The following is a 288358-nucleotide window of genomic DNA, read 5'->3' on the forward strand; positions in this document are numbered from 1 at the left end:
CATTTCCCTCAGTGTGAATCAGAATCCTTATAGCAGCCCACAAGGTCTTAGCGTGGGCTGCCCCACATCACACCTCTCTGACCACCTCCCCTCACGTTTTCCCCTCCACTCACTTCACACCCCAACCATGCTGGTCTCCTTCTTTAAGACCCTCAATGAGCCAGGTTCTCTCTGACTCGAGAGCCTGTTTTAGCTATTCTGTCTTCTTCTAGATATTCACAGGGCCAGCTCCCTCATCTCCTTCTCAGGAAGGCCAACCTACTTAAAATATAGTTGCCTCCCTTCAACACTCCATGCTCCTTATTCTGCCATTTATCACTTTTCTACGTGCTTAGTACCTTCTAATATATGATGTAATTTACACATTTGTATTCTTATTATTTATTATGTGTCCTCCTCCTCTAGAATATAAACTCCAACTGGATGCAGATCTTTGTTTTGTCCAACAGAGTAAATGAATTAGTAAGTAGCTACAGTCTCACTAGATAATTCTAAGACTGTCAAAACAATGATTAAAATAGAATTAAAGATTTGGGGGGGAATGCAGGAAAAAATAAAGAAAATGGATTAAATAACATTATTTTAAACTTAAAAAAATGCATTAAAAGTAAGTAAGGAAAATAATAGATACCTGAGTAGAAAAGACTTCTAAATACCTTAGTAGCAAAGACGAGAAATCAGAAGATGTCCAGAGAAGACTGTACTCTTGCACTTGCTAACCATAAGGATAACCAACATCGGGAATGGTTCACGGCATGGAATACTTTAGGAATCAGTTCAGTCAGTAGCTCAGTCATGTCCAACTCTTTGCGACGCCATGGACTGCAGTACGCCAGGCCTCCCTGTCCATCGCCAGCTCCTGGACTTTACTCAAACTCATGTCCATTGAGTCGCTGTTTCCTAATCCATAAAATGGGAAAAGCCACTTATCACTTTCTTATCTCAAGAAATTATTGTCAGGCTTGTAGGCAAATACTCGTAAATTTTAAAGTGCTTTATAAACATGAATTATTTTAACGTTCTGGTGTTGAAATACTTGCTTAGGCTGGCTTTTCTTGGCTCTTAATTGACAATTGGCAGTTACAACATAAAAATCCCTGAGTAGTTCTCATTTAGTAGAAGCAAAATTGATCCCTGCCTATCTTAGTTCTTCAGTGAAGACAACGAAAAGATGGTGAGTAATGGACGGGCCAGGTCTCTCGTGAAATAATTGCTTTCTGCTAGACTTCCAGCAGTACAGCCTTAAGGATGCAAAATGCCACAGCCGTCTTCTTAATTGGCAAAAGAAATACACAGAATGTTCCAAAGAATGAATATGTAGAAAGATCACATAAATGATGACAAAGCATTTCTAGAAAAGTCTTAAATGAAGAGGCTGCTTTTTCTATGTAAATTCCTAAATCATGTGATTTATTTTTATTAATAAAGACAGCAATTAACTGACCAGTAATTGGTATCCCAAAAATTCAGCAATGACCGGATAAGTAGCCAGAATCGAGCTGTAATGTTCTTCATTTATTTAAAGTCCTGCTTTCAGGCCTGCTTTAAATTTGCTTTATGAGACCGATAACATTAAAATAGTTTAAACGTGAAAGTTTTAGAACACATTAGAAGCTCTGTGTAGAAATCTGTAAATAGAGATAGATAAATATGTGAAGATCCTGCAAGCAACTCCTCTGCTATTTGTATTTCTTGACTCCAAAAAGATGCCTTCTTTGTTTTTTCAGTAATGCTGCTGCCCTCCAGCGGTCAGTATGGTACCTGCCATTTTATTAAATCATTCCCTGCTTTCAGATGGTTGTAATCGGTTCAAAATTTAGAGACTGATGCTGAAGCTGAAACTCTAATACTCTGGCCATGTGATGCGAAGAACCGACTCATTGGAAAAGACCCTGATGCTGGGAAAGATAGAAGGCAGGAGAAGAAAGTGATGACAGAGGACAAGATGGTTGGATGGTATCACCAACTCAATGGACATGAGTTTGAGCAAGCTCTGGGAGATAATGAAGGACAGGGAAGCCTGGCATGCTGCAGTCCATAGGGTGCAAAGAGTTGGACACAACTTGGTGACTGAACAGTAACAATAGTTGCCTTCAAAATGTGCTTGACTACCCAAAAGATAAGGAAATATATAATATATATATACACACACACACACAATAGTCATCAATTTTTAAAAATGCTGAAGCACAATAGAATCTATAGGACAAAATAAAATTACTCCCACATCACAGTTAGAAAGAAGCTTTGTAGATTAATGGAATCTCAAAATTTTGAAGAAAGATTAGGAGGTCAAAAATAGAGTTGAGAATTTTGTGAAAGCTATGGAGATTTCATATATAACAAAGTCAGTGTGAAGCCAATTATGCCATTGCCTGAGACTCTGAACCTAATAACAGCTTAACTGATTCACACTTATTGCTGCATCAATCCCTTGTAGCTCAGTTGGCAATGAATCTGCTGCAACGCAAGAGACCTGGGTTTGATTCCTGGGTCCAGAAGATCCCCTGGAGAAGGAAACGGCAACCCACTCCAGTATTCTTGCCTGGAGCATCCCATGGACAGAGGAGCCTGGTAGGATACAGTCCATGGGGTCACAAGAGTCAGACACGACTGAGCAACTAAACCAACCATGTTATTCCTGCACTGCCATGGAGCATCCCAGAGCATTCAGAGGCTGTGATCACACACACCACTTAACAATGCAAACTGGCAAGATTCTGTGCCTCCCTTGATTTAAATGGAGTGCTGGAGGAATGAGGCAGCACAGGCTCTGTGGAAGACTGGCAGGGAAGAGCACCAGCTTCTGTCTCACCTCTCTGTAGACCTGACAGACCCTAGACATGCCTGGGGAGGTAAGTCTTGAGCAGGCATTAATCATCTGTTGGAAAAAACCTATACATTTTTGGCCTCTGGGGTCGGATCAAGGCTCCAGTCCCCCCTGCCCTCCACTCTTAAGGAGAAGCAGTGTTAATTTCTGAGGATCTTCGTCGGGCCATGGTGTTGGGACAGAGGGAAGAACTCCCAGTGTTATGGTAAGGTGAGGGTACCACATCTCCTGGTGATGCTCTCCAGGGGGATTTGGTTCCTCAGATGTCCTGTCCTTTCTGACTTGTCTCATTAAAATGACTTTCCCATCAGCTTTAGAAAGAGGGTGAGGCCCTGCTTTCCACCCACTAGTCAACTCCCTCAACTGCCTCCTCTGACCACCCTCCCAAACTCTGCTTCCAGTCTGGTGAAAAGAAGGCCTGGCCTGGGGCAACACATTAGACCGCTTTACTCTGGGTCCTAGAGGGAGAAAAATCATCCCTTTCACCCCCTTATTTCTTTGTGTTTATCCTTCTCCTTTGCCATTAAAGTGAAAAGATCAGAAGGAACTCTTTTTAGTTAGGCCTTAAGCAAAAGACACATAGGAATGGTTTCAGCCCTTATGTAGCCCAGCATAACTCATCAGGCCTAGGAATTCCATATAGGATGCTGCCACCAAACTTATAAAGTGATAAACAGTACTCATGGGCTTGGCCTCATCCTAAGTGCAAAGATCTCCCATGGGAAATCTAGTAGAAGTAGCTGTAATCACAACAGGTAGCTGTTTAGGGATTTAGTGATCTTGAGTCCTGCCTAATATCAACTCAGAAATTAATATCATAACTTTTAGAACAGTGTGGAAAGGAGTAGAGGAAAAGCAAAGATTAAGGCAAAATGAAAATATCCCGTTTTCTACCACCACCTTAAGACATGGGCCTATCTATGTGGCTTCCCCAAATACAGTATTCTGGCCTGGAGAATTCCATGGACTGTATAGTCCATGGGGTTGCAGAGTTGGACATGACTGAGCGACTTTCATTTTCGCTTTCCCCAAATACATGGTAATTCTGGAGCATTTAAATTACATGTCTGAACATTTGGATATTTTGAACTGCTTTTTTTTTTAAACCACGTTTACAGTTAAGCTACCTAAAAAAAAGCAAGCTCTATCCCTCCTAAATGATTTGTTTTAAAACCCATCCCACCTTTAAAATATTCCTCCAGATAAGCCGGTGGTGAATATCTATATGATAGGTAAATATTCAGCTTTAGACTAGAAGAATCAGCATATTTCACCAACAAATTTTTTAGAAGATAAAGCAAATAATCTTATCTTACCCATGTTGAATGCGAATTCATTCAAGAATATCCGTCTCATGAGAGAGAGCCTGACATTCAACACTCACACATTCCATTTTCAAAGGTAAATGAAAATGCTGCAGTCTGAGAGTTAATTTCTACTTAGGAATAAATGGAGGAATGTGGAGGAAAATAACTCCCAATTGGAAGATACTAAATGGCAATAAATCCACTCATGGCACTATATGTATCGAGTGGATCATTAATAGCCAAGTAAAGGTGCAAGATCAATGTGGCATCGGGACCTTAACTGTGTTAATGATACATAGCAACACAGATCATCCTCCTTAGAGAATTCAAAAGTTTCCAGGACTGATCCTACGAAAGTTAACATTATATTTTTGGTGGAACACACAGTTCAGTGAAAAAAGCTTAGTCTCTGAATGTACGTAAACCTGAGTTTGAACCTCAGTTTTTCTAATCGCTGGTTATGTGATCTTGCTCAGGGCCTGGTATACAGGAGAAATTCAACAAATTATAGTTTCCTCTGAAACAAGCCTATATTAATTTATTATTGCTACCTCAACAAATTACCACAGGCTTCATGGTTTAGAGCAACACAAATTTGTTTTCCTATAATTCTGGAAGTCAGAAGTCCTAAAATTAAGGAATTGGCAAGGCTGTGTTTCTTCTGAAAGTTCTAAGGAAGAATTTGTTTCTTCGTCTGGACACTACCCAACTACTACTATGGCATACTGGACACCAACTATCAAATAGCAAAAAAAAACTCCTAAATTTCTCATAGTCAAATTGTCTCTGCATTTCACTGTAAACACAATTAACTGCCTCATTCTTTCAGAGTGGCACCTTTCAAACTTTTTGGTCTCAGAAGCTTTTATACTCTAAATAATTATTGAAGACTCTGAACAACTGTAGTTTATAGAGGCTGTATCTATAATATTTGTCATATTCAAAATTAAGAGTGGGATTACAAACAGTTCCCTGTATAGCTCAGTTAGGGATTCCCGGATATCTCAGTTTGTACAGAATCTGCCTGTGATGCAGGAGACCCTGGTTCGATTCCTGGGTTGGGAAGATCCACTGTAGAAGGGATAGGCTACCCACTCCAGTATTCTGGCCTAGAGAATTCCATGGACTATATAGTCCATGGGGTCACAAAGAGCTGGACACCACTGAGCAAGTTTCACTTTCACTTTACAAAGAGTTACAAAGGGTGACTAACACTTTCAACACTTTACAAACAATACACAAGAGAATACATAAGTACAAGCTCCAGTAGTTGTCAGAAAGATGATGTCATCACATATCATGGAGCCACTAGAAACTCAACTCATGGGAGAATAAGAGTGAAAAAGCAAGTAACATCTTATTGTTTAGTCACTAAGTCATGTCTGACTCTTTTGTGATACCATGGACTGTAGCCCGCCAGGCTCCTCTGTACATGGGATTTTGTGGGCAAGAATATTGGGGTGGGTTGTCATTTCCTTCTTCAACATCTTATTATTACTATGAAAAGAATTTGACCTTGCAGAACCCCTGAAAGAGTCTTAGGGATCCCCAGGCTACATTTTAAGAAATTCTTATATAGAATACATCACTTGAAAAATGCCAAGATTCAAGTCTTTTGAGAACAAAATGTAGATTTCAGGTGGTATAGTCCCTGTCACAGATGAAGTCCATTGTATTAAATTCAAAACAAGTGACTCAAAATGCTGACAAATCACAGACATTTTCTGATTGAGTTCAATGACAGCAAAGTAGAAAACAAATACAACTATTACATAGTCATACTAGTCTGCCACCTGTCAATGCCAACATTTATTAATGTAAATTAAAAGGAGTACAATTTAAAAATTAATTTTATTGCAAGTATAGCATAAATACAAAAATTTATACAAATCATTAGTGTAGAGCTCAGTAATATTATGAAATTTAAAATCTCATAGAACACAACATGCTGATCAAGAAACAACGTTAACAGCATCTTCAGAAGTCCCCAGATTCTACCCTTGACAAAGGTATTCACTATCTTGATTTCTAAACATCATAGATTATTTTCATCACATGAGGTTTTCATGGATGATACCAAGCTTCCTGGCTGGATGATTCAATGAAAATCATTCCTACCTTGGGAAAAGAACCATGAGGGCAACTAGATTCTGACCCTGGGGCCCAGGTATTAGGGTAGAAGGGCTCCTCCCTTCCCTCATCCCTCACTCTCTCCCTGGCATCTCAACCCATATATCTCTACTTCTGACTAAGAGACTCCTGATGGCTAGAGCTTCACTAGATGGATTTCCTATTTCTTGGCCTTTATGAAGGTAGGGTTTATAAAGGAGAAGAAGAGCTGAAGGGTCAAGGCCAAGCTCCAAAGTCTGACAACCTGGTCTTGACATTTCCAATAGTCCTCTGAGTGAAGGACAAAAGTTATCCAAGAACCTAGATGTCAGTTAAGAGAAGCTCTTGCCCCAGAGAAATGTACCTGGACTCTAGCATGGTGAGAGGATGCAACTGCATCTGGGGGATCTTACGACCTGTGAGTTATTCAACAGAAGCAGGAACAGCTGCAGAAATGCCAGTTCTCCATCTCATGAAGCAACTGCCACACTGACTGTACTGAGAACAGCATGGCAGCCAGTGTCACCTACCTATGGTAGAAAAGATCAAGCAAGAGAAACCTCTTCCACCTTCCTGCTCCCCTGCAGACTTGGGCTGTAGGCTGCATTCATTCCCTGAGGGGTTAGAATCAACTAGTGAGGAAGGGGGAAGAAGTTTTGAAATGCTGAATGGATTCTAATTCCTGAGGTAACCTGAAAACTCAGTTTTAAACTGGGAGAAAATTAAACGAATTAGCTCAAGTTGTCTACATGAGCCACAGCAAGGGACTCAGTATCAGCAATTACACTGAGTTCTAACAATGTTTTAAAACTTCCCTGTTGTGGCCATGATTGTCTTACACACTGCAGAGGCTATTAGCTATTTCATCCATACAGATGTAAAACACTCAGTAATATTTTCCCCTGGTTGAGTTGTGTATTCAATTTGGGGGATCCCCCGACACTGGCCCATTTATTAGTTGAAGTGATCATGTGAAACCACAGGCAGCTGAACCTTGGGAACACCTGCTGCAGTGTTTATAAATACATGGATAAAAACATGACACCACACTTGATAGACCCCAGTACCACACAGATATAATTATAGTCTACAGGCTTTCTCAAGGGGAGGTGGAGGTGAGGATAATGAAGTCAGCCTCATTCCCCTCCCTAATCTGATTCCCAACACAAGCCAAGCAGCAGTGTGGGGCTGAGAAATGAGCAGAGAAAACCACAGAAGAGCTAAAGTGTGGTTGGTACACTGCTGCAGGTCTGAGAAGTATCTGTTACTGGTTCATGACAAGATAAGTATAGAAATTGAAAGTAAGGATTTAAAATTTTTGGAAAAATTTGCTGATAACTGTACATCTATTGAAACTAATAATTTAAAATGTGTGTTTCTATTTTGTATGTCTTTATTTTCACTTTTCTATTGTTCTGCTGTGACTGCTAAGTCACTTCAGTCGTGTCCGACTCTGTGCGACCCCATAGATGGCAGCACACCAGGCTCCCCCATCCCTGGGATTCTCCAGGCAAGAACACTGGAGTGGGTTGCCATTTCCTTCTCCAACGCGTGAAAGTGAAGTCGCTCAGTCGTGTCCGACTCTTAGAGACCCCATAGACTGCAGCCTACCAGGCTCCTCTGTCCATGGGATTTTCTAGGCAAGAGTACCAGAGTGGGGTGCCATTGCCTCCTCTGTTCCATTGTTCTAGTATGTCAATATTGTATTTTATAAAAGTAATGGTCAGCAACAAATTGGAGGGTGCTAGGGGATCTGGTCCATCATATGATCCAAAGACAACCTGTGAAACACTGATCTGGATGGCAGAGCCCTCAGACCTACTGATTGAAACCTAATAGTTAATCTTTTTATGAAAAAGTACTGATTCCACAAAGATAGTATTTTTTTTAATTTCCCCCCAGTTTGGTTAACTTCAGTAAGTAAAACACAAACTCCAAATTTAATATCAAGATTTAGATTTGACAATTTAAGAGCTAAATAGTAAACTAATTAGCAATCACTACACACACACACACACATACTCATCAGATACAAGTCAATTTAGTATCATTTATTTGGCCTGGTTCAATTGGATTATAGGCTTCCACAAAGCAATACTATTTAGTCAAATACCAAAGGCATGCTTGGCACATGAGATGCTACATTCCAGAGACAATAAGAAAAATGCTATCAAAAGTCAAGAGACATGACACTAGTTTAGATAAATGAAAAACAATTTGAGAATATGGAATAGAAGACCACTTTTTTTAAAGTAATTTTCTCCTTTGGCTTTGTCCTATCTTTATAGTTCTACGCAAATTTAACATCCAATACAGATCTCATAGTGTTATTATTGACACTCACAGTTGAAAATGCTTGTTTACAAGCGCTTATCTTGCCAAACAGATAAACACCAAGGTGCTTTGTAATGGGTTTTTGTTTTGAGTTTATCCATTGATTTGTAAAGTTCAGAGTGAGCAGATTCCCTGTGTTAGACTTTTAAATTTGCAAGCAGTGGAGTTAAATCAATTCCAATTGTTGAAGTGGGACCAACATCCTTAGGTGAAAGAAAACATTATTTGATAACTCCTTTTATCTTCTCTAAACTGAGAAAAGCAACTGTCTCATTCAAATGCCAGTTTCCCAATGAGAAACACACACTTTCTGCTTTATCTCCAACATAAGACTGAAATAAAAAAGAGAATCCAGCAAGCAGGAGAATATTACATTGTATATGAACATCAGGTAGACATAAACAACAAAAACAGATCACAAATTGAATAACTACACCTTTAAATGGATCCAGAAGTTATTAAATGGACTCATTTCTTTAATCATAAAAACCAAGTCATTATATTTTCTCTCATATTGTAAGAATTAAAGATTTTTATTATCTTTTTCCTGATTATAAAAGTAATAATGTTCATTATAAAAATGCATAATAAGAAAGCAAAAAACATTCATAGTCTTATCACATCTAGAGATAAACATTATTAATGCTTGTATTTACTACTGCCCTTCCTTTCTATAGATATTCACACACAATTAATTTTCTATACAGCAGAGATAATAATATGAATATCATAACATATCAGTGTGTATCTTATTCTTGTGTTTGCTATTAAAATATATTTTCCAAACTTAACACAGTTATTTGGATACACAATTTCCAATGCCATAATATCCTATTGTATTGAAGTTATAATGCACATGGGTATTCTTCTATTGTTGAACACAATTTTTTATAGAGGTTAAGAAGTTTTAAAATCAGACTTTGTTCAATTCCTGACTGGCTCTGTCATTTATTAGCTATGTGGCTAGAGTCAAATTACTTAATCTCTCTAAACAGCAATTTTCTCAGTTATAAAAAATTAGGATAATAATACAAGCTACTGTATAGAGTTGCAACAGTAAATATGATGATGTATATAAAAGAGCTAAGCACAGTCCCTGACTTTTTTCAGCAAATGTTAATTATTTTGATGCTGAGGTGAACATCTTAGATCATACAGCTTTGGTCTAGTTTTTTTTTTCTTTTTAATTTAGTTTAGACATATGCCAAGAAGACTAGAAATAGAAAAGTACATTTTAAAGAGTACTTTTCAGCTTTGACTACAACCAAGAGAAGCTAATAGACAGTGACTAGACTGTGTCATAATATGCTACATTATTATAAGCAAACTAGTAAGACAATATAGAAAAGTTAATGGATCTAAATGCTAAAAGAACAAAAACATTTTGTGAATGCCTACTTCACTTGGAATTATTCATACATTCCTCAGATAAGTGTTAAAAATGAAAATGTGACTGGTACACTCAGTAAAAGATGTTAAAAAATAGATGGTAGATAGGAAGCATACACCAATTTGCACATATTTTCCAAAAAATAAAACCTTTAATGGGCTATAATCCTCACCTGCCTAAGCTCATCATCTGTCTTAACCTTCCTTTCTTTCCTTTCTCATTCCTCACCCCATAAACAACCTAGAGAAGCAGCTGCTGACTGCTGATCTTCTACAAAGATGCTGACTTCACCACAAAATACATTCATACACACAAAGTCTCTTTACTGCATAAGTCATGAAATATAAGAAAGGGGAAAAGGAATGAAATGGTAATAAAAAAAAAAGAACTATCAAAAATATCCAAACCCATTCACTCCCACAATCTCTAAAACACTTATAAGAAAGAGAAGTTAGTTACCCATAAATCAATTTATTACATTTGTCAAAAGAATACACATATGTTAAGTAATTTTTTTCTTCATTTACATTTTTAAAAGACCTTGGGAAATTGAGTTTATAAGAACAACTGTGGCAGCCAACCCCAAGATGACCATGGTATGGCCACATCAAACAAGGCTAACATGGGCACCCAACAAAATACCGTGGAAATGACTGAATGTGACTTCTGAGGCCAGGTCATCAAATATGCTGCAGCTTCCACCTTGCTCTCTCTTGGATCATTGACTCTGGTAGAAGCCAATCACCACACATTAAGTGAGACAATCCCCCCTGTGCAGAGGTACATGTTGTGAGGAGCTGAGGTCTCCTGCCACCAGTACGCATCGGCTCATCAGCCTTGGGAATGAGACACACTGATGAAGTGATAAATTGGTGGTACAACCAAAGCTGGTGTGCTTATAGCACTACCGTATTACACTATTCATTTAGTTCATATTGACCAATTAAATTTACATCATGATGTATAAAAAGAATTTAGGATAATAACTAAAAAATAAACTTTGAGATCAGGTAGTGAAAATTAAACTCTAGCAATCCCCAACAACATCCCAAAAGTGGTTATTCGAGTGGTCTGTAAATGAATGAAAAAGTCCTCAAATTCACTAGCCATCAGGGTAATTCAAATTAAAACACAAAGAGATAGAACTGTATACCCATTAGTAGAGGTTAGAATTAAAAATAATGATAACACCCAGTGTTAGTAAGGATATGAAGCAACTGTAACTAATACACTACTGAAGAGGGTACAGTCACATTGGTAAACTATTTGGTAGTATGTACTAAAGGTGAACTTGTGCATACCCTATAACCTAACTGTTCCACTCCTGGTAATAAAGCCAACAGAAAAGTACCCATATGTGCACAAAAAGACAAATAGAAAAGACTGTTAAAAATGCCAAAAGACTGTTAAAAATGTTAACAGTCAAGCACTAAGGACAATTCACATGTCCAATAGCAGTAGAATGGGTAAACTTGGGTGTATCCATACAAGGAAATACTATACATCAATAAAAAATAAATTACAGAGCTACACATCAACAAGAACGAACCTCGCATATACAACACAGTGAAAGACGCTAGTCTTTTAAAGCAAAAAAAAAAAAAAAAAAAAAGAACATCAATGTAATTCCAGTAATGTAAAGTTCAAAAGCAGGCAAAACTAATCCATGGTGATAAAAGTCAGAATAATGGTTTCCTTTGGTGAGGAGAAGGAGGAAGTGACTGGGAAGGGACAGAGGGTGGAGAGCTTTTGGGTACTAATAATAACCTGTTCCTTGACCTGTCTGGTAGTTACACAGACATATTCATTTGGTGGAAATTCATTAAGTTGTATATCTATTATCTGTGCACTTTTCTATATGCATCTTATTCTTACACAAAAAATATTCACTTAGAAAAAAATACCTTACATGGTAATATATCATCCTTACTTTCCTGATGTTCATGACTGAACATGAAGGGACATTAGACAGGACAGTGCTCTTGTTAGAAACTGAATATTGAAGTATTAAGAGGAAATGGGGCACATGTCTGTACTTCTCAAGGGAATAAAATATAAAATATATAAATTATATAGAGAGACAAAGTCAACAATGAGGCAAATGTGGTAAAAATGTCAACAACTGAGGAGTCTGAGTGAAGGGTATATGAAAGTTCTTCATGTTAATTTTATAATTTCTTTTTCCTTTTTGAGTTTTTTATTTTTATTTTTTATTTTTTATTAGTTGGAGGCTAATTACTTTACAATATTGTAGTGGTTTTTGTCATACATTGACATGAATCAGCCATGGATATACATGTATTCCCCATCCCGATCCCCCCTCCCACCTCCCTCTCCACCCGATCCCTCTGGGTCTTCCCAGTGCACCAGGTCCGAGCACTTGTCTCATGCATCCACCCTGGGCTAATTTTATAATTTTTCTATGACTTGAAATCATTTCAAAGTAAAAAGTTAAAAAAATTTCCAAATATATCCAACTAAGTTTCCATGGGTAAAGAGTGAATTTCTCTATGCCTCAGAAGGCTCTAATGTTACATGAAGTTATTAATTTCTACCTCTTAAAGCTATTAAAATGATTTGAGAAAATAATAGAAATAATAAGTAACAGTTACATAACTTGCCTTAGTGTGAGCCAGAATTTGAACCCACAGACTGACTCCAGAACCTACATTTCCATCTGGCACACGACTCAGTCAAGCAAACGACGCAGTAACTGACACACAGCAGATGTCATCAATGGTACCTACGACCGATGATGACAATGGTTCTTCTGTTAGTTTGCTAGGGCCACCAGACAAAGTAAAACAAAATGAGAGATTTTAAACAACAGAAATTGGAAATTCCCCTGCAGTCCAGGCTAGGACTCTGCACTCTTACTGCCAAGGGCCTGAGTTCAATTTCTGGTGAAGATCCCATAAGCCACATGGCAAGGCCAAAAAACAAACAAAAAACCCCACATAAATGTATTCCCCCCCATTTCTGGAAGCTAGAAGTCCAAAATCAAGGTGCTAGCAGGGCCAAGATCCCTCTGAAGCCTCCAGCTTCAGATCCTTCCTCGCCCAGCCCACCTCACAGTAGTCCGAGGCACTCCTTAGCTTGTGGCAGCATAACTCAATTCTCTGACTCCGTCTTCACCTGATCATCCCTCTGCATAGTGTCCATGTCTCTTTTCCACTTCTTATCATAAGGACACCAGTTATATTGGAGTAGGTCCCTATCTCATCTTAATTTGATTATATCTACAAAGATTCTCTTTCAAAACAAGGTCACATTAATAGGTACTGGGAGTTACGTCCTCAAAATATATTTTAGGGGGACATAGTTCAGCCTGTAATAACGCTTTAAAAATGCTTACTTTCTGCCATGTTCTTGCCAAAAAGAGTGAATTTAACTAGAAGAACTCCCTTGCTGATACCAGGGCACAGTAGAAATGATGCCTGGGCATGAGGGAAAGAAATCCTCTATGAGTCTGCCTTCTGCTTAAAAAAAGCAAAATGGAAATGCACCATTCTGTTCTCACTAACGCAGTCATTTCAAAGTTTATTCAGGTCCTTCTATATTAAAAGGTACAAAACAAGGGCAGATGGCCCAAGAGTGCCAGGAAAAAAACAGAGTTTGGGAGAAACTATGATAAAGGGACCAAATTACCACTCAGAGTAATAAATATAAAGCGATACATACATAAAAGAGCAGAGATCCTGGAAAATTGTTACATTTAGCTAAAGGTTTCTCTTCCTCTCTACAAAATACTTTTGGCCTTGGGAACCAGGTGTGTCTGTGTGTATTAGATTTGATAATGGGAGGCTTCCAAATAAAGAGTGTATCTCTATTTAGCACTGGAGGAGGGGTGGGAAAGAGGGAAGGGAGAATGGGGGTTAACTTGGAGGGTAGTGCCCATCTTTGACTGTCGTGGTGAAGCTTCCAAGGTGATTTTCTAGTTCTGATAACTCAAATATTCAGACAAGTCAGGCTGTGGAATGTTATGCCTAGAGATTACATGCTAGAGGAAGATCAGACATGTCCTGGTGATTAAGAGAGAGGGTTTCCCAAAGGGGAATTCACAGAGTGTAGGTATGAAGAAGAAAGCAGTTGCCAAGAAAAGTGAAACTGAGAGATCAAGGAAGGAGTTGTGTCCACAAAGGCAATCCTTCACAAAGGTTCAAGACTGGGAGCTTTACCCTGGGGGATGGCAATAATAACAAGCAGCAGACAGTTTAAGATTTTTCTCTATGTCCTAATTTCCCTTTCCTCCCAACACAATAGGTGAATCAGATCCATTTGCATAGCCTAGAGTGGCAAGGTGTGAAATTAAGGAAAGGAGTCATAAGGAGAAGTACAGTTAGTGCTCATCTATCCCTCTGCATCCAATCATATGAGGTCTATTTTCCAGAATATATAAGCATTGTTAGCACCAAAAAGAGTAGTGATCAGTCCTAAGGCTGAACAAAAGGAGATGGAAAGGACAGTAAGCCAAGAAAGGCAAGAGTTAAGAAGATTGTTTAGGAATTGGTGTAGGATAAAACAAAATTTTCAAAATATTCCAGGGAAAAGTGATTTGGGAAGATGGATAGGGAAAGGTAGTGTGATACTGCATAATCACTGTAAAGCTTGTCCCCAAAACTTCATCATTTACTATCTGTATCATATACTTGTATTTTTGTAACTTGTATTTTTAAAAATTATCAGAAACTTCAAGAAAACATGATTCTGTTGTCTTTTAACATCACTACTCATTAGGGTCTAAGTTATGTGAAGTCAGATGTTTAATTTATGGAAACCAATCAATTGCAAATGATTTTTGTCCTGAAGAGAAGCTACCCTGAAGGTTATGGTTTATTGCCATGTAGGGCATTAGCCAGACTTACATATAATTTAGCAATCTAACTTCATGATTCCTTACTTACCTTTTTACTTATACATATCAATCTCATATTCTTATTTAGCCTTTTTTTAACCTACTAACTAAATAAAAGTTTGATCCATGCTATCTACTTATATACAAATTATATTTTGAAATTATACATTAAATCTGCATACATTTGCAGAAAATCATACCAACAGATATATGCTTTCAATTCTGAGCCTGGCTGTTTATAGATAAAATAGACAGAAGAGGAAGAAGTAAGAACATGTCAGACATTTCAGGAAGTATATTCGTAGTTTGTAAGAGTAAACAATATTATATTTTATATCTGACTACAGTAAATAAAGCTTCATGAATGTATTTTGGCTGATGGGAATATGCAAACATAGCAATGATTTGCAAATTAAGCATGATAATTTTATGTTTATTAAAAAGGGGGTTATGGATTTGAAAGAAGTAAAAAAAATTCCTTTATGAAATTGTTCAGTATTATAAACTTTATGCCCTGGATGTATGCTATACTATTCCATTTACTATTGCTCTTACTTTTCAATTTTATAAATAAACTAAAATGTACTTGACAGGAAATATGCTTCAAGATTTTGTCTTTGACATCCATATATAAACATGCTGTAAGTTACTGTGGGGTGTGACCAATTCGTGCAGCTTGTTAGTTATGCTAACAAGGACAAGGCCTCAGCTATGGTCCCCAGATGATCGAACAAGTCTTGCAAATTCATGCTGGGTTATTAGTCACAAGAGGGATCTACTGATGAGTAAGAATCTGGATGAAGCAGCATAAATCCATCAGCCCCCAAGTAACTCCAGTTGTACACCCCAAATTTCAGTTTGACAGCATTCTTTACCATGATGTGGGGCTCAGAAACACATCAAACCTAGAGCCAACTTTAGCCAATGACTTTTTAACTAATGAAAGTCAAGAATAACATTAATCATCCTTAGTTTTAATAGTTAATTCTCCAAAATATTAATAGGGCTTCTCTTGTATAGAAAAATTGATTTTGCTTTAACTATCAGTTGTTATACTGGAGCTTTATCGGAGGTTGACTTATCCTCAGCTTACATTTAGCTCACTCTGACTTATTTGGCTTATTCAGGGAATGTGGATTCCCTTTCGCCAAACTAGTTCTAACAGTGATAAAAAAACCCCTATAGCTGTTCTTTCTTTGCCAGAGGCTTTTGGTGGTTTTTAAAAAAAGAATGGACTCCTCTCTCTATCTAAAGACTCAATTTTCCTTGGTTTCTGTACATAAAGAAGAAACTGATTTTTCTGTTCCTTGTGACAAAACCTGAGAGAGAAAGATGCGGGGCTGGGGGGGTGGGGGGCGGTGGTGGGGGGGTGGAGGGAGCCTTTTCATGATGTCATGAAATATTCTTACATCCTATCAAGTATTTTTATTGATTGATTTCCTACACCAGGTCCGACAGAATTTCATATCAAAAGTAGAAGTATTTGACACTTGGTTTTTTCCAAAGTCTATTCTCTAAAAAGTATGATCTAAAAGATCATATTTTACACAGATTCAAATAAAGAAGGCTTCTCTCAGAGCCTTCTCAGAAGCCAATTTTATTCCATTATTTAATTATGGAAGATATAATATGCTAATAAAATTACCTTATTTATTTGTAAAGTTTATAGTATATTAGATGGCAATAAGACTATGTATACAGAAAACTGGGAGGGAAGGAAGTATGGAAGGATGTGAAGGGTTTTGCAAATACCTGAGTAGCTGAGCTATTTCAAATCCTAAAAGATGATGCTGTGAAAGTGCTGCACTCAATATGCCAGAAAATTTGGAAAACAGCAGTGGCCACATGACTGGAAAAGGTTAGTTTTCATTCCAATCCCAAAGAAAGACAATGCCAAAGAATGCTCAAACTACCACACACTTGCACTCATCTCATATGCTAGTAAAATAATGCTCAAAATTCTCCAAGCCAGGCTCAGCAATACGTGAACCATGAACTTCCAGATGTTCAAGCTGGATTTAGAAAAGGCAGAGGAACCAGAGATCAAATTGCCAACATCCACTGGATCATTGAAAAAGCAAGAGTTCCAGAAAAACATCTATTTCTGCTTTATTGACTATGGGAAAGCCGTTGACTGTGTGGATCACAATAAACTGTGGAAAATTCTTAAAGAGGTGGGAATACCAGACCACCTGACGCCTCTTAAGAAACCTGTATGTAGGTCAGGAAGCAACAGTTAGAACTGGACATGGAACAACAGACTGGTTCCAAATAGGGAAAGAAGTACATCAAGGCTGTATATTGTCACCCTGCTTATTTAACTTATATGCAGAGTACATCATGAGAAAAGCTGGGCTGGAGGAAACACAAGCTGGAATCAAGATTGCCGGGAGAAATATCAATAACCTCAGATATGCAGATGACACCACCCTTATGGCAGAAAGTGAAGAAGAGCTAAAGAGCCTCTTGATGAAACTGAAAGAGCAGAGTGACAAAGTTGGATTAAAGCTCAACATTCAGAAAACTAAGATCACGGCATCCAGTCCCATCATTTCATGGCAAATAGATGGGGAAACAGTGGAAACAGTGGGAGACTTTATTTTTTTGGGCTCCAAAATCACTTCAGATGGTGACTGCAGCCATGAAATTAAAAGATGCTTACTCTTTGGAAGGAAAGTTATGGCCAGCATATAAAATATGCTAGACAGCATATTAAAAAGCAGAGATAACTTTGTCAACAAAGGTCCATCTAGTCAAGGCTATGGTTTTTCCAGTAGTCATGTATGGATGTGAGAGTTGGACTCTAAGGAAAGCTGAGTGAAGAAGAATTGATGGTTTTGAACTGTGGTGTTGGAAGACTCTTGAGAGTCCCTTGGCCTGCAAGGAGATCCAACCAGTCCATCCTAAAGGAGATCAGTCCTGGGTGTTCATTGGAAGGACTGATGTTGAAGCTGAAACTCCACTACTTTGGCCACCTGATGTGAAGAGCTGACTCATTTGAAAAGACTCTGCTGCTGGGAAAGATTGAGGGCAGGAGGAGAAGGGGACGATAGAGGATGATATAGTTGGATGGCATCACCAATTCAATGGACATGAGTTTGAGTAAACTCTGGGAGTTGGTGATGGACAGGGAGGCCTGGCATGCTGCAGTTCTTGGGGTTGCAAAGACACGACTGAGCGACTGAACTGAACTGGAGTAGCTTACTCCCACTTCTCCTTCAAGTCTTTCCTTAAATATCACCTTCTTAGTGAGGCCTGCCTTGATCACTGAAACATGTCATTTTTGATCATCTATAAAGAATTCTACATTTTTTTTCTTTTTTATAAGATTTAAGGCTGCATTTATGTCTTTATTATGTGCATTGCTTATTATCTGCAACCTCTTACTCCATGAAGGCAGGCATTTTTGTCTATTTGAGTCACTACTGTATCCCAAGATTTTAGAACATTGCATGACACAGAATAGGTGCTCAATAAATGTATATGGAATGAATGAAAAGCGTAGTCAGAGATGGTCTCTCCAAAAAGTTCACAAAGACGTGAGACTGGAGAGGGAGTGAGCCCTCAAAGTTGGTGCGTGCCTGGAATGCTGAAGCAGCAGCGATTCCTCTAAACTGCAGTGATTCCACTGCAGTTGCAATGGAACGGACAAGAACGAGAACAGTGGAAGAGGAAGGGAAGTTAAGAGACAAGATTGTGTGGTCTGTGGCTCATTATAAATACCTCTGCTTTCACTGAGAGTGAGAGAAGCCTTTGGAAAGGTTAGAGCAGAGATGAAAGACAACTGTACGTGCTTTTGAAAGATTTCTCCAGCTGGTCACGCTGTTGAGAATAGGCTACAGGGGGAAGGGCAGAAAAGGGGAAAACCAGTTACCAGGATGTTGCAATAGTCCAGGAAAGAGATGACAATTACTTGGCCAATTAGGTTGTTGTAAAAAGTGGCTAGATTCTGCACACATTTGAAGACAGAGCTGATGGGATTTACTGACAGACTGGATGGTAGGAGAGAAAGAGATTCACATTCTGGCAACTTCAAGGTGTTTGACCACAAAAAGTGGTTGGATACACACGCAGTGATAAAATGTAAAGATTACATGAGGCATTATTGGTGGGGGAGGGGAGGGTGGGAAAAAGTGCTGAAACCCAGTTCTTTTCTGCTAAATATTGATTCTGATGGTCAAAACAATTCAAATTTCTTGCCCTAATTTACTTTCCCAAGTTCCCCGGTAGTTTATACTGTGGACTTACCTTAAGGCTTCACAGAGACCCTCAGTGACTGTTACTTTTGGGGGCTTCCAACATTACTACCCTGGAGCCTTTCCAGAACCCCAGAAACTTTCTGGGATGTGCATGCATGCTAAGTTGCTTCAGTCCTGTCTGACTCTCTGCAAGCCTATGGGCTGTAACCCGCCCGGCTCCTCTGTCCATGGAATATTCCAGGCCAAAATACTGGGGTGGGTTGCCCATTTCCTACTCCAGGGAATCTTCTCACTCTTGACTCAGGTCTCAAATCCACATCTCTTGCTTCTCCTGAACTGGCAAGTGGATTCTTTACCTCTGTGCCCCCTGGGAAGTCCCATATATGCATGTATATAGTTGTTGTGTGTTTTAAATGAAGTTTGTGTTGGAGATATTCCCTCAAGAGATGGGGCTCCAATTTGAGAGTGACTTACCCACCGTCCTCCTGTAAGTGTGGGACAGTGACCTCAGAGGGTACAGCATGCGCATCACCTGTGTCTCGCTGTCCCATAGATCGTTAGCAGTCAGCTTCGGATCTCATTCCCCGTTGCCAAAAACTGTTAAAAAAAATAAAGAAAGAAGACAACTGAGGTAATACAACACCTTTATTTATCACTTCATGAAGCTGATGTTCTCTCCTTAGAGAACTGCAAAATGAGATGAAAGGCGGGAAGCTTTTCTAGGACAAAAAATCAAGAACTAGAAAGAGACAGAAAATATCTGGCTGGGGCCACACAGTCAAGCCAGTTTGAGGAAGCGAGAGGGAATGAGGACGCCTAGACGGCGTTTACTGGTCAAGCCAGGCATTGACAGAGACCTGAACGTTTCCATTTGCTCCTGTGGCACCGGCTGGACCGCCTCCATCCGGGGCCTAGAAAGTCACTCCGCTCCGTTGCTGTGTAACAAATTACTCCCAAACTGAGCGGCTTCAGACAACGTTCATTACCATTTGTGGGTTCACCTCTGGCGATGGCTGTCCTGGGTGCTAAGACACAGGGTCTCAAACGGAGGCCGCAGCTCCCTGAAGGTGCCACTGGAGAAGCCCCAACCCTGGCTCCCAGCCGCTCGGCCCTCCACAGGGCTGCTTGCTGCCCTGCAGCCTGCCTCGCCCCGCTTGCCATTCAAGGAAGAAGCCATACAGTCCAAGTTGAAAGCGGCCCCATCACTTCTGCCACGATGTCCGTCACCAGACCAACCCTGCTAGTGTGAGAGAGGACCCCACGAGGTGAGACCAGAAAGTGGGCATCTTCTGGGACTACGCGGGAGGCTGACCACGGCAAGCCAGTTTTATCAATTCCCGTCTCCTGGCACAACACTTTGTGTACAGTCAAGAGAATGGATAACGCGGGATTCGTTAAACAGTGCTTTGCTATTATGGTCATCCCTCAGATAAATGAGGCGAATTGTTTCCAGAAGGCCCACGCACCAAAATCTGCGCATGCTCAGTCCCATACGCCGCCGTCTCTGTACACACGTTTTCACATTGGCGGATTCAATCCACTGTGGGTGGAAATTTCGAATCTGCGGATACAAGTGGCAACAGGAGAACACCGCGGGCTAGCGAGTCCTTGTGGAAGTGGATCCACGCATATTAAACCGGGGTTGTTTAATGGTCAACTGTATTTTCTTGCATAAGAAAGGTGGGATAAAGAATTTTCTTCAAAGCTACTCACACACATTTTGCATTTAATGTTGACACTGTCTTGATCTTATTATGTGTCCCTGGAAAGTTTTTTGTTTTTTAATTTTCTTTTGTCTGAAAACTGTTTCTTTACCTTAATGCTCCTGGTGCTAATCTAGTATAAGACATATGTGTGTGCTCAGACGTGTCTGACTTTTTGTAGCCCGCCAGGCTCCTCTGTCCATGGGATTTTCCAGGCAAGAATACCGGAGTGGGTTGCCATTTTCAACTCCAGGGGATCTTCCGATTCAAGGCTGGAACCCACCTGTCCTGCATCTGCAGGCAGATTCTTTATCACTGAGCCACCTGTGAAGCCCAGTACAAGACCCGCAGGGTTTCCATTCTTATCCCTTTCTAGCACTGTGACCTTGAGCTTCTAAGGTCTTCATGTCCTGCATCTGAAAAATGGGGGTAAGAATAGAAGGCCCCTTAGTGTGTTACAAAGAAAATGAGATACAGGAGCACTTTTTTAACCTGAAAACATTATGCAAATATAGCTGATGATCTTTGACTTTGAGATTCCACGTTTGTTTTTGATGACCCAGAGAACAGCCTTTGCCGCTCCCTACTGGCAGCAATGTTCTCCTGGGAGCACTGTTCTAGAAATAAATCATCTGCTTTCATGACTCTTTGAGGCATGCTTTTCTTTTAACATGCTTAATATTTTGTGCAGACTGCATGAACCCATTACATAAATAATACATAGAAAATAATCTAAGCAGAAAGAAGGAAAGAAAGTGAAGTCACTCAGTCGTGTCCAACTCTTTGTGACCACATGGACTATAGCCTACCAGGCGCCTCTATCTGTAGGATTTTCCAGGCAAGAGTACTGGAGTGGATTAGCCATTTCCTTCTCCAGGGGAATCTTCCCAACCCGGGGATCGAACCCAGGTCTCCCACATTGCAGGCAGACACTCTACCGTCTGAGCCACCAAGGAAGCCCAATCTAAGCAGCCGATGGTTTAGTTATTCTGTGATTGCACTTTCTTGGACCTTTCCATTTCTCGGCCCTTGTTAAGCTTAAATGCCCTGAGTGCCCTCCTTGTGGGCTTCCCAGGTGGCTAGTGGTAAAGAACCTGCCTGCCAATGCAGAAGATCCAAGAGACCCTGGTTTGATCCCTGGTTTGGGAATATCCCCTAAGGAAGGGCATGGCAACCCACTCCAGTATTCTTGCTTGGAGAATCCCATGGACAGAGGACCTGGCAAGCTATAAACCATAGGGTCGCAAAGAATTGGACATGACTGAAGTGACTTAGCACCACACCCCCGCCCTCCTTTTATCCATCCATTACAGTCTCCTTGCCCTTAATGTATTAGCAAACATGAATCTTTAGTGGGGAGAAGCAAACCTATAAAGTGGTTCAGGGAATAAAGAATCTGCCCACAATTCGGGAGGCCTGGTTTCAACCCCTGTGTTGGGAAGATCACCTTGAGAAGAGAATGGCAACCCACTCCAGCAATCTCACACCTGGAGAATCCCATGGACAGAGGGGCCTGGCAGGCTACAGTCCATGGGGTTGCAAAGGGTTGCACACGACTGGGCAGCTAATGGCAAAAAAAAGTGGTAATAAATTTTATTGATGCTATGGTGAAGTAATTCTTCTGCTTGGGAGTTGTTTTGACATTCAGGTTCAGTAATAAAAAGATGCACTGTGGGGACTCTTCAGCCTGATATTTAATCTTAATCCTGAACTGGGTTCTTTGGGAGGAAATGAGACATATGACAGATGACAATTGTGTTTCATTTATAATTCAGCATATGGAGTCTTGTTCCTACTCGTGAAGGGTTGCACAATTTTTGCTCCAAGAAAAGCATCCAAGTATTTTATTATGCTCTTATTTTTCCTAGTGATCCAAAATATTTTTTCTTTTGCTATTGATTTTTATATGGAACTTTTCTAGATGTTAGATTGAAGATTTTAGTTTAACCTTGTAGACTGACCTTTTCTCTTCAAACATGAGATTTTGGTTTCAAGTCCTGAAAATATCATGTAATATTAAAGGTTGACTTTTCTGAATAAATTATGAGAAAGTACACCTGATAAATGAGTTAATCTACACAAAGTGTAGAGAATAGAGTGTATTACCAAACTTAGGTTCAGCATCTTTGCTATTCGAAAGCCCATACTCAAGACAAGTGTTGGTTGGAAAAGAAAGTGTTGCTTTATTCAGAAGGCCAGCAACCTGAAAAGAAGGTGAATTCATGTCCAGAAACCAACTCCAAAGATTTTGCTCAACCATGAGAGGTTTTAAAGGGAGAATAATTTGGGTAGGGAGTCAGAGAGAATTATCTTCCACTGTGTCCAGGCACATTACCATTATTAGTCACTTTATAGTATGCGTGTGTGTGTGTGCTAAGTCGCTTCAGTCATGCCCAACTTTCTGTGACCCTATGGACTGTAGCCCACCAGGCTCTGCTGTCCATGGGATTCTCCAGGCAAGAATGCTGCAGTAGGTTGCTGGGCCTTCCTCCGGCATTGGCAGGTGGGTTCTTTACCACTAGCGCCACCTGGGAAACCCCCTAGTTTGTACCTTCAATACATTAATTTGCTTCTTATAATATGAAACCTACAGAACAAATATTATGTCCATATTACGCTCAAGGCAACTAAGGTCCTCAAAGATGAGGTGATGTGGCTGTAGCACAAAGTTAGTAAAAATTTCATTTACTCTTCTTGCTATTAACATATGAGATACTTTGATCAAAGTCTAAACTTTAATACCATAGCAGTATTAGTTAGAACTAATGTTAACAAACATCTTTAAATGAAAAGAGTTGTGTCTTGGTCTGAAACCCACAGTCCATTCTATTTTAGTATATATGGCACTATTCCAATGGACTGCTGCAAAAATCAGTTTAATTTCATGTTTTCTCTTTCGATTAGTATTTTTCTTTTTTTTTTCATTTATTTTTATTAGTTGGAGGCTAATTACTTTACAGTATTGTAGTGGGTTTTGTCATACATTGACATGAATCAGCCATGGAGTTACATGTATTCCCCATCCCGATCCCCCCCTCCCACCTCCCCGATTAGTATTTTTCTAGTTGTACTTAACTATGATTTTACACTTTCATTCTATCATGAGCTTCTTGAGAACAGTGGTTAGTTGATATTCATGTTTGTATTTCTGACACTGTATTTCTGCCATTTAGGCAGATAGGGCTCAATAAATATTTATTAAATTGAGTATTTGAAATTCACATGCAGGAAAAATGCTTAGTGCTTAAGTACTGTTTATTTTCCTCTTATCACTAAATCTCTGCATTATTTTCTGCTTTTTGTTTCCTATAAAAACCTACAATGATTGGCCAAGGAAATTTTCTGTATTACTATAATGAACCTTGTCTTTTTAAATTCAAAGTTGGCAAACACACTCTGAAGACACTGTGTTAATGCATTTCTCTTAGAAATGTGAGTAATATTCAGAGAAAAGAGCTCACATATTCAGAGATTATACAAGACAGTCCTTAATTCTAGCCAATAGGTATTCACTTTGGGGAGTAAAGAAGAGACTGGAAGAATTAAAGGGGGAAGAGGAAAAACAGAAATAAATAGCATGTTGGTAAGAGAGGACGTTTATTTCCACAGCTGTGAGCCCCAGACTAACAATAATAAGATAGGCAGCACTATTATTTTGTAATATAATTATAATAAAGAACATTTTAAAAAAATTTAGACAGCAACGGGTATATTTTGTGGCAAAAATGTTACTTTGAAAAAGAGATGAATGTGTTCGGTTTTGTTTTCCCTTTTTTAATGGATTAAGAAAGACATCCCCAGTAATTCCCTGATGGTCCAGTGGTTAGGACTCTGGGCTTTCACTGCGGAGGGCGCAGTTTGATCCCTGGTGGTGGAACTAGATCCCTCAAGCCACAAGGTGCAGCCAAAATAAGAAATAAAGAAAGGTAGTCCCCCTCACTTCCTTACCCATTATCATTCCTCTCATCCAGGCTTGAGTCAAGTATTTGCTAAGTTTCAAGACACCACTTTTTTTTTTCCCCCTGACTGGACAAGTAATATCTGTATTTTTCATCTTAATAAAAAAATATATTAAATCCTGTAATTTACACTGTTTATCCCATGAGATACACTGTCCATCAACATAACAGTGACATCTTTCTTAGTCGTGTGGACAGTGACTGTGGCCATGAAATTAAAAGATGTCTGCTTCTTAGAAGAAAAGCTATGACACAGCTAGACAGCATATTAAAAAGCAGAGACATTACTTAACTGACTAGGTTGGTCTACTCAAAGTTATGGTTTTTCAAGTAGTCATGTCTGGATGCAAGAGTTGGACTATAAATAAAGGTGTGTGGAAGAATTGATACTTTTGAATTGTGATGTTGGAGAAGACTCTTGAGAGTCCCTTGAACTGCAAGGAGATCAAACCAGTCCATCTTACAGGAAATCAGTCCTCACTATTCAATGGAAGGATTGATGATGCTGAAACTCCATTTCTTTGGCCACCTGATGCAAAGAACTGAGTCATTTGAAAAGACCCTGATGCTGGGAAAGATTGAAGGCAGGAGAAGGGGACGATAGAGGATGAGATGGTTGGATGGCATCATCTACTCCATGGACATGAGTTTGAGTAAACTCCGGGAGTTGGTGATGGACAGGGAAGCCTGGAGTGCTGCAGTCCACGGGGTCGCAAAGAGTGGGGCACGACAGAGCGACTAAACTGAACTGAACTGACGTTTCTGTCAGAGCTTTCAACGTTTAACTACACTTCAGCCTCCAGGACAGGTTGCCCTGGGCAACAAGAGTTAGCTCCAGGGGCCTGGGACGGCCACATTTTGATGGCAAGGATAAAAAACTCCCAGAGTATGAGACTGCTGGCGGCGATCCCTTAAAGTTAAGGATTTAGAAAGCCAGCTGCAGCCAATCCCTCTTTCCCTTACAGCCCTGAGGCGCCAATTCTGAAATTGAACAGGGGCGGGTTGGATCACGTGACGGATCAGGTGATCGCAGGGCCCGCCCCGCTTCCTTCCGGGATAAATTCTGGCCGCACCGCCTCCTTGTGCACGTGTTGTCGCCGCTGTCGTCCCCCGCTAGTCCGCGGACCCCTGCCGCCTGCAGCCATGGCGCCCGGCCAGCTCGGTGAGCTCCTCGGCGCCCTGGCGGAGCCGCGCCGTCGGCCTCCGTGCCCCGCGGCGCCCTCACCCCGGCAATGGCGGCGGCCAGATGGGAGCTGTGGGGCCCTGGCTGGGTGAGGGGCGGCGCTGCGGTCGGCAAGGCCCGCGCCCGCGCGCTCGAGTGCGGCTCGCTGGCGGCGGACCCGACCCCGGGCCAAAGTCTGAGTAGTGGGGACCATGAGATTCGCGACTACCCTCTCCAAACCGCTCCGCCGCCCCTGGACCCCCTGGGATTTAAAGCACAGAATGTCTTGTACTGAGAGTGATGCGAAATGTCTTTTGTTCCAGCTTTATTTAGTGTCTCTGACAAGACTGGCCTTGTGGAGTTTGCCAGGAACTTAGCTTCTGTTGGTTTGAATCTGATCGCCTCTGGAGGGACTGCAAAAGCTCTCAGAGATGCTGGTTTGGCAGTCAGGTAAGGCACAGCTTGCTTTTTAAAAGTTAAGCCCAAGCCAAACATAATTTGGTGACGTTGACCAGAAAGTACTCTATTCCATTCACTGCATGACATAACGTTATTTACTCCTCCCAACAGTGCTGTGAGATTGTTAAGTTAAACCACCTCTTGCAGAAGATGAGGCTTGAACTTAAACTTATTTTCAAGTTTACAGAGTAAGGAGTTGGGACCTCCAAAGCCCTCATTTCAGAGCCCCTGCCCTCTCAGCCGAATGTTATAACACATTAAATTAGGTACATTGTTTGTTGTGCAAGAAAGGAGTTGTGATTTTCAGGATGCTCATGATTTTTTTTTTTTTTTTAAGAAATGATTTATTTTTGGCTGTGCTGGCTCTTTGTTGCTGCCAGCAAGCTTTTTCTAGTTGCAGTGAGTCGGGCTAATCTCTAGTTGGCAGGGGCTTCTCATCACCCTGCCTTCTCTTGGACCCCTAAGAGAAGCCCTGGGCTCTAGTGCTTACAGACTTCACTGAAAGCTGTGGCTCTGGGGCTTATTTGCCCCACATGATCTGTTTTGACTGGCTTTTATTTAGTGAAACTGTTCACATCATTAAAACTCAACTCTTAAGATTCAACCTCTCTTCCCCCAGTTTCTGTGGTAACCATGTACAACATGTTGATGTCTTTTCTTCCAGGGTTTTTATAAGCGTGGTCTTTATTTTATAGCTCATACAGAAGACAGATAGTTTTGTTTTGTCCCCACATGTTGTGGGTTTTCAAAAACTTGGCGGGCTTCGCTGGTGGTATAGTAGTGAAGAATCCCCCTGCCAGTGCAGGGGACGCAGGTTCAATCCCTGCTCCAGGAAGATTCCACAAGCCGTGCAGCCGCTGAGCTCCTCTGCCACAACTGCTGAAGCCTGGGTGTCCAAGAGCCCGTGGCTCTGCAACGTAAGCCATGGCAATGAGAAGCCTACCACAACTGGAGAAGAGCCTCCGCTTGCTGCAATTAGAGAAAGCCTGTAGGAAGCGAGGAGAACCAGCAAGCACAGCCAAAAATAAATGAATAAATTTTTAAGAAAAATAAATAAAAATTTGCTTGTAAATTCGGCCAGAGATAGTGTTCAGGTCAATTTGGGGATATGGATTGATACTTAAATGCTGTCTTTTATTTGACCCTGGGTCGTACTTTGTGAATATCTTTTCCAGCTTACATTTTTATGTTGTTTTTTTTCTTTTTTCAGTGTAAAGGTTTTTAACTTTTATGTAGATCAATCCAAAAGGCTAAATCCTTGCTATCCCTTTTAGTCTGTTCCTGAGATAAGGATATTAATAATTTTATTGTATATTGTCAAATTGCTTGTGAGTTGAATTTATTTCTTAATATTTCATTAGTATGGCTTATGATTCATTTTCTGAATTCTGAAAATCCAGGCTCTGAACAAATGTTGGAAGATGCTTTGAAATGGTATAAAATGTAAAATGAAACTCAGCAGAAACGGTAGCAATATTCTGTTTGTCTGTTTTCAGAGATGTCTCTGAGATAACTGGATTTCCTGAAATGCTAGGGGGGCGTGTAAAAACCTTGCATCCTGCAGTCCATGCTGGTAAGTGGTTGGATATCTTCAATTTAAAATGGTCAGTGGTTTTCAATAAACTCTGCAGTGGGTTGGCCAAAAAGTTTGTTGGGGTTTTTCCATATCATCTTGTGGTTAATAGAATAAGCAGGAATAAGGAAAAGGCAGATCATAGCTCAAAAAAAAAAAAAAAAAATACCTGTGAGGTTATGTTGGTTTTGTCACATCTGCTGCTAAAGTTCATAATACATTAGAATGTTTAAAATACAGTTTTGTTTGCTTTATTACCTGATGGATTCCTCTGGTTGCTGTTAGCCCTGGCCTGATAAATAATTTAGGGTTTATTTCCTGCTGGAGTTAATGAAAATACTTAGGTTTTAAAAGTGTGAAAAAACTCTTGCTGTGGTTCAAGCTTGGAATAAAGCGTCACAGTGTAACTGACTTTCAAAGGAATCTTTTTAAATGCTTTACTACTTATGGGAGTATATGCACGGATGAAACTAACAACAGGTGAAAATTCTTGTACATTTTGTTGCTCAAGAAAAAGGGAATCCGGAACTGATGCAGTTTTTAAGTATACTCACTAATCCTAATTTTGTACTGTCCGGTATTAATTAGGCAGTGCTAGGGGCTTTAACATGCTTGATCCAGTCATGTTAGAAAGAAGTGCCTTATTCTGGCTTGTTTTTTGAACCTAATACTTTAACTTTGTTGAATTAGGAATCTTGGCTCGTAGTATCCCAGAAGATAGTGCTGACATGGCCAAACTTGATTTTGATCTTATAAGGTAAAAAATTTCAAAGTTGAACTTTTACTACATTAAGGATCAAAGACAAAGAAGCCAAATCTGGTGTCTCTTTTTAAATATCAAGGTTAGCATTAGGCTTAGCTTCCTGTTTACTTACTGTAAACATTTATTGAGGACCTTATTTGTGACATTCTATGTGGGTAAGCATTTTGATTTTGCCTAATTTATATTACTGAAATACATAATTATGCTTAAACAGCCTTTGCTTTTTTAAAAAATTATGATCTAAATTGTGCATATAAGTAACTTAGTTATTTGCATAATGGTATTCATCATTTCTTTTTGTTGCATAGGTATAATAGCTTTATTCAGATATAATTCACATACCATATAATTCCTCAGTTTAAAATAGATAATTCAGTAGTTTTTAGTATATTTAGAGTTGCACAGCTACCACCACAGTTAATAGAATATATTCATCACTGCACTTCCCTCTGGCACTCTCCCTCCTGCCCGAAAACTGCCCATTAACGAATACTCTGCCCATTAACGTTCAATCTCCATATCCCCCAACAACCTAGGCAACCAACAGTCTATTTTCTGTCTCTCTGGATTTACAATGAACACTGCCCGTCAGTGGAATTGTATAATATATGGTCCTTTGTGACTAGCTTCTTAGCATGTTTTTAGAGTTCATCCATGTTATAGCATATATCATTGATTCATTTTTTTATTGCTGAAAAGTAATCTCTTATGTAGATACACTCTCGGTTGATGGATATTTGGATTGTTTCCACTTTTGGATATACTGACTAAAGAAACCGGATATTTGTGTACAAGTTTTTGTGTGGACATATATTTTCATTTCTCTTGGGCATATACCTGGGAATGTTAATTTCATGGTTATCTGGTAACTCTTTAACCTTTTCAGGAGCTGCCAGACTTATTTCCCAGGCCTCATCAATTTACATTCCCACTGGCAGTGTACAAAGGTTCTTCTTTCTCTGCATCTTCACCAACATTTGTTATCGATTTTTTTTTTACATTTTTAGTGGTTTACAGGTTTCTTGTGATTATGATTTGCATTTCCTAATGATGTTGAGCATCTTTTCATGTGCATACCTTCAGAGAAATGTATTCATTTGTATACCTTCAGAGAAATCTCTGTTCAGATGCTTTGCCCATTTTTTTAAAAATTGAAATATAATTGCTTTACAATATTGTGTCAGTTTCTGCTGTATTGAGTTATCTATCTTTTTATTATCAAGTTGTAAGAATCCATTTTATCCCATTCTGTAAATTGTTTTCATATTCTTAATGGTATCATTTGGCCATCATAAATGCTTTAAATTATGGTAATATCCAACTTATATGCTTGTGCTTTTGATGTTATTTCTAAGAAGACATTTTAAAATATAATGGAAAAAAATTTAAAAAATATATAATGAAGATTTATGCCTATATATGGTTTGTTTTTTTTTTTTTTAATTTTTAGAGCTTGATAGTACAGTGGCCAGCTAGCTAAGGTCACCCAGGCAGCAGCATTTTGTTATAAATTGGTGGGAATGATGTGTACTGAGAGCATTTGCTGACTGGCCCCTTCTGTTTCCCTGTGCTCTTGCAACCATGAGAGGTCCTAATGTTTCACTGTAACTTTTTAGAAATTTAAAATGTCAAACTCAGAGTTCTTATTTTAGATCATTAGAGGTTTTGGTCATGTTAGCAGCTACTGACGTGTAAATGGTGGAAGTTTCCGCTTTTTAATGATAGCTGAATTCCTCTTTGTTTTAGAGTTGTTGTTTGTAATCTGTATCCCTTTGTGAAGACAGTGGCTTCTCCGGGTGTAACTGTTGAAGAGGCGGTTGAACATATTGACATTGGTAAGTTAGGAAAACCATATTTGAAGACTGTTTACACTGTAAATGAAATGACTCTACCGTCTGAGCCACCAAGGGAGTCCCAGTGTTCACTGTTAAGGAGTAGAAGATAGTCTCTGGGATTGTTGTTGTTTAGTCACTAAGTCGTGTCCATCTCTTTTGTGACCCCATGGACTGTAGCCCACCAGTCTCCTTTGTCCATGGGATTCTCCAGGCAAGAATGCTGGAGCGGGTTTGCCATTTCCTCACCCAGGGGATCTTCCCGACCCTGGGGTGGAACCGCATCTCTTGCAACAGCAGATGGATTCTTTACCACTGCACCACCTGCGAAGCCCAAAGCAATGTGTGGGTGTGCTTGCATGCTCAGTCACGGCCGACTCTCTGAGACCCCAAGGACTATATCCCTGGGATTTCTCAAGCAAAAATACTAGAGTGAGTTGCTATTTCCTCCTCCAAGGGATCTTACTGACCCAGGGATCAAACCAGTGTCACTTGTGATTAATTCATTGATATTTTCAGAACTCTTGGTGTAGAGATTGATCTGGCTTATTTTTCAAATATGACTGAGCATGCACATATTATTTTTCTTTATTTTGGGACTTCCCAGGTGGCTCAGTGGTAAAGAATCCGTCTGCCAAGCAGGAGACACGGGTTCGATCCTTGTGTTGGACAGATCCCATGGAGATGGAAATGACAACCCACTCCATTATTCTTGCCTGGAAAATCCCATGAGCAGAGGAGCCGGGCAGGCTAAAGTCCTTGGGGATCACAAAGAATCAGAAATGACTGAGCATGTTTTCACATACACACAATATGTACAGTCACTTGATTTGAAAGAGTTTAAACTGACGAAAATGAAAATCATCTTTTGTTCTTCAAAGGAGGGGTGACTCTGCTGAGAGCAGCAGCCAAAAACCATGCTCGGGTGACGGTTGTATGTGAGCCAGAGGACTACGCAGCCGTAGCCTCAGAGATGCAGGACTCCGACAGCAAGGACACATCCTTGGAGACAAGACGCCTGTTAGCCTTGAAGGTGGGAGCACGCTTTTATCTGGTGCGGTGTTTGCAAAACCAGCAATACTCCGTTCTCACCACATCACATCACCTGCCAGGGCTCTGCTTGGAGCCGTATCCTTTTATTAGAAATGGAGAGACCAACATTCAGAGAGTTCTTCTGTCTAAAAATTGAAATCAAAGTGGAAAGGGAGTAATTCTTTGTGCTGTTTAGTATTAGTTGGTGTCTATCCTGCATGGATATGTGTGTGGGCTTGTGGGTGTAGTTGGATATGTAGCACTTGAAAACGATTTTTAACCTCGGATTTGGTTTTAACCTCACTTTGGGAAATACTGTGGGTATTTCACAAACCTTAACTCTTTTTTTTTTAGGCTTTCACTCATACAGCACAGTATGATGAAGCCATTTCAGATTACTTCAGGAAAGAGTACAGTAAAGGAGTGTCTCAGATGCCCCTGAGGTATGGGATGAACCCTCATCAGACTCCTGCCCAGCTGTATACCCTGAAGCCCAGGCTCCCTATCACAGGTAAAGGCTGAGGATTACGTGGCATGGTTTGCCATGTCTGGGTGTGTATGTGTTCTCTCTGTTGTGTCAGACGTGATTCACTTTTTAGAAAATGAATTGCATGATACCTCTTACTAGTTCAGTTTAGTTGCTCAGTCATGTCCGACTCTTTGCGACCCCATGGACTGCAGCACGCCAGGCCTCCCTATCACCAACTCCCAGAGTTTATTCAAACTCATGTCCATTGAGTCGGTGATGTCATCCAGCCATCTCATCCTCTGTCTCCCCTTCTCCTCCTGCCCCCAGTCCCTCCCAGCGTCAGGGCTTTTCCAATGAGTCAACTCTTCGCATGAGGTAGCCAAAGTATTAGTTTCAGCTTCAGCATCAGTCCTTCCAGTGAACACCCAGGACTGATCTCCTTTAGGATGGACTGGTTGGATCTCCTTGCAGTCCAAGGGACTCTTAAGAGTCTTCTCCAACACCATAGCTCAAAAGCATCAATTTTTTTGGTGCTCAACTTTCTTCACAGTCCAATTCTCACATCCATACATGACCACTAGAAAAACCATAGCCTTGACCAGATGGACCTTTGTTGGCAAAGTATGTCTGCTTTTTAATACGCTATCTAGGTTGGTCATAGCTTTCCTTCCAAGGAGTAAGCATCTTTTAATTTCATGGCTGCAGTCACCATCTGCAGTAATTTTAGAGCCCCCAAAAATAAAGTCTGACACTGTTTCCTTTTATAATTGCCTGAAATTTGAGTTGCCAGTGAGACTTGTAAACAAAAAATATTGCGATAATCCAGGGTTTTGAAGAGAAGTCAAGTTGAAGATACAGATTGGAGTACCTTTGTGTGGATATTGGTTTTGAAGATGTTGGAACAGGATGAGATGGTCTGGATTTCATAATAAGATGGTTAGGACCAAACCTTGAGGTGGCAGTAACGGAACCATCAGAGGAAACAGGGCTGCTGAGAGCAGTGGCTATTTGATTGGAGAATGTTACAGAAAAGTGATTTCCTTGGAATAATGGATCGACCTGGCAGCCCAGTTGAAATGGGCCAAAATAGTAATGAGAGGTTAGGAACTAAGAATGATATAATTCTTTGAAATTAGTCAGGGCTTAAGGATTTGTAGAGTAATAAAGAGAGTTTTACAGGTTTTTGGTTCTGTTTTGTTGTGCTTCATTGCTCAGTCGTGTCCGACTTTGCGACCCCGTGGACTGTAGCCCGCCAGGCTCCTCTGTCCATGGGGATTCCCCAGTATTCCACGAATACTGGAGTGGGTTGCCATGACCTCCTCCAGGGGATCTTCCTAACCCAGGGGTCGAACCCAGGTCTCCTGCATTGGCAGGCATGTTCTTTACCACTGAGCCACTAGGGAAACCTGATACTCTCTTGCATAATAGTTTTGCCACCCTAAGAATTCCTCCCCTTCAGCCTTCTAACTAACCACAGGCAGCCACGGATCTTTTCACTGTCTGTATACTTTTGCTGTTTCCAGATATCCTATAGTTGGAAACAAACAATATGTAGTCTTTTCAGACTGACTTCTTTCACTTAACAATCGGTATTTAAGGTTCCTCCATGTCTTTTGATAGCTCATTTCCTTTCATTGTGTGTGAATGTACATTTATTCATTCACTTATTGAAAGACATCAAAAATAGAAGGTTGCTGTTTGGCAGTTTATGAATAAAGCTGTTATAAAGATTTTTGTACACGCTTTTGTATAGACACAAGTCTTCAATTCATTTGGGTAAATACCTAATTTTTTGTTTTATAATTTTATTGCATGTTTAGTTTCCTTTCTGACTCCCCTCATAAGCTTCATGACGACAGTAATTTGGGAGGGACTGTTTTATTCACTGATAACATCCCAATTTCCTAGAACAGTACCTAACATTGTAGTAGGCCCTCAGTAGATACTTGGCAAAGTTTTGCTTGTGAAAGTATCTGCTATCAAAGATAACACAGAGGAAATGAAATCGTTAAGTTGTTTTTAATTGGTGGCCCATTATTGTGTGTGTGTATGCTAAACTTCTTGTAAATATTTATCCATAAGATTTTGGCTTTTAAAAATCCTTCCACTGTTAAGAAAATAGGCAGCAAAAAACTTGTAGACTCCTTTTTAACTGCATTTCAACTTGAACCCAAACCTGCTGAATCCAATTAAAAGAAGAGGACCCCCTCCCCTGTCCAACAAATGAGTTTTTTCCCTCCATCTCTCCCACCCACTAAACTCCTGCTTTAGTTTATAACATTATTTCTTAAACTGACACGACTTACAACTTTAAAATACTATGCTCACTCGTGTCCAACTCTGCAACCCCATGCACTGTAGCCCCCCAGGCTCCTCTGTCCATGGGATTCTCCATGCAAGGATACTGGAGTAGGTTGCCATTTCCTTCTCCAGTACTATATTATAAATACTCTAAATTGTACACTAAAGTCGCAACAATTATTTTATCTTAGCTCTGTACTGAAGTGGATCCCTGATGATTCTAATCTAGTTGTACTTTTTCCTGTTCTGAATTCTCTGCTGATTTATTTATGGGTTGGCTGGCTTTGGTCTTCATGGTGTGTGCTCATATTTATGTTCATGCATTTCTGCGTGTGTGTGTGTGTGTGTTTGGTAAGATGGGTTCAGACTCTGGTGCTTTATTCACTCATCTCACTGAGTTCTGTTTGCGTCTTCATAATACTGCTTTTGAAGCATTTTTGTGCAGTCTTTATATATGTAAATTTTTTTCTAGGAAATGTACACATCTGATCTTATTGACCTTGCTTGTTCATGTGTATTTTTATATGTAGTTCTGAATGGAGCCCCTGGATTTATAAACTTGTGTGATGCTTTGAACGCCTGGCAGCTGGTGAAGGAGCTCAAAGATGCTTTAGGCCTTCCAGCCGCTGCTTCTTTCAAACATGTTAGCCCAGCAGGTAAAGCATTGCACCCTGAGATTCTCTGGAACTGTTCAAAATGAACTTTTTTTAAAATTTTTTAGAAATTTGACAAGATCTAAAGCAAATGTAAACAGTCTGGGGAGTCCGAAACCACTTTTGATTAATAATGATATCAACATAGTAATGGGATAAAATCAGATAACAATAACATGCACATGTATTATTTACATAAAAATAATGTGTAATATTGTTATAAGATAGGAAGGTCAGGAAATAGTTTTATTTGTAGTGGAAGCCTGTTTTAGAAAATAAAAGTGATGTTGCCTAATGCAGAATGACTAAAATTTTTCCCCATGGTTGAAAATTCAACTGAGTGGACATGAAGAATTTGTTACTACACTTGTAACTTTCTGTGGTCATTGTCTGAGAGACCTTTTTGCTTCTGTGTCTCAGTCAACTTTACAACTTATTTATAACTCCCACTGACAATTCACCACATAATTAGTTCTCAGATATTGTTTGGATGTTCAAACAGTGGGAGCAGCAGAAAAGTAGTGTGTGATATCAGGCAGGACAGAGAAAGAGTTGGTAATGAAGTAAAGGAGCTCCATACACATGCCTGGTGCCAGCAGCCTCGGCGGCTGTATTTCAGAGGCCAGAGAGGAGACATACTCCCCTGCTTCACCCTCCTGCAGTTATATTTTGGCATTTAATTATCTGGCCAAGTAGATTTTTGTTTAATTTGGCCTAAGCACTAGAAAGGACCCTGCATAGACCAGATGTTTGGAAAAATGTTGTCCTAATGTAGGAATTGACAAGTGGTAACCTGAGATTTTTGATTTATTAATGGTCTCTATACCAGGTGCTGCCGTTGGAATTCCACTTAGTGAAGACGAAGCCAGCGTCTGTATGGTCAATGATCTGTACAAAACCCTCACACCTATAGCCACTGCATATGCAAGAGCAAGAGGTCAGAAGAATAATAGCATGTGGTTTGTTTCTTTTCTTTTTTTTAGAGGAAAAGTAATATTTTATCTTAAATATCCTTTTTGTTAAAAGATTTCAAATTATTTTAATTCATTTTTTATTAGTACTTCAGAATAACTGTATGAGAGCCTTAGAATAAATTTTTGTTTATAAAAATGTGTGTTTTAGTATTTTAATGTAATAAAGGGGGACACAATTGGAATTTGGTACATAAAATTTCAGATTAGGCTATTGATTTCGTATTGTATTTGTATTGCTAAAATTGTAGTTATTTAAGTACACTGAATTTGGTTAAAGTTAATATTTTACATAATTCACAAATGTCTAATTCATGAGTTTAATAGCTTGTGAATATTCTAATAACATTAATGGGAGATTATTGAGATACTTTATCATAGTTTGCCTTCTACAGCAAGGGTTAGCAAGCTATTACTCAACGGCCTAGTCCAGCCCACCACCCATCTTTGTCAATATAGTTCAATTGGAGTAGGGTAATATAGTATTGTCAGTGACTGTTCCAACCTCAGAGTTGAAACAGGGATCACAAAGCTTAAAAAATGTTTACTATTAGGCCCTTTGCTGAATGTTGCTCTAGAAGGTAAAATTAAAGATTATTTCTTACTGATTATTTCAATTAAAGAACTTACTAATCATTGTTTAAATCATAAGTTAGATTTTATGTGATCACTTTGGGGTTTTTTGAATGTTATTTTTTTCTGTATAAGGATAATCTGTGATAAATACTATGTTTTAATTTTTATTTACAGGGGCTGATAGGATGTCTTCCTTTGGTGACTTTGTTGCATTATCTGATGTTTGCGATGTCCCTACTGCCAAAATTATCTCCAGAGAGGTTAGTGGAATTCTGTATCTTGATCCATATATAACTGAGTAGAGCCAAATTTTACATAGTGTTTATTGAAACCATAATGTATAATATTTGTATTTGGCTATTGTGATATAAAGTTTTACATATTTAATTCTTTTAAATTTTCTAGTCATTATTTTAATGCCAAATTATTATTTCTGAAGCTGACTGTAAACCTTCATTAGGTGTGTAATGAAAGAGAGAGACTGTATAGTGGGGGAAATTATAACCTACTCTGAAAAAGTAACCCCCATCAGTTGAGTACCAAACAAGCATTCCAGAAAGGTGGGGGTTCGGGGGCAGTTGTTGGGGATTGGGGAGACAGAAGAAGAATGAAGTTAGCTCAGGTAGCTTGGAAGGAAATAAGTTAGCAATTAAGGCTAACAGGGTCTGTGGCTTGACCATATTTAGTTTCATCTCAGGGCTTCTTATCATCACCCCTACCATCCCCAGCTGCAGTGGAGCTGGCATGCTGCTTTATAGGTTATATAGCATGAGGCTTGGGGTGTGAGCTGTGATTTTTGTACCTTTTGTGTCTTTAGCTATACTGTGTTAATCTCTGATTTCCTCTGAACCCCTTCTCTTGCTGTTGAGGAGCCTGCCTTGCCTCGGATCATTTAGCCAGGTTCTAGCAGAGCCAGAACTGGAAGAACATGCTCTGTCTAATTAGTGCAAAACAACCCCTGAACAGAATGGTTAAAAAAGTCATGTGTCTTCCTAAGATACATGTATCACAGCAGATCATTCATATATTCTTCCTTAAAATTGAAACAGACAAACAAAACGACACTAATGAGATAAGATCAGCTGTAAAAAGTTGTCTTCTAGCACAGACTCATCTTTTCCAAGTGTAGTGTTTGTATTATCTAGTGGAGGTAGCAACCAGAAACTGCTGCTGCATTATTTATGACAGCAAAGTATGTCTAGAATGTTTAAGAGGTGTTCTCTGATTTTTTTTTAAATAGAAATTAATATCTAATGTTGATACGTGTATAGGTATCTGATGGTATTATTGCCCCGGGATATGAAAATGAAGCTTTGAAAATACTTTCCAAAAAGAAAAATGGGAATTACTGTGTTCTTCAGGTTAGTACAATTCATATTTGCAGTAGTAATTTGTTCTTTTATTTTTCCCCATATTTAATCTTTCCTTTATACTAATAACGCTTCTAATTTATCCTTCTTTACTATGATTTCTTTATCCTTAATCCTGCAGATTTTTTCTTCCTGTTAATTTTTTGAGTTTCAGATCAAGATAGCTTTCTTACCCTTTCTTTTAACTTTTTAAAAAGTAATTTATTTAAAATAGTTTCCTATTCAAAAGGTATTAAAGGTTATTTGAAATCTTTCCTTCTGCCACTCTGTTACCTTTTTTAAAGTAATATCTTCAATTTCTTGCTCATCTTTCCTGAAATACATAGTCTGTGCATATTCAGGAAATACTCGATTGATATTCAGCACAAGACAGTATCATGTTTCAGGGTGTCAGAATACCAGGGCTTCCTCAGTATTTTGTTTGGGAGTCTGGCTAAGTTTGCACCTAGACACATAATTACAACCATGAAAAAACTGTTTCCTCTGCCTGACCAGTGTCAAGTTTTTTTACATCAGTTATAGGTGGGCACATCTCAGTTTTAGAAATTTTATAATAGAAAAGAAAAGGACCACTTTAGAATTCATGAAAATGCAAATTAAGTAGAATTAATAGGAAGGCGTGCTTCTAAGTTACAGGTTATCGGTGCTTTCTGTACTGTATAAGTATAGAAAAATGTCTGGGGAAAGAGTAGTATTATGACACAGGTTATTCCCATGTGCCATCATTTCAGATCAAAATCTGGAAGAGATCAAGAGAGCCATGAATGACATACTCCTTTTCAAATGACAAAGACACATACTACAAATGCTATTCTCCATTGAACTTTTTAATCTTGGCTGAGTATTTGTAATACATTGTTAGAAAGAAAATTAGTGGTTAATTTTTGTGCCACTGCCTGTTTTGTAGTTTTGTAGCCAATCTGTTTTATCTACTGTTTTTTGGTTGTTTTTTTTTTTTTTTAAAAAAAAAACTATGTGGGTAGTGCTTTCAGTTACTGAAACCAGAAATTCTGTGTTGGAATCATTGATTATATTATGTTGGTGTAAGTTACAAAATCCTGTGAGGTTATAAAGCCTATAAAGTTTTGGAGTAAAATATTGGTGCCTGGCCATTCTATTACATCCATCCTGAAATGATCTTGTACCTGCTTAAGTCAGGGGGGGGAAAAAATGCATATAACTTTGCTTGTAATAATATACCTTGAACATAAATTAAGTGAAAGATTTTGAGAGATGTAGATTTTTTTACTCTTAACTTTTTAAATTTGTGTCTATTTAGATGGACCAGTCTTACAGTCCAGATGAAAATGAAGTTCGAACTCTCTTTGGTCTTCGTTTAAGCCAGAAGAGAAATAATAGTGTTGTTGACAGGTCACTGTTTAGCAACATTGTTACCAAGAATAAAGATGTAAGTCTGAAAAACACCTGAATACCAGTAATTCAGTAGACCTGTTTTTTAATATTTGTATGCTTATGTATTTATGAAGGCCCATATTTTAAACCTGATCGATACGCAAAGAGCTTGCCCTTCTTTGATTTGTCAGGTAAGTTTGAGAACTTAAAAAGTGAGCAAAAGACCAGCCATGTTAGAAACTTTTGTGCATCTGTGTATACGTGGTTGGTCATCTTCAGTTCTACGTAAATGGGATCGTGTCTTTTATCACTGGACTTTTTTCCATGCATTAAGCTACAACTATGTTTCTGTATCAGTAAGCATAGGTCCACATCTTCACCAGAAAGGCCACATGGCAGTCTGTGTACTGTGACGGATATCTAGGTTCTTTCCACATTCAGTGCTGTAGTCCATGTTTACATGTAGTAATGAATTTGCTTTTGTCCTGTTGTCATATTTTAGAAGGATATGTTCCTAGGATAATACTGGATTGGGTGTTTGTTTTTTAATTACATGTTTGATATCATTTAATATGCACAGCTCCCTCTGAGTGGAGCATAACCACTGTCATCTGTATTGTAAAGATCACAAAATTGTGAGATAGAGGACAATTAAGAGATTTGGTTACACAGTAAGGAGATAGTTGAGCTGGTACTTGTTTTTCTGAGATCTCCTGATTGGGCCTTCGGTTTTAAAGGATATTTTCTCCAGATCTGATGTTGGCTGTACTTTTTTTTTTTTCTCATTACTTTGGATGTGTAACTAACTTCATCATTATCTGGTCTTGTTTGCTGGTATGCCTGGCATTTTTGATTGAATACTCAACATGAGATACAGATGAACTAAAAATTCACATTTTTAAGGCAAGACAGGAAAAATTTAAACGTAAAACTTGCTCTCTGCCCTTTGATCTCCTGTCTCCCCTTGAGTGTGCACTGTGCATCTGTGCTGTGTACCAACCAGGCCTCCCCAGCGATAGAATTACCTGCTCAATCATAAAGACCACTTTTTCTTCTGGTGCCAACCATGTAATTCCTTAGAAGATAAGTTCTGTGAGGGGTCACAGTGACCCACCACCCTGCCTTGTATGGGCAGACAGCTTGGGTGAACTTTATGTATATTGCCAATACATCACGCCCCTTAAAGATAGGGATCGAACGGAGCAGACTGACCAGGCAGTGTGGGAAGATCTGGGCTGCACACAATGGACATTCATGGATTAAAACTTATGACCTTACTAATATTACTCTTAATATTTATTTCTGCCTGTTTTACAATATCATTCTGTCCTGAAAATGTGCGACTGAACATTCGATAAAAATAGTGATGACTTTGCAGTAAGTTGAAATGATTGACCAGATATATCTTCCTATAAAGTCAATGATTGTGACAGTATAACTGTAGATACGGGAAGAAGCAAAAAGAGGGAACCATCTCTTGTACCATAACAAGTAAGACATGTGGCCCAGAGGCTTTTGGTTACTATTAACGGGGACCAGTCCAGTAACAACACATCAGGTGGCCTATCAACAAAGTTCTTGCCTGAACGAAGTGAGCATTCCTAGCACCATGGGACAAATTAGTCAAGAAATGCCTCCCAGACCCTGGTTGAAAGGAAGACAGAGAGGGAGCGGATCATAAAATTAACAAGGTTACCTACCATCTACTTCTGTAAGCATCAAGTCTTTAGCCACTGTATTCACTGAAAGGAATTCAGGATGAGGTACTTTGTGCTCTAGAGAAACTTGACAGAACTGGCCCTCAGATAATTTAGATATTTTGAGGCGATTTTATGAAACCCAGTTTCTCGCATCTTCCCGTACTTAGAAGAGTACTGAGACCGTTAACTGAGGTGGGTCTCGAGGATAGCAGTGACCTTCGACTAAGCTGAGTGCTCGGTTGCATATACCGCTTCATATACATCAAGTACGTGCCTGCCACACTCTTAGCTCTTTGCAGCTGTTCTCCAGGCACTCTGAGAGGCTTTCTCCTGGGTTTGTAATCCTTAGGTTGACTCAGAATTTTCCATTTCTTTCGTAGATTGACAGTTGATCAGTTTTTTTGTCCATAATATAAAGAAACCATAAAGATACTTTGAGCATCTGGTTAGTGTTATTTTCCTTCCTTAGAGCTGAGCATAAGCTTAGCTCATTTACCTCTTAGTTACTGCCTTGCAGCTAGGAAAATGCCTGGAGGGGAAAGCAGAGTCACACTGTTGCTTCCTTTATCACTGAGGTCTTTGCCTCTTGCCTCTCAGTACTCTATATTTCGTGAGCTCTGTATTCAGTATTTGTTTGCCCTTAGAAAAGGATTAGTCTCTTAACAAGTCATTTTGTAACAGAAGTGGACAATGAGTTGGCTATTGTTCTCAGGTCTGAGTTCTGAGGCTTTAAGTAGAATGCTGAAAATAGGCTTTAAAATCTTCCCTGGGGTAGTTCTATTAATAAGCATATAGTGATAAGTCATGATCTTTGTTGATTTACTGGGTGTTTCATTTGTATTGTTGAAAGTTAATGGTGCCCTAAAATAAAAGAACATATAGGAATCATAAGTAAAGATATCTTGCAGGTTTTTGGAATCTTCTCCTTTGGTAAAGACCCTGAGGTCCTGGGGTAGCAGTGTTACTTGAAGCAGCTCACAGTAAAATGGGGCTCTGGATTTTTGTTTTGTTTTTTTTTTCACTTTTTTTTTTTTTAACCTGATTGGTTAACTTATTTTTAAAAATACTGAAAGGGCATTGAGCCGAATTCCATGGTACCCGTGCTGACAACCGTGCCTATTTATTGAGAATCTTAATTTTTGTAAGTTTTCCTTGTAGGTTTATAGGTATTGGACTGATTAATAATTTAGTGGAACTTGAGAGGTTTTATGCTTCTGGCTGTGCTATCTTGGATATTTTTACAAGTCTGTGATTTTAATCATTTATCTAAGTTCTTTCTACTTGTTCACATGTATTTTTAATAGAAATTTGGAAACCTAAGGATGAGAATGGTGGATTTATCTTCCTTTGTATTCTCCCTTCATGTGTTCATTTTTATGTGTATGTCCTTTTTCTTGAAATGTCTCTTCATGTCTTTTGCCCATTTTCTAATTAGATTTGTAACTGAGTTTTAAGAGGTTTTTACATATTTTGAATACTAGTTCTTTGCTGGATATGTAGTTTGCAGATATTTTCTTGCAGTCTGTAGCTTGTCTTTTTATCCTTAATACAGTACCTTTCAAAGAGCAGAAGTATTAATTTTGATGAAGTTTGATTTAGCAGTTTTTCAGTTAGCTGATTTATCAATTAGCTGTGCTTACATAGTCTGTCCACTTAGCATACCAGCATAAATCATTATTCTTCTTTTCAATTTTATTTGCTCTTTACAGTAAAAATAGTGACATTTTTAGTTATCATAGTTGTTTCATTCTATTTGAACCAGTATTTAGTTCATAATACATTTTTTAATACATTCTACTTAGAATATTCTAGGCAAACCAAAAATGATCATAATATGATTTTGCCTGAAGAGCCTTGGATATGTGTGCATCACAATTGATTATAGTGTCTGTACAAATTATTCTCAGTGTTTTTTCTGAACATAAAATTTAATAGCATCTCCAGTTATTTGATACTGTTTGTCAGTGTTGGAGTGGATATAGTTTTCATGTCTAGTGCAATATGTAAACAGGCTTAAGCCAGAATTGCTGTAAGAATGGTGTCAGTTTGAGTGTGTGATGCATTAGGCATCGCACAGTTTCATGACAAATACATTAAATATGATCCTTTCAGTAAAACATGATAGTGTCTCCTATGAACAGTTATAAAGACTATAAAGAACTAGAAAGACTATAAAGACAGCTGAGCACTGAAGAACTGATGCTTTTGAACTGTGGTGTTGGAGAAGACTCTTGAGAGTCCCTTGGACTGCAAGGAGATCCAACCAGTCCATCCTAAAGGAGATCAGTCCTAGGTGTTCACTGGAAGGACTGATGCTGAAGCTGAAACTCCAATACTTTGGCCACCTGATGCGAAGAACTGACTCATTTGATACACCCAGATGCTGGGAAAGATTGAAGGCGGGAGGAGAAGGGGACGATAGAGGATGAGATAGTTGGATGGCATCACCAACTCAATGGACATGAGTTTGAGTAATCTCCAGAAGTTAGTGATGGACAGGGAGGCCTGGCATGCTACAGGCCATGGGGTTGCAAAGAGTTGGACACGACTGAGAAACTGAACTGAATGAACAGTTAATTTCATTCCCTCATCTGAAGGATAGAACTGCATTATAGGCCTGTGATAATAAATGACACATAGGATGCTAGAAGTTAAACAGAGTTTAGGAGAAACACCCATTTACTCTTCTGTTTTTTCTAGTTGCCGGAATCTGCGATCAGGGACCTCATTGTGGCCACCATCGCTGTCAAGTACACCCAGTCTAACTCCGTGTGCTACGCCAAGAATGGGCAGGTGACTCAGCTGTCAGACTCGCCTTGGGGACACTGCAGTTTTACAAAGTGATATCAAAATCCATCTGCCTTGAGAACTAGACTGGCGTGAAAAGGGAGACTTTGCCAAGTTTTTCTCTTTGGGTTTGTTAGTATTTACTCGGTGATGACTACAAAGTATTGTTGGAATTAAGTATTAGAATTGGTCCTCTTGCTCCTTACCTGGAATGAGCCGGCACATTTGGATTAGCGAACTGTTAAGAGCTCCTGCGGAAGTAGTTTATTCGTTCCCCTCCTCCCTGTCAGTAGTATTTCCAGTGAAGAGGGAGTAGAAAGTACTAGCCCGTTATTTTGCAACTTGAAGGCTATTTTTATTTATATTTCTATAAGTCATTTTACTAAGAATCTGCAAGCTGGGGGTTAGCAGCATCTTTTAAAATCAACTTTATTGATATAAATTGTATAAATTTATATACAGTAAAATGCACCCTCTTTAAAAAAGTTTAACACTTCACACAGATTATATGGTTGTTTGACCACTACCACAGTCAAGATGTTGAACATCTCTTATAATCTGATGTTAAGCTAGAGAACTTCTTTCTTAGTGCACCAGCTCACAGGGTATAGAACCAAGCTGGCTCATCACCAGGACTCTGCTGGCTCTGGGGTGAAGCTGGATTTGCCATAATAACTTCAGCACTATTTCTTCTCATAGTGTCTTGAGCTCCTCTCTAGACATTTCTTAAATTATTTGGCCCATAAGTGGGAGGGGAGGGTGGATATTAATTGGAATTAATTAATATTAATAACCTGGAAAACCCTTTCAAATTCAGCATTTTAGTGATTGCCTACTGTTGCAAAAGAGCTAGACACGACTTAGTGACTAAAAACTGTTGAAAGATTGCTAACCTGTAGTAACAAAAATCTGGAAGATTGTGGCTACTGGTCTAATAAGTTCAGTAAGACCATACTTTACTGCTGATGTCCAGAAGTTCTAGAAACTTCTGTAATATTAATAGCCATGCCTCAAATGTCACTGAAGAGTAAAACATGAATAGTATTTATAAAATATGTTACCCTTACCTTTTAAAACTATTTGTACTTCGTTTGGCCTGATTTTTTTTTCCCCCCCCCACAAAATTGATAGATTTGAGGGGACTGGGCACAAAAAATCCATTGAGAAACATGTTGTTGAAGTATTCATTTTAATGCCCATGTTCTTCAGGTTATTGGCATCGGAGCAGGACAGCAGTCTCGTATACACTGCACACGCCTTGCAGGTGACAAGGCAAACTATTGGTGGCTTAGACATCACCCGCAAGTGCTTTCTATGAAGTTTAAAACTGGCGTGAAGAGAGCAGAAATCTCCAATGCCATCGATCAGTATGTTACTGGAACTATCGGCGAGGTAAAAGGGTTGTTATTGAGTGGGATTTACCCTTTCCTGTGTAACTGTCATCATCACTGCAAAGAGAAAAGGTATCAGGTTGGCCAAAAAGTTTGTTTGGGTTTTTCTGTAAGATGTTATGGAAAAATTTGAATGAACTTTTTGGCCATCATATTTTTCTTGAGGCTTTATTAGATTGTCTAAAATTACTAATCTCAACAACCTCTGTCTCATTTACCTTTCTTTGGCATTCTTTATCCCTTTCTGACACCGCAGATGATCTACCGTCTTAGATTATAGCCATTGGTTTAATTTTGTGTACTTGTACCCCCTGCTGGTTTTAAGTTTTGATGGCAGGGACTGTTCTTCACCCATCTTGGATGCATGTCACAACGCCAGGAATGTTGCTTGCTGTGTGATAGATGTGTATTCAACATTGCATACAGGTTACTTGATAGCAGGGAGCAAATGCCCCTCACATTCTCTAGAAACTCCATTAACAACTCAGTGTACTTGAGTTATTTTCATGTTCTTTAATGTTTTCTACCTTAAAGAAGATATGAAGGAGCATTAAAATTATAGGTATTAGGTAGCCTGCTAAAAAAGTAGGACTTAGCCCAGTTTCTGGAAATACAAATGCTTAATGGGTAATGGTTACAAAATAAAAATTAAGTTCTGGTCTTCTGTGGGGGCGAGTCAGCTCCACTAGGTTGTCCAGCCAGGGATAGGAATCCACAATGCAATCAACAAATGTTGGAGAACCTGCCTTGTAACCAGGAAGTGCTTCAAACAGTCTTTTTTAAAAATGATTTTAATACTTGATTTTTCTGCTTGATTAGTACACAGCAAATTGTGATCTAAGTCCTGGAAGAGGACTTACATATATGAATAAGAATAAAAGTAGATTGTAGAGTACTTTCCAACATTCTGATTTGTATCAGATAGTACTGAAAATGGTGTAATACTTGTCTTTCCCCTCTGCCCCTACTTACAGGGTGAAGATTTGATCAAGTGGAAGGCACTGTTTGAGGAGGTCCCTGAGTTGTTAACCGAGACAGAAAAAAAGGAATGGGTTGACAAACTTAAAGAAGTTTCCATCAGCTCTGATGCCTTCTTTCCTTTCCGAGACAATGTAGACAGAGCTAAAAGGGTAAGTATAAAGTTGGTGTGTGTTTGCATAGATTTGGTTATTATGTACCAACTATTTTAGAAATAGTGCTTCTGATTTTTTCACTTCTATGAGTTATATGTAAGTTGTGATGATATGATGTATCAGCATAATAGCTAGAGAATTATTTGTTCCATTTGGTGTATGGATAGCCCAAATTCCGTTATTTTGCCTCTTTGAAAATGAATCGGTCTGCAATGTGAATTGTTGTTAGCTTATTCTCTTTACTAGGGCTGGCAGTGGTAGTGGTTGATTCTGACATGTTTTGGCATGAGGTTGTATTTTGAAAGTCGGTCTCTGTCTTCCCCTCCCAGAGTGGTGTGGCCTACATCGCTGCCCCTTCCGGTTCTGCCGCTGACAAAGTTGTGATCGAGGCTTGCGATGAGCTGGGAATAATCCTTGCTCACACGAATCTCCGGCTCTTCCATCACTGACTTCATCAATACATTATTTTATACCTTGCCTATGTGTAGGTGAAGAATCATGTATGGAATTTTGAAAATAACCTTTTTTAAAAGTAAAGCATTAAATTTTCATAATCTTTGGTCTATACTGTCTTAGTTATAGGCACTGTCTTGATTTTTGTAACTTAATAGTAAATAGTGAAATTGGGTAGTGTGAGTCCTTCACAGTAGTCTTTTGGAAGGAATTCTTGGCTATGTCCAGGTCCTTGGCATTTCCATATAAATTTTCGAATCAGCTAGTCTGTTTTTACAGTAAAAACCTCTTGAGATTTTAATTGGCATTGCACTGAATTTGTAGATCAATTTTTGGAGAATTGACGTACCTCCTTCTTTCCCTTTGAAGGTTGATCCCCTCTGCTTCCCACCAGCTTTTGGTTGCTTTACAGGACCTTCAAATAGACCTTTTAAATATTTTTGTCCAGTGTTCATAATTATCTGCAGGTGGGTTAGTCCAAAAATTTACACCAATAAATATAATAATTTCTAATAATTGGTTTAGCTTAAATAGCTTCTATATTTCTAAGTCATTTCTAGCAAAGTATTTTTCCCCCCTAGGAATATGACCGTTTTATCTTAAGTTTTCAAAATTGTTAATTAGCATATAGTTGTAAGTAGTTTTCTGGTTTTTTAAAAGATCTTTATTATGGATGTTTTGGGATGAACACAAAATAGTAAAATTCTATGTATCTATAATATCTCATGACTGCTTGAGTTTTATCTACTTTTTCCCCACTTGCAATGCTTAAACACTGTTTTGAAGCAAAGTCTATATATATTTCATTTGTAAATATTTCAATCAGTTAATATAAAAATAAAGTAGAAAATAATTTTTAAAAGGGATATTCTCACACTTTAGAAAATACATGACTACTTCTATGACTGAGAGCACAAGAAGTATGACACCCCAGGGGCAGTGAACATGCTGCTGCTAAGGTCGTGGTTTCTAATGCCTCTATCTAAAAGGAGCCAGACTCCTTGAAGAAATAGTGTACTGCAGTCTGAGCAGAAAACCCATAACAAAACATCTGGATCCGTGAACAGTGTATTTGAGTTGGGGGAGCGTCTGGGGCCCAGGAAGAAAACATCAGCCCTCACTCGTGTGAACCGCCCACTGAGGGCAGCTTGTACTGTCCTGGTAGCTCTAGGGGCAGCTTCTTACTCAAGCCCAGCCTTTGTCCCCTCCTCCGAGCAGGTCTTCAGTGCTTCCATTCTTGGACACTCTTAAAGCTCATTTTTGCTACACACCGTGCTAGGCACAAATTTACTTTAAAAAATAAACGTCATAAACCATGCCTGTGTGGAAAGTGCATTAAACATCTGTAGCTTGAAGAATCTTTTCTTTTTTTTCAGCCATGCAGTGTAGCTCGCAAGATCTTAGTGCCCTGACCAGGAATTGAATGTGGGCTCCAGCAGTGAAAGCAAAATGTTCTCTTAACTGCTGGATCACCAGGGAATTCCCAAGAGTCATTTTTAAATACATGTATCACCATCAACAAGGTGAAAAAGAATTTTGCCAGCAGTTCCCCTGCCATTCCCCCTCCTCACATACCTGTTCTTGATTATGGTCCTTGCTTTCCTTCTAGGACACCACCTTTGGGCCGTTTATGATAGTCACTACCTTGTTTGATACTCACCAGTTTGGTGATCTTGGGGACATGTCTTGTGTTCGTTGCTCAGTCGTGTCCAACTCTTTGTGATCCCAAGGACTGTGAGCCAGCAGACTCTCTGTCCCTGGGGTTTTCCAGGCAAGAATACTGGAGTGGATTGCCATTTCCTCCTCCAGGAGATCTTACCAACCCAGGGGTCAACCCCATGTCTCCTATATTAGCAGGCAGATTCTTTACCAAGTCACCAGCCTCCTGGAATTTTGTTTTCTCATCTACAAAATGGAGATGGATTTGCTCTCAGAGAGGCTGAGTAGCTCCTAATTGTTAGCACACAATCCAGGGTTAGTTTCTTGGGTTCAGGTTCCAACTTTGTTAGTGACAACCTGTGTGATGTCAGGTGATTCACTTAGACTTTCTTCTTATGAAGTGATGTTGCAGTACACAGCTCTTCGGGTTGCCCTGAGGAGTAAATGGAACAGATGTCTAAGAGCACTTAGAACACCACCTGGGGTGTGATAAATACTAGTCATAAAACTACGTATTGCTTTCATAATGCTTTTGTGTGTATGGAGCATAAAAGGTAATGGAAGATGATATTAAAAATGATGGGAATTGGATTTTGCCTCAGTTTTTGAACTGGTAGCCAGAAAGTTTCTGAGTTCCTTCAATCTTTCATCTACTGTGTTTTCCCAAAGCCCACTTACAGATACCAAATTGGTTGGCTAGACCTGCACCAGAGTCCTAGCCCAGGCCACGACCCCTTATCTGGGTCAGAGATGTTCTTTCTCTGATGGGATTCATGCAGCGAGTAGCAGAAACTGATGCTGAGATTAAAACAGCACAAACTTTATTCAATGGCCAAAGAATGGAGAAGCAGGAACCTAGTTTGCAGATCAACTTCTCGATCCAGTTCGGGTGGAAACACCAAATATATAGAAGGTTCAAGGTAAAAGAGAGGGAATTGGAAAGAGGGGGAGGAATATTCGTGAGTTATCCAAGGACAGCACTCGTTTATGGAATTCTCCAGGCCCAGATACTGGAGTGGATAGCCATTCCATTCCCCAGGGGATCCTCCCAACCCAAGGATTGAACCCAGGTCTCCCGCATTGCAGGCAGATTCTTTACAAGCTGAGCCACCTGACCACCTGACCTGCCTCTTGACAAATCTGTATGCAGGTCAGGAAGCAAAGGTTAGAACTGGACACAGAACAACAGACTGGTTCCAAATAGGGAAAGGAGTATGTCAAGGCTGTATATTGTCACTCTGCCTATTTTACTTATAGGCAGAGTATATCATGAAAAACACTGGGCCGGATGAAGCACAAGCTGGAATCAAGATTGCCAGGGAAAGTATCAGTAACCTCAGATATGCAGATGACACCACCCTTATGACAGAAAGTGAAGAACTAAAGAGCCCCTTGATGAAAGTGAAAGAGGAGAGTGAAAAAGTTGGCTTAAAACTCAGCATTCAGAAAACTAAGATCATGGCATCTGGTCCCCTCACTTCATGACAAACAGGGGGAAACAGTGGCAGACTTTATTTTGGGGGGGGCTCCAAAATCACTGCAGATGGTGATTGCCGCCATGAAATTAAAAGGTGCTTACTCCTTGGAAGAAAAGTTATGACCAACTTAGCATATTAAAAAGCAGAGATATTACTTTGCCAATAAAGGTCCGTCTAGTCAAAGCTACGGTTTTTCCAGTAATCATGTATGGATGTGAGAGTTGGACTATAAAGAAAGCTGAGCCCGGAAGAACTGATGCGTTTGAACTGCAGTGTTGAAGAAGACTCTTGAGAGTCCCTTGGACTGCAGGGAGATCCAACCAGTCAATCCTAAAGGAGATCAGTCCTGGGTGTTCATTGGAAGGACTGATGTTGAAGCTGAAACTCCAGTACTTTGGCCACCTAATGCAAAGAACGACTCATTGGAAAAGACCCTGATGCTGGGAAAGATTAAAAGCAGGAGAAGGGGATGACAGAGGATGAGATGGTTGGATAGTATCACCAACTCAATGGACATGAGTTTGAGTAGACTCTGGGAGTTGGTGATGGACAGGGAGGCCTGGTGTGCTGCAGTCCATGGGGTGGCAAAGAGTTGGACATGACTGAGGGACAGAAATGAACTGATCCAAGGACAAGGCTTTGGTTTGGATCTGGAGACCAATGCAACACCCCTTCTCAATCCTATGGGTGCTGGTGGGTGTGTCAGCATTTGCTAATATATTACAATTTTGTTAGCATTTTGCGAGTCTCCAGGGCTAGTGGAAGTCAGATATGTCACCATCTTGGGCCTAGGTGACTCTAAACAGTTCTTGTATTTTCTCTTTACAACTTCCTTCTAAAACTTAGATAAGAGTAATTGGTCTCCATTTGAGGGAGGGGCAGGGATATGATTCTGGGGTGACAGCCTTGATAATATTAATAAGCAACAGGATATTAAGGAGGCTTTCTGTAACTAAAGTGCCATTTTTTCCATTGAAATAAAATGCACATATAAAATTTATCATTTTAAACTTTAAAATTGTGCAAATCAGTGATCTTTAGTATATTCATAAAGTTGTAGAGCCATCACCACTATTTAATTCTAGAACATTTCCATCACCCTGAAAAGAAGGCACATTCTGATTGCCAACTATTTTCTATTCTCTCTCTCTGGTAACCATTAGTATACTCTCTGTCTCTATTAGTTTGCCTATTCTGAACATTGTGTATAAATGGAACCATACATCATGTGGTCCTTTGTGCCTGACTTCTTTCATTTAGCATGTTTTTAAGGTTCATGACATAGTGTATATGAGTACTTCATTCCTTTTTATGATCCAGTAGTATTCCATTATTTGAATGTACCACATGTTTTTTCATTCATCAGTTGATGGACATTTGAGTTGTTTCCACTGTTTGGATGAAAAGCGGTGGTATGAACATTTGTGTACAAGTTTTTATGTGAGCACATGTTTTCAGTTCTCTTGGCTATATACATAGGAGTAGAAATGCTGAGTCATGTGATAACCCAAAGGTTAGCTTTTTTTTCTAATTAATTAATTTATTTTTTGCTGGGTCTTTGTTACTGTGTGAGGGCTTCCTCCAGTTAAGAGTGCACGAGCTTCTCATTGCGGTGGCTTCTCTTTGCAGCGCACAGGCTCTAGGGCATGAGGGTTCATTGGTTGGGGTGCATGGCTTTAGTTGCCCCACGGTATATGGAGTCCTTCCAGACCTGGGATCACACTCATGTCCCCTGCATTGGCAGGAAGATTCTTAACCACTGGGCCATCAGAAAAATCTGATGATTTAGCTTTTTAAGGAACCACTACTGTTTTCCACAGCAGCTGCACTGTCTTTACTTTTCTACGAGCAGTGTATGTAAGGGTTCCAATTTCTCCACCAAAGTGACATGATCAGCACTTGGCTCCACATATTACAGCTAATGCAGAATTATACAGTGCAGCAGGTTTCATTGTAAAGTCCTGTCCAGCAGTCTCCTGGCAGAGACAGTGTTTCTTTCTGGAACTAAATGATGGTTTCCGAGGTAATGTGATGCAAAGAGCTCCCTGGGCGCATCCTTGGCCTGTGGTGTGTTTTCCCTAAGGTCAGTCTGCTGGGATGGTCAGCATCTGCAGGATGGGTGTTTCCGACCCCAGCCCGTACAGGGTGCTGACAATCACCCTATGCTGGCCACCTCCAAACAACGTTAGTAACTTCAGGCCTTTGGAGGCTCCACACAAGAGCCATTTTAGGATAAATTTGGCTCCTAAGATTGCTAAAACTTTTAGTCTCTAAAGAGTAAGTAAAGAAGATTCAAGGAAATGTAAAACATGCTTTAATATCTCATACCTAACTTGACTGAGGAATGTTAAAAAATGAATTTCCCATTTGGGGCTTTCAATTGAAGCATCATTTCTCTTGCTATTTTATTACTTACAGTATTCTCTTCTCTTCCTCTGTAATTTATATAGATTTTTGTTTGCAATTTAAATTGTGTCTCTTTATTTTAATAAGGATATGAAATAGGATGATATGGCAATGATAATAATTTCCATCTCCAATATTACTGCCATATATACTCTTTAAAAATAACTTTCTTAGTCTGAAAAATCTAGGGCAAGGTCATTTTTGTGCTGTACCTGCTTTATCAGCCTATGTGGTTATCTTTAAATGTCCCCAAACATGAGAAGTCCCAGGAGTGATCTCTTTTTTTAATGGTTGAAACGTTATCTACTGAAAATCGGTTTTTTTAATTGGATCTTGCCACTTTTCCTACTGCAGTAATGGGAGTTTACTGAATGGGAAGCAATTTCAGCACTTAAATGTGCTGATGTGTTGTTTCTTAATCACCTTAATGAGTTTCATACAACTAGAAATGGAATAGAATTTTCAGTGGAAATATAGTTAAATGGAAAAGTCACTTCCTATACTTGTAATTTCCACTTGATCATTTCTTTATTCACCTCCACAGAATATCTGCCTTACAGGCTCATGTCATCAGTGTCAGTCACTCAGTCATATCTGAATCTTTGTGTCCCCGTGGACGTAGCCCACCAGGCTCCTTTGTCCATGCAGTTTCCAGGCAAGAATACTGAAGTGGGTTGCCATTTTCTTCAGGGGATCTTCCCAACCCAGGGTTTGAACCCGGGTCTCCTGCATTGCAGGCAAATTATTTTTTTGAGCCACCAAGGAATGTAGTGATAGTGTTATATGCATTAATTTGCATAATTCAGGTCATTAAACAACAAAAATACACAATAAGTTTTCTTACAAATCAAGTGCAGCAAGACAAAGTATAACTTCAGAACTGCAATTTTTCTTTTTTAAGTCTGATATATTTACAACTTTTATCTGATTTTGCTTGAATTGCCAGTTTCTTGCCTATATCCAGATCGGTATTTTCATTATGCCTTTTCAATATGGCCTACTTAAGACTGTTCTCAGGGGCAACAGTAACATAAGTCAGTAAAAACTGTAAAAGATCTTTGGGAATCCTTGTGTTTGAATGATTTTGCTGAAAAGCAGTAAACAAGAAAGTTATACCTTTTTGCATTGTGATACCAACACATAAAAGGCCACTGATTTTAATTTGTTCTGATTATCTAAATGTAGTTGCTGACTCACTATTGAAATAGCTTCATTTGTAAGTTTAGTATATTGCTTTTGAGAATCTAGCAGGCGTTTTGGGAAAGGTGGCACTTTTTTTAGTCTTAAATGTGGAACTTTCAGGTTTTATATTTTAATGTGAAAGTTGTTGACAGGCTCACTATGCATTTAATTAATATAGTCCAGTTGGATTTACTTAAATGCACATTGGGAAAAATAGCTTTAGGCCTGTAATCAGATAAGTAGTTTAAAGCCAAGTCAGTCTCAACTGACTTTAATTTTTGACCTGCCAAGTGGCATATCAGATCTTAGTTCCCCAACTGGGGCTTGAACCTGCACCCCCTGCAGTGGGAGTGTGTCGTCTTAACCACTGCACAGCTAGGGAAGTCCCTCCTTTTTTTTTTTTAAGTGATTTATTTATTTTTGTCTGCTTTCAGTCTTCCTAGTTGCAGAGAGTTGGGGGCTGCTCTCTAGTTGAGGTGCTTGGGCTTCTCACTGCAGTGGCTTCCCTTGTGGAGCACGGCCTTTAGGGTTCGTGGGCTTCAGCAGTTGCGGCCCAGTCTCCAGGACACAGGATCCATAGTTGTGACGTGAGGACCTCATTGCTCTGCAGCATGTGGGATCTTCCTGGACCAGGGATAGAACCCATGTACCCTGCATTGCAAGGCACATTCTTAGCCACTGGACTGGGGAAGCCTCTTCCTTATTTTTTTAAATGCAAAGACTTTTCAACAGGATGGAGCTGAGGTGCAGACTTTCACTAGTGTGGTACCTGAGCCTCTTCACCTTAAAGATGAAGGCAACAGGCACTTTCTCTTTAGTGAGTCTACGGTGGGGTTTCCCCTTACACTGTGCGCAGATTTGTACTGGGTCACATTTCTCTCTCCATAAGCACTGATGAGTCACGTATGCGGGACAGTCATTTAATATCACTGATCTGTTTTTCCTGAATTTTTCCTTTCACATGTACAGTGCAGCTATCTTGGTAACTACTGGCTTGACAAAGCTGTACATTTAGTGATGTTAACAGAAGTGTGGGGTCTGTATCCTGCTTAGGACTCATCTGAGCTGGAGTCTCTGTAAAATTAGACCATAAAACCTCTCTCAAATGAGATGCTAAATGGCTATAGTTTGTAAACTATACTATAAACCTATTCCAACATGAAGTTTTGGTTTTTTAAACGAATCCTGAGAAACTCTTTCTGTATTTAGTCTTAATATTCATTGCCAGGTGTTTCTTGAAATATTTTCTTTCATTGCACAATGGTGCATTAAGTATTTTCCATGTCTTGTATATTATGAATTACTAATCTTTTACTATTTACTAATTTATTTCCAATGCTGCTGTTTTACTATTCTAGATGCCAGATATAATCTCAAAGTTGTGTGGGTTCCTCAAAGTTAAACTGAAAAGAAATAGCCTTTCCAGACCAGGACAATGCAAACTTTGTTCATCTGGGCACTGCAGGGTCAGCTGGCAGGAATTAAGACAAGTTGGATTGAGGTTGTTACACCACAGTGCTTCCCTAAGACTAGACTCCTCTAGGCCATGTGATTTAAGTAGTTTGAACACCTCAGTCATCTTTTTCTTTCCCTTATATTCCCTCTTTGAATAGATGTTTATTTAATGAAGGACAGAAAGGAAGTGGGAAAGAGGAGAGAATTACAATGGTTAGAAAAGAACAGTGAAAAGGTTATTTCAATTATACTTCTGAAGAGCTAGCTAGCAAGTTAAATAAGTATTTGAATCCACCTCAACCTGGTAAAGTGGAAAATATTAAATTATCTCCAACACTGGAAGAAATAAAATGACAAGACGGAATCTGGGTTTAGGGAGTGACAGACTTAGCAAAGCTTGTATTTAAATCACCAAAATGTACTAGACTGATTCGCTACCTACTGTGCTAACGAGGCACCTTAAATCACCAAAATTTAGAGCCATGTACATAGGTTTTCAAATGTTTGCTGAGTAACAAAGAAAAAAAACATTCAGGAGGATTCTTTATCCTCCCCCTGAAGTTCTTTCTTTATTTTCTTTCTTTTAGGGTGCATCAGGTCTTAGTTGCAGCATGTAGGATCTTTTGTTTTGGCACACAGGCTTAGTTGCCCCATGGCATGTGGCCTCTTAGTTTCCCAACCAGGGATCAAACCTGTCTCCCCTGCATTGGAAGGCAGATTCTTAGTCACTAGGCCACCAGGGAAATCCGCCCCTCCTACCCACCCACCCCCAATTTCTTTATATAAAAAAGAAGACACAATATTCAAGTTATGGAATGTAAATCTTTTATTAAACGGTTGTCTTTCCACAGTAGTAAAGCTTTGGCACATACAGTATAAAAAATTATCACCAACCACAATTAGACCAAATTCCTCTTATCAACTGCATACTAAGTGTCTTCAATACAATTTTTTCCCCAATAAAAATATTGGGGAAAATTGATAAATAACAGGTAAGAAAAAGATATTTCTAGGCAATTACTGGAATCATTTGGAAAAAGTGACTACTGTGGCTGTTCTGAATACCACAGTAACCAGGACATGCTGCTCCTACAATGTTGCGGGCCAGACAGTTACGTGGAAGCAGAAGTGTTCAGGTAACTTTCCCACTTAAAATTTTGGTAAGATCATTTCAAGACATTTTGTATCTTGGTTGGTGCATGTGCTTCCCTATGGATCCCAATCCAAATCACAAGTTGAAATCACTTTATTTAAAATACTGAGCGGCATCGAATAGTTTGGAGAATAGAGAACCTACTGCTCCCATGTATGAGAAAAGTCTCAAAACACTCCCAGGGTGATGCTTGGAGAAGCTGTGAGTTGAGCTGAAGCTGGAGAAGTTACTCCAGAGCAAAGGGCTTAAGAAAGACACACACTAACATGGGGTCTGCTAACACCACTCCAGTTGGGATGGACCTTGGCAGAGATCCACGCTTGTTTCTCTGGGCTGGAAATATTACTCGCGGGAATCTTCTCTGTCAGCCTGTACGTCCAAAGGCATGAAGCACTCAATTGGGCAGTTGACATTCTGTGAAAATAGAAGAGAGAAGAAAAATCAACAGCAAATCCTATAAAGCCCACAGAAGAAAAAAGGGAAAGGGTGGCTTCTCTGACAGTTACTTACAGATGGGAGAATACTTCTAGCTTTAAGCACTTAGCTATACACTGGGCAACAGGAGATGCTCAAGAGAACCCACATTACGCTACAGGATACCATATTCTCCTCTTAAGGCATTTAAAACAATGTTTAAAAACGGTTCGTTCAGAAGAAAGGAGCCTATAGAAAGGGACACCCTCCTTTGTGCCTGACCGCCTTTTAAGGAGAAGCGTGCAGGGTGCCAGCGTACTCACAGTGTTTGCTCTCTGATGGTATCTCTGGGAATACTGGTTGTAGGAGTGCCCAGTGGAGCCTTCGTTACCCGGCTCAGCCCCTGGCCTGCGGCAGTTGTCACAGCGCCAGCCCTGAGAGAGCAGAGGCGTCAAGTTAGAAGAGGTTTAGGATAACACAAGAACATGCAGTTTAGTGCTTGTGTCAAAGAATTTCAGTGCTCAAACTGGCAGAATACACGCAGTTAATCATAAAGGAAGCATTGATGATGATTTCATGCATTTATAACTCAGAGAATACATTTTGGCCGGTTTCTCACATTGTACAGCTGCCTTTGTTTACGCTTTTCCTTTTTCCTGAAATGTCCTATAAACTCCCATGTGTGCTAGGTCACTTTCAGCCGTGTCCGACTCTTTGCAACCCTATGGACTACAGCCGCCAGGCTCCTCTGTCCATGGGATTCTCCAGGCAAGAATACTGGAGTGGATTGCCATTTCCTTCTCCAGGGGATCTTCCCAACCCAGAGATCGAATCCGTGTCTCTCATGTTTCCTGCATTGGTAGGCAGGTTCTTTACCACTAGTACCACCTGGGCACCATCTGGTAAGGCTCATTCCACTCCTGACTTTCTTAATAAGCTTTCCACACTAGATGATGGGAGAGGTTTTCTTAGAATCCTAGAGCTTTTAAAAAGGACATAAGATCACTTGAACAGACACCCTTATTTTACAGGGAACGGTAAAGAGACCCAGAGAAAGGACTTGCTGTGAGGAGCCTGAAAATCACAGGGACCTGCCACCCACCTGGGTGAATACCAGTCATGTTATGTCACTGGGAGGTCCTGGGACTTTCCAGTCAAGTGAGCTGCCTTTTGCCTAAATTAACCTGAGTTGGGCTTTTTTTCTTATAATCCGAAAACCTAAATAATACGATCACTTTCTTTTTTATATTGCCAATTGAGTATTTCAGACATATTTCTCCATTTAAAAGCATATTCCCAAAATACATTACTAAGACAATACAGGTAAATACCTATTATAGAATCAATGAATCTTGCTTTCATATAAATGATGTAATAGTACCCATTCCTGTCTCTAGTGTTTCAGTTAGCACTTGCTTTAGAACAGGTGTCACACATGAAAGATTTTATGTGCATAAATCAAGAGGCAGAGTCTAAAGTGAGACCAAAACTGACTGCACAACAAATTCACTTACCAGCACACATTTATACACTGAGCACATGACTAGAAATGACTGGGTTCTGTGATCTTTATATGTGTAAATGAAAGACCGAGACTTCCCCTCTCCCCAACTACAAGTGGTGAGATAAGATCAGAGTAGCTTCCAGAGGCTGCCCTCAGCCAGACTCCTGATGACCCTTCCCTGCTGCCAGTTTAATCTTCCTTAAAAAAAAAAAAAAAACCCATCTTCCATCACATTCCTTTTCTTCTTGGGTACCTGCAACTGGCTAATACCAAAGGCATCAACTGGTGAGTCCTACCCAGGAGTGTGAGCATGTTCTTGAGTTACCAGAAATTGAAAAAGCTGTTGGGAGGGTATGTTTTCATTGAAAGTAAAGGAATGTTATGTTCCATTGCTTTTATGTGAGTTTCAAAGGCATTTTATTTTGAGATTTTGAAGATTAGAGGAAAGAACAGGACTTTTTTGTTATACTGAAGTAAGACACAGATTAGAAATGGTTGAGAAGTACTGGCATAAATAATGGCCTTGCAAGGCCCTCCGTAAGTGGCCCCCACTTCTTTCCATTTAATATCTTACCACTGACAACAGGCAGAGGGTGATTTCCCCAGAGCCCACCTGCGCCAGCTCCTTGCCATCCCAGGAGGGGTGATCTCTCTGCTTCCCTGCTCCCTCGACCACAATTTGCCCATCCTAAACCCCAGCCAGTTCATAATTCTCTTTTCCACCAAACCTCGCCTGCTGACATCAGCCTACGTGGGAGCTGGATTTGTCAGACCCACTCAGAACCTGACTTACTCATCCCGACTTTCAGTGTATGCTAATTTAATGCCCCCAACTATATTGTTAAGATCCAGAACCATCTTTCACTCTTTTCATTTGTCCCATATTCCTGAGCACAGCACCAGACCTATGGTAGGCATCTATTTGGGACTAACGGAGGGTACAAAGAAGCGATATTTCTAAGATCTGGGTATTATTCAGAATATTTAACAGCAGTGTCATGGGCCACCTGCCCATCAGAATGGAGCAGGAGGCCTAGTGCTCCCCAAACATTTAACACTTCAGTTGCTGACGAACGGAGGCAGTCTGAGAGTAGTAGGTGTGAGGGAGAGGCTGAGGTTGCCGAGAAAGGGGAGAACTGGAAAGGGGTATGCAGTAGTCTTATGTGCCAGCAGGAAATGGGCACCCACAGGAAGTGTAACTCTCCATCATCAGCACAGAAGCTTCCCCCCTTATCTAAATAGCAAGGAGCCTGGACTATCTGGTCTTACCCGCTGGCCTCCAAAGCATGTGCAAGAGCAAATGGCACCAAGATATTCCTTCTGCCACTGTTCTCCCACGTGGTAAGTCTTCCCATCATCATAGCACGTGGCCTCATCTACGCAGACATACAAGTCAGAAGTGTTTACAAGACCGATAACAATAATACAGACTTGATCCCTCTATGAGGGTGGGTTCTGTTTTTTTCCTAAGTTTGTATCATCACAGCCCACAGCACACATCCCACGTGTTAACAGGAATCATCCATACAAGAGGTACTGCTGTACAGATCTTAGGGCAGTATTTCCAAAGACTAGATATAATGAACGAGAAAAAGTTCAATGCCAAGACAGATCATATTTTAAAAGCTGAATCCAAAGACTTGTAAAGCTTTCTTATAACATTTCACTGCAGATTATAGTCAAAATACTCAGGTCGGAGAAGTGCTAAAGTGCCCTACAATAACATTAAATCACGGCTCATTTTTGAAGCCTGTCTCTGCTTTCCCAAATCAAAAGATTAACAAACCCACTGTTCACTCCTCGAGATCTAAAGTCAATCATTTCCAGGGATGAGAGTTACAGCCTAGTAATGAAAAGCCAGAGTGTTCCAAAGGCACTAAAAATGATCTGTGGCAACGTACGAGGATCACACTTGAATTCTCCTTTTCCATTTCCAAGACACGTGCAGCTCATCATCTGGCCATTCTCTCCCTGGCGATCCCACTTCTCTCCAATCTTGTAGTTCACTCCATTGTCATGGCACCATTCTGGGGGGTGGGCAAAATCAGAAGCAAGGAGTTATTGACATTTCTGACTCACACGATGCTGAGTGTACTGGGACATGCCACCGAATTTTCAAAGCCCAGTATCTGGAAGGAGTAGTAAGGAAAGTTGAAGGTCACGATTCCTCTGACAAGCCACTTTTTTGGTTGGATTTTAAAATATTATCTTTGCAGCTTAACATTTCCTTGGACATTTTAAGAACCAATTTATTCAATCATAATCATTTCACAAGAATAGTCAATGACCTTCATTTGACATCTCCCTATTAAGATTTAAAATTGGGAAGGCTAAACTAGGATTTGAGTAGATTTTTAGGAAGAGATCATAGATGAAAAGTCACTTTCGGATTTGCAGAGATCCTGGGTACAAAGTTCAATTAAACAACAAAAAAAGATCAGCTGGCTTCTTGTAAATGTGAAAAGTGAAAGAATAAACCTAAATATCAAAATAAAAACAAAAATAATGATAAATCATGGTTGTCATTCCTACAAATAAAACTGGTTCCAAGGAATATCTAAAATTCAGTTATATATTCTTTAACTCCTATACACAAAAGATGACTTTTTTTTTAAAAAGATGACTTTTAATCTTCAAAGTTTATACTAAAAACAAACTTCAGAAGTTTGTATAACATACATGACTTCTATTTTATCAACAAGTCAGTCATTCCTAAAACTTTAAAAATGTTATTCAATAATTATGACATCTAGGAAAAAAATATGTAAGTTGAGCCAAAGAATCACATAAATCAACTTACAGCTCTGCTCTGACAACTGCGCCTAAGTACTTACATAGGTAATAAATACATAGTCTTAAAAACAATTCAATTTCAGAAATTAAAAACCACCTAATTGATACCAAATGTTAAAACTTTCAACTCTTAAACAGTAGTACGACACTTCTGCTGCTCTTTCCGTTTTCAAACAGTCAAGCATAGTAGTTCTGCATTGAAAAAATTAGTTGTTTTTATATTTCAGTTTAAATTAAACCATTTCAAATACACAAGTAAAATACTCTGAAGATCTTTAAAAACTCTATTATGTTGTATTTTCCCAAATACAATTTTTGTATGTGTATGTAGGAGGCTTGTTATAAGGCATAATGGTTAACACCTACAAAAATAAACCAATTTTCAATAATCACATCTCCTAAAAACAAAGACATAAATACTAATACTAAATCTCAAAGCATGATAAGCAATTCCTAGGATTACTTTAACTAAGACATAATTTAAAATATTAAAATCTCTTTATTAATTAAAAATCAAATATTTTTCAACTGAAGTTGATTCTTAACTATCTACAAATGTATCATCTTTACTCTCTAGATTATTTGGCAAGGTTCAAGCTATCCAGTGTGTGTATGTGTATGTATGATATCTGTGTACGGGAGATGTGAAAGAGTAAAGTGTGTGTATGTACTATGATATGTGTGTATTTGGTTCGTACTGAGAAAGTGTTTGGGAATATAAATGTTCATCTCCTACCATGCTCAACACTAAAGATTGAAAGAGATTTGAAGTTTCTTTGTGTCTCTGCTACCCTTCATTAGACTTGGCTCATCAAACCTGACTTTATTCATTTAACAAGAAAATTTTTAAAATCATATTACAATTGCAAATTAATGTTTAATAGTCATACTGAAATACAACCTTTGAGATGAAGCAATATTCAACAAGTAAAATTTCCCATCATTTTTATATGATGCAAAATGTTACTTTGAGTCAAGCAATCTCCCCTCATTTGCTTCATGTTTGGAAGAGCCTTGTCTGCCAAACATGCTTCCCGGCACACCGTGCGATTGCGTGGAACTGCAGGAGATGGACAAAGCAAGCTACTCACTAGATGAATCGCATCTGAAATGACCACTGCCAAAGCCTAAGCACTGGCACGAGAGTTTAAAGCCAGAATCAGACAACCGCTCCCACTCCTCTCCAATGGCATAATGGGAGACCGTGTAGGGGTCAAAGCACGAGTCCTCCGTGGGCTGACTTAGGCCTTGGTCAACTACATGAAGAAAAAGAAGGAAAAAAAAAACATTTATTATAATTTTGGACCATAAGAAGAAAACTGAATTATCGTATATAATGACTTATTCTAAACCCAAAATCCCATTAGCATTAAGAAGGATTCATCATCAGTGCATCAGCTGCTCTGACGAACAATGCTTAGATTTTGCTAGTGAACATTTGCCACAAGCCTCTTTCATTTTTGCCCTTGGTTCTAAAAAAAAAAACAACCATATCATTTCTGTTAAATATAGTTCATAGAACATGGAACAGATTGTGAGGCAATTAAGAACTTCATAGGGTGCAAAGGCTGGAAATTCCTCTCCATCAGTATCTGAGTGACCTTAAGCTAGTTATATAAAAATGTTTCTCTGCCTTTTTTCTCCCTCCTCTTTAATGTGGGGATAATAATAAAAATACTTCCTCTTGCTGAGGATCTTGTGAAGATCACATGCGATCATGAATTCCAGGTATTGGCCTATTGCCAACACTTAGAAAATGCTCACCAAATAGAGAGTAATTATTAGAGGGCCCCTTTGGCTTTTAATGCAAAAGTCATAGCAATTTTATATACCATTAAAATGTAATCACATAAATGCGATATTCACTTTCACTGCACGTTTTGCATAATAGTGCAAAAAGCCTAGATTTTGTACATTATTGTCATAATGGTCAGACTGTTTTACTTTATCAATAAACCCAACTGTTCCAAGTAAGAGGAAGCAGTGGAATATCAAATGACTTGGTAATCACTAATGGAAACTCTTCATGTTGTCTAAGATCTGGTCTTTTATGTTTTGTGAAAGCTGATTTTAAAATAATCTATGCAAATAAAGCATGCTTCAGTTCAGTCTCTAAAAATTAAATAAACTAACTTCTGTGACTTTGAATCCCACTGTGTACATTTCTTTTCACAGTGCAAAAATAAAAAACTCAAAAGCAATAATATTTGAAGTGCCTAATATTTTGAAAGGGATCAAACTGGAAGAAAATAGAGTTTTGTCAAAACTAAGACATGTGAAATGTCTCAGAGCTGGGAGAACCTGGCTAGAATGCAGAATATTATTGTTGGTAATGAGTCAGAAGGAAAAATGGAAGGAACTTAAACTGCTAAGAGAGTTTCAATAACCCTCCTAAAAATAACCAGGAATAAAGTTTTGGAGGTAGAATCTTTTTAAAAAATGATGAGGAAAAAGCACAAAGTCCTTTGTGCTCTTGAAAATTCCTTTCACGTGGCATTCTACTAGCAAAACCACATGAAGCAAAAGGTGTGCATTAAATGGATATATAATTCAATAAACATAAAATGATCCACCCCCTACCCCCCAAAAAAACTCAACTGCTAATTCATAGAAGTTTATATGTAAAAGAACACAGTCATCTATCAAATGAGAAAGAAGGCTGAGGTTAAGCATCTTGCCATAGGAATAAAACCTATCACTGGGTGGATAGAATTTAGCACTCCCTGTTAATAGGGAATAGAGAACTCACCAGTGGGAAGATTCATGGTTCTGATTAGTCTCTATTTCATGTTTCTGGTGAATCTTTAGCTGTCGCAGTTTGAAAAGCCAGCTGATACACTACTGGTTTAAAAGGACTTTCTAGGGAATTTCCCAGTGGTCCAGTAGTTAGGCACTTTCACTACCATGGCCTGGGTTCAATCCCTGGTCAGGGAACTAAGATCCTGCAGCCACAAGGCATGGCCAAAAAATTAAAACAAATATCCAGGTGCTACAAAGAAGAGTCAATGACCATTTAACCTCTATGGCAGTTTTGGGCCTCTAGAGTCATGAAATATGGGCTAGAATCTGCCTGCCAACACATGAGATGCAGGTTCAGTCCCTGAGTCAGAGCCCCTGGTGGAGATTTCCAAATGGCAGCCCACTCTAGTATTCTTGCATGGGAAATCCCATGGACAGAAGAGCTTGATGGACTACAGTCCATGGGGTCACAAAGAGTCGGACACGGCTGAGCGACTGAGCATATATACACAATCATGAAATAATGGAATGAGGGAGCTCTTTGGACAGAAATGGGCTATGTTGGTAGCGTTTTACATAAGGAGCAAAACTCAGCAGGCACTGATATCTGCAGATAAAGAATTTCCTTTACAGGTAATCACCAGGACCTGCCTGGTGGCTCAGATGGTAAAGAATCTGCCTGCAATATGGGAGACCTGGGTCCTAGGTTCAATCCCTGGGTTGGGAACATCCCCTGGAGAAGGGACTGGCAACCCACTCCAGTATGCGTGCCTGGAGAATTCCATGGACAGAGGAGCCAGGTGGACTACAGCCCACAGACTTGCAGAGAGTCAGACACGACTGAAGCAAGTGACACTTTCACTTTCCGTCCTTTCAGTACTTAAACATTACTCAGGAGCAGCAACCTAGTAAGATGAAGAGGGTCTGGGAACAGAGATCCGGAGACTTGTGTCCTATATCACACCAGGTACTCACAGCCGGAACTCAGAGTGTTGGGCTAAACAATATTTGAGGTCCCTTCCAGGCCTATCACCACATAATGTTTGAGACTCTCTTTCCTATTCTTACATATTTTACAAACATACTAGGATACTTTGAGGGAAAAATGATGGAATTTAAAGTTGCTCATTTTCCTCATGGAATTATTTCCCAAAGTCAAAAGACAAACACAGGAAAAGAACAGTTGCTTGAAGAAGCATCACTGGGCTGGTCCAGTGTGCCCGAATAACCCGGACATTCACATACCAGAATTGCCCACGGTAACAACCTCCTCGCGAACCTTCTGCCTCTGCTGGTCTTTTATTGCCTCCACTATGATGTTGTAAGTGGCCCCTCTGGTAAGGCCCGTCAGGGTGGCACTAGCAGAGGTTCCAGGAACTCGGAACTGCAATGATTAGCATATCCAAAGTGGGGAGAAAGTGTTACAGTGAGGAACTGACACAACTTTCCCCGATTCTTTTCTCAATAACCCCTACTGTGTAAATGAAGCAAAGGGAGACAAATAAAAGTGGAGAGGTCCCAACCAACCAAGGAAAGGAATGGAACTTAAGCGAGGGGTTGTTTCTATCTGCCAGATTTTCCTGCCCCAAAGTTACCAGGAACCCTCACTAATTCTAGAGACAGCCTCCTCTTCGTTCTACTTTAGTTGCAAGTCTGGGCAAGCCCAGTGGAAGCCTTGGCCATCCCCCCTCACATAAAAGGGGGATACTGTGCTATGTGGGAGACATTCACCCCACTCAAGTGGCGTCTGACTCCAACATGGGGTCCTTCAAACACTTTTGTCTGAGGGGCAAATCCTCAAACTCCTATTTCTAAGCTCATAAATCTTCGTGGTGTAGTCAGTTTTTAAAATTCTGCCACTTTCTAAAACTAAGAAAACACTAAAAACTTATATCAGCAAAACAAAGAAGAGAAATTTTAGTCAGCGAATCAATCACTTATAGGCACAGCTTCAGCCAAGGTGTTTCTCCTTTGACATGTGGTAGATAATGGGATTTGATTCTTCGAGGACAAACCAGAATGATAGCATTTGAGCCCTTCCTGAACAAAAGTCAATTCAGGCAGGATCTCTCTCTCTCTGTCTTCTAAGATCATTTCTTTGTGTATATTACTATGGAACTTCAAACGATTGAGGATAACAGAACTGATTTTATTCTCTCCACTGAACGAAAGCTAATGACACTCTCTGGTACATCTCTTAAAGTAGAGCCATCTTTAGATTAAAAAAAAAAAAGTCAGGGCTTAAAGGGATAAATGTATACGTACAGCCGATGCACTTTATTGTACAGCAGAAATGAACACAACAATATAAAGCAGTTAAACTCCAATCAAAAAAATACCAGGACTTAAGCACATCACCTTTCTAAGAGGTCCCAGAAGTAGGGTCACTGGACATCAGAGCTCTGGTATCACAGTAGCCTAGCTTACTTTTTCCCCAGGTGTCCCAGAAGTAAAGAGAAACATGAGTTACCTGTAAGGGTTCTTCATCAATGCCAACTGGATGACATGAAATGATATACTCAGAGCTCTCCTGGAATGGGGTCCATGAGATGGTTGTCTGAGAGAGAGCTTCTTGTCCTGTAGAAGCATTTGGATTGAGTCCCACAACATGAGGGTAGAGATGATGGTCTACGTCTCCCCTGGGGACATGACCAATTTGGATCTCCTCATTTACATTCGGCGGATACGGTCTTGGCCTATGCCTTACGGGGGTGGCCGTTGTGGGCGGTGTGGTTCGCCTAAAACCATGCTCCTCAAAGATCATTTGTTGCCCAAGACTGGGCTGCTGACCAGAAGTGCCGGGAAGCTGAATACCGTTTCCAGTGTCATACCCAGGGTTGGTGATGGAAGGGGTCTTTTGAACTGTGGAGGGAACATCCAAGATCTCTGGTCCATGAAGATTGGGGTGTGGAAGGGTTACCAGCTGGGGAAGCTCATCTAGCCAAGAGAGGTTAGAGCCAAAAAGCAAAGCGTGTTAAGCTCCCAGAAGTAGCCTCAGGAAGTCATTATCAATTCAGGCAACAACGACTATTTTACAATCTGATCAAAGCTCCTGAAAAATTAGCAGTTCTTAAATCACAAAACACTTTTTTTCCCCAAAAAAGAAATCTTTATGATTTTTCTCAAAGTTTTCTTTATAGTTTAGAAGGAAAAAAAGTGTTAGTATGAATTTATCATACACAAAAAGCTTTGAAACGCTAAGCCACATAAAAGCTGCCTCTACTCAAATTAAGCCTAATGGAACTGAAATATGCAGGCTTTTTTTCCCTCTTTCTCACTTGAGAATCATGTTATAATGACTAGAATCTAGACTAATTATATCAGCATCTGAAGTATGAGGATATCAGAGGTTTAGCGCAGTAGTTTTTCATTGCTTGAAATGCTAAGAATAGGTTAAAACACATAACATAAAATTCATTTAAAAATTCTATCAGCATAAATCAAACATTTTCTTCAAATTAAACTGAAATTGGATAAAAAGTAAGACATTATTTAGTTCAAGCTTCAGAAACCAAATAGTAAATAAAGACAAATGAGAAAGAGTTTTCTCTTCCCTCCCCACTTTTTATAAAAACACTTTTAACTCCAAAAGAATATACAGACGAACAGCAATGATCGAAACTTGGCTTTTACATTCTAATATCTGGCTTGAACTTTCTAAAGATGAATGAATAAAAGGTCTTTATATTGACTGGCTAGGAAAAAAATGAAACTGAACTCTGCAGTAGTCAGGTCATTCTCGCTATCAAAAAGCACAACATACATGCTAGGCTGTTAGAGGGAAAAAAGAGTTCCATGAGAAATACATCAAAACCTGGAGCATTTTTTCACTGCAAGATAAATTGTCTGTAATTAGTTTTGTCATGACGGGCTCCCCATTACCCAGAAGGTGCTCGTTACCTGTCTTTTTCCTCCCAATCAAAGGCTCACTCTTCTGATTGTTCTTGAGGGCAATGACTTGGATTGTGTACTCTGTTCCTGGTTCCAGACCTGATGGAAGGACAAATCATCATGGGCTCAGCTCATCAAATTGATCTCTGAAGCAAGCATCCTCTCTTCAGCTGGTTGCTGGCCTCTTGAAAGGCAATGGAGACTTTGCTTTGCTTCTGTGAACACTCAAATACTCTGTATACAATGGGCACTTAGCTAATTAATTATCTTCCTATCAAATCTGACACCTGAATAAGCACTTTAATTTCTCCGGGGTACTCTTTTAACTTGTTGTCACATCTGCTCTTTGAATTCAAGAAAACCTATCATCATTGTACAATGCCAGTGAAATACACATTTAGGATCAATCAATGCAGACCGTACATATGAATCACTTAGTGCCTAGGCCGGACCACTCTCAGTGTCAGGATCAATGAAAAGTCAGACTACAGAACAGTATTCTGCAGGAAAGAATGATCACTCTTTGTGTGGTCCTGGTAGGAAGTATCCAAACCAACGCCTTCCATATTTGATTCTGTTTTCCTTACTCCAAAGTTTCTAAAAAAGCAGTGTCTCCTGGTACCTGTGTGTTCTATAGGATATTTTAAGTCAAGATGATACCCCATATACACAGCTTTAATTTCTTGGACAAAAATGATACCAGAGACCTATGATCTCTTACTCCCCATCCCAAGCACACTCTCCAGCATGAGTGAGAATCAATTTGCCTCTATCCTAGCCTGAGAAACTGGATAATGAAGGCCATGAGAGGTGGCACTCTGGCAGATCTTCTAGCTTATCTTTCTTTAGGTTGCCGAGTAAGAGAACAGTATCAGCATTTGGTAGTTTGCTTTGAAGAGTGTCTTTTTCTAGGAAGAACTGATATGTGTTTGGCAAACATAGAGCAAATAAAAAGATTCCAGAATACCATTATGACAGTACTGAAGTTATTGCATTTTCATGAATTCATGACTTCTGAGCTGTATTGAGCTTAACAGCTCCTGTGTAGACAGTGCCCTCTGAAGTTATCAGAAATGGGCTTCTTGATCTGATGGTAGAGCACCAAAGACGCAGTTGCAGTCTGCTAAGCACTTCGTGTGTCCCAGAGAGTAAAAAGGAAAATGGTAGCATGGATGCAGCAATACCAGTAATAGTAGCTTCTGTGACACCGGGGCGGGGCCGAGGGACCACTTCTCGAGGAGGGGACCCAGGCTTCTCGTACTTGATGATGTAACCAGTAATCCTGGCACGGGGTGGCAGCCACGATATCAGCAGGGAGTTGGGTGTGGTGGCCAGGAAACGCAGGTTGGATGGTGCATCAATGGCTAAAAGAAAACAAAATTAGGTGTTTTTAAGAAAATGAATAACCATTTATTCATTTTCCTAGACTTTAAAACTGGACTTGAGAGAATCTAAGAATTCTATAAACTGTAGAAATGATTTACTGTGATCTTAATACAGAAGTATCAACCTCATTTTTGTTGCTCAAGTCCACATGACCGATCACACATACATACAAATGGGCCTTTCTTCAGTAGAAAGTATAGTTACCAGTGGAGGCATCGATGACCACAGGGGAGCTCCGGGCATTGTCGTTCAAGGTATACAAGTGGATCTTGTAGTCAGTACCAGGTTGTAAACCTGAAATTGGTAAAGAGATGATTTTTATCTGATGTCCATTTACTAGAAAAATTTTCAAACTCATCTGCGATTTTCATGATTCCTCCTATCATTGCCTATTTATACAAACCACTAAAGTGGTTCAAATTGAATAAATTAGAGCACAGTATGGGTGTTAACTGTCCATGAGAAATATGTCTCAAAAGAAAGGCACTGATGCACACAAAGACACTTTCTAAAATAAATTTTAAAGTACAAAAATGCTGTGTTAAAAGTGGCCATTTTGGTGATAAACAGGGGTGAGGACCTATTATCTGTGTTTTAATCTGATGGTCACTGGTTGGTAACTGGGATAAGCACTTTAAATCTCAAAAAGTTCTAAACTGACCCAGATATTAAACATTCTCTGACAACTTTGATCTCTATGAAATAGTACTGTTTGCTTTTTAAATTTAATTTTGCTTTATAATCTACATAAATGTTAAGAACTACACATTCTGAGTTTCTTTTGGATTTCAAGCATTATGTATAAATTTTTTTTTTTTTTTCATAAGAAAGGGTTCATTGGTGAAAGACCAAATTTGATGAATGGGATTTATGCCATTTCTCTGGCAAACATTAGCAAAACCAGGCATTTACAGGACAAAATTTTTGATCACAGGATGAAAACAGGTTGTAGACAACAGAGCTGGGTTATCATAAAACACTGAAGATAAATTTAATCCGTGTACATGGTAGAAAAACTAATAAGCTAATTTATGTTGTGAATTGCAGTTAACAAATGTGGTCAGAAGAGTGGGTTCTCAGACCTGTGATGGTGTAACTTCTGACATCTGGCCTGATGGTTCTCTGAATTGGAGTCTGGCCATTTGCTGGGATAGCATCAACTTGGAAGCCGGTGATCGTTTCAGTCTTGGTTCTCCAGCTAATGGTGATGGTGGTCTCGGTAGCATCTGTCACACGGGCCCTTCTTGGAGGGCTGACATCTGCATAGGGTTACAGCCATAGATTAGTATGAGTGCCTGGCTGGCTCATATAGTTAAGGTTTTGATATTAAATTATTTTTTATATACCAAATATATCCATTTTTATATATTACTAATAATGTGTAGATTTTCCCCTGTAGCAACCAGAGAGAAAAGCTGCCAGTAATCAGGAAAAAAGAAAATATTCACCTCGTGTACCTTTTTTTTTTTTCCCTTGAGAAATGAAAAGCTTTATAGATATGGCCAGTGTTTCCCAAGGCTGACTTTAGCTATCTACAAATACCTCAGTAAATGTTAAAATTATTGTTATCACAATATAAAATACACGTAGTAACGTAAGGAAGGTATATGTATTATATATGTGTATATAATATATACAATAATATATTGCTAGTATTTTGTCATTCTTATAAGGATTCATATTTTTTCTCAATAGGTATGATGCCATCCCTGTCTTGTAGATCAGAAAACTTTGACACGTTCTGTGATTTCTGAAAGAGAATAACTGTGGGTCATGGATATGGCAGAAAACTAGAATCTGGGCCACCATCGTCTAATACTTACTACACTGTTAAGATACAACAGAAGCCAGCATGCCCTCCCCAAACTTCGCTCTATGAAAACAAATGCTAACCAGAAGAACATAACCTAAGTGTAAGTCCTAGTTCACTGCACCAACACTATCACACCATGAAGTGATTCTGTGTATGTGCCAGTACACCACTTTCTGGAGAGGGCCACAGAAGTAACTCAAAAAGATAGGCAAGCTAATCAATTTCCAAACCAGGAATCATTCCATTGTTAGCTTAGTAATCTAGATAGCACTTGCCATTCTTTAATTTTTGTTTATAAAGAATGTTAATCAACACTAAAAAGTTCGATTACTCACTCTCCAGAGTTGTAACGACTCCCTGAGCCGGTCTGCTTGTCAAAGTGTCCTTAAGAGCATAGACACTCACTTCATATTTGGTGGCAACCTAGAAAGAAGGACGCGGTAAGCTTCAACAATGAGATGTTCTGAAGCCCAGGAATTTTCACTCCAGCATTCAAAAAAATGCAATGGTTAGAAAAGAAAAAGACAAAGCTAGTGAAAACCACAGAACTACATTCTTAGCTTAATTTCATTCCTAGATTGCAAATGATCAACAACATATTTAACTACACAAATTTAAAAATGTATTTAGGGTTAAGCCCAAGTAAGCCATAATTTAGCTATTTTCACTCAGCTGCTGACACAAAATGAGGAAAATGGTATTAGCCTGTTTTCTCTTTCATGATCTGAAAGGTACAAATCATGAATTTATCTGATCACAGAGAGGAAGAGAATAGTCTTATCTCTGAACCCTCTTTCTGTAGTTTCTCCTGAAATTGGCCTTATGTTAAGAAGTACACTACTTTCCTAGGTACCTGGCTAGCTCTTTGCATGTACCTCTAGAGGTTAAAAATGACTTCAGGAAGGTAGTATTAGGCTGTGTTGGTAAAAACTAGAGACTATTTCTTGCGAGGGTAACAACACTCAGAAAAGCCATAAATAAAATGGATTTATGCATTCAGCCTATGGCTATATAAATTGCTCCCCCCCCACCACACACACACACACACACACACACACACATTTAAAAATAAACAGAATACATTTAAAGAGCTATGCAACATCCAGTGCTCCCTCATAAAATCCTGTCCCTGAGAGTCATTTGGAAAAGCTTCATTCTACTTGACACAAAATTATGACAAAATTAATCTGACAGCAAAGAACACAGATTTCTTATTTTATTTCCACCGCTGTCAACTGTGTAAGAGATGATCTACTTCTTTACTCCAGTGAAAAACAGACATTTCTTACCATGAGTCCGGACACAACCACAGATGAGCTATCGGGAGCAAGGTTGATTTCCTTCATCGGTCCGGTCTTCTCCTTAGGGGTCACCCGCACTCGATATCCAGTGAGCTGAACATTGGGTGCCGTCCACTGGGCGGTCAGGCTGGTTGGTGTCACCTGAGTAAACTTCAGGTTGGTTGGTGCAGGAATGGCTGTTGGGATGGTTATCGGTTAGAGTTTATCTTATGTAAGTGAGGGAAGGGGGGAAATAAAGTGAATTCCAACCAGTACATAGGTTGTTCTTGTTTGGTTTGGTAGGTACCCTAGTCAAGCAAAGATTCAGTATAGAAAAGTACAAAAGGGGATGCAAGTTGAAGAAAATGCTTGCTGAAAAATAAAGCGCTTTTTAATCCAGCAATGCTCAGGATCACTGGAAACATCTGGGTAAACACCAACAGTCTAAGAGACTTTAGGTTTTAGTAGTTTTGGGGGGGTTTTTTTGCTTTCCTTTAACAAAACAAAAAAAAAAAAGTCATATTGGTTTATTGACCATTAGGATTGATTTTCCATTTCTAAGGGAAGACGAGCAGGAGCCCCTTTCTGACAAAAATTATCTTTGTACAGAAAACCATTTCACAGAGTATTCCATTCCAAAGATAGGATTATGTTTTTATTCTCTTTATTTGGACCCCATGGAAGACATCACTGCTAAATCTGAAGTATTCTCTGTGGTGCAGCATAGGAAGAAAATTGGCTCACAACAGAAGCAGAAAAGAGAAGCAAAGAGCAATAACACGGATTGTCACCTCCAGGTTTTATGCTGTCACAGGGGACATCTTTAGCATTCCACGCTGCTTCAGAGACAAAGCACAAGGAGACAAAGCACGGTGGAAAGCATCTGCCCTACCAGCTCTTTCCTATGCATCTGATTCTTAGGCCTTTAAGCAAAATTATACACTGAGCATGTGATCTCTAACCAGAGAAGAAGGGCTTACCCATGTGTTCTCAGAATCCTGCTACTATGAAATGGCTCAGTTTGGGTTCCTTTCTGAGAGTAAGCTCTAGGATGCCAGATTTCTTTCTTTTATACACAGTGAGCATAACCACAGGGAGTCAAGAAATAATCCACAATTTTCATGTTAACTTCAAATGTCTTGCTTTATGGCCTTGGTGGTAAGCCAAGCCACTCCAAAATTTCCTATTATTAGAATTTCTCTATGTCACCTACACTTCACTGCTTATTACTGTTCTCCTTTAAAGAGGGGCTTTCCTAATAGAGAGGCTGTGTTTCTGGGTACCCCCTTACATGGGAATCAATAGCCTGATAAAAGTGTAATGCACTCAGCAGGGCATAAAGCCACTGCTCCCACGAGCACCCAGTGGTGCGATGAACGATATACCTGTGGACTGGGTTCCAATCAGGGGCTGGCTCTCCATATCATCGTGCAAGGCAACCACACTGACTGTGTACTCAGAACCCGGCCTGAGGCCTTGCAGCTCTGCGGTCTCTTCTTCACCATCAGGTGCAGGGAATAGCTCATGGATTCCATCCTCAGGGCTCGAGTAGGTCACCCTGTACCTGGAAACTTGCCCCTGTGGGCTTTCCCAAGCAATTTTGATGGAATCGACATCCACATCAGTGAATGCCAGTCCTTTAGGGCGATCAATGTCTGTTAGGCAAATTAATGGTAAGAGGTTACGTGAAAAGCAAGTTGTGAAATAAGCATTTTGATAACATGCAAAGCAGTTCTGCAGATACCATTTTTTCTTCGATGAATTAAATTCCAATTAACCCACTATTAAATGGAAAATTACTTGACCCTTGCTTAAGGCTTTTTGGTTTAGAAAATATTTAATGTCGCATCACTTACTAAAAACATAGGTGTACGTGAGATGCGTAGATATCCTGCAAAATGTCCTCAAATGAGGATTTATTTATATACATTTTAGCATATTCTACCTAGATTTGTTTTGGCAATGTGATGTTAGTCTCACAGACCTGGATTTTTTTATACTTGGAAGTGGTAAAGTTGATTTTAAATGTTAGATTCAGATTGTTATAATCTTTAACTCCCCCCCACCCACCCACCCATTAAGTATTTACATTAAACGTTGGTCCAGCCACACAAATGCTCCAAACATAATAGCTTCATGTGGCACACTTCAATCAACTTTACCATCCAGCTATCGAAAAGGAGATGCAAGCACATTTTGTAGATTCGCTGTAGGCTAATAAGATTTTGCTGAGGCCATTTGAGCAAAAGCAATTCAAAGCATAGCACAACTAACTATGGTAGTTCCCCAACTTCTTTCCCTGTATGTTCATCACTGAGAAGGAAAAATGTTTGCAATGGGCTCAGCTCAAGATACAAACTAGGTATCCAGACACATAAGAACAAAGTTTGACTTTGAACATGGAAAACAGACACTGGTTACATACTGGTTACCGCTGTCTGAACCAGAGGCTGACTCTCTCCATTTTGATTCTGAGCATAGACACTGACCACATACTCCACTGTGGGCTGCAAGCCTTCAATTGTCATTTCTGTTTGATCTGCAAAGGGAGTGAAAAGCAAATGCAGCTTCTATGTCATTCGTTATGACAACCAAGGACTCTCAGCATTTGGTAATAAACGTGTGGTAGCCAGGAATTTTCATTTGCAGAATTATCATGAAAATATTAGAGGACTCACACATGGATTTCCTCTTAGACAAACCTATTCAGTGCTAATACAAATTACCATATTGGAGTGAAGTCCACCAAAAGCTAAACTCTAAAATTGAATATGATGGTGCCAACAATGAATGATGCTGTTTTTGAAAAAATGAAAACTAACTGGACTTTAAGATATCGCCTGAGGATCCTAATTTCACAATTATTTTATATGAAAACAGAAACAAGGGCTAAAAGAATATTTAAAAGTCAGCTAGGCCCATCTGTCTCTTCTTAATGTACATGATAAACAAAATCACAAAGATGAAATCTAGCAATTTAAGATGTGCACACCATCAAATACTACTACACATATAAAAACAGAAATGCGCTCCTAAAACTAGTGTATAGGGAGTTGGTAACAACCTTGAGACCCAAATTCATAAATAGGGAAACTTTTGACACTTGATATGAAACCGTATAGTACTCACAGCCAGCTGGTCATTTATTTACAAAAACATATTATGTGGTCCTACTTTGTTTATCCTGATGTATGTTGAGATGTTGGCTCTTCTTACCTGGACCTACAGTTTTTGTTTTCGATGGTCCTGGGCCATTTTTAGGAGCAGTGGTCACTCTGTAACCAGTAACAGGGGAACTTGAAGGCAGCCACCTGACACTAATGCTGTTGTCTTGGACATCAGTCACTTGCATCTGTGATGGTTTGTCAATTTCTACAAATAAAAACCAAGAGAAACCAATGAAGCCCCAGCTCCTAAGGACAAAACTAGACTAGTCTTTGTCTCCAGTTCTGGTACAGACAGAATGATCTCTTACTACTACTAATGATTCTCAGATGTTTATTTTGCAGATGCACGGAGAACTTTTGAGAGCTGGTATTTGGATCTTGATACCATTGCCTATTTTCAATATGACTGTTCCATTCACAAAGAAATTATATTTCCTATAGATGCTGGTCTCCTTGCCTTATCAGCTCATCCATTCATTCATTAACAAATATTTACTGAAAATCCTCTGTGCCTCTCTGTATTACAGGCACATGAAATACAGCAATCAACAAAACAGACAAAAATCCCTGCCCTTGGGGCGCTCCTTATATATCTGGTTCAAAACTCTGTAGCTGTTGCTTCATCTTTTTACAAAAGAAAATCGGTTCCACAATGAGGAAGATACTTTGGGAGAACACTGTAAAAAGTTTTTGAGTAAACGAGCCTGGGTCATCCGAGAAGAAGATAAATACCTGTCCGGTAATTGATGGAAACGGGTTTGCTGCTTGCCGGGCTGTCCCCACGGCCGGTGACAGCATAGACAGTGATGGTGTAGTCCACTCCAGGTTTAAGACCACTGATGGTAGCTGTAGACTTGCTCCCGGGCACGGTGAAGTCCTGGACAGGGCTACTTCCTCCTGTTTGAAACGGGGTTAGTTCAAAGTGTGAGGGACCGTCAGACACTTGGGGATTGCTGAGTTACTGAATTAACATATTGAGAGCAGCATGTAAGTTACACCTTTGCTTATTCACTTTTAAAGAGTGCTATTAACAGACCCTGAACAGAAAAGTATATTTATTTATGTATGTAGTAAGCCTTGAGTGTGTAAAAATTGAGAGAAAAATTGTAGTTAAAATGCTATTTTAACATTGCAAATTTAACATGTGGTAGGTGAAAATTAGAAGGGGAAAGAGGGTAAGTAAGTCCTCAATTCAAGACTGAACATATTGGGCTTCCCTGGTGGCTCAGTGGTAAAAGAATCTGCCTGCCAATGCAGGAGATGGGGGTTTGATCCCTGACCTGGAAAAATCCCACATGCCATGGACTACATGCCGTGTTCCACAACTACTGAGCCTGGGCTATAGGGCTTGTGCTCTTCAACAAGAGAAGCCGTCGCAATGAGAAGCCCGTGTACCCCGACTAGAAAAAGGCCTGTGCAGCAACAAAGACCCAGCACAGCCACAAACAAGTTATATATATATGTATGTATGTATATAAAAGATTTCATATACTGGGGTCCTTTTCCATCATCTTAATGGAATATATTCATGTTAAATAAAATCTTAAAAATACAGGAAAGTAAAAGGAAGAGAAATACAAATTACTTACCATTTCACCACTGATAATACAGCTGTGAATTTACAATCCTTCCTCAGCTCTACTGTTCCCCTCTAGTATTATACAAACAATGTTTTATCTTGATTTTGCCAACAGTTATATCACACATATTTCCTACACACTCTTTAAAAAAATCAAGGCTCTCTGAATGGACTTGCCAAAGTTTCTTTAATTATGCACCCAATACTGGGCCTTAAGGTTACCCCCACGGCAGAAGACTCAATCAGGGTGTGAAGAAGCCCTTCCCTAACGCACCTGTTTCTCCATAGGTGATCCTGTAGTATCTCACTGTGACAGCAGGAGCATCCCAGCTGATCAGCAGGCTAGTGGGGGTTGCAGCAATGACTTCCAGGTCCCTTGGCACATCAGAAACTAGAAACACAAGGGAAAGTTTTCACATCTGTAACTTTCAAAGGATGCCCTGATCCACCTTTTGTTCACTCTCTGGACCACTGCTTTTATGCTTCCTCCATATAATAATGTAAATGTTATACAAAATCAGCAAAATTAAAAGTTATGAACAATGCAAGGTTAGGGGTCAAGGAGACAATTCAAATCGTGGCAAGATGATTATTTCAAGTTTATTTAAGCGTTTTCCCCTCAATTTCTTATTTTGAAAAAATTTTGAAACAAAGTAAAAGTTATAAAAATAATATAATGAACACCCATATTTCCTGTCTAGGTATTTGCTAATTGGTGATATTTGCCATATTTCCTTGCCTCTGTCTATGTCTTTTTGTTAATCCATTTGAGACTGAAGTACACAAATGATCATACTTCTTCCCTAAGTACTTAAGCATCTATAGTCTAAGAACAATTTATAATGTTATATTAAAATGATTTTGTTTTTAAGAGAACTTTGAAACAGAACGTTTTCAACTTTTCGAATAAAACTTTAGTTCTTAAAAATGCACATACACCTAATTCAGGTGAGAAATTTCTTGGAATAAAGAAGTTATCTCATAACCATAATCTATATTTTTTGAGATATGATGACTCAGACGACACAGAGCTGTGTCACAGAAGCTATTGCCTGCATAGGAAAGTCCTCGGAGTTTCTTTGCAGATGGGAAAACAAGTTACCTGTTGATTGTTGGCCAACCAAGGGCTGACTTTCCTCTTTGCTATTAAGAGCAACAATGCTGACCACATATTCTGTGCCTGGGATCAGGTTGGTGAGGGTGATGGAATTCCGAGAGGGGGGCACTCGATCTTCCCGAGGTCTTCCACCCATGTGTTCAGGATGATGGCGGATCCTATAGCCAGTGATGCTGGCTCGCGGAGCAATCCAATGGACAGTGAAAGAGTTGGCAGTGATATCAGAAAAGTCGATGCCACTTGGGGAGTCGAGACCTGTTTTTCCCATCCGGGGGAGGAAGAGATAAAGGGGAAAAAAGGATAGCACCAACTTAGGAAGTGACAAAGAATGTAAGGAAAAGTAATATCCATCCAGCGTTTCAACCCTTTTCCACTAACACAATGAGTTGTCGTGAACCTCAGGTTCTGACACACAGGTTCTAAGGCACAGATATATTTGAAAATAATAAACTGACTCTCTTCAAGTTGTCCAACTCATTTTTTTTTCTTTTTGTTTTGGCCAAGTAATCCAGGTGATTCTGCGTCACATTTGAAGATAGGAGTTTAAGATATTCTGGGAACTGATATTTTTCAAATGCTTCAGTGTTCAAGTATTCTGTTTCTATCCTAAAAGTGTATTTCTCAAAGTAAGGCAAGACCTGCCCACTCTCAAGGTAGGTGTTTGGCTCTCAAAAAAGCTTTCTTCACTCAAGAGGGAATTGATATGTCAACAGGGTGCTAACAATGCCAAACAAAAGACTTTCTAAAACTAAGATAAGACTTCATCCTGGACAAATTACAATTCACCTAATTCCTTGTGAATTGAGAATTTAGTGCATTGAAGAAAAATTAACAAAATTTAGGGCTGATCTCAAATTCAAATCACTTAACTTCTCTGGGATTTCCAACAATTTTCATTTTAGTTATAACATTTACTTCAATAACATACTCGAAGCAAATTGAGATACCATCTGCCCTCTTAGCGCAGTAGGCAGCATGTCAGTCTAAAATTGAGATACCACAACTTCTTTTTGGAAGCAAGCGGACTATAAAAAATAAGTAAGTGGTTATATTAAAGTGTACTTTTTAAAAGGGAAAAATTAACAGTAACACTCATATTTAAGAAGGGCATAATATTATGGGACTCTATTCTACTCCCTTTATAAGGTAAATGGATATTCCATCAAGTAGGGGATAAAGAAATAAACTCATTGGCTTAGTAGGAGGGAAAATACTTAGATGACAGTGTTGGGTCAGCCATTAGACAGAGCTGCCTAATGAAAAGGAATTTCACTATCTCTCAATAATGGAAATTACAAAATATTATTCTTGGGAGATAGTTTTTAAAAGACAGACAACAAAGTTTCTGAAGTATTTTCAATCCTCCTTGGAGGCAAAGAGTACAATCTTAGTGACTGGAAGTCAGAGTAACAGTCGAATAAGGTGTTTTAATTTTTTTAAAAAATCAATCAATATTTTTTTTATTGAAGTATAGCTGATTTATAATGTGTTAATTTCTGCTATTCAGCAAAGTGATTCAGCTATACATATACATTCTGTTTTTTAATATTCTTTTCCATTATGGTTTATGATAGGGTATTGAATATAGTTCCCTGTGCTATAGAGTAGGACCTGATTGTTTATCCATCCATGTATAATAGGTTGAATCTGCTAATCCCAAAACGCTCAGTCCTTTCCTCCCCAACCCCTTTCCCTTTAGCAACAACAAATCTGTTCTCTATAAGTCTGTTTTTGTTTCATAAATATGTTCATTTGTGTCATATCTTAGATTCCATATATAAGTGTATGGTATGTGTCTTTCTCTTTCTGACTTACTTCACTTACTATGATAATCTCTAGTTGCATCCATGTTGCTGCAAATGGCATTATTATTTCATTCTTTTAAAGTGACCGAGTAGTATTCCATTGTACATATGTACCACATCTTTAGCCATTCATCTGTCATTCATCTGTCATTCATCTGTCATCTGTCAATGGTCATTTAGGCTATTTCCATATCTTGGCTATTATAAACAGTGCTGCTATGAACATAGGGTTGTGTGTATCCTTTTGAATTATAGTTTGGCTGTGTATATGCTCAGGAGTGGGATTACTGGATCATATGGTAACTTTATTTTCAGTTTTCTAAGGAATCTCCTCACTGTTTTCCACAGTGGCTGCACCCATTTACATCCCCATAAGGTGTCTTAATTTTTAAGACCAGTGGTCAAAGATAATGACCGCTCCCCCAAAAAATGGAGATGTATTTTTAGAAGCAGCACCACATTTCACTCTTCACAACTGGAAGAAAAAGCTACTCTGTAAGCACGTCGCCCACACGACTCACCGGTTTTCTGTCTTCCTCTCAGAGGTACACTCTCATGTTGCTCGTAAACGCTGGAGACGCTGACTAAATACTCGGTGCCAGGCAGGAGATCTGAAAAGACAAATGAGAATTATTTTTATAATGTGCTTGAAAGAATGAAAAACCAAAGCACCCTTGGTACTATTTCAACGAACAAAATATCCAAGAGTCCAGTTCTAGAGCCTATTTACACTGAAGTGAACGCTGCTACCTGGAGAGGGGGCTGTCGGCAGCGATGAGGAAGGGCCGCCCTACCCCGGAGCGTCCTCAAGCCCTTCCCTCAACTCCACTTCTGTGGGTGTGACTCAGCTGCATCCGAAATAAGCTGGAGCTTCTGCAGCACAGTAATATTTCTGCCATTCACTTAAGAGCACGTCTGTTGAAGGCACGTATTCATGACTATGGCACTGCAGATATCAGTTATACTCCTCACAGCAACACAAGGAGGTAGATTGCTACTTTTGAAAACTGGTTTATTGCCAAACAATAAACTGCCAATACTTAAAATGTCTCATTTGACAGATTTTGACAATCGTATAGACTTCTGAAGCCATCACCACATTCAAGACAATGAACATATTCATTACCTCCAAAAGTTTGGTTTACAATTATCCCCAACTCACAAATGAGAAAAATAAGGTAGAGAGAAGTTATCTTTTCTGATATATGTGCCCCAGATGACACAGCAGATGACACAAGTGAAGACCAATGGTCTTAACAATTAACCTTACTTGAAAAGAGTCATACTTATTATAGAGGATGAAGGGTTCTGCCATACTAAGGTAAGATCAAAAAATTTACGGGGCTTCCCAGGTGGCTCACTGGTAAAGAATCTGCCTGCAGTGCAGGAGATGGACAAGACATGGATTTGATCTCTGGGTCAGGAAGATCCCCTGGAGTAGGAAACAGCAACCCACTCCAGAATTTTTGCCTAGAAAATCCCATGGACAGAGAAGTCTGGAGGGCTACAGTCCATGGAGTTACAAAGCCAAACATAACTGAGAGCTCACACACACAGAATATTTGAGGTGAAAATACATTCCTGGGTCTCCTTTCATTCTGAGGTGCCAAAAAGATACAGAGTAAGGTTTCTAACCTTTGAATTCCTATTCACAAGACCCTTTTCCCACTACACCATCTCCCCTTCTGCAGGGGCCCCTGAAAGTTTTGAAAAATCACAAGACTAGGAAACAAGATGTTTGGACTTCCATTTCCTCCTTCCTGCTTGGCCAGGGGCAATGGACTTAGCCACTGGAGACCTCAGTTGCTTCAACTGTATAATCAGGATAATTAATGACTTCTCTGGGGGGAAATGGCTACCTTGTGATCTAGAATTGGATCTAGAATAAGACCTTAGAACATTTGAACATGTGACAGGTCTGTGGCTAATGTGGGGCAGACAGTGGTCCTGATGCAGAGCCTTTTGTAGTGGGTAATGCTGTAACTACTGATTCCAGAATGCTCCAGAACAGAATCATAGCCCCACTGAAAGGCAGACATAAGGATTTCTCACCCTCAGCCACAAAATGAGAAACCAGGACAGTGGTCATGCTGAGTTGCTTTTCTTTGTATTTCATTCTCTAAAAGATTCTCTGAAAGATGGAGGATGTCTTCAGACCATCATTAGGTAGTGAGTGTACCTAAATGTGAGCTAGTTTTCCCTTATGTAAAAACATTTGCTGTTCTTATATGTGTATTTTACTATTACAGCAAAAATAATGAGAAGCAATATTTATGTGAAACGCAACATGTAGCAGTCTCCTTTTATTTTCTTTAATAAAAACTATCAATTTCAAAAGGGTAGGAACTAGAAAGAAACAATTTCCATAAACTGTGGCTGTTTATTTTAGTGTCATTTATTTTCAAAAGTCCTCCTCCTTCAGAGAAATCCTGCTAACAGATTCTTTTTGAAGTACAAATTAAACTTCTGGCTCTTTCTTCAAAATAAAATCCTGATCTATCCTGAGTGACCAGTCACTGTTTCTAAGTTTCAAATACCAAATAGATTACCTGCTGACACTTAAATGAGGATAAGACAGATGCCGTGACACTAGTTTCAATCCTCATTTTTTTCTCTCGCTAAACACTGAGATTTAGTCATGTAACGTCTCTTGGCACATATTTGTTTTTAATGTGCTCATTTGGAAGCAGGACTTGTTTGAAGTCTTTGAACTTCACAGTTGGTGTTTTTCCACTCTGATTTTTAAAAAGTTGTAGATATCAAAGATATGTTAAAATAACAACAAATAAAACATCTTTCAAAATTACAGAGCTGTGCATTAGATTTGGAATCTAGGTTGTAGTTCTGTTGTATCTGTCTTAATCTCTGTTGCTCCTACCTGAAAACACAAAATTCTTTTCCGTATGTGCTAGCCTAGTATTTACTGAACAAATACACTTGAATGCTTACTTGTTAAGACCACCGCGTTGTCTGAAGGAGAAATCGACAGCTCGGCAACATCCTCCTCATTTTTCACGGGCGAGTAGCGCACCAGGAAGTTGGTCAGTTCAATGGATGAGGGAGGAGCCCAGGTGACACGCATCGTGTCGGGACCAACATTGGTAAATCGCAGGTCAGTGGGAGGAGGGACAGCTGGTTTCAAACAAGAAGGAAGACTCAGTTAATGTCACTTAAAAAATAAAGCTGAACAAGGACAGCTGGAAAGGTAAAACCAGTACTTCATGCATAAAGGAAACGAGTCATCATCATGCAAACAGTCTCATCTAATCTAAATCATAGTGAACTACTGTTAAAAATAAAACACTACACCCAGTACTGTTAGGCCCCTTTAACCTTTCTGCCGTCCGTATATTTTAAAGAAAAATTTTAATTCACTTTCAAATACATATAATCAAGGTACATGATTAATACCACAGGATGATTATTTGATCCCAGGCTGAAGAGGCTTAAGTTGCCACACAGCAAAGAGAAACAGCGATACTTTCCAAAGAAACACATGCATACAGACAAAAAGACAGGAAGGTCCTAAATGTCCCCCTGACAGGAGTGACTACAGCTACGCCACAGCTACAATTCCATCAGTGAATTCTACTTACAAGTGAGAAGGGTTCATGCAAATGGGTTCTCAGCATGTTTCTTACCATGCAGGGCAGAGAACCTTTATAATGTTGCATGCTGGTCCCCAGTCTGTGGTTAAAGAGGAGCTTCTTTAGCTTATCATGGCAATAAAACCTAGAATGCACCAAAGTCTCTTTTTCTCCTACCACAAAGAAACCCTCCTTCCACTCTACCCTAAATTTCAATCAGTCTTTAGACACTCACAAACAAGATGGTAGAGTTTATTAAAGAGCAGAAGGAAGAGTCTAAAGGTACATTTTGGAAGTACATTTCTTCTTATTAACTGGTGTTCTTGATACAATTTGGTATAAATGTTAGATTTTTTTTTTTTTTTAATTCCAGGTCTGCAAATTGAAGGAACTTTTGGCATTTTTTACTTGATAGATCAGACGTCTATATTTCTCTAGCTTTACACAAATTCATATTCATGGCTTCAATGAAAATGTACTTAAGACTACCGTATATGTCTTCATCCAATCAGTGAAGCATATGCCTTCTACTCCTTACCCCCTGATCTACCCTCTCTTAATCTTTGGCAAATTGCTGGTTTTTCCCTTGAAACATCCACATTTAACCAGAGTGACTGGGGACAGCATGCAACACCATCCATGTCTTAAACACAGAAGTTTTCAAAATTCACCCGTTTGTTGTGTCAGTGTAGTAGGGGCACTCTCTCCGCCATTAATGAGAGTGATAACGCTGATGTCATAGTCAATGCCGGGCTCCAGCCCTGTGACTGTGTAGTATCCTACTGAGGAGTCCACAAAATCTTCAAAAATAGGGATACCTTCTCCTGCCGCAACTACTGTGATGCGGTACCCAATAATGGTGGAAGAGTTTAGCGGGGTCCACCTCAGGCCGATGCTTGAATCAGTTATATCAACAAAGCTTAGGTCAGTGAGTTGGGGCACCTCTATTGAGTTACAAAGCAAAGGAGGGCAAAAGGAAAACAGAGGCAAAAAAGAGGAAAAAATAAAGCAGTGTACATCAGGTTACTAGTGGTAAAATTGATAGTGTTAAAGCAATGATGGTAATATGCAATCTGTTCCAAATTATCTGAAAAGACTTTTTAAGCACCATGAATAGTTTGCTTCCCTGGGAGAATAAAACAGGTTACAATATTCCTTTAGGGATTTTTGGTTTGTTTCTTTTTTGAAAATCCCCAAAACAGTAAAGTTTGAACCTCTCAGGTTCTAAAGATTACAGTCCTGTTTGGGATATCAAAACCATTCTTAGAACCTAGATATAATATCTATAGTAAGTAACAGCAAAGTTAAAAAATAATCTAAAACTTTTTAGTAGGAGAATAAAGCTTGCATGAAAAAAGTCAAAAAAATTGATTGATGAGTTTTTCTTTTTTTCCCATAGAAAAACTCATGACAACATCAGGACCATAATGCTAACACATTATGAATGTATGGTATAAAATGTGCCATTCAAAAGTACATTCAGGTGAAAGACAGGCCTGAGTCCAAGGCTACTGTTAATATTTTGTTCATTTCATAATCCAAGTTATTTAATTAGTATTAGTAAAAGCATTCTACCAAATCGTGCAAAGAACACAATCTGTCCAACGTTTTCATTCTGTCATGATTCAATTTTGGACAAACAACAGACCTATCCCATGGTAGATCTCTTTAATGTTGTCATTCAGTCCACAAGAAAGTACACCCTGAAAGTGTGGCCTTTCTTTTTCTTTTTTTTTTTTTCAATTAAAAAAAAGAGGGATTTGAAAGAGCAAGATGAAGAACTGAATGTGTGTGTCAACCAAGAACTATTTCAGTGCTCACATGTGGAGACTGTAAGATCAGGCAAAAATGTATGGATGGGATGCATTTACCATATTACTTTTCGCCTGTTGGTACTGAGTACAGACATATGACATTGTTTTAGTAATATTTCCACGTGAGCGGACAGTACAGAGTTAATGCCATGGCTCCACTCCACTGCATACCCATCGCGACAAAGAGCATCCCAGTGAAGCACAGACAGTCAAGCAGTGTTAACAGCAAGCATTTGTCCAAATAGTGGCTTTGACGTCATGGTTCTAGAGAGTGTGGTTGGGAGGTCAGAATTAAATCCCAAATATAGTTTGACACACTCAACCATCTGGGGATTAAGAGGTTAATCCCCACTCTTATTGGAACTACCACTCGGAAGGTAACAGCTGATTTTTCCATTACCTGGGATGATGGTATCAGAGATAGGGACACTTTCCTTGTCATCTTTGACAGTGTAAACACTGACATTGTACTCCAGGCCCGGACTCAGGTTTTCAAAGGTGCAGGAACTCTGATCAGCATGGACCACTTCCTCCAGAGAGTATCCCTGCTGGCCGTTTGTGGGGGTGGTGGTGATTCTGTAGCCAGTAATGTCTGCAGAAAATAGAAAGGAGAAAGTTACTGCCCAGAACCTTTGCCACCCAGAGCCAATTACTGGACTGATGCACCCTCGAAGGGGGATGGGGCAAGGACTCAACATTTACGTGCTGAAGACTCCACCTCCTGTCATTCAGTGCTTACAACAGCCCTTTGAGGGAGGTATTAATATCCTCAGTTTAAAGAGAATCTTGGAAAGGGAAAATGATTACCAAAGGCTCTTCTGTCCTAAATTCCATGTTCCTTCTACCATGCATACCCTGATTTTCCTTAGTGGATCATTTGCAGGACAGCTGAAGGATATTCTGTTATACCTGCTTAGCAGGGAACTGGCTCTCACCCTTAGGCATACTCCCCAAAATAGGTTCTCCTCATTTATTAAAATAAGGTCTGAAACCTATGGGATTTACAGGTGGGGAAGATCCCCTGGAGAAGGGGATGGCTACCCACTCCAGGATTCTTGCCTGGAGAATCTCATGGACAGAGGAGCCTGGCGGGCCACAGTTTATGAGGTTGCAGAGAGTCGGACATGACTGACTGACTAATATTATTCAACAATAAGGAAAGGAGAAAAAGTGAAAAACAAAAGTGACTCTAGGAAAATTTTATTGGGATTTCCCTGGTGGTCCAGTGGTTAAGACTCTGTGCTTTCAATGCAGGGGCCTTGGGTTTGATACCCAGTCAGGGAATTAAGATCCCATATGCTGCATGGCATGGCCAAATTTTAAAAAATGGTGTATTAACTGCTGAAGACTTCAGAGATCATAGAAGTAGGGCAGTGAGAGGGTTGAGGGGAGGAGAGAGACATTCAAATTAAAACAGCAATGACCAGAGAGACACAGGGACAGAGTAAAGTGAGAAAGTTATGTTTAAGTTAAACTTACTAAAAAGGGAGAAAATGATGGTATATTTTATACTCAGGAATAAGGTGACCACTAAAGTAGTATGTACAAGGAATTCCAACTGGATGGGAAATAAATGTTTGGGTCATTACATGTGCTAATGATCATTCAGATGGACAGACTAAACCATCCATTAAGACTAAATATGAATGATCTAGCTTCTGACAAGCATGAAACTTGCCAATCTAAAAGTTTCAACTTTAGAGTGATTCAACTGGAAATAGTGTAGTTTGGGCTTAAATGATGCTTCTACAGGTAATGAAAACTTCACCAAAAATCACTTTACTTCAGAAGGAATTAAAAAAGATATTTTGAGCTAGCTTTATTGTGACAGCACATATTGATCCAATTTAGAGATAATTGCCTCAACTGTGTATCCCAGCAAAGGTAAGAACTATTTTTAAAAAATAAGGGTACAAATCAGAATAGTGAAATAATAAGAAAATAAAGCCATCTAATAAGTACATATAGTCGTTATGGATGCCATCAACATTAGTTGGCATTTCTGTTTCTAATTTAGAATTTTCCCAATAACAAATATCCTGATATCTCAGTAGTAATTCCCCTAATATAACCAATGACAAATATTTTAGTTAACACTTCTCATAGACTTGACAAAGATCAGGAATATCTAAAATTTCTCTTGCCATCACCCCATTCCATAATGATACTTGAATATTGTCATAGATATCTCTACACACATTAGGATTGTATGGGACTTCCCTGATGGCTCAGCAGGTAAAGAAACAGCCTTAAATGCAGGAGACACAGGTTTAATCCCTGGGTCGGGAAGATCTCCTGCAGGAAATGGCAACCCCCTCCAGTATTCTTGCCTGGAAAATTCCATGAACAGAGGAACTTGGCAGGCTACAGTCCATGGGTATAAAACATGTGTGAACGAGTTTAGATAAAAGCTTTATGTAAAGCTTTAAAAAAACAATCACGGAATGCCATTTGGCCAAATTTCTCAGTATTGAGTATAAGTCAAACTAACAATTAAGATCAAATACATGATGCTGAATGTGAGAGTGAGTCTGAACACTTAAGTTACAATCCCAGTTCTGTAACATTTGTGATAATGGATATAAGTTAATTTTTTCTGAGTCTAAGTTTTTTCATTCTGTAAAAGGGAGGTCATTTCTCCCTTTCATTGCCCTTAGAATTCTGTCCTCTGATACATTGCGGGCTTACCAGGAGTGGTACTCCTCTCCCAGGACACGGTAAGCACTCCAGTGTCAGGGTTTGTCTCCAGGTGCAAGTTCGTTGGTGGAGACAGTGCTACACAGAAAAAAAAAATTTAATTAGAAGTTAAAGCTCGCATGGGGCTTCCCAGGTGGTGCTAGTAGTAAAAACCCTGCCTGCCAATGCAGTTGTTGTAAGAGATGTGGGTTCAACTCCTGGGTCGGGAAGACCCCCTGGAGGAAGGCATGGAAACCCACTCCAGTATTCTTGCCTGGAGAATCCCATGGACAGAGGAGCCTGGTAGGCTACAGTCCATGGGGTCACAAAAGGTTGGACATGACTGAAGTGACTTAGCATGCACGCACGCATGCATACAAAACTAGCATAAAGTGCTTGAGCTATAGAATGTTTCTCTCCCTTCCTCCCCACTCCCTCCCTCTCTCCCTTCCTTCAATTATCAGTAAAAATAAAGAAGTTGTACTGTAAAACCATGATGGGTAGCAATTCTGAGAGCATTTTTTTTTTTTACAATTTTAAATTTTGCAACACTGCTGAAATCTTTTTCTGTGTTATCAATTCACAGATAACTTTTGACATGGAAAGAACACTTCTGATGCCATGAATTATATGATATCAGTTGAACTTGCTACTCCAGACTTAGAAGAGCTAATAATATAAGTAGGAATGAAACCTTCCCCTTGTGTCATAAGTAAGTAAGTAACAAGCAATACCGCTATCAGTTACCTTTAAAAAGTGCAACAGTTTAAAATATGAAAAGAGGCAAAGAACTCTTACGTGTCACCACTTTCTTCACAATTGGCGCATCTCTCTCTTGCCCGTCTCTGAGGACAGAGATGGTGTAAACGTATTCCACACCTGGAGTCAGGCCGGACACAACGATGCTTCCTGTCTCTGAAGTCACTTCTCGTGGTGCTTCTCCTCCCTGGCTTGGTCGTACACCCAGCTAGGAGAAAGAACGCAAGATAAACACCAAGGACAAACATTTCCAGAGCTGGGTTACTGCTGAGAAGTTGTGGTTATGCTTCGCATAATGTGGACTCCTCAGGAACTGTACTCTGCTTTTAGTTAGGAATAAGTTGGGACCTTACTTCAGCTCTATTAAATAATTTCACTGGAAATTCCCCAGAAATGGGGGGAGGGTGCCAGTTAGGGGAAGTATCTTCCAAAACTAAGTTAAGGTAGTTTATAATGGAAGATTCCAGAGAAACATCATTACATCTTGTTTCGCTTGATAAATAACCTCCTGGTACAAACCAGAAGTACACAAAGGCTACATGTTCGTTCATTTCTTATTTTCTTTTTGTTGGAAGAAATCCTCGAGTTCTCTCTTTAATGAGTTACTAACATTCAACTTAAAGGTACCAGCTCCTGTAACACATTGTACTTCAAAAACACTCCTTTTGAAGAAGTATGTTCACAGCTTCAAATGCAAGATTGATATGTTACAAAAGAAGAATTAAGATTACTATGCCCAGAATTTTCAACCCTTTTAGTATTTTATTTTAAAAAAAACTAGGTAATATTGTGTCATCAGGGTCCAACTCTGGAGGCAGTCTTAGTAAGTTATAAGGCTTCCGAAAGTCCAAAATGACACTACTAAGAGAAATTTAAAAGATACACTAACAATCTTCAAAAAGGGATTCTCTGTATTTAAGTAGTGTAATTATCAGTATGCTACTGCATATTTCAAAAAAGAAGTGGTCTTTGGTATATATTTTAAAACAAACAATCATTAGGATTTAGTCTTGATTTTCAAGTATAATAAATATTTCTCTCTCCACACTCTAAGTGCCAAAGAAAGGAAATCTTTTAAACACATTCATTTGTATTCCTCACTTCCCTAATACCATTACTTTAAAAAAACAAGTATCCAGATCTACAGGGAAGAACTTAATCTTAACTTCTACTAAGAGATTCACCCAAGGGGCTTCAAACAAGTTGAGATGAAGCTGATTGGATGAAAATGTGATTTTTGAGCTATTCTGAGTTTAATTGGTCTCCCTAAATTGGTTTTTGTGAACTTGATACCCATTTAGAATAACACAACAAATGCGGTTTCCCTAGATAGAGCTTTAAATGTAATTCCCTGGGGGAAAGGATAGCAAAAACAAGATAACAACAACTAACAGCTTCATACTAATGTTTTCTTCTTTGCAAAGCACTTTTACAGCCTCAATCCATCTTTCCAGCAATTCAGGAAGGCAGAAGTATTATGATGCCCTGACAATGTGGCCAGAGAGGTATGAGCAGAAACAGGACAAACTCAAGTTACCCAATTCTTGAAACATCCTGTTTTAACCACATCCAGAAACACACCTCAGGGCTGTATCAGAAGAGATTAGGAACATCTGCAGTTTACCTTAAAACCAATCCTTGGGGCAGGCGTCCAAGTAATCACAATGGTGGTCTCCGTCACCTCTGTGCTGTAAGGTGGGATGGAGCCCAGAGGCTGCACTGTACAATGGAATCAAAAAAGCATGCGTTCAAACCTCAGAATCACAGAGAAGGCAGATAAATATTTTTTTATCTGGTACCTCAGTTCAGTCAACTAACGATCCAAAATGTAACATACATGAAACTTTGGAGTAGATCAGTGCCTTTCAACCTTTCATATACCACACAAATCATGTGAGACCTGGCTTAAATGCAGGTTCTGATTCTACAGGTGCACATGTGGCTGGGTAGTTTGCATTTCCATAACACCAATGCCGTAGGTCCATGAATCACATTTGAATAACAAGGAGTTGGATCACCACAGAGGACCCTTTCAACTCCTTGGATTCTGTAATCTGTGTATTTTCATCATGTTTGGGATTTGAGTTTGATGACATAGTTTGACTATCATCATAGTTTGACTATGACATAGTTTGATGATAGTTTGACTATCAAACAAAATCTGCCACTATGGATGCACTTAAAATTCTAAATAGTCTTTCTTTAAATATATAGTTATTAATTCAGGATAATCACACTACAGAAATTTAGCATTCTGCCACTGGAATTAGGAATTATAAGAAAACTTGATTTCAAATCTCTAGATCCTGACATCACTTTTATTTCTTAGTGAAAATAATACTTAAAAAAAAGAGAAAGAGTATGTATACACAAAGTTGAGACACATTTTCAACAGTCTTACAGACCTTATCATAAACTTAAACTCTTTAAAATATAATTGGCAGAACAACTAAATCTTGTAATAAGGGGAATAAGCATTTCGATAACTGGCTGCTATGGGAAAGGTGAAGTGTTAGAAGTTAAGGCATTTCTATCAGGTGGGTCAAATTCCAGGTTTTCAAACATGTGGCCTTGGCCACATGTTTGGTGACTTCATAATTTCTTCCTCTTTGCATCCCAACCAAATTTTTGTACCCACCAAGAAAAAACCTAGTAAATGCATTTTTATTCTAAATTATAAATGGCTGATTTGACAAAGACATCCTGCAGACTTAGACAAATGAATATTAAGAGTCTTTAAGACTACTCTGTTATTACTCAGCTCCAGTCATGGGAAGATTCAGGCCCAGAACTGCAATTGTCTTCCAATCTAGATTTTCGTGTGCAACTTTTTAAAAACTACTTTTAAAATCCCGTTGTCTAAAAAAACAAAATATGTGTGTGGGATCCTTTGTAATGACTGCTCTAATGGCTGGACTGAAGTTCTACTGGTTTAGAGGCATGTTTCATGAGAATGTTATTATTTTGATGATGTTTTCAGAAGAACTAGGATGGGTGACCCATGATGCCTTCCCAGAGTCGCTGAAATCATACACTATTTGGTTGCCACTGACTTTGCCAAAATGCCATGGCCATCCCTGCGTGACTATTTAATGACCACAAGAAACAATTCAGGGAGCAGTCAATTTCTTTCACTGGACATCTGGGAAAGCCACAATTTTTTTCTAAAAAACATTCTCAACTGTCTTGGGCTTTACGATTGGGTGTTTTCTATTGCTTGAGCCAGCCAGCTAAAAGGTTCCCAAGTTTAAGATGATGCTCTCTGCCTGGGAACACCATTATGGGAAACCCTCCAAACCACAAACCCACAAACTGATGGCAAACAAAGAATGTGACTGTAAGTATGAGCTATGGATTCTGGCAGGTCTTGTTAGGTGAAGGATAGCCTGGATGTTAAAAAAATAAAATGTGCCCTATTTATAAAGGAGTAGGCTGATTTTCTCCCAGAAACAGCTTTCTTACCCCCACCATATGCTCTTAAGAATTTAGTACAAGTTATAAAACCCAGAAAAGTTATTTCAGAATTTAGTTTGGTAACAGTAAAAAAAACGAAAGAGCAATTTCAAAAATATGCAAGTCCAGCTAATGTTCACAACTTCAGAACTCCCTGCTAACAGAAGCTTATTTAAATCTAAAGCGTGGGGGGCTTCCCAGGTGGTCCAGTGGTTAGAAGGCATGAATTCTACCGCTGGTCAGGGAACTAAGATCCTGCATGCTGCACAGTGTGGCCAGAGAAAAAAATGTTAAACCTAACTTTGAGCTGTTTTCACAATCATCTATTCAACAAATATTTTTTGAAAGCATACTATGTGCAAGGCATCACTTTTATCTAATAAAAGAAGTTTTATCAGTTAACTCAAATAAAATTTTATTTTTATAAATGTACTGTGTAGACAATAAAATAACACGTCCAGTATATCAAAGTCTCCAAAAGTACTTGAAATAGCCAATAATTGCCCCACCCACTCCACTTATTATTGTTACTATCATTAAAAATGCTTTTACTTAGAGAAATGCAAATCAAAACTATAATAAGATACCACCTCACACCAGTCAGAATGGCCATCATTATAAAGACTACAAATAAAAAACATTGGAGAGGGTGTGGAGGAAAGGGACCCCCTTCCTACACTGTTGGTGGGAATGTAAATTGGTGCAGTCACTACGGAGAACAGTATGGAGGTTTTTCAAAGGAACTCAAAATAGAGTTGCCATATGATCCAGCAATTCCACTCCTGGACATATACACTGACAAATTCCAATTCTAAAAGATACATGCATCCCTAGATTCATAGCAGCACTATTTACAACAGCCAAGACACAGAAGCAAACTAAATGTCCATCAACAGATGCATGAATGAAGATGTGGTACATACATTAAAATAGAATACTACTCAGCCATTAAAAAGAATGAATGCCATTTGTAGCAACAGGATGGACCTAGAGATTATCATACCAAGTGAAGTCAGAAAGAAGGACAAATACCATATGATATCACTTACATGTGGAATCTAAAATACAACACAAATGAACATATCTATAAAAAAAAGTCTCACAAATGCAGAGAACAGTCTTGGGGCTGCCAAAGGGAGGGGAGGTGGGGGAGGAAAGATTGGGAGTTTGGGATTAAAAGGTGCAAACTAGTATACATAGGATGGATATACAACAAGGTCCTACTGTGTAGCACAGGGAACTATACACAATATCCTGTGATAAATCATAATTGAAAAGAATATATACTCATATGTATAACTGAGTCATTTTGCTATTCAGCAGATATTAACATTGTAAATCAACTATTTTTCAATAAAATAAACAAGATGCTTATTCTTTTATAGGCATTTTATTCAACAAAAGAAACTATGTAAAATACGTTTCATGTTAAAAAGTAAAAAAGATAACACGTGGTCAGTAAAAGACTTAAATCTACTAAACTCTCCATTCTAATGCAGAGAATGTCATCTAGAACAAACAGACATTTACAAGAAATACAAAGATACTGATTTCATGTTAATAGATTTTAGAGTCTTAGTAACATGTAACATAAAATAGCAAAATTCAAAGGTCAGCTTATAGATAAAAAGTAGATTTACTTGTTTATAACTAGTAGTTACTTAGGAAAAAGTGTTTACTAGCCAAGCTTTATACATGCAATTTAAATGGAAATAAATTTTTAGTAAATTATGAATTCCTACAAGGAAAATTCTATAGACACTTTTTTTGTGAAATTTCACAGTAATTAATAAACTAACTTTAGTTTTTGAGTGCTTTTTAATGTCTATTTTTCAAGTTAGAGTAAGATTTGTGGAAAGCTTTTAGGAAATTGCAAGCTAGTTTGTAGTTGCAATATATGCTGAAAAAGTGATAATTTAGGTCCTTCTATAATTCAAAATGAGCTAAAAACAGCAATTAATGCTTATCTAGAAATTATGGGTCTCATATTTCTTTGTAATGTAAATGAGATGTCATTAATAGAAATCAATTTATGAATATGCATTTAATAGAAATCAATTTATGAATACAGTCCTCTATTGTGATACAGATACGAAAGAGATTTAAGGTCACTTCCTGTAAAGTGTTGTGCAAAAGGCAGACATGACCAAAAATTACTGTCAGTATTTTTCATTCTGTGGAATTTCGAGAGTGATTTAAGAAAAGTTTAAAAAAAAAGAAAAGCTATTCTGTTCTGCAGAAGTACTTTAATCCACTGCCATCAACACTCATCACTTCCTTAGCTTCTTGTCCTGTTGGTTTCTATTCAACTGGTAGATGTTTTTCTTCCATATTTAATTCTGTCCTTTGATGCCCAAAGTGTTAGGATGTAGACACAGTGGCTGATTTTTTTCTTGCCTTAGTAAATTCATTTAATTCAGTAGCATTCAATTTTCGAATAACTTGGGTGTCTTAAACCATGCTACTCAAAGTACAGGTCTGGGAGGAAATAAGGATCTTGGTAACATATGTAACCCACTGCTTCCTTCATCAAGAAAACTTTGCTTCAGAAAAGTATTAACTAAACTGAACAGTGTGCTCCCTGATCCATCCTGGCATAAGTTCATTAGTCCATGTAACAAACAACTCACAGAGCAGCAGTGGGTCCATGGATCACACTTCGAGTAGGACCACTTTAAATCTCTCTTTTTTTTTAATTAAAAATAATTATTTAAGACTTGTACAAAGCTTTTTAAGTTAACCTTGTTCTTCTTTGGCCACACTGCACAGCTTGTGGGATCTTAGTTCCCTGGCCAGGGAGCTGGGCAGGGAAAGCAAAGGGTCTTAACCACTGGACCGCCATGGAATTCCCTAAGTTAACTTCTTCAGAAATGGATGAAGGAGAGAGAATGTAAACACAGATGAGACATCACCAAGAAAAGACATTTCAATTTTGACTTACGAGTGGTGAAGACCCCGGTGACTCTGGGGCTCTGCTGATTGCCCTTCACGGCTACGAGGCTCACAGCGTACTCAGAGCCAGGCTGCAGGTTCCGCAGAGGGTACTGCGAGGCTGAGGGCCCCACGTTGTACTGCTTGGGCTGGCCTCCCCGGGTCAGGCCCACGGTCAGCCGGTACCCGACTATCCGGGCGCGAGGTGGAGTCCAGGTCACTATGACCGTGGTATCGGTTTCATTGATAAACTGGAGGTTGGTGGGAGCATCCAATTCTAGAAAAAGAGATGAAACAGGTCAAGAAATAGCTGCACTTCAGAATTATCATGCTGAAATCCTAAAGCTTGACTGAATTTTCTAAGTTCTTTCTTCTCAAGGTTGAAACAAAGATCAAAACCTTGGAAATACTGAGCCATGAAGCTCTTCTTCATGGAGAAGAAGAATGCTACGGAGAACTTAAAACTCTTTGTCAGTCATGAGAAATTACTCACTGTGTTTGCCTGACTCTGATCCTGTGGAAAGTTTAATTTTCCAGCATGATTTTCCCATTACCCTCAGAAATTACACTAACATTGCAGAGATGGTATTTAAAAACAAAAGCCGGTACTTGTGAAGTTATAGTTTGTTCTGCTCTGAGCCAAACAGGTGAAGAAAAGAGAAATAAACCCATTAAATTGAGGGTAAGAAGAAAGTTCCACGTGGAACCAGTGACATTTTCTGCATTTATTCAATGACTAATCCTTTGCTTGAATAGTAAAAGTAACTTTCACATGATTCAGATTAGACAAAAATGATAACATATACTCAGAACCTCAGATTCATGGCAAGACCCTGGTGAGTTTGCCCTAGCACAAAGAATCACATAAATTGTTGGTTTGCTTCTCGAGTGTGATAACTGGCAATTTCCCTACAATAATTTAAAACACTTTTCAGAGGGAGGAAATGTTTGAGAGGTAGTCAAGTATAATAACTGAAAGCATGGGCTTTGCAGTCAAAAAGACATAGGTCCATGTGGATCCCACGCCATCATTTCTCAGCTCTGTTACTTTAAAAGTTGCAGAATTTTTTATAAGCTTCAGTTTCTTCAAGTATCCTGTAGGGATAATAAGACCTTCCTTATTAACTCAAAATGAGGATTAAATATGAGGATAATGCTAATAAAGAACTGAGCATATAACCTGGTGCTTAACACACAATGAATGTTGTAGCAATTATGATTTATAAATAATTCTGCTATAAAAGGATTAAGAGACCACACTTGAAGTCTGACCTAGGTATATTTACTTACACAAATAGTACTCAAATTTTCAATCCATGTCTCCATTAGCAAGGAAAAATAGGCCAAGTTTTGCTCCTTTAGTGTCATGCCCCCATGTATTTGGGAAATGGATTACCAATTAGCCTCTATGGAGCTTGTCTGAGTTTGCATTCACGTCTGATGGGCTCTGTGTTGACTACACATTTCCTGTCCTCTGAGCATGTTCCTGTTTCTAATTGTGAACCTAGGAGTGAATGGCATGCGGCCCATTCACCACAAGTGGAAAGGGGGGGCGGAGAGTTTGGGGTGGAGATAAAGACCAAACCTACTGGTTGCCTGCTGTGCCGTTAGAGGCTTGCTCTCCCTCCCCTGGTGCACGGCGAAGACTTTGAAGTGATAAGTGACCCCAGGGGACAGCCCGGTGACTTCTGCAAAGGTGTTCCTGCTGACCGGCAGCCTCTGCCCATGCTCCCCGGGCAGGTTGACGGGGATCACATCCACGCGGTAACCGGTTACTGGACTCTCTGGGGGTGTCCACATGATGGTGATCTTCACATCTGTCACCTCCACAAACTGCAGGTCCCTGGGAGGGGGAACTTTATCTGACAGACAAGAGTCCAATGGTCATTCGCAATTCCTGCTGAGAATTATTTTTAAAAAAACCAGTTTGCCAGATGTGTATAAGGCAATTCATAGAGTCCCTCTCTTCAGAGCAAAGCTGTTTCCTCTTTAAATCTAAGAACACATTTTTGGGGTTATATTTTCATGGTTTAGTCATCTTGCTTACATTTGATATTTAAAACTATTACGTAAAATGTGAATGTAAGCAGATGAGTTTCCATCAAATGAAGTGTCGTATTGGGGAGATTTAAAATAAACATACTCCCCAAAACCCCTAAGCAAACTTGTGACAACAGAAAAAAATGTGGTTTTTACTTAATGAATCTTTTTTTTAAGACTTAAGAGCAACAGATGAACTACCCCTTAGGTTTCTTGGGGAAAATGTGAAGGCTTTATGCTGTCAATTTTTAATCAGGAAAGCCAACAGCCAGCTTTTATTAGTTACTTTACAGTGAGGACATTTCAGCTAAATTTCATAAGTTCAGGGATAGAATAATCTATAGGATGACTTGCATATAGGAACCATAGACAGAGAAAAAATAACCTTCCCAAAGAGACAATTATTCTTTGATCTTACATGTCTGGTTGTCCCTAGTAGGCTCATGGAATGAGCACAAGTCAAGGTTGGTTCTGTTCCTCTGGCAAAAGGGAGATCCAAGATGTGACTTTCTTAAGCCTTAAGAGGTAAGACAGCACAAGACGCATCTTCAGATTACCTGAACGTGGAACTCCAGTGGTTTCCTGCTGGATGAAGACAGGAGTACTTTCTTGATTTTCTTCCACAGCATAGATGGTGATGTTATACTGCACACCAGGTTGCAAGTCACTGAGAGTGACAGAGTTGGCAGTTTCAGGAAGATTGAGTTCTGTGCTACTACCCTCTACGGATGGGGAATAGACAATTCTGTATCCTGCAGATTCAGGAGAAAAATATAAAACACACTGATGAAACACAGGTTTCCAAAGGCCTAAAGCCCCCTTTCCTAACAGCCCTTAGCATCTTGGTGAATCACTCTTGAAGAGTGAGCAATTCTTTTGGACTCATTCAATAATGCTACTTCTTACAAGGACTATTCAGCCCAAAGACAAAATAAGAATAGTCATGCAAGGGTTTTTAATAATAAATATCATCCTAGAAGACCGAGATCCTTAACAAATGTCTACTAGAGAAGCCAGGAGGTGAAAATATTCATGTTAAATCGATTTCTTTTCTTTGAGCTTTAGATGATGGGAGCAATCAAGGAACCACTCTGAGCTGGAGTTGTCTAGCCTGTCTGTGTCTTTTAAGAACTTCAGAAACAGTTAAGTCACCTAATGAGCTAAATAAAGCATCTCAGCTGCCTCTAAGAATAAGTCTCAGAGTGAGGTTTTCAGAAGAATTAGCCCTCTTCTATCATGGGAATGCCTGGTTTAATAAATCCGTGAGGTTTGTGCCGGTGTGATTGTGCATGTGCACGTTTGTGTGAAATAGGTTAATTAAGACATATTTAAGAGGAAATTATTCATAAGAAGGTAAGGCATTAAGACTTAATACCACACACAGACACACATACATCTACTCTGGTCCAGTAATTACAATAGAGATATAAGTGATTTGCCTGCTCATAGATCAGAGTCCACTCCCTCACCTCCTAGGTCATCAAGATTAACATAGGAGCCAAGAAGAGGCAGCTAAGCTGACCTGTGATGGGTGCCCGGGGTCTGCTCCAGCGAACAACAATAGAAGTGTCATCAACTTGGTCCACGGTAGGGTCAGGAGGGGCATCAGGTGCTAACAAAGAAAGGAAGAAATGAGGAAAACAGGAAATACTGCTACAGGTCTGTTTCACAGGGCGAAAAACGTCTTTTCACACCACGCGTACCTGTTGTCTGTGAGGTAGACAGGATCAAATTCTGCTCTCCTTCCTCGGATATCTCATAAACATTCACAGTGTATTTTCGGCCAGGAAGCAGGTCAGGGATGTTCACGGAAGTGGCTGTGCTGGGAAGATCTTTGAAATAAAAGGGAATGGTTACTATCAGCGCATACCAATCCCTCTAATGACTCCATAACCTATGAGAAGGATAGTTTTAAAACTATATATTCATGGGGGTGGGGGGAATGAAGGAAGAAAACTATACAGAAATGTACTAATATATAGTCTGTAATTATCAATGCACTATGAGATAATTTTTTCCCCCTTTCCCAGATATTTTCTCTAAGGATATATAATTTTAAACCACCCCCAAATTTGTAAATGTTGTCCTCTGTAGTTGGAAGTCTAAGTAGTGGTTATGGGTGAGGGATGTTGGGGGATAGGGGAGGAGGGATATTCTTTTTCTTGATCTGGGTCCTGGTCACGTGGGTGTGTTCTTTTTATAAAAATTCACTGAGTTCTATGTTTATGATTTGTGTACTTTTCAGTGTGTATATTTCTCCACAATAAAGTTTTTAAAAGTCTGTTAAACATGAGAATCCGAAAAGCATGAATAAAGGTACTGTGTCTCTCCCAAAGCTAACAGTCCCCATGCTGGCAATTACTTCCAGGAAGAACACACTATTGTTGTGTGGAGCTGTGCCCAGGCTAACACAGAACACAGCTCCCACCAGGGACCAGGAAAGTGAGCATGGTTCAGGAAAAACCCAGGTCGGTTTTCAAAAGGGTCAGTTGTTTTCTGTCCTCACACTGGAGGGTCAACTAGTTCCAAACTTCCCAGGCCACCTGCGTGGATGCCCCCCCACTCCCACCGCCCAGTCCCACCCCCAGCAGAGTCTCCCAGCAGCCGGACATCAACACATCGAGCTCACCCAGGTACTGTGGTTCATCTCCCTCTTCACTCAGCTCATACTCCACCCGGAATCCAGACACAGTGTCTGAAGCCGAGACCCAGGAAACCACAAAGCTGCTGGCTGTGATTTCAGTCACCGACTCAGAGGTGGCCACAACAGGGGACAAGGGTGTGGTCTCTCCAATCACAGTGTTGCCTAGAGTCACAGAGAGGGCAAAGAGCCTTCAGCCATCGATAAAACTTACTACCATCATCTGTAAAATACCATTAAAAAAAAAAATGTAGCTGCCGGACTTCCCTATTAGTCCCAGTGGTTAAGAATCCACCTGCCAATGCAGGGGACATGGGCTTGATCTCTGTGACCAGGAACTAAGACCCCACATGTTACAGGGCAGCCAAGCCCAGGCACCACAACGACTGAAGCCCACGCACCCATGCTCCACAACAAGAGAAGCCACCACAATGAGCAGCCCACACGCTGCAACAGAGAGTAGCCCCAGTTCTCTGCAACTAGAGAAAGCCAGCGCAGCCATGAAGACCCAGCGCAACGAAACAAAATAAAAAGTGGGCATTCATATTCATCCATGGAAGAACATGAATCGAGAAGGAAAGCACTTCCTGTGGGGAGCCCAGCTCTGAGAAAGCCAGGCACAAATGGACGGGCCGCTGGGGTACATACTGGTCACTGCTGGGCTCGTGCTGGTGGTGGTAAAGTCGAAGCGCGTCACCTCTCTTTGGCCATAGTGCTGGACGCTGATAAGCTGGCCCTCGTATACCACACCTGGCCTCAGGCCTTTGATGGTGTAGGAGTTTAAGTGGCCAGGAATGGTAGCTTCCTTCCAGCGGTTTGGAGAATTTTTCTAAAAATTTAAGTGAAAAAAAAAAAAATCACACAAGAATTTACAAAGATGAATGCTGGGAGATGATGTGGAGCATTCTTCAAAGAAGAACGAGGAGCTCCGTTTGAGGGGGAAATCATGGAAAGTTGGGATCAGAATAGAAACCTGTAGCAGAATTTGTTAATGTTAATAATAATGATTATTAAAGCTAATATTTACTGATGGTTTACTATGTACTATGCTCCGTGCTGTTTTCCTTCCATTCTCTTATTTAAGCTTTATCTCTTCCCTCCTCCAAGTTAGTGGTATTATTGTCCTGATTTTACAGATGAAGAAACAGAGTTACATGACATGCCCAAGATTATACAATGGGAGGCCCTGGGCACCTTCCTTTTTGCCAGATTAATTATCCAGTTTAATAACAGCAACCCAAGGTGATAACCCAAGTTTTGCCTTTCCCAATTTTTAAATTTCCACAATGAATTGGGATATATTCCTCTCTGAAGTGGGAAAAGGCTTTATAGTCTATGTTTATTTAGTGGGATACAAACCAAGTTTCTTACAGAGCAAAGGCATAATATTCTTTCATGACTCAGTTCCCGGGACCATCACATACGAGGCTTAACACTGCTCCGGTTTTATGACTCATTCTTGGATATGAACTACTCCATCAAAGTGGTGAGCCAACTTTGGGCAAGACTGAGGAAGAATGTGATCTCAGTTTATTTAATCTTTGTCTCCAGTTTATGTTTTCACATCCTGTCCGAATTTATTAATATATCAAGGATCACAAAAATTATGGCAATAAAATGTGTAAAAAAGAAACATCCTTACTTCAAACAAGTTGAGATCTTTTTAAGTATAAATAGTCTACAAAGTCACTTCAGTCATGTCAGACTCTGTGTGACCCCACAGACGGTCAGCCCACGAGGCTCCCCCATCCCTGGGATTCTCCAGGCAAGAACACTGGAGTGGGTTGCCATTTCCTTCTCCAATAAATAGTCTACACTAATATAAATCAAAATACATTTTTAATACCCAGTGATTTTACAAAATTATCCAATCAACCAGTTCCTCAATAATTCAGATACTCAAGTGTCCCTTTATAATTTTTAAATAAATGAAAGTGATCCTAGTACTCTTTACATTTAAACACCTTGTGAAAAACAGTAAATTAGTCATTATAATTAGCTCAGATTTAATAGTAAGCCTTTCAGTCAATGTGAACTTTTTTGGTTTGTTGTTAGAAGAAAATACTCAAGAATAAACTCTCAGGTGACAAATATTAAAGAAAAACCCAAAAGTGTTAAAAAATCTTGAAGAAATAACCTCCACTCTTTGGAGACTTTCTAACTTATATACATTTTATGTGTGTACTAAGTCGCTTCGGTCTTGTCTGACTCCGTGTGACCCTATGAACTGTACCCCACCAGGCTCCTCTGTCCATGGTATTCTTCAGACAAGAATACTGGAGTGGGTTGTCATGCCCTCCTCCAGGGGATCTTCCCAGCCCAGGGATTGAACCCACACCTCTTAAGTCTCCATTATTGGCAGGTGGGTTCTTTACCACTAGCGTCACCTGGGAAGCCCTTATACACATTTTATACCTATGTGCAATTATTCCTTATTACTGTGGTCTCACAGATACTTCAGAGTTAAGTTTATAGTAAATAAAATCAGTGAAGAGAAATGAGAGAAAAGAAAGTGCTAGAGAGGAAATATATTCATCCCATTGACTGACATCATTAGACAAGAAGTTCTGCAAATGGCTGCTACATATACTGTGGACATTAACAAAAAAAGGTGAGAGAAGAAAAAGAATGATTTCAACAGCTTGAATTTTTCAAAAAGAATCTAATAGAATTGCATGAGCTGGTCAAATGTTTTATTTTGCTTTGCTTTTTTAGTTCCTTGAAACCAATAGCTGTGATTTACAATGGGCATTTTTCTCTTGTGTTTAAATAGTTTCTCAAATTAATGTCATACATTTTGGAGAGATGTAAGGGCAGACTTGAGAGGGTAAGAGAAACTACAACTTAATAGATCAATATCCTCCTTAGTGAGACTTAATAGATCAATATCCTCCTTAGTGAGGTTTCTTCAATTTCTAGATGATTAGTAGGCAGTCACAAAGTCATTCATTAAATACACTAACTATCCCTCATCTATACTTTTCTCTCATCATCTCTCCCTTCTATCCAAATAACTGCAAAGATTAGAAAGTAAGGTTTTATGAAATGATCATGGAAAGTCCCTGGAGGTCTAGTGGTTAAGACTTCACTGTCATGGCCCGGGTTCAATGCCTGGTTGAGGAACTACGATCCCTCAGGCCATGTGGGGTGGTCAAAAAAAAAGACAAAACAATCACTTAAAAAGTGAACCAAAAAAGAAAGATATTAACTTAGCTATTTTGTTTTACAAATCACGGAAAATGATACCAGTAATTTTCTTTCCCTTTGATGGAGTTGCAAGACTTTAAAACCTTTAGATTCTCTTCCCATGCTGGGTAAGAAAAATTTTAAGCATTATCATTTCTAAGTCCTCACAAACAAGATGTTTCTAACATGAGGAGCTAAGTTCTCCTAAATACCAAAAGAAAGCTAAGTCTATATGTCAATTAGATTGACCACATATTGTTTGGTCACTAAACAAATACAATGCCAAATGACTAGTTCATCAGATCTACTGGCTCCAAAACAGAAACACATTTTCAGAATCTGTTCATTTCTTTCTCCTTTTAAAAAAATATTCAATTATTTACTTTACTTTATTTTGCTGCACCTAGTCTTAGTTGCAGCACATGGCATCTTTTAGTTGCGGCACACAAACTCTTAGATATGACATGCAGTATCTAGTTCCCTGACCAGGGATTGAACAGGAGTCTCCTGAATTGGGAACAGGAAGTCTTAGTCACTGGACCACCAGGAAGTCCCCAGAATCTATCAATCAAGAGCCTCAATACCCAAGGTTTCTGAGCAGGATACTCACAGGTTTCCATCTGAGAATGTACTTGGAAATGTGAGATGATTCTGGTGCATTCCATTGGATGGGGTGAGAGTTGGGTTGACTTGGGGTCTCAGTGATGATTACTTGGACAGGACCACTTGCCTCTGAAAATGAAAATATGAGATTTGGTGATCTTGAGCATTGCCTTACTTCAACTTAAAATTTAGTGCACATGGATGGCCATCATTAAAGACAGTTTTGCTTATCAGTAAATAGGAGCACAATAAAAATTATCTGGAGTTAATTTTTTACATATTGACATTGGAAATCAATGAGACAAATTCTTTTTTTCTTAATTAATCACTGTCAAATAGCAATATTGTGTTAATTTCTACTGTACAGCAATGTGATTCAGTTATACACACCTACACACACACACATATTCTTTTTTATATTCCTTTCCATTATGGTTTATTACAGGATATTGAATATAGTTCCCTGTGCTAAACAGTAGGATCTTGTTGTTTATGCATTCTGTACATGATAGCTTGCATCTGCGAACCCTTAACTCCCACTCCATGCCTTCCCCACACCCTTCCTTTCGTCAGCTACAGATCTGTTCTCTATGAGACAAATCCCTTTTTAGCAGATAGATTCTTGTCTTTCACATGAAAAATGCAACTCAAACTTATTTATAAGCAAATAAAATAATTTTTAAATGCCACTTAGTTTGCTTTCTTCTCCATTTTCAAAGAATTGTGAGAAAACTGTGGAACTACTCTTAACACAAATAGTGTAATACAGAATACAAACTTCATTTTCTGATACTAGACTTCTTTGAAGGAAATTCTAGCTTGTGGAGCTTTTCATCAAGGACAAATCTACCATCAAGAAAGAAAAAACATTCCAAAGACCATATGACATGATGTAAAACAAACACATTTCTAAATGGGATAGAATCTTAGACAAACAGACAAAGGTAATAATTAAAGACTCAATTTTATTTCTCATCCTCTCAGTCTAAGATCCTATCAGTTTGGGAAAATGTTTTATTTTTATTCAAGAAGTTTGCTCTAAAATCATTCCATTGATTGGTCAAATTGCTGAGATCAAAATTACATTTTTTCAAAAGTAGTTATCAACAAAATGACATTTTGAAATATATACTAAATTTAATATTTCCACATCTTAATGTATAAAACTATTATCAACAAATTTAGGGTGTTGTTTTGGTTCTTCTGCCTTTTTTTTTTTTTTAAGGCCAAACAAGAGAAATGGAATCAATTTCTTAATGGGGTAGATTCTATTTAGGATAATTATTAAATAAATGGAAAATTTATGCCTGCAGAACAGAACACTGTCTTTTTTATGATGTCAATCAATGTTCAACTTATTAGAAATAAAAATAAATTTCCTTGTAATAACATTTCTAAGAATTTCTAACTGACATTCTGTTAAACAGAGCAAAATTTTGCATGTTAGCTGGAGCAGTTCAGCAGATTATTAACAGATTTAAGTTTTCCATAAGGTCATAGAAAAAAATATTGATTTTCAAACTTAATTATTATCCTCACTATTAAATTTTCTTTGAAAATAAAGTTTTCTCTAGCAGAACAAATATACAACTTGCATATCTGGATAGACTCAAAAGTTCTAGAATAATATACTCACTTCCATGTTGAGAATAATTCAAAGTTTGGCTAAAGACTAATAAGCATTCTTTAAATCTTAATTTCATCTAATACACATATTTGTAAGCTGTACAAAAACCAAAATAAATAAAATTCTCAATTTTTAATTCTAAAGTGTATATTTCATAGACCATGGCAGGGTGTTTGTTTTAATTAACTGGCAGAAGTCAATTCCACAACCCTCTTTAAACCACCCCTTCAACATTATATCTGTATGAATATAAATACATTTTAAAAAACAAACATTGAGGCAAAATTCTAGAGATGTGATTATTTAAAATACTCCCATATATATCAGTAAATATAGACTATCGCATTTTTATATTATAATAATTGGTATAAGGCTGTTTAAATATTGATCCTTAAAAGAAATCCTACCATATTTCCTTATGTAAAGAGATGCCTGATACGTATTTTAGTTTAACAACCATGATTTTGAGAGAAAAAAGTTCATGATGCCATGAATGTATACCACCAAGTCATTCCTAAAGCTAACCAAGGACTTCAGATGATTAAATGCCAACGTAGGTTCATTGATTGTAACAAACGTACCACTCTGGTGGGGATGTTGATATTAGGGGATGTTGTGCTGTGTAGGAACAGAGGAAACATGGGAAATCTCTGTACCTTCCTTTTGATCTTGCTGTGAACCTAAAACTGCTTAAAAATAGTCTTAAATTTTAAAAAAAGATCATGAAGATTATGCCTGATTCAAGTTGATGTATGGCAGAAACAATACTATAAAGCAATTATCCTCCAATTAAAAATAAATAAATCTTAAAAAAATTATGATGGTTACATGTTTATCAAGATTAAGTTTTAGAAAGATAACACAAGTGACCTTTACTGCCTACCTTTAAGCTTAATCATGCTGCTATGTCCACGAGGAGGAGGATAGTAAAGAAAAGGGGAGGAAGAAGAAACAGGCGACTCAGAGGTTTTTACTCAGTAATGGAGCAAAACAACATAAGGTTTCTTCTAAAATTTCAAGTGCTGGTTTGAAATCTTATGTTTTTAATGTTAGGACTGTACCATAGCTCACCTTGAAGGGAACTACCCTAAACAGTAATAAGATGTCTTGCATTTAGCACAATTTTGTTCAGAGAGTTAAAAAATTATCCATGATTTGTAAGGTCAACTAAATTCCAGCTATCACTCTACTCCACTTTTTCTACATATGAGTCGAAGATAAGAAATCTTAAAATTCTGACATCATTTACATTATTTAGACTTAGCATTTTGATAATCCTTTTGATATTGGTTAATCGGTAAAGCTTTGTAAAGTAACCTGAGCAATGACTCACACCATTGTGAAAACTTGACTCCCTCTCTTATTCAATATAATCATACTAACTATGAAACAGTTAAGAAGAGATATGACAAAATATCTACACTTTCAAAACCAGTTTGAAATAAGGCCCAAATGAATAATTTCCAGTAATGCTGACCCTGGAGAAGTTAAACATTTATGCATTTGCAACTCAGCCCTTTTTTTTCTTTATTTAGTTTGCTGAGATCTGTGCTTTCCTGGTTGTTTATTGACAAACCGAATCCCTCTTATCTTCTGTTAGTTTGAACAACTCTACTGAATCTTCTGTAGGGGGAACAAACAGGGCAAGGCTCAGAGACAACAGACTGGTGATCTGTTGTTCCGCCATCCTTCCCACACTCTGAAAGCCCCACAAGCCAGGCAGGAACCACTGAGCAAACCAAACACACAGATAAGACCCAGACTGTGTACTGAGGCCAGTCTCCTCTCCGCTGAAATCGCTCTTCTGTTATGAAGAGCAGAAACAAGGTCAACACATAAATCCAACACAGGAGCATTCCCTCCCATTTAGATTTCATCTCTGGCCGTGTCAACCTATAGGCTTCCAGCAAGCTGTTATGTGAACAGGCTTACTTTAAAAGAGAGAGCAAAAAAAGTTCTAATTCACCGAGAAGGAAATCACTTTCAAGATCACCACACCAGTAAGAACCATAAATAAACAGTAAGAGCATTTTTTAGAAATGTCTATCCTTTGGTTGTATCATTAAAAAAAAAAAAGCTTCAGTTATATACTTTCTGAACTTACAGTAATTCTGCAGAGCTTTAAAAATTATTGAACAAAAAAAATTATTTTAAGTGATTCCTACACACAAATCTACCATAAAATACAGGTTAAGAGCCAGGTCAATCTGTGCTGAGAACCTGTTAAGCTAAGTCATCTTCAGCAGCCCAGACAGCGTCTGAAGCCAGGAGAGAGAAGGGTCTCTTCTAAGTTTAGAAAGGGTATATATGAACAGATTTTAAGATCACAGATTATTAGTTCGTTGGTGCTGGAAGGAACTTTAAAGGTAATCAGCTAAAATCTCCCTGTTTTACAGATGAGGAAATAACGAATGAAGCTTGACTTCTATCTACTTAGCAGCATGTACAAACCTGGACCCATGTCTTGACAAACACTGCTTTTGGCCAAGTTGTTCCATATCTTCTTCTTTATGACAGTAAATCTCTTATCACATTAAAAGGGACTTAGTTAACTGAATCTTGATTTCTGTCATAGGCAGATTCCAATGTCCTGACGATCTCTCTTTCTATTTCTGAATACAGGCCACATCTTAACTTAGCAGAGAGCCAAGAGGCTTTGATCTCAGTAACTGCTCAAGTAACTGATGCCTAAAAATTAATTTTATTTTTTGGTCACACCACAAGGCATGTGGAACTTCTCTGACTAGCGATCAAACCCATGCCCCCTGCAGTGGAAGGGGAGAGTCTTAGTCACTGGGCTACCAGGGAAGCCCACTCAGTAGAAATTCAATTCAATTTTTTTAAAAAATGAATAACACCTCCAGCTAGGCACTATGTCCTGTGACCAGAAAAAAATCCAGCAATAAACATTTTCGACTATTTGAACAGCATGGGCAGAGAACTGACCAAGTTACTCAATTCTGGACCCAGGATATTTTGTTCCAGACTCCAATAGATCAAACACATGAACATTCTGACAAAGAGAGGGCCTGGATGAAACACTGAATGAATACATATCATGTGTTGTATTTCATGCAATTTTTCCGTTAAGAAACATAACATAAAATCCTGACCTTTACTCCCAGCATCGGTTACTCCATGGTTTCTATTTACAGGTACAGATGAGAAATGAAATTTAGCCAGTGTTTTAACCTAATGGAATGTTCTACAATGTTAAGAAACAAATTTACATGCAGGCATTTTTTCACAGCCTTCTACTCCTACTTGACTGGGGAGAAAGGAAAACCATTTAAGTAAAAAATATTCGATTAATGATTAGACAGTGAAATGAGAAAAGGGTGGGAAAAGGAGGAGATACCAATTTAGGCTTCAGAGTACTAATAAACACTGATGTAGCTGTGTATTTTATAACACAGTGTAATAAAGCCACTCACCTGGATAGGTCTGTAAGGGCTGGCAGGCCCATTCCCCAATGCCACGGCCATAGCAGTAACACTGGTACCTGACCCCCTGCAAATACTTCTCCCATGAGTCTCCAATTTGATAAAAGGTGCGGGTTTCTGAATCCTGACATTGATCTAAAATACACACAAGCAGAATATTAAGCAGTCTTGAAAACTTAAAGCGACAAATTTAAATTTGGTGTGCTAGAGCACAGATTCTCAGTTTTAATAAAAACTTGAAACTGTCCTTACAAATACAGCAGTCCAAAAATGTTTTGTTCATATCTTGTACCTTACTGGACAGTTAATGGTCAAAAAGTACCCACTGGGAGGAATAATTAGCTTTCTAAAAGAATAACATTTCTAAATAAAAATGATAAGATTTATTTTTCAGTATATATTGACAACCTGAATCTTAATTTGAGAAAAATAAATTAGATTTTATATTTTGCCCATCTTAATTCAAATAGTTTACCATTTGAAGAGCAAGGATAAAATATCACTTTATGGATATTTTGTGGATAAAATGTGGATGACTTAATTTTACATATAAATGAACTGAGCTAAATTTCAACTAGTGAATAACTTGCTGAGCAGCTTCTAAGAAAGCCTCTCAGACCTCTCACAGCTTTGGCAATCGCAGGTCAAAAAAACTCATCTGATCAGTTTGTTTTCTGGGTGAGCAACATGTCTCTGAGTAAAGGAATATTAATGGATTACCTTAAAGCTGGTAACACAGCTCTTTTAAGGCCCATCCCTCACTATTTGCTTAGATCTGTTAAAAGGGCAGCCAAGAAAAATAAGGAATTTGGGAGGGAGATATTTACTGGCATGATCATTTGTCCACATTATTGCACAGTCAGCAAAGCAAAGCTCTCTTTCAGACATGAATTATCTTTATGATTCAGAACCAAAAAACAAATTTGTTTCAATTAAGGTAAACCTTCATGTGTTAACCAAATTCAGCAAAAACCAATGACTACCACTCTCAAGTTTAGATATTGGTCCATGATTAGAGAAAAGACTTTGCCAAGCTCTCTGCAGGCCATGATCATAGTCTAGAGCCAGTTTCAATCAAGTAATATCAAAGAACTCTCCTTATCTGAAATTTGCTAGCTATACTCAGTGTTCAAATCCAGCTAGAGACACGAGGCTACTTACCAACAGGATCACACTTCCACCGACCCCGGCCCTGACCGAAGCAGGTACAATTCAGCATGTGTCCCTCTTCATGGCGTTTGTGGAATGTGTCATTCACATTGTAAGTGATGCCATCGACGATGCACTGATCTGTTTTGGAAACAGTGGGATGGGTGGAGAATTTTTAAGTTTCACTGATGAAATAAAAGAAGCTACACTTTTTGAAGCATGTAATTCCTTCCACTTAAGTAGCAACATCTTCCACTAAAATAACTTTTCTACTGGCATAGCATAAACATTTTTTTCCAAAGCTTAGTCAGTAAGCTTTTTTTCTTGCAAAAAAAAAAAATTCTCTCTTAAAACTTGTACAGATTAGAGATCCAAGTATATACAACAAATTTTAACTTTCGGAACAAGTTCTTGCTGGGTTCAAAATGACCTTTAGATCTCTGCTTGTTACAATAAATAGGAGGCAGATTAAACATTCTAATAGGATACCCAGCATGATGCGATGGTCTCATCTCTGGAATAGCAGGGCTAGGGAGATGCTCAGAATGTGTAAAAAGAATACCATAAGTAACATTTGGAAAGTTAACAACAACAACAAAAGCAGGCCAACTCTGTTGTTAACTTGCTGAGATCCTAAGAAATTACTTCCCTCTCTGGGTCTCAGTTCCTTCCTCCGTAAAATGAGGAGTTGGTCTGGATGCCTTCCGAGTGTCCTTTTCAGCTCTACAACATCATATGTAATTATCATTAGACCTGGATTGTGTCATCCATCGGGCACCATAAAAGGAGAACAAGTCCAGGCCAATGTCAACACAGAGGCTACATGGACTATTTATTAGCCCAGAGCTCTACCTAAGTCTTATTTTTCAAACCAAAGAAATAGAAACACTAAAATAGTTTTAATAGATCAACAACCGTTATATCATACACCAGGGTCCAAAGGGGGAAAACTAGAGTGAACAAAAGAAATAGGTCTCTATGTCTTTGTCTCCTTGAAGTAAATAAAGGAGATCTGCCAAGATCTGATTTTAGATGGTCTCTTTTCTTTACAAAAATTGCCCCGTCTTTTCTAGACAAGAATCCAACAGCATAACTACAAGCTAAAAGGATCAAGTGATATCAAGTGATCATGTTCTATTCTTTGAAGTCATCTTTTTGGCTCAGCCTAAGTACTTACATCCCGGGAATATTTCAGAATCTTAGAAATGCTCTGCCAGATTGTCTTAACTGGCTGTCTAACATGCAAAATCTATCCAACACAGCAGACTAATGGAGTGGCATTGCATACTTTTCCTGCTTTTGGTAAAGCACAACTTTTCACGAAGAAGTCTACTTCTCTGTATTCTCTGTCCTCTCAACTATTTTCATTAACAAGTGAGCATTACCTCGGAGCTGAGAGTAGGCGACACACGTCCATTCTCCACGACCATTTCCAACACATGTGCATCTCATCATGTGGCCCATATCATGCTGTTTGTCCCATTGGTCTCCAATGCGATACATGACCCCTTCATTGGTTGTACAGATTTCCTCGTGGGCTGTTTGGAAACAGAAGGGAAATGCATTACTACATAAATAGATCACAAGGGCTACAATGTATGCAATATTATCAGTCTGGTTTGGTGATCCTAAGAACTCTCTTAGAAGGAAATCTTCTGTGCCTCAAAAATTCACTGAGTTCTGACTACCAGAGAGAGAAAACATAGTCCAAAGATGAGGTTTGTTATGGGGAAAAATTACAGTATGGTTAAGCAATGTAAGCCACAATTATGCCTACCCATTCAAGGGGTTTGCAGTGTTCTAGAAGTCTGGATTTGACTACTGTCCCCTAACATTTGCTAGTTTCAGTTTATTCTAGATCAAAGGGAAACAATGTATATGGGTATAGAATTGTAAGTTAACATATGTATTCCTTCTAAATCCAAATTTTCTTTGCTGAAATGAGAGGAATAAAAGTAAGCATAGGTGTTAATAGTTTCCTTCTGATGTTTCATTGCCTCATATTCACACTTGACAGCAGCACATGGATTCTTAACTGTACTATCAGAAAATCAACTGTAGTCAGTCTAGTGGCTCTCGAAATTTGAAAACAAAAGGTATTGGTTCTCCTTTCTTCATTCACACAAACTAGAGCATGGCCTTTTAAATCAAGATCCCTATTGATTGGAAAATACAGAGTCTGGGTCATTTTGGTGTTTAATAAGTGATAGAGCTTATTCTAAAGCTGTATGTTAACAGTGCAGATCTGTGACTGCAGCAGTCACTTCAATGTTTTAAGGTACTCAGTTGTATGCTTTTTACAAAAGATACACCTGTTTAAAAAAAAAGTGTATTTCCAGACTTTTAAAAAGTACCTTTATTCTATTTACATGTTTTTGGACTTTATAACAGTGGGATTTAAAAATCATATAAGCAATTATATAATTCCTATACTTTTGAATAATTATGTAATTCTTATAAATCATATGAGTAATTATATAATTCTTAAATATTTGATTACATATAGATCATACAGTTTTCTGCTATCTAATAATTAAGTGTTAATGCGTGAAACATAAGTAAGCCAGACATGATTCTTCTGTCTTACTCCACATACGGCTGCCTACAAGGGCTTCCTCTTACCAGCCATGGGGCAGAATCCAAACTTCTGGTCAGCGTCATAGTTCTGCGTGGTTCCACACCATTTCATGTTGTCCCTCCTGCCCTCGGAAGTACAGTCCGTGTAGTTGTGGTTGTTGTACAGGAAAGGAAAGTGGCACAAGGCCCCGTTGGAATTTCCACCTCGAGTCTGAACCAAAACTGTCCAAAACAACACACAGGTCAGAAGAAAAAGATTACAGCTGAGCTTTCCAATGGACAGCGGGGAGATACTGTGACTAAACTAGCCAAGTTTCTGCAACTAATTCAGAGTGTGTCTCAGAATAAAAGATGTCTAACAGTATAGTTCTAAGCCTCCTTAGTGTATTCACTTTCAAGCAGATTTAAATCCACTTTTCGCTCTCATTTTTCCAGCCAAAAAGACTAAATGGTCGCTTTGAATAAATCATGGTTTTAGCCAAAACAAAAGCAAGAGCACGCAGGCCTGCCTCCTGTGTCATCTTCAGCCCTGTGGGAGAGCCTACTGATTTTCTCATACAAGCACTTTAATCACATAATGATCCCAATGTGTCAAAAATAAATGCACTGGAGGGCTTTTCCCTTGGTGTCATTTCCCAAGACGACTGGGAAACGTGGGAGGATCTTTGTGAAGCTAGTTCCAAGTCTCTTGGGTCCAGATGACACAAAGGTGGTATTTCTCACGTGGAGCCTTGAAAGGAACGCCCAGCTTGCCAGCCAATATAAACGGAGCCTGAGAAATGGGGTTTCCTCACTGTTGTGTTTTCCCTTGGGATACTCACCAGTATGGTCTGTACAGAAAGAATATTTCTGGTCTTGCTCATAATTGGAAGTTGTGCTGCACCAGAGGTGTCCGTCCTGCCGTCCTTCCGTCGTGCAGGAGTAGAAAGTCCTGCCGTTGTAGGTGAAGGGGAGGACACACGGCTCTCCGTTGGAGTTGCCGCCATAAGTCTGGGTTACAGCTACAAGCATAACCAAAAGGGTCTCAGTAAACACAGTCACCCTTGTCTCTCACTATTGTTCCTTATTTTTAGCTTAACTGAGACTGACCTTGTGTCATCAAAGGGGGGGAAAAAACTATGAGTAGGACCAGCTATAAGTATTAACCAGATGATAGTGTTATCAAAATACCTTACTCAGAAAGCCATATTTTTTTTGTGGGTAGAACAACACCTGAGTTCTTCTGACATCCATAGTTACCACCTCAGCCGCCATGCCTCAGTTTCCCATTTGCAAAGCTATCGGGTTGGCCAAAAAGTTCATGCAGGTTTTCCTCTAACGTGTTACTGAAAAACTCGAATGAACTTTTGGCCAACCCAATATATTACTACAGGTTAATTAAGGATGCTGCTCAAGTGATCCTGGAGGGGTATATATGGCTCTGTTGGTGCTGTAAGAATTCATACATGAGGCTGTACTAGGGGAAAGTCAAGTGCACCAATTATTATTGCCACAATTACTACCACTTTTATACCCTGCAAGAGTTGCATCAGGTTGTTGAAAGAAGTTTACATCACAAAGCTTCAGAACTTTGGGATTTACAGTACTAAATAGGGATGGATTAGTTTACTCAGAAAGTAACCTCCTGTAACATTTTAGACAGATAAAAATGCACAGCAGCTTAATACTCACTATAGCAAAGAAAACACATAGATTAAAAAGACTGAAAAAAAATATATCAAATGCCAACCATGGTTGTCATCATAGGCTGGTAAGGTTATACACTTTTCTTGTTTTATTGTTTTACATTTTTTGGGAAATGAATGTGTTGCCTTTCAAAGTCTAAATAATAAGAAAGTTGTCGGTCCTCTTTTTAAAAAAGATAACGCAGACCTGTCTCTTGGCAGCTGACTCCGTTGCCCAGGCATGTGCAAAGCATTTGCTTATTCCCTTGTGTCTTCAGCCACTGCATCCCCACAGAGTAAACCACACCGCTGTCTGTGACACAGTGACCATATGGAGGCGGCTGAGGATGAGGCTGGGGCTGGTAGATGGCCGTTCGGACGTCAGTGAAGGAGCCAGATCCTGAGGACATGAGAAAGAAAAGTCACAGAGCTGGTTAAGGGAAAGCTACTTCCTGGAATAATTTTCTGGGATCTTCAAGGTCTCATCCAGATGACTCTGCAATCTGTCTGCTTCCTGAGCTGGGACTGGAAAGAAATGCCCCCCACCCCCTCTTTGCATTAGCTTTGGCACTCAGCCTGAGAAATAATCCACAAGAGGCTACGCAGTGTTCTCTACCTTCCAGCTTACCTGGAGCTACCAAGCGTGTGTTTCCAAATCACCAACATTATTCTGCTACTCCACAGAGCAGGTACCTTGGATAACTGCTTACTCCATGTCAGCGAGCCAAAGCCCATGACTTTACAGCCCTCTACACCTAACCTCTGATCAGCTCACTTCATTCTTTCCATTTCATTCAGTTCAGACCACTTCATCCTTTGGTCTATGCCTCATCTGCACTGAGCTTCTCATTATTCCTTCCTGTACCCTCCGCTATCCCCAGGCTTTTCCCTTGGCCTGCAATGGTCTGTCTCACCATCTCTTAGCAGCGCCCACTAGCCCAATGTATCTGGGCATCTCTCTCCCGGATATTATTTTGAGAAGTCTCTGCAACAGACCTCTTGCCATCAATGTAACTCTCAGCTCCTCAGACCGTGCCCTGGGCAGCCATATTGGATTTTCTATTCACTACCCCTCCTCCTTCCACATTTCGTTTCTCCAAAGATTATTTGGGAATTCTGTTGTGGTTTTTTTCCTAAAATCAATCCTCTTAAGACAGCTTTCAGAGTAAGACAACAGAATATGCTGATCTTTTCTTTAAACAGAAATCTGTTCTCTTGGGGGTCAGGCCCAAGGAGAAGCAGAATTAGAACTGCAGCTAGAATGACTGGTTGGTAGACTGAATTCAGCATCTCTCTAAGACAATCCTCTTAAGAAAGGTTTCCTTTCAGAGTAACACTGTAACACAAATATTTCATAGACAACAGTCCCAAGGTCATACATATCAGGGGAACATGGCATCTGTTTTCATACATCCCACTTGGAAGAGTCACAATGCAAAGGAATATTAAGCTCTTGTAGAAGAAAGTTTTTACTGGTTTAACCCCATGTCTCTCAAACTTTTTTGAACAACAGAGCCATTTCAGTATTGTTAGTAATAATAATAAAAATAGATAGCAATCATTGAAGGCTTACCCCTGATTAACCTTAACTACGCTTTTCAATTTAAACTGCTTCAGTAGGCTGAAATTTGTAATTGTCTCTTTTTTAGGTTAGCAGCAATTTTACTGAAAGTAATCAAATAATCAAATAAAATAACTCAAAAAATGTTATCAAATTCAATCTTGTTCACCTTCCTAAGTGCTCATGGCAAGATGAAAACTCATTGAAAGGAGGAAAATCCAAGTAAGTAATTAATACTTTTTGCTAAATGACCTATTGATAAAAGACTAAACAATAATGCTAGGGCACGGTATAGTGAAAACGTGATAAAACAGAGCAAGAATAATAACAGAAGTACATATTCTTGACTGACCTCTTTCTTTCTTTAGATTCTTACAAAACAAGCTATAATATAAAGATCCTAGTCTTGTACTAGAAATAATTAAGGAGGAAGCATAAGATATGCAGAAATAATTGAAACATTAAAAAAAAAAACTTAGATATCGTGTCATTCCTTTCCATGTCCCCTGAATTCTTCAAATTTGAAAACCAACACATGAAGAAAATGACTGTGCAGTATTTTATGGAATGCAACAGAGTTTGCTGGAGCATGAAAACCACACATAAATGATTGTTTCCACAACCAAAAGAACAGAATGTCAGGGTAAGGAGATATACTCCATTCTAAAAAAGAAAAAATGTACTTTTCCCCCTTTTTCCAGCAGAAGAATCAAGGGATCATGGAACTCAGCAAGTTTCTCATTTCCATTAAAATGTACTTTATATATTCAACATACATACACAAGGGTATGTATATGAATATCCACATGTGTATCAATCTATAGATCTCGATGTATTTATTTATAGCTTTGTATATAAATCATGTAGGTTTCATGATATTAGTCATTTTTCTTGGCCACCAGTTTAACCTCTTGGGACTAAAATTGGATTTTGCCCCCAAGATCCATTGTAGTTTCGTGTTTATTTAAGTTTAAAAAACTTGAGACATTAAACCAAGTTTTAACTAACAGCCTGCAAAGGCTTCATAGCCACACCATCCTTGAAGGGCGGGCAGGGGAAAGATGGCTTTCGGAAATGCTCTGTGCAAGGTGCCCCCATCTGGTCCCGGCCCGCGCCTCACCTGCAGATGTCGTCTGCACCGAGGAATGCCTCTCACACTTCCACTCGCCGCGGCCATTGCCCGTGCAGATGCACTGGAGCAGGTTCCCCCGGTTGTCCTTCTTGCTCCAGGTATCCCCAATCCTATAGGATGTCCTCGTGTCCTGATCATTGCACCTGTCTGTGTCAGAAAGGAAGCGTTAAAACATGTAAATCAGTTTGAGCTTGGCAAGCGCTTGATGCCAACCTAAAATAAAAATAGAGCTGTTTCTAATAAGGACCTACTGTGTAGCACCGGGAACTCTACTCAGTACTCTGTAATAAGTCTGTAATGGTGGTGGTTTAGTGGCTTAGGTATGTCCAACTCTTGAAACCCCACGGACTGGAGCCTGCCAGGCTCCTCTTTCCATGGGAGTCTCCAGGCAAGAATAATGGAGTGGGTAGCCATACCCTTCTCCAGGAGATCTCCCCAACACAGGAGTCGAACCTGCATCTCCTGCATTGCAGGAAGATTCTTTCAACTGAGCTAAATGATCTAAATAAACTATCTAAAACTGATTCACTTTGCTGCACACCCAAAACTAACACAATAGTGTTAACTATACTGCAATAAAAAGTTAAAAAAAAAAAGGAGAGTTTGGTAAGCTGTTTTTGGATGATACTTTCATATCCAGCTGTGGTGCCATGGGTGGTAAACTTCTGAAAGATGTGATTGCATTTAAAACAGTGTGAAGGAAGCTATATGATGTAGTCTAATTCCACTCATCTGTTTGCCAGAATGCTCTTTTTCACTCATTAAATTTTCATTTAGTCATTCGGTTCATTAAATTTGATAAAAATCTTTCACTCATTACATTTTTTCACATTGTTTATTTGACCAAATTCATCTCCTGGCTTTCTAGTCTTCCCTCTGTATCCTTCTCTGGCTCTCCTGGCCTTGAGTCATGACTGTTTACAACCTGCGTTATCATAGGGGATTTTCTTTAGAAAACCAGAAACAATTGGGAGGCAAGTAGGTCTCAAAGGGTCTCAACCAACTGCCCCAAAGAAGCTATTAAAAGATAGCAGCATCTATTTTTTCATTTGCTATGCAAAACAATTCAAGGCATCACCAACTTCTCTGACTAAAATATTCCCTCCCTCGGTCCCACCCTACCCCCTACCAAACACAAACCTATTTAACATTACTGACAAAATGGCATCTTTTGAATTGCTCATGGTGTTAACTCTTTAATGGGAAAGTGAGATTATTAATATAAAATAATGTTTGTTTAGTCACTAAGTTACGTCTGACTCTTGTGACCCTATGGACTGTATAGCCCATGAGGCTCCTCTGTCCATGGGATTAGACACCAAGAAAATGAAATGATAATTTGTAACTAAATTACCATTAGTTTATGATTATCTGGCAAATAAATTGTTTCAATTATAATCCAGGTTTGCCCATATGCTACAATGTGATAGAGAGGATTTGATTTGTTTCTGAAACAGAACTACACTGGGTTAGATAAAAAATAATTAGTTAATGTTAAGTTCAGACAAATACAGGCACATATTGATCTCCCACCACAGCAGAAGTCTGAATAACGATATCATTGCTGGTGACACTTTTCCCCAAATCTCCAACCAAGTGTTGTCTTCCCCTGAACCTCCATTGTACTATTTCAGTATCTGTCTCAAAGTGTTTCTGTTCTTTGTAGAAGATGAATATATATAAGCCTTTCTCATCATCCTGACCTACTTACTAAGTTCTCTTTGACGAGTCGGCTAATGTCCAGTTCATTTTTGCATCCCTACACCATCTTGAATAAAGTAGGGACTTAACAAAATTTCATGGAAGAAATGACTTTTCTTTGAGAAGCTTTTCCCAACCTGTTATTAGAAAAGCTCTAAATAATAGATAAGAGTTTGAGTCAAACATCTAACTTGTCTTAAACTAAAACATTGCCGCTGAGGTCTTAGAAATCTGATAATCATAATAAAATTTTAAATGCAAAAGAACTGACAAGGTGCTCAAAAATATTTAAATTGCTATCACTGTTCAAGAGACATTATTTTTTGCTTGCAAGAATTCAAATTTGGATGGTGAACATGATGAGATGGTTAGATACTTTCAGCTAGATAAGACATGCTCAAAATATTTAGATTTGATTTTAAATGTATAACACCAATAGTTGATGGCTGTTTTGCTTACACAAACTTTATAGTTTGACATCTCAAAAAAGGAACATTGAATCCCTAAGGCAAAAAGTAAGGCCTCGGGGCAATCTTAGAAGGAGCTACAGAGAAATACCAGTGTTTCTTTCAGAAACTTTCAAAGTTTAGCTTCTTCACAGCACTAATAAACCTACAGAGACACTGTCCTTAACCACAGAATTGAGGTTAAACATAACAGGTTAAACATAATTTAACCTATGGGATAAGTAACTTTTATTTTCATCAATTTTACTAATGTATATGCCTTACTTAAATGTCAAGCATAGAAGGAAACCCAAAACTTTAGGGCTTTGCTCCTCTCCAAAGCATTCTCATGCCCAAAGATGCATGTGCCTGTTATTTTAAAGATTTCTTTGCTACTTAGAAAATATCTCAGTGATCACTTAGATGAAACATTTGCAACTTATCATCGGGTCCACAACACATTTAGCATTGAAATGAACGTTAAGGTTCTTTCTCAGTAGGTGATAACCTAAGACCTTATTGAACTAAGCTGTTTTGTTTTAATTTAGTCTTCTTTGAAGAAGTAGAATAAGTTGGTTACAAAATTTTTCTTGACATCCAAATGTTAGCATGTTGGTGGAACGGATGTTGTACATGATCTCATATGACAATTCTCTCTAGGAATCCAGAAAACAATGCCTGACCGCATCTGTAACATACAGATCTAAAACGTACTTCTGGACATGCAGATGGCAAAAAACACATGAAAAGATGCTCAATATCACTCATTATCAGAGAAATGCAAATCAAAACCACAATGAGGTACCATTACACGCCAGTCAGGATGGCTGCTATCCAAAAGTCTACAAGCAATAAATGCTGGAGAGGGTGTGGAGAAAAGGGAACCCTCTTACACTGTTGGTGGGGATGCAAATTGGTACAGCCACTATGGAAAACAGTGTGGAGATTTCTTAAAAAGCTGGAAATAGAACTGCCATATGACCCAGCAATCCCACTTCTGGGCATACACACTGAGGAAACCAGATCTGAAAGAGATACATGCACCCCAATGTTCATCGCAGCACTGTTTATAATAACCAGGACATGGAAGCAACCTAGACGCCCATCAGCAGACGAATGGATGAGGAAGCTGTGGTACATATACACCATGGAATATTACTCAGCCATTAAAAAGAATTCATCTGAATCAGTTCTAATGAGATGGATGAAACTGGAGCCCATTATACAGAGCGAAGTAAGCCAGAAAGATAAAGACCACTACAGTATACTAACACATATATATGGACTTTAGAAAGATGGTAACGATAACCCTATATGCAAAACAGAAAAAGAGACTCAGATGTATAGAACAGACTTGTGGACTCTGTGGGAGAAAGTGAGGGTGGGATGTTTCAAGAGAACAGCATCGAAACATGTATATTATCTAGGGTGAAACAGATCACCAGCCCAGGTTGGGTGCATGAGACAAGTGCTCGGGCCTGGTGCACTGGGAAGACCCAGAGGGATCGGGTGGAGAGGGAGGTGGGAGGGGGGACAGGGATGGGGAATACATGTAAATCCACGGCTAATTCATCTCAATGTATGACAAAAACCACTGCAATGATGTAATTAGCCTCCAACTAATAAAAATAAATGGAAAAATAAATAAATAAATAAAACGTACTTCTGGAGGTGCAAGTGATACGTCCACTGCCTTCTCCCAGGCAAGTACAGTCCACCATCATCCAGCCCTGATAAGGCTTTTCCCAGGTCTCCCCGACAACGTAGGAAGTGCCAGCAGCCTGATCAAAACATTTCTCAGCTGTAGGGAAATTTGAAGGAAAAACAGAAGAAAAAAAAGGGGGGGGGGTGTGGTTATTTCAAATTGTGCTGTTTCCCTGTAATTTACAGTATATTGTGTAAGCAAAAACCCAACCACATTTTTTTAAGTGGTACTCTGTTCAAAAAGAAAGGCACGCCCTGTAACTAAGCACAGAGCAAGTAACCAAAGTGAAAGGAAGCGCTAGCCAAGTTGGCAGGCAGAAATTCTGTTCTCCTAATAAGTACACGGGTTGTACATTTTCAGCTAGTACTGTTCTTCACACCAGTATTTTGAGCAAAAAGGATCTATGTGCCTGCTGTGGATCTATGAATCTCTTGCATATTGAGACTAAGTATGCAAAATTCCAATCTTAATTTAAAATGACCAATTAAGAATGCCTGCATAAAATGACAAGAAAGCTCTTTAAAATTTGGATTTCTATAAAAACAGAGGCAACACAAAGAAAATAAAAACCTCTGCATCAGAGAACAACAATCAGAATAAAATTTATAGCCAGAAACTCTTAGATTTGTATCTATAGATTTCAGCTGAAGATTGACACCAAAGGAAACAGCAATTTTTGACAGAAAATGACCAAGAGATGATAGAACACACACCATATGGTGTTTATATCCACTGCGTTCCAATAAAGAAAGATGTTAAAAGTCTCATTTTTTTTTCCTTTAAAAAGCTTACATCTTGACCAAGGAGAAATCTGAGAACAGATCTTTGAGGAAAGAAATGACTTCTTCCTAAATCTTTCAACTCTCTCTTAAGCTTTGAAAAAAAATTAAAAGACTTCTACTGATACATGTATGGTCAGTCATGTCCGACTCTTTGCCAGCCCATGGACTGTATGCAGCCTACCAGCGTTCTCTTCCCCAGAATTTTCCAGGCAAGGATAATGGATACTGTTCAAGTTGCCATTTCCTACTTCCAGATCCAGGAATCGAACCCAGACGTCTTGCATCTCCTACATCGTCATGCGCATTCTTTACCAGGGCGCCACCTGGGAATCCCTGAAACTTCTATACATGGTTGGGAATTTGAACTGATTCCTTGAAGAAGACTATGGATTACACAACATTTCATTATTTTAAATAAAATTCTCAGTCTCTTATCTTTTTTATTGGAAGGCAGGTATCTTGTCATGTCAATTTTGACTCAACCCAACATTTTGACTGTGTATCCCACCCCCATTTATCCCCAAGTCACACACCTATGGGCTTGCAGGTCCATTCTCCTTTCCCATTACCCAGACACACACACTCTAACATGTAACCACCAGTTTCGTGTGGTCTCCTCCAGGTATCACCAATCTTGTAGGACTGACCCCCTTCATGGCAGCGGTCTGTTCAAGATAAAAAGCAAATGTTACAGACAGTGGGACAGAAAATAGTTTTAAAACAGAAAAAGACTCATATTTCAACCCTTTCGGTTAGCCAGAGAGTAGCTTTCCCATCAGGGACAGGGGAAAAGTTAACAGGTCTGGTCATTTGGGGTCCTTCAGTTGAATGTCTGGTTTAAACACAATGGGAAACCACAGAGGAAATCTGAATAGCAAAGAAAGGAGTCATAAATCCTGGATCCCCAGAGAGATCACAGGAAATTGAGTTCTAAAGCAGAAAAGAAAGGCTGCCAGGCATGGCCTCCACACACACATAGTGGGTTGAGCCTGAGACTAGTTCAATGCAAAAGGCACACTAGACCTAGAATTCCAGCTTTCAGGATGTGGACAGTCCGTATTTCACCCTAGGATAGAAGTGTCTTTTTGAAGGAAAGCAAATAGATGTATACACAGCAAGTGTGGAAATCTGGTTAAACACAAGGGCACATACAAAGGTTAAACTGTCCACTATATAAACACTATGGAACACTGACTCTTAACATTTACCAATAATCTTGGATAAACTCTAACATTAAATATAGGACAGGCTGATTGGGCTTATTCACAAGAGACTGATTTGTCTTTTCCAGAAGGCTGTACATCATGCTTTTGGCGGGGGGGGGGGGGGGGGGGGCGCTTAATTCCCTGACCAGAGATTGAACCTTCACCCCCTGCAGTGGAAGCTCAGTCTTTACCACTAGATTGCCAGGGAAGTCTGATTTGTCTTTTGGACTGAGCCTTTAAGAGACTTATACAACAATGGATTAAAAAACACTAAATGCTGCATTAATAGAAGCTATTGGTAACCCAATGAATCATACTGGAAAGTTTGACTTAGCTAAACTAGAATTGCTGAAAGTCCAGATCCCTAAGTACCTTGGAAAATTCATCGCACATTATTCCTAGGAACAGAGAGCTCTGCTGCCTGGTTATAAACTACTGATTACAAAGAAACCAGACTGTTTCTGTGAGATCCAAGCCGTGAGTACATTGCTAACAAGACCAGCAGAGCACACAACGGCTAATTCGTTCTTCATGATCATCTTTCCAATCACTGTGGATCACCACATGAGCAGTCTGGCTTGAAGATGCCCAGATAACATAAAATGGGCAACTCCTCTAAGAATGGGATGGAGCCCAAGAGATTTGCTTGGTGAGGCTACATATGTATGCGTACACACACACACACACACACACACACACACACACACTCTCTCTCTCTCTCTCATAAATGCACACAGACTGAACACGGACTCCACCTGTGCTCAGAGCCACCTTTCAGAGGCACAGGAACCAGCTTTGTGGCCGTAGAAGGTGCCGGCTCACCTGGGATGAACCCCCACATTAGGAATGTCCAGTCACGGGTAACAGAAAATGACAGTGATGGGCATGGGGAGCTCACACTGTGTTATCCCAGGGTTACTGAACAGAAGGCCACTCTTACTTGCAATGGTGCAGCTTATTCTGCCTCGCCCAGCCCCGATGCAGGTGCAGTCCCAGATCATGGAGTCCTTCGGGCGCTCGTAAGTGTCGCCCACCCGGTAAGTGTTCCCCGTGTACTTGTCAAAGCACGTCTCTTCAGCTGCGGGAAGAAAGTCCATGTGAGCCTCATAGAGGGAAAAACTTTTCTATTCCACTCCTCTCATCCAAGGGAAAACCTCCTTTTCGATTCTGAGTAGCAAGGGACAAGTGGAAAGTGTTTAAAACCTGAAGTAGGAGATCTCAATTTCACCCTAGGGTCTAACAAAGCCTCAGTTTGCAACCTTTGACAGGTTCTCTAATTTTCTGGTGACGAATTTCCATCGGAAAGGATTCTCAGGCGCTTAGGGAAAAGCTATAAAGTACAACCTTAGGACCAGCTAGATTGTGAAGGAAGGACTTTAGAGTCCTCTCTCTGGCTCAGAAAATCAAACCAAGGTCCACTTAAAAATAAACAATCTGAAGAGCTCCCACCCCCACCCCAGCACTGGCCCTTGTTAATCCTACTATTTCCATTTTAGCCTCATCAGTGGTTCTCTGCAGGAGTTGACATAATTTACAAGAAATAGATCAAGGGTCATAAAGGAATGAGAACTTTGAAGTGGTCAGTGGTTTTATGTTGAACTGCAGCTGACAAATCGCTTGACAATGTACTGCCCGAAGTGCTTTCTGCCCCGTAATCTTAAAGTCTAAGATTTGGAATTACTTTCTAATAAATTAGAATTTTATAAGCAATTCTTTTTTTTCAAGGGAAAAAGAACACACATCCATCATATTTTTCATAAAATGTTTTGGGAAAGCAAAACAGAAAGAAGACCCTAGAAACTACTTTGGGATCTATTTGTTCTTTTGTTTTAAAGGTAAAAAGAACAATATAATTTGAAAAGCAAATATAAGCAGTTATTAAACATTTTTTAAAGATAATTCTATTAGGGAAATGGGATATGTAATTTTACTACTAATCCAAAGTTTAATCAACAAGCTCTACTTCTCTATCTATTAGATTCTAATAACTATAGTAATTAGAAGATTCTAAGAACTAGGCAGGCTCCCCATCACTTACGTTCAGGCTTGCTCTCACAATTAAAGCCCCGGCTCCCTCCATAACAGGTACAGACCAAGGCACTGCCCAGGTAGGTGCGCTCCCACTGTTGGTTTATCTGATAGTGCTTTCCATTGTCATAACAACCAGCTGTAAGAAATGAAGAAAAAAGTCATTAAATTTGATCCTTCCTTTTTCCAAAGTATGGAATTTTCTTGCACAACTAAATTGATGAGCCTAAGCAACAAATGAAGGGGAACAAAGTTAATCATCAGAGCATCAGAAGAATTAAAAGCAACTAGATATCTAAAGAGTTAACCACGCATTTGCACACGTAGATATTTAGGTATTCCTTTTGTTTTTCTTTTGACTTGGTTAAATGTTATACAATGATGTCATTTCCATCTGGCCAGGGGTCTGCACCAAAGGAATGGAAACATTTTGAAAAGCAGATAACTGGGAATTACATTTTAAAACGTGCAAGGAATTTTGGTGCTCTTTGGGGGTAATAAGTCAAGAAGGGCAATGCTAAGCAGTTTACATTAGCCAAGGAAAAGGGAGGGTGTGTCTTTGAGAAACTGGAAGAGGAATTCCAATCTCAGTTCTTGGAGAAGCATCCTGAGAAAGCATTCTGAAGCAATTACATCTCATTCAAAGTAGTAACAACATAATTATTCAGCTACTCTCCCCTCACCCCTATTTTGAAAGTATTTAACCAATTACTTAGTAACAAAGAAAATAAGCGTAAGGACCACACTAATCCCCAAAATAAACGTTTAAAGGGGTGCATCATTTTTCTCTTTAAAGACGAGTTTTGGTTAATTCAAAGGATGATCTGAGTCGGTAGCAGCCCTGAGGGACATCGCTGAGCTCCGCCTTCCAAAGCCTTATCTTACCTAAGCCCACAAAACCAGCCTGCTCAAAGCCAGTCTTCTATGCCCCCCTCTTATTTAAGAGTACACACACGCCACCCGCGCGCGTGCGCGCGCACAAAACTTCAGTCACAACTTTGGTTGGCTTTCCGGCCCCGTCCTAAGGCAGCCTGTTCCAGCCCACGGTGAGTACTCACGTTTGCTCTGACTGACAGTCAGCGGGGACTGGGGCTGAACGATCTGCTGCGCCTGTCTCCTGCTCTTCGAGGCTCCCGCGGAGGGTACCCCGGACAGGACGGCCAGCAGCAGCAGCAGCAGCCCGGGCCCCGGACCCCCGAGCATCTTGAGACGGTGAGGCAACTTGCCACTTAAGTTTGGTTCCCTTCGCAACCTGCGGGCGGAGTCCCCTTCCAGTACCTCCAAGAGAGTCAGAGCTGGAGGATGGGGCAGGGGAAGGGTAGAGGGACAGAGGGGAAGGAGAGGACGAAAGAAGTGGCCGCAGGTCCCCTCGCCCCGGCTCGCAACTAGGGCTCCCCCTCCTCCCCTTGCAAAGCGCAACCGGCGCGGGCGGCCGAGCCCGGAGAACCAGGGTTTATATGGGACTGTCCCTTCCCGCCCCCCCGCGAGGCCCCGGGCGCCGGGGAGGAGGGACCGGCCGGACCCCCTCCCACCCTCCTCCAGCCGCAGCCGCCGCCGACCGCGCGCCCATTGGCCCAGGCTCCGGGTGACGTCAGGGGAACTGTGGGTTCGCCCTGAACAAAAGAGATGCTGATCGCCCGCCAGGATTGGGACAAGAGAACTTTTTTCGGTTTCCTTTGCGGTCGTCAAACTTTCGGGGGGCAGAGGGGGAGGGATGGGAAGCGTCTGGAAAGGGGTAGACTGGGAGGAAAGGGAGGGGCTGGAGTCCCGTGTAGCCAAGGGATCGCAAGTCCATCCTCCCTCCCCCCCGCTTCCCTTTTTAAAATATTTTATTGGGGTGAGGCGGAGAGGGGGGGGAGTTCAGATTGCGTCACCGCCGGGGGTAGGGGGAAAATCTCCCCTCACTGGAGTGTACTCCGACGGGAAGGAAAAACCGTAAAGTAGCCACCACCTTGCAGCTGCAGGAATGTAGGCTTTGCCGTCCCGGGGAGCGGCTAGCTTTCCTGCGGTTCCCTCGGGTCTGTGCAATGACTGGGGACTCACTTTGACTTCACAGCTTCTTGTTCAAGTCTTCTGCCTTTCTAAACGCAGTACCTGCTGGTTCCGAGGACGTTTTAACTGGGGGTGGGGGGTGGAAAAGGAGGAAGGCGACGGAGGGCGGAAGGGAGAAAGGATCTCTTTAATGAGCTTCTACTAAGTACCAGGAATTCCGCGGGGCAGATCTAGAGGGAAACTCGGAGAACGAGGTTTCTTTGGAAAGGACAGAGCAGCCGTTTGCTTTTTTTTTTTTTCCCCCCAAATATGCAAGAAAGTCTTCTTGTCCTGGGGATGGGATGCCTGTTACCACTGAAAACTGGAAAGTTGGACCGACCTTGGAGAGAGAAAGATCGTAATGTCCTTGCCCATGTTCACCGTTACACAGAACAGAGATCGTTGAGTCATTAAAGGTTGAGAAAAGACCATTTCCAGTCTTTTCCTTCTTACAGTCGCTTCCTTGCTTTTATTTGGCGTTTTCGTTTGGTAGACATCGGTTTCATCATAGAGTTCCCCTCCCCCAGCCCCGCTGCCAGATTTTTTTTTTTTTCCCCCCAAGTGTTACTTACTCTAAGAAATGTGGAAAGTTCCCATTTAAGATTTCCCAGTCTTTCCCTCTAAAGGCATGGGTAGAAAGGGAATCTGAGAAGTCGCTAGCATTTAGCAACTCATCACATCAGTTCTTTTTACAGAGAAACACAAGGCACACTTGCTTTTTTAAAGATCTTCAAAAAGAGTCCTCAACTTTCTTCAGCAACTCCTGAAAGATCTAAACTCAAAAGTTTTGCCTCGCTCGTTATGTTAGTAGTGCAGACCTCCCATTGGCTTTGAAAATCTACGGAGGCTGCAAGCAGGTTTGTCTTTTTTCTGCACATACTTAGAGAAAAAGTTCTGCCTTTGGTAACTGCCATGGGTAATTCGAACTCTGGTCTATAAAATGCCCAACATCAAAGGCACAAAACCAACATTTGTTTTTGTTAACACAGGAACTTAAAGGGGGGAAAAAAAACCCCAGCAAATATCAGTTTCCTACAAGAAGTGTAAAATAACTTCCTAAGGCATCTTTGTGACCAATTTTGCAAGTTGAAAGAATGCCACAAATTTAGAGTCCTGTCTGGATTAGAGTTTTTTTGTTTGTTTGTTTGTTTTTTCAATTTCTCATCATCACTTGACAAAGCAGTCTTCTCTTTCACACATAAAAGAGCCCCTGTAAAATTCTTCATAAATTTCTGGGAAGCCAATGTTCCTTCCAAAGGGAAGGGTACCTGGAAATCAGGATGTAAACAAGATAAACTTGAAGCTAATGCTTTTTTAAAATATACAGATTCTGGGGGAAGGAAATCAGTGGTTAAAAAATATTTTGTCAACCAAAACCATAATAGCTTGACATATTTACTGTACTCAAAATACATAAGAATAATATACACATGAGAGCTTGGAGGAAATAGCCTAAGTGACTTACATTTCAGAAGAAACTGATATTTCAGTCTGTTGAAATATAATTTGCTTAAGGACATGGTATATTTGTAAAGTCTCCCAAGCAAAAATATACAATATTCTGACTGAATGTTATAGAAATGGTTGACAGTTTACCCTTTTACTTAAAAGTGGCTTTTTTTTTTTTTAACTTTGGAGACAGTACCATTTTCTTAGTTAAGACAGCAAGGCTTGCTGTAGTATTCTTTCATTATCAAAGTCCCTTGTAATTGTGTAAGTCTGCTATCTCTAGCTGGAGAGATAATTAAATCTCTCCATTGTAACCCTTTTCAAACTAGCGATGCCTGGTGTCCAAGGTTCTCTTGCACTCCCATAAGAATTCTGAAGTTTATTTTGACAAGGATTGGTTCTTCAGCAAACAGTGTCCTCCTATTTGTAGGATATATCTTTGGGTTTCTTTTTCTCATCTCGAATTGGAGAGGGAAATGTGACAAAAGAGATAGAAAGTAGATTGATAGGTGGCTGGCACTGGGGCTGGGAATGGGAATCAGCTGTAAATGGGCATAAGGAATCTTGAAGGGGTGATGGAAATGAATGTTTTAAAACTAGAATGCAGTGATGGCTGCACAACTTGGTGAAGTTACTGAAATTCACCACGTTGTAAACTTAAAATGGTAAATTTTATTATATGAGTTGATTGTTGTTGTTTAATTGCTAAGTCATGTCTCTTTCGTGACCCCATATACCGGCGCCTTCCGGACTCCTCTGTCCATAGGATTTCCCAGGCAAGAACACTGGAGTGGGTTGCCTTTTCCTTCCTCAGGGATTTTTCCTGACCCAGTGATCAAACCCTCATCTCCCACATTGGCAGGTGGACTCTTTACCACTGAGTCACCTGGGAAGCCCTGGTATATAAATTATACCCCAACAAAGTTGTTTTTTAAAATATCGATTAAAGCATAGGATATCTTTAATCATTTTTGCTTGTACCATCTTCTGATTTTGTTTCAAGGACATGCACTCAAGTGGCAACAGCATATACAGGGTAGCCTCATTTCTTCATTTTCCTAAGAGGAAATTTGCCATTAATAAAGTAGTAGATTCTTTCTTCTACACCAGCAACCTCTTACCAAACCTAGTACCTGTGTGAGGTCATGTGTGGTAGAGACAGAACATACATTCATTGACAACTGTGCCTGGCTTCTTCTTGGAAATAAGATTTTCTCAGAACTTAGGTCAAATTAAGTGTTCAGTAACAAAAAGGAACACAAATATTTCTGTGTTGGGGATATAATTTGGATGTTTTGTTATTGAAGAAGGCTAAGAGCTTCCCTAGTGTTTCAGATGGTAAAGCGTCTGTCTGCAATGCAGGAGACCTGGGTTCAATCCCTGGGTTGGGAAGATCCCCTGGAGAAGGAAATGGCAGCCCACTCCAGTATTCTTGCCTGGAAAATCCCATGGACCAAGGAGCCTGGTAGGCTACCATCCATGGGGTCGCAAAGACACGACTGAGCGACTTCACTTCACTTAATGAGGAACATGGGCAATTATGGAAATCTGAAGTGAATTGACTTCGTTTGAGTTGAACATTATGGTTAAGCACAAAAGGAATTGATCAGGGCCAGTCATTTAGAGAAGACTGAAATTAAAGCAATTTAAGGAATAGTTTTAAAAGGCAGTTTTCTCCTAAGTGAAAAATGATTTTTCTTTAACAGGAATACACACATGGCAGACAATACCCATCCTGGTCAAATCCCTTTCCTGTTGAAAAACAAAATCTTATCCCTGATAAGAAATAACTTCTTGACCCCAAGGGTTATATTTAAATGAAGATGGGCTGTTTTTCCTGGAAACCTTTGGCTTTTATCCTGTTCTTAATCTCTTTCAGTTCTGTTAGAGGGGAGGCCATTGATTAGGTGACCTTTGGAATTTTCTGCCTTAAGAGCCTGTAGCGTCTTTTACTGTTTCACAGTCTTCTCTGGGTAGGTTGACTGGAGATAAATTACAGTCCTTTTGTTTCTTATCTTGATTTTATTTTTTGGGCATAAGTCCTTCACATCTTCCCTTGAAAACAGTTGAGTTTGCAAAACTGCTACTCATTAAGCACAGGTGTGAGAAGGAAAAATAAACTGCCCCATGGGCAGTCCCATGGGTGGAATATCTGGACAGTTTGTCTAGAATTGACAGGGCCTTGAAACCGGGGGGGAAAAATACTTGATAAGGACATTAATTTATGCCTTGAAAGCTAGTCAGCTTTCCCTTACTCAGCATTTTGTTTGTATTTTAAGTTATTTTATTATTTAATCAGCACTTTTAAGCCTTAATCGGCTTCCTTTGTTGCTTAACAGAAGTGCCCTTTTCCTCACTCGAGTGATGTACCTCCCAGAAGGCTTTGCACAGTTGTCTTATTCATTCAGTAGCATGGAGCCAACTACCGGGTAGCTAGACCACTCACCCAGAACTCTATTGCAGAACATTTCAGCTTTCTAGGATGGGTAGCAGCTTCTTGGAAAATATTTATTTTTGTGTGCTGTTGCTCCTTTTTCCAGTTCTGCTTTATTTTATGTAGGTGGCTTTAAAGGTTTGTTTTGAAAGGCTGAAAAAAAAAGTTTTTTAAGATTTTTGATATTTAAATTATTTTTTATCTTTCTTACATTCACATACTTTAAGCATCTTTCACGCTAAGTCACTTCAGTTATCTCCAACTCTTTGCACCACTATGGACTATAGCCCACCAGGCTCCTCCGTCCATAGGTTTCTCCAGGCAAGAATACTGGAGTGGGTTGCCATGCTTTCCTCCAGGGGATCTTCCCGATCCAGGGATCAACCTGCACCTCTTATGTCTCCTGCATTGGCAGGCGGGTTCTTTACCCCTAGTGCCACCCGGGGAAGTCTCCTAAGCATCTTATATGAAGCTAACTTTATTTATTTATTCATTCATTTATTTATTTTTTGGCTCTAGTGGGTCTTTATTGCTCCACATGGGCTTTAGTTGCAGCGAGCGGAGGCTACTCTTCATGGTGGTGTCTGGGCTTCTCATTGAGTTGGCTTCTCTTGTTGTGGAGCACAGGCTCTAGCCGCACCAGCTTCAGTAGTTGCAGCCCATGAGCTCAGTAGTTGTGGCCCACGCCTTAGCTGCTTCATGGCATGTGGTATCTTCCCAGATCAGGGATCAAACCAGCATCCCTTGACTTGCAAGATGTGTTCTTAACCACTCTACCACCAGGGAAGCTTTGTGCAGCTAATTTTGAAAGTTGCCTCAGATGCCTAAAAACAACCATAAACATTATCTCTTGGATAAATTTTTGTACAAACAATAGACTTTTGTGATATAGGTGGTCAATAGACACTCTTTCTATGGATTAAATTAGTTATTAAAAATTAAGGACTTATTCACCTGAATTACAGCAATGGAAGTATAACTCTTCCTAAATTTGTGCTGAACCATTTTCTTGATAAATTTAATATATTCTCTTATTAGTTGTGAAAATTTTACTGAGATGAAATGGATATTTCAAATTATTCTATGTTTTCATAGTAATAGTAATGTTTCATAGTAAACATGAAAAACTAAGGCAAGCTTAAGCACATGGTGAACAAGTTCATAACAATATGAGTATTTGAAGAGAATTAAGGGAAGTTCATTTAAACTGCCAGACTTTATTAAACACTTTCTCTGAGCCAGACTCAGTACAAAATACTTTAATGCATTTTTTCACGTGTGGGTCATGACAAACTATGGAACATTCCTAAAGAAGTGGGAAAATTAGACAACCTTACCTGTCCCCAGAGAAACCTGTATGTGGATCAAGAAGCAACAGTAAGAACCTTACATGGAACAACTGACCGGTTCAAAATTGGGAAAGAGGTATGATACAAGTGTTTATTGTCATCCTGCTTATTTAACTTATGTGCAGTGTACATCATGCAAAATGCCAGACTGGATGAATTACAAGCTGGAATCAGCCCTAAAAGAAATCAACCCTGAATATGCATTGGAAGGATGAGGCTGAAACTGAAGCTCCAATACTTTGGCCACCTGATGCAAAGAGCTGACTCATTGGAAAAGACCCTGATGCTGGGAAAGATTAAAGGCAAAAGGATCTGAGGGCGCCAGACGAGATATTTAGATAGCATACTGACTCAATGGACATGAATTTGAGCAAACTCCAGGAGAGAGTGACAGACAGGGAAACCTGGCATGCTACAGTCCATGAGATCACAAGAAGTCAGAAATGACTTTGCAACTGAACAACAACAATGCATTTTTTCATTCAACCATCAACCACCCTCTGAGATAAGTACTCTTATCCTCTTATTCTTACAGATGAGGATACAAAACTTAAAAACATAACAAATGAAGCTTTCTGAATCACCAGCCTTGTAGAAATTGTGGTATCACTTAATGATCTCCTTCTGGAATAAAGATCTGGGCAAAGCAATTGACTAAAGGATTTTGTGGATGACTTTTTCAACATGAGACTAATGCATTCAGTAGGTGTCACACAGACATGCTAGCAATTTTCTCTGTTGTATCCAAGGCCATTCTTTTTTTATCTTTTTTAATACTTTCATTATGCTTTATGAAGACCAGATTTTTCCAAAGCCAGTACCTCATAACTCTTAATTAAGCAGTTAACAGTTCTTCTTTCATTGTTAATTCCTGAATACTAGCATATGTACTGTGCTTGCTCAGTTGTGTCCGACTCTTTGCGACCCCATGAACTGTAGCCTGCCAGGCTTCTCTGTCTATGGGGATTCTCCAGGCAAGAATAATGGAGTGGGGTGCCATGCCTTCCTCCAGGGGACCTTCTGGACCCAGGGATCAAACCCAGGTCTCTCTCCCACATTGCAGGCAGATTCTTTACCTTCGGAGCCACCAGAGAAGCTCACACTAGCATATAACACAGTCAAAATCCCCTTCCCCTTCAAGTGTGAGTATCACTGTAAGATTGTCTTGCCACCCTGCTGACTGCTGCAGACAGTCTCAGAGCCCATCATGGCTGCCAATGGGAGGGAAGATTTGCTTCCCTTACCAGTGTGATAAAAATGTCTTACCACGTTCAGTGGTATTATCTGATCTATGTTTATTTAAAAGTCCTTCCCATGAATATTCTTGAAGTCCTTTTGCAAAGCTTCAGCTTAACTGTCTATTAAAGACTGAAAAGTCAAGGTTAAAGATTTGATCATGTGTTGACAAAGAAGCTTAGTCAAGTTGCTGTGAAATAATCAGAATTATGGCTGATAGATTATACCAGGACACATCTATAATTCAGAAACTTAGATTTCTAGAAGATCTATAGTAGTAACATTTACCCATATAGTATAATCTTAGAAAACTTATCACTCCTTTAGCAATACTTCCCATGTAATTCAACATATCAAATAAAACTAATTAAATATTCCTCTTGAGATGTCTTATGGGCTCCCCTAATGAACTCCAAAGTTAGCTGGAGGTCAAAAGAAACTAAATTAAAATTTCATATTTGGGGAGTTTGTCAAAAAGTTTCAAAACACTTGGTCAAGTAAGATCATTGGTCACTGTCAGACAATACAAAGATAGTCTAAAGCTTAAATATTACGGCACAAGGTCTGGTACTCAATAAAAAATAAATGGCTGACTAAAGGATAAATGCAGCAAGATTAGTTAATGCCAATTTCTCTTTTGTTGCCAAAATAAGCACTGCTTCAAAAACTTACTCTTCTGGGAAGTTTCTGTGCAGCCAATTCTAGATAAATATGCTATAATTTAAAGGAAATTTAATATCCCAGATTGAGATAATGTCAATATATATATTTTCAGAAGAGGTTCCTCTGAACCTATAGTTAAGAGCATTTCAGGTTTCTTCCAAAACCTTCGGCCACTAAAGAAATATCTGCATTGTGGGAGGAGCAATTTGGGGGAATTTGGGCTTGATTATCTTAGCAGATTGCTAGTGAAGACATAGGTGATAACAGTATTAACCAAGGCCATTCTTTTGTGGACCAATTTCCTTCAAATGGATTTCCCAAGTGACTCAGTGATAAAGAATCAGTCTGCCAATGCAGGAGATGGAAGAGACACAGGTTCAATCCCTATATCTGGAAGATCCCCTAGAGGAGGAAATGGCAACCCACTCCAGTACCCTCGCCTGGAAAATTCCATGGACAGAGGAGCCTGGAGGGCTATTGTCCTTGGGATCGCAAAGAGTCGGATATGACTGATCAACTTAGCATGCAAAAAGCCTTCCTTCAAACAACTTGAATGTGTTTTGGCATTTTGATTAATACCTCTGACCCTTCCATAGACTGCAAGTTTGGTGGGGCAGAGTCTTTGTCTTGGCACTTATGAATGAAAAGAAAGAAGGGCAGATGAAAAACTTTCAAATTCACAGTTAGTGATTATTTATCCAGACAGTCACCTTAGTAAGTGCTCTGCATATGTTATTTTAGTTTATCCTCAAAGCAACTGCCAGAAGTAGATATCCAGAGCCCCAGTTTACTCTCAGGCACTCAGAAAAGTCCTTAGCTTCTTCAGTGAAAGAGGAACAAAGCTGGAACCTAACATCCTCTTTACACAAAATTCAAGTTTTTTCTAAGCCATTCAGGGCTTTCCCCAGACAGATTTTGCCCCAATTAAGTTATAAGAAATCTGGAAAAATTATCTGGGGGTTACTCTTTTTGTTCCCCCAGATCTTCATGCTCTGCTCTTCACTGCCTTGCTCTCTGTCCCACAGCTGACCCCTTGTACTGTATGGCAGACTCCTCTGCCTGCTGCAGGCCAAAAAGCTCAGGGTGCTTCCTCTGAAGCCAAGATTTAGGGCCACAGTCCTGGTGGCAGCTGCCTGTCTGTAGACCATGCGTGCTCAGTGGGAGCAACATTGCCCACAAAAGGGTGAAAATTCCCTTGTTGGTGGGCTAGCAGAGTAGGGAGTAAAAAGAAAAAATTAAGCCAACTCAACCCTATCTGATAAAATCTTATTCCTTCCTTGTTTATATCTCATCAGGTAGAATTTAAATTAGATTTGGTTTTTCTCATGGGCGTGGGGATAGTAACTAAACAGAAACAGGGAGGAACATAATTCTGGGTCGGTGGCTGTTGCCAAGCTGTTCTCTGAAGGTCCAGCTCTCCCTCGCTCGCTCCAATAATGGCAGCCCTCTTCCCTGGTGGTTCATTTGGTAAAGAATCCGCCTGCAATGCAGGAGACCCAGGTTCGTTTCCTGGGTCGGGAAGATCCCCTGGAGAAGAGAATGGCAACCCACTCCAGTATTCTTGCCTGGAGAATCCCATGGGCAGAGGAGCCTGGCGGGCTACAGTCCATGTGGTTACAAGAGTCGGACACGACTTAGCGACTAAACCACCATAGATACAGTAAAACTTCCTACCTTGCTGGTCCCTGGGAGTCTCAACATCCTTCCTTCTCCATCCCTCAGCTGTGCCAACACTCTTTTAACAGTGTCTTCACCAAAGGCTTTCCTTGGAAATCATTTGAATTGTTTCCAGTTGAACCGCTGACAGTCCAGATTCTAACAATCTTTAACTGTGACATGAACAGTTCACATAGGCTATGATTTTAGTTGTAAATTGTAGTGAAATAGATTTGGGACACATGAATTATTTTCCAGTCTTACCAACTGTCATTACTCGGTGATTTGTCCTTGTATTTCAATGTCTTGAATAGCTCTCTCTCTCTTTTTCTCATTCTCTTTGCTGAATATATGTCCTTGAACACTGTAAATTTCTCAGAGTAAAATACTCTGATGATAGGAGAAAATGACCTAGTGATAGAAACATGACAAAAAAAAGAAACCAGGATTTTATTTGTGAATATATAGCATGTGTCTTGGGTTTCTCAAGTGGCCTAATGGTAAAGAACCCACCTGTCAATGCAGGAGACCTAAGAGATGCGGGTTCAGTCACTTGGTTGGGAAGATCCCCTGGAGGATGGCCCAGCAACCCACTCCAGTATTCTTGCCTGGAGAATCTCACAGACAGAGGAACCTGGTGGGTTACTGTCCATGGGGCCACACAGAGTCTGACACGACTGAAGTGACTAAGCATGCACGCATGCAGTGTGTTTTAACTACTCTTGACTTCTTAACTCCCTTGGAAATCATTTGATTTGTCCACCAAGTATTTGGTTCATGAAAAGAACTTGGAATCAGGAGCCCAAAATATCTTTAAAAGTCCCTCATAAATCTACAATGTCATGTAGGTAAAAGTTAAAGATTTTGACCTGTTTTTTACATATGTAAAAATACAAGTTTTGTTTTTTATTCATTTTAGATACTGAAATATTTAGCTGAGAGTCTGTAAAGTCAAGGAAAGTTTGCTCATTATTTTGAAGTAAAATAATACAGATATTTATAGACCCAAATTATCAACCATTTCAGTTTAGAAGAACAACACAGAGTTAGTATAGAATTATCAAGTTCTGATTTTTTTAACCTCTCTGAAGAACTGAGCTTTTCAATTTAGGTACACAATATATCAAATTCAAAAGTATTTTCCTTTACTCATGAAAATCTTTGTCCTTTAATTGCTCTTTTTAAAATTTGGTTTTTAATTAAAGACTAGTGAAAATTGCTTAAAGTTACAGCTTAGAGAATTGATTTGAAAAGTTTAGCCAATTGTGATTCTAGTTGTTCCCAAATTATAATAGACAATTTAGAAAATGTAAAAACATGGATATGGATATATTGTTTTCTTTAAAATGTTCCCTTCCAGTTTTTTAAACAGCTTCATTGAGCTATAGTTGACATATAAGGAACTGTGCAAAGTATACAGTTTGATAAATGTTGATATATATATATATACACACACACACTCAAGAAATTATTACCACAGTTAAGATAGCAAACAAAATCCATCACCCCCCAAAGTTTCCTTGCACCCCATGGCAATCTCACCCTCCTGATTTACCTATTCCTAGGCAACCACTCATCTGTTTTCTGTCACTAAGGATTAATTTGCATTTTCTAGAATTTTATATAATTGGAACCACACAGCCTATTATCATTTGTACTGATTTTCAAGCACTATAATTACTTTGAGATTCACCCACAGTTACATGTATCAGTAGTTCAGTCTTTTTGTTACTGAGTGGTATTCCATTAGATATACCACAATATGTTTATCCATTCATCTGCTGATAAGCATTTGAGTAGTTTCTAGTAACTAGAAGCAAAAGTACAATAGAAATTATGTATGAGTCTTTGCTTGGACATCTACTTTCTTTTCTCTTAGGTAAATGTCTAGGAATGGAATAGTTGGATCATACCATAGGTGTATTTTTTAACATTTTGAGAAAATACAGAACAGTTTTCCTAACGAGTTGTACCATTTCCTTCCTACCTGCAGTGTATGAGGAGTCCGGTTTTGTAACATCCTGTCAACACTTAGTTTGATCATTTTTTAAAATTTTAGTCATAGTACCAGATGTGTAATGCCTTTTTCTGTGGTTTTCATTTGCATTTCCTTAAATGGACATTACTTGGCCAACAAAGGTCCATCTAGTCAAGGCTATGGTTTTTCCAGTGGTCATGTATGGTTGTGAGAGTTGGACTATAAAGAAAGCTGAGTGCCGAAGAATTGATGCTTTTGAACTGTGGTGTTGGCGAAGACTCTTGAGAGCCCCTTCGACTGCAAGGAGATCCAACCTGTCCATCCTGAAGGAGATCAGTCCTGGGTGTCCATTGGAAGGACTGACGCTGAAACTGAAACTCTAATAATTTGGCCACCTGGTGTGAAGAGTTGACTCATTGGAAAAGACCCTGATGCTGTGAGGGATTGGGGACAGGAGGAAAAGGGGATGACAGAGGATGAGATGGCTGGATGGCATCACCAACTTGACGGACACAGGTTTGGGTGGACTCTGGGAGTTGGTGATGGACAGGGAGCCCTGGCATGCTGTGATTCATGGGCTCGCAAAGAGTCAGACACGACTGAGCGACTGAACTGAACTGAATGATGAGTAATGTTGAGCATCTTTTCGTGTGTGTTTTGCCATTTGTGTATCTCCTCTTGTAAAGTGCTGTTTGAGTCTTTTGCTTGTTTTTAGTTGGGTATTTATTTTGTATTTTTTTTTAATGCTATATATTCTAGATGCAAGTTGTTTATTAGATAGTTGTTTTATATTTCTCACAGTGTGTAGCTTGTCTTTTTTTCCCTAATGATGTCTTTTGTTACACATGCATTTCTGCATGTGTGAGTACTCAGTCATGTCCCACTCTTTGAGACCTCATGGACTGTGGCCAGCTGGGATCTTCTGGCCATGGAATTTTCCAAGCAAGAATACTGGACAGGGTTGCTGATCCTCCATCGGATCTTCCTGCCACAGGGATCAAAATCGTGTCTCCTGCTTGGCAGGCGGATTCTTTACCACTGAGCCACCTGGGAAGCCCCTTTGAAATGCAGAGTTTTCTGTTTTGGTTAAGTACAGTTTATCAGATTTTTTTGTGTGTCTCTAAAAGATTACTGTCCCTTGTTGTCTGATATGCAGTGTCTTGAAGAGCATGGTTTTATATACTTTTTCTAGAGCCTTCTCCATCTTTGTTTCTCTGTCTCTGTTTATGTGTCTCTCCTTCCTCCCTCCCTCTCTTTGGTTGTTTCAAGTGAGATAAAAAGTTTACTCTCTAGTACTCTATTTTGGCTGCCCTAGTGGCTCAACAATAAAGAACCCATCTGCAGTGCAGAGACTTGCAGAAGATGGGAGTTTGACCCCTGGGTTGGGAAGATCCCCTGGATGAGAAAATGACAATCCCCTCTAGTATTCTTGCCTGGGTGAAAATCCCCATGGACAGAAGAGCCTCATGCAGTACAGTCCATGGAGTCACAAGAGTCAGACACAGCTGAGCAACTAAGCAACAACAACTCTCTATCTTACCTGGAAGTAAAAATTCCTTTCAGTTTTCAGAGGTTTTACATATACTGATCAACAACATGACAAATCCTATCCTTTGAGATCTTCAGTTCAGTTCAGTAGCTCAGTTGTGCCTGCCTCTTTGTGACCCCATGGACTGCAACAGGCCAGGCCTCCCTGTCCATCACCAACTCCCAGAAATTGTTCAAACTCATGTCCATGCACTCAGTGATGCCATTCAACCATCTCATCCTCTGTCGTCCCCTTCTCCTCCTGCCTTCAATTGTTCCCAGCATCAGGGTTTTTTCCAATGAGTCAGTTCTTCGCATGAGGTAGCCAAAGTATTGGAGCTTCAGCTTCAGCATCAGTCCTTCCAATGAATATTCAGGATTGATTTCCTTTAGCATGGGCTGGTTGGATCTCCAAGGGACTCTCAAGAGTCTCCTCCAACACCACCGTTCAAAGCATCAGTTCTTCGGCACTCAGTTTTCTTTATAGTCCAACTCTCACATCCATATATGACTACTGGAAAAACCATAGCTTTGACTAGATGGACCTTTGTTGGCAAAGTAACATCTGCTTTTTAATATGCTGTCTAGGTTGGTCATCGCTTTTCTTCCAAGGAGTAAGCGTCTTTTAATTTCATGGCTGTAGTCACCATCTGCAGTGATTTAGGAGCCCAAGAAAATGAAGTCTGCCCCTATTTCTATTGTTTCCCTCTCTATTTGCCATGAAGTGATGGGACTGGATGCCATGATCTTAGTTTTTTGAATGTTGATTTTTAAGCCAACATCTTACTTCAAATATAACTTGGAATTTTTAGACAGATTTGTGTCTCTTATTTTGTGCCCAATGGAAGTGTTACTTTTGAGAGCTTTTTTTATTACATAACTTTTAACTATTGTTTTAATATTTCCTTTTAGCTTACTATATCCTTTTCTACCAGTCTACTCTTTGAGAACAAATCTTATTTCTCTTGGAACATGATATCAAAGTATGAAGTTGAAGGAAAGTTTCAGCTTGAATCCACAGGGAGAAAAGATACCACAGGAGACAAATACTATAACCACACTGTCTCTAGGTATTAAATGGTTATTAAGCTAAATGGCAGGTAATTATGGGATCTATTATCATTTTATGTAAGTAGTGCATAAATAAGATGATATAAATGTGTTCTGTGTGAAGTTGTTACTAATGATGGTGCTCATCTCCACGTGCAAGTGAGAAAACCACCAGGAAGATGATGATTATTAGTGACAATTATAATAATTATAGGTCTCTGAGTGTTCTGGCCCAATCTGATATTTTTCTTCTCCTCATTTTGATTACACTTATACTCTTTTCCATGTGCTTAGTCGTTCAGTTGTGCCCGACTCTTTGCGATCCCATGGACTGTAGCCTGCCAGTCTCCTCTGTCCATAAGGATTTCCCAGGCAAGAATTCTGGAGTGGGTAGCCATTGCCTTCTCCATGGGAGCTTCCTGACCCAGAGACCGAATCTGGGTCTCCTGCACGGCAGGTGGATTCTTTATAATTTGAGCCACCTGGGAAGCTCAGAGTAGTTTTGCTCTCAACCCCATGGACCAAAGCTCAGCAGGCTCCTCTGTCCATGGAATTCTCCAGGCAAGAATACTGGAGTGGGTAGCCATTCCCTTCTCCAGGGGCTTTTCCTGATCCAGGGATCAAACCCATGTCTCCTGCACTGTACTTTCATATGATGATAGCCCACTGAAAGAAGTTTACACTGATTCTTTTCTGTCCAATAACGCTATATATTCTTTGATTTGGGGCACTGAATTTAGCCCTAGCAGAAGCCATTTTATTTCTATCCTATGGAGTTCTTGAAAATGTATGGTGGAGACTGCTGGTTGTCCACCCAGATCCATTGTCTTCTTCTACAATTAGTCCCATTGTGCACAACTAGATCACATTTTACAGCCCCTCTTGCTATTAGGCATCACAGTGGAAATAGTTCTCACCAGTGGAATGTGAGAAGTGATGTCTCCCTATTCTGGGTCTGGGATTTCATTCATTCAGCATGCCTGTTCCAAATTCTTTTATTCCTTCCCACCAGCTGAAATGCAGACATGGAAAGCACCCAGATTTTGCCAAGAAAATGATAAAAATGTCTTAATGAATCATAGTGAACAGAGTTTTTCCACTGACCTGGGCCTTTGACCTGGGACTATTGCAGGAGAAAGAAATACACTCCTTTATTCTTTAAGCCCCTAAACTATCGATCATCCTTGTAGCAGCAAAATAGTTGTGGCTCAAGGGCTTAGTTGCCCCGTAGCATGTGGGATCTTCCTGGCCTGAGATCGAACCCATGTCTTCTTCATTGGCAGGCAGATTCTTAATAGCTGGACACCAGGGAAGACTGTCAACTTGCTTTTGTTTCTAAGGAAGGTCTTCCCAGGTGGTGCTAGTGGTAAAGAAACCGCCTGCCATTGCAGGAGACTTAAGAGATGCAGGTTCAATCCCTGGGTTGGGAAGATCCTCTGGAGAAGGGCATGGTAACCCACTCCAGTATTCTTGCCTGGAGAATCCCATGGACAGGGGAGTCCGGTGGGCTATACAGTCCATGGGATTGCAAAGAGTCAGACATGACTGAAGCGACTTAACACACAGAGGAGTTAAAGCTTTACCTCTTTCAAGAATCGACATACTGTTTCTCCTCTCTGTTTAAGTAATCCAAAGATCTTTTCACTCTACTTCATGATGTCCCACATTTGGGATCCCTGGAGGTGGGAAGTGCAGCTCATAAATCCATTTCTTCCCTGCTTGAGTTCTAAATAGATGACTGATAGGGGCAAAGCTGAAGGAAGTGATTCAGCATGAGAGTAAGGTAAGCCTGATAACCGTGCCCTGAATTAGAGAGTCTCATCTGCCTATTGTAGGTCCCACTGGACTGGAATGACCCACACAGGACACATGACAGCCTGAGAAAGGCCAACTGCACGGAGGAGCAGAGAAGCAACAAAAATTTCAATGGCCAAGCTCCATCCCTAGAGGAGAGGAAAGGGTGCAGGCTTGTCTGGTTTTTCTTACATATTTACAAATTCAGTAAGTCACTTTTCTTCTCCAGAGGAGAGACAAAATGAGAAAAAGCTCAAAGAGAGTTACCAGGACTGTGCTTGTGGAAACTCATCAGGTACTGAGTAAAGATGTCCCCTTTTTATTTATTTATTTTTGGAATGTGGGATATAGTTACCCAGCCAGGGATTGAACTCAGGCCTCCTGCATTGGGATCTCAGAGTCTTGGCCACTGGACCACCAGGGAAGTCCCCAAGATGTCCCCTTTCTTAAACTATAATCATAATTGTTACTAGCTATGTTCTCTAGAAATAAACCTTTGAGATTTTTTTTTAAATCTTAGAGAATGCCAAGATATGGCATGTAAAATAATCTGATACAACTTTTCAAGCAGATTTGTCTATAATGAAACCTTTCTTGGTTCTACCTTTGCAGATGCTGTTTGCAAAGAATTGCATGCATGTTTAACATTTACCTTTGATATTAACTGTGTGAGTATTACTATTGCTTCCTTTAACATTTGAGCTTTAATATTTCCATTTGGAGGAATTAAAAAAACACAACCTCAAAGGAGCTTTAATTCATTGTCATAGTATGAGTTCATGTGAGTGTTTTAGAAGACCCTTCAGAAATGGCTTTGTGTGAATTTCAGTAATGAAATGCCCATTGAGATAAAGTTTAAGATCATGCCATTTGAAATTAAAATCTTACTTGTGGAAAGTGCCTCAATGGAAATATATATTGAGGTACAATGTAGTTTGATAGAATGAGTATTTTAGCAGAATTGTGATCAGATAAAGACCTATAATTAAATAATAACTAGCAAGATAAGAACAAAACAGCTACAATCTTAAGTACAATTTGACTTTTATGGCAATAGAGAGAAATTATAGAGAGGTAGATTTTATCTCAACATAAAGACAAAGTTCCTAATAGAGCTATTCAAGACTGAAACAGACTGCAGTAATCAAAGACTATATAATCCCTTGATTATGGTACTTGTAGCAGACTCATTCATGGCTGTATTGCACTGGGCTATATTGAACTTGATTTCCAAATTCTCTTTCAGTTCTAATATTCTATGAGAGGTACTGAAACATGCAAGCCCTTTCAAAGTTTTTTTTTTATTAGCTAATAAAATATACTAAGACTATTCAGCACACCTCTACTAATAATAATAGAAAAAAACCCAGAAACGTTTAAAATAAGGAAGGAGGGGGACATTTGAAATAATTTCTTTACAAATTAAGGTGTTGAGAACCATATCTATTTTCAAAAGTTATTTTAAAAGGATCCTTGTGTGTATGAAGGGTCTTAATCTATTAGTGTTCCTTAGCTAGTTCTGAAAATATTACTCCTTCAACAATAATGAACTAATGAAGGATCGTTTATTTCACAAATGATCTTTGTGAAATTACTTACCTGACTTTAAAATTTATAAGAGGAAACTCAGTAACAAAAGCGGCCCCCAAAATGTATTGTATTGACTTGGAAATGTGGTCCTAACGATTTGGAAGTGTGCATTCTAGTGAATCGGCCATAATTTATAATTAATCACAGTTTCTTATCTGGAAAGATGAAGCAACGCTGAGTTACAGTCCTTGAGGCGACAATGGTCAGGACACATGACTAAGTTCTTTATTCCATCTTAGAGTTAGCCTTCAGTAGAAGCATGACTGAAGTGACTTAGCAGCAGCGGCGGCAGCAGAAGCAGCTCATTTCCTATGATAATAAATGCCACACTCTCCATGACAACTAGGAGGAGCTGTTCAGTCTTTACTCTGTCTCAGCACCCTCTCTGTGGAATCAAAACATTGCACCTACTTACACTGAATTCACTTTTGTGTCTTTTGGGTTACATATATAAATGGTAAAGGAGAATACATGTTTTGTAATGAAAGCATTGATTTCTGGGGTCTTTTTTTTTTCCTTCTTTAAAAATTTGTTTTTTTTAATTGGAGCATAGTTGCTTTACAATGTTGTTTTAGTTTCTCCCCTACAGCAAAGTGAATCAGTTATATGTATACATATATTCCCTCTTTTTTGGATTTCCTTTCCATTTAGGTCACTGCAGAGCCTGAGCAGAGTTCCCTGTACTAGGCAGTAGGTTCTCGTTAGTTATCTATTTTATGCATTGTATCAATAGTACATATATGTCAATCCCAGTCTTCCAGTTCACCCCCCTCCCCTCCCCCTGGGTATCTATACCTTTGCTCCCTACATTTTGTCCCTCCTTCTGCTTTGCTAACATGATCATCTATACCATTTTTGTAGGTTCCATATTTATTTGGTAATATATGATATTATTCTTTCTGACTCATCTCACTCTGTATGATAATCTCCAAGTCCATCCATGTCTCTGCAAATGGCACCATTTTGTTCTTTTTTATGGCTGAGTGATAGATTGTTGGATTCTTTATGCCAGTGAAGATTCCTCTACCCATTTTTGTTCTCAAATGCTTTCATGAGCTGTTTTGAAAGGATGACTTGTTGAATTCTCCGGTCAATCATCAGCTCTCAGCATCCTGTTTCTGTGCATGGGAACTTCTACACTCCTCTATTGCTCTTTCATTTTAAAGAAAAAAAGGTTAAAAGTCTCAATCTGTGGTCTAAACTGTAAAACATTTTTTTCTCCCCAGTGGTCATAGCAAAACAAAGCCCTGTCTATCACTCTTCATAACTGAATCAAATAATATTTACATGTCAAAAGCCATCATTGTAAACCTTAATGTTGTATTGTTTATTTGTTAACAGAGTATGTACAAAAAATTGTATGGGAAATAGAGATATGCTTTCTGATTTAAAATTCAAAGTCACATTTGAGAACAGACACTAGGTAACAGTTAGAAACAAGACAATTAAACATAGGAGACATTTTCTCTAGTATAGGACTTAAGCAATGATCAACGTCTATCCGTTTTTTTCAGGTGTGCATTTGGGGGAGTAAAGAACAAAGGTGTGAGTAAAGTCTGTGAGCATTTGTTTCTGCAGTTTTCCTAAGATATCAAGGATGTAAGAACTCACCAACCAAACAATATTAAATGGAACATACCCATAATATTAGGCTGAACCAAATGAAATTATTTCTATAGAGCAAAAACAGGCAATATTGTCAATTTCATGTGGGTCAATCAATAAAAATTTGCATTCGTTTTTTTTTTAAGTATTCTTTTTATGCAGATCATTTTTTAAAGCCTCTATTTATTGAATTTGTTACAACATTGCTTTTGTTTTATGTTTTGGCTCTTGGGACCCAAGGCTTGTTAAGATCTTAGCTCTCTGACCAGTGATCCAACCAGCATTCCCTGCATTGGAAGGTGAAATCTTAACCAGGGGACTGCCAGGGAAGTCCCTCTAATAGAATTTTTTGACATCAAAAATAAGGAAGTCCCTGCATTAGTTTTCTATTGGTGGTGGTGGTGGTGGTTTAGTCGTGTCCGGCTCTTTGTGACCCTATGGACTGTAGCCCACCAGTCTCCTCTGTATATGGGATTTTCCAGGCAAGAATACTGGAGTGGACTGCCATTTCCTCCAGAGGATCCTCCAGAGGATCTTCGTGATCCAGGTATCAAATCTGCGTCTCCTGTGTTGGCAGACGTATTCTTTACCACTGAGCCACTTGGGGAACCCTAACTGCTCAGCGAGTAGCACTTATTGTTACTGCTGAAGGAATGGAAGATGGAAGAAAAAAGAAGTGAAAGGAAATTGAACTAGGCAAAATGATTTAGGGAACATTTGTAAAAGAGATAAAAGTTAACTTGTATTGAATTAAATAGAATTTTTATAATTGATAAAGAGGGAAAATCTATTCATTCTCAATTATTTCATATTTGCCAATATGAAGCTTTATTTTGAGAAGTGAGAAACTGATGATATCTGCTTTTTTGGACAGTGACTGAGATTAGAGACAAGCCATACATTCTGCCTTTTGGCAAATACCAGGTTTATGTAATTTTATTTTGTTCAAGGATAAGTGAACTGGTGTCTAGTCCATTCAGGCTGCTATAACAAAATACCACAGCCTGGATGACTTATAAACAAAAGAATTCTTTTCTCACAGTTCTGGAAGCTAGAAAGTCCCAGATCAGAGTGGCATCGTCATTGGGTTCTAATGAAGGCCCCCTTCTGGAATGCAGACTTACCTCCTTGAGGTGTCCTTACATGGTGGAAGGGGCTAGCAAGCCTTCTCAGTTTTCTTTTATAAGGACATTAATGACCTAATCACCTTTCAAAGGCCCCATACCATCACATTTGGCATTAGGATGTCAACATACAAGTTTTGGGGGAACATAAACATTCAGACCATAGCAATAGGCAAAGAAACCAAGCAAGGCACACTGGACCAATAGGCCACCAGGCTCCACTGGATAAGCAGGATGGTTTTTGCATTGGGCTCACTCCAGGGAACTTGGTAAACTGAGTTTGAATATTTAGCTTGACTAGGGAGGAACCTGGTGTATATTTTTTCATCATCATATGATTGGCTCAAGTGCCTTAGTCATGCCCTTCCAACATAAACCAAGCTAAGATGAGCAACCACAAATGATTTAAGGCTCAACCTTCAGTCGGAACAATGGGAAAGCATCACAGTCATTGAGTTGTTTTTTTTTATAAGTCTGGATTTATAACTGCCCAGTCAGTCCATTCTGTGGACAACTTTGCATTTATATACTTCCTATCCAAGAACTGACTAATCCAAGACTGCTTCTAGATGATCAAGCCACAGATCAGTTAACCAGCAGCCAGTTAACCAATCAATGGTCACCCTTTTTCCCCCCCTAGTATATGACCCCATAATGAAATAAAGCACCTCAGTTTTCCTCTGAAGAAGCATTCCTTCTCCACTTTCAGCCCCTAATCTTCAGGCATGGTTTCCCTCAAGGGTAGGATTTTGACTTGTGTCTGGGTAATGAGAGCATGTTCTAGCTTTTGCTATTGGTTTAAGGACTCACAATCCAAACTAGGCCAATCAAAATCTTTCCTAGGAATTTCTATAGAATTAACTAATAGTTGTTCTTCCTTTGTGCTTAGCCACTCAGTCATGTCCAATTCTTTGCAATCCCATGTGAAGCCCACCAGACTCCTCTGTCCATGGCGATTCTCCAGGCGAGAATACTGGAGTTGGCATGCTCTCCTCCAGGGGATCTTCCCAACTCAGGGATGGAACCCAGGTCTCCCGCATTGCAGGTGGATTCTTTACTGCCTGAGCCACTTGGGAAGCTCCTGATGCTTCCTTTAGGGAATTGCTAAAGTGGTGGATTATAGGCGTGAAGCTAATGGTGGATGATTTCCTCTGTAGAGGGTGATGCTGCCTCTGAATGAAAGCAACCCCAATAAAATGAACTCAGAAATGCATAGATTCAGCCCTGAAGATGTCATCTGAGCACTTAAAACCAGTCATGTAATAACATCATTCCTCTGAATGATGAATCCAATGCATCAGGAACAATCCTGCTTCTCCATTTTAAATTAATGAGCCCAATAAATTATTTGTATTTTTAAAGCACATTTAAAATTTCATTTCTGGCACTATCAACCAAAAGAGTTCTAACACAGATTTAATATTTCCATATTAACCATCCAGATTAATTAATTAATTTTAGTTCCAAATTATAGAATCCTGGTGGAGAGAATCTTTACCTTCTGGTCCAGTCAACTGTAGTGAGCATCAGACAGGCTTACAGTGCACAAACATGCCTGCTCTTGGGGTTCACCCTGGTGGGTGGATAAGGAGAGGTGGTGCTCACGAAGAGAGACAGAGATGCATGCCAAAAAGTCATTTGGTTTAATCTCTAAGGACATTTTGGAAAAGAGTAATTACAAAAGGGAATTTTCTCTAAAGACTATAAATTACAACAATTAAAAGGTTTATAACTTTTACAATCAGAATATTTATTAAAGAAAGAAACAAAATTGCTTTTTTGTTAAATTCAGTGGCTTCTAGGAGTTTTCAGTCTTCAAATATTAATTTAATAATGGAAATGTGTGAAACAAAAATGTTTGCTCCAAGCCATTTGAAATAAGGGGACTAGTGCTCATATGGTATGTGGAAAGCCAGACCAGTGTAGTCATCCTTCCTTTTTATGTCTCATAGTCTCACTCTTTAGCCAAATTCCTACAACCAGTTCTAAGATCTATTCTCAGTCTCTAACCACCCCATCTTTCTAAGGCACATTTGCTCCATGTACTCAACTAATCTATTGCTAAGTAGATGGTAGAGATTATTTAGAATAGCTTTCTTTTAGGATCATGTTTCCAAGAAGTCAGGAAGAATGAAATATACAAAAGGGAAGGAAACCTAATTTTATCAGAACTCCCTCAATGACTTAATCTTGCTGTACTTAAGTCTTAACTCAGACTATGTCTGGTGGGGTCTCCTGTTTATAGACTTTGTTCCTAAGTAGATCTTTTTCCTTAGGAGTGAGTGGTCAACCTAGCTCGATAATTATAGGATGGAAGAGACTTTGGAAGTTATCTGGTCCAAACCCATCATTTTACAGAATAAGGAACTCAGACTCAGAAAATGGAATCCAACAAGTAAAGCTAAGAGAGAAGAGCATTTCAGGAATGAAAACCAGCTTGAATAAAGGCAGTGATTTGAGAAAAAGGAGGCTCTCGGGGAAGCTTTCCTGGGAAGCTCAGGGATGGGCTTCCCAGGTGGCTCAGTGGGTAAAGAATCCACCTGCAACACCGAAGATGTAGGGGACTCGGGTTTGATCCCTGGGTCAGGAAGTTCCCCTGGAGGAGAGCATGGCAACCCACCCCAGTATTCTTGCCTGAGGAATCCCATGGACAGAGGACTGTCGTGGGTCACGACTGCAGTGGCTGAGCACACACACAAGCTCAGGGACATTTCGACAATGGCTTGATATGGCTTTGGATGCTTGAAAAATTGACTATAAATCTGAAAAGTAAATCACTCGGCCCAATTTATAAGAAGATTTGAATATTAATATCAAGTCTTTTTTGTTCAACTTTATAAATAGAGAAAAATCTGATAATGAACCCCTTGAAGCCATCTTCAACAGTGATCAACTCATGGCCCATCTGAATCCACTGATGCTTCCACTCCTGTCCTCCCTTCACAGGCCCCTAGGTTATTTTGAAGCAAATCAGGTCATAATATCAATTTATCTATATTGATTTCAGTACATATCTCTATAAAAAGTTTTTTTTTTTAACTGTTTGAATGTTTTTAACCTGAGGTGCAATGTGTTCGGACCTATGGTTTTTAAGAAGGTTATTCTGGCAATTACTGGTGGATGGGTTATGGAGGGACAAGGCGACATGAACAATATTTTCCATTGTCACTGTCACATATGCTACTTGAAAGTTCTTTCCTCTTCTCAAATTTAAAATAGCCGTGTGGTTTCTTGTGTTGATATTTAAGATAGAAATAATTTATACATTCTTGGCCAATGGAGCTGCTTCCCTTTTGGAGGTTTTGTCATCTTGTCATTTCAGTTTCACGTTCTGTAGTTCTTTTATTCATTGAGGTAGATGGTAATAATGTAAGTGTGAATTTTTGTTTCTGCTTATATATTAAATATTCATCTTTTAATTTATTATATTGCTTATAAAGACATTCTGAGTATTATCTTGATGTTTATGAAGGAAATCAACTTTCTTAGCTCTGAAAAATTACCTTCTCAGTTCCTCTTCTCCATGAGTAGCAACATAAATTACACACATTATTCAGGCGATATGAAAATAAATACAGTTCAAGTGGCCATTTATGAGTCATTTCTGTGAGTCCCAAGTCCTTTTTCATATAGACACAGCAGACCATGAAAGACTGAAATGTTTTCTGAATGAAAAAGCTTTCAAGATGATGCAGGACACAGAACGTTGCAAAAAGAAATCAAAATAAGCCCTGTCTGGCCATAGGATTCATATTGAATATTTACAGTGGGAAACACCCATTTCAGGGTACATTTTTCTTTATTCCCGTCATCTCCAAGTAGAACAACAACCTTAGGGAAGAGATAAGAGTGTTCATCTGGTCGAAAATGCTGTCTTCCATGCTGCTGAAAGATTTACAGAGTATAGTAGAGGTCTTCAGATCCTGAATCCATACATCTTCTGCTTTTAATTTATGCTTTGAAGATTTACACAAATTGGAAAGACCAAATAACTCACTTTCCAGTTAAAGCACTCACATTTCCATCTGGCATATTGCTATGAATAGCATGTCTGCATTACATAATAGTACATTTTTCATACCAAGGCTCGTCTGTGATCAATTTATAATCACAAATGTCACATGATGTATTGAAAAGAATTCGGAATTACACATGGCTGCTATATTTACCTCCTTATATTTCTTACCAGAAGTGTTTTCCTTCTGTTAGTTACCTCTGTAAGTTATGAGGAATCGTTCCAAAAATATCCACGTGAAGAGCCAGAAACTTCACGAAATGATAAAAACTCTTTGTTTAACCATCACAATAATAGAGCATCTTTTAAACTTTTCTTTATCTTTATGGATGTATTTTTTCTTTCTCCCTCTCTTTCTTTCCTTCCTTCCATCTTTTTCTTCTTTCTTTTTTCCAAGGAAGTTTTCTCTCATCGCATTTATTTATTTTGCATTTTGGCTTCGTGATGGCATAGTTGACAATATTTTAAGATATTTAAAGTGTGCATTGTGATGATTTGATATCTGCATACATTGTGAAAGGACTCCCCCCATCTGGTTATTCAACCCATTTGGGGATGTATTTTCAAATCTAAATGCAACGTTGATAGATGACAGATAATCAAGCATTTTTATAACCAAGTCTCTCTTAATGCTTGAAATTTTTGACAGACCAGCAGGAAGTGATATGAGCATGTGGGGAACTGTTAAAGTGGGTCAGGCTAATACATCATGCTACCACAAAGTCTATCTTTGACTGTGGCAGTCATGTATGTTTTCTACAAAAAGAATTCTAATCACCCTACAGAATTTCAGTCTTAAAAAGTCAGAGATGTGCCCAAAGCTTTCTCAAATGTCTTCTAACCAACACAGAAGAGAGTCAGGAATGCTGAAATCTCATTCCTGATCTTCCACAGTGTGTTGGGCTAACTTCAGCATGCTATTGATTTTCTTGCTTTGAGTGCTTCACTTTTTAAAATATTTCCAAATAAGAAAAGATTTTAATTATAAAACAGTTTTAAAAGAGCCCATACATAAGGCAGTAATTGCTTTTATTTTTATTTACCTACATTTTATTTACATAAGACTGTAGTTGCTCTTATTTTTATTTACCTAAGATTGCTAACAATCATTCAGCCACAGAAATTTTATTGATTCTCCATTCAATAAGTTGTTCTTGCTGCTAGGGATCTAGTAGTGAACCAGACTGGGTCTCTGCTCCGCTGGACATTGAGTGGGAGACTCAGACTTTGATGAAAGTAATTGTAAGTGCCACAAATATTTCAAAAGGCAGAGTAGAAGGCTCTGTGGCACTGAATGTTAGGGGGTGCTAGGCAAATGTGGGCGTTCAGGGAAGGCCTCCTAGAAGAATTGATGTAAACATAAAGGCTGAGCTAAGTGAAGAGTTGGTGCATTGTATTCCAGGCAGTGGAAACCTCACAAATAAAAGCCCTGAAGGGGAGGAGAAGCTAATGCATTTTGGGGATTGGAAGGGGATCTGCATGGCTGGAGTAGAACAGTGCTTCCTGGTATTTTTCACATCACTGGACACAATAGTCAGTGGGCCAGCCTGTGCCTCTGAGACCCCAATATCTTGGTATATGTACCATGAGTTTATGGAAGTGCTTTGAGTTTGGGCTCACCAGTTGGGAAGCTCAAGCGTGGCCTTCAAGAGAGAACTTGGCATGAAAGGATGCTGAGAAAGCAGACAAGGATCAGATTAGAGGGGATTGGGTGGTGAGTGAGAGGTAGGAAAGGAGGAGTTAGCACAGGCCACACACTTAAGATTGGCTAAGGTGACAGAGGCCTCACTGAGTGTATTTGATTATACTAAAGACAATGGAGAGTTACAGGAGAGAATGTTCCAGATGTTCAAACTGGTTTTAGAAAAGGCAGAGGAACCAGAGATCAAATTGCCAATATCCGCTGGATCATCGAAAAAGCAAGAGAGTTCCAGAAAAACATCTATTTCTGCTTTATTGACTACACCAAAGCCTTCGACTGTGTGGATCACAATAAACTGGAGATTCTGAAAGAGATGGGAATACCAGACCACCTGACCTGCCTCTTGAGAAATCTGTATGCAGGTCAGGAAGCAACAATTAGAACTGGGCATGGAACAACAGACTGGTTCCAAATAGGAAAAGGAGTACTGTCAAGGCTGTGTATTGTCACCCTGCTTATTTAACTTATATGCAGAGTACATCATGAGAAACGCTGGGCTGGAAGAAGCACAAGCTGGAATCAAGATTGCTGGGAGAAATATCAATAGCCTCAGATATGCAGATGACACCACCCTTATGGCAGAGAGTAAAGAGGAACTAAAGAGCCTCTTGATGAAAGTGAAAGAGGAGAGTGAAAAAGTTGGCCTAAAGCTCACCATTCAGAAAACTAAGATCATGGCATCTGGTCCCAACACTTAATGGGAAATAGATGGGGAGACAGTGGAAACAGTGTCAGACTTTATTTTTTTGGGCTCCAAAATCACTGCAGATGGTGACTGCAGCCACGAAATTAAAAGACGCTTACACCTTGGAAGGAAAGTTATGACCAATTTACACAACATATTAAAAAGCAGAGACATTACTTTGCCAACAAAGGTCCATCTAGTCAAGGCTATGGTTTTTCCAGTGGTCATGTATGGATGTGAGAGTTGGACTGTGAAGAAAGCTGAGCACCAAAAAATTGATGCTTTTGAACTATGGTATTGGAGAAGACTCTTGAGAGTCCCTTGGACTGCAAGGAGATCCAACCAATCCATCCTAAAGGAGATTAGTCCTGGGTGTTCATTGGAAGGACTGATGCTGAAGCTGAAACTCCAATACTTTGGCCACCTCATGAGAAGAGCTGTTCATTAGAAAAGACCCTGATGCTGGGAGGGATTGGGGGCAGGAGGAGAAGGGGATGACAGAGGATGAGATGGCTGGATGGCATCACCGACTTGATGGACATGAGTTTGAGTAAACTCCGGGAGTTTGTGATGGACAGGGAGGCCTGGCGTGCTGCAGTTCATGGGGTCACAAAGAGTCGGACACGACTGAGCGACTGAACTGAACTGAACTGAAGGACAATGGCGAGTTACAGGAGAGAAGTTCATCTAGAAAGGGGAGGGAATGATCCTAAGCTGTCTTCCTGGAATCTAGTTGTAGGTGTTACAGATCTGGAGCTCAGAGAAGAGTCTGACCCCAAACCCAGTTGTCCAGTTTGATGCTGATTCTAAGAAACCTTGATATTCTTCCAAAACATTCCTTTTTACCTACAGCAGCCAACTTGATTTCGGCCGCTTGTAGTGAAGAAACTCTAATAAAATCGTGTAAAAATAACAATGAAGATGACACTGATTTACACAAGATAGGCATTCAGTTTAATTTATTGAATAAAGAAACAGAACAAAATGTCCATTGTTTACTAATACTGCATCCATCTTAGGAGTGTGTTGAGTTGCCTGGCCTGCAAGGCCTTTGTGAGAGTTTATAGCATTGAAAGATTATATAGCATTTTCTTTTGGGAAAAAAGAAATGTAAAACATTCTCTTTAAAATAGACCATATTCATTATAATTAAAAGTTGTAAAAATTAAGGATTGGGTAGGGAAAAAGTCACAGTGTTAACACTATGCATGAATTTTATGAAAGAAATATCTACTATAACATATCAAGTCACATATGATAGACATACAGTTAAAAAACTAAAAAGCTATCAAACTTGCTGTCTCATTTTTACAGTCAGTAAAAGCCTTTATTTTTCTGAGTATGGAGGGAAGCTAACTTTTAAAGTTATTTAATATTTAAAATTTTGCCTCAAAAAATATAAATAAAATAAAATTTTGCCTCAGTAAGTATAGACAGAACACAAATTAGCTATACTGTTTCCTAAGAGTAAATTATTTCATTTTACTTAGCTTTTTCTTGTTTTATATGAGTTCCATTTTTTTTTTTTTGGATAAGGACTGAGAGATAAATTTCTTAACTTGTATTACTTCAGTAGATTAATTTTCCATTTCACTTTAAGATTAAGATGGCATCATTTCTATAAAAAAGTATCTTACTACACATATTTATGAAGAGGTTTTGCCAAAATTAATGAAGTGAAGTCATTCATTTTTTAATGCAGATATATCCCACATTTACTAATAGGTAGAGCCATTATTTTTAAGATGTTCATTCTTCTCAGTATGATCCACAGACTCAACACAATTTCATTCAAAACTCTAGTAGGCTATTACTTGTATATAAACAAACTAATTTTAGAGTCTAATGCAAGGCATTAGACTTTAAATGACAACAAAATATTGAAGAAGAACATAGAGTACAAATACTACTCAACTTCCAAACCGTGTTTGAAGCTGCAGTTATCAATAAAGTGTGGTTGTATTTAAATTTATTATTATTATCACCCTTCTGCATGACCTGCAGGATCTTGGTTTCCTGACTAATGATTGAACCTGTGCCCTCTGCAGTAGAATTCCAGAGTCTTCTGGACTTCTGGAAGTCCACTGAACAGCCATGGAAGTCCCAATAAAGTGTGTATGGTGGTGATGGACATCATGGAAACAGTCAGTGAACCAGCGGAAGGTAATGGGTAATCAGGAGACAGGAGTTGTATCCAAAGGGAATGGCATCTGAACTAGGTGTTGGGGAGGAGCTGTGGGAAGGGGCCTCTGAAGCCTGAAAGAGGGGACAGCAGGAAACCTGGCGTGGAGGTGAGGCCCACAAGGGCATTTGATTGATCAGTCAGTAAAGCACCAGGAGCTGAAATTGAAGGAGATGCCGTTCAATTTTGACAGTGATTTTCAGAGGTAGATTCAACAAGGTGCAAATATCCTAAAGAATTTACTGGACTTAAAAGAAAGAAAACCTACAAAAGCACATAAAAAATTATTAACAGGAGGGGCTGTCTAATTCACACATGCTTTCTCCTCATAAATTCAGTCATAAGTGTAACTTACTCCTCACCCCCATTTCTTGGTAAATTCTTCCTCTTCTGATGTATAATTATGTATGGATTCAGCCTAGACATACCAACCATGAAACAACTGGTTTCACAGTGAACTGAATTGTCTGTGTTTAGATTTCCTGTTGGTCTCTTAAGCCCTGTTGACTTCCCTTGTGATCAACAAATTAACACCATAATGAGTATCCCATTTCAGAGATATGACCCAGTGGCTCTCATCCTAGTGAAGAACATTTCTAGTAGAATTCCCACCCTCTGCTGTTGGACATAATGTTTTGGTTTTTTCTTTTTTTTTTTTTTTTTTTGCCCTGGAGCAATTGTCTCAGCTCTACTCAGTCTTGATAAGGGAGTCCTGAGGAAATTCTTTTATGATGACAGACATATTTGTACTCCTAAAATGTTAATAAGACAAACATGAAATGTTTTAAATTCTCTATGCTGTTGATTTCTAATTGATGTGCCTTTACTTCTGACATCTTCTTTAAGGAAGCATATTTAGTTTATCACATATCTTTTAATTTCCATTAACATTCCCTGAATGAGAAGTGCCACTCTTTCCAAACTTTCAGATGTGAGTTACTAAAGCTATTGCCATGAGACATTTTAAAATCAAATATATGTTGGAGAAGGAAATGGCAACCCACTCCAGTATTCTTGCCTGGAGAATTCCATGGACAGAGGAGCCTGGCGGGCTACAGTCTATGGGGTGGCAAGAGACGGACACAACTGAGCGACTAAGCACACATATATTCATTCATGTGTGAAGAAAATTAACTTACTACAAAAGTTAAAAATAGCAACAAAAAAACCCAAACAGAAAGTATAGCAATGTAGTTAACCAGCAAGCAGCCCTTTTATTTTGGAAACTTACATTCTATTCCTCAATCATACTTGCCACCTGTATGCTCCAGGTACCTGACAAGAACATCTCTGAAAGGGATAAGGCTGGGAGCAGCTACTAACTTCGCCTGCCAGCCCAGGATCTTCAGCTCAAGCTAATGATTTACAACTTTGAAATTTACATTTTATCCATTGTAGAAACAGATTAAGAAGCAGATGTTTTCGTGACTAAGATGTAAGAAAAACAGCTCATCCTTAAACAATATTGATCAGCTTCAATGCAAGAGTCCAAAATCTAACTGTAACTGGCCTGAGGAAAAGAGGGAATGTGTTGGCTCTTATAACTGCAGAGTTCGCAGGCATCAGGTACAGCCGGACACAGATGATTAACGTGTGTCATCAGGACACGGTCTCTTTCCAATACCCCGGCTCTGTCTTCTTCTCATTGGCTTGTTTTCAGGAAGGACTCCACCCCGCCCCCATGCCCATCCCAAATACAGTGATAAGATGTCTACCAGCGATTCCAGGTTTCTAATCTAATAATTTAGAAACTCTAGCAGAATGGATGCCTCTTTTTGGATTGATACGATTTTTCTGGGGCTTAGTAAATATCATTCATTCTTTATTTTCTGAGCCAATTGAGAAATAAGGCAAATAATAAGGAACCCAGATATCACTTTTATTACCAATGAAGGCTATCAGTTGCATTAGATGTCAGTTGGCATTAGAGTCAGTCGGATTTCCGAATATGAACCGTAGAACTGGGTTCACTGCCCTCGGTCCAGGCAGTGTGCACTGGGCTGGGCCTCCCAAAGGAGTCTGTAAGTAGGCTGGTCAGTGAGTGTACCCAATTTATTCTTTTCAAATTTATCAGTTGGGTAAAGTCACTTTTCCTCTGTGGGCTAGGATGAGGAGGGTGAAAGGCCAGGACTGTCATAGCTAGTGGAACAGCTTCCATCTGGAAGGAAATGTCAGGAATGTGGAAAAAGTTCCTACCTCATGTTCTATGGTTCCTAGGTCCCTTCACCAACTGAATTAACCATTAAACCCATGGGCAGCCACCAGTGTGGCTGTCTCCCTCCAGGGACAGTCCAGCTTTCTCTTTATAGGGCCATCCCCAATACTAGTCTCCCTTCCATTGAAAATCCCTTTGGGACCTTCAGTGGGCAAGGTAGTTTGAGGACCCAGAAAGCTATCAAGTGAATCAGAGAATCATTAATTCAGTTAACTATAAAGCCAATTTGTATCCAAGGCTCAATGTTCAATTATTCTCCTTCCCAACCCACATGGATATCTGCAGTCATCCAAAATAGTCTTTCAAAGATCAAACAAGATCATAAATATTTCCCACTAATAAAATGAATAGAAATTCTGCTAGTAAAATTCCAACCATTTAAAGATTTCCCAAATGTAAGTATAATATTCTTTCAATGATCACAATTCTAGAAAGAAGTTATAAAGCCCATAAACAAAACCCTCTCTTATTTTTAAAAATCAGCTCAGTTCAGTTCAGTTGTTCAGTCGTGTCCGACTCTGCGACCTCATGAACCGCAGCACACCAGGCCTCCCTGTCCATCACCAACTCCCGGAGTCCACCCAAACCCATGTCCATTGAGTCAGTGATGCCATCCAACCATCTCATCCTCTGTTGTCCCCTTCTCCTCCTGCCCTCAATCTTTCCCAGCATCAGGGTCTTTGCCAATGAGTCAGCTCTCTGCATCAGGTGGCAAAAGTATTGGAGTTTCAGCTTCAACATCAGCCCCTCCAATGAACACCCAGGACTGATCTCCTTTAGGATTGACTGGTTGGATCTCCTTGCAGTCCAAGGGACTCTCAAGAGTCTTCTCCAACACCAAAGTTCAAACGCATCAATTCTTCAGTGCTCAGCTTTCTTTATAGTCCAGCTCTCACATCCATACTTGACTACTAGAAAAACCATAACCTTGACTAGATGGACCTTTGTGGGCAAAGTAATGTCTCTGCTTTTTAATATGCTATAGGTTGGTCATAGCTTTTCTTCCAAGGAGCAAGCGTCTTTTAATTTCATGGCTGCAGTCACCATCCGCAGTGATTTTGGAGGCCAGAAAAATAAAGTCAGCCACTGTTTCCACTGTTTCCCCATCTATTGCCATGAAGTGATGGGACCAGATGCCATGATCTTAGTTTTCTGAATGTTGAGTTTTAAGCCAACTTTTTCACTCTCCTCTTTCATTTTCATCAAGAGCCTCTTTAGTTCCTCTTGGCTTTCTGCCATTAGAGTGGTATCATTGCACATCTGAGGTTGTTGATGTTTCTCCTGCCTATCTTGATTCCAGCTTATAACTCATCCACCCTGGCATTTCTCATAATGTACTAACATATAGGTTAAACAAACAGGGTGACAGCAGACAGCCCTGTTGTTACTCCTTTCTCAATCTTGAACCAATCAGTAGTTCCATACAGGGTTCCAACTGTAGCTTCTTGACCCGCATACAGGTTTCTCAGGAGACAGGTAAGATGGTCAGTTATCTAGTTCCCTGGCTAGGGATCAAACCTGGGGCCCCCTGCACTGGAGGCTTAATTGCTGGACCACCAAGGAAGTCCCAACAAAGCCCTCTTTTAAATGCAAATACTTAGATATTAAATCTAGGAACATTGAATTCTACAATAAATGTCACTGTCCTTGTGTACTAAAAGCCCAAGGTTCAAAATGTTTACACAGAATTAAAAGCTCAAAAGCCATTCTCACTGCTTTACTATGCAGCATATTAGTCTTGGAGTGTGGGGCTGCAGGTGCCTTGGGAGAGGTGAGGTTCTTTGAACATGTAGAGCATGCGTGATTTTTTTTCAGGAGAGTGTGGTTCTTTTAGGGCCTCAGAAGTTGTATTTTTAATATCAAATCTCTCATTTTCTAAAAAAATGCCAAAAGTCAATAGGATACACTTGATTTCCATAGCGCTGGCCTCACATCCATCTTTTATAGAAACAAGATGTCCAAGCCGCTAGAGCAGTCATTCCCAGTAAGACTGTGCACAGAGCTGAGTGTTTACTGCTGCCAGAGAGCATTACAGTGACTTGGGTTGTCTGCAGGAGGAGGAGTGGATGAAAATCTTAGTTTTAGCCTTGACAAATGTTGATTAGTCAATGCCACTTACCTGGAATCCATAGCCTGTTAAGAACCTTATAATGGGGAGGTTTTCCTTGAGTATCTGGGTGGTCCCAGTGATGGCTCAGCAGGTAAAGAATCTGCCGACAGTGGAGGAGATGCAGGAGACTCAGGTTCAATCCTTGGGTCAGGAAGATTCCCTGGAGAAGGAAATGGTAAGTCGCTCCAGTATCTTGACTGAAAAATCCCATGTACAGAAGAGCCTGGTGGGTTACAGTCCATAGGGTCACCAAGAGTCGGACACGACTGAGCACAAGATGGATTTGATTGAATATAATCCCAAGGGTTCTTAAAAATGGGAGCTGGAGGGTGAGAGTCAGAGGAGTGGGCAGTGACTGAAGCAGTGGAGGGTGTGACATGATTGCTAGAGGGAGACCTTACAAGCCAAGGAAGGTAGGCAGTCTATAGATGCTGGGATAGGCAAGGAAACAGATTCTGTCCAAGAGCCTTCAGAAGGAACATCTTGACTTTAGCCCAGTGGAGTCCATTTTGAACCTCTGAACTCCAGAACTGTAAGAGAACCAATTTGTGTTATTTTAAGCTACCTAGGTTATGGATATGTGTTATAACAGCTCTGGAAACTAATACAGTCCTCACCACCCACCTCTGCACTCTCCATTTCCCTTACCTGTTTAGTTTTCTCCATGTACTTATCACCATAAGACACCCTAAATGTTTTCCTTATTGACATGTTTACTTTCTCCTCTTCCCACTACAATGTTACTCCGTGACTCCAAGGAATATTTTTGTTTGCTATTGATCCCTGACATCTAGAACAGTATCTGCCATATCCTAGACCCTCAATACTTAGCTGTCAAAAGGAAGGAATTTTTTTTTTCATTAAAAAGAATATCACATCACATCATTACCTTTTAAAGAATAATAATTTATTTATTTATTTATTTTTGGCTGCACTGGGTCTTTGTTGATGTGAGGAGGCTTTTGCTGGTTGTAGCGAGCAGGGGCCACTCTAGTTGCGGTGGGTGGACTTTTTGTTTCAGTGGCTTCCCTTATTCCAGAGTATAGCTCTAGGCCACTTGGGCTCAGTAGTTGCTTGTACAGGCTTAGTTGTCCTGTGGAGTGTGGACTTTCATGGTCCAGGGAATGAAATGTGTCCCCTGCGTTGGCAGGTGGATTCTTAACCAATGGTCCTCTAGGGAAATCCATCTTAGTTGTTTTTACCAAGGCAGCCTTTAAAAAAAAAAATGGTAATAATGATATCTTCTTCCTTGTAACAAAGAATTTATTTTCCTAGTTTTCTAGCTCTTTCAAATGTAAGACAATTAGCAGTATTCTATTATTGATTTTTTTCAAGTTACTTTGGACGAATATTAGCGGCTTCATCTACAAACTCGACTCCTGCATTTTAATATGTTCTGAAATAGAGAAAATAGTCTTCACATTTTAGATTTTTAAAGAGACTCATGTTCCAAAAGCATTAGTAAATTCAGAAATTATGTTCTTACCTAATAAAGTAAGCAATCTTTAAATTCCTGGCAAAATATCAATTTCCTAAACTCATATAACTTCAAATCTAAGGGCCTAAAGTCTTTTAGTGAGAATTCCAAAATATGTTTCTCATAGATTCAGGGAAAGTAAATCAACTTAAAATAATTACCTTCTTCCCTCCTTCCCTACTATTACATTGTCTTTTTCACATTTCAAGTAGAGGAGAATGACAAAATGTACTATGTTCTGGTTTTTATGAAATCTACTGTGATGTATTTTATCGTTATGACCCTGTGTCCCACGTGGGATTAATGGTTTTCCACTTCCTGCCTGTGTAATTGAAGAATATTACTTTTTCTTCTCACGTTTGGAAAGGATATGGTAGTGCTACATGTGGTCATTCTGTTCCAATGTTTCTTGGTGTTGTCATCAACTCCGCATGTTACCCAGTGCTAGAGAAGCAGTTGTCTGCACAGCTTTTCCTTCTATTCATCTAAGAGTAATTATGAAGCGTCTATTTTATGAAAGTACTAGAGGACAAAGATCACAGTCTCTGATCACCTTTCAGTATAGTGAGTACCCTCCATCCTGCTTTCAAAGAATGAAGTGTCAGAGCTTTGTATGTAATCAACTCCAACAGGCAAGGAGAAAAATGTAGCAGAAAATTAAATGAAGCATCCTTTTTGGAGGGAATCTTTATTTTTCAGAGAATAATTTTTAACTTGTAAAACATTTTATTTAAGCCTTTTTTATAGGAGAAAAATACAATGATTCCATTTCAAGGTGGCATTTTGAGCTCATATGTTTGGATCCTCCCTCTCTCCAAATTCCCATGAAAATGCAGAGGAAACTGGATCATTGCTGAGGCCACATGTTCAAACTGAATGAAATTCTTGAGAGATGCTATGCAGATAGATTGGGTTGAATGATGGGTCAAACAACCAATGCTTGGTTGACTGATTAAGAAGTCAGATGTACAAGCAAGTGGATAAATCTCACAAGTACTTCATATCTCAGAGGCACACAAGTTAGATGAAAGGGAGGAGGGGGGCTTTGGGAGGTCTTTGAAGTATATATATCTGTGACAGTGGCCATAGCACACACAGAGCATGATTATCTGAGCTCACACTTGATAGAGATGACCATTCCTAGGCAAAAAGCCAGGGCTCCTCTGGCTGGCTCCTAATGAGGGTCATTATTGCCACTTAGAAAAGGGAAGCACTGCTTCAGCTGACTGGTAACCACACCAAGAAGAAAAGGAATTCTCCTTTCTCCTTCACTGAAGAGAGCTCTTGGGACTAATGGCTTTTGACTTGGAGTTTCTGTCCTAGGTCCTAGTCCACAAGCTAATGGGCCACCAATCTGAGAAAGACACGCACGTTTTTCTGAATTTTCCCATTTTCTCTCTTCTTTTCTCTTTCCCTCCCTTCTTTGTTTTCTTTCTTCTTCTAATGAATCATTTCAACAAGTACACTTGAAATTTCTGATGAAAGCCTTTTAACCCACAACAATGGATAATCCTCTTCCTGCTTTTGTAAGAAGGCTTGTAAACAGAGATAAATAACAGGTTAGATAGGGAAGTGTGTTCAGCTGTCCAAAGGAGGGAATGATTCTGAGAAAAGATGTTCTCATGAGACAATGATCATAAAAGATAAGGTCCAAAGGTCTAAAAGTTCATTCTTCACAATTGATTAAATATATTACAATGCCCCATTACCACAAAAAGTGGTAGCCATTAAAAATGATATTATTAGAAACTTTTACTGACACAGAAAGATTTTCACAGTATGCCGCTAGGTTTAGAGAGAGAAAGAAAGAAATCAGGTTAGCAAAACAATCAAGTCAAGGTACTGTGTTTATGTATTTGCCTAAGGAGCACAGGTGAACACTGTCAATGACAAGAAGATAAATACTGGGAAATTATGGACCAACAAAGTAATAGGCAAAAAGTTAATATACACTCTTAAATGTAACAATAAAATGATGCTATAAACTTCTTTATGGTGAGCTATGTTTTTAATTTTTTGAGAGCTTAACATAAATGGACCTGTTTTCTATATGAAATTATGAAAAGTAAATACTGTTTGTTGGAAAGCTTATTTCCAAAAAAGTGTCAACCAAGAAAATTTGATGGATGAATCCTTAAAACTTAACAAAGAGATAGGCAATTTCCATTTTATTGAAAATATTCTGTAATGCAGGAAAAGAGAGAAAAAGTATACTGATTCATTTTATGCAACCATCAGATCTCTGCATGTCAAAACCTAATGAAGAGCTAAAAAAAAATATCAACCACGAGCCAATTTTTACTTGTGAATATGATGCGAAACTTTACAAATCATGTCGACTGTAAGGATGCACAAGGTAAGAGTTGTGAGTTAAACTTTCTTTGGGGCAAAATGAGGACTGCAGCCTAGGAGATAGCACCTCAGATAGCTCTGAGAGACTGCTTCCGAGTGGCAGTGGGGGAAGGTCAGTACAAAAGATTTTGGTGAAAGGGGAGTTCAGTGCTATCAAGCACTAATTTTATAAAAGGTTTTCTGCTAGTCAAATGGAGCTGATGTCACCATGAAGGGATTTTTGCTGTTGTTCAGTTGCTAAGTTGTGTCAGACTCTTTGTGGCCCCATAAACTGCAGCATGCCAGGCTTCCCTGTCCATCACTATCTCCTGGAGTTTGCTCAAACTCATGTCAATTGAGCTGGTGATGCCATCCAACCATCTGATATTCTGTCACCCTTTTCTCCTCCTGCCCTCAATCTTTCCCAGCATCAGGGTCTTTTACAATGAGTCAGCTCTTCGCATAAGGTTGCCAAAGGATTGGAGCTTCAGCTTCAGCATCAGTCCTTCCAATGAATATTCAGAGTTGATTCCCTTTAGGATTGACTGGTTTGAACTCCTTGCTGTCCCAGAGACTCTCAAGAGTCTTCTCCAGCACAACAATGCGAAAGCATCAATTCTTCAGTGCTCAGTCTTCTTTATGATCCAACTCTCACATCCATAGCCTCCTACTGGAAAAACTATAGCTTCGACTATATGGACCTCTGTTGGCAAAGTGATGTCTCTGCTTTTTATTATTCTGTCTAGGTTTATCATAGCTTTTTTTTCCCCAAGGACCAAGTATCTTTTAATTTCATGGCTGCAGTCACTGTCTGCAGTCTAAGAAATAAAATCTGCCATTGTTTCCCCATCTATTTGCCATGAAGTGATGGGACTGGATGCCATGATCTTAGTTTTTTGAATGTTGAGTTTTAAGCCACCTTTTTCACTCTCCTCTTTCACCTTCATCAACAGGACCTCTAGTTCCTCTTCGCTTTCTGCCATGGGGGTGGTGTCATTTGTGTATCTGAGGCTGTTTGTATTTCTCCCAGCAATCTTGATTCCAGCTTGTGCTTCATCAAGCCTGGCATTTTGTATGATGTACTCTGCATATAATTTAAATAAGCAGGGTGACAATATATAGCCTTGATGTACCCCTTTCCACATTTTGAACCAGTCCATTGTTCCATGTAATTTTCTAACTGTTGCTTCTTGACCTACATAAAGATTTCTCAGGAGACAGGTAAGATAGTCTGGTATTCCTATCTCTAAGAATTTTCCACAGTTTGTTGTGATCCACACAGTCAAAGGTTTTAGCATAGTCAGAAAAGCAAAAGTAGATGTCTTTTTGGAATTCTCTTGCTTTTTATATGATCCAACAGATGTTGGCAATTTGATTTCTTGTTCCTCTGCCTTTACCAAATCCAGCTTGAACATCTGGAAGTTCTCAATTTATGTACTCTTGAAGCCTAGCTTTGAGAATTTTGTGCATTACCTTGCTAGTATGTGAAATGAGCACAATTGTGTAGTAGTTTGACAATCTTTGGCATTGCCTTTTTTTGGGATTGGAATGAAAACTGACCTTTACCAGTCCTGTGGCCATTGCTGAGTTTTCTAAATTTTCTGGCATATTGAGTGCAGCACTTTCACAGCTTCATCTTTTAGGATTTGAATTAGCTCAGTTGGAATTCCATCACCTCCATTAGCTTTGTTCGTCATAATGCTTCCTAAAGCCCACTTGACTTCAAACTCCAGGATGTTCTGGTTCTAGGATCACACTATCATGATTATCTGGGTCATCAAGATCTTTTTTGTATAGTTCGTCTGTGTATTTTTGCCACCTCTTCTTAATATCTTCTGCTTCTGTTAGGTCCAAACCATTTCTGTCCTTTATTTTGCCCATCTGTGCATGAAATATTCCATGGTATCTCTAATTTTCTTGCAAAGATGGCTAGTCTTTCCCATTCTATTGTTTTCCTCTATTTCTTTGCATTGTTCACTTAAGAAGGCTTTCTTTTCTCTCCTTGCTATTCTCTGGAACTCTGCATTCAGCTGGGTATATATTTCCCTTTTTCCTTTGCCTTTTACTTCCCTTCTTTTCTCAGCTACATGTAAGCCCCCTCAGACAGCCAGTTTGCCTTTTTGCATTTCTTTTTGGGATGGTTTTGATCACCTTCCTGATCAATGTTATGAACCTCTGTCTATAGTTCTTCACTCACTGTTTACCAGATCTAATCCCCCGAATCTCTTTATCATTTCCACTGTATAATCATAAGGGATTTGATGTAGATTATACCTGAATGGATCATACCTGAATCACCAACTCAATGGACATGAGTTTGAGTAAATTCTGAGAGTTGGTGATGGACAGGGAGGCCTGGCGTGCTGCAGCCCATGGGATCACAGAGTCAGACATGATTGAGCAACTGAACTGACTGACTGATACCTGAATGGTCTAGTGTTTTTCCCTATTTTCTTCAATTTAAGTCTGAATTTTGCAATAAGGAGCTCATGATCAGAATCACAATCAGCTCCTGGTCTTGTTTTTGTTCACTTTATAGAGCTTCTTCTCCATCTTTGGCTGCAAAGAATATAGTCAATCTGATTTTGATATTGACCATCTGGTGCTGTCCATGTATAGAGTTGTCTCCTGTGTTGTCGGAAGAGAGTATTTTCTAGGCCTAGTGCATTATCTTGGCAAAACTCTGTTAGCTTTTGCCCTGCTTCATTTTGTACTCCAAGGCCAAACTTGTCTGCTACTCCAGATATATCTTGATTATCTTTTTTATTCCAATCCCCTATGATGAAAAATACTTTGTGTGTGTGTGTGTGTGTGTGTGTGTGTGTGTGTGTGTTAGTTTTAGAAGGTCCTGCTGGTCTTCACTAAACTGTTCACCTTCAGCTTTTTCGGCATTAGTGGTTGGGGCATAGCCTTGGATTACTCAGATGTTGATTGGTTTGCCTTGAAAATGAACAAAGAGCATTCTGTCATTTTTGAGCTTGCATCCAAGTACTGCATTTCAGACTCTTTTGTTGCCTATGAGGGCTACTGCATTTCTTCTAAGGGATTCTTGCCCACAGTGGTAGATATGATGGCCATCTGAATTAAATTCACTCATTCCCCTTGACTTTAGTTCACTGATTCCTAAAATGTCGATATTCATTTTTGCCGTGTCCTGACCGACCATGTACAATTTACCTTGATTCATGCACCTAACATTCCAGGTTCCTATACAATATTGTACTTTACAACATCAGAATTTACTTTCACCACCAGACACATCCACAGCTGAGTGTTCTTTCTGCTTTGGCCCAGCCTCTTCTTTCTTTCTGGAGCTGTTTCTCCTCTCTTCTCCAGGAGCATGTTGAACACCTGACTTGGAGGGCTCATCTTCCAGTGTCATATCTTTTTGCCTTTTTATACTGTCTGTGGGGTTCTCAAGGCAAGAATGATGACGCGGTTTACCATTCCCTTCTCCAGCGGACCACATTTTGTCAAAATTCTCCACCATGATCTGTCCATCGCAGGTGGCCCTGCAGGGCGTAGCTCATAGATTCATTGAGTTACACAAGGCTTTGATGAAGGGATGTAGTGCTTTTCTAGATATGAATAGATGCAAAGATTGGGATTATGAAATCAGTTCCTAAAAATACCCAACTATCTAAAGACCTGTTCCACCACTTTTTCTGGAGAACAGAGCACCTCACTCTCCATCCTGAATTCCTTTAAGGGAGTGTCCAGGGTCAGCTGCTGCATCAATGCAGGCCGATGGCAAATGTCCTTGTTGTTGTTGTCTAGTCACTTGCAATGCTCTTGACAAGTGCCAATTTGTAGTTGACTATAGCAATTTGTTTTAGTATTATGCTAAAACAACATTATGCATAAGCAAGTAAGATTTATTCTTAATCTCAAACCCTATTTCAATATTATCTAGGTTAATAAAATTTGTGATCAATAGATCAAAGACAAAGTATTTGACATTGAAGTGTCAATAGATTCTGAGAACACATCTTATGACAAACGGCCCAGTTCATTAAAAACAAATAACAAAAAATTGACCTCTTCACTTCAGACTAGAGATTAGAATGACAGTTCCCCCAAAAAAGATAGAATGTTTATCTGAAGCATACACCCAACACTTTGCTAAACAATTGAACAGTAAAGCCATTCCTGTTAGGATTGTCATTATTTGTAAAGATAATCTATAAAATCCTAAAGTTGTCCTTTGAAAAGTGGTTTTACTATTAAGATTTGGGCAGTTAGTCACTGACCAAGTCAAATAGGTAGATTACATATAACTAGAGGACTGAAGAGAGCAATGACCTGAGGAAGTGAACCCCAGTTAGACATTTTAAATACATGAATCTATTTGGTAATTTACTTTGTTGTTTCTCTTGGACAAGTAACTTTCTTCCTACTCTGTTTATTTGGTTAAGTTACCACCCATAAGATAACTGGCCTTCCCAAGTCTCCTGGGACAGGAGTTGGAAGCAAAGTTAAGCGTTGATGCACTTAAAAGAAATGCACATATAAGTTAAACTGAGACTCAGGAAATGAATATACTTGTGACACAAAGAAAATAGGAAACGGCTTTCATTCTATTTGTATACTTTTCTGGGATGGTGCATTGTTACCATTTACTTCTGACACCAACTAATTCTGACACCAAATGTGTGTCCCACAATTAATTCATTTCTGCCACTAACTACTCACGGGTTCAAGTGGTTTGACTACAAGATACCTTCATTTACATGTCAGTCACAGCACGGGTCCCCAGGTTACCCACAAATTGACTAGGCTACAAAACTAGAGATTATCACAGCTGCTTTTCAGAGAGCTTACTTCTGAAAATAGTTTTGGATTGAGACAACTTGACAGATGCACTCTTAATACTTAGTAGTAAAGAAATGGGTATTTTTTATTTCACTTCAAATATTCTATAATGCAGGAAAAGGTAAGAAGTATTTTGATAATTCATTAGAATAGCTCACAAAACTCAAGGAAACATTTGACTTAGTTGTATCATATAAATGACCAGCCAGATAAAGAGGTGCATAGAGTGGGATCTAGAGGGATCATGAATGAAGGAGCTTCTCCTTCCATGGAATGGGGAGGCACCACCCTCCTGGTATGGGTGTGTGTTTGGCAATTTGGAAGCTCCCTCAAACCCACTGTTCAGAGGTTTATATGGAACTTTCATTACTGTGCTATAACTGACTAAATCACTGGTCAGTCAGTCAGTCAGTTCAGTTGCTCAGTCGTGTTCGCCACTTTGCAACCCCATGGATTGCAGCACACCAAGCTTCCCGTCCATCACCGACTCCTGGAGTTTACTCAAATTCATATCCATTGAGTCAGTGATGCCATCCAACCATCTCATCGTCTGTCGTCCCCTTCTCCTCCTGCCCTCAATCTTTCCCAGCATCAGGGTCTTTTCAAATGAGTCTATTCTTCGCATCAGGTAGCCAAAGTATTGGAGCTTCAACATCAGTCCTTCCAATGAATATTCAAGATTGATTTCCTTTAGGATGGACTGGTTGGATCTCCTTGTAGTCCAAGGGACTCTCAAGAGTCTTCTCCAACACCACACTTCAAAAGCATCAATTCTTCAGTGCTCAGCTTTCTTTATATTCCAACTCTCATATCCATATATGACTACTGGAAAAACCATAGCCTTGACTAGATGGACCTTTGTTGGCAATGTAATGTCTCTGCTTTTTAATATGCTGTCTAGGTTGGTCATAACTTTCCTTCCAAGAAGTAAGTGTCTTTTAATTTCATGGCTTCAGTCACCATTTGCAGTTATTTTGGAGCCCAAAAAGATAAAGTCAGACACTGTTTCCACTGTTTCCCCATCTATTTGCCATGAAGTGATGGGACTGGATGCCATGATCTTAGTTTTCTGAATGTTGAGTTTTAAGCCAACTTTGTCACTCTCCTCTTTCACTTTCATCAAGAGGCTCTTTAGTTCCTCTTCACTTTCTGCCATAAGGGTGGTGTCATCTGCATATTTGAGGTTATTGATATTTCTCCTCCCAATCTTGATTCCAGCTTGTGCTTCATCTAGCCCAGTGTTTCTCATGACGTACTCTGCACATAAGTTAAATAAGCAGGGTGACAATATACAGTCTTGATGTACTCCTTTCCCAATTTGGAGCCAGTCTGTTGTTCCATGTCCAATTCTAACTGTTGTCTCCTGACCTGCATACAGATTTCTCAAGAGGCAGGTCAGGTGGTCTGCTATTCCCATCTCTTTCAGAATTTCCACAGTTTATTGTGATCCACCCAGTCAAAGGCTTTGGCATAGTCAATAAAGCAGAAGTAGATGTTTTTCTGGAACTCTCTTTGCTTTTTCAATGATCCAGCAGATGGTGGCAATTTGATCTGGTTCCTCTGCCTTTTCTAAATCCAGATTGAACATCTGGAAGTTCACAGTTCACATACTGTTGAAGGCTGGCTTGCAGAATTTTGAGCATTACTTTGCTAGTGTGTGAGATGAGTGCAATTGTGCAGTAGTTTGAGCATCCTTTGGCATTACCTTTCTTTGGGATTGGAATGAAAACTGAACTTTTCCAGTCCTGTGGCCACTGCTGAGTTTTCCAAATTGGCTGGCATATTGAGTGCAGCACTTTCACAGCATCATGTTTTAGAGTTGGAAATAGCTCAACTGGAATTCCATCACCTCCACTAACATTGTTCATAGTGATGCTTACCACTAGGGAAGAAAATCACTGGCCACTAGTGATTTAATTCCACCTACAACCCTTTTCCTCTTCCTGGAGGTACAGGGGTAGGAAGGAAAATTCCAACCATTTAATCATGCCTTGAGTTTTCTGGTGACCAGAATGTATCTAAGGGTTCCCAGCTACTGATACCTCCCCAGCCACAGATCTTCTCATTAGCAAATGAAAGATACTTTTATCACTGGAGATCACAAGGGTTTTAGGAGTTGTATTCCAGGAAGTAGGGAGGAAGACGAAATGTTTACTTTTTATTGTATTCAAAGAAGAAGGAGGATTCTGTAATAGCTAAAGGATTAGCTATTGCCAGTAGTGGAATGAGACAACAGTAGACTGTCACAATTTGAAGAGACTTCAAATCAAGGGTGATGCCTTCAAACTCGGTGTGTGCGTTTAGTCGCTCAGTTGTGGCTGACTCTTGGTGACCCCGTGGACTGTAGCCCACTGGACTCTTCTGCCCGTGGAACTGTCCGGGCAAGAATACTGGAGTGGGTTGTCATGCCCTTCTCCAGGGGTTCTTCCCGACCCAGGGATCAAACCCAGGTCTCCCACATTGCAGGCAGATTCTTTACCATCTAAGTTACCAAGGGAATACACTCTTTATTTTCTCAGAAGGCTGATCCTTTAAAACGACTACAGAAAGCAACAACAACAAATACAGGAAAGCAAAAAAATCTAAGTTTTACCTTGCTGCTCTCACCTGAAAGACTTTTGCTGGGATCTATGCAATCTTTGAAAAAATCCCCTATAAAATGACAGTGCAACAAACAAAATTTTATAAAAATATATCATTAATTTTATTATTAAAAACATAATGGTAGGAATAAAAACCAATAAATTGGAAAGCAACTCAGGTATTCTCCCAGCACTGAGAAAAGATTGAAGAAATAAATATGAAGAAAGAAGGGACAACTGGCCTGGAAGAGAGATCTGAGTAGTTCAGTGTTTGTGTGGGAATTTTCAGGAGTTGATGAGAAAAACTCACAGATCTGAGTCAATAAAGATTTGGTCTTTATAACAAAAAGGCTAACAAAACACCAGGCACATTGATTAATAAACCCACACATAGTCATAAGCATAAAATTTCTGAATTTTAAAGACGAAATTCTTTAAGCAAAGAGTTAAAGGTATCCTGACATTGAGATGCAAAAGCAGAGATTGTGTCCTCATGGGATGGACCTCAACCCCTAATGTGACTGAGTGGTGGAGAAGAGAGTTTGAAATGTTCAAGCTGAAGTGAGTCTGCAAATATATCAACTACTACTCTGCTCTATATAAAAGAAACTAGATAGTTATTTTCCCAAATATGACAAGGATGCAAAAAAGATTATGTCACACTATCAATAACAAGTTGTAAAATTAAAAGTAATTTTTGAAACTATCAGTAATCTGAAGCAAAATTTGATCTGTTATGCTCTAGGAATTTCCTTTTGCCTCTCCATATACAAAATTATATTAAAAAATTGTCATGATGAGGTGAATAAAGAAGATGTGATTAAAAATATGTAGAAAAATATGCACTGTAGCAGTCAATTAATACAAATGCTGTGTTATTTTCTGGATTTTATGCCATTTGTAGTATTTGTTCATACTTTTAAGATTTTGCCATTTATTTCTCATCCTGAGTAAAAGCTTATTTTCATACCTAATTTTTTTTATCAAGTTACAATTACATATCATAAAATGAATATTCATAATTGTGTGTTTTTCTTAATAGACAGAATTCCTAAAATTACTTAAGTTTCAGGCCTCCCAAACCTGGTTTCTTCTCCTGTGTGTTACCCAAGTGACCTTCCTGTATTTCCCCATCCTATCAAGAAATGAATCAACACAAAGATATAAAATGCAACTTTAAAAAGGGGGAAGATTAGGAATTAAAAAGATCCTGGATGATACCAAGACCAGAAAATATGTTTGCTATATAAATAATTAATAGGCTTATAAAACCTAGCGTAAATGTAAAAATTGATTCTTAAGAGAGAAAAATAATATGAAAAATCAGTTGCCATTGATCATAAACATTGAATCATTTTCATAAAATGTGGTGTAGAGTGGGAAGAGATATGAAAAGAAGGTTATATTCCTCATCTTCCATAAGCTTTGTATTTAGTTTATTGATGGCATGGGATTTTGCTGTCTGATATAAAATGGGTATAATATTCTAAATATATCGTAACTGGTGCATTATGAGGATTTAGCAATTAGAAAAGCCACCATCCTTAACAATCCATATGCGCATCCTCATGTATACAGAAGTTACAGTATCTTGGATATAAATGGCAATCAAAGGTGGAAAAGTAAGAATTTACAATTCCTAAATTGTTGCATTTTTTAAAAAGGAAATTCCTTTTTTGGGGGGAAATTCCATTATTTTAATTAACATCTGATCATTCTTCAGTGAGAACAGTGGCTTTGGGGGGGATAATAAATATTCAGTGGGTGAAAAATTAGCTGTCTTTGCTTTGCTGTCATTCAGTTCAGTTCAGTTCAGTTGCTCAGTCGTGTCCAACTCTTGGCGACCCCATGAACTGTAGCATGACAGGCCTCCCTGTCCATCACCAACTCCTGGAGTTCACTCAGACTCATGTCCATCGAGTCAGTGATGCCATCCAGCCATCTCATCCTCAATCGTCCCCTTCTCCTCCTGCCCCCAATCCCTCCCAGAATCAGGGTCTTTTCCAATGAGTCAACTCTTTGCATGAGGTGGCCAAAGTACTGGAGTTTCAGCTTCAGCATCAGTCCTGCCAATGAACACCCAGGATTGATCTGCTTTAGGATGGACTGGTTGGATCTCCTTGTAGTCCAAGGGAGACTGCAACACCACAGTTCTCCAACACCACAGTTCAAAACCATCAATTCTTTGGCGCTCAGCTTTCTTCACAGTCCAACTCTCACATCCATACATGATCACTGGAAAAACCATAGCCTTAACTAGACAGACCTTTGTTGACAAAGTAATGTCTCTGCTTTTTAATATGCTGTCTAGGTTGGTCATAACTTTCCTTCCAAGGTGTAAGTGTCTTTTAATTTCATGGCTGCAATCACCATCTGCAGTGATTTTGGAGCCCAAAAAGATAAAGTCAGACACTGTTTCCACTGTTTCCCCATCTATTTCCCATGAAGTGTTGGGACAAGATGCCATGATCTTAGTTTTCTGAATGTTGAGTTTTAAGCCAACTTTTTCACTCTCCTCCTTCACTTTCATCAAGAGGCTTTTTAGTTCCTCTTTACTCTCTGCCATAAGGGGGGTGTCATCTGCATATCTGAGGTTATTGATATTTCTCCCGGCAATCTTGATTCTAGCTTGTGCTTCTTCCAGCCCAGCGTTTCTCATGATGTACTCTGCATATAAGTTAAATGAGCAGGGTGACAATATACAGCCTTGACTTACTCCTTTTCCTATTTGGAACCAGTCTGTTGTTCCATGTCCAGTTCTAACTGTTGCTTCCTGACCTGCATACAGATTCTCAAGAGGCAGGTCAGGTGGTCTGGTATTCCCATCTCTTTCAGAATTTTCCACAGTTTATTGTGATCCACACAGTCAAAGGCTTTCCCATAGTCAATAAAGCAGAAATAGATGTTTTTCTGGAACTCTCTTGCTTTTTCTATGATCCAAGGGATGTTGGCAATTGATCTCTGGTCCCTCTGCCTTTTCTAAGTCCAGCTTGAACATCTGGAAGTTCATGGTTCATGTATTGCTGAAGCTTAGCTTCAGAATTTTGAACATTACTTTACAAGCATGTGAGATGAGTGCAATTGTATGGTAGTTTGAGCATTCTTTAGGGTTGCCTTTCTTAGGGACTGGAATGAAAACTGACCTTTTCCAGTGCTTTGGCCACTGATGAGTTTTCCAAATTTGCTGGCATATTGAGTGCAGCACTTTCACAGCATCATCTTTCAGAATTTGAAATAGCTCAGCTGGAATGCCATCACATTCCACACATCACTAGCTTCATTCATAGTGATGCTTTCTAAGGCCCACTTGACTTCACATTCCAGGATTTCTGGCTCTAGGTGAGTGACCACACCATCGGGATTATCTGGGTCTAGAAGATCTTTTTTGTATAGTTCTTCTGTGTGTTCTTGCCACCTCTTCTTAATATCTTCTGCTTCTGTTAGGTCCACACCCTTTCTGTCCTTTATCAATCCCATTTTTGCATGAAATGTTCCCTTGGTATCTCTAATTTTCTTGAAGAGATCTCTAGTCTTTCCCATTCTGTTGTTTTCCTCTATTTCTTTGCATTGATTTTCGAGGAAGGCTTTCTTATCTCTCCTTGCTATTCTTTGGAACTCTGCATTCAAATGGGAATATCTTTCCTTTTCTCCTTTGCTTTTCTCTTCTCTTCTTTTCACAGCTATTTGTAAGGCCTCCTCAGACAACCATTTTGCCTTTTTGTATTTCTTTTCCATGGGGATGGTCTTGATCCCTGTCTCCTGTACAATGTCACGAACCTCTGTCCATAGTTCATCAGGCTCTCTGTCTATCAGATCTAATCCCTTAAATCTATTTCTCACTTCCACTATATAGTCATAAGGGATTTGATTTAGGTCATACCCGAATGGTCTAGTGGTTTTCACTACTTTCTTCAGTTTAAGTCTGAATTTGGCAATAAGGAGTTCATGCTGTCATTAAGCTGAGGCAAATAAAGAGATAGAGACTTATTATCTTCTATATTGGATTGTTAGATTACCAGTGCTCAAAACTTAGGAGTTGCAAAGCCTCTGATGCTTCAATGTTGGCATCAAAGACAGAAGGCCATTGCAGTCAATTTCTGTGAACTATTGAAAATCTAATCTCATGGTCGTTTTCTTTTCTTTTAGGAATGAAAGCAAAGCCTTTCTGAAAAACTCATACTCCTCGTCTACTACTGCTTTGACATTGTTCTTTCTGTTTCAAGTTCTTTGGTTAAGAAAAAACATGTTTGCTATAATAAGCAAAGACTGATAAATAAATAGGCAAATAAGTCCTCCAAACTCAAAACAACTACTACTTCTGGGAAATTATTGATTAATTGATGCATTTGTTTTATGAGAACTGTTGGAATTGGCAATGTAGTGAACCTTGGCTTGGAACTTTGAAAAGAGTAATTCTTTGAATGATTCTTTCCTATGCAAGGCATGGATTTTAATTTTTAAGACCTCTAAGTTCTATATTATATTCTTTTATTTGTCGATAGTTATAGAAAACATAGCTCTAGAAGTACCTTTTATTTTCCACCTAGGGGAATTTCATTTCAGCTCTTTTATCATCCCTTGTTGGCATATAGTCATCATCCCAATTGTTCATCTGTCTGTGCATGGCAATAGTGGTTTTTGGCTTTTTTTTTTTCCTTTTTCTTTCATTTAGTTGTGAACCGTGTAGCTACCGAGCACCAGTTAGCTTGGTGGCTATAGGAGTGTGTGTGTGTTTGTGTGTGCATGCAGGTATCCCATGTCTGTCCCCATGTACAAAATTTTCAAGTAACGTTAAGAGTGTGATACCACCACACAAAGTAACTTTAAGAGTGTGATACCAAGACAAATGTTTCCAGCTTCCAAAATAATTTTTTCATGAGCCTGTCATTTTTTTGGCTTTGACTTAGAATAGTTTAGTTCAGTTGCTTGGGTACAACTGATTAAATACAGTTGCAACAACTGAAAAAATCTGTTATAAGTTAGGGGCACTTTACATTTGCACTCCATTGATTTCAATACGATGCATTATTTTCAACCCAGAATTTAGTGCCAGTAAAAACTCTGAAGCCTTGACTAACAACGGAGAGGATGAGGGAAGCATGAATTCACTTTGAAACGAATAGTTTATTAAAAATATAATATTCTATAAAAAGGTGACCAAAGCAGGTTCTTTCTCTTGTCTTGTTAAAAATAGGTAAGGCTCCCTTGCTGTTAACAGGACCTCCTGTTAAAGGTTGGATCTGGCCAGTGGAGGCCACAGCAGAAAATTGGAGGATGAGAGGAGTGTGACGTCCTGTATTTATCCTCCCAACTTGTCTGCCGGGTTGCTGAGGGCTGGCTTTGTTCCTCTACCAAAGGTCACAGTTCATGTTGGGGAACCTCTCCGTCTAGTTTTGTATCTGAGTTCTAATACTCTTTCTCTCCCTTTGCGTTTTCAGACCTAGGATTGGTCACAGTTCCCTTCTGTTGTTAGTTCCAAGGTACTGTACCACGCCTTCAGCTTCTCCTAAGCCCCAAATACACCTTTGCAAAAAAATGGTTTTAATTAAATGCTTCTCAAATTTTCCAGTGTTTGAGTGTACCTTCTGGTTTCAGCCAGATCATTGAATAAGCAGTAATTTGAAATAAAAAGAGGCATTTTGACCAATATTAGAGATGAGTAAGAGAGAGTAAGAGCTTCCCAGGTGGCACTAGTGGGAAAGAAACCCCTGCCAATGCAGGAGTCCTAAGAAACGTGGGCTTGATCCTTAGTCGGGAATATCTCCTGGAGGAGGGCATGGCAACCCATTCCAGTGTTCTTGCCTGGAGAATCCCATGGACAGAGGAGCCTTGTAGGCTATGGTCCATAGTGTTGCAAAGAGTCAGACACAACTGAAGTGACTCAGCATGCATGCACATATGCAGGAGAGAGTTAAGGGGCCGTGGAGTACCAACTGCAGTTTCTATACAGCCCCTTCCTATCTCCCAGTTCTATTCGATCATCCCGATCTCGTTCCCGTTTTCTGGTTCCCAGTTTCCTCATGACTGACCAAAGTCTTTTATTTCATTCTCCAAGGAATCCTCTCTACTCGGGATTAAGTTCAATACTCTAAAATATAGCACTTTCTGCCATCTCCTGAACTTCCCCTCAGTTTTCATCTCATATGCCTCATTCTCTCAGAACACCAATGTCAACTGGCAATTAAACCGAGAAACAGTTAGATACACTAATTTATGCTGCTGCTGTCGCTAGTCACTTCAGTTGTGTCCAACTCTGTGTGACCCTATGGACTATAGCCTGCCAGGCTCCTCTGTCCATAGAATTCTCCAGACAGGCCTACTGGAGTGGGTTGCCATGCTCTCCTCCAAGGGATCTTCCCAACCCAGGGATCGAACCCAGGTCACCTGCATTGCAGGCAGATTCTTTACCACTGAGCCACCAGGGAAGCCCACACTAATTTATGCTAAGGTATAAATCTCTAATAATGCCTTAATCATGTGTTGCATTTCACAGAATAATGACTTTTAATGAAGATTTCTAAGATAAAAATGTCTTGTCCCAGATTATGCAGCATAAATAAAGGAATGACTCTCTAATGGTGAGGATATCATCCACAGTCTGGAAATTGCTCTGGGGAAATATAACTAGACAACAAGTTCAACTCTTAGGTCGTGATAAGAGTTGGCAGCTCTACTTGGATGTAAGTTTTATAATGAGAAACTAAATAGTAGGCTTAGTGTAAAGATTATGCCAAAATGAAACCATTTCTCTTCCTGGTAAAATGGGGGGAAAAGTGGCATAGATATTAGCAACTTTGATATAAAAAATGAGCAGATACTATAGCTCTTTTAGACATGAGCAATCTCCATTTAGATGTGATCTAGACATGATTTAGTGGAGAAGGAAATGGCAACCCACTCCAGTATTCCTCCCTGGAAAATCCCAGGGACAGAGGAGCCTGGCAGGCTATATAGTCCATGGGGCCACAAAAGAGTCAGACATGACCTAGTGACTAAACTGCCATCAACATATTAAAAATTAAGCAGAAATATAAAAACAATATAGAATTTGATGAGCTTTGGATAAAATCAAGGACTGCTGTATGATTTTGGCCATTTTCAGAGCCATGTTTCTTTTTATTCCCCAATAGGAAAAGCTTGGTATATCATAACCGATGGCCCAATTTCTGATAGTTTGCATTGTTGTGTATTTGATGCTATTAATTCAGCTCTCAGCTGTGTTTTACATACCATTTCTTCAGAGCTCCTGCTGTTAATACTTTTCAATTCAAACTTTCTCAGTCTTTTTTGCTTTAATCCAGTTAAATGAGGGCATGTATATAAATTGCCTCATAGAAATATTTTATTAAGATATTGCATATCAATTCATCTGCATGGGAGAAGCTCAGTAATATTCCTCCAAGGTCAAAATCTGATCTCTTGTACCCTAAACCCTAAATCTCTCAACTGGCCCAGAAGCCAGAAGTGAAGAACAGTGAGCTCTCAGCATCAGGGGCAGAGGCTGAGGGAATATAGCTGGGTGTGATTTAGAGGCTATACGCTTATAGGAGAGCAGATTAAAAAAGCACCACCTGGGACTTCCCAGTAGGCCAGCAGTTAGGACTCCACACTTTCACTGCAGGGGCACAGGTTCGATCCCTGGTCGGGGAAATAAGATCCTGCATGCCTAAAGTCCTGACTAAAAAGTAAGAATAAATAAATAAAATAAAACCTCTGGTAAGGGGTGAAAACTATTTTTTTAAAAAGTACCACCTCTGACAACCTTACCTAAAGGCCTCCCATACTAGATATTTCACTAGAATATTTTGCAAAGCTTCTTTTAATATTTACCTTTCATTCATTCATCATATTTTAAAAAAAATGTTTACTAGGTACCAGGCACTGTTCTATGTGCTAAGGGTGCATCAGTGAGGAAAAACAGATACAGTTCTGCCTTATAGAAGTAGAGGCAGGGAGAAGAGACCAGAAACAATCAATATAACTGGAAGGAGATAGAGCTGGGCAAGGAGGTCAAGAATTTAGGAATCATAATTGACATTAGGGTCTTCCCTGGTGACACAGTGCTAAAGAACCTGCCTGCCAGTGCAGGAGACGCAGGTTCCATCCCTGGATCAGGAAGATCCCCTGGAATAGAAAATGTCAAACCATTCTTATTCTTGCCTAGGAAATCCCATGGACAAGGGACCCTAGAAGGCTACAGTCCATGGGGTTGCAGAAGAGTTAGACATGATTTAGTGACTAAACAGTTGACATTTAGTGACCTTTTTAATTAGATGACATTTGAACAAAGATGGAGTTGAGGGAATGAGCCATGCATCTACCTCTTTCACACAGATCTATTGGGTCAATCAGCATGTTGAAGCATCCCTGTCCAATTGAAGTATAATGCAAACACAGAGGTAATTTAAAATTTTGTGGTGTCTACATTTTTAAAAGTCTAAAAAATAGGCAAAATTAATTTGAACAAAATATTTACTCTAACCAAATATATCCAGAATATTATTTTAGCATGTAATCAAAATCTAGAAAAATATACTAATTAGATACTTTTTATTCTTTTTTTCATCATAGGTCTTTGACATGGGATATGTATTATAATTACAACACATCTCAAATTGGACCAGCTTGTGTCAAGTGCTCAATAACCACACATGGTCAGGAACTATTGTATTGGACAGTGCAACTGTTGAGTGTGGAAAAATCACCACTTTTAAAGAAAATACTTAAAGAGAGCATTAGGGCATTTCATTTCTTTTTTAGTCTAGTGCTGCTGCTGCTGCTAAGTCCCTTCAGTCATGTCTGACTCTGTGTGACCCCAGAGACGGCAGCCCACCAGGCTCCCCCATCCCTGGTCCCTGGGATTCTCCAGGCAAGAACACTGGAGTGGGTTGCCAATTCCTTCTCCAATGCATGAAAGTGAAAAGTGAAAGTGAGGGTAACCCATATTGTCCCCTTTGAATCAGCAACCCAACATAGGAGTCATGTTTTGTCCTCAGATGTTCGCATACATCTTTTGCCAAAACCTTCATCTCTTTTAGAATTGTTCTACTGAGACATTGGTTTTGCTAGACTGTCAACTCGAGTACAAGCTTTTGTGGTATTTTGTACATCTGCTGTGCTTTTGTGTGTTACATGTTTGTCGAATTTTGTATGTTTGCTAAAAAGGTAGCTGATAATGTTAAACTGGAAGTTAAGGATATAAATAGGAGTTTTTAGGATGCAATTGTACTCTAAATGCCTGCTTTCTAATACTATGAGTGTTTATGAAGTATCAAGTTTAGCGTGAATAAGAAGAAATAAACCATACATAAATGCCATTTTTGTTTTCCCTAAAAATCAACTACCAGGGCAGCTGTTTGATCCATTTCCCCTTCTTCAACTAGCCTGTAAGTCCCAAAGGATGGAAATCACATCTTTGTTCTTTTTCTTTTGTATCCTCCTTAGAATAGAGGGTTGTACTGAGTACACAGTCTATATTTAATAAATATTTATAGGGGTCTGCAGACTTTTGTGAGGACCACATAATGATTATTTTAGTCTTTAGTGGCTGTAGAGTCTCTGCCACAACTACTATACTCTACTTGCTTCGCAAAAGCCACCCTAGAATAGCTTTTACATTTTTGTAAATGATTGGAGAAAAATCAAAAGAAGAACAATATTTTATGATACATAAAATTGGTGTGTCCATACATAAAACTTTATTGGTATACAGAAACTTGTGCTCCTAAATAAAATCTTATTGGAACACACAATTGCGTCCATTGTTACATGTTATCTAGGGTTGCTATGGAAGATAAGAAAGAAAAAGAACACACAGGACAAAAGAACAGGGAATAGGCTGGATCTAGTTGTGGGTTGCAGTGGGCGAGTGTCTGACTCATGTATCCTTATTTTTTGCTTCTTCCTTTTTTTGTTTCTCCTTCTCTGTATTTCCTAATCATTCTCTCTCTTTTTTACTTTCCTTCATTTCACTGCTATTCTCCTATGTCCTCCCTTCTTCCTTATCTCTCTTTTCTTCAAAGATTATAGCCATTTTATTAGTTTAGCTAAATGCTTAGGTGGAACAATTTTTTGAAACACTGATTCAATCTTGGGTTGAAAATATACATATATGAGATTAAAACAATATTTGAAACATGGAGTCTTAAGTTATTATATTTTTGCCTTCTTTTCTATTCCTTCATGGACAAAGTTCAACTGTAAAAGAGTAAAAGTGACTTATAGGTTGGTATTGACAGACATCTCATTACTAATATGTGCAAGTATGTGGGTGGGTAATGGTTATTCCAGTCAGGCTATTTATTTTGCATTAATTTGTAATAATTGAGCCCCTCAGTTGTTTATTCTTTCACTCCTTCCTGCAAATTCAGACACCTACTTGCGAAAATTATCTTGACTCACTAACAATTTTGGCTATGCTGAATTATTTTTTTTTCTAATTTCCAACCACTCCAATTCATAACTGCTAATTTTAAAGATGGCTTTATTCAAGTCTTTTTTATTTTCACAACACTTTCATAAACAATTTGCCTCAAATCTACCAAGTTTGAGCAATAGTCTTTAAAATTCAGCTACCAGGGGAATTTTTGAAAGTACAGACACTACAAAGACAAAAGTACAGACACTACAAAAACAAAATAACCTCCACAAAAAACCCTCTTTTGGGTCTTGTCTACAAATGTTCAGAACATGTTTCCTTTAAAACAACACTATTTCAGCATTTTCCCCCAATAAAACAGATGCAGCAAATTAGAGAAATTTCTACTTTTTGTTTCTTTCTTTACAAAATTACCAACTTAAAGAATATGATAGAATTCTACTATTGTCAGAAGTTGTGTAGAATTATACCCATAAATCGAAAATGTTGTTGCTTTCTTCTTCTTCTTCTTCTTCTTTTTTTTTGAGATTCTCTGCTTAGGTGTTAGAATTAATGACCCTCCTTTTTTTTTTTCATTTATTTTTATTAGTTGGAGGCTAATAACTTTACAATATTGTAGTGGGTTTTGTCATACATTGACATGAATTAGCCATGGATTTACATGTATTCTCCATCCCGATCCCCCCTCCCACCTCCCTCTCTACCCAATCCCTCTGAGTCTTCCCAGTGCACCAGGCCCAAGCACTTGTCTCATGCATCCAACCTGGGCTGGTGATCTGTTTCACTATAGATAATATACATGTTTCGATGCTGTTCTCTCTAAACATCCCACCCTCACCTTCTTCCACAGAGTCCAAAAGTCTGTTCTATACATCTGTGTCTCTTTTTCTGTTTTGCATATAGGGTTATCATTACCATCTTTCTAAATTCCATATATATGTGTTAGTATGCTGTAATGTTCTTTATCTTTCTGACTTACTTCACTCTATATAATAGGCTACAGTTTCACCCATCTCATTAGAACTGATTCAAATGAATTCTTTTTAATGGCTGAGTAATATTCCATGGTGTATATGTACCACAGCTTCCTCATCCATTCGTCTGCTGATGGGCATCTAGGTTGCTTCCATGTCCTGGCTATTATAAACAGTGCTGCGATGAACATCGGGGTGCATGTGTCTCTTTCAGATCTGGTTTCCTCGGTGTGTATGCCCAAAAGTGGGATTGCTATGACCCTCCTTTTTTAACAGATTTTTTTTTTCTTCCACTAAGTAATGGTTTCTGAATTAAGAGTAGACAATGGTTTCTTCAGTTGGATTTACTCTTGTGTTAGTCACAGAGACCTGATCTTCTTAATACATTCCATGATATTTTTTCTTCTTAATTCAGAATATTTGATAGAAAATGATAGAGCACAATTAGTGAAATCTAGATGGAAGCAAAATATTTACAAATGTTATGTGAGTTTTGTAATTATCCTATCTTCAGATAAACACAGTGTTGATTTGAAATACAGTCAACCCTCTTTACCAGTGGATTCCACATCTAGGGATGCAATCCAAGATTGGTTGAGTCCACAGATTCAGAACCTGTAGATATGGAGGGCTGACTGAAAGAAATCTGAGCATAAATGGATTTTTGGTAGCGATGAGATGGTTGGATCAACTCAATGGACATGGGTTTGGATGGACTCTGGGAGTTGGTGATGGACAGGGAGGCCTGGCATGCTGCAGTTCATGGGGTCACAAAGAGTCAGACACGACTGAGCAACTGAACTGAACCGAACTGATGGGGGTTCTGGGACCAATCCTCTAGGATGACTGTATTGTTGGGGTTCTTGTGCTCTTTGGGAATCAAATGTCAATACACTGAATCTCATCAAATCATCTTGGTGTGTATTGTCAACAAATGTTGACTATGATAGAATCTGATTTATCACCTGCAAATTTAAAGATAAAATGATGATCCTCTGGTTGCAAAGGTTTTTTTTTTAACTTTATAATATTTTCAACATTCCAAAGATATGAGGAAAAGGCTAATAGCCATATTTCCAAACAAGGAAGTATGGGCATCCAGCAATTGTGTTTTGCAATATAATTTTCACAATATTTTAAAGCTAATGAATCATATTAAAATTTATAACCTTTATTATAAATTTATATAACCCTCCATATAATGCTTCATATTTCCCCTTTAGTTCATTACAAAAATTCTCCTAAAAACCACAGACATAAAATAAGATTCTGCCTATAATACAAATAGCTGCCAATCATGCTCCCTACAGTCTTTCATATATTTTATATGGAGTTTTGCCAATGTAAGAGGAAGAGAAAAGGACATAATTTTCTCTTTGAATCCAGAAAGGAGAAGAAAAAAGACTTTGATGAGCATCCTCAAAGCATTGGAAACTGTAAAGCAAGTCTCCCAGAGTGGCATTGCTCCGACTGGGCTGACTCAAAGAAAAGAGCAAAAACACTAGTAGGCCTTTGTGACTGATTATTTTTCCTAAGATTGCTGCCAATGTATGTTCCAGTCCATGTGCTCTTCTTACACTGGGGCATTGGCACTCCCCCTTTCAGAGGTGGGACCTATTTTTTCCCCTTGAACCTAGGTGCATCTTTCTAACTGCCTCAATCAGTAGAATGTGATGGATGTGACGTTGCATGACTTCCAAGGTTAGGACAGAGAAAGAAATCCAGCCTCTGTCTGGCTTTCTCTCTCTAGCTCAGGGCACTTGCCTGTTTGGAATCAGCCACCATGTCTTGAGGAAGTCTAGGCTGCATGAAGAAGCCATGTGTAGGTGTCTTGGTTAAAATTCCAGTTAATAGCTAGGCTGACAGTTCTCATCAGTCACCACTTATGTGACTCAATGAGCCTTCAGAAGATTCCAGGCCCCCTTGCCTCTGAGGAGGCTAATGTCGAGCGGAGCAGAGATGAGCTATCCTTATTTATTATCCTTAAAATAAATGCTATTATTGTTTAAGCCTCTATATTTTGAAGTAGTTTAGTGTATACCCATAGAAAACTGTTAAAGCCGTCAAGATAGTTAACACTGTAAGAATCACATTGCCATGTAATTTGAGTTCCATTGCATCATAAAAACTGATGCTTAGCCCTAAGAATTCCTGGCATACTTAGAATGTCTCCCTTTTATTAAATATGGAGTTCCCTTTTTGTGATTGCTTTGAGAAGAGAAACTAGTGAGACTACTTCAGAACAGGAAGTGGCCAGAGAATTATTGTTTTGTGATGTTTGTGAGTCCTTGGAACTAGAAAATAACTAATTAGCTTGGAGTAAAATGCTTCCTTTAGGTCTGCTCTTGGAGGAACATCTTGAGAGTAACATTATGTCACCCCTGTGTACCTTTTATGAAGCAAGAACAAGCCAGAACTTACTTTGATCTATCTCTGTAATTCTAAAAAAATAATTTTTAGGGTGTAGATGAGTAAGCAATATATACAAAGTATTAATTAAGTAATATTCTTATTTATTGAGCAAGTTCTCATGTGAGCTGAAAGCATATGGTTGCAGCAAGTTTAGAGTTATTTCCTCATTTGTAATGCAGTAGAATGGCTCTTGTGGTTGACCTTGGAGTCACAGAATGAGCTGAAGAATCCATCAGGATGTGTGGACTGACTCCTCAGATAAACATTTCAGTTAACTTATAGGTCAGCATCACCATTTCAGCTTGACTTTCTCCAGTTTTGGCAGCTTAAGTAAGATTCCTGTCCACAAAACCCCTTAAGCTTGATTAAGGTAAATTGTTTACAACAATCTATAGCAACTAGCTCATATGGCTGAAAGCTAATTCCAGGTGTTTTTAGGAGTCAACAACATAGTTCTTCTCCTAGTGTGGTCCTGAGAAATCCGTAAGGACCACTGAGCAAAGATAATCCCTATAGGATAGAAGGAGGTTTGCACGCAGCAATGTAATCTACAATTGTAATATCTAAATCAATTTCAGTTCATCAGGCAACACTTCAGGCCAAAGCTTTCAGGCAAATATTCTCTGAAAGTGCTGCAATAAGCTGGCCAAAACAATGTAATAACCATTTAGAAGAAATAGGCATAGAGTAGAGTATTTAATGGTATGGATTCTAGGACCAGTCTTCCTGGGTTCATTCCTGTATCTGACACTGATTGTGTGATCCTAGGGCAAGTTCTTATTTCCTAAGATTAGAAAATTAATCTAGGGAATTCCTTGGCAGCCCAGTGGTTAGGGGTCTGTACTTTCACTGCCAAAGATGCAGGTTCTATCCCTGGTCAGGGAACTGAAATTTCATAAGCTGCACAGCACGGTCAAAAGAAAAAAAAGAAAGAAAATTTGTCTTTTATTGCCTTGGTTTCCTCGTTTCTTTAAAATGAAAATGATAGAGTTGCTGTAAGGTTTAAAATTTAAGTAATGTGCAGTGTGTATAGCAGTTCTTAGTCTGCAGACCATCCCCAAGAAAAAGAAATGCAAAAAAGCAAAATGACTGTCTGAGGAGGCCCAACAAATAGCTGTGAAAAGTAGAGAAGTGAAAAGCAAAGGAGAAAAGGAAAGATATTCCCATTTGAATGCAGAGTTCCAAAGAATAGCAAGGAGAGATGAGAAAGCCTTCCTCAGTGATCAGTGCAAAGAAATAGAAGAAAACAATAGAATGGGAAAGACTAGAGATCTCCTCAAGAAAATTAGAGATACCAAGGGAACATTTCATGCAAAGATGGGCTCAATAAAGGACAAAAATGGTATGGACCTAACAGAAGCAGAAGATATTAAGAGGAGGTGACAAGAATACACAGAAGAACTATATAAAACAGATCTTCACGACCCAGCTAATCCCAATGGTGTGATCACTCACCTAGAGCCAAACATCCTGGAATGTGAAGTCAAGTGGGCCTTAGGAAGCATCACTACGAACAAAGCTAGTGGAGGTGATGGAATTCCAGTTGAGCTATTTCCAACCCTAAAACATGATGCTGTGAAAGTGCTGCACTCAGTATGCCAGCAAATTTGGAAAACTCAGCAGTGGCCACAGTTTTGGAAAAGGTCAGTTTTCATTCCAATCCCAAAGAAAGGCAATGCCAAAGAATGCTCAAACACAATTGCACTCATCTCACATGCTAGTAAAGTAATGCTCAAAATTCTCCAAGACAGGCTTCAGCAATATGTGAACCATGAACTTCAAGATGTTCCTGCTGGTTTTAGAAAAGGCAGAGGAACCAGAGATCAAATTGCCACCATCTGCTGGATCATTGAAAAAATAAGAGAGCTCCAGAAAAACATCTATTTCTGCTTTATTGACTATGGGAGAGCCTTTGACTGTGTGGGTCACAATAAATTGTGGAAAATTCTGAAAGAGATGGGAATACCAGACCACCTGAACTGCCTCTTGAGAAACCTGTATGCAGGTCAGGAAGCAACAGTTAGAACTGGACATGGAACAACAGACTGGTTCCAAACAGGAAAAGGAGAACGTCTAGGCTGTATATTGTCACCCTGCTTATTTAACTTATATGCAGAGTACATCATGAGAAATGTTAGGCTGGAAGAAACACAAGCTAGAATCAAGATTGCTGGGAGAAATATAAATAACCTCAGATATGCAGATGACACCACACTTATGGCAGAAAGTGAAGAAGAACTAAAAAGCCTCTTGGTGAAAGTGAAAGAGAAGGAAAAAGTTGACTTAAAGCTCAACATTCAGAAAACTAAGACCATGGCATCCAGTCCCATCACTTTATGGCAAATAGATGAGGAAACAGTGGAAACAGTGTCAGACTTTTTGGGGAGGGAGGCTCCAAAATCACTGCAGATGGTGACTGCAGCCATGAAATTAAAAGACGCCTACTCCTTGGAAGGAAAGTTATGACCAACCTAGATAGCATATTAAAAAGCAGAGACATTACTTTGCCCACAAAGGTCCATCTAGTCAAGGCTATGTTTTTTCCAGTAGTCATGTATGGATGTGAGAGTTGGACTGTGAAGAAATTTGAGCGCTGAAAAATTGATGCTTTTGAACTGTGGTATTAGAGAAGACTCTTGAGAGTCTCTTGGACTGCAAGGAGATCCAACCAGTCCATCCTAAAGGAGATTAGTCCTGGGTGTTCATTGGAAGGACTGATGCTGAAGCTGAAACTCCAGTACTTTGGCCACCTGATGTGAAGAGTTGACTTATTGGAAAAGACCCTGATTCTGGGAGGGATTGGGGGCAGAAGGAGAAGGGGATGACAGAGGATGAGATGGATGGATGGCATCACCAACTCGATAGACATGGGTTTGGGTGGACTCTGGGAGTTGGTGATGGGCAGGGTTGCCTGGCGTGCTATTGTCTGTGGGGTCGCGAAGAGTAGGACACGGCTGAGTGACTGAATTGAACTGAATTGAAATGTTAACTGTTACTGCTATTTTGTGAGTGAATGATTGAGGGTCTTGAATTCCTCAAGAATTTCCCCTTTTTCACCATTGTAAAGCATTTTAGGCTGCTGTGAAGTTAATCATCAAACTTGTTCAGGCAGAAGATATGCTTCAAGCACATCTTTATCATCAGCACCTTCTCTGAAAGTGTCACAGTCTCTCCAGGGATGTCCTGTGACAGTTCTGGACATTAAGATTCCATACTATTATTTTTGTTGTACTCTAGGCAAGTAGAGAACACATCATGACCACCAAATATGTGTCTTCAACACTGTGTATATCGGTATAATGATAATCAAATTAGGTTTGTGTTATATTTGTATTACTTCAAATGAGGTTTATATTGTATTGGTGAAAAAAAATTTAAAAATGGGCACAAGACCTAAATAGACGTTTCTCCAAGGAACACATACAGATGGCCAACAAACACATGAAGAGATGATCAACATCACTAATTATTCAGTTCAGTTCAGTTCAGTCGCTCAGTCGTGTCCAGCTCTTTGCAACCCCATGAACTGCAGCATGCCAGGCCTCCCTGTACCTCACCAATTCCCAGAGTCCACCCAAACCCATGTCCATCGAGTTGGTGATGCTATCCAGCCATCTCATCCTCTGTCGTCCCCTTCTCCTCCTGCCCCCAACCCTTCCCAGAATCAGGGTCTTTTCCAATGAGTCAACTCTTTGCATGAGGTGGCCAAAGTACTGGAGTTTCAGCTTCAGCATCAGTCCTGCCAATGAATATTTAGGATTGATCTCCTTTAGGATGGACTGGTTTGATCTCCTTGCTGTACAAGGAAGTCTCAATATGCATGTATATATATGCCTACATTCTTTTTCACATTCTTTTCCGTTATGAGAGACTTTCACTAATTATTACAGAAATGCAAATCAAAGCTACAATGAGGTATCACCTCACACCAGCCAGAATGGCCATCATTACAAACTCTACAAAAATAAATGCTGGAGAATGTGTGGAGAAAATGTGTACTATTGGTGGGAATATAAATTGGTACAGTCACTATGGAGAACAGTATGGAGGTACCTTAAAAAACTAAAAATGGAGCTACCATATGACTCAGCAATCTCATTCTTAGGCAGAAACCATAATTCAAAAGGATGCATGCACCTCAGTGTTGATTGCAGCACTATTTATAATAGCCAAGACATGGAAAAAACCTAAATATCCATCAACAGAGGAATAGGTAAAGAAAATGTGGCCCACATATACAACAAAATATTACTCAGTTATGAAAAGGAACAAAAGTGCCATTTGCAGAAATATGAGGGGACCTAGGGGCTGTCATACAGAGTGAAGTAAGTCAGGAAGAGAAAAACGAATGTTGTATAATACTGCTTAAATGTGGAATCTAGAAAAATGGTAGAGATGAACTTGTTGCAATGCAGAAATAGAGTCACAGATATAGATAACAAATTATGGTTACCAAGGGGGGTATGAGGGATGGGATGCACTGGTAGATTGGGACTGACCTATATACTACTATGTATAAAATAGATAACAAATGGTTAATTAGTTATTATCTATAATTATAATTATATGTATCTATAGATAATTATCATTATCTATCTAATTATCTATAAAATAGATAACTAATGTCCTTTGGAGTTTGAATATAGTGCAACTGACCACTCTGGGAAGAGTGCCAATGATAAAGCCCGCACCACTGGGGTCCCTGCTAGGGCCTGCCCCCACCTCCTCACTGTCTTTTGCATCTTATCCCTGGTTATGCAGAGAGAGTGGAGATAATTCTCAACCTTAGAGAACAAGTGTTCATCATCCGTTACAAAGGCACTGGTTATCACTTTTATACCGTCCTAGTGACTTTGCTTTTTAAATGAATGGACAACAATGTACAGTTTTTACTATGTGGCCACTGGTTTAAAAGGTGCTGGCTTTGTTTTTTCATTCAATTTTGCGGGAGAGGGGACTTGTATGTAAGATCAGTCTGATTCCCTCAGAATCATGTTAAATGTGGCTAACAGTGTAGTTACAGAACTGTAGTTAGTTGTGCATTTGTGATTTTTATCACTGTTTTTGAGCACACACATTGAGCACACCACTCAATGCTCTGTGGTGACCTAAATGAGAAGGAAATAGAAAAAAGCAGAGATATATGTATTCCTATGACAGATTAAATCAAGAAACTAACACAACATTGTAAAGCAACTACACTTCAATAAAAATTAATAAAAAAGAAAAAAAATAAATATAATTGCTTTATAAATTTTTTTAAAAATCAGGAAAAGAAAAAAAGAAAATTAAGCAGCTGGGAGATTTTGACTTGTGGAATGAACTCATTATGTCAGTGGTATTCTCTGAAGCACTTCTCAATGTTAGCCACCATTGTTATTATTTTTATGGTGCATAGCATCTTCACATAAGCTAAAGAATAATTAATAGGAAATTGTGGTTTATTGTTAACATAAGAAACCAATTTTGACTGGAGAGTGAATGACGCTACAACATCCCAGAAAGCAACATTTTTCTGAGACCAGCCCCATAGAATGGTATTTCCAATAAGTTATGAAGCAACCCAGGAATGGCAGACTTGACAGTAGGAAGTGTGGAGCCCCAGGGAAAGTCAGTTTTGCTTGGCTTTGGATCACATCTGGTGTTGCACATAATACTTACCTCAGTTGGCGACATGCTGATAGCTGGATAGGGTAACCCAAGAAGGTGTCAATGGAAGTGCTCATTCCAAAAATTCCCTCATTATTTGGATGCCCACTATGCTCTCCTTTTATGAGATTATTAGCATTTTTTTCCCTTTCTTTAAAATACATCAGAATTTTATCATTATCAGTGGTTATGGGAAACTGTGAAAACAAGATTCTTCTTCTCTACCTATTTATGTGTTTTTCTCTGAGTTCAGGCTTTCTGATTGAGCCCATGACTGACATATTGCTTAAATATTCGTGCCTTTCTCCAGTCATTTGTCTGTTTTGTTTCAAATATATTCCCTGCCCTACTACATACTGGAGGGAGCTCCACTTCTCAGATTTCCTTGCACTCTGCCATTGGGAGAGATTAAGCTGATAGGAAACACAAATGAGAGACTGGAGATCAGGAGAAAGGGAGAAAATAAGATATTTCTCCTCTCTCTGCTTTGAGCAACATATCTGTCTCTCCTTTGTCTCTTCTGTGGCTCTAGCTGCCATTGCGCTCCCCACCCTATCTTCTGCGTCTCTTCTGGAAGTCTCTTGAGAGAGCCATCGGGGACTTGTCATGTTAAATCTCATCCCTTTTTCTTGAAAATCTCTTTCCTTTGGTCTTGGTTTTTTGAAATTTCTTTATCCTAGAGATAGTTAATTATGAATCTCTTTTTATTTTCCCTGAACAGTGTAATAGCCCTTCACAGGCTACAGCTTCTTTTCAGTCTTAGCTTCTGTGCCGTCATCCCAAGTTCTGAGAGGACAGATGGGCTAGTTATTTTCTACACCTGACCCATCATTTGTGCCTCCATGTATTTGCATATATAGCTTTCCATCGGTAATGTCCTTTGCCCTCCTGTCTGAGTGGCAGACTCCCAATTTATTCTCCAGAGTCCTATTCAGATACTATCTCCCAGTCCTTCACCCTCATTTTAATAGGTTTTGAATAGCTTATGCTGTTTAAGTGGCCTCCCATTCTTGAAGATTCTACCCTTCATAGGCTAGAATTTGCAAACAAAGTGGAATCTGTGGCTCTATTACTTAGAGAGAGGTAGAAATATCTGAGATCCACATTCCAAACCTCAAGCCCTTTCCTTCAGAACATTTTCTATAAATTACCGTGCCCCCAAGTTGTCCTTATCCTGAACCCATCCACCCCAGACCCCCTCTTATTTGGGGTTAGTGAACAAGGAGAGAAACAGGATTTTGGAGGACAGTTGTCCCTTCCCACAACCTCTCCCTTTGATGTCCAAAGGCAAATATTTATTCTAGATAGTAATGAAAATGTTGACTCCCAAACTGTTGGGGTGACGGTAATCGTTTCTTTCTTTCTTTCCTTTCTTCTTTCCTTCCATCCATCCATCTACTCGACCACCTATCCAAGAAACACTGATTAAGATTCTACAAGTAGCTAGGCACCATGTCATGTAACTTAATTTTTTTGGTCCTCTATTTTTATTTGCTAATGATGCTTGAAAGTTCTGCTCTACGTGCATATCAGACTGCCGGTACACAGGCAGAAATTCTTTCTATTTGCTCTAGAACAGTCATTTAAAGCACAGGACCTGTTCAGTTTCCAGAGCAGTGTTTATAACCTTTGCTTATTATTTTGTAGCACTGTAGTTCTACAAAATAAGGTGATGGATTAGCATCACCCAGTAGTCATTTTTTTCCCACACACATCAGTTTCAAACCTCCCTTTCTCAAGTTCTGGAAAATTTGGAAAAGCAATTTATAAAAAATTCAAGCAAAGTTGAGCAGGTCTACCACAAGGTAATTAGTACTCTAAACACTGCAGTTTGGAAGCAGAAAGCCTCAGACTCTATCAGCCATAGTAAGCGATTACCCTCAACATGTATGGGGATATATGTGGAGTCTCAGTGGGCTTCCCAGGTGGCGCAGTGTATAAAGAACTGCCTGCCAATGCAGGAGCCACAAAAGACATGGGTTCGATCACTAGGTCAGGAAGAACACCTGGAGGAGGAAATGGCAACCCACTCCAGTATTCTTGCCTGGAAAATCCCATGGACAGAGGATCCTGGTGGGCTACAGTCCCTGGGGTCGCACAGAGTCGGACAGGACTGAGCACACATGCTCAGTGACCACGGGGCGTCTGAACCGCCGACTTTGCCATCACATGCCCGGCAGGCTGGCACAGTCTGGGTGCGGAGGAGCAGGAGCAGTGATGTTGCTACAACAGGACCTGTGGTTGGTCTCTTTCTCACCGGCCAACCCCAGCATGGCCTCTACTCGCATTCGAATCTGCTTTCACATTAGTTCACGGGCACCCTTTGTTCCCAAGTTTCTTAAGGAAAACATGTCTAGAACAAAAGTCCTAAAGAAGAGATTGGATTCACAACTCATTTTATTCTATAATTGCTGCTACTGCTGCTAAGTCGTTCCAGTCGTGTCCGACTCTGTGCAACCCTACAGACAGGCTCCCCCGTCCCTGGGATTCTCCAGGCAAGAACACTGGGGTGGGTTGCCATTTCCTTCTCCGATGTGTGAAAGTGAAAAGTGGAAGTGAAGTCACTCAGTCGTGTCCTCGACTCTTAGCGACCCCATGGACTGCAGCCTACCAGGCTCCTCCGTCCACGGGATTTTCCAGGCAAGAGTACTGGAGTGGGTTGCCATTGCCTTCTCTGTTATTTTATAATTATACTGTAGTTAAAATTAGAAAAGTCACATTTATTGCCCTTCTCAGTTTATCAGATTGGGCAACATGGGTTTTATTACATATGACCCCTTGGGTCATTAATATTTCATAATCATTAATTATGAATTATTAATTCAGTACCCCCCTTTTTTTCCTCAAAGCACAGAATATCGCTAGAAACCCCTGTGAAGTATTTAGGATTCTTGTATAAAATATACGAAAGAAGATGAAAAATATTCCTTTTTACTTTTAAGAGAAAAAAAAATCTATTAAAATGTCTTCTTAGTTTCCAAATACAATTTTAAACTCTTAAAGCAGTCTTTCCTAGCAGAATGGAATTTGCCATCTTTCCACCCCTATCTAGCATTAACTTCCTCTTTATATTCTGGTATTTTTGTGGTTGACTGTGTCTGAGGAGCCAGGAGGATCAGGACATAAGATTTTATTAAATGTATTTGAGATTACTTGATCTCAAATAATCTCCATATTTGAGATTGCACTGCTTATTATATTAAGCTAAAGAACACTGGATTTTTCTAAATTGTCTGGAAAAATAGGTCAAATTCTCGAGGCATTTTTTGTGTCACACCCTCCTTTTTCCAGGAGACTGATTCAGGGACTTATTCACTCTATAGGTATGCTGATGGCCTCACTGAGTACACATCATAAGTTATACAGTCTGCAAAACATCACTTTTTATTCAGACCCAGGCCAGCAGGTACACTGGCTTTATTTAGCACTGGCACTTGAAACAGAAATCACTGCCCTTTTACTGGAACATAATTGCTATTGTATACTGGAAAAGAAATGTAAAAAATTTTTCTTTTCTGTCAGCATTTTCTGTTGGTGATAACTCTGACCATGCACATAGGAGAAATAAAAGTTTTCTGGGACTTTCCTGGCAGTCCAGTGGTTAAGACTTCACCTTCTAATGCAGAAGGTGTGGGTTTGATCCTTGGTCAGGGGGCTAAGATCCCCCATGCCTTGTGGCCAGAAAACCAAAACATAAAACAGAAACAATGTTGTAACAAATTCAATAAAGACTTTAAAAATGATACACATTAAAAAAAAAAATCTTAAAATTTTTTTTTTCTTATTTCACGGAAGCTTTTTTTATATTACTGGTGAGTTCATTTTAAAGGAGTGCACTTTGAGCCTCAAATTAACCAGATGATATTTCAGGCGAGTGTTAATGCCTAGTATCTGGTGTTGAGGGATGGGAGAGACTTATGTCCAGGAGTTTATCCCCAAACAAAAGGTCTGATTTTCCTCAATATCATTTTCTAATAGCAATGAATGAGCTTTCTTTATAAACTGCTCAAAAAAACCTTACACAAGTCCCCTATTGGAGCTGAGAGACTAGAATACAAATAATTGGCACTTTCTGGCACTTCCTGGCAATAATTGGTTTTCATTAAAGGGCAATGTTAATTCTCTTTCTATATCTTACACATTTTTTGATTATCTCTTTGTTCCCCTGAGATGAGAAGAAAGGTCTAGTCAGGAGAAGATACACATTCATCCCTCCCTGTTACCTTTGACTGGTTTAAAAAAAAAATGTATTTGCAGTTCTCCTCAGAACCAAGCTGGCTTACTTTGGCTTATGTTTTTATTTGCTCTTTTTCTCCTCAGCTTTGCCTTCTTTGTGCCTGTTTTTCCCCTTTCCGCCTCTTCTGAGTCATATGTTGACATAACTTGGTGCGAAGCCTGGAGCTTGAAGAGACTTGGACACGGAGTCCAGGTACACGGAGATTTTTGTCTGATAACACCGCAAACTGTCCGCCTGCAGTGCTTCCTACACTTGAGACATAATATTTTCAGACACCAGTTTGCCAAACAGGTTGGCTGTGAATACCCAGCCTGCCCGTGGTTTGTCAGAGCTGGGGTGCCTCTCTCTCTTCCTCTGACTCTTGGGCTTAATTCTCACTTTCGCCACACTAATAAATAGAGCTTCTTTTTGAAGTGGAGAATCTAGGAGATTTTTCTACCCCAGGCTGTGGAGAGAATTTTTCTCTTTTATTTTTTTTTTTAAATGGACTACTTAATTCCAAACTTTATTTTTTCTGAAATACAACTCGACTCATCTTAGAAATATAAGCATCTCAAATTTTGAACTGTCGGAAGATTGAGTCTGGGATGCTGTGACATTTTTTTGATGTCACAAAACTTTATTTCCTGTCTTCTCTGTTATTTCCTCATTATGTGCACCGAATACCAGCGTCCTTATTTGATGTTTTCAGAGGTGGATTGTGGCAACTTTCTATCTTTAACTAAAGCTCTCCTTCCCCACCCCACCCTCATATTTTTACCAGATCCTTTCTGCTTCACTCACAGTTGTTGTATGTGGGTATTAGATACGATGAACGAGAGGGAGGGAAACTGAACAGGAAAATAAAGGGAAAGAGGGGAAAACAAAGTGAATGAGTTGAAAAGACAATTCAAAGGAGGTGAGCATCAGAGACAGTGGGCAGAAAAATTAAAAGGAGAATGGAATAAACTTCCTGCTTTAAAATATGGGAAATTTGGCTAGACAATTTGGCTTCTTTTATGAAATAAAACAAATAAGCCTGATATGTGTTCATAAGGAAACTATCTGCATTTTAAGACTGGCAAAGATATATGAACAAGGAAGAACTATTTCAGTCTCTCTGTCTCACACACACACAACACCCTGCCCTACACCCAACCCCTAGTAGAATTAGATAATCAGACTTTAACCATGTAAGAACAAGTGGTTTCAAAGATAATGATTCTGAGTCAGAAGAAAACCTCTGTCTTTGATTTAGACCAGACATTGTCTATTATTTGGTTTTAGACTAGTCTTAAGGTCCTTTTTAGGTGTGGTCTCACTGAAGCCAAGAGCTTAAGACAAAAACAGGCAGGCTTTTTCGCCTTTGATGTTCATGCTACTTGAGCACCAAAATATACCCAGCCTATAGTGGCAGCCCGTCCATGATCACTTAACTTTAAATAGACAGATGGATAAATAGATGGTACTTTCTCTTCCTCAGCACTGGTCAGAAATTTGTAAGAAAGTACTTTCCAGTTTGGGGCCCCACATCTTAAGAGAACTCTGAAATTTCGAGAGGATTCAGAAGATGTTGGTGATGGATGGAAGATGGATGTTGATGAAAGGGTTGGAAAATGGAACTTATAAGAAAGAGTTAAAGACATAGGACTTGCTTATCTTGGAAAAGGGAAGAAAGGTAACCTAATAACAGTCTTTCAGTGTTTGAAGGTATAGAAATATATAATGGTTACCAGCTGTTTTCCATCTTCATCAAAGACAACCAGAAGCCAAGTTCTCACACTGCATAGATCAAATGTAAGGAAATGCTTCTAGGTGGTGGTGATAAAAAGATAAAATGGTAACAGTTGAATTTGTAGAAACCTTTCTGGAGCCATTTAAATATAGAATTTTTTTAATTAGGTCTTATATTTTCTGGGAATTGGAAGAGAAAATTTATGTTATGTTTCCTAATGTTGCATGATGATGTATAAATCTGTAAGAATAGAGTCTTATTTTAAGAAATACGTATAGACAAAGGCCAGGAATCAGAATCTATGACATACTGTCCACAGAACAAGTAAAATTAAGACAAGGAGACATGATTTCCATAAGGATTTTAGATGTAAACTTTTTAGAATGATGCTCTACTCTCTCTGAAATATACTGCTGCAACCTTGATATAAGGAAAGGGACTACCGAGAGACAGCAGAGATGTAAAAATATACAATAGGTAATAAAATTATGTAGGCACCAAGACCCTCAGAGTTATACGTCCCAAAGAAGAAGCACAGACCTTCTTCCTTTTTTATTCCAATTGGCTAATTCTTCTAATGGATTTACAAGTAGGCTCGCTTCTATGCAAAACTTTCTGTGTGAGCCAATATGATTTAAATATTTCTCCTTTTCCCACACCATAAGTGGCTAATCAACTCAATAATTAAAAAAATAAAAATGTCTACTTTATAGTAGCTCATCATGTTGGTTTTTTTATTATCTCCAGGAAGTCATAAAACTCACCCAATTCTTTGGGAAATTTCTATTTCTTTTTTGTACTAATCTCATAGAAACTTAGTTTCTGTTTATCTATTTTTCAAATTCTGATAGAATGCATCACATGACTTGGAATATCAATTTTCACATAGTGCTAGCAAAACTGGGATTAATTATTACACTTATCAAAAATAGTATTATACTTTTTCATTATGCAATGCTATATTTTTATGTTCTTCTGATTTTTATCATACAGATCCATTGCATTCTGGTTTCACATGTTCTAATCTCATCGCTAGGAGTATTTCTTTATGCTAATAGAACTAAAAATGTTCACATAATTCTCTGTGAGTAGACACAGAGAGTTTTGCTTTTCAAACTTAGTCAGAAAGCAAGTCATCTGCTAGGAAAATGTGGTATTTATCATCTCCAGTGGAAGTATAACAATAGCAAAGGCTTCATATTAAATCACAAGAGAAAAGGTTTAGATTTTTGCCTTTCATATTTCATTCTAGGAAAAGAAATAGAGGTATTTGTTTAATATAGTACTGGCTTTGCTTAAAGGGCTCCTTCTTAAAGTTATTTAATTAGGTGGAGGATGTAAAAATGTTTTTAAACTTGGTTATAAAGGTGTTTAAGCATTCAGAAAAGTATGTAGAAAGGTATAATGAGCCCCATGTATCACCCACTATTCAACAATTATCAATGGTCTACATCCTATTTCATTGTTTCACTTACTATCTCTCTTCCCTCTTTTAACATCTTTAATGGCATTTAAATGCCCTAAACTTCCTTTGGGAATCAACAATACTTTCATCAGTATCTAAAATATAAGTATATTTATTAGTCAGTATTCTTAGACATTTATACTCATTAACATTTTGTTTCAGAATACCATTGTGTGAAAGTCGCTCAGTCGTGTCCGACTCCTTGCAACCCAATGGACTATTCAGTCCAATAAATTCTCCATGCCAGAATACTGGAGTCAGTAGCCTTTCCCTTCTCCAGGGGATCTTCCAGACCAAGGGATCAAACCAGTGTCTCCTACATTGCAGGCAGATTCTTTACCAACCGAGCACCCCATTTTATTTATTTATTTTTTCACTGTTTATTTTGTATTGGGGCATGACTGATTAACAATGTTGTGATGGTTTCAGGTGAGCAGCAAAGGGATTCAGCCATACATGTACCTGTATCTCCCCTAAATTCCCCTCCCATCCAGGCTGCCACGTAACACTGAGCAAAGTTCCATGTGCTGTACTGTAGGTTCTTCGTGTACTCTCCCATTTTATATAAAGGACTTGAGCATCCTCGAATTTTGGAATGCTCGGGACCTCCTGGAACCAATCCTGCCTGGAATCAGAGGGAAGATTGTAGTAGGTATGTTAGTTTCCTTCTGCTACTGTTAAAAAAAAAAAAACTGCAAACTTAATTACTTGCAACAATGCAAATTTATTACTTTACCGCTCTGGAGGTCAGACATCTGAAATGGGTCTCACTGGGCTAAAAACTGGCTGTGTTATCTTCCGGAGACTCTAGTAAGAATCTGTAGATTTCTTCCTTTTCTCGTTTTTAGAAACTGCCTCATGGCTCCTTTCCATCCTCAAAATCAACTAGTGTCAATCAAGTCTTTCTCACTGCAACTCACTCTGACCCTCTCTCTTCTGTCTCCCTTTTTGTCTGATGAGGACCCTTGAGATTACATTGGGCCACCTGGTTAATCGCCATCTCTAGGTCAGCTGAGCAGGCATTTTAACTCCTCTTGCCAATGCAACCTGGTAACATTCATCAGTTCCAGATAGTAGGACATGAACATCTTTAGGGGCCATTGTTCTGTCTTGCACATTAGATATAATTTACACTGACTCATAAGTGTATATTGAAGTCTTTCATTTTAAGTAATGTAGATTTAACAGTCTTAGGGAAATAATAGAGGCATTTTGTTCAATCCAATGGGTTGGGTCTCTCTAATTCTGTGGATTGATGATTTAACTCACAGTTTAATCTGAATAAACACAATGATAACTATTGTCTTTACCTTCCCTGGTGGTTCAGTGGTTAAGAATCTGCCTGCAATGCAGGAGAAATGGATTTGATCCCTGGGTTGGGAAGATCCCCTGGAAGAGGAAATGGCAACCCTCTCCAGTATTCTTGCCTGGGAAATCCCATGGACAGAGGAGCATTATGGGCTACAGTCCATGGGGTCGCAAAGAGTCAGACACAACTTAGAAGCTAAGCAACAACAACAAAATTATCATCTCACAGATTGTGGACTAAAGCTGAAAAACAACAATAAAAACAGGGGGCTTCCCTGGTGGTGCAGCGGTTAAGAATCTGCCTGCCAATGCAGGAGGCATGGGTTCAATCCTCGGTCCAGGAAGATCCAACATGCTGCAGAACGACTAAGTCCATGTGCCCCAACTAGGGAGGCCTGTGTGCCTAGAGTCTGTGCTGCTCAACAAGAGAAGCCGCTGCAATGAGAAGCCTGAGAGCTGCAACAAAGACTAGCCACCACTCACCACCACTAGAGAAAGCCCATGTTTAGCAACGATACTCAACACAACCAAAAAATAAAAATAAATAAATCTTAAAAAAAAAAAAAGAAAACAATCAACTATAGAACAGTTTATAGACAGATTGGGCCTTCTAACTTGAAACCTTAACATTACTATCTATAAATGTACTTATTCCAGGGTATTTCTATAGCTCTGTTGCCTAGGATACCTCAACCATCTGAAATGTTAGGTCCTCTCTGGATTCTCAATTCCTCTTCTACAGACTGCCCTAGGTCTTCCGTGCCATATGCCCAAACCCTCATTTTCCTTGCATTTTGTTCCCTAACACTGTGCTCAGTGGGGAGGCCTCTCGGATTTGTCTAACAGTGGAGAGAGATGGTGTGATTTCACTGTGGCCACCAGCAGTAAAGTTGTAGACAGACTACAGATGTGGAGCAGATGTGTATAATGATCATTTTAAAAAGTCCGTCTGTGTAGAACTCCAATAAAAAAGGGACTGTGATAAACATTTATATGTTTGGCGTTCATATTATTTAAACAAAATCATCAACTTGTTGCTCGTATGATTTCCCTTATATATATCACTAAAAGCAATTTATTACTACATTTTTTAATTCTTTTGAGCTTTGGAGAATGACAGCTTTGCCCTCCTTCCAAATTCATGATGAATTGGCTTACCTTTTCCCTCTTCTGTTCTAGGTAGATTTTTTTTTTCCAAAAGGAAAGAAGAAACTTTCTTCAAAAGGGACATGTCACAAGAAGGCAGCTTGAGCATTAGAATTAGACGGATTCTCAGCTCAGCCACTTGAGCTAGTTAATATTTCTGAGCCTTCGTTTCTCATATGCAAAATGGAGTTAACAGTATCATTTATAAGATTGCTGTGAAGAAAGGTTGGGGTAATGTATTGAAAGCAGCTAATGAGGGCTTTCGGAGAAGGCAATGGCACCCCACTCTAGTACTCTTGCCTGGAAAATCCCTTGGATGGAGGAGTCTGGTGGGCTGCAGTCCATGGGGTCGCTAAGAGTAGGATACAACTGAGTGACTTCACTTTCATGCATTGGAGAAGGAAATGGCAACCCACTCCAGTATTTTTGCCTGGAGAATTCCATGAACAGAGGAGCCTGGCAGGCTACCATCCATGGGTTGCAAGAGTTGTACGTGACTAAGGCACCACCAGTGAGGTGTCTGTTGCATCAAATGTCTGTTCTCTTCCTCTTCCTGTGAAGGTGGAGGGTTTGTCACTAGAAAAACACTTTTAGGACTATATATACTTGTTTTCAAATAAAGTTAGTTTTCTGTTTGTATCATGTGAAAATGCTTGCATAAGACTTTTATAAAAGTTGTAGGGTATTGTTTAGAAAGGTCTAATTTAAAACATATTATGGGAACTTCCCTGATGGTCCAGTGGTTAAGAATCTGCCTTGCAATGCAGGGGACATGGGTTTGATCCCTGGTCTGGGAACTAAGATAACACATGCTAGTGGACCAATTAAGCCCGTTCACTGCAACTAGAGAGCCCACGTATGGCAACAAAGACTTGAAAATGAAGTCTTGTCACAACTAAGACTTGACACAGCTAAATGAAAAATGAAATCAAAACAAAAACTCAGATTACATGGCATATAATGAAAATCATTTTATTTGAAATATCTTGGGACACAGCAAGTAAGCAGGAAGTCATCATCCAGGAGCTGAAAGTAAGGTTCACTGAGGGTTCTAAATAATCATCATTTAGGAGAGCCCTCTTATATTTCAGTAATAAGCCATAGACAAAAAGAGCTTCCAAGTGGTACAGTGGTAAAGAATCTGCCTGTCAATGAAGGAAATGCAAGAGATGAGGGTTCTATCCTTGGGTTGGGAAGCTCCCCTGAGTTAGGACGTGGTGACCCACTCCAGTATTCTTGCCTGGAGAATCCCATGAACAGAGGAGCCTGGTGGGCTACAGGCCCTGAGGTCACAAAAGAGTTGGACATAACTGAACGACTGAGCGCGGGCACACACACATAGATAAATAATGAAGCACTGGTTTCAAATAGGTCCTCTAAATGCAAAGTCACAGGATAGGTGTCCTGCTTAGCAGATTTGATTTGTGACCAAACAGCCTTTCAGGTGGGCCACTCTTTTGTGGATTTCTCTGGATTGACGTAAAGCACGAACCTGCTTTTTTTTTTTTTTAATCACAGATGATGGTCTATGAATAACTGAGTCTTTCAAACAACCCTGGAAAACCGACATGAGTTGTGTGTTCTCGCTTTAATTTTTCCACCACCCATGGGTCATAACATCTATAGTTATGGGCCATTGGGACCTTCCTCTGCACATGGGAAGAAATGTAGTCTTCTGAGGTGAGAGGAGATACAGAAACCGAAACGAAGAAAAATCTGATAACTAAACCCGATGACAGAGCAGAAAATGTTTACTGATAAGGTAAGGATAGTAACTTGGAAACAATTACACAAGCAGTTAAATAGTTGTTCTGAGGCTAGGAAAAGGCAGGCATTCTATGTGATGGAGGGAATAGGAGTTTTAGATTTACTAACATGGATTTGAGAGTTTAGAGTTATTTGTGTTTGTGGTGAAGAGCTTGGACGGGAAGTCTTTGTTTACTGACTGAAAATTTAATAAATCAGTTTTCTTCCTGTCTTCTATCTTGCCCACAGACTATATCTTCTTAAATAGGATATTAGATTGCATGCATGCAGTTAAGCAAATGTGGGGTAGGAAAATTGCCTCATTGAAACAGATCTTAAGATGTCCTTAATTCACAGGAACATTAGGAAATTTTCAGAGTGCATCACCATTTGAGGAGATAAATATTTAAGGCAAGATTTCATGTTTTTCAAACCTCTGAGGCTGGAATAAATATTTTGAATTTGTGGCAAGTCCAGTAGAAGACCACCTCCCAAATCAAATCTGTACTGAGTGATAGAAAAAGAAAATGTGTTGAAGGACCTCAATAAATAGTGAGTATTACAAAGACATCCTTGTGTAAGTCAAAATTTAGAAACAGAGGTTTTTTTCTGAATTTTATTTGGCTTTCAATAAAATAACGAAACAAGGAAGAATGGGAAGCCTCTGTTACAGAAAGGTAGGCAGGTTACAGTTTGGGAGATAAGACAATTTCACAAGCAAACATTTTGAAAGAATATATGAGAGGAAACCAATAGTCAAAGAAGAAATGACTAAGTCATTTCCCAAGAGTTTCAGAAAAACCGGGTTCAAAATACAGTTGCAGTCTGACAGGAAGAGGTGGGTAGCAGATATAAAGTGGGAGAAAAAAAATAGGTCCAAGGCCAAGGTTTCCATCTGCTGTAGAGACAAACCTTCCTTCTAGGTTGAGGATGGGCTCCAGATAGGGACCATGAAGAGGTAGCATTTGTGTGAAAATTTTTTTAATTTCTATGGCCTGAAGCTGGATTTTTGGTGTAATTCAAGACTGAGAGAATTCAGATAGAAAGCAAAAACAGCAATGCCTAGTTCACCTCTTGTCTTAGTCTGGTTTTAAAAATAAAATCGTATATTTGTCATTAATTTAATTATATCCAAACCTTTTGTGATTATTATATCCTTAATTCGTATTCGTCAGTGATCCACCCTAACAAAGTTGTAAATGTGGCAGAAAGTGAGATGAGAGGAAGGCAGTGAATAGTCGTAGACTGTGGGTCTATGGAGCAGGTGAATTTGGGGCTGAGTCTGGTGGGTGAGGTCAAAAGGGAATTTGGGCAGAGGCAACTCTTTCTGGAGAATAGTGACCATCTGTTGCCTACTCATAAGCTACCTGATGATTAATATGTATTAGCTCTTTAGGTCTAGAATGAGGTAATGTAACTGCCCATTGATGATTGATAAACCAAAGACTTGTAGGTGTTAATTTGCCATTCAGTCAGTAGGGATGAAGCTAGAATTTATGTTTAGTTCTGTGTGATCCAAAATCCATGTTTTCAAACTATGAACCCTACCCACATTGCATTTTCACCATGTTTGAAGTGGTGTGTGTTATTGTTTACTTCATCCAAGTCATGTTTAAGACAAAATTATATTTCAGTTTTATTTTTAACTTATCTACCATTTCACCTTGCTTATGTCACTGCTCCTTTCTGCTTTTGAAAGTAGAGGAGGTAAGTGTGAATCAGAGCTCCATTTATTTTGTTTTCTTTCATGAGTTCTGCAATTCTATTAGTGTATCAGTAGCATGCCCTTTCATAGTTCGAAGGAGGTGAGCAGTATTGGAGAAAATCTAATGGCTGGGAATCCATCCCTGAAGCACTCCCTTTCTGCCAATTCCTGGACATAACATTAAATTGGAAGAATTCCATGATAGAGCAAACTTTGAAAAATCAGAAACACTACTTAAAAATTCAAAGGATAAAACCTGCAGAAGCTGTGATGGACCCATTTGTTGGATGATTTGACACATGTTTGCTGCTGGGACAGGTTTTTTGCCCTTTGAATGAAGACCCCTTTCTACTTTCTTGACTTTGATTACTTTGGTGTTAGGGTCCATGTGATTTAAACTCAGCAGTCATCTCTCAACGTTTTCATAAGATAAGTCAGTTCCTCAAATCTATTGGGTAAATGGCATAAAGTTTTGGTTTTAGGCTATTACACACTTTAGTCAAAAATCCATGACACTAGTGGGGTTTCCCTGGTGGCTCGGAAGTTAAAGCGTCTGCCTCCAATGCGGGAGACCCAGGTTCAATCCAAGACCTGGGTTCGATCCCTGGGGAAGATCCCCTGGAGAAGGAAATGGTAACCCACTCCAGTATTCTTGCCTGGAGAATCCCATGGACGGAGAATCCCACAGACGGAGGAGCCTGGTAGGCTACAGTCCACAGGGTCGCAAAGAGTAGGACACGACTCTGTGACTTCACTTTCACTTTTCACTTTCAGTGGAATAGGAAAAATCTGTGTTACATACTTTTACCATTTTTGATTAATCTTTCATCAGAGTGCATAAAACATTTTTGATATGTGATGAGAAACAAAGGCAAGAAGAGGCAAGAGATTTTTCAGTAATCTTTATACTCTGCTGAAATATTCAGGACCAGCACTAGGGTTAGGAGTGTAAGAGGTTTTTCCTTTGCACCTTCATTTGTCTTTTCCTCAGTCCCTCCCACCTAACCTTGTTGCTTTCTTGTTGTTGAGAGCCCCACCTTTTGGCTTGGCCACCAGAACTACCTGATTTTTTAGGGTAAACATCCCACACTCCAGTAAAAGATCTTCTTTTACTCTGCCAATTCTTAACTGTCCTGTTTTCTCAAAATCCAGTTAAGTGACTAATCTGTTAAATCATTCAATCTGTTAAACTAATTGTATAAACCTGTTAATGAGTAACAGGGACTATCAAGGGATCCTCCTTCCAGAAACCACACAGAAATGAATGACTCTTTAGCTAGAAGCCACCAGAGAAGTTAGTGTATTTTCTTGGCACAATTTAAATCACAAATCTCTTGTGCCCATTACTCTGCCTGAGTATAGATGGAAGAAACCATTCATAGACCACAAAAACAGTAAATGAGCAATAAGGAAATTCGGGAAAGGGCTAGAGGGGCCTTTGGCCCTAAATCTACCCAGCACGTGGGAGGGACCATTGATGCAGCACCTAGAGAAGAAAGCAGATGCTCAGAGCTCTCTCAGCCTTCAGGGGTATAATCATGATCTGACTTGCAGAGTCAGTTTACCCATTTTGTTCATTCTTTTATTCCTTCTTTATTTCACATTTCCTGTGCAACTATTAGGGGTCAGTCATGACGTATGGCTAAATGAATGAACAGCTCTGTCATTTCCATGGTTGAAAAGATTAGTCAGTTAGCAACAGATTAAAACAAAACTAGGGATTCAGTTTTGTCTTAGATGAAGGCATCCTAAGATGCTTTTTTCATCCAAGTGCAAATAATCTTATATATTTATTTTCTTAAAACCAGTATAAAAGATAAAAAAACAAATTTTAAAAAGTATTTTTATAAATAGGCATCATTTGATTACCAGATAAATGATAGTCTTATTTCATGAAGAGCTATCACAGACTGGGATAATGACAACAATCAGTATTAACATTTATTGAGTACTAATTATAAGTCATGGACTTATAATGGACCCCATGGGCTATAACCTATCAGGCTCCTCTGACCATGAGATTTGCCAGGCAAGAATACTGGAGTGGGTTGCCATTTCCTTCTCCAGGGGATCTTCCCAACCCAGGGTTTGAACTCAGGTCTCCTGCATTGCAAGCAGATGCCACCATCTGAGTCCCCAGGGAAGCCCAATTATAAGTCAAGCAACTGTGCCATGTGCTGAACATGCATTTTTCACATTTACAACTCAAGAAAAAAATCCTATGAGACAGGTTCATTATTGCCTTCTTTTCCCAGGTGAGAAAACAGATCTAAAAATGCTGATTTCACCATTAGTATTTAGCACCTGAATTTGAAGCCAGAGCAGAGTCTGTAGTCTTTGGTTGTTGTCAGCCTTCCTTACTCCAACTTTTTATTTTAAAAGTTGCAAACCATTTACTTATCATTTACCTAAATTCACTGAATGTTAATATTTTGTTATATTCTCTCTATATATGTACATATTGTTATTCAGTTGCCATATCCGACTCCTTGTGACCCCATGGACTGTAGCTCACCAGGCCTCCCTGTCACTCACCAATTCCCAGAGTTTGCCCAAGTTCATGTTCATTGCATCTGTGATGCCATCCAGCTATCTGATCCTCTGACACCCTCTTCTCCTTCTGCCCTCAATCTTTCTCAGCATCAGGGATTTTTCCAATGAGTCGTCTGTTTACATCACATGACCAAAATACTGGAGCTTCAGCATCAGTCCCTCCAGTGAATATTCAGGGTTGATCGCCCTTAAGATTGAATGGTTTGATCTCCTTGCTATCCAAGGGACTTTCAGGAGTCTTCTCCAGAACCATAGTTCAAAGGTATCAATTCTTTGGCTTTCTACCTTCTTTACACTCCAGCTCTTAAAACTATACCTGACCACTGGGAAGACCATAGCCTTGACTATATGAACATTTGTCAGCAGAATAATGTCCTTGCTTTTCAACACACTGTCTAGGTTTGTCATAGCTTTCCTGCCAAGAGGCAATTGTCTTCTGATTCCATAGCTGCAGTCATCATCCGTAGTGATTTTGGAGTCCAAGAAGAGGAAATCTATCACTACTTCCACATTTTCCCCTTCTTTGCCATGCAGTAATGGGGCCAGATGCCATGATCTTAGTTTTTTTTAATATTTAGTTTTAAGCTGGCTCTTTCACTCTCCTCCTTCACCCTTATCAAGAAGCTGTTTAGTTCCTCTTTGCTTTCTGCCATTAGAGAGGTATCATCTGCATATCTGAACTTGTTGAAGTTTCTCCTGCTTATCTTGATTGCAGCTTGTAACTCATCCAGCTCGGCATTTCTCATGATGTACTCAGTGTATAGTTTAAACAAACAGGGTGACAGCAGACAGCCCTGTTATACTCCTTTCCCAATCTTGAGCCAATCATTTGTTCCATACAGGGTTCTAACTGTTGCTTCTTGAACTGCATACGGATTTCTCAGGATACAGGTAAGATGGTCTGGTATTCCCATCTCTCCAAGAGCTTTCCACAGTTCTTCATGATCCACACAGTCAAAGGCTTTAGCATAATCGATGAAACAGTGATAGATGTCTTTTGGAAATTCCCTTGCTTTCTCTGTAATCCAGCGAATGTTGGAAATTTATCTTTAGTTCCTCTTCCTTTTCTAAACCCAATATGGACATCCGGTAGTTCTTGGTTCACATAATGCTGAAGCCTAGCATGCAAGATTTGAAGCATTACCTAACTAGCATGGGAGAAGAGTGCAATTGTCTGCTGGTTAGCACATTCTTTGGTACTGCCCTTCTTGGGAATTGGGATGAGGATTGACCTTTTCCAGTCCTGTGGCCACTGCTGGGTCTTCCAGATTTGCTGACAAAATGAATGCAAAACCTCTATGGCATCATCCTTTGGGATTTAAATAGTTCTGGAATTTCATCACATCCACTAGCTTTATTAACAGCAGTACTTCATAAGGCCCACTTGACTTTGCAGTCCAGAATGTCTGGCTCTGGGTGACTAACCACACCATCATAGTAATCTGGTTCATTAAGATATTTTTTACCCAGTTTTTCCATGTATTCTTTCCATCTCTTCTTGATCTCTTCAGTGTCTATTAGGTCTCTACCATTTTTATCCTTTACTGGGCCCTTCTTCGGGCAGAATGCTCCCTTGCTGTGTGTCTGTGTATGTTTATAGATAATACATATATTATGTATATGTGTATTTTGGAAAAATCTTTTGAAATAACTTGCAGAAAAATTGTATCTTTAAGAATATTTGTATTCCTCTATATAGGAACAGACATTACATTTGATTGCCATATTGCTTTAGTTTTTTAAAGCTAAAAGAGTCTTCCTATCTTTCTTTGATTTTTGAGATATTGATATTTTCGAAGATACTGAGTCATTTATCAAACAATATAAATTTGTCTGATTGTTTTCTTATGATCAGAATCAAGTTAAGCATTTTTATCAAGAATACTGAGTAGATAATGTGTACCTCCCATTACTTTTCTTTAAAAGGCAACATAATGCCAACTTATCTGGTTAACCTCAAGATCACTGGGTTGTAAAGATATCATTTTCCCTCTTTCTTTGATGCTCAACTTGCACCAAATTTGGACAACAGAAACTCTTCCAAACTAGCTCCTATGTTCATTTGAAACATATGTATTAGTGTTTGAGCATTTTGTTGCTTTTTTACTCAACAATTATATTGTACTTTTCCTACCCCGGGCCTGAAATTGACCATTTCTTCAAGAAGCTTTCACTTGTTTTATCAGGAATGATATTAGAAACCAAGCCCTGGTTCCATTGTATTCTTTGATAAAAGACAGTTACCAAAAACAGTTTTTTCTTTCCTTTTAAAAAGTTTGTTTATTTATTTTAAAGCACATAACATAAAGTTTACTATTGTTAACTGTTTTTAAGTGTGCAACAATTAGGGTTATCATTGCTTTAGACCTTTTAAGAGGACCTAGAACATATATTCAGAGAAGGCAATGACACCCCACTCCAGTACTCTTGCCTGGAAAATCCCATGGACGGAGGAGCCTGGTGGGCTACAGTCCATGGGGTCCCTAAGAGTCAGACACGACTGAGCGACTTCACTTTTACTTTTCACTTTCACACATTGGAGAAGGAAATGACAACCCACTCCCGTATTCTTGCCTGGAGAATCCCAGGGACGAGGGGAGCCTGGTGGGCTGCCGTCTATGGGGTTGCACAGAGTCGGACACGACTGACGCGACTTAGCAGCAGCAGTAGCAGAACATATATGAATATAATTACAAATATGTGTGTATATGTATATATAATTTTTATATTATCTTAAATTATAAATTTATATGGCTTTTCCTCCCCTTCTCCCATCCATATTTGTAACTTCCTTTTCTCACAATGAGAAGCTTGGTTGTGAACACTGTATTAATTGCTTTCTTCTATATTATGCATAAAGGCTTCCCAAGTGGCTGTGTGGTAAAGTATTCACCTGACAATGCGGAAAATGCAGGTGTGATCCCTGGTTCAGGAAGATTCTCTGGAGGAGGAAATGGCAACCCACTCCAGTACTCTTGCCTAGAGAATCCCATGGACAGAGGAGCCTGGCAGGCTACAGTCTGTGGGGTCACGAAGAGTCAGACATGACTGAGCACACACATACTACACACAAAATAGTTTCAGCTACCACACCATATGTTTACCAACAAAAAATGTGCTAAGTTTAACATCTTTGCTTGTTTTTAGAATACATTTCACTAAAAAGGTGTAAAAATTAATTTCACTAAGAGTACCGTGTTCAAAAATTATTTAAATTATAATCTCTGACTTTCATAATTGTCAACTGTTCATTTCCTTTTTTAATTTAATTTGATTTTCTGAACTGAAAAAAAAATGTTTTCATGATTCAAAAGTTATTCCCACAGAGCCTGTATTGCGTAATTCATTCATTCATTGATTCACAATGAGAACCAGGTTTAGTTCTAGGCATTGAAATATAGCACTGAGTTGGAAAGCAAGATCTCTGCCTAGTTAGGGATGGCCAACAGGAAACAAGGAAAGAAGTTAATTCCAGCAATTCTTATATTCAGTGGAGAAAATCTGGATAAATTGATAAGATAGAAATTCAGAATTGGAACAGAAAAAGCTACTTCAGATTGGGAAACTCAGAGATACCCTTTTGAAGTGGCCTTTGGACCAAGACCCAAGTACAAAGAACAGAGTAATCAGGCTTCCAAGCAGAGTAATTCAAAGTGCTCTAAGGCAACAACAGTGAATAAGAGAAGAGCGATGGAGGAGGAGAGCCAGGAAGCTGTCCTGAGGCCTCAGGGAGGGATGGAAAGGCTGTGGTGGACACTTCAGGTTTTATTCTAACAGTCACAGGAAGCCAGATAAATTGTCAAAGCAGAGAGGTATAAGATCTGGCTAATGTTGAAAAGTCACTCTAGGTACTATATGAAGACAAGATCACAAGTGTGCAGAGGTGGAAATATGTAGGCTTAGCTTCAACAGCAGGAGGCTCCTGGCTCAGACTGAGGCAGTAACAGAAAAGACTGAGAAAAGTGGCTAGAGGCAGGATATATTTATTTCAGAGCCTCCTGGAAAACACACACACACACACACACACACACATTATTTTGGCAATTTAATCAGAATGTTCTAGCTATAATAAAATGAATTTTTTGTATTAAGATTTATGGAAGATAAATTTAAAAAGCTTTTCTGACTCTGAAACAATTATAAAGATTTTTTTTTCCTGCTCTGTACCATTTGGGAGAAAATTGGTGCCACGGTGTTTCATTGTGTATTTCCTACAAATAAGAATGTTCTCTTATATAACTGTAGTGTAATCATCAAATGAGGAACTAACATTGCTTTACTATGATACTCCAATTCTCAGACACCACTTAAGTTTTGCCCCAATAACATTCTTCTGTACAGAAAATCCAGATCAGAATTCCATGTTGGATCTAGTTGTCGTATATCCACTGTTGTTGTTCAGTTGCTAAGTCTTGTCTGACTCTTTGCAACCTGATGGATTGCAGCACGCCAGGCTCCTCTGTCCTCCCCTGTCTCCTGGAGTTTGCTCAGATTCATGTCCATTGAGTTGGTGATGCTAGCTAGCCATCTCATCCTCTGTCATCCTGTCCCCTTCTCCTCCTGCCTTCAATCTTTCCCAGCGTTGGGGTCTTTTCCAATAAGTTGACTCTTTGCATCAGGTGGCCAAAATATTGGAGCTTCAGCTTCAGCAATAGTCCTTCCAAAGGATATTCAGGGTTGATCTCCTTTAGGATTGACTGGTTGGATCTCCTTGCAGTCCAAGGGACTCTCAAAAGTCTTCTCCAACACCACAGTTCAAAAGCATCAATTCTTTGGCACTCAGCTTTCTTTTTGGTCCAACTCTCACATCCATACATGACTGCTGGAAAAATCATAGCTTTGACTAGACAGACTTTTGTTGGTAAAGTAATGTCTCTGCTTTTTAATATGCTGTCTAGGTTTGTCATAGCTTTTCTTCAAAAGAACAAGCATCTTTTAATTTCATGGCTGTAGTCACTGTCTGCAGTGATTTTAGAGCCCAAGAAAATAAAGTCTGTCACTCTTTCCATTGTTTCCCCATATTTGCCATGAAGTGACAGGACTAAACGCCATGATCTTAGTTTTTTGAATGTTGAGTTTTAAACCAACTTTTTCATTCTTCTCTTTTACCTTCATCAGGAACCTCTTTAGTTCCTCTTCCCTTTCTGCCATTAGGGTAGTGTCCTCTGCGTATCTGAGGTTATTGATACTTCTCTTGGCAATCTAGATTCCATCTTGAGCTTCATCCAGCCTGACATTTCGCATGATGTACTCTGCATATAAGTTAAATAAGCAGGGTGACCATATACAGCCTTGACGTACTCCTTTCCCAATTTGGAACCAGTCTGTTGTTTCATGTTTGGTTCTAACTGTTGCTTCTTGACCTGCATACAGATTTCTCAGGGGGCAGGTAAAGTGGTCTGGTATTCCCATGTCTCTCAGAATTTTCCACAGTTTGTTCCAGTGTATTGTTCCAGTTTGTTTCAGCTTAGAAACTCCCATTTATATGATAATTTTATATTTGAAAAGGATGCCAAGAACACTCAATGGGAAAAGGATAGTCTCTTCAATAAATGTTGTTGGTAAAACTAGACAGTCACCTATAAAAGAATGAAATTAGACCTTTGTCACAAAATTAACAAAAACTAATGGACTCAAGACTTAAATTCAAGACCTGAAATTATAACTTGTAGAAGAAAATGGGGAAAGAGTTCCTTAATATTGGCCTTAGCAACAATTTTTTTTTAATATGGCAGTGAAAGCAAAAATAAACAAATAGAATTACATAAAACCCAAACTATTTCTGTACAGCAAAAGAAACAAAAATAAAAAGGCAACCAATGAAATAGGAGAAAATATTTGCAAGTCATCTGTGTGATAAGGAGTCAAATGTAAGGAAAATATGTAAGGAACGCACAAAAAAGTGAAAGTGAAAGCCACTCAGTCATGTCTGACTCTTTGCAATCCCATGGACTGTACCTACCAGGCTTCTCTGTCCATGGAATTCTCCAGGCAAGAATACTGGAGTGGGTTGCCATTCCTTTCTCCAGGGGATCTTCCCGACCCAGGGATCAAATCTGGGTCTCTCACATTGCAGGCAGATTCATTGCCATCTGACCCACAGGGGAAGCCCTGAGCATTTGTTTACAAGTGAAAGTGAAAATGAAACTTACTAACAAGAAAGCGAATCTATTTTAAGAATGACCACAGAACCTGAATAGATATTTTCCCAAAGATGTACAAATGACCAGCATGTTCATGAAGAGATCTTCAATGTCACTAATAATCAGGGCAATGCAAATCAAAATCACAAGGAGACATCACCTCACTGTTAGAATGGCTATCAATGAAAAGCTAAAAGATAACTTTAGCCAGAATGTGGAGAAAAGAGAACCTTGTGCACTATTTGTGAGAACAAATGGTGTTCTTAGACGCTTTTGATGACTATAAACTAATTATTTCATACAAAGTCCCTCAAAATAGGTTTGTCTGGTGTTTTCTCATGATTAGATTTCCATGTTTTGAATTGTGTCATTAATCATGAAAAAGAAGTCACTTGCTTTTCATTGCATTCTATCGGGAGGGGCGTAATTTTTCTTTATCTAACTTCTAGTGCTGCTTACATTAATTCTTCACTGCAGGTAGTATCTGCCAGACTTCTTTAGTGTAAATCTAACACAAGCAGATAACTTCTTTAACTCATTTGGATTCTATACCCAGCTCTAGAAAACCACCCATTCTCCATATGGCTGCCCTCCTTCTCACCTGTTTGGATTGCAGCACCGTGTAATGGGTTACTCCTGTGTGGACACCAACTCAGACACTGATACTCCAAATGAAGGCAGTGATGCTAGTCCCTCCAGCTTCTTCAGCTGTGGGCACCATATCCAACTTGTCCAGACTCCAACACTCTGAGTCAGTCATTCCCACCCCCAGATCATGTAGGCACTCTCCTCCCCTGGGGCTCCATATGGAGTTGACCTCCTCATGGACATCCTTCTGACTCAGCTCAGGGTTTACTACCCTACTCTGGACCACCATTCCTCATGAGAGCACTCTGGTCACACTGCTCAGGCTCCTCTAAAATGCCCCAGAGGGCTCTGTATTTGCATAGATGCCTCTCCCCTGACTCAGGCTCCAGCCCCTGTTGTGGGTAGCTGTACATGTGGATATCCTCTCTCCTTCTTAGGCTTCAGCAAGCTGCTCTGGGCCACCGTGGCTGCCACCTGCCCTAGAACACACAACTGCCTTGTTCTGCTTCACCTAATAGTGCTCAGCTAAAACTGGCCAGGAAGGGGGGAAAAGTAAGAGAGAGAGATAGAGTATTTTGGAAAAATATTCTGAAGCTGGGTAATATCACACAGAGAAAAAGTGAAGTCGCTCAGTCATGTCCGACTCTTTGCGACCCCATGGACTGCAGCCCACCAGGCTCCTCTGTCCATGGCATTTTCCAGGTAAGAGTACTGGAGTGGGTTGCATTCCCTTCTCCAGGGGATCTTCCTGACCCAGGGATCGAACCCAGGTCTCTGGCATTGCAGGCAGAAGCGTTACGGTCTGAGACACCAGGGAAGCTCCCAAGGGCTGATCTAAAAAATCACATCCTAGAACAATCGAATTGAGTTCACAATGATTTCAAGGCTAATAACATAAAACAAAATGTATGAAATTGGGGAGGATCATGATTTAATTGACAAAAACTTCTGAAATTAAACAAAAATCTTGGAGACAGTATATCTAATGCTTTCAATTAAACTTTAAAAGAGATTTTGTATAGTTTTTAAAACACAATTTGCAAACTTTCAAAATAGTGTCTATTAAGCAGTGAACATCTTTATTTTCTAACTAATGTGCAGTGATTTTAAGAAAAAGTAGAAACACTTTTGGAATGCTTGCATTTTTCCAGAGGAAGTCTAAGAGGAAAATAAATGTCAGCCTGATATAAAAACTGAGTAGTTTGGGTAACTGTTATGGAGAAAAACACCAGAACCTATTACTTTTATTACCAGTAAAATAAAACATCATTTTTAGAATCAGAATACCCTCTCCATAATTGTAAATGTCACTGTTTTCTTTACTGTGTACCTTGTGTTTATACAAAGTCATTTGTAATGGCAGAAAGTGTCATTTCCAAATGACATTCCCAGCAATTCTAGGTACAAACATAACAAGATATATTTAAGAAAAGAGTTTCTTTCTGTATTCCAGAATTTTCTCTCACTCAATGAAATAATTAAGATTTGGGACATGACTAAAATGTGAAAGTAAAGAGAAAAAAAATACGACAGTTTGGAAGTTATTTGTAAGTTGGCATAGAAAAGAGTTAAACTAATAGTTTTGACTTGGAAAGTTCTTTCTTGGTAATTAAATTCATATTCTCCAGGTCAGTCAAGCTCTGAGAGTAAAAAGATAGAATAAAATAAAACCAGTATAAAGAGCATTACTACAAATTTCAAAAGATTCTTATTTCAGATATATATAAGCTATATGAAGTAGAGAACTTAAGAAGTGATTTGAGGGATTTCTCTGGCAGTCCAGTGGTTAGAGCTCAATGCTTTCACTGCCTGAGTTCAGTCCCTAGATAGGGAAGTGAGATCTTGTGGCATGGCCAAAAATAAATAAATAGATAAAATTAAAAAGTAAAAGAAGTGATTTGAATAATTTAACTTTAAAACACATAACCTCAGATCTTTGGTATTTGTTCAGAATCCCACATTATTAGCATAACCACCTTCTTAATTTTGCAGGCATTAGAACTCTGTTCCTAAATCTTGATAGGCCTTCAGAGTCTTCAAACTGCACAGATGCTTCAGGGGTCGTGGGCAAAATGCTCAATAGCATACAGTGAACATCTCTTTCCTCTAGATGCCTGTAAGAACCTACTCTCGGCAAACTGCCATAATCTTCCTTAAGGTGTTAGCTGAGAGATGGGAGGCTTTAACATAGTATCAGAGAGAAGGACAATAATTCGGGGTAAAATGATATTTTAGGATTAGCTTCCTTGATGAATCAAATGGTAAAAAAGCCACCTGCAATGTGGAAGACCTGGGTTCGATCCTGGGTTGGGAACATTCCCTGGAGGAGGAAATGGCAACCCACTCCAGTATTCTTGCCTGGAGAGTCCCCATGGACAGAGGAGCCTGGCGGGCTACAGTCCATGGGGTCTCAAAGAGTCAGACACAACTGAACGACTAAGCACAAGCACATAGGATTAACTAGAAAAAGGGCCTGAGATGAGGATCCTTGTATAGGGGGAAACTCTAGAAGATACAAGCCTTCATTCCTGAGGGTCTTGCTCCTCTGGATATCAAGACTAACTAGGTCAGGGTCCTAGCCACTGACCACAGTAAAAGAGATGGTCCAGTGACTCCCCTACACACATTCCCTTATGCCCCATTCTGTAGTGATAGTCTTACCTCCTCACAATGTTCAGGGTTAACTCCCCTCACTGGTGTGTGATATCCTTCGGTCGCCTACTGACTTTCTGGCACAAGTGTCCAGGCGGCATCCAATGCTTTAGGTTTAGAGTAAACCTTATGATGCCCTCCTAGTGGAAGCATTTCCCCTCCAGGAAGCAGAGACTAAAGTTGTTCAAGTTGATTATCGGGAGGCAGGGGGTGGGGTGGATGGCAAATGGGGTCATTCCTACTTCTACCCCTTAAAGTGCTGGACCGATATTTCCTAGTTACTAGGGACACAGGATCAATGCAATAGCCAAAAATAGATTATGGCTTAAATTCTATGCTGTGTCCTAAAGGATAGTGCCCCATTCTCACAAAATGTCATCTCCAGACTGGTGTTTCAGCTCTGTCTTTAAAAAGTCATTCTCCTTCTTGTCCTACCTGTAGTTTTTGGATGGTGCAGTGCATGGCATGATCTGAGGACCCCATAGTCATGTGTCCACCATTGCACCTCTTTGACCATAAAGTACATCCCTTGATTCAAAGTAATGATTACTTAATGAACCAGACTGAGGCTGGCCGAGGCACTGTAGATAGTAAAGGCAAGCCCATCTCTGGAAGACATAGCGACCCTGAGCAGGGAATATGATTGCTCCTTGCAGGATGCAGGTGTCCATCTTAGAATTTATTGCTGGTCTTGTCTTGGGAAGGAGGCAAATTCCTAGGCACTCCCAAGCCAAGTGGCTTCAAGTATTGTCCCAAGGATAGAACACTACTCCAGAAGAGGCTGCAGTCATGAGCTGTTACCAGCAACACCTACAGCAGCCAGTAAAAGAGATTTCCAAGCATCTGGACCTTTTAGCTCATCACATCATCTCATGAGAAATAGGGGTAGTATTCTCAGATGGCCACAGAGACCAGCCTGGTAAAGTAATTGAGTGAAGCGTGGCCAACTTGAGAGCTAACGCCCAGTGGAAAAGGGAAGTGCCAGTGTATTATTGCCAACACTGTTGCCAGATCTCCTAATTTCTCATGAGAATCTGAAAATCCAGATTTATTTTCATGCAAAGTCTCTCAGTTTTTAAATGTTGATAATCATATCATCAGTTTTGCTAATAGAAAACAGATGTAATATCCAAATTAGCATAACTGGAGGAGAGAGAATGGTGGAGAGTGAATCTACAGGAGCAAATAGAAGATATCCAGCCCAATGACCAATTCAGAATTTAAAAAAGCATTTTGGTTCAATAGCATGACGCACTCTCTTAGTCTGCTTGGGTTTCCATAACAAAATATCATACACTGGTTGGCTTAAACAATAGAAATTCATTTTCTCATGGGCTTGGGGCTACAAGTCTGAGATCATGGTGCTAGCATGATTGGTTTCTGGTGAGGAGTGTATTCCTGGTTTGCAGTCAACCATCTTCTCACTGTATCTTTATCAGGTCTTTCTTTCCTTGGGGTGTGCACATGGAGAAAGATAGAGAATTAAAGGAGGGTGGGCTTTCTCATGTCTCTTTTGATAAGGAAAAGTTATGTTTTTCCTTATAAATGCATTTTCCCCAGAACATGCTAATTAATCCTATAGGATCAGAGCCCCACCCTTATGACCGTGTTTCTACACTGGAGAAGGGAATGGCAGCCCACTCCAGTGTTCCTGCCTGGAGAATTCTGTGGACAGAGGAGCCTGGCCAGCTATATCCATGGGGTCACAGAGTCAGACATGACTGAGCAACTTACACATATACACTCCATCACTTCTTCATCTCCAAATACAGCTACATTGGGGGTTAGAGCTTTAACACATGAATTTGGGTAGCGAGGGGTACAGAAACATTCAGTCCATAACAGGTATCAGATAAAATAAAACAAACAAAATGTGAATTCCAGCCAGCATTAGAACACCAGCGTTTGACCTCTGATAGAAACAGCAACTAACTGCTTACATACAAGGTTGGCTCTAGTCTGTTGCATTTGTGTGTCCCGAGATGTGAGTCAGTTAGACAGTAGTTGGACCACAATGCTTGATTTACTGTTAAGTTGATTACCCCAATTTTCACCTGTAAAAAGAAATAATGAGAAATCTGGGAAAATTATAGAACTGAAAAATATGTTGCTGTGCTTTTCACTTGAGATGAATTTTCTGGTTCAACAAGTATTGACCTAGTAATTTTCTTGCTCTTTTTGATTTCAAACTGAGCAGAGGAACAGAGAGCTAAAAACAATGTAGGACTGAAAATAGATATCAGGCATGGGTCTTGATCAGTATCAGAATACGTTAAGATGTCTCCAAAATTTCTCTGTCCACAATGGGTAGAAAAAATGCACTGAAGAATCAGGAGAGGACTCCCTTGGCAGTCTAGTGGTTAATGCTCCGAGCATCCACTGCAGTGGGCACAGTTTCCATCCCTGATGAAGGAACTAAGATCCAGCATGCTGCTCGAGGTTCACCCAAAAGAAAATAAATGAATAAATAAATAAAAGGAGAATGTTAAAAAAAAAAAAGATATCTTAGCTGCTATATTTTAATAGAATTCTCAACCAAAAACCACAAAGGGGCCGAAGAACTGAAGATGTTGTCCTCCAGCATCCAATACATGGATATCAAATTGTGGTCCACAGATAAACAACTTCAGCATCATCTGAGAACTTGCTAGAAACACAAAATTTAGCCCCATGAAGACACTGAATCAGAAACTCTGGGGATAAGGCTCAGTAGTTGTTTTAGCAAGTCCTCCAGGTGATTCTGTTGCACCCAGCATTTAAAGAAATTTAGCTGTATATTGGGCTTCCCGGTGGCTCAGTGGTAAAGAATCTGCCCACAGTGTGGAAGACATGGGTTCAATCCCTGGGTCAGGAAGATCCCCTGGAAGAGGGCATAGCAACCCATTCCAGTGCTCTTTCCTGGAGAATCCCATAGACAGAGGAGCCTAGCGGGCTGCAGTCCATAGCATCGCACAGAGTCAGACTCGACTGAAGCAACTTAGCAGCAGCAGCAGCAGCTGTATATTAACAAGTTGGTGGGAGGAAGTAGATCTGGGAGGAGAAAGGGAAGATATTAGCATTTCACCATGTCTGCAGTGTCCCAGGCATTGTATTAGGAGATCCAGTGACAGCATCAGAATATGAGACCAAGTCCATCCAACTCCAAAGACCATGTGCTGATTCCATTCACTCAGATTTTCTCCTTAAAATATGTATAAACTATCTCTCTCTGCTCGGCCAAGTTCTTCATAAGTGTTATCTTCTTTAAATCTTTACAAGGGTTCCCGAGAACCCTTGTGTATTACTCCCATTTTACAGGTCAAGTAAATCAGGATACAGAAGTTGAATCATTTTCTCACTGTGGCGTAGCTGGTCAGGGCACAGATGGGATTTACACTCAGTTCATAACATCATAAAGCCCATGTTCTCACCTTACCTTCCTACCCAACTGTTCCCTTGTTTGTTAAATCTTCTTCCTTGGGTTTCCACTGCCTACCTACTCCTTTGTTCTCTGTGTTAGAAAATTCAGTCTTTCTCAACTACTTGCCACATCTGAAGCACAGAACACAGGAAATTATTTGAGAGGATATTCTCTCAATTATTCAAAGGATGGCCCTTAACTAGTGCCAGGGGAGGTGCATGGGTTGGGGCGGAAGAGCCAATTCATTACACACAATGGAAGCTTTTGGCATCAGCACTTGATTCTCTCAACAAAACCCCCTTGGAGCAAGCCTAGAAGCCAGATGGAAAAGCATTCTTATTAACCCATCTGGCAATTCACTTTATTCTCCTTTTCCCAAGCTTCTCTTTGAATATCTTCCTTCAGTCAGAAAACTTGCCAAGAGAAAGCATGAAATAGTTGAGAAGAAGTTCAAACCCAATACCTCTGGTAGATAGACATGCCTAACTTGATAATTCACTTCCATTCCCTGGATTCTGTTTCTTCAACACAAAGTGTTGTCTCTATTCGTGAATGTTGAAGACCATTCTGTCCAGCTCTAGCATTCTACGATTTATGAAAAGAAATTAAGCACTTCTATCCAGTCACCCTTCTTTATTCCACAGAAGCAAAAAAAAAAAAGGGGGGGGGAATATGCTTGTGTCTTTATTGTAAGTATGTGTGCATCTTTACATGTAATCACTTGGGATGTTTTGGATATCACTGCATGTGGTTTTCTTCTTGATAGTGATGGGGTTCAGGGCACACTGTCCCTAAAAGTCCATATAGTCAAAGCTATGGTCTTTCTGGTAGTCATGTATGAATGTGAGAGTTGGACCATAAAGAAGGCTGAGCATCCAAGAATTTATGTTTTTGAATTGTGTTGCTGGAGAAGACTCTTGAGAGTCCCTTGGACTGCAAGGAGATCAAATAAGTCAGTCCTAAAGGAAATCAATCCTAAATATTTCATTGAAAGGACTGATGCTGAAGGTTCAATACTTTGGCCACTTGATGCAAAGAGTCAACTCATTGGAAAAGACTATTGCTGGGAAAGATTGAAGGCAAGAGGAGAAGAGTATGGCAGAGGATGAGATGGTTAGATACCATCACCGACTCAATGAACATGAATTTAAGCAAACTCTGGGAGATAGTGGAGGACAGAGGAGCCTGGCTTGCTGCAGTCCATGGGGTCTCAAAGAGTTGGACACAACTTAGAGGCTGACCAAAAGCAACCCTCCAGATATGGCACCCTTGGCTTATTGAATATTTTAACCTCAAAGTATATGAGAAAATGAGAGAAGCATGATAGTGACTCTGACTTCCCTTTCCTCCCCTTCTTCCCTGAAACAGGTCACAAAACCATCAGGTGAAGGATGGCCTCCAGGTGCCCAGAAGAAAGGAGCCACCTTATCTCTGAAGGCAAGGGACCAGGAAGAATTCTAACAAATAAGTCTCACTCTGTTACCCCCAATTCACTACACTCTCTTCATACTTCTTAACCTATCTTATTCCTCTGCAACTGTCCTCTTTCTATAAAATCAGTATAAAAATATACAGGTTTAATTTTGAATCTTCATTTCCTTTTGAAAGTTCCCGTGCCACATAAAACTTATATTAAATAAATCTGTATGCTTTTTTCTAGCTCATCCTATCTTTTTTCAGTTTAATTTCAGACCCAGCCTAAAATCTGAGCATCAAGGAAAACTTTTTCCTCTCCTAAAATATTCATGATTATTTCCTTGGACAAGTTTATGTAAAGATCTTTGTTCGTGAAACATCTACATTTAGAATTCAAGTTAGGATTAAGGGTGAAGGTAAAGGTTACCCTAAGAGTTCTTGAGAAGCCTTTATCATATCTTGAATCCAGCCTGTTTATGGTGACTCATTTGATTCGGTTCAATTCAATATGATCTGTTTTACTCTTCAGTGTTTTCCTATGTACATCCCCTGTAAGCATCACATTAACTCATGGAAAATTGGCTAGAAATTCTCTTCCAGTGGAAAAGTTAATGCTATGAGTGACTAGACCTGCTAATTAATAATTTTAGAGGTTATGATGGAATATTCCTTAGTAGGAAATTCCATTTTGTCTTGAGCAATATGTATGTTTAAAGCTTTTCATATCTCTAAAAATTAGAAGATTTTTGGTTGACTTTTTAAAAAATATCTCCCCCAGAAACAGAATAATAAGATACGTTGCCTTCTATAATCATTCATCATTTATTTGGTCCATACATCCATCAAATTTAAAAAAATTCTTTATAAAGAAAATCTAAAATATACTAATCAAGCAAACATAGGCAAGTGTTGTAGAAAATTAGTCAAAATAAGACCTGGAGAATGCTCCAAATCTCTTTAACTGGGTTGTTTGTAGGTTCATCAGAAGGGAATTTAAATGGCCAAAGGGAGATGGCAGAGAAAAGTCCCCTAACGCTTAACTGCTTCCAGCTGCTATCTTAGCATCCAGCCAATAAAGATTTATAAACAGTACATTCTTTGTTTCATGCTGAGGTCCCTCAGTATGCAAAAAAAAAAAAAGATAAAATTCAACATGGTTGCTTTCAGCCTAAGACAAACTAATAATCTGTGGAAGACAAAGAATGAGAAAGTACCACTCTGAGAAAGAACTAGTATCAGAATTAAATGGAGTGATCTCTTACAACCATCCTGATGCTAGTCAGCTATAATTCTGTTGTTCAGTCAGACTCTTTGTGACCCCATGCCTGCAGCATGCCAGGCTTTCCTGTCCTTCTCCATCTCCCAGAGCTTGCTCAAACTCATGTCCATTGAGTTGGTGATGCCATCCAACCATCTCATCCTCTGTCGATCCCTTCTCCTCCTGCCTTCAATCTTTCCCAGCATCAGGGTCTTTTCCAATGAGTCGGTTCTTCACATCAGGTGGCCAAACTATTGGAGCTTCAGCCTCAGCATCAGTCCCTCCAATAAATATTCAGGATTGATTTCCTTTAGGATTGATTGGGGCTGATTGGTTTGGTCTCCTTGCAGTCCAAGGAACTCTCAAGAGTCTTCTCCAACACCAGTTTGCTAACAAATACTTCTGCTAAAGCATTTAATCTGTACAAATATAATCAATAAAAGTATACTTTTTTTTTTGGCCAAAGTTGCAAATGTATAGATTTGCTAAAATTTGCTAAAGCTCTCCTAAATAAAATCAGTGCTCCTTCTCTTTTTAAGAATTGGGAACAAACAAACTTTCAGACATGATTAACTGTGAGAGCTAGATTATATAGATGTGAATACTAGGCATATGCATATCATAGGTGTATACAGTTCCATTGTGATTAAGTAAAATCAGCAAAATTTGTTTCACATGTTAAAGATTAAACTTAATTATAATTGGGTTAAATGATAGCTAGACATAAAAAATAGCTACCTTTTAACTTTAATTACCACTGTTGGTATTTTCCTATTGTTCTACATAAAATCTGTTGTCTAATTTTGGCACTCGTTCTTTCATTTACTCACTCAGTAGTGTTTATTTAACACTTTCCATGTGCCATGCCCTGTGTTAGACAATGAGAGTACAAACAATAGGGTAGTCAAGAGCCCTGACTTTGGATTTCAGTGGGGGAGACAAACCGTAAGACAATCACACTATTAACTAAGACTACTGACTTTTAAACAGAGATTCAGGATGAAAAAGAGTCAGCACTGTGATGAACTAAGGAAAGACCCTTTCAGGCAACCAGATATGACAAAGGCTCTTGTGACTAGACTTAGGTAAAGGAGGGAGGTGGGAGGAATGCTGTAAGATATGGGCAAGTTTCGATTTTACTGCAATTCAATAGGCAGTCACTGAAAGGTTTCTGTCAAGAGAGTATCTGGAGATAACCTCTGTTTAACCATGATTGTTTGGCAGCTATGTGGAGAATGGGTTTGAGAAACACTTTATTTCAAAAAAGTAATGATACAGATTAGATGAATATTTTAGTAATTCAGGTAGGGAATGTTGAAAAAGATAAATTTTGCAGATAGGAACACAGTATTTGCTCAGGATGGCCCCCAGATTTCTGACTTTAGTAATTAGATACAAAATGATCGTACCAGGTCCCGAGGTTGTGACTATCAGGTCAAGATAAGGCAGATGAGAGTGGAGATAAAGGAATTATCTAGAATGCCATTTTGGATGAGTTATTCAACTTGAGATAACAGCAGGCAGTTAGTTGTTCAAGTCTGAGGCTCAGAATCAAAGTCCAGAGTAGAGATATAAATGTAGAAATTGTCAGTATATAGATAATATTTAAATATATGTGACTAGCAGAGATGAGCTAGGGTCAAAACACAACAAAGAAGAAAGAGGGAACAGAAAGGAGTCCAAATATTAATAAATGTCAGTATTTTTTAGGCTGAAAGAAGGGGGAGGGACCAGAGAATTAGACCAAGCAGGCTGAGCAAAGCTAGAACAGAAGGAGTTGTGAAGAAGTAGATTTGTGAGAGGAGAGTGTTCACTTATTTAATATTAAACATGCTAGAAATTCTAGCAGATATAGTTGGAGCAGATACAGTTAGTGCCAACTAGGCCCAATCAAGTTTTTTCTTCCCACTCATTTGTTATTTATGGTCACTATTAATGCAAATAGCTTATCCTGTTTACGTAGACTGATAAGTTACCTGTACTGTCATCACACTTACACACATTCATACAAATTTATGCAGATTCTGGGCCTTGCCATAATTCAGACTGTTTTGCCTCTTGTTCACATACCTTCTCCAAAACTCAAATTCTTTGCTCTACTAATGTGGTCCAGTCAGCCAATCTGCTGCTTCTTTCAGTCATGATCCCAAATTATGAGACAGCATGTCGTTTTTGCTGGCTAAGGAGACCTCTCAAGAGGTCAGGAACAGGTCAAGACTGATGGCATCAAATTTGGACATGGACCCACAATTCCAATAGGCTTTATATCTCAGGCATCTCAAGGCAGATGGATGAGAGGAAAAAAGGCATGAAGATTCTTTGAGAGTCCCTTGGACAGCAAGGAGATCAAGCTCATCAACCCTAAAGGAAATCAACCTTGAATTTTCATTGGAAGGGTTGTTGCTGAAACTGAAGCTCCAACACTTTGGCCACCTGATGTGAAGAGCTAACGCATTGGAAAAGATACTGATGCTGGGAAAGACTGAAAGCTAAAGGAAAGGGGGGCCACAGAGGAACAGATGGTTAGATAGCATCACTAACACAATGGACATGGATTTGAGCGAACTCTAGGAGATAATGAAAGACAGAGGAGCCGGGTGATCTAGAGTTCATGGGGTCTCAAAGAGTCGGGCATGACTTAGCCTATTATGGCTTCAACAATAAGGAAGGGGCATGGCTGAATTCCCTTCAAGTATTTAAAGCATATTTTATCTTTTTAGGTCAACTGAATCTAAACCATAAGAAGGGAACATAATATACTGTGAGCATTCGTGTGTGCTCAGTGGCTTAGTCTTGTCTGACTCTTTGCGACCCCATGGACGGTAGCCTGCCAGGCTCCTCTGTCTATGGGATTTTCCAGGCAAGTATACTAGAGTGGATTGCCATTTCCTTCTCCATACTGTGAGCAAGAACAGTTAAACGGCAACCCACCCCACTCCCCCCATCCCCTGCTAAAAAACAGCAATCATAAATGCTGCCAAAGAATAGTGGGAGAGGCCATTTCAGGATGCATTTTAGTTTAGACTTTGTTTTCTCCCCAGCATGGATTAGAGAAGTCTGTAAAACTCCACCCAGCACAGCAGAAAAGATAAAGAAGGCATTTTCACAGATTGGAAGAATGTAAAAGCGTCAGCTTTTGCAAGGATATGTGAAGCAGCAAGTGGGTGGGGGAGAAGACTAGCTCTTATAGAAACATAGATGATGAAAACTCTGTATGTTATGTCTGAACTTTGAACGACTGGTTACAGAGTGAGAATTCACATCTGTAACATGTCCAGTGTTGGGCAAGGGAGTGATTATTTTTTCATGGATTAGCATGAGAAATGGAAAAACACCGACAGATGACCCACAACTGGAGTGACCTCAGTAGAAAGTGACCTGAATAGGAGCCAGCATGGCCACTCTGCCTTGATCACACTCTGCCAAAGGCTTCATCAATACTTCAGCAAGAAGGGACAGGCACTGCACTCCAAAAGTAATGTGGAAGAGCTATAGAACAGCAATTCCCTGGGAACTGAAAAACAGTGGAAGCGAAAGGAGAAGCAGAAAAGGGAAGCTGGAGAAGTAAATGACAAAGTTCAAAACCAGCATCATGATGTTATGTCTTAAAACCATGCTTTGCTGTTGCTTTGTGTACTACATTTGTCCTAGTTCCAAGGAGACGTATTGTTGTTCTTTAGTCCCTAAGTTGTGGCTGACTCTTTTACAATCCCATGGATGATAGCCTGCCAGGCTCCTCCGTCCATGGGATTTCCCAGGCAGGAATACTGGAGCAAGTTGCCATTTCCTTCTCCAGGAGATCTTCTGACCCAGGGATCAAAACTGCATCTCCTACATTGGCAGGAAGATTCTTTACTGCTGAGCCGCTGGGAAGCCCAAAGAGAAGTGTAGTTATTTCCAAATTGGGGGTAATGCTTCCCGCTTCTTTCCTTCTCCCCCATATAATCTATCCCTTACATTCTTTGAGGTCAAGGAGACCTAGAGAAACTATGTGGCTAAATACGTGACTCAGGGGAAAAAAATATAACTTAGCATTACAGTTTATCATTCAAGCAGCCAAGCTAATCACATAAACTGATGCTAAGGGGCCGACTGAGGCTTCTTCTCTCCAAGCTTTTGTAGCCACCATTATTAGCAGTAGTGGACACCCACGCCTGGCTCTTTAGGGTGTCCTGTTTGAGGGCTTTATCCCTGGGTTTGGGCTCCACCTCATCAGCTGTTAAGATGCCAGAGGTATTAGGCCTCCTACTGGATTCTCCCTCAATCTTGTTCTCTAAAAGAGGAATCAAAAATACACATCAGGAGGATGAGGAGGGGATGACCCAAACCACAAATCCATTTATTATGTCCCTAGATCCATAGAAAGGAAGTGTCTGGCAGGTCTACCTTAAAAACTAGACCAGTGCAGGCTGGGAACTGTGCTTTGTTGGCATAAGATCACGTACTTAATGGAAGAAAGCTTCTCTTGAGTAAAAAATAGAGAGTGACATCAACTAATTGTATTATCTAGCTACATTACTTCAAGTTGAGATTTTTTTTCCCCAAAATCTTTTCTAAATTCTTTGGAATTAATTTGCATTATATTAACAAATGTTCTAACAATAAGCCAGCTCAGTTAAACAATTACATTGGACTATTAGGACAGATACAAACAAATGGAAAACATGTTGATCTTTTTATTAGCTACATAATTTTGTGGACTTTGCTCTTGGTTTTAGAAAGCTGTTGGTAGTTTATATCTTAAATGAAGCCCATTGAACAAGGGGAAAAAGAATGGGAAAATGTCCCATGAAGTGAAGTGGTGTTCATAGTTTAGATTTCAAAACAACTTTCTGAATTCACTGTGTGTCTATACTATTTGAACACATTAATCACTGACTAGTCTTATATCTTGTTTTGTGATGTGTATATGTGTTTGTGTATGTGCGTGAGTATGTCTTTCTTTCCCCCTCCCTCCCTCTCTTTCCTAAGCTAAATTCTTGTGATCTTTCTGATTCTGTCAAAACTATAAAAAAGGGAAATGCTCTAAAAGTATATACCTTTTATATAATTTTTTTTTTTTTACTAATGACTCAATAAGTATGTAGGTGGAGGATTTGGCTTTGTCTTTAATGATTCATATCTTTAGAATCAGCTGGTTCAGAGTGAAAATGATTGTGGGGGATTACTCTCATTTTCACATATTGAACCTACTATTCCAGAAGTTCTGGGTTAATTCCCAACTTGGCTGCTGACTCATTCAGCCCTATTTTCCCCCACAGGATGTGAGGAGGTGGTCTGTCTGGGAGCCGTGGACATCCCTAAGAATCACCCCACCTAACCCTAGGGCATAGATTGTATTTTCTGCAAAAGAGGGTAAAGACTGACCCTTGTATTACTGCTATTCCCTGGAGAAGCTGAAACAATAAACCTTTGTAAAAATGGGCGTAATCTCTTCCTTTTCTACATGGTTATACAGTTTGCTGCTAACTGGTCTATCCTGCCTATGGTTCAGTTCATTTAATCACTCTCTACAGTGAGTGTATTTCTAAAGTTTTAAATGTTAGAATTATGCACACGTGTAGATGAGGAAGTTTTCAGCCCTTGGAATAGGCAAAAACCTGAGCTAAAGAAAGTATGCAGAAGATCTTTATTATAATCTTACAGAGTGACTGTGATGGACTAAATTGTCTCCCCCCACCCACCCTGCAGATTAATATGTTCATGTCCCAACACCCAGTGATTCAGAATGTGACTGTATTTGGAAATAGGACCTTTAAAGAGGGCATTAAGGTCCTGCAGGTGGGCACTAATCCAATGTAATGGATGTCCTTATAAGAAGAGGAAATTTGAACACACAGCGAGACACCAGAGATGTGCCCACAGAGGAGAGATCAGGTGGAAACAGTGTGAAGATGGCCATTTGTAAGTCAAGGAGAAAGGCCTCAGGGGCAACCAAACCTGCTGCCGCCTTCATCCTGGACCTCCAGCCTCCAGAGTTGTGAAAAGCTTAATTTCCACCGTTTAAGCCACATCAGTTGTAGAATTTGGTCATGTCAGCCCTAGTAAACTAATACAGTAGAAGGAAAATCTCAGCTTTGAAGTGCTGAAATCTGCGTAGCCCTCTTAGCAGTAGTATAACCTTGGGACAATTGTTCAAACTCTCTTAACACCAGTTTTCATATTTGTAACTGAAGTGTAACAATAGCTACCCATTGAGGTCATCTTGAGGGTCAAATGAATGTATGTCAAGTGTCAAAAATAAAGCAGATAGTCAAGAAATATTTTAGGGAGGCTGCAACCTATTGGAGGAAATGTATGCAGTTTTAGGAAACTAGACTTGTGTTTGAATCCAAGCTCTGCCATTTAGCTAGGCAACCTGAGGCACATTATTTAAAATCTCTAATCCATAGATCATGCATATGAAGCACTTGGAATATGTTATCATATACATGTCAATATATGTTAGTTCTCCTTGGAGATTCTCTTGAGGACTCGTTATTCCAATTCTTTCTGATTATCAGGTGCTGGTAATGGTAAAGAATCCACCTGCCAACGCAGGAAATGCAAGAGATACAGGTTTGATCCCTGTGTCGGGAAGATTCCCTGGGGTAGGAAATGGCAACCAGCTCCAGTATCTTGGCCTGGAAAATCCTATGGATAGAGGGGCCTGGTGGGCTATAGTCCATGGGGTTGCAAAGAGTCAGATCTGACTGAGCACAAACACACATCAGAATCATGTATTGACAGTATGTTTGTCATGGGCAGATGAAGAGTGGAGAGTCTAACTGGAAGCATGAAGATGTGATTGCAATATTTCTGTTTTGACCCTTTACTTACATTCACCACATGAACAAAAGCCTGTAGAATGGCCTTTCTGGAAGAAAAGCAGTCATACTAGGGAGTAAAAGAGAAGGCTTTACCACCAGGTTGATAAAATGACTATTAATATCCTATCATCTAAGCACCCATGTGAAAGTTTGTTAATAAACTCATAATTTCTACATGAAAAAATGAGTAAAAGTAGGGCTGAAGTAAATAAATCTATTTCCATAAGTTACATGTACTCTTTCCAAAAAAGGATAAAAATTATTATTAATTTCACCACTAAGAGATAATCACCATTAATTTGTTATAACTTTCCAGATCTCCATATCTCTGTATGTATATTTCTACTTACAACTGTACAAATACATTCTATGCATAGTAGTTGGCAACTATTTTTTCCCACCTATCTCTGTGTCATTAACCTATTTCCATCTCACTAAATAGTGCACTTAATATTATTTTTCAAAAAAGAATGCTACTCCATGGTTAAGTATACCAACATTTTAAAACAAATCATTCTTATTTGTCATTTAGATCTCTCAATCTTATTTTTAAAAATTAAGATGCTACACCTCTTGATGCCCATCTGATCAATAACTCAGAGGTGTGTATGGTGAGCTGAAATAGGCTGAGTGTGCAACCATGAACTTGGGGGTGTGGGGAAAGACTTAATGTCTACTATGGCTCTGGGTACTGGGGTGGGGGGGGAGTAAGGAAAGTGAAGCCTTGTGAGAAATGCATATCCATCTTAAACTTATTGAAACAGAAATATTTAGAGTCTTATGAAGCATCACTTACCTACACAAAGATCTATGTCCCACTTGGAACTGACTTTTCAATATCAACTGACGATTACCATCTTGGATTGCAGTTCACTGGAAATGGAGCAGAGTTTCAAGAGAATCTTTTTCAGCCTTAGCAATTGGACAGAGAAATGATTTGTGTACTTATGACCCATCGATGATTGTAAGAAAAGTGATTACAATTATAAATAGGCATGTTAGTTCCTCATAGAATCATAGAAATCCTTTCTAAAGTTGATCTATATATTATATACAGTATCTATTAATTAGATTAAAGATATCCATTTCATCTCTCACTCGTTCCTTATGCTTATGAAACAAAAGCACCTTCATAGAATCATATTATATACCTAGCTAGGAAAATGTGTCACAATGACCAGTTCAGCTTAGAAATATGTAAAAAGTGAAGTCTGTTTACCTTCTCAGAACTTTTCCTTTCCTTTATCCCAAGATCTGTGAGTCACTATTTTGTGTCAAATGTATTTGAAGTGACAATTATTCCTCAGCAAGTCATGTTATTAGACAAACTTCCCTATCTATCTCCCTTATCTCTTTGTTTCTTGGAAGAATGCCTTGTAGAAGCACTTCATCTATTCCAGAATAATTCTTTATGCTTCTCAGGGATTGACTAAGCTTCTCTCAGGTGATTGTATAAATCCTACTACTTCATTTTCAAGAAAAGGGCTGCTGTTTATTTTCTTGGTTAGTTCATATTGGTAAACCCCATCAGTTTGGTTTTATAAAGAGAGACTCTGACAAGCAATTTTATTAAGCAAATTGATTTAATATAAGGATCCATGACGAAAAATGCCTAGCTTAAAATATTTTTAAAAAATTGTAGCTAGATAATATGCCATTTCACCAGGGAGTGTAAATACAGAATATCATAGTAATGTCTTCTGAATCCATTGAGAATATTAAAGCCATCAGTGAGAGAGCTTTAGATTTTCTGATGATATGAAATGTTTTCATTAAGAATATATTTTTTATAAATATGCCCACTCATCTGTTTACATCCACATCTCCCTTCCCCTACCCTCCAGTGAACAATCACTTTTTAACTAATGTTAAGCCTCAAGAGATATTTGTGTTTAAAATCCCTTTGAATTTAAAGTATGAACAGAGATTTTAAGTGGTTGTTAAAGTGGTGAAATCACCCTCACTCTTGCTCTAAGATTTAATGTTTTTATTGCCACCAATCAGTTCAGTTCAGTTCAGTCTCTCGGTCGTGTCCGACTCCGTGACCCCACGGACTGCAGCACGCCAGGCCTCCCTGTCCATCACCAACTATTGCCACCATGAACTAGCATAATGTTGGGGGAATTTTATTCTCTTTTTAAGTACCATCTTTATCCCATTTCTCCCCAGTTCTTAATGTTGAGGATAGTTTTTATTTTCATTTGGTTCAATTTATTCAATAGATGTATTTCGTAGTTGCTTTGCATTATGTTTGAACATTCTTTCGGATTGCCTTTCTTAGGGATTGGAATGAAAACTGACCTTTTCCAGTCCTGTGGCCACTGCTGACTTTTCCAAATTTGCCGGCATATTGAGTGCAGCACTTTCACAGCATCATCTTTTAGGTTTTGAAATAGCTCAACTGGAATTCCATCACATCCATTAGCTTTGTTCATAGTGATGCTTTCTAAGGCCCACTTGACTTCACATTCCAGGATGTCTGGCTCTAGGTGAGTGATCACACCATTGTGATTATCTGGGTCGGGAAGGTCTTTTTGTACAGTTCTTCTGTGTATTCTTGCCACCTCTCCTTAATATCTTCTGCTTCTGTTAGGTCCATACCATTTCTCTCCTTTATTGAACCCATCTTTGCCTGAAATTTTCCCTTGGTATCTCTAATTTTCTTGAAGAGATCTCTAATCTTTCCCATTCTGTTGTTTTCCTCTATTTCTTTGCATTGATCTCTGAGGATGGCTTTCTTATCTCTCCTTGCTATTCTTTGGAACTCTGCATTCAAATGGGAATATCTTTCCTTTTCTCCTTTGCTTTTCGCTTCTCTTCTTTTCACAGCTATTTGTAAGGCCTCCTCAGACAACCATTTTGCTTTTTTGCAATTCTTTTCCATGGGGATGGTCTTGATCCCTGTCTCCTGTACAATGTCATGAATCTCCATCCATAGTTCATCAGGCTCTCTGTCTATCAGATCTAATCCCTTAAATCTATTTCTCACTTCCACTGTATAGTCATAAGGGATTTGATTTAGGTCATACCTGAATGGTCTAGTGGTTTTCCCTACTTTCTTCAGTTTAAGTCTGAATTTGCCAATAAGGAGTTCATGATCTGAGCCACAGTCAGCTCCTGGTCTTGTTTTTGCTGACTGTATAGAGCTTCTCCATCTTTGACTGCAAAGAATATAATCAATCTGATTTCGGTGTTGACCATCTGATGATGTCCATGTGTAGAGTCTTCTCTTGTGTTGTTGGAAGAGGATGTTTGCTATGACCAGTGCCTTCTCTTGTCAAAACTCTATTAGCCTTTGCCCTGCTTCATTCTGTACTCGTAGGCCAAATTTGCCTGTTACTCCAGGTGTTTCTTGACTTCCTACTTTTGCATTCAAGTCTCTTATAATTAAAAGGACATCTTTTTTGGGTGTTAGTTCTAAAAGGGTGGCCCCACACAGCATGGCTTAGTTTCACTGAGTTAGACAAGGCTGTGGTCCTGTGATCAGATTGTCTAGTTTTCTGTGATTATGGTTTCAGTCTGTCTGCCCTCTGATGCCCTCTCGCAACACCTACCGTCTTACTTGGGTTTCTCATACCTTGGACCTGGGGTATCTCTTCACGGCTGCTCCAGCAATGCACAGCCACTGCTCCTTACCTTGGAGGAGGGGTATCTTCTCACATCCGCCCCTCCTGACCTTGAACATGGAGTAGCTCCTCTCAGCCCTCCTGTGCCAAGCTGGTTTTAGAAAAGGCAGAGGAACCAGAGATCAAATTGCCAGTATCTGCTGGATCATCATAAAAGCAAGAGAGTTCCAGAAAAACATCTATTTCTGCTTTATTGACTAAGCCAAAGCCTTTGACTGTGTGGATCACAATAAACTGTGGAAAATTCTGAAAGAGATGGGAATACCAGACCACCTGACCTGCCTCTTGAGAAATCTGTATGCAGGTCAGGAGACAACAGTTAGAATTGCACATGGAACAACAGACTGGTTCCAAATAGAAAAAGGAGTATGTCAAGGCTGTATATTGTAACCCTGCTTAATTAACTTATATGCAGAGTACATCATGAGAAAGGCTGGGCTGGAAGAAGCACAAGCTAGAATCAAGATTGCAGGGAGAAATATAAAAAACCTCAGATATGCAGATGACACCACCCTTATGGCAGAGAGTGAAGAGGAACTAAAAAGCCTCTTGATGAAAGTGAAAGAGGAGAGTGAAAAAGTTGGCTTAAAGCTTAACATTCAGAAAACTAAGACTATGGCATCTGGTCCCATCACTTTATGGGAAATAGATGCGGAGACAGTGGAAACAGTGTCAGACTTTATTTTTGGGGGCTCCAAAATCACTGCAGATGATAACTGCAGCCATGAAATTAAAAGATGCTTACTCGTTGGAAGGAAAGTTATGACCAACCTAGATAACATATTAAAAAGCAGAGACATTACTTTGCCAACAAAGGTCCATCTGGTCAAGGCTATGGTTTTTCCAGTGGTCATGTATGGATGTGAGATTTGGACTGTGAAGAAAGCTGAGCACCAAAAAATTCATGCTTTTGAACTGTGGTATTGGAGAAGACTCTTGAGAGTCCCTTGGACTGCAAGGAGATCCAACCAGTCCATCCTAAAGGAGATCAGTCCTGGGTGTTCATTGGAAGGACTAATGCTGAAGCTGAAACTCCAGCACTTTGGCCACCTGATGCAAAGAGCTGACTCATTTGAAAAGACCCTGATTCTGGGAGGGATTGCGGGCAGGAGAAGGGGACAACAGAGGACAAGATGGCTGGATGGCATCACCGACTCAATGGGCATGAGTTTGAGTAAACTCCAGGAGTTAGTGATGGGCAGGGAGGCCTGGCGTGCTGCGATTCATGGGGTCCAAAAGAGTCGGACATGATTGAGCGACTGAATTGAACTGCACTGAACTTGCATTATGTAGCATTTCAACAACAAACCTCTGTAGAAACCATTTCATCCTCCTGATGCTTCCAAGTGACAAGATGATAATAAAATTATCATAGGTGCCCATAGCATCTGTTAACAATACATTTCATTGATGTGTTTGGGCAAACCCACCCAGGAGTCCTCTAATTAGCGAGGATGACTAGTTAACAAGCAGACCAAGGAAGGGTAAATGGTTTTACATCCACATGCTTGCCTGAGGAAGTAACTGAAGGGTGGAGTATATATTTTGGTCAAGAGAATGTTTTAGTGATGTTTTCTTTTCCAAGTTGATTATAATTCAGCCATCCCAGAATCTAAATCTATTCAAGTTTGTAAGTACTGTTAACTTTGAAAGACTGATTTTTTTTTTTTTTTTTTTTTTGGCTTATATAGCTAATAAACAGTACTTGGGTCTTCTTTTCTGTTAAAAAAAAAAAAACAAAAAAAACAAGCTTTATGCCAAAAGAACTCCACTTGGGATAATCTATGTGTACTCAATATCAAGAATACAAAATTCATTTGTTTTAGGTAGTAAAATAATTTTTCATTCTGGGAAATTATTTTTCAAAATGCTTAATTTTCTAAACATATTGCCAAAAGATTCCAGGGATGGATATTGAGATATTGCTAATTACTGTTGTGTTTTCCTACTTAGGCTGAATGAAAATCAAATTAGTAGAAACTTATAGTGGTATTTGAGAGCTTAAAATCACTTGCTACAGTTCACAATTATTTTATTTTTGGCATTGCACTAGGAATACCTCTGACTCTTAACTGAAAATTTGCATGAAAGACCCATAGAATGTCCCAGTGGGTGTTGACTCACACCCCTTGGCTAATGATCACTTCACATCTACACTGATATTCATATAGCAGCAGGATGTGCAGGTGATTCATGTTCTGTAGAACAATTTGAAGAACTGTCAGGTGTATAACTGAAAAAGGAAAAAAAAAATCACTCATTTTAGATGACATCCATGAAAGCATTGCCAATCCTGATGTCATGGTTTTTGTCAAGAAGAAAAAGGGGACACTAATAGACTGCTTTGTTAAAAAATATATATTATGGCAATAATAGATATTCATCAATTCAATACATTTGAAATTAAAATCAAAAGTACAAGTTCCCATTTTTCTTTGATCAACCTCGTTTCCTAAAGGTAATTACTTTCAAGTTTGGCATATATATGTTTCTAGATATTTTGTATGACCTAAGAGAAAATTATACAGATTTAACAAAAGTGGGATTAAAAATGCATGCTTTTCTGTAATTTAGTTTTTTTAAAAAAGCATTTTAAGGGATATATTATAGAAGTATTTGTCATGACATAGAGTCTTACCTCATTTTTTAATGTCTGCATGGTCTTTCATTTTAATGAATGTTTTACAAGGTGTGTAACATTTCATCTTGACAGATATTTAAATAATGAACTGGTTAGTTTCTGTTTGCCTGCCTCACAGATTATTCTCTGCCCTTACCTGATTTTCTCCAGGTCCCAGGAGGTTGAACCTTCCTTCTGGCTATATGTAGCCCATGGAAAGCTTGGCAGATTTGGGGTGTATGAAGAAGCCATATATTTTTCCTACTCCCTTTCTCTCTGAGCTGTATTATATAGAAGAGACTGAGCTCTTCTGTAAAGATAGTTCCTGATGAATGGCCCCTCCACCATCCCTCCACTCCAGTTCTGGTGCCTTACTGCTTTCCTTTAGAGTTGATAATGGCTTCCCACTCTTGCTAGCCTCTTTGTGTCACCATTCCTAACTGTCTCCCCAAATTTACCAGGCTGGTAAATGTTAGTATTTGGCAGTTTCTAGGAACATGGGGACTCCCACAAGGACTGATTTCAAGATACCAACCTGAAATGACTGAATGTAATATTGGGAAGAATTATGGACTGTCAACTCTTGAGAGGTGTTGTGAGCCAGCTCCACGACAGCACCACCCTTATCCATCCTGGCAACTATGTAAGTTAGTCACTTTATTAACTTGATCTAAGTGAGTTGATTCTGTTTCCTGCCATAAATTTGACTGCCACTGATGATTTCCTTTTTTTTTTTTTCTTTTTAGCTATTAAAAACAACAGCACATTGGAACATAAAAATAATAATTACAAAGTCAAAAAAACTAACAGCATGGCAGCAAGCATCTTTTCATATATATTTTTCATAATGTATAAATATTATCTATATACAATGAAATAGAGTCATAAAAAAGAATGAAAATTTGTCATTTGCTACAACATGGATGAATATTCATTGAAAGGACTGACACTGAAGCTGAAGCTCCAATACTTTGGCCATCTGATGTGAAGAGCTGACTCATTAGAAAAAACCCTGATGTTGGGAAAAATTGAAGACAGGAGGAGAAGGTGAAGGCAGAGAACAAGATGATTGGATGGCATCATCAACTCAATGGACATGAGTTTGAGCAGGCTCTGGGAGGTGTTGAAGGACAGGGAAGCCTGGTGTTCTGCAGTACATGGGGCTGCAAAGAGTCAGACATGACTGAGCAACTCAACAACAACAACATGGGTGGACCCAAAAGGCATTGCACTTAGTGAAATAATTCAGAGAAAGATAAATGTTGTAGTTTTTCACTTCTATGTGATACTTAAGAAACAAAACAAATAACAAATATAACAAAACAGAAACATACTCACAGATAAAGAGAATTGGCTGGTGGTTGCCTTCCTGTCCCTTTGGTTCCTTTCAGTTTATTCTCTTACACAGTAGTCAGATTATAAATTAAAGATCTAGTCATGTCTCTCCCTTAAAACCCTTCTTTGTTTCCACGTGATTGTGGGGTAAAGATCTCAATTCTGAGTGTGATTTATGAATTCATGAATAACAAACACCTACCTACATCACCAACCTCAACTTTTCCCATTCTCCTCATCACTCACTATGCTTCACGCTATGCCCTTCTTTCTGTCCCCAGAAAGCTCCAGTTCGTTTTTATTTCTTTATTTTTGACTGTACTGCACAGTTCGTGGGATCTTGATTCCCTGACCAGGTATTGAACCATTCCCTCAGGAGTGAAAGCACAGAATCCTAAGCACTGGTATGCTGGAGAATTCCAAGTTCATTTCTAGCTCAGACCTGTGAACGCGTTCTGCCTGACACACTCTTCCCTTCCCTCTTTGCTATCATCAAGCTTCAGTTTAAATTCATTGTTTCACTGATACTCCCAATTAGAATATATTCCCCTATTATGTACTATAATTGTACTTTATTTTCTTTCCATTTTCACGACCCTTGTTGTCATTTAGTTGCCATTTCTCAGTCATGTCCAACTCTCTGAGACCTTATGAACTGTAGCCCACCAGGCTCCTCTGTCCATGGGATTCTCCAGGCCAGAATACTGAAGTGGGTTGCTATTTTCTCCTCCAGGGGATCTTCCCGACTCAGGGATGGAACCTGCATCTCCTGGGTCTCCTGCATTGCAGGCAGATTCTTTATCTATTTACATCTAAAGTCTAGCAGAGATATTGGATTGCTTCTATCTAAAGCATCAATTAAGGGGTGGGAGTGGTGAAAAGCATATTAACATAATTATTTTTAAAAAGGCCTACATATATTTAAAACTCTAATATATAGTTACATTAAAATGAACTTGTTTACTTAATGGGTACCAAATAAATGGAGGTGTAATTTTGTATATAGAAAAACATTCACTTCAACTTTTACTTTTCAATGTCTAGACCTAGTCTAGAAGCTTATAATAGAACCACTACAGTCCTTGCCCAAATATGGTGATACAGCACTTTAGGTTGAGGAAACTGGCTTGAATTTATAGCCTGAAATACAGACTGGATGTAACAAGATCCCAGTGAGTCAACATGTGTCATTATTCTAAAGGTTTGGATGAAAGCCAGTTGTTCATAGTTTGCCATTTCAAATGAGATTTCAAAACATGAGTAATTCTAGCCTCGTCATTAAATAACAACAGGAAAAAAAAAAAGCTAAAACAACAGTAAAAATTCCAGTTAAATATATAAAATATACATTCAGATGGCTTAAAATGCAATATCATCTACATCCACCTAGATTAGTTCTAATAGCGAAAATTCCATGTTATAAAATCTGACAGGACAGAATGTAAGGCAAAGTGTTGACTGTTAAAAGTAGGATATAGAGTCACAGAAACTTGTCAACATACTTAAAATTAGAATTTATATAGTTACCATTTATTTTTGGATTTTTTTTCTCGAACGCCAGGCCAATATTTATAGAACCCGGGCTGAGCTGAGTGGCAGCCAATAGCATGTGGCGTGTGGCTGCCTTAAATGGTGTTTCCAGGATGCTCTCCACACCAACCCTTCCCTCCTAACAGAAAGTCCACGGCCTGGAATTTTACCATTATATATCAGTATCTTTAAATTCCTTCAGGCTAGATTATCCCACCTACTATGAAAACCCAGACGTGGCCAGGAAAGGCAGTAACACATCAGTTTATTATCAATTGCTGCTAAATACTTGGAAATATACCAGAGGACCCATTCTCAATAATTCCTTCTTATCTACTCCAATTAAATTTTCTATTATTTAAAGAGTATTTTTTTCAACCTACTTAATATTGATCTCTGTAGAACGCAAGTCACTTCTAAAGTGACTTGCAGTTTGTAAAGCACTTGTGCATTCTATCTTTTGAGACAGAGCACAGAATATTTTGAATGAAGGAAAGGAAGGAGACATGCCTGGGATAAGTTGCCAAAAGTCAAGAACAGTGATATAAGGACCTTGTGTGGTGGTCAGCCAGGGGCAAGGAATGAGGAAGAGAAAACAAAATGGAACATACAGAGGCCTCGAAATGGCCTTTGTCCACACTGTGGTTTTCTTAAGAATTTTCTTTTTTTAACTGAAGCATTGTTGATTAAAAAAAAAAATTCTTAGGAAAAATAGCAGTGTGGACAAATGCTATTCATTTTTTTTCTTAACTGAAGTATAGTTGATTCTTGGTCTCCCCAGGTGGCTCAGCTAAAAAGAATCTGCCTACAATGCAGGAGACAAAGTCTGGATCCCTGGGTTGGGAAGATCCCCTGGGGAAGGAAATAGCAACCCACTCTAGGATTCTTGCCTGGGAAATCCCATGGACAGAGGAGTCTGGTGGGCTATAGGCCATGGGGTTGCAAAAAAGCTGGACATGACTCAAAGACTGAACAACAAAATAGTTGATTTACAATATTGTGTTAGTTTCTGGTGTACAGCAAAGTGATTCAGTTTTATATATATATATATACACACACACACATATATATAAAATAATATATATATGTTGTTTTTCATTATGGTTTATTGTAGGATATTGAATATAGCTCCTTGTGCTATACAGTAGGTCCTTGTTATTTATCTATTATATATATATACTAGTTTGTACCTGCTAATCTCAAATTCCTACTTTATCCCTCTCCTCCTTTCCTCTTTGGAACTATTAGTTTATGTTCTATGTCTGTGAGTTTGATCCTTTTCTAAGAATGATTTTGATGTTGGGTTTGCATATGTTTATTGGTTTGAGGGAAATAGAATTAAAGTGATTTTGAAGAGCTAGGGGAATAATCTATATTTAGATCTATCTTTCTCTATGATGCCACTGAAATCAATGGAAAAGTTTAAATTTAGTAACCAATCAAATTCTTGGATGATATTTTTAAAATATAAAACAAAATAAAATGCCTTTTTGCTGTTTTTCATTCTTGTATTGATAAAAGTTGTGACTTTTTCTTTCTGATTAAACCAAATATATGAGATGTGAGAACAAACCCCAACTTGCATCAAAAATGGTGTTTTCACTTTGAATTATTCTTGCAGAGAATAAAAAGTAATATATCTATATTTTGATCAAACAATACTTTTCCAAATTGAAACTGACAGCTTAACCCTCTCAAGTTTCTGCCTATAAACTTTTATATGGTATCTCTAAAGAAGACTTATGCAATGATGTCATGTGTGTGTCTGGCTAAATTATGCTTTGTTACATGCTTTGTTACAATGGACCTGTTAGACCTAATTGATATCTGGCATCATATTTCTTAATTTTTGTTGTTGTTTAGTTTCTAAGTCATGTCTGACTCTTTGCAACCCCATGGATTATAGCCCACCAGGCACCTCTGTCCATTGGATTTCCCAGGTAAGAACACTGGAGTGGTTGCTATTTTTTGTCCAGGGGATCTCCCTGACCCAGGGATCAAACCCCTGTCTCCTGCATTGACAGGCAGATTCTTTACCACTGAGCCACATGAGAAGGCAGTTCTGAATTTTTACTGAGCAATAGAATCATCTGGGATGCTCTTTTAAACATAGATTGCCAAGTATACCATGGAGTTTCCGGTGCAGTGGGTGTAGGGTGGGACTTGAAATTTTATATTTCTCATAAGTTCCCAGGAGCTACTGATGCCAATGGCTACTGATGCAAATGAGAGTTCACATTTTAAGAACCTCTGGTGTAGTAAGCTGTCATCTAGGGTGAAGGTCTGGGCAGGAAACTGGGAAACGGTTTTAGAGAAGTAAAGAGAGAATATGTGTCTTATATTGGCTGCAGGTGACAAGACAATGAAAAGAGTTGGTTCACTTTGAATTTGTGTCCAGCTATGAAGTGCTAATTAGGGTCTATTATCATCTCATCATTTTAAGGCATGTCCTTATCTTTGAATTTAAAGTCATGGGAAAAAAGTGCTAAATCATTTAGATGTTTATATGAATTTTTCTTATTTCATATTTTAGCACAAATTCTAAATACTTTTTCCTTTTTTCTGTTAGAAAAGAACTGGATGCTTCACCCAATGATTTCATTCTCTCTAAATGAGCTCTGTGTCTACAGACATCTCCTTGGTTTTTGACAGTGACTGCCATCTGATACTGGGTAACTTCACTGTGGAGTTGGCTTCCTTTACCCTGAGTCAACCTAGAATATGTCTTCATGCTAGTCAAATTGCCTTTGTGAGGTTTGACATCTGATTGGGAGACAGAGATATATTAATATAAGTAAGGCTCCATCCACCCTTTCAAGAAAGTGTTTCTATGACTGCCACATATGCCACATATGCACATATGCACAATACTTCCAGAAAAGAAGCAGCTTTCTCATTCCAAGTATTCAAGGGGCTAGGAAACTAGGCAATCCCATGCAGGCTATTTCTCCAATAAGAAAAGCTCTTGTTAGAGGCTTCAGAAGAATTACCTGAAGGGATAGGGAGACTTTTAGAAAATTTGAATACACTTGACAGGTGATGGTGAGATAGTTCAGAATTATGCATTTCACAAAAGGTTACACTGCTTTCTTAGTGCTGATGAATGACAGTGTTTAAACCCACCCTAATTACAACAGACATTTGGATGGATTTGACTTTGAGGTTCATTTTTTTGCCACCCCTTTGAAACATAAAACAAAACATGTTCCTCTAAGATAAAGAATTCATTAAAGTGTGAAGAGTTCACCCATGCAGTAGTAATTGATTGCTTTGTTTAAGATCTGAGAAGAAAAGACAAAAATTGCTTTAGTCTTTACATAAGGGAGACTGTGATGGATGAAAATAAGCTTTTCCAACAAAACAAAATAAAACAACACAGAAATGCTCCTGAAATAGAGCAAAACAGGTTAAAAAAGAATGGAAGACTGCATTAGATTTACTCTGTCAAGCTGGCCCTGCTGGAAATTCACTGCTAACAAGTGGGAACAAAGTGTTATTTGACTTGGTCTGGCTATTAACCAGCATGTTTGGGAGCACAAGTTATAAGCAGTATGGTTTTTTTTCTTTTTGGAACACCCCCACCTTTCATAATTCAAATTCAATAAAGGAAACACTTTCCCCTCTCCAGATGTCTTACAAAATGAGTCAACATTTTGCCCATTACAGCCACCTGATTGTGAAGTATCTACTTCACAATCTGACAAAAATAAACAAATGCTCCCAATTAGAGGAAGAAGCTCAGAGACAAAATTAGTATGAATCCATGTGCCTGGAAAACAGGTGAGAATGGTCCTTCAGTCATGCTTGCAGCAATTCTGGGGAAGATGTTCCAGCTGGGAATAAGATGATTAATTAGAGGTGTGCTTTTCACATCAAATGTACACACATTTCTTGGAACAACTTGTCCTGGGTGCTTCTTGAAGATTGAGAAGAATTGTATGTCTGTCTCCAAAGACTGAGAATTCCAGTATCTCAGGCACAGCTTTTTGTTCGCACTCATGCTATCTTAAAGTAAAGCAGATGAATGAAAGTAAGACACATGGTGAAGGCAAGTCTACAGTGCAATCAGTGTTAGAGAGTCTTGACTTTATCCGATGGCTTTGCCTTTGATATATAGGCGCCGAATAATATTGTGGCTCCAAATCTCAGATTGAAAATTGAAATCTTCTTTTTGAAGTGTATGATGCTATCAAATAAAAGGACTGAGTAGCAGAGGATTTTCAAATTTTAGCATGCCTGAGACTTTCAGGGGTCTGTAATTAAAGGGTAGATTGCCATGCCACCATCCCTAGAGATTATGATTCAGAGCCCAAGACTCTGCTTTTGATCAGCTACACCCAGTGATTCTGATTCTGTTGGTTTAGGGCTATGTTTGGAGCCAAGTTAAGCACTACCACTGTTCATGCTTCTTCTAGGAAATAGATCCTGTCACTGATAAATGTAGGAATCATTCATTTATCCATTGGACAATATTCATTGAGTACCTAAACCTGTGCTAGGCTACAGGCATGCAATAGTAAGCCAGACAATCAACCAATAATAACAGCTTAGAGTCAGGCATCTGATAGCCTCTTATGAGGAGACAGCCATTCATCACAGTGTCAGACAAATAACAGTGAAATTACCCCTTCGGTAAATTTTATTAGAAGTGGTACACAATGTTATGAGAATCAATGTAACAGGATGCATCTGATTAACACTACAAGGGTAAACAAAACTAGTTCTTGGGTTTAAATTCTGCAATGTTTTATTTCATGTCTTGCTCCTAGGAAAGTTTGTTTGTCAGCAAGTCACTCACGCCCTGCTGTGTTACTTGATGCTAGAAGTGGCATTTATGTTCTACATGCCCACATTGAGATAACATCTAGGGCCCTATGCCACAGGCTGAAATCAGAAATCTTTCCTTTGAAGTGAATCATGAATCAAATGAAAAAGTCCAGTGTCAGAATTCATATGGCATCCAGCAAAGACTCACATATTTTGACCTTGAAGTATGATTTTCATGAAAAAATGATACACTTTAAAAGAACTGAATTGTGAGGACTTTGAAGCCTATTGCTAAATCCTTCTTACTCAGAAGGCCCAAAGTTATGCTAATGAGGAAGGAGGGCAGGAAAGTTGTCATATTATGTCATCGCATGCAAACTGTGGAAATAGAAAGGCAGATTGCAGATGAAGGTGTTTTCAATCTAAGCATCGCTGTAACATTACTTAAAATCTGAAGTTTCCACACTAGGCCAGCCCCCTAAAAAATTATCACATTGAAAAAGGGTCAACACAAAATGATTAAGATTTGAAAGAACTTGCAGCCTAGAGGCTGGTGATCCCAGAACTGATTTTTCAAACATTTGCTGGGCACCTCTTCTCTGGCAGGTCCTGGGTTAAGGGCTGAGAATGTAGAGGAAGGCAGAGCAGCAGGAAAACTCTCCCTCAGGAAGCCCACAGTCTAGGGTCACGTGAAATATCTACGCCTCTCAGCAGTGACAAATGTCTTTTTAAACATTTATGGTGTGCCAGGGGCTCTCAGGTTTTGAGGAGCAGAAGATGAGCTTAGCATGTGTGTGTCAAAGTGTTAGTTGCTTAGTTGTGTCTGACTCTTTGTGACCCCATGGACTGTAGATCGCCAGGTTCCTCTGTCTATGGAGTTCTCCAGGCAAGAATACTGGAGTGGATAGTCATTCCTTTCTCCAGGGGCTCTTCCCAACCCAGGAAGTGAACCTGGATCTCCTACATTGCAGGCAGATTCTTTACCATCTGAGCCAGCAGGGAAGCTCAGTATAGAGAGAGCATCTCTCAGTGATAGGAAATAGTCAGAAGAAAGAATGTGGGATAGAAGCTGGAGAGAACTTGACTCAAATCTTAACTCTGCTGCTTGACCAGAAGGTGGTTCTGAGAACACCATGGAGTTCTTTCAAAGCTCCAGGCCATCTTCTCTGATATGGGGTCAATATTTGGCTTCAGAGGGGTCATCTATTAGCAGTAGTCCAGTGCACCTGTCTGATCATGCTCAGGGTGCCAACTCAATTGCTCTTCACATTCACAGTGAAGCCTGCACTCCAACCACACCATTTTAGTAGAATTATTTTACTTAAAATTTGTATGGGAAATGGGAGGAGGGGCCACTGTATTTTATTTCCATATTTTCCAAAATCATTTTTTTCTCTCTTGTTTTTTGCCAAGTATAGTTTGTAAATCTTCCCAGATCTTTACCATAGATCTCAGTCTCCCCCTTTTTAGTGCAAATTTATTTAACTTGGCCTGAGTCCCTCCAAGCTTGCCTACCCACATCTTTCTGTTGCCTTATTCCACCATCCTTAGAAGAAGAAAAAAGAGAGATAAATATACAAGTGGATATAAATAACAATTTTTCCTGTCCCAGAATGATTAGAAATAATGTACACAAAATACCAGAGTTCACAGATGTTGGATAAATAATCCTGAAACTATCAGAACTTCAGTTGTCTCTCCTTGTTCTAAGGTTGTATGATCATGTATTTAGGAAAGTATTTCATTTGGTTCAAAGCAATTTGTAACCTTTATGTTTATAATATAAAACAGATTCAGAAATAATTGTTTCATGGGCAAAAAAAAATTGTAGCACAGAAATAGTCAAATTTTTAGGATCTGGGGATTCACCACTCTAAGGGGAAGAATAAAGCACTATTTTGGTATCTGAGGAGGGTCATGAATAAGGGATGGTAAGCTTCTATTAATAAATGAAAAATGAAATTCATAATAATTTTTAGGTGCTTGTTCTCCATGAGGTTAATTAGGCAGATATTTGGCTTCCTAAATTTACAGTCCAGATCTTTGCATTAAACAGTTATTAAAATGATTAATATTTTGAAGAGACCAATTACCTTCTTACTAACCTAAAAAAAAATAAGGTTTTAAACTGATTACTATACAGTATGTAGTAATTAACTTCCTGTTTGTTAAAATTTCAGTAGTATAGTCCTTAGATCTTTAGTATATTTAGCATCAGATCCACCTTGAAAAAAGTAATTGTAGCTGTTCTCTCAGTAAAAACTATTTGTGATAAAAGAGAACAAATTTCTTCACTATCTTTTTGATGTGATCTGTCTGAGTGGTTCAAAATGCATGTACTTGGTAAAGCAGATGAAAAAGAGAAAGAAGTTATTCAAGTTGAACCTTCAATCCTATAACTGTTTTTAAAAGCCCCTGATTAGCGACAAATCCTAGAATCTTATTTAATAAAAATAAGTCCTCTTTGATTTGATTCCCCTCCGGGATAGACCTTAAAATAATAAATACGCAGCGTGTGGTTTCTCTAATTTTATGAATCAGGGTCTTTCCCAAATGTATTTCCCCAAAGTTGGTGTTTTAGTCAATAGCCTCAGTCCCAAACAATCCTCCCATAGAAACTCCTTCGCAGTGGCTGTTTTCATGAAATTCTTTGAGGTTTGAGAAGGTACTGTGCCCCAGGCCCTGTGGAGGGGTAGTTTGAGGTTACTGTGCAAATGGTTCCCTGGAGACTGTTGGTGGCTACTGACAAACATTGTCCTTAATTGGCTTTATCTGTTGCTGTTATTCAGTCACTAAGTGGTGTCTGAGTCTTTGCAACTCCATGAACTGCACACATCAGGCTTCCCTGTCCTTCACTATCTCCCAGAGTTTGCTCAAACTCATGTCCATTGAATGGGTGATGCTATCTAACCACCTCATCCTCTGTCACTCCCTTCTCCTCCTGCCTTCAGTCTTTCCCAGCATCAGGGTCTTTTCCAATGAGTTGGCTCTTTGGATGTGGCCAACGTATTAGAGTTTCAGCTCCAGCATCAGTCCTTCCAGTGAATATTGAGGGTTGATTTCCTTTAGGATTGACTGGTATTATCACTTCTTGGCCTTTTGGCTAAGATCAAGTGTAGGTCTGATCTCCTTGCAGTTCAAGAGACTCTCAAGGGTCTTCTCCAGCACAGTTCAAAAGCAACAATCCTTCGGCACTCAGCGTTCTTTATGGTCCAACACTCATCAATACATAACTACTGGAAAAACCATAGGTTTGACTACATGGAACTTTGTTGGCAAAGTGACGTCTCTGCTTTTTAATATGTTGTCTAGGTTTTTCATAGCTTTTCTTCCAAAGAGCAAGTGTCTTAATGTCATGGCAGAAGTCTCCCTCTGTAATAATTGCTTGTATCACCTCCACTCTTTCTCTACCCAACTCTCTCTCATTAGAACTCCAATAATGATACCCTGTAGAATTTTTGCAAAATAAACATCATTGGGAAAGCCAGATGTAGAATATTTTGGAGCATAATTTGTAATCCATATTTAAATAGTTTTACATTAATGCAATAAGAAAAATAACCAGATAGTAAAATTCTTCATTAAACCTCAAATGTAAGACAAGTCATTAAATTACTTTTATCAATTAATTTTGTGTATGTGTAGCATGTATCATGTGTTAGAAACTGTTCTAAACACTGTCCATGTGTTAATTCAGTTAATCCTCGCACAAACAAAAAAAAGCAGTGTTAGGATTATTTCCACTTTACAGATGAAAAAATTGAGACACAAAGAAGTTAGATCAGCAAATAAATGACAGGCTTATCCCCAGGTGGTCTGCCTATGAAGACCACACTCATCCTTTCAACAAGATATCATTTCTATGGCTATTTTGTAATTTGTAGAAAAAATATAATTATATAACCTTCAAAAAATATTTCAAAAGAATAAATGTTAACAGGTGAATTCAGTTAATTTTGCTTTCTGCTTTCATTATAGTAGCAAGCACTTCCCCCTGTATTAAACTTAGCCTTTCTAGTATAGACAAACTCTTTAAGACTGAACCTCAAGCCAATAGAGTACAATCCACAAACTTTTATAAATGGAAAAAATTCAACAAAGCAAGGTTGACTGGATAGAGTGCCTCCCATCCAGTGGGGCTTACTCTTCTCTGCCACCTACTCAGGGCATGAGCTGGGTCATAGCTGTGTCCTGTAATCAGTGGAAAAGTAGAAAAACAATACAAAAGGATTTGGGGTGATATGCATTATTATTAGTTGCTTGAATTTCTTATTCATGAAATTTAAAAAAGAAAACATTTAAAACTCGGTCCTTGAAGAATAACCAAAACAAATGTCTGCATGGCTTTTAAAAGAAATTTGGATAGATTACCACTCAGGGCTAATTGAAGTAAGCCTGCCCAAAATTTGTACCGTGTTTAGACCTTCTGGAGGTTAGCTTCATGATTCTAGTGTTTCAGTACAGCATAGCTCACACTAAAACCAAACTTGGCTTTCAGCATGATGAAAATAATGTCTGTATAAAACACAAGACTGAATTAGCTGAATTTTCAAACAGATGAACTAAGAATTCATTGAGGCATTTGTTCTTGGCAGTGATTGTGTGATACAGTGATTCAGTGACTTTATGTTCACAATCCTCAGCTCTTTCTCTTATACTTGGTTGTTCAATGAAACCAAAGGAAGAGAGACCTAGAAGATAATTGTTGGATTGAGTCCATTGGGTTTGGAGAAAGTGAGATAGTGCTTTAAATGAAAAAGGCGGAAGTACAATTAGTAAGAATGGAAAACTAAAACTAAGACAGACTGTTATCCAATTTTTTGGCTTGGAAAATATTACTCAGGTTTAAAGAATGTAGTGTCTCTAGCCAGAATTTCTTGACTTCCTCCTGTGTGCTGAGGTGATTTATTATAAAGTTGCCTCCGATCAGATTTTTGTATCACAGCAAGATTTCAGGACAATGCATATAGGAAGATAGAGCCCCAGGAAAAAGTGTAGGTCCTTAGGTAAAACACAAGTTAGAACTTGCAAAAACAGAGCTAACAGTGAGCAAGGACCCCATCTGCAAGTGAAGGAGAGGGCTTCAGAGGAAATCCAACTAGCCTGCAACTTGATCTTGGACTCCTGGCCTTCAGAAATGTGAGAAAATAAATTTCTGTTATCTAAGCCTAGTCTGCAGTATTTTGTTATGGCAGCCCCAGGAGACAGTATCCCAAATATTCAAGTTCTAAATCAGCATCTAATAACAGTATCCAATGTAATTCTTACCAATTGAGAGCAGTCATCTTTTTCCCCCCAGAATTTATTTATCTTTAATTGGAGGATAATCTCAGCCATTAAAAGGAACAGTCGCCTTTTTATGTATCTCTATATAACCCCTGGGCTTCCCAAGTGGCTCAGTGGTAAAGAATCTGTCTGCCAATGCAGGAGACATGGGTTCAGTCCCTGGGTTGGGCAGGCAGATATCCTGGAGAAGGAAATGGCAACCCACTCCAGTATTGTTGCCTGCAAAATCTCATGGACAGAGGAGCCTGGCGGGCTATAGTTCATGGGGTCGCAAAGAGTCGGACACGACTTTGCAACTAAACAACAACTACCATAACAAATATCATCCTTATTGCCTAGTGATACTTTTAATAGATGTTTCTTATAAAATATTTTATTTCCAATTTAATACTTTAAGGAGAAAATGTGAAATATTGATGCTTTATAAGACTGTGTTTTAATTGTATTGTACTTTTAGGAGTCACATTTCCTTTGAATCTTGAAAAAGTTGATGGAAAAAAAAACACTAACTGGATGCTCCTGTCATTTGTGTTGGTGGAATATCACCTTGTTGATTTGTTATTTAAAATATCTGGATAGATTGATTTCTTTTCTGAAGAGTGTATTGATTAATAACAGATCTCAGGTTAGCAAGGCAGTAGGGAGGGACTAATCTGCAGTTTTGTCACACCCGCAAGAATCACAGTGCCAAGGGGGAAGAGTGCAGTTTAGGAAGAGACCATCTCTCTGACTTGGACGTGCTCCCATGAGAAATCAGGCCAAAGGGACAAACCAGTCTTGTCAATAGCCCTTAACTAGAAAAGTGAAGTGAGGGACCAACAGCTCTTACACTCCATTCAGTGTTCACCCAGCTCCTTTATAAGAGCTTCAAAATCATGTGATGCTCAGGTCCAATTCCACTTTTAATAGCAGCATCATAGCCAGGACTTGAGGGCAAAACTAGGTTCAGTTTATTTGTTTCCTCTCCACTCAGAAGCATGAAAGACACTTGCCAACAGTTAGTACCCACGTGTCTGTGGAATTCAATCAAATATAAATAGGGAAATCTTTCCCATTGTAATGGTACTTCTTGTTGATAAGTAGATATGTGTATGTGTGTGTGTAAATGCATAAATATGGGTATTCTAGGTATATTATTTAAAACTCCCCATAAATAATGTATTTAGCATAGATTTTCTTCTTAGTGAACTAAGCATTACATTATTATTTTGATCAGAAAGAAAGGAAAGAAGGAAACAGGACTTCAGAACTGAATCATGTGATAAAATGGTTGCTCTGAGGCTCTTACTACAGGCGCTCATCAGCGACCAACCCCTCCCTTCCAGAGAGGCTGAATGATGGTGCATTTCCAGCTAACTGCCTCCCAGTGTCTAGAGAATTAGGACTACATCACTGCCCTAGAATATAAATGAATGTTGTTTCACCAAAGGACACCATAAACAGATGTTCTTCCTCCCCCTTGTTTAACTATAAAACACTTCTGCTGTTCTTGTTGTTTTTAAAAAGGAATTTGTAGTCATATTTCAAAGGAACTTTCATTACCTTTGGGGAAAGAGGATTAATATTTATTATGTGGTACTATTTGCCATGAACCTGGCATATGTTATCTCATTTAACTCTCCAAGTAATCCATTTCACTTTCCAGGTGGCTCAGTGGTAAAGAACCTGCCTGCCAAGGCATGAGACACTGGAGATGTGGGTTCGATCCCTGTGATGGGAAGATCCCCTGGAGGAGGAAATGGCAGCCCACTCCAGTATTCTCGCCTGGAAAATCCCATGGACAGAGGAGCCTGGCAGGCTATAGTCCATGGGGTTGCAAAGAGTGGGACATGACTGAGCACCCACCTATAATCCTTTGAGGCAGAAACTATAGTAGCCCTAATGTAAAGATGAGGAAACAGAGACTTGGGAAGGATTAAAAACTAATTCAAGGCTGCTGGGGGAGTAAGTACAGTGTCAAATTTCAACCTGGGTCAGTAATCCTGCATAGACCTTGCTTCTTCTACCTCATTCACTGCTTTCTAAACTCTCTAAGGCTGAGTGTTAGAAGCTATGTATAATCTATGCAAATTAAATTGCTTCTCTGTTTCACTCAACCCATTGTTAAAAACTAGCTAGAGAAACTTTCATCACATTTGGAGGGAATGTGTGGGATGGTCTGACTTTAAAAAGTAGACTATATGGCAATATGGACTATATGGCAATTTGTGGAGGAAATTGAAGAACACCACAGGGATAACATCATAGGGCAAAGTGGTGAAACAGGTTCTTTCAAGGACAAATAAAGGTGGCATCCAACAAAAAGAGCATCTGATGGTTTTCTATAGGAGGAAGACTTAATCAAGGGAAACTAAGAAGATGCTGTGTTAATCTGCTTAGGCAAAAATAACAAAGGATCACACAGTAGGTGGCTTCAACAACTTAAATTAATTTTTTCACAGTTTTGGAGGTGAAAAGTCCAAGATCCAGGTGTTGGTGGGCTGAGTTTCTTCTGAGATCTCCTTCCTTGGCTTGTAGATGGCTACCTTCTCACTGTGTCTGCCTGTGGTCCCCACTCTGTGTGTGCACGTGGCCGGGTCCTAATCTCCTCCTCTTATAAGGACACCAGTCATATCATATCAAGGCTCACTTGCATGACCCCATTTTACCTTAACTATGTCTTTAAAGACTCTATCTTCAAATATAATCACATTCTGAGGTACCAGGCATTAAGACTTCAACAAATGAATTTTAGGGGAACATAATTCAGCCCATAACAGAAGTTCAAATAACATGAGTGAACAAAAATGGAAGCAGTCAAGATTTCATCCAGAGCCTTTGAAAAGAAGGTTCAAAATATACCCATGGGAGGTTGTGGGAAGTTAAAAGGAGCCTGCTCTTTTCCAGAAAGAGAAACCAAAGCCTAGGACAACCATTTGGCCACCAAATGGGAAGAACATGCCATGTGTCTAAGATGTCATGGACAATGAGCACAATGGTTTCAGTTTCAAGTGCCAGATGAAATTACACTAAGAAACCTAATTATCAGTTTGACGTCTGAAGTTTGTTACAGCTACTCAGACTGAAAGGGAGAGGTAATGTCAAGGATTATATTATTTGAGAGAAAGGTCCTATTGAAGCCTCAGAATGTCCACAATCTTTATCAGTGAAACACGTAGGGTTCAAACACTATTAAAAATACACTTTCAGGAATTATAAGAGTGATTTCAATATGGTGTGTTAAGAGGTAAGCAACAATCCAAAAGTCTACAAGCAATAAATGCTGGAGAGGGTGTGGAGAAAAGGGAACCCTCTTACACTGTTGGTGGGAATGCAAATTAGTACAGCCACTATGGAAAACAGTGTGGAGATTTCTTAAAAAGCTGGAAATAGATCTGCCATATGACCCAGCAATCCCACTTCTGGGCATACACACCAAGGAAACCAGATCTGAAAGAGACACGTGCACCCCAATGTTCATCGCAGCACTGTTTATAATAGCCAGGACATGGAAGCAACCCAGATGCCCATCAGCAGACGAATGGATGAGGAAGCTGTGGTACATATACACCATGGAATATTACTCAGCCATTAAAAAGAATTCATTTGAATCAGTTCTAATGAGATGGATGAAACTGGAGCCCATTATACAGAGCGAAGTAAGCCAGAAAGATAAAGACCATTACAGTATATTAACATATATATATGGAATTTAGAAAGATGGTAACAATAACCTTATATGCAAAACAGAAAAAGAGACACAGATGTACAGAACAGACTTTTGGACTCTGGGAGAAGGCGAGGGTGGGATGTTTCAAGAGAACAGCATTGAAACATGTATATTATCTAGGGTGAAACAGATCACCAGCCCAGGTTGGGTGCATGAGACAAGTGCTCGGGCCTGGTGCACTGGGAAGACCCAGAGGGATCGGGTGGAGAGGGAGGTGGGAGGGGGGACCGGGATGGGGAATACATGTAAATCCATGGCTAATTCATTTCAATGTATAACAAAAACTACTGTAATGATGTAAAGTAATTAGCCTCCAACTAATAAAAATAAATGGAAAAAAAAAAAAAAAGAGGTAAGCAACATAGAGCCCTGTGGATATCAAGGATTTCATTCAACTACTTTTTTACTCTGAGATCCCTAAGATTTTCTACAGTGTCTATTTGACCAGGAATAAATCACAAAGCCAACATCCCAAATTGTGGGTGCTCATTTCTAACTGATATGTTTCAGAAACTAACATAGAAGAATCCAAAGTAAGTAAGAGTAGAAGTTTGTTCAAATGTGCTCCCCACGCAATTAAAAATACAAGAGTTATTTAGATACACTTTCTTACATATTTGAAAAACTCTTGAGGTTCTCTATCAGTCCTATCCAACAGAGATATAATGAGGGTTGTATATGTAATTTGAAATTTTATAATAGCTACATTTAAAAAGTAAAATGAAAGTGAAATTAATTGCAATAACATTTAATTCAACTCAATTTTTCCGAAATATTATCTTTTAAATGTATACTCAATATAAAAGCTATTTATGAGGTATTTTATGTTCTTTTTTGTGTGCTAAGCCTTTGAAATCCTGTGTATCATTTTTACTTACAGTACACTTCAATTTTCATTGGAAATACTTGATCTCCACTTAGGTTTCATAAAATATACTGTTAGAAAAATAGATTCATGTATCATTCTAAACCTAATTTTAAAATTCTTAATAATTTAATCAAGCATGTTTTAAATTTAAAAGAATAAAATTAAATCTTAAAAATTGAGTTCCTAGACACATTTCAAGTATGTGTTAGCCTTATATCACCGTGGCTACGGTATCTGACAGTCTAGCTTTGAATATAATTGCATGAATATGATTAAAGAAATAACTATAATTAAGGAAAATCATTAATCTCAGCAGCATTTTTTTTTCTTGTTTCTATTATGCTTTAATGAAGGTTAATGATTTTCCTGACCCAAACAACTCATAAGTAAGAAAGGAGGTAACCTAGTAAGATCACACCAAGGCTCTGAACGACATTCCTGCCTGTGTCCCATCCATAGCGGTGACCTTGAGGAAATCATCCCACTTCTCATACCCTCAGCTTCCTCATCTGTGATAAGAGGGAGTTGGTCTAAAATCTCTTCCAGCTGTGACTTTTTATAATCGAAAGTCATGGAGGAATTGAAGTTGGCTGGTATCAGAGTGAATTAGATTATGAGAAAAATATTTTGTTAACATTGTGAAAGCCTGTCTTCCTCTTGTTCATTACACTCACAACACACAGGATACTAGCAACATACTAAACTAAAATTTGTCAAGCTATCGATAGTTAAGCAACTGAAGAGCAATCACCGAGCAGTATTCACATCCCCTGAGGCAGTAGGATATCAACCTTGTGAGTGGTGATTCCTTCCAGGGGAAACAAGCTGAGTTCTAGCCTCTTCCACGTCCCTTTCTGAAAGAGCCAATGGGAAGCCTGCTGTTTGGCTTGTTCGGAGTTAGGTGAGCCTTACCGAAGTGTCAAGATTTATTTGTTCCTGAGATAATGAATGACACTTTTCAATCTAATGCTTGATTTAGCTGATAGCAGGTTTTATAGTAAGAGGTATTAATTAAGATACCTTAATTGGAGAAGACCCTTGAGAGTCCCTTCAACAGCAAGGAGATCAAACCAGTCAATCCTAAAGGAAATCTACTCTGAATATTCATTGGAAGCACTGATGCTGAAGCTAAAGCTCCATTACTTTGGCCACCTGATGCAAAGAGCTGACTCATTGGAAAAGACCCTAATGCTGGGAAAGATTGAGGGCAAGAGGAGAAGGGGTGACAGAGGATAAGATGGTTGGATGTCATCACTGACTAACTGGACATGAGTTTGAGCAAACTGCAGGAGATAGTGAAGGACAGGGAAGCCTGGCGTGCTGCATTCTGTGGGGTCATAAAGAGTTGGTCTGGACTTAGCAGTTGAACAACAACAATCAATTAACTAAATATGCAGCAACTTATTATTTATTAACCTTATGTTCTTCAGTATTATTTAATTTCTTGGCTTTTAAAACTCCTATATTTTTCTGGCTAAAATAGCAATATTGAGTGTTTTTAAAATTTCTGAGAAAGGCATTCTTGTTCATAGTTGTATATGGTCTGCCTCATAGAACTTTCAACAACACTGACATTATCATAATTTTTAAGCAATTCTTTATTTGGCTGTACCGGGTCTTAATTGTGGCAGATGAGATCTTTGATCTTCATTGCTGCATTTGGGATCTTTGGTTGTAGAATGTGAACTCTTGGTTGTGGCATGTAGGATTTAGTTTTCTGACTAAGGATCAAATCTGGGTCCCCTGCATTGGGAACATGGTGTCTTAGCCTCTGGGCCTCCATGGAATTCTCTATCTAATTTTTAAATTTGCTCAGTTAGTTAGGCAAAAAAAAGGGTATCTTGTATTATTTTAATCTGTACTATGGTGTATTTATGTATGTATGTATATGTGCACACATATCTATAAAATATGTATATGCACATATATATATATATGTATAAAATCACTAACTATCCTTTTTAAAATTTCAGGTGAAAATTTTCATAGTTGGCATATCAGTCTGGGTTCCATCACAGAAACAGAACCAGTAGGAAAAATTTATTTATTTACAGCTGGCCCTTCATATCCATGGTTTCACAATTATGAATTCAACATATAATCATTGTTCAGTTGCTAAGCTGTGTCCAACTCTTTGTGACCCCATAGACTACAGCATGTCAGGCTTCCATGTCCTTCACTGTCTCCTGGAGCTGGCTCAAACTCATGGCCATCCAGCTGGTGATGCCATCCAACCATCTCATGCCCTATTGTCCCCTTCTCCTCCTGCCTTCAATCTTTCCCAGCATCAGGGTCTTTTTCCAATGAGTCAGCTCCTCACAACAGATGGCCAAAATATTATAGCTTCAGCTTCAGCATCAGTCCTTCCAGTGAATATTCAGGATTGATTTCCTTTAGGATTGACTGGTTTGATCGCCTTTCTGTCCAAAGTACTCTCAAGAGTCTTCTCCAACACCACAGTTCGAAAGCATTAATTCTTCGGTGCTCAGCCTTCTTTATGGTCCACTCTCACATCCATACATGATTACTGGAAAAACCATAGCCTTAACTATACAGACCTTTGTTGGCAAAGTGGTCTCTGCTTTTTAATACATGTTATACACCATGTCATTTAAAGAACTTGAGCATTTGTAGATTTTAATATCTGTGGGGACTCCCAGAACAAACACCCCATGGATACTAAGAGACAACTGGTGTTTTCTTATTTATTTATTGCATAGAACTGGATTACACAGCTGTGGGAGCTGACCAGGCAAATCCCAGTTCCATAGACCAGCTCTCAGGAAGGGCAGGCAGGGACACAGAGCCGGAGCTGAAGTTGCTCTCTCCACGGATGGAATTTCTTCTTTGGGGGAACCTCAGTTCTGCTCTTAAAATCTTTCAACTGATTGAATCAGGTCCAACTACATTATTGAAGGTAAGTAATCTCCTTTACTTACAAGCAATTGGTTATAGATGTTAGTCACATCTATTAATATTAAATATAGTCACACCTAGATGAGTGTTTAACTACCTGGATTAGGTAATATCCTAGACAAGTTGATCCTGGAAACTAACAATGGATTGGGTAAAATAACTTCACACCCCGCCCCCTCCAATACAAACTACATTCTTCGTTGTAATTTTCAGTTTGATTTCTAGTTATAACACTACTCTTCCAAATCTCAACTACCAGAAAGAGAAGATCTCAGTAGGTAAATATAAAAATATTGTAGATGCAGAGCACCTACACCTTGCAGTAATATTTTACTTGAAGCCTTCATTTCATCAAAATATGAGGAACATGTGCTTTGTCAAAAGCACCGTGCTAGTAGGTTTTGTGGCGATGGCAAGATGACGAAGCCACAAAGGAGATATATGGTTTGTTATCCAAGAGGGGGAAATGTGAAAAGTATTCTATTGAAACACAGTAAATTTTTTTTCCATTTATTTTTATTAGTTGGAGGCTAATTACTTTACAACATTGCAGTGGTTTTTGTCATACATTGAAATGAATTAGCCATGGATTTACATGTATTCCCCATCCCGGTCCCCCCTCCCACCTCCCTCTCCACCCGATCCCTCTGGGTCTTCCCAGTGCACCAGGCCCGAGCACTTGTCTCATGCATCCAACCTGGGCTGGAGATCTGTGAAACACAGTAAATTTAGTGGGTGTTCCAAAAGAACAGTGGGTATATTTGACTGTGGCAGTGAGGTCGGACTTCATGAAAGAGGAGACATTTCAAAAATAAGTACATTAGAGATATTTGGAGTTAGACATTTCAGATGGAGGCAATATTAGTTAAAAACACAGAGCTAGAAACTTGTAAAAAACAAAAGCACATGGTATTGGAAGATAAATAGTGAGGAAAAATTAGAAAAGATGTCGGGACCAGATGTCAGAGTTTTAGATAGTGCTAGGCTAAAGGAGGGGCTTTATTTCACAATCCATTGGGGAAGGGGGAGTGGGCATTGGGGGAGGACTGGAGACTTCGTTCACAGGGCTACAAAGTGCTGGAGCCAGGGCGCGGGCCCAGTGTCTGGGTCCTCAGGTTCCAGTCTGGTATTGGAACTAGCTGGGAGCTTGGTTTTGTGGAAACCAGCCTGGATGCTAGCCCGGTGCTAGGGTGCCGAGCCTGGATCCTGGGGCTTCAAGAATCAATCTGTAACCTCAGTCCACAGAGCCAGTCTGGAGTCTAGTGTGCTGGGATGGGCCCAGTGCCTGGGGATGTGTGCACCATCCTGGCAGCTCTGGAGTTCCTGAGGTCTCCAAAGCATAACCAAAGTGCAAGAGTTCTATAGGATATTGATGGACTCTTGTCTCTTGGCCTTTGCCAGAAGAAAAGCTCTATTGAAGTCCAGGGTCTTCTCAGGACAAGATCCCCCTTGGGAGGTTAAAACTGTCTAGAACTGTGCTTTTTCCACCTGATGTACAGGCTCTGCTCTTGGAGATTCTAAATTGGTAGGTGTGGTGGGGTCAGATGCACCACAAGCAGGAAAACTACTCCCCTTAGCATCAGCCTAGACCTGAAGTAGAAGCCTATTCCAAAATAGAAGGCCAGAAGAGACTTCTTGAGTCAGCCAACTAGAGGACCCTACCTTGAAACAGCTCTGGAAACTCAAATCAACATGGAATTTCAGGAGTGTGGCCTGAGGTCTGGGAGTATTTAGTCTGGGACTTTGGACACATACCTGTCTGGGAAAAAGGACAAAGTAGATTTGTGCTTGAACAACTTGGGTGTACTTTGAGTTCATATTCTCAATTTTGGTATAGTTAAGATTTTAGGCATATATTTTTATATTATTTGGTATATCCTCCACCCCTTGCCCGGAAACCAGGTTTTTTAAGCTACAGAGTGATTTTTCTCTAAGAATAATAGAAATTCATTGTTCATCATCTTACAGGCTATAGACTAGATTCAAAGATACAGTGACGGAGTTGACATAGAGGATTAAGAACCTTAGAACTCAGAGACATAGGTAAATTTTGATTAAGTAAATATGTCAGCAACTTATAAGTGTCTTTTGGTGGGGGGGAATATAGATGAATGCAAAATATAGCTTGCACTGAAATTATGTGGTCTTTTTGAGCCCAGTAGAAGCATATAATTGCTCTTGCTCAGTAGTGTTTGTCAGTCTCAGAACTATTGATCTTTTGAACTGGATAACTCTCTGTTGTGGGGGCTTTCTTCTGTGTTGTAGGTTATTTAGCAATTCATGGTGTTTACCCATTAGATGCCAGCAGAACACTCATGCCTGAGTCGTGAAAATAAAAAGATGCTTCCAGACATTGTCTAATGTCTTTTTGTGGGGCAAATGCACCCCCATTTGAGAAACTGTTGAGCTCCAGACTGCCTTTTCAGACTCCAGTTATCTGTTTGGGTTACTTAGAGGTGGCCACACTGGGGAAACCAAGGTAGCTCATCAGGTATATGTTGTGTTCTATTTCCAAATTTCACTTGACTAATAGGTGACTATTAAGACTTCTGGGCTTTCTGGGTGGCTCAATGGTAAAGAATCTGCCTGCCAATAAAGGAGACATGGGTTCAGTCCCTGGTCTGGGAAGATCCCTTGAAGAAGGAAATGGCAACCCACTCCAGTATTCTTGCCTGGGAAATCCTATGGACAGAGGAGCCTGGAGGGCTATAGGCCATGGGGATTTCAAGAGTCGCATATGACTTAGCCATTAAACAACAGCAACATCAAGACTTCCAGTAGTTTGTGATACAGAACAATAGTGAGTAGGCTTTGGGCTATACACACACTCACAAAATGTATACAACATTGAGTATAATTGCAAATACTGTCTTCCACCCCACACTCAGTAGAAAATTGACAGTTTTATCAGCTTTTTACAGAGTTTCAAGACCCAAACGAAATCTAGAACTTGTGCTGTGGCGACTCAAATAAGCTAAAGAGTCTCACAGCGTCTCAGAAAAGAATGAGAAAGGTAGGATTTATTAGAGATTGAGTGCCAAATTCGTAATAATATTTTAGTTATAAAAAATAAGCTTCATATGTTTAAAAAATTATGTCAATGGTTAGTGGACACGCAGAAAGAATCACTGGTTAAATAATACCTCATGTATAAATTCTTATTTTCATCTTTGTACAGAATAACACTCTCCATTTTAGAAGTGGGATATGATAAAATATAATCAATATTTTGTGTAAGACATTCTGCTAGGTGTTGGAAGTTATTGTAAAGGTGTCTCTGTTGTCATGAAGCTTTGTTTTCCCTCCTGAAACTGTAGTGACAGGTTATTTGCCTGCTTGTTCTCCTGTTCTTCTCTGTATCACAGGAAGCTACATTTCTTAGGCTCTCTTGTCAACTGATTTCCAAGTAGATTTGGCTAAGGAAGGCATTGGAGATCTTTGAGGGGGAAAAGAACTGTTCACCTGCACGGCAATTCTGGCTGCAGCTGGGTCTCTTCTATTGCTTCAGCTTCAGAGAGACAACTATTTTCCCCATGACCCCCGATCCTATCGGATAACTCCAACCATGCTTCTGGTCCTATGATTCTGGATTCTAGATTCTAACAATACTGCCTTTACCACCTTCTTTCATTGTCTCACAAGCTCCAACTGTGGGAAGGGCTTTCTGCTATTGTTAGTCTCTAGTTTGCCTCATTAAACCTATTTGTTTTATTAACTCTCTCGTCACCTATGTAATAAAGTCCCTCTATTAAATTCCCTCTATTTGAAATACCTACCGTGGTTTGGTTTATTAATACTAACATACAACAGTATAGAATAAGTGTATAAATAATTTTAATATTTGGTAGGCTAAATGAGATGCAATGAAAGACAAATTGTCTTGAGTTTTTCAAAGGAGTGAGTATATCTAGATATGATGAGAAGCTCCTTAGAAAAGCTTCCTGAAAGAGCTGACCTTTGAAATAGTTTTGAAAGGATGGAGAAAAAATTGACAGTAGAACTTGGGGGTGAGTAATGGGAGAGGAGAAGCACAATTTCGTGCCAAGAGAACAAAATAAGGAGAGGGATACAAACAGAAAACCAGAATTATTTTCTGTGGAGACAGGAATAATATAGGTTTGCTCGAGTAAAATAAATATGGAATGGGACTGTACCAAGGAAGGTTTAAATGCCAGGGGAATGAGAATATCCTTTCTAAGCTCAGTATACTCTGGATTTTAATAAAAGATGAAATATTTTAAATTACATCAACATTTTTTGGTCAACATTTGTTTGATTGTTATTTCAATGACTATTTATTGAATGCCTAGGTTCTGGAGCACCCAGTGAAATAAAAACAGATTAAACCCCTTACTGAGCTTGTATTCTACTAGATATATTTAATATCTGTGAATAATTTTGATCATCTATAGCTTTAATTTAAACATAGATTAGGAAAGGCATGAGAAGATGTTGGATGGATGCTAACTGGATGCCAGCTGAACAGGGAAGAAAGGCAGGACAGTACAGCACACTTACCATAGATGTATCCCTCTTTTGGAATCCCACTCTGAAATAATTACTAGCCTGAACTGGACCACTTTGTTTTAAATTACAGATGTTGCCTCCTGTAATAATCAAAGCCTCTCATGAAAGAAAGATTCTGACAGGAGTCAGATCAAAGACAAGACTGAAATAAAATGAAAAGTTGTTCAATCTAAATAAATGCAGCTTTCTTTAATCGAAAATGTTGGTTGCAATTTTTGTCAAGATAGGAAACTGCTCTTTTTTTTTCCATAGGGTGATAATAATAGTACCAATTTCAGCCAAAGCTGAACAATAGGCAAGATTTTCTCCCTAACACTCCAACTTCCAAATATTATATGACTTTATCTGCAGCTAGGTATTTTGGTTTCCCTACTGTCTCACCTCTGCTCAGGGTCCCTAGGGTCCCTAATTTATCTCAGAGAAAGATCAAGCCTTTCTAAACTGTCTTGGGATGGAATTTTATGCATCTAGACTAAGCCAGAAGCATACCTGATTGAGATTTCTGCAAAAGCCTTCTCACAGATTTTTCCATATCTAATTAACTTCATTTCCTTCCTGTATTTTTCCCAACTGTGCTATCTTTAAATATATTTATAATTGCATCATACCCACCACCCCTTTAAATTCCCTTCATGGTTTCCCACAGCCCCTCTTGTTCTTCCAGAATCATCCTGCACCCTCCCTCTCTATCTCTTTCTCTTTCAACCCTTTTTTCTGACTGACTCAAACTTCAGCCTTCATTTAAGAGTTCTTTCCTTGGGGGAGTCCTTGGGGATATCTACTTTCCCCAACCCTTTGCTGCTTTAGGTTTCCTGGCCTTTCCATCATCACAGATACTGCATCAAGAGCTAATCATTATTGTATGTCATCTCCCATTAAACCCTGTGCTCCATGACAGCCATGATTGCATTTGTTTGATTCGAATCTATATTTGAATGCCTAGTAGAGCTATAGTGCATCGTAAATTCGCAATAAAGATATATTTAATTAATAACTGCTACTTATTAATGAAAAAATTGTATTTTGTTTTAGGAATAGGGTTTGTGGGTCTCTTCCCCATATCTTGTATATTTCACACAGTAGGTGGTCTCCTACCAGGTTATAAAACAAGTTCAGGGAATAAAGATGGAACCTCAAACCACAAGCTGAGAATTCTGTCTTAAGCATCTTTCTGAGCTGAGTTAGGATTCCATATTTTCAGAGAAAATTGTTCAAATAATGTACGGTATTTTAAAAAATGAATATGTTTCACATTCTAAGTAGAAAAATTTCCTTTAAGTTAGATATTAATGGAGTCTTCTGTAAGGTTTTTTTTCTTGAATGGCTGCATACAGGCCAAATGGAAGACATTGTTTGATTTTGTTTGGTTAGCAAGCCGATCATCTCAGCAGGGGTTGGTTAGCAAGAAATTTCTGCTGCGTTCTCATAATCTAACTAGTGCACGTATGCTGTAAAGGCTCTCAGCGTCTGAGAATATGTCTCACCTCCCCTAAAGCATCTGAGTTTCCATCACAAGCAGCATAACAACAGTGATTATTGCCTTTATATCTCAGCATTCTGATGTCCCACTTTCTCTAAGGAAGCCTAAATTTTGTTTCACCTTGCAAAAAGCAGGTCAGATGTGTTAATAAATCAAGAGTAAAGTAAGATGATAATAAGACTCCTTCTTTTAATCAAATAACATCCAGATACTGAAATCAGAACAAAATAATCCAGAATAGGAGTTATGCCTATAACATGTACATTGGCTTTAAAACATAATATTGTTAATATCATTCTTTGGGGATGGGACTGGCCAATCAGTCATGATGCTCAAAGTTGTTTAAGAATCCCTTTCCTTCATATATCCTAAGATGTAATCCTGTCACAGAGGGACTTTATACTCTGCAAGGCACACATAAGTAAAGACACTATTCTGAGCTGTGAAATCTTGCACAGAGGAAATTTACAGGTTGAATGCGGTCAGACATAGAGTTTGGGGTTAAAACCCCAGGAATCTCTTTGGTTTTGGTGCCAGACAGCACTCTCTCCTTTCCTCTAAGGAAATCAGCCTTGGGAAAATCCAACAAGAAGCCCAGTGTGGCATCTCACTGTGGCTTTTAGAAGGATCCTCTTAAGTGGCATTTACAAAAGTGGCATTCATTTAAAGGTTACATCCTCAAGTGAACAGGTCTGCTAAAGAGACCTTCAGTGATTTCACAGTGAATGGAAGCTTTGGACTTTGCTCAGAGGTAATGGAATTTGAGCTGATTAGAACACTCCCAGCTGATCAAAATCAAACGGTGTTATTTGTGATTTTTGATGCTTTTCACAGAGGAAAGTTCACACTAAAATTACTTTAGAGGTTGAATTTCATAGCCATTATTGTTTTAATTATGGGTCGGCTGTCCACTGTCTCTCCATTAAGTCTTTTTGGAATTCACATCAAAGGGATGTAAAAATGGCACTTTGGAAATATTTTGACTGAGAAGTGGATAGTTTTAAATTGTTAGACCTAGTAAGTTTATTCTTTTATTCTCTCTTATTTCCTAAATGACTCAAGTGTTCAACAAAGGTATTGAGACATCCTTAAATTCAGACCAAAAATTGATTTTTTTTACTCTTTGTTCCTGCTTCAAATACATTTATTTATTTATTTTTAGATTTTCATTTCATCAGATACATTTTAATACCAGGGCTTATTTTTTTTTTCCTCCGGGTAACTTTACATCTTTAAGTTACTTTGTTATAATTTTAGTGCTAAGAAAACTTACTCTAGAGACATAGTGAAATCAACCCTAAGGATGAGATTTGATCTCATCGTAGAAATATTAGCATCATAGTGAAAGCAAAAAAAAAAAAAAAAAAGCTAAAACTGTATTACTTTTTCACTTTTCTATATGATTTAAGATACATGTTTTACAGAATGAGGTAACATATAACATAGGGTTTGGCAAACTTAAAACTACTGTGATAAAAATGTAACTGTGTGATAAGTCGCTTCAGTCTTGTCTGACTCTTTGTGACCCTGTGGACTGTAGCCCACCAGGCTCCTCTGTCCATGGGATTTTCCAGGCAAGAATACTGGAGCGGCTTACCGTGTTATCCTCCAGGGAATCTTCCCAACCCAGGGATCAAACCCAGATCTCCCATATTTCAGGTGGATTCTTTACCATCTGAACCACCAGGGAGCTTCTTTTATAATATTAGTTTATTATGATATTAGTTTAACCATTAATTTTAATGTTGCATATTTAATATTAAAATTTAAGTGAGTCTGTCTTTTGGCATATATATATATACTCACATGTATAATTTGCTCAGCTTTGAGACCAGACTTCACAATAAAAGCGGAACAAAAAGATATTCTGATTTTAACATTGCTAGACCTAAAACTTGGTTTTAAAAATTCTTTGTACAAGTTGATAAAACTTCTCAAATCTAGAGAAGCACTTTATGGATTTATTGAGCATCAGCACAAACTAAATAGTAATGAGCTCATTTTCATAGAATGAAGCTTCTTATGACTCCAGCTGTTGAGAACTTGCACAGCTGGATACTGGCTGCAACATAGAACTGTCATCTGTTAGTGAAAAAAATTCTAGTTTAAGCTTAAAACAAAAGGCCCTTTCTATGACTTTGAGGAAACCATTTTCCACCGAACTACATAGTGTGACTTAGTATAAAGCTAAAACATGTCCAACTCTTCTTTTAATACATTTGTGCCCATTTATTTTAAGAAAATTAAAGTCAAAAACAGCTTGACAACACAGCTTATTTTGGTTAAAATATAGAGTTCTCCAGAAGGAAACCATATTTCATAGCCAAACCCTAGACATGGCAGATTTGGAGTAAATCAACTTGCACAAGACCCTGAAGAGAGGGGGCTTGAGGCTACTATTTTAAGGATATTAGATGCTCTGGAAACTTAAAGCAGGGAAAAGAAGGCATTAAAGATTTATTCATTCAACAGTATGAGACCTATTCTTACAATTGGGGTTCCCTGGTGGCTCAGATGATAAAGAATCTGCCTGTAATGTGGGAGACCGAAATTCAATCCCTGGTTCAGGAAGATCTCCTGGAGAAGGGAATGGCTACCCACTCCAGTATTCTTGCCTGAAGAATTTCATGAGCAGAGGGAGCCTGGTGGGCTATCGTCCATGGGGTTGCAAAGAACTGGCCATGACTGAGTGACTAACTCTGTCTTTACAATTTAGGTAAATCTGACAACCACCACGGCTCTTATTCCTTCACTCACTCAGTCTCTCATTTATCCTGCATTTATTGAGCATCCACTGGTGTACGTAACATCTCGCATCTTGCTTTCACACTGCTTCCTGTGATTTTATTCACTGTCAATGATAAGTGCTCACCCTGGAGGTCATCCTCAATTCCTGTTTTCTCCTACATTCTGCATCTGTTAATAGCACAACACCCAATCCTGTCAATCAGGTTTTCCTGTGACCTCCACTGTGACCCCTTGGTCCATGCCACCAACCATCATGTTCCATGTGGAATACTACAACAGCCCTCCCTGGTCTCCCTACTCACCCTGCTGTAGCTAATTCTCTATGTAGTAGCAGCAGTGATGCTCCCAAAAGCTTAATAGGAACATTTCAATTCATTGCCCCAAACTCTCCAATGGCTTCCTCAAACACAGGCATACAATTCAAAATTCTTAGAGGCCTCTATGGTCTTACTTTGGCCCTGCTTATTCTGTCTCCCTGACCTCACCTCTTGCTGCTCTCCCTTTCATTCTCAATGGTCCAGTCACACTGAACTTCTTGGCACTCTTGCAATAGATCAAGCCCTGAAAAATTTGCACGTGCTTTTCCTTCTGCCTGGAATGCTCTTTCTCCATATCCCCTACCTCATATGGCCTCTCTCTGTGGTCTTCTAGCTAAACTTTTGAATTAGCTGAGGTCCTTTTGTGATGTTTTTTTCCTTTTTCTTTATTGCCCTTTCACCGTCCAATCTGTCCTCTGCCTGTTGTCACCAGAGTGATCTGTCAAAAGCTGGATTCTGACCAGGCCCCTTCCCTGCTATAGAATCTTTCAAGGTCTATCCCTGACTATAAAGGGGACTTAGACTCTTTCATCCTTAACAACTTGATCCTGATTCTTTTTACTGCTAGCTCTTCCTTCACTTCTCAACTTCCACTTATAATCCAGCCCACCCACCCCATTTATCCTTCCCCTTACCGGCCACATGATCTCACCTCTCTTTCTTGATTCATGCTGTGTATCTTGCCTGCTATGCCCTCCTCCTCTCCTACGAAAGTTCTGCACAAGGAATTCTTAGCAAACAGATGAGAAGAATGGCATTCTATTCTATTGAAGGTGGAAGAAGAAAGACTTAAATCAGATGTTGGGAGGGGAAGACATTGGATAGGTAAGAGGAAGGCAGGAAGGCTGAGACAGAGTGACATGTGACAAGGCAGATCACATTCAGTGTGGTTCCTGAAGGCATCGTTCCTTGAAATCCGCTGAGGCAATCGAAGAATGAAAAATAGAGAGATGTGACGGTAGGAATAGGAAGTGGTATGGATGAAGTCCAATTAGAGAAACCAGCCTGAAGCATGGGAGGAGGGCTTGAAATGCTTCAAGTTCTACAGAATAGCATAAGTATTAAGTAAAATGGTATATGTAAAATCCCTAGAGACATATCGCGTTCATAAAGTGCCTCAATTTGCAGGAATTGTTATGAGCAATAAAGATTTATGGTAAGTTTGTGATCCGAGCAACCATGAAAGCAGAGCTTTCCAACTGGAACAGGTGGGAAATGTCTGTCCCAACCCCAAAGGCAAGGCATGTTTATGGATTGTTGACAATGCTTCTGAAAATATATTTTTTCAAATATGTCTGGTTCTAGTTTTAGTTAAATGAAAACACTTTTAGGGATTGTCTTACAAATTTTCTTCTTTCTGGGTTAGTTTTAGGCTTGCAAGCATACCATATAAATGATGATATTGAACATCATTTGTCATTTGCTTGAAATAGATTCATGACCCAATGAATGAGCTTGACTATATCACATGCCCTTTCACTACCAACCAAAACAGATTATTAATCCAACCTTAAATCTTGTGACAGAGGAGTGAAGATGGACATTTAACCCCCAACTACAGCATTGTAAATGTCTTTAAGATTTAAATGTAAGAAGTGGCAATATTCCTTGAGCAATAAAATCCTAAGTATAAAGAGCTCAAGTCATGGCAAATGGTATGTCTTAATGGATTGAAGGACATTTTCTGTGAACCGAGTAGTATACAGGTAGTATAATACAAGTGCTGGCAGTGTGTCTGGAATGTCAACATCACCTTAGAGTCCCACTACAGCCTTCAGACTTTTGAGACCTGTAAATCCCCAGTATGTGACTTTCACTTTTTTAAAGAAGCTGACTTAACAGTTCTCTTGAGTACTGTGATTTCTGAATTACAGAGAATGACCTCCTAAGGAAAATTGGAATCTTTTAAAATGTTTAGTGGGGTGGGTGCATGGTTCCTGAGAACTGCAAAAGTAAAATTGACCTTGCTTACGAGAGTTACTAGGATGTTGTTTTTATTGTTGTTATTTAGTTGCTCAGTCGAGTCCAACTCTTTTGCAACCCTATGGACAGTAGCCCACCAGGGTCCTCTTTCCATGGAATTTTCCAGGCAAGAATACTGAAGTGGGTTGTCATTTCCTCCTCCAGGGGATCTTCCTAACCCAGGATTGAATGCAGGTAGATTCTTTAGCACTTGCACCTCTTGGGAAGGACTTCAGTTATGATTTTCTCAACTAAAAGGTCAAAGATGATAAATGCACAGTGATAGCTCAAGTCCTTACTTAGAAGTTTTTTTAGGGACAATTGAAACCTAAAGAAATAAGACAGGTTGGTATTATTTGGATCTCTGTCTTATCAAAAACTTTTGGAGTGTATCAGTTCAGTTCAGTTCAGTCACACAGTTGTGTCTGACTCTTTGCAACCCCATGAACCACAGCACGCCAGGCCTCCCTGTCCATCACCACCTCTCGGGGTTGATTCAAACCCATGTCCATTGAGTCAGTGATGCCATCCAATCATCTCATCCTCTGTCGTCCCCTTCTCCTCCTGCCCTCAATCATTCCCAGCATCAGGGTCTCTTCAAATGAGTCAGCTCTTCACATCAGGTGGCCAAAGTATTGGAGTTTCAGCTTCAACAGCAGTCCTTCCAATGAACACCCAGGACTGATCCCCTTTAGGATGGACTGGTTGGATCTCCTTGCAGTCCAAGGGACTCTCAAGAGTCTTCTCCAACACCACAGTTCAAAAGCATCAATTTTTCAGCACTCAGCTTTCTTCACAGACCAACTCTCACATCCATACATGACCACTGGAAAAACCATAGCCTTGACCAGATGGACCTTTGTTGGCAAAGTAATGTCTCTGCTTTTTAATGTGCAGTCTAGGTTGGTCATAACTTTTCTTACAAGGAGTAAGTGTCTTTTAATTCCATGGCTGCAATCACCATCTGCAGTGATTTTGGAGCCCAAAAATTAAAGTTCCAGTGTTTGCCCATCTATTTGCCATGGAGTGATGGGACTGGATGCCGTGATCTTAGTTTTCTGAATGTTGAGCTTGAAGCCAACTTTTTCACTCTCCTCTTTCACTTTCATCAAGAGGCTCTTTAGTTCTTCTTGGCTTTCTGCCATAAGGGTGGTGTCATCTGCATATCTGAGGTTATTGATATTTCTCCCAGCAATCTTGATTCCAGCTTGTGCTTCCTCCAGCCCAGCGTTTCTCATGATGTACTCTGTATATAAGTTAAATAAGCAGGGTGACAATATACAGCCTTGACGTACTCCTTTTCCCACTTGGAGCCAGTCTGTTGTTCCATGCCCAGTTCTGACTGTTGCTTCCTGACCTACATACAGGTTTCTCAGGAAGTGTATAGGTTTTCATTTAGTCCCTCCTAATCTGTCTTCTATGTGTTAGACTACTGGTCATCCATAGAGCATCCTTCTCTTATTGACTCTGCCTTTATAGAAACTCTGCAGCAGGACTGGCTGCATAGTTTCAGGACCCAGTATATTGCAAAATTGTAGATCCCCTTGTTCATAGGATAGACATTTCAAAAAAGGGCAACAGTAGAGAATTAAACCAAGCATGGGATCGTTGTCATCATGGCAGCCTGTGCAAACGTGTAGGTTGCATGCCCTGAAAGCTGACTCTGAACTACAGTCAAAGAGCAGTAAGAGAGGACCCAGCCTCACCATCTTACACACTATTTGCCAAAGTATATTCAGTAGTTTAATTAAGCTACAGAGTAGTACTTAACCAGTACCACTTCCTGCATTCCTTAAACCTCATTCCAATTTTTTCCAGCCAATAAACACTGCTTTTTCCCCCTAATTATAAACACTAATTAAACCACATTTAGGGGAGCAAAAGTGTGCTCTTTATTACTTCTGTGCAAGGGAGGACTGCCATAAAGATTTTATATTTTTGAGAAATATTCCTGGAGAAGAAAATGGCAACCAGCTCCAGTACTCTTGCCTGGAAAATCCCATGGACAGAGGAGCCTGGTAGGCTACAGTCCATGGGGTTACAAACAGTTGGACATGACTGAATGCCTTCACTTTCACTTTCACTTTGAGAAATATTCTAGATATTAGTGATACAGTAGTGAACAAAGTAATGGCTTTGCTTTCATTCTAATGAGGAATTTTCATACTTCAGCAAAGACCTCTGTAATTATTTATTTTATTTGAAAAATCTGTAACTGAAAGAGCTTTTTCTTGAAATGTGTTTTTTTTTTGTTTCAATAAGCTTATTTTATTTGGGCAAAAATAAAAACAATTTTTTAAAGAAAAAAGTATGATGATTTAAGTTAATATGACTTAGTAAATATCCTTTAATTAGTTTATATCATTTAATGAGTTTAATTCAAGAAAAGAAGGAAACTACTGACCAGAAAATACATGAGGACCAGGGAACTCCATTAACATTTCAATTTAAACGTGTTAATAACTTTTTAAAAATTATCAGCCTTTGGTAGTTTTCTTCCTATGCTTTGTATCCAAGTGTTGGGTACTTTTTCTGAAGTTTTCATTGTATCTCGCTTTGATAGTGGCCATATACAAAGAAGCAAGAATCGAACAACAAAGAGATAAAGGTATAATACTTCCTTTTATGACAATTTCAAGTTTTTCTTCTCTTTTCTCTCTTCACTAGTTCTTCCTTTTCATAGAATGTTACTTCATTGTTTCTCTTGCTGCTTGATTTGGGAATATGTCCACCCCAAATTTTTCATTTAGGATTTTCCTTAGGTACATATGGATTCTTGAGAATCGCTATGGCTTTGTAAATATTTTATAATACAGAAAGGCTCTTCTAGAATCAAGTGGGATTTCTTTCCCTATCATATATCCTCTGCATATGGCAAATATCCCTTGCAGGACATTTGGTCCTGTACAAAAGATCCATCAGACATTTGGTCCATAAGACATTTGGCTTATGCTGAAAGGTCCTTGATATTTGCAGAACCATTTAGTCCTATCCAAAATATCCAAAAAACATTTGGTCCTCACCAAAAGGTCTTTGATATTTGGTCTTGAATAAAGTGCCCACAAAACATTTGGTCCATAAGATACTTGGTTTATGCCAAAGGGTCCTTGGTATTTTCAGGACAATTTGGTCCTGTCCGAAATGTCCATAAAACCCTTGGTTTATGTCAAAAGGTACTTGGTATTTGATCCTGTCCAAAACAATTTGGCATAGACCAAACATGCTCATGGAAGTTTTGGAAAGAACCAAATTTCAAGGACATTTTGGCATGGGCCAAATGTTTTATGAATGTTTTGGACAGTACCAAATGTCTGCTAATCGTGGCAGTCCTATTGATTTCAGTCAACAGAAAAGTACTGAATCTATCAAAATAATAACTTTATTTCAGATGTTCATTTTGCATCTAAACTTCACTCCCTTAGAAATAATGTATTTTTTTCCTCGTTATCAAATTCTATATTCTGTGTTGCTATGAGCATTACTCGAATATTAAGATTTGACAAAAATTTTGCCGTTTTATTTTTGACTTCTAAAAGTGGCTTGGAGTCTTGAAGTCTGTAAAAGCAAAAAAATACCTGTCTGGCTATTTTTATGCTCATTTCAGTAAATAGTCTGTTCTTATAATTTGCAGCATTTCCTATCAGAAGGTGTAAGAAACAACCTCAATTTCTATAGCATTTTACTTCAAAATTGACTTTGTGGCTTATGACCATCTTGTTTCCTGCAAGGATAATCCAGAAATTCATTTTTAATAAAGGATCTATTTAACTTTTAGTTAGGAAACTACAAATAGTCCCCCGTAAAACCTGCTGACCACAGTCTGAAAATATGAAATGTTCTTTGGAGGGTTTTGGGTGTGGACTGAAAGACACATTTTCATAATATGCAATGTGTCATCATCAAGTAATGTTTACGGATCCCAGTGCCCTGGGGATATGTGCAAGGTTTAGCAAGCAGATGTTAGCAGTCAAGGAAAAAGTATGACTGCTGCCTCAAAATATTCCCTCTTGTCTATCAGTTACATACAAGATTGTCAAGATCTCTTCTTTTTGGTGTGTGCAATTTGCCTGACTTATAAGACAATTAATAGAAAAATAAATTTGAAAATTGCTGAAAGAAATCCCCTATAAATGACCATTGAAGAACCTCTTGTCCATTTTTGTGAGTTTTTTCTATTGAAAAAAAACCTAGCTGTGGGCACTCTAATGATACTGTTTTAATGATTACCCTATAATTAATTTTATATACACTAAATCTAGACCTTCCACTCTGCTTCTCCACTTCTTTGAAAACTAAATTACTGAAAACACTAATTGTATTACACGGCAACTCCAAAAATATAGTAACTTCAAATTTTTAGAACTAAAAAACCTTTCAGTGGGAAAAGATGAAATAAGATGAGTGTTTTGCCTTGATGTTCTGATATTTAGAGAGTGAATCCTTCCTTCTCTAGATAAAGTATAAGGGTTTTTGAGGCAAGTTGAAGTGGTGTTTTCAGAAAGACTAGTCAGAGCTATTGGACTATTTCAAGTGAGCAAACAAATTTTTAAAAATAACTTTAGTGACATTACTTTTGAACATATCTTTTCCTAATAAAAAACCTGATTAGATAAAAATAAGTGGACAATTAACGGGATCTTTCACTTCTGAAAGAGCTTCATTGTAGAATAATTTTAATTGAATCGTAATAATTTACTTTCTTGGGTTATTATTATATATGAGAAAATCTCAGAGACAGAGTAATTATCAACAGATCTAAGGATTTGAATAAGAATCATTCCATGCTGAAAACTCACCGTTGCTTTCAGTGGTGAGATGTGTATCGAAGCATGTAAGTAGTGACGGCTTTTTCTTTTTCATACATTCTGCTGTAAACAATTGTGAGTCATTAGTCTCTGTAACAGGAAGGGAAGTTGAGGAAGAGAGAAATCAAATTCAGATCACTCAGATATATCAATAGACTAGGATGAGAAACCTAGAAACATACTAGATTACACATGAATATTTATATATTATAGTATATAATATATGAGACTACATGATAAAAGTGACATTTCAAATAAATGGGAGAAAGAAGAATTTTTTGGAAGATGATTGGTTACCCAAATCTAAAAGAGAAAATTGAATACTTTCCTCATACCATACATAAGTGTAAATTTCTTAGTAATCTAAATGTAAAAAATGAAATCATACATATCTTTGGATAAAACTTAAATGAATCCCTTAAAATTTTTTTACTATGATTTGAAAACAAAACAGTAAAAATTAATGGTTAATTTGACTACATTAAAAAAATTTTGTCGAAAAATACCACAAGCAGTGTAAGAAGACAAATTATAAAAATTGCATTTGTAATTTATATCACAGACAAAGATTTAATGTCCTTAATATAATCAGATCACTTAAGTTTTGAGGAAAAAAAGACCAACCATTTGGTTGAAAATGAATGAAAAATATGAATAGAACTTTCACTGATAAAAGAAACACATCTGACCTTTAAACATAAGAAGGACACAGTCACACTCATAGTAGGAGAAATAAAAATTTACTATACTTAGATATACCATTTCTCACCTATCAGATTGATCAGAAAGTAAAATATCTGATAAAACACACTACTGATGGTGGTAGGAAGACAGATGTTCCCATACATTGCTACCTTGGAAAAAATATAAAATGAAGTATAGACAAGGCCTTTATTGCATGAGAGCTTTTAAGAGAAAAAAAGACTTAGAAAGAATCCAAACGTCCATCAGCAGTGAACAGCTTGAATAAACTCTGGTACTTTCATACAATAGAGTCCTTTGTAAACAAATATTAAAAGGAAAGAGAAAGATCTCTGTATACTACTAGAGATCATTCTCCAGGATATTTATATTAATAAGCCAGGTATAGAAGATTGTGAATAGTATGCTTTCTTTTGTATTAGAAAAGGGGGTATAAATAATGTATAAATATTTTTAAGATTTCAAAGAGAAGCAATTGAACAACTGATCAAAAATAAATAAAAATGTTTACTGATATAGGAGGAAGAAAATGAGTGGGCTTAATGAGCAGTCTTATTATAGTGATATGATATAATGTAATAATTTTGACTTTGAATTATGTATTTTATAAAATTAAACAAAAAAGCAATTTCTATGAAAAATAAAAAAGCAAATAGAAACAAATTTGATTTCATGTCAAGTTGGTAGCATTATTATACAGATAAAGAATATTTCAAATCACTTTTGAAATAGTTTCTGACTGTTCTAGGTAGGGTATATGCAAGAGCAAAAAGATTTGCATTCAGGAGTCTTATTAGTAATAGCACTGGTATCTTTCTTGAAACTTGCATGATAAAGAGAATAAGCAACTAATATAAATGTTGTTATCATAGGTGAAAAGAGGTATACATATCAAATAAACATTAAAAAACAAACCTTGTGATGTCCGATTTTGATTGTGAAATACTCCTATGAAATCATTTTTTAATAAAAACAGACATTTCTGCGTTTTGTACATGTAGAAGTCCTGGAAAGAGTGCCAGTTCAGGAGTGATGACTCCCCCTTGCACCTAGATTATACTCTCGCTATTCTCTTTTCCACTCAAAGGAATCAGAGCTCCTTAGGGAAATGCTTGATTTCAAGTCTGGGACAGAAATGTATTCTCTATTCTGGTACATGTGACAGAAGTCAAGGAAGCTACTGAAGACTACAGGGTTTTGTCAAAAGAAAATAGGACTTAGACTTTTCTAGTGGTCCAATAGTTAAGAATCCCCCTTCCAACGGAGGGGATGCAGGTTCGATCCGTGATCTGAGAACCAAGATCCCTCATGCTGCAGGACAATTAAGTCCGCACACCACAGCTACGGAGCCCGTGTGCTCTAGATCCCATGCTCCCCCAGAAGAAGACCCTGCTTGCTGCTACTAAGACCCAGTGCAGCCAAGTAAGTAAATTTGTTGTTCAATCCCTAGGTCATGTATGACTCTTTGTGACTCCATGAACCGTAGTCTGCCAGGTTTCTCTGTCCTTGGGATTTCCCAGGCAAGAATACTGGATTGGGTTGCCATTTCCTTCTCCAAAATAAATCTTTTTTTTTTGTTTGCTTGTTTTTTTAAAGCGAATATAGAACTCAATGCAAAAGGATTCCCACTGCCTCAAGTTGGGACAATTTGAGCATTATAAAGATATTGACTGAAAATGACTGGAATACTTCCAATATTTTAAAATTCAATGAGTTTTTAGTGATATGAGCAAAAAAACACATTGGTCAGTGGTAGTGGCTAGAACACCAACTCATTCTGTAAAATAAAAAAATTAAGTATTATCTCATCCTTCCTGTGCTCACTCTTATTTCAGGATGACTGAATAGCTGATGAGGGAAAAAATCCTTTTAGAAGAATTCCAGTCAACAAAATACAGAGGAAATAATAAATAAAATGAGACAATCATCATTTGGAACAGCTAAGGAAATAATGGATTTAGGCAGTGATTATTCAGAATCCTTAAAACCATTAGTTGAAAAGTTGATGGGAAATTTTATAAAGGATGAACCAGGCTGAAACCTGGAACCAGCTGATCAGTATGGATAACCTTAAGAAGGGGACAGTTACTGATATGATGCAGTAGTAAGTGTAGAGTGCAGCCTGTAAGATGCTCTGACCTAAAAGTTGCATGTGCATCTATTAAGTCACTAGGTCCAATTACCAGGTAAGAGGAAACAGAAGGCATTTTGGAACATATTAGATGGCACCATAAGTACACAATCAGATGGAATCCATAAGTCCACAATCAGATGGAATCCTGCATAATACGTGACAGAATACAAAAGATGACCAATAGCCCCGTGGTTGGTTGGCTTGTTTCTTTAACAAATTAATGGCATATGCAATGCAAAATAAAGAAAGGAAAATTAGCATGGATAAGAGTCCTAAAGTCATATCAGCCAAATGCAACACATTGCTTGCTTAGGTCTTAGTGTAAATAAATCAACCCTAAACACACATTTTTGAACAATAGAGGAAAACTAAGCATAGACTCTGCCTCGATCAGTAACGCTGAAGAAGCTGCAGTGGAATGGTTCTATGAAGACCGACAAGACCTTTTAGAACTAACACCCAAAAAAGATGTCCTTTTCATTATAGGGGACTGGAATGCAAAAGTAGGAAGTCAAGAAACACCTGGAGAAACAGGCAAATTTGGCTTTGCAGTACAGAATGAAGCAGGGCAAAGCCTAATAGAGTTTTGCCAAGAGAACGCACTGGTCATAGCAAACACCCTCTTCCAAAAACACAAGAGAAGACCCTACACATGGACATCACCAAATGGCCAACACCAAAATCAGATTGATTTTATTCTTTGCACCCAAGATGGAGAAACTCTATACAGTCAGCAAAAACAAGACCAGGAGCTGACTGTGGCTCAGATCATGAACTCCTTATTGCCAAATTCAGACTTAAGTTGAAGAAAGAGGGTAAAACCACTAGACCATTCAGGTATGACCTAAATAAAATCCCTCATGATTATACAGTGGAAGTGAGAAATAGATTTAAGGGACTAGATCTGATAGGGTGCCTGATGGAACTATGGATGGAGGTTTATGACGTTGTACAGAAGACAGGGATCAAGACCATCCCCAAGAAAAAGAAATGCAAAAAAGCAAAATGGTTGTCTGAGGAGGCCTTACAAATAACTGAGAGAAGAAGAGAAGTGAAAGGCAATGGAGAAAAGGAAAGATATTCCATTTGAATGCAGAGTTCCAAAAAATTGCAAGAAGAGATAAGAAAGTCTTCCTCAGTGATCAATGGAGCAATTGAACGGAATACAATAGGATGTGAAAGACTAGAGATCTCTTCAAGAAAATTAGAGATACTGAGGGAACATTTCATGCAAAGATGGCCTCAAAAATGGTATGGACCTAACAGAAGCAGAAGATATTAAGAAGAAGTGACAGGAATACACAGAAGAGCTATACAAAAAAGATCATCACGGCCCAGATAATCATGATGATGTGATCACTCACCTAGAGCCAGACATTCTGGAATTCGAATGGAGATGATGGAATTCCAGTTGAGCTATTTCAAATCCTGAAAGATGATGCTGTGAAAGTGCTGCACTCAATATGCCAGTAAAATTAGAAAACTCAGCAGTGGCCACAGGACTGAAAAAGGTCAGTTTTCATTCCAATCACAAAGAAATGGAATGCCAAAAATGCTCAAACTACCACACAATTGCACTCATCTCACACACTAGTACAGTAATGCTCAAATTTCTCCAAGCCAGGCTTCAACAGTATGTGAATCGTGAACTTCCAGATGTTCAAGCAGGATTTACAAAAAGCAGAGAAATCAGAGATCAAATTGCCAACACCTGTTGGATCATTGGAAAAGCAAGGGAGAAGAACTGACTCATTTGAAAAGACCCTGATGATGGAAAAGACTGAAGGCAGGAGGAGAAGCGGACGACAGAGGATGAAATGGTTGGATGGCATCGCCGACTCAAAGGACATGAGTTTGAGTAAACTCCAGGAGTTGGTGATGGATAGGGAGGCCTGGCATGCTGTGATTCACAGGGTCGCAAAGACTCAGACATGATTGAGGGACTGAAGTGAACTGAACTGGTGTGGTCCACATAGTCAAAGGATTTAGCGTAGTCAATGAAGCAGAAGTACATGCATTTTTGGAATTCTCCTGCTCTTTCTATGATCCAGTGGATGTTGGCAATTTGATCTCTGGTTCCTCTGCCTTTTGTAAATCCAGCTTGAATTCTGAAAGTTCTCAGTTCACATACTGTTGAAGCCTAGCTTGGAGAATTTAGAGCATTACTTTGCTAACATGTGAAATCAGTGCAATTGTGCTATAGTTTAAACATTGTTTGGCATTGCCCTTCTTTGGGATTGGAATGAAAACTGACCTTTCCAGTCCTGTGACCACTGCTGAGTTTCCCAAATCATTACTATATATATAATAGTTATGTATATATACTTGTATTTAAAAACTTCAATGCATAACTGTACATGTATATGTTTGAAAAGATTCACAGTGAATAATTCAAATCAGTTAATTTTTTAATTTTGCTATATAATAAAATTTGGATGCAGAGAGCTAATCTAGAGTCACTGATCTCTTTTCCTTTAAAAGGAAGGATAAGAATGTCCCCTCAGTTCTTATGAAAACATAAAAATGTATTTCAAGGATTTTCAGCAGAGAACTAAAGCTGAAAGTTGGAATTTGAAGTTTCCAACAAATAGGAAGTTCATCTCATTAGAATACCACCAGACATTCTCTACATTGTAGTTAAACATTCTGTAGCTTTTTAATTAGATTTGCCTCCGAAGAAAGGAAAGTCATTTCTTATGTAGTTTTATCACATGTACTTGCTCACAGAAAGGCATTTACATGTACTTGCTCACAGAAAGGCATTTCCTGTGTAATTAAACTTTGTCCATGGAATTCTCCAGACAGAATAATGGAGTGGGTAGCCGTTTCCATCTCTAGATCTTCTGAACACAGGGATTGAACTGGGGTCTCCTGCATTGCATGCAAATTCTCTACCAGCTGAGCTACAAGGAAAGCCCAATTAAACTTTAACCATCCTTTAAGACTTTTCTTTTCTCTGGTATTGGTTCTTAAGGCACACATATTTGATGGCATAGTTGAGAATGGGAGGGAAATGTGCTTTTACTGAAGAAATTAAAATTTTGCTAAACCAAGAAGAGAAAGTGTTAGGTTTATAGAACTCACCTCCTTTTGAAGTAAACCTTGAAGGGTTCATATTGGTTTACCTTTGGCACAACTTCACTTAAGCCTAACAAACTTACAAGTATAAATGCTTCTTTGATGTTATGACCCACACTAAACTCTGCTTCGATGGGTGAGAGTGATGAATCTGAATGAATGTAAAACAGATAGATCGAAATGCTAATTAAATACACTAGTCATACGTTAATGATTAGTGGTTAGAAAAAAATGTTTTACCTTTCAGGTGCTTGGAGGAAAAAATTGTGTGAATGTAAGTTATTCCATATAGGTGGGGGGAAGTTTAGGAAATCCAAAACATTTCCAAAACTCAAATTTATGCAGATTATAAATAAGTTCCTTTGGAATCCAAAATAACTGGGTTTCAAAAGTTAAGTGATTCTAGTCTGCAAGAGTAAACATTCCAAGGAATGTGGTCACATGCTTGTTGATGCTCTGACTGTGATTTCAACTACAACCTGATCTGAAGGAAGAGAATAGATTTTTTTAGTAATGAAATCTTTCTTATGTATGGCTTGCCAGGAGGGCTCTACATCTCTGATTTGTGTAAGAACACAGTTATCTAAGACTTGCCCCCTTCAGAGCAAGTCAGGCATTGCTGGTTCAGTTTAGTTCAGTCTCTCAGTTGTGTCTTTGCGACCCCATGAACCGCAGCACGCCAAGCTTCCCTGTCCATCACCAACTCTCGGAGTCCACCCAAACCCATGTTCATTGATTTAGTGATGCCATCGAACCATCTCATCCTCTGTCATCCCCTTCTTCTCCTGCCCTCAATCTTTCCCAGCATCAGGGTCTTTTCCAATGAGTCACCTCTTCACATCAGGTGGCCAAAGTATTGGAGTTTCAGCTTCAACAGCAGTCCTTCCAATGAACACCCAGGACTGATCCCCTTTAGGATGGACTGGTTGGATCTCCTTGCAGTTCAAGGGACTCTCAAGGAGTCTTCTCCAACACCACAGTTCAAAAGCATCAATTTTTCGGCACTCAGCTTTCTTTATAGTCCAACTCTCACATCCATACATGACTACTGGAAAAACCATAGCCTTGACCAGATGGACCTTTGTTGACAAAGTAATGTCTCTGCTTTTTAATATGCTATCTAGGTTGGTCATAACTTTCCTTCCAAGGAGTAAGCGTCTTTTAATTTCATGGCTGCAATCACCATCTGCAGTGATTTTAGAGCCCAGAAAAACAAAGTCTGTCACTGTTTCCACTGTTTGCCCATCTATTTGCCATGAAGTGATGGGACAAGATGCCATTTTCTTAGTTTTCTGAATGTTGAGCTTTAAGCCAACTTTTTCACTCTCCTCTTTCACTTTCATCAAGAAGTTCCTTAGTTCTTCTTGGCTTTCTGCCATAAGGGTGGTGTCATTTGTATATCTGAGGTTATTGATACTTCTCCTGAAATCTTGATTCCAGCTTGTGCTTCTTCAAGCCCAGCATTTCTCATGATGTACTCTGCATTTAAGTTAAACAGGCAGGGTGACAATATACAGCCTTGACGTACTCCTTTTCCTGTTTGGAACCAGTCTGTTGTTCCATGTCCAGTTCTGTTACTTCCTGACCTGCATACAGATTTCTCAAGAGGCAGGTCAGGTGGTCTAGTATTCCCATCTCTTTCAGAATTTTCCACAGTTTGTTGTGATCCACACAGTCAAAGTCTTTCCCATAGTCAATAAAGCAGAAATAGATGTTTTTCTGGAACTCTCTTGCTTTTTCGATGATCCAGCTGATGTTGGCAATTTGATCTCTGGTTCCTCTGCCTTTTCTAAAACCAGATTGAATGTCTGGAAGTTCTCGGTTCATGTATTGCTGAAGCCTGGCTTGGAGAATTTTCAGCATTACTTTACTAGCGTGTGAGATGAGTGCAATTGTGCAGTACTGCTGGCAGACCACCAGAAGTCTTGGCTGCTTTGTAGGTTGGCATCAGGGCAGAGGTCATGACTACCTGTCAACTCAGTAGGACACCTTGGAACCAGGCTCTTTTGCTCTGGCTTGTGAATAGGAGGTGCAAGTCAGGCTCTTGAAAGCCATGCAGGGCTGCTTCCTGAGCCACAGTCTCTTTCCTTGTACCTATTGATTTATGTCCACCTGCTTGTGAGTGGATAAATAAACTGGTGTTGCCTTGGCCAGGATATTTTTAGATACCTTTATGCAAAAAGTTTTATTTTCATCACAAAATGGGTCATGCACGCAAGGTTTCAGAAAAAGTATAGCTAGGTAGTGGAGGAGGAAATGGCAGTGCATTCCAGTATTCTTGCCTGGGAAATCCCACCGACAGGGGAGTAATCCAGAAATTCCACCGACGGGGGCCTGACTGGCTGCAGTCCGTGGGGTCGCAAAAGAGTAGGATATGACTGAGAACACAGATCACATACATGTGGTCAGAAGATCAGTGTGAGTGCCACTAGCCAGGTGGTAACATGTTCAGAAGTCAGTATGGTAAAAACAGGAGTCCTAAGAAACTCCTGTTTTCCTGATTCTGGCCTTTCTTTCTTTTCTTTCCTATGATTAGAAGGGCTTTACCACTGTGCTTAAACCTACATTTTCCTCTGCATGGCATGCAGGTGGAAATTCAATTAATAAAAATTAGTTTGACGGAGGAAAATGGTTTTATGCTTGAAAATGGAAAAAAAAATGTAAATGTAAGGATGAAGGCTTATAGAAAAAACATTTTAGCTCTGTTGTAATGCACATTGGAAACTATGATGAGCTGGAAAAAGCCAATTTTTAAAAAGTAGGCAGTAACTGAAAAGATTGATTTCTGGTTAACAATGTCAGAGGTTGTTTTCAAAGTACCTGTGGATCAACTGATCATTATGTTTAAAAATCACCCAAACATCAGATCGACACAGCAGGCATCTTGATGGCCTAAAGAACACTCCTTGAGAGTACAGATAGCATAATTACTGTATATTTGGAGTAGCTAAAATGGTCTCTGGTCTCTTTCAATTTACTATGGTGACTTTATTTTAAACGCTACCTGAATGGCTTCAGTCATCAAGCCCAGCCTCAGGAGTAGACACAATAGGTAATTAGCAATGTTATGTAATTCTAGAATTATCTAAAAGGATTCCAGTTTGCCACTGCTTCTTTCTGCCCCTCTTCAGATGCCTGAAATTCCATCACCTAAGCTTCACTCTGTTGGCTTAAAGCTTTGATCTTTGTCAACGTTCAAACAACCACTGAAAGATTAACACAAAGCTGTCATCAATCATGTATGCTGGTGTTTCTCAAACAGAGGTCCACAGACCCATAGGAATTCTCATATATATTCTTCACATACTGTAGTTTTACTTCTGAAATCATATAATAGTTTTTTGAGTTGTAAAGTCAAAACTCTTTTGCTCTGGTGCATGTTGTTCCTTCAGTCATTTCCAACTCTTTGCAACCCAGTAACCTTCCAGCCTCCACTGTCCATAGGATTCTCCGGGCAAGAATACTGGAGTGGGTTACCATTTTCTTCTTCAGGGAGGTCTTCCCGACCCAGGGATCGAACCTGCATCTCCTGTGTCTCATGCATTGCAGGAGGATTCTTTCTTTACCCACTGAGCCACTGGGCAAGCCCTCTTTTGCTCTGGTAATTGGCATCTATTTTTTGGGGAGCATCAGTTTTTTTTCTTTTAGAGATTTTTTTTTTTTTTTATGGCTTTTGAGTTTAGAAACGCAGGGCTGCATGCCAGTATCCATGGAAAGTCTGATGGCAGGTTTTGTTAGAAGGGCAGGGGAGGTCCCAGGGAGAAAGTCGGTGGGGTAAGAATAAGGAAGATACAGAAGGCCGATGTCCCTGCTTCAGTGCTGCACGCAGGCTGGCCTCATTAAGAGCTAGGTTCTCTGGAGACTGCAGACAGTGGGCTGACAGCAAATGGAAAGCTGAGTTAAGAGTGCAATCAAGAATAAATGTAGGACACAGGGTGGGGCCTGAAGCCAGGCATGGGACCATCATCCATTCATCATGGACGAATGGACCATCCTTTCCTGTTTGGAAGTGGATGCCTGGCATCATCTTTCCTTTAAGAAAATGATCCGTGCTGTCTCAGCAAAGCGTTCCTCTTGGGACTTCTGCGCAGCCAGCTGAATGGAACGTGGGGCCAAGAAAACGGAAAAGCTGAATCACCAAAGGTCGTGTCATTTGCCCGGGATCACACACGTAGTTTCGGCAATGTCAGAGCTGACAGACCACAGGGTTGTCCTGGCTTCCTGCTCACAGTTTTGGCTCTCAAATGTTTCATTGTCCTCGGCTGCATCTTAGACGTGCGCACTGTGACCCAGGATTATCCGATCTGACCTCAGAGGAAAGGTTTCATGCCTTTCAATGGTTTTTCTGTTCTTCCTCCTCCTCATTTCCTTCGGGGTTTAGGTTCTTAATGTTTTTATTTATTTCTCTTTTTTGCCTCCTGAGGGTGGAAGTATTGTATAAATCACCTTTGTCTTCACAGCTTCAATGAGATTATAACTGAACCTGGGGACGACAGGACCCTCCTTTTTTTCTTTTCTGACATACAAGAAGGATGGACTTCAGGAAAGATGTGTTGCTGTCATTCTTCACCTCCACCTCCACTGATTCTTAGCCTCTTCTGTGCCACTGACACCTTTGACCTTCTAAGGAAGCCTGTGGAGGCATTCCCTGGATAATGTTTTGAGATGCTTAAAGTAAAAGACATAGAGTTACATAGAATCACAAAGGAAACCAATTACATTGAGGAACAGTTTCTAACACATTAGAACCCCAAAAGAAAACAAACAAAAAAGAAAAACTGCACTAAAACACTAAATTTTTGAAATAGCAATATATGCACTTCTTTATTAATTCTTAAATAACAAGGGTGGCAAGTTTAATAAATGTCATAATTTCAAATTGGTGATAAGAGTAAGTGGACTGTGAAGATATCTACAACTACTGCAGTGTGATAGAAAAGTATCTGTGATTTCTATTACCGATGATCATGGTTAACAGTCACTGTAGTGGTTGCTTAACTTCATAATTGAAGGAAATAATAAATTGCAATTTGGGGCTAGTGAAAATAAAGATGTCTTTTCCCCCCTATGATTCTACCAATCACTCTTATTTTTATTTATTTATTGTTTGACTGAATCACAGGACATGTGGGGTCTTTGTTCCCTGAGCAAGGATTGAACCCATGCCCCCTACAGTGAAAGAGCAGAGTCTTAACCGTTGGACCTCCAGGGAAGTCCCCAAGATGTCTCTTTTTAAAGTCCCAAGTTTACAGACTCTGAATTCTATCCAAGGACCATAGCTTGAGAACCTCTGGCCAAGAAGATTTGATGGATTTTTGGACCTGATAAATTTTTTTATTGGATAATTATGAGAACAGATTTTGGTATGGAAGATTCAACTGAATTTCCAAACACTCCTTCCCAAAATTTCCCCTCAAATTTAATTTTTTTATATGCAAAGGTAGACCCAAGCAAGCTTTGATGGAATGCCAGAGAACTGGAGAGGTTGATGCCAGTCATAACCTTGTTTTCCTCCATTCTCTTGATGTGTTAGACATCAGAGAGGATGGAGTTGGTGCTGCTGCCTTAGCCAAGGAAACTGAATGGCCTCTGTCTTGGGAGCTGGATTCCCTACTTCCTTTGGCAACTCTAAGCAAGGGAGTATATATACCACGCTGTTCCCACATGTTTATATAGTTTTTCTTCAAAGGATTTCTTAAAACAGATGTTGCCTTTCCATGAGAGAAGTCTCTGGATTCTGTTTCACAGAGAACAGATCATGCTGTTTCTGACACTGTTTTGGGGGAAGAAAATCCAATTCTACTGATGTTGGTTTTTCCACTGGAATTTTTCACCACAGTGTACATAGGCATAGGTATCTATCCACCTAATTTCTTTTTCGGTCTTTCCAAGAAACTATTTTGAATAAATTTACTCTATATTTATATTCTAACCATTCCTATTAATCTAAATGTGGTTTCACTTATTCACTCTTGGTTTATATGGATAGTTCTTATTAGCTAGGTATTGTTCTCAAAGCCTATGTGAATCAGAAGCAGAGGAAAATACAGGCAAATGTATTCTTGGATTTTATGACAATGCAAAGTTGTTCCTAGGGAATTGAAGAACAGTTACTGTAATGATATATCAAGAAGCAGATCGATCAATCAAAACATATACCTTGAGTATAAATTGGGTTTTGTGAATTTAAAGAAATTTAAATTTAAAGAAATTTAAAGAAATTCTCCAACAACTGTGGTGTTGGAGAAGACTCTTGAGAGTCCCTTGGACTGCAAGGAGATCCAACCAGTCCATCCTAAAAGAGATCAGGCCTGGGTGTTCATTGGAAGGACTGATGCTGAAGCTGATACTCCAGTACTTTGGCCACCTCATGCAAAGAGTTGACTCATTGGAAAAGACTCTGATGCTTGGAGGGATTGGGGGCAGGAGGAGAAGGGGATGACAGAGGATGAGATGGCTGGATGGCATCATTGACTCAATGGGCATCAGTTTGAGTAAACTCTCGGGAGTTGGTGATGGACAGGGAGGCCTGGCGTGCTGCGGTTCATGGGGTCACAAAGAGTCGGACACAACTGAGTGACTGAACTGAACTGAACTGATCCACCCCCTCATGGATCTCCCACCCTACCCCCATCCCATCCAGCTCCCTGTGCTATTCAGCAGCTTCCCCTATATTAAAACATGTGTGTGGAATCAAAATGTATTGTTTTAACCATTTTTAAGTATATAGTTCAGTAGTGGTAAGTATATTCAAATATAGCACATTTTCTTTGAAGCTTGACTCTTAGCAGTGCTCTTTGCTGTGGATGTGGATGTTGCATCACATAGTGTATATTATTACAACTCCCATCTTGGCATCTTTGTGCCACAACTTGCATGTTGTGGACATTCAAAGATATGTCCTCTTCACCACACTGCTTTAGCTAGCCAGTACTGAGAGGCTTGCCAGAGGTGTGCTGGTAAATGCTTGACAACTGGCTCTCCAGAGGAAACAAAGCCAGGTTTGGAACATTTGCCAGTTTTCATGGTGTAAATCTTCCCACCATGAAAGAGTTCAGGCTACTCAAATGACTTCACTGAACAACAGTGTTGGGAAAAGATGAGCGTCAGTGGCTTTTGTAAGCCGGTGCAAACCAGCTCTAGCATCTCATTCCAGACTCACTATTCCTAATAACAAGGAGCTATCATTTTCTATATCTGGGTTGTTTTTTTCTCTTTTTGTTCATACTCAATTATCCAGCAGTGTTAGAGGTAGAGACAGGGGTGGGGGGAAGGTGGGGAGAGAGAGAGAATCACACATCCAGATAAAAACTGTTCCTCTGATGCTTCCTCTCCAAGTTGATCTCTGGGATTTCAGTTTTGGTAATAGTTAGCATTATATGGCCTCATTATAGACAAATTTATGTTCTGCTTTAATACTACTCATTATTACTGATGTCACCTACTAAATGATTCCAGAAGCTAAATGTGACATCTGTTAGAGATTCAAGTCTTACACCTACATCAATCCAAGTCTCACACCAGCTTTTTACAGGCCACACATATTCCACTTAACTAGGGAAGCCATAAAAATTTCATCTGATGAAGCAGGTTCTGTGGTTCTTTTTCGGTATTCACTTAAGTATTACCGACAATGAGATAGTCTTCAAGAAGAAACATTTCATCTTTAAAATACTTTTAGTGTACTAGAATCCTCTTGTTGAAATCAGGGTACATTATGTCTACAGAACTCCCCCAGCTGACGAAATCTGTCAAAAAGGAACTGGTGTTGATATAGCATGGACTTACACTGGCTCTTAAAGCTTACCACATTCTTTCCTAAATGTCTGTAAACTCTTTATTCTGGAAGTATAAAAAGGATGCTGACTAATGGCTTCTAGAATCCAACTCTTTATTCTTTTCTTTGAAAATTAGGACTGTCCAGGGTGACGTGGTTAAGTTGTCCAATCGTCTTCTGTTTTTCCTCATTTATAAAGCACTGCTCCAGACTCTAGGAGGGTAATTGTATATTGAGATGCAACTTATACACCATACAATTCACTTATTTAAAGTGTGCAGTTCAGTGGTTTCTAATGTATCACAGAATTGTGTGACCATCAATTGCAGAACATTTTCATCACTGAAAAGAAGTTCAGTATTCATTAGTAGTCATTTCCCATTCTCTCCATCTTGTGGGCCAAGGAGACCACTAATCTACTTCTGTCTCTGTAATCTGGCTATTCTGGATGTTTCATAGAAATGAAATAATACGTCTATGTTCATCAGTGATATTGGCCTGTAGTTTTCTTTTTTGTGGCATCTTTGTCTGGTTTTGGAATTAGGGTGATGGTGGCCTCATAGAATGAGTTTGGAAGTTTACCTTCTGCAATTTTCTGGAAGAGTTTGAGTAAGATAGGTGTTAGCTCTTCTCTAAATTTTTGGTAGAATTCAGCTGTGAAGCCATCTGGTCCTGGGCTTTTGTTTGCTGGAAGATTTCTGATTACAGTTTTGATTTCTGTGCTTGTGATGGGTCTGTTAAGATCTTCTATTTCTTCCTGGTTCACTTTGGAAAGTTATACTTTTCTAAACCAAAAACAAACAAATAAACTCTTAGAGGAGAACATAGGCAAAACACTCTCTGACATAAATCACAGCAGGATCCTCTATGACCCACATCACAGAATATTGGAAATAAAAGCAAAAATAAACAAATGGGACCTAATGAAACTTAAAAGCTTTTGCACAACAAAGGAAACTATAAGCAAGGTGAAAAGACAGCCCTTAGATTGGGAGAAAATAATAGCAAATGAAGCAATAGACAAAGGATTCATCTCAAAAATAAACAAGCAACTCCTGCAGCTCAATTCCAGAAAAATAAATGACCCAATCAAAAAATGGGCCAAAGAACTAAACAGACATTTCTCCAAAGAAGACATGCAAATGGCTAACAAACACATGAAAAGATGCTCAACATCACTCATTATCAGAGAAATGCAAATCAAAACCACAATGAGGTACCATGACACGCCAGTCAAGATGGCTGCTATCCAAAAGTCTACAAGCAATAAATGCTGGAGAGGGTGTGGAGAAAAGGGAACCCTCTTACACTGTTGGTGGGAATGCAAACTAGTACAGCCACTGTGGAGAACAGTGTGGAGATTTCTTAAAAAACTAGACATAGAACTGCCATATGACCCAGCAATCCCACTGCTGGGCATACACACTGAGGAAACCAGATCTGAAAGAGACACATGAACCCCAATGTTCATCGCAGCACTGTTTATAATATCCAGGACATGGAAGCAACCTAGATGCCCATCAGCAGACAAATGGATAAGAAAGCTATGGTACATATACACAATGGAATATTACTCAGCCATTAAAAAGAATACATTTGAATCAGTTCTAATGAGATGGATGAAACTGGAGCCCATTATGCAAAGTGAAGTAAGCCAGAAAGATAAAGACCAATACAGTACACTATCGCATATATATGGAATTTAGAAAGATGGTAACGATAACCCTATATGCAAGACAGAAAAAGAGACACACATGTATAGAACAGACTTTTGGGGCCTATGGGAGAAGGCGAGGGTGGGATGATCTGAGAGAACAGCATCGAAACATGTATATTATCAAGTGTGAAACAGATCGCCAGTCCAGGTTGGATGCATGAGACAAGTGCTAAGGGCTGGTGCACTGGGAAGACCCAGAGGGATGGGATGGGGAGGGAGGCGGGAGGGGGGTTCAGGATGGGGAACACATGTAAATCCATGGCTGATTCATGACAATATATGGCAAATACCACTGCAATATTGTAAAGTAATTAGCCTCCAACTAATAAAAATAATTGGAAAAATTAAAAAAAAAAAAAGAAATAATACAATGCATAGTCTTTTGTGCCTGGCTTCTTTCTCTTAGTGTATTTCACAGTTCACCTAAGTAGTGACATATGTTAGTACTTCATTCATTCTCCAGTTTGATTGGTAAAAATTTCCTCCCATACTAGAGTTTGTGTTTCCTCTTCCTTGATGGTATCCTTTACAGAATAAATAATTTTAATTTTGATGGAGTCCAATTTTTTTAAAAAACTCTCTTTTGTACATGTCCATCCCAAACTCCTTATCTATCCCTTCCCTCATCCTTCCCTCAAACTATTTAAAATAGATAACCAACAAGGACCTACTGTATTGCACATTGAACTCTGCTCAGTGTTACGTGGCAGCCTGGATGGGAGCAGAGTTTGGGGGAGAATGGATATATGTATATGCATGGCTGAGTCCCTTCACCATTCACCTGAAACCATCACAATATTGTTAGCTGGCCGTACCCCGTACAAAATAAAAAGGTTTTTAAAAAATAAATTAAAAAATATTTTCTATCGCTGCTTGTACTTTTGTGTCATTTCTAAGAATCCATTACCTAATTCGAGGTCATGAAGGCTTAAGTTTTTTTTTTTTTTTTCTAAAAGTCTTATAGACTTAGCTCTTACATTTAGGTCTCTGATTCATTTTGAATTCATTTTTTTTTTTACATAGTGTAACTGTGATCCAACTTCATTATTTTGTATATAAATCTCCAGCTGTCTCAGCACTATATGTTGAAAAGATTGTTCTTTCTCCATTAAATTATCTTGGCATTCTTGTTGAAAATAAATTGAGTAAAAGCTTGATTTAACTAAGTGGAAGTCTTAAGGAATACTGGGTCATCACTCAGGTGACTAATAGCAAGTTAACTTTACTTCCAGTTCTTTAAATATCATTAGGTTCATTTGAACCCACATACCACAAAGTGAGGAGTTGTATGTCCCTGTCAGTCAGCGAGAAAGTTCTAATGAAGTGCCCCAGGACATTGCTCTTGATTTTGTTCTATTTAGCATTTTACTGATGATATGAATGAGGACACACGTTTACTAAGCTTTCAGAAAACTCAAAGCTTAAAAGAGGATAATTCAATACTGCACGTGATAAAAAGGAATGCATTTGAGTCAGTTCTAATGAGGTGGATGAACATAGAGCCTATTATAGAGTTAAGTGGGCTTCCCTAGTAGCTCAGTTGGTAAAGAATCTGCCTGTAATGCAGGAGACCCAGATTTGATCCCTGGGAAGGAAAGATCCCCTGGAGAAGGGAATGGCAACCTATTCCAGTACTCTTGCCTGGAGAATTCCATGGACAGAGGACCTGGTGGGCTACAGTCCATAGAATCACGAAGAGTTGAACATGACTGTGTGACTAACTTTCCTTTTCCTTTATAGAATTAAGTAAGTCAGAAAGAGAAAAATATTGTATATTAATGCATATATATGGGATCTAGAAAGATGGTACTGATGAACCTATTTGCAGGGCAGCAGTGAAGACACAGACATAGAGAACAGACTTGCGGACACAGTAGGGGAAGGAGAGGTGAGATGAATTGAGAGAGTAGCTTGGAAACATATATATTACCATATTTAAAATAGACAGACCATGGGAATTTGCTGTATGATTCAGGAAGTTCAAACTGGTGCTCTGTGACAACGAAGAGGGGTGGGATGGGGTGGGAGGTAGGAGGGGTATTCAAGAGGGAGGGGATACATGTATACCTATGACTGATTCATGCTGACATTTGACCATTCACAGTGAAACCAACACAATATTGTAAAGCAATCATCCTTCAGTTAAAAGTAACTTAATTTAAAATTGCTACATGTGATAGAATCAAAATTCAAAATACTCTTCATGGGTCAGAAAACTAGATCGCAATGATCAAAAAGAAGGCAACCTGAGATAAATAGGAACACTTAGTTTCAAGAATTAATTGCTTAAGTGTTGAGTATTAGAGACTTGCCTGGAGGCTTTAGTTAGTAGAATTATAGTTCCTAGATTTGGGGGTTAATAATCCCATCGTACTCTGCATTACTTCCTCCATATGTTCAAGCAGACCTTTATTCAGGCCCCAGAATCCACTTGATATCCTGTCATAACTTGGGAAGAAGCTTATGTAGCTAATAGGTTTCTAACTATCATTTCTGGGTAAGGTGTACCAATAAAAGTGTCTATGAGAGAGATATGGAAGCGTGTCTCAAACATGGGGAATGTTTGGAAAAAAAGATGAAATGGTCTAGCCTGGAAAGGAAAAGATTAAAGAAGACATGGTAGGTATATTCAAATTTTAAAACAGCTACATGTTTCACAGAGGAATACATAATTTTTTAACTTTATGTTTCTAAACATCAATACTAGGAACAATGAATGTATTGTATTTTTACTCAGATGGGAAAAGAACTTTCTAACAATTGCAATTCTATGACCGAAGAAAGGTCTGACTTGTGAGGGATGAATACAATCTCTATGTCCTCTAAAGCAAAAATGGGACGTTTACCTATTGGTGATACTATGAAAAAGATGGGGAGAATGGCAGGGTAAGATCCCTTTCAAATAGTGAGGTGCATAATTCTTTCCATCCATTGTTGCCTTAAAGCTGTAGACACCTGGCTCTGAACACAGATTTCCTTCTTCACAAAAATTCAAGGGACCCAATGACAGCATTACATTCTGCTCTGCCATAGGATATAGAGCTGGGCATCTCTTTGCTAATTTAGCCACAGCCCATACATGTATGGTTTCTCTCCACAATGAAGCTTA

The 288358-nt window shown here is 39.1% G+C and overlaps 2 protein-coding genes, 2 long non-coding RNA genes and 1 other non-coding gene across 11 annotated transcripts; 4 read left to right on the plus strand and 1 right to left on the minus strand.

The window, feature by feature from the left end:
- The first annotated feature begins 25713 nt into the window (after window positions 1-25713).
- ATIC (5-aminoimidazole-4-carboxamide ribonucleotide formyltransferase/IMP cyclohydrolase) lies at window positions 25714-47980 on the plus strand. Its single transcript, XM_070458615.1, has 16 exons — window positions 25714-25848; window positions 26172-26298; window positions 27804-27880; window positions 28571-28637; window positions 30390-30478; window positions 31357-31508; window positions 31862-32018; window positions 34808-34933; window positions 35760-35867; window positions 36652-36737; window positions 37749-37838; window positions 39127-39255; window positions 43601-43693; window positions 44897-45079; window positions 46053-46208; window positions 46541-47980. Exons 1-16 carry the CDS (start codon window positions 25830-25832, stop codon window positions 46658-46660), a joined length of 1779 nt encoding a protein of 592 aa, XP_070314716.1. The 5' UTR covers window positions 25714-25829; the 3' UTR covers window positions 46661-47980.
- A 7672-nt stretch (window positions 47981-55652) lies between these two features.
- On the minus strand, window positions 55653-125620 carry FN1 (fibronectin 1). 7 transcript variants are annotated; one of them, XM_070458617.1, is made up of 45 exons: window positions 125254-125618; window positions 124206-124334; window positions 123108-123245; window positions 121496-121627; window positions 120139-120276; window positions 116317-116475; window positions 113844-114035; window positions 112793-112972; window positions 112017-112193; window positions 110780-110932; window positions 109407-109535; window positions 108237-108380; window positions 103183-103304; window positions 100035-100215; window positions 99375-99551; window positions 98449-98577; window positions 98268-98357; window positions 97303-97497; window positions 96295-96567; window positions 94716-94982; window positions 89946-90040; window positions 88361-88529; window positions 87575-87661; window positions 85287-85478; window positions 82435-82617; window positions 80007-80096; window positions 77666-77935; window positions 76838-76954; window positions 75717-75881; window positions 75034-75189; window positions 74243-74356; window positions 73203-73472; window positions 71827-72014; window positions 70873-70960; window positions 69807-69983; window positions 68929-69018; window positions 68523-68702; window positions 67348-67437; window positions 65918-66024; window positions 64693-64831; window positions 61800-61964; window positions 59817-59942; window positions 59185-59291; window positions 56735-56845; window positions 55653-56411 (listed from the first exon to the last, which is right to left on the minus strand). In XM_070458617.1, the coding sequence occupies exons 1-45, from the start codon at window positions 125396-125398 to the stop codon at window positions 56340-56342; spliced, it is 6798 nt and encodes a 2265-aa protein (XP_070314718.1). In that variant the 5' UTR covers window positions 125399-125618; the 3' UTR covers window positions 55653-56339. The 7 variants fall into 7 exon arrangements, with proteins under 7 accessions (XP_070314718.1, XP_020755951.1, XP_020755950.1 ...); XM_020900292.2 differs by having other exon boundaries at window positions 65918-66309; XM_020900291.2 differs by having other exon boundaries at window positions 65918-66384.
- TRNAE-UUC (transfer RNA glutamic acid (anticodon UUC)) lies at window positions 86098-86170 on the plus strand. The gene has a single exon. It is a non-coding gene; the product is annotated as a tRNA-Glu (tRNA).
- LOC139032180 (uncharacterized) lies at window positions 125134-219526 on the plus strand. The gene is made up of 4 exons (XR_011484695.1): window positions 125134-125241; window positions 200594-200837; window positions 201179-201373; window positions 219231-219526. It is a non-coding gene; the product is annotated as an uncharacterized lncRNA (long non-coding RNA).
- Window positions 219527-233344: 13818 nt separating this feature from the next.
- On the plus strand, window positions 233345-237959 carry LOC139032181 (uncharacterized). The gene is made up of 2 exons (XR_011484696.1): window positions 233345-234234; window positions 234338-237959. It is a non-coding gene; the product is annotated as an uncharacterized lncRNA (long non-coding RNA).
- The last annotated feature ends 50399 nt before the right edge of the window (window positions 237960-288358 follow it).

This window comes from Odocoileus virginianus, chromosome 30 (genome assembly GCF_023699985.2).
Source record: "Odocoileus virginianus isolate 20LAN1187 ecotype Illinois chromosome 30, Ovbor_1.2, whole genome shotgun sequence".
Classification (NCBI taxonomy): Eukaryota; Metazoa; Chordata; class Mammalia; order Artiodactyla; family Cervidae; genus Odocoileus; species Odocoileus virginianus.

Excerpts from the sequence above, each read along its gene's own strand:
- ATIC (XM_070458615.1), top strand. Across the intron at positions 39,256-43,600 it reads TTGTTACCAAGAATAAAGAT|TTGCCGGAATCTGCGATCAG; the intron begins GTAAGTCTGAAA and ends TGTTTTTTCTAG. Across the intron at positions 43,694-44,896 it reads GCTACGCCAAGAATGGGCAG|GTTATTGGCATCGGAGCAGG; the intron begins GTGACTCAGCTG and ends CATGTTCTTCAG.
- FN1 (XM_020900291.2), bottom strand. The coding sequence starts at position 125,398 with ATGCTCGGGGGTCCGGGGCCCGGGCTGCTGCTGCTGCTGCTGGCCGTC. Across the intron at positions 112,194-112,792 it reads TTTCTGTACAGACCATACTG|TTTTGGTTCAGACTCGAGGT; the intron begins GTGAGTATCCCA and ends TGTTTTGGACAG. Across the intron at positions 64,832-65,917 it reads TTGATGAAGAACCCTTACAG|TTCCGAGTTCCTGGAACCTC; the intron begins GTAACTCATGTT and ends TAATCATTGCAG.